This window comes from Mobula birostris, unplaced genomic scaffold, assembly GCF_030028105.1.
Source record: "Mobula birostris isolate sMobBir1 unplaced genomic scaffold, sMobBir1.hap1 scaffold_490, whole genome shotgun sequence".
Classification (NCBI taxonomy): Eukaryota; Metazoa; Chordata; class Chondrichthyes; order Myliobatiformes; family Myliobatidae; genus Mobula; species Mobula birostris.
Genome location: NW_027278032.1, coordinates 110,401 through 354,583, shown reverse-complemented (window position 1 = coordinate 354,583; position 244,183 = coordinate 110,401). Strand labels below are relative to the sequence as shown.

Here is a 244,183-nt window from a genome sequence, read left to right as displayed (position 1 = left end):
ACCTGATCCACCCGTCACCTCCCAGTCTCTGTCACTATTCCCACTCTCCCCTCCTCCGTCTGTCCATTACTCCCCCTCACCTGATCCACCCGTCACCTCCCAGTCTCTGTCACTATTCCCACTCTCCCCTCCTCCGTCTGTCCATCACTCCCCTCACCTGATCCACCCGTCACCTCCCAGTCTCTGTCACTATTCCCACTCTCCCCTCCTCCGTCTGTCCATCACTCCCCCTCATCTGATCCACCCGTCACCTCCCAGTCTCTGTCCGTATTCCCACTCTCCCCTCCTCCGTCTGTCCATCACTCCCCCTCACCTGATCCACCCGTCACCTCCCAGTCTCTGTCACTATTACCACTCTCCCCTCCTCCGTCTGTCCATCACTCCCCCTCACCTGATCCACCCGTCACCTCCCAGTCTCTGTCACTATTCCCAATCTCCCCTCCTCCGTCTGTCTATCACTCCCCCTCATCTGATCCACCCGTCACCTCCCAGTCTCTGTCCGTATTCCCACTCTCCCCTCCTCCGTCTGTCCATCACTCCCCCTCACCTGATCCACCCGTCACCTCCCAGTCTCTGTCACTATTACCACTCTCCCCTCCTCCGTCTGTCCATCACTCCCCCTCACCTGATCCACCCGTCACCTCCCAGTCTCTGTTACTATTCCCACTCTCCCCTCCTCCGTCTGTCCATCACTCCCCCTCACCTGATCCACCCGTAACCTCCCAGTCTCTGTCACTATTCCCACTCTCCCCCCCTCCGTCTTTCCATCACTCCCCCTCACCTGATCCACCCATCACCTCCCAGTCTCTGTCACTATTCCCACTCTCCCCTCCTCCATCTGCCCGACACTCTTTAATTCGCACTGCCAGCTGAATAGATCATCCTGTAAACTGTGGATTGAGGCTACCTCATTCTTCGCTGTGGGTCCTGAACCGGACAACCTCCCACCTCACCACAGTGCCAAATCTGGGCCAATCAGGTAGCTCCTTGTGGGAGTTTGCTGTGCATTAGTTTGCTGCGGCCTGTCGCAAGGGAATGGACAGTGAGGTGGAATGGTTTGGAGAAGCAGAGCCCCCTTGTCACTTCCTCCCTCCACAGGCCAAGCCTTCCAGCCCTTTGTGTGTCTACTAGCTTCATCACAGTCCTGTTCTTGGTGCATGCAGTGTTTCAATCCTTGTCTGAAGGTGTCTCAGCACAGGAGAGGGGTGCGAGAGGTGCACAGAACAAGGGGAGACAGGGGAGGAGCGGAGATAGAGTGGACAGAGCGGAGGGCACAGTGGGGAGGAACAGGGGATGGAGGGAGGGAGGAGGGCAGGAGGAAGGGGGAAGGGTAGAGGAGGGGGAGGGGTAGAGGGGAAGAGGAGGTTGACAGAGGAGGGGTTAGAGGGAATAGGGGGAGGGGGAGGGACATATTCCCCTTAAACATTTCACCTGAATTGAATTTGTTACTTACATCCTTCATATATGTGAGGAGTAAAAATCTTTACGTTATGTCCCAGTCTAAATGTGCAATTTATAGTAATTTATAATAAATATAACATAGAAATATATTATAACAATTGTATCAGCATGAATTAATCAGTCTGATGGTCCGGTTGAAGAAGCTGTCCCAGAGCCTGTTGGTCTGGCTTTTATGTTGTGGTACTGTTTCCTGGATGGTTGCAGCTGGAACAGATTGTGGTTGGAGTGACTCGAGTCTCCAGTGATCCTTCCAGCCCTTTTTCACTACACAGCCGGTAGGTGCAGACCACATGAGATCCTTGAGGAACTTAAGGCTGTTCACCCTCTCAACCCCAGATCCATTGATGTCAATAATAGCTAGCCTGTCTCCATTCCATCTGTAGTCCGCAACAAGCTCGTTTTTACGACATTGAGGGAGAGGTTGTTTTCTTGACACCACTGTGTCAGGGTGATGACTTCCTCTCTGTAGGCTGCCTCATTATTTGAGATGAGGTCAATCAGCGTGGTGTCCTCAGCAAATTTAATTAGCAGATTGGAGCTGTGGGTGGCGACACAGTCATGGGTAAAGAGATTATAGGAGGGGGCTTAGTACACAGCCCCGAGGGACACCTGTGTAGAGGAGCAGAGGTGAGAGAGCCCGCTCTTACCACCTGCCGGTGATCTGACAGGAAGTCCAGGATCCAACTGCACAAGGCAGGGTGAAGGCCGAGGTCTCTCAGCTTCTTGAGGAGCCTGGAGGGAATTCACCCTTAAACCATGACCTCTGTTGTAGTCCCACCCAACCTCAGTGTAAAAAGCCTGCTTGCATTTATCCTATCACCCCTCGTGATTTTGTATACCTCTATCAAATCTCCTCTCAATCTTCCACATTCTGGAGAATAATTCTAACCAGTTGAATCTTTCCTTATAACTCAGGTTCTCCAGTCCTGGCAACATCCTTGTAAATTTTCTCTGTGCTCTTTCAACCTTATTTACATCTTTCCTGTTGGTAGGTGACCAAAACTGCATACAATACTCCAAGTTAGGTGTCACCAACGTCTTACTCAACATCCATCTCCTGTACTCAGTAACAGAAGTAGTAGAGGCGACATTTCACCTGTGAGTCTTTGGGGCCATCTACTGTATCTGGTGCTCCCAGCGTGGCCTTCGACGAGACCTGACATAGCTTGGGAGCCTACTTCTCCGAGCACCTTTGCTCTATCTGCCACAAAAAGTGGGATCTCCCATTTCGATACTACTTTCCTTTCCCATATGTCAATCCATGGCCTTCTGCAATGCCACAATCAGGTTGGAGGAGCAACACCTCATATTCCAACTGGGTAGCCTCCAACCTGATGGCATGAACATTGACTTCTCAAACCTCCAGTGATATCCCCTCCTTCGACTTTCCCCATTCCCTTTTCCCTCTCACCATATCTCCTTGCCTGCCCATCACCTCCTTGTGGTGCTCCTCCTCCACTTCCCTCCATGGTCTTCTGTCCTCTATCAGATTCCCCGTTCTCCAGCCCTTTATCTCTTTCACCAACTTCCCAAATCTTTACTTCACCCCCTCTCCCAGTTTCACCTATCATCTACCATCTTGTACTTCTTCCTCCTCTCTTCCCCCCACTTTCTTACTCTGACTTCTCTTCATTTCCAGTCCTGATGAAGGGTCTCAGCCCACAACATTGGCTGCTTACTCTTTTCCGTAGATGCTGTCTGGCCTGCTGAGCTCCTCCAGCATTTTGTTGCAGCTCCTGTACTCAGTATTTTCATTTATGAAGGCCATTGTGGCAAAAGCGTTCTTTATGACCCTACCTACCTGTGACATCACTCTCAATGAGTGATGGATAAGTTTTCCCAGATTCCGTTGTTCGACAGCACTCCTCCCTGCCGACAGTTCGGCGTACATGTGCCACCCTGGTTGGCCCTCCCGGAGTGTAACACCTCACACTTGACTGCATTAACTTCCATCTGCCATCGTCAGTCCGTTTTTCCAGTTGGTTCAGATCCTGCTGCAAGCTTCGGTAGTCTTCCTCGCCATCCACTAGATGTTATCTTGGCGTTATGTGCAAATTTGCTGATCCAGTTAACCACTTTACCATCCAGATGATTGATATAGATGACAAACAACAATGGACCCAGCACCGATCCCTGTGGCACACCATTAGTCACAGGTGTCCAGTCAGAGAGGCAACCGTCCATTACCACTCTCCGGTTTCTCCCACAAAGCCAATGTCTAATCCATTTTACTACTTCATCTTGAATGCCGAGAGACTGAACCTTCTTGAGCAACCTCCCTTGTGGGACCTTGTCAAAGGCCTTACTAAAGTCCATGTATACAACATCCACTGTCTTGCCTTCATCAACTTTCCTGGGAAATTCTACAAACGTTTGTATATTAGACATGACTTATCATGCACAAAACCATGCTGACCACCCCTTATCAGCCCCTGTCTATCCAAATACTCACATATCCGATCCCTTAGAATACCTACCAATCACTTTCCCACTACTGATGTCAGGCTCAACAGCCTATAATTTCCTGGCTTATTCTTAGAGCCTTTCTTAAACAACATTGGTTGTCCTCCAGCACCTCACCCCTGGCTAAGGATCGTTTAATTATCTCTGCTGGGCCCTCTGCAATCTCTGCACAGGGTCAGAGGGAACACCTTGAATAATTACCTCAGGACAGCAAATACCTCTCCTTCTGTAATCGGTGTAGGGTCCATGGCATCACTGCTGCTTTACCTCACTTCTAAGGATTCTACGTCCATCTCCCACGTAAGTTCCCTTTTGCCTCCACGCATAGATTACCACTCTGATCTTCTAGAGGACCAACATCTGTAGAAGCCCTTAGGATCATAGTACTGAAAATTTCACCTTTGAAGACCTTCCACTTACACCTTTGCCTGAAAACAGTGCACACTTGCCAGATCCTTTCTGATACCATCAAAATTGGCCTTTCTCCAATTTAGAATCTCAACCCATGGACCAGACCTATCCTTTTCCATAATTACCTTGAAACTAATGGCTTTATGATCACTAGATACAAAATGTTCTCCTACACAAACTTCTGTCACCTGTTCTGTCTCATTCCCCAACAGAAGATCAACTATCACATCCTCTCTTGTTGGGACTTCTATGTAGTGATTAAGGAAACTAGGGTGGCTAAGACTTTTGCACAGTACACCACCTGTTGAAGTATTTGGGATTCTCCTTTACCTGGAGCTGTTCACACTGTTGTATGCTTCGCCTCATTCCCCATTACTTCAGCATGTGTTAAAATTAATTTCACAACTTGGGGACTCACTTTCAAAGACTCTACATTTCAATAGATTGTTTATTTATTTATTTATTTTGTATTTGCAGTTTGCCCCCTTTTCAATATGGGTTGTTTGTCAGTCTTTGCACGTAGTCTTTCATTTATTGTATTTCTTTGTTCTACTGTGGATGCCTGGAAGAAAATGAATCTCAGGGTAGTACATAAACGATATATTGGTATTTTGATAATAAATTTACTTCACACTTTGAAATGGACAAATTCACGATGACGGTGGGAGAGAGGGGCAGACTTTTCTGGGTTGTGGTTCGGGAGGTATCATGCATCAGTCACTGGGATGGGAGTTGCAGGAACAGAGACAGCACCAGGCAGCGGATTCAGGTTCCATTGGACACACAGGCGACAGCAGATTCTAAATGGTCCATTTCTGTGTTCTTGTTCTTCAGGACTCAGGGTACAGAGTGTCAAGGCACTGACTGTCTGATTTCTGCTCCTATTCCTTGAGCGAGGACAGGAGAGAAGCAATTTCCCACTGGCCCTCACCAAGCGTCTGTGCAGGTTCCATTCTTGCAAACCATTTGAAACCTCAACAGGTCTCCCCAGTGCAAAAACAGGGGCATTAACCAAGTTTCCCAGACAGCCAAAGGCAGGTAGTCCTATCCTAAACACAAAAGCTTCTGTAGATGTTGGAAAAAGCTGGAGGAACTCAGCAGGCCAGACAGCATCTATGAAGAGGAATACACAGACCACATTTTAGGCTACGACCCCTCCTCAAAAATCCTGATGAACAGCCTCGGCCTGAAACAATCTCTGTTTTGCTGCCTGTGCCACGCACCAGTGAATGGTGAGAATTGGATGATTTAGCAGATGAAAGTGTGGCTGAAGAATTGGTGCAAGGGACAGGGTTGGATTTCTCCTGGGGAAGGTATGACCTGTACAAAAAGGACGGGTTACACCAGCACCTGAGGGCGACCAATATCCTTGCGGGCAGGTTTGCTGCAGCCGTTGGGGAGGGTTTAAACTAATTTGGGGGGGGGGTATTGGAACCTGAGTGATAGGGCTGAGGATGGGGTAGTTGGTATACAATTAGATGTAATGTGTAGTGAGACTATGAGGAATGAGGCAGATGACAGGGCAAAATTGCAGTCCATGGGATGAGTTAACATGTAACAAGGGGTTACAATCAAAAAGGATGATGAATACAGGACTGGTGTTATATTTAAATGCAGATATGATTTTATATGCATCTCCGACTCATGGCTGAAAGAAGATCATAGTTAGGATATACATTGTATTGAAAGGACAGGTAGGTAGAAAGAGGAAATGTAGAATCCTTTTGGGTCAAGTTAAGAAAATGCAAGGATAAAGACCTTGATGGGAGTTACTGTGTACACAGGCTTCCAAACAATAGCCAGAATGTGTATTACAAATTATGGGAATTAGAAAAGGCATGTGAAAAGGACAATATTGTGATGGTCACGGGGCAGTTGCAATATGCAGTTGGATTGGGAAAATCTGGTTGGTGCTGAATTGCAAGAGGGAAATTGTGGCAAGCCTACGAGATGGCTTTTTGGAGCAGCTTGTGGTTGAGCCCACTGGGGCAACAGCAATTCTGGATTGGGTGTTGTGTAATGACCCAGATTTGATTAGGGAGCTTAAGGTGAAGGAACTGTTAGAAGACAATGATCATAGTATGATAGCATTCACTCCGCAGTTTGGGAAGTAGAAGCGAAAATAGGATGTATCAGTATTACAGCGGAGTAAATGGAAATACAGAGGCATGAGAGGAGCTGGCCAAAGTTTATTGGAAGGGGAAGGGGAGGCTCACAGGGATGATGGCAAAACAGCAACAGTTGAAGTTTCTGGGGTAAATTCAGAAGAGTTTAGAAGAATTCAGAGGAGAGATACATCCCAAGGGTGAAGTAGTATTCTAAAGACAGGATGATGCAACAGTGGCTGACCAGGGAAGTCAAAGACAGCAGAAAAGCAAAAGAGAGGGCACATGATAGAGCAATAATTAGATGGAAGTTTTAAAAAATCAACAGAAGGCAACAGATAAAAAGTCATAAGGAAAGAAAACATGAAATATGAAGGGAAGTAGTCAATAATATCCAGAAGTTTTTTTTAGATATATAAAGAATAAAAGAGAGAAGAGAGTGATATTGGATCACTGGAAAATGACGCTGGTGAGGTCGTAATGAGGGACAAAGAAATGGAGAAACTTGAGAATTTTGTGTCAATCTTCACTGTGGAAAAATGCCAGAAATGTGTCAGGGGGCAGAAGTGAGAGTCATTGCTATTACAGTACTAAGGAGAAGGTGATGGGAAGCTGACAAGTCTGAAGGTAGGTAAGTCACCTGGACCAGATGGACTACACACCTCAGGGTTTTTAAGGAGGTGGCTGAAGAGACTATGGAGGCATTCGTAATGATCTTTCAAGAATAACTGGTTCCAGTAGACTGGAAAATTGCAAATGTCACTTCTCTCTTCAAGGGAGGGAGGCAGAAGCAATGAAATTATAGACAGGTTAGCCTGACCTCGGTAGCCAGGAAGATGCTGTAGTCTATTATTAAAGATGAGGTTTCGAGGTGCTTGGAGGCACGTGATAAACAGTCCAAAGTCAGCATGGTTTTCTAAAGGGGAAATCTACTGGGAGTTCTTTGAGGAAATAACAAGCAGGATAGACAAAGGAGAATCGGTGGATGTTGTGTACTTGGATTTTCAGATGGCATTTGACAAGATGCCACACGTGCGGCTGACTAGCATGTCTTTTCTGGTTGGCTGCCGATGCCCAAGATTTGGATAAAGGAATTGATGGATTTGTGGCCAAGTTTATGGATGATACAAAGCAGGTAGTGTTGAGGAACGGGATGTCTGCAGAAGGACTTAGACTGATTGGAAGAATATAATGTAGGGAATTGTATGGTCATGCATTTTGGTATAAGGAATAAAGGCGTGGAATACTTTGTAAAAGGGGAGAAAATTCAAAATTCAGGGGTGCAAAGGAACTCGGGAATTTTTGTGCAGGATTGCCTTGCAGGTTGAGCTGGTGGGGAGGAGGGCAAATGCAATGTTAGCATTCATTTTGAGAGGACTAGAATATAATACCAGGAATGCAATGCTGAGGTGTTCATCAGACTGCACGGGGGAGTACTGTGAGCAGCTTTGAAGAAAGGATGTGCTGGCATTGCAGGGTCCACAGGAGGCACATGAGAATGATCCTGGGAATGAAACACATTGCAGCGTTTGATGGCTCTGGGTCGTTATCCCTGCAGTTGGGGGGGGGGGGGAGGGAGGAGAGAATCTCACTGAAACCTAGGTCCTATTGTCTTGCAGTTGACATCAGAATTGAACTCCAAACTCAGAAGCCATGAGCTGTAAATGGTATTGTTGTAACCGTTAGAATACTGTGGCTCCCCTTCTTCTACCTCAACCCACTGTGTAATGATCTGATCTGTATGAAAAGAAGGAAAGGCAAGCTTTTCACTGAATCTCGATGCATGGGAGGCAAGGGTGGGGAGCGCTGGACTATTATCCCAATCCCAGACGAGGAATAGAGGACACAGATAGAGTGGATGTGGACAGGATGTTTCCTATAGTGGGGGAGTCTAGGACCAGAGGACACAGATAGAGTGGATGTGGAGAGGATGTTTCCTATATTGGGGGAGTCTAGGACCAGAGGACACAGATAGAGTGGATGTGGAGAGGATGTTTCCTATAGTGGGGGAGTCTAGGACCAGAGGGCACAGAGAGAGTGGATGTGGAGAGGATGTTTCCTACAGTGGAGGAGTCTAGGACCAGAGGGCACAGAGAGAGTGGATGTGGAGAGGATGTTTCTTATAGTGGGGGAGTCTAGGACCAGAGGACGCAGATAGAGTGGATGTGGAGAGGATGTTTCCTATAGTGGGGGAGTCTAGGACCAGAGGACACAGACAGAGTGGATGTGGAGAGGATGTTTCTTATAGTGGGGGAGTCTAGGACCAGAGGACGCAGATAGAGTGGATGTGGAGAGGATGTTTCCTATAGTGGAGGAGTCTCGGACCAGAATAACACAGAACAGAGGGACATCCCTTTATAACACAGATGAGGAGCAATTTCTTTAGCTGGAGGGTGCTGAAACTGTGGGAATTCGTTATCACAGGTGGCTGTGGAGGCCGAGTTATTGGGTATATTTAAAGTAGAGGTTGAAAGGTTCTTGATTAGTCAGGCTATCAAAGGTTACTGGGAAAAGGCAGCATGGCAGAATGGTAGAATGGGGGAGCAGACTCGATGGGCCACATCGCTTAAGTCTGCTCCTGTATCTCATGGTCTTGATCTCCCACTGCGCCTCCCTATTCCCTTGCGCCTTATTGTCTGCCTGTAACTGTAAAACGATATTTGCTTTTCCGTTCAACACTGTGTGGTGTCATCAGTCTGGACAGTTTTCCTCCACATGCTGCTGCGCACGCCGATCATAAACACCACACACACACCGGGCCTTCCGTGAAAGGCTGTGTTTCAGCTGAGAGCGACAACACGTGACAAAGCACATCAGAGGCTTGGCTGTTGGTTGGGCTTTATTACAATACAATAGTTACGGATTTGCTGACAGACACCTGCACAGGTAACCTTGCTGGGAAGGGAGGGCGTGGACGGTAAGAGGTGCAGGCCACCCTTTACACCCAGACCGTCTGCGTCACCACTGCCCCGCACGGACACCTGCACAGGTAACCTTGCTGGGAAGGGAGGGCGTGGACGGTAAGAGGTGGGAGCCACCCCTTATACCCACACCACCCCCTTGCTGAAGGGGACATGCCACTGCTCTGCACAGGCGGCCGATCGTCCTCTAGTTACCTGGGCAGGCACAATGTTGAATGATCTGTCGCTGCAAAGCATCACCGACTCTCTGTGTACAGTTTAATCCATCTAAATGTGTAATGTTCCACTGAATTAACACACTGCAAAATGGTCTTCTGCTCCCAAACAATCTAGCACACAATAATGGTTCTTAAACGCATAACACTCTTTTTTTTATATATAAACACATAAAATTACTTTGTATAGACATCACTAGATCTCCCCACTGCATTCTCGTAGCTCATCACCAAAACCCAAACATTCACACCAACCCCCTGAACACACGCTCAATATCCCACCCCCACTCATTCTCTCTCTCTCTCTCTCTCTCTCTCTCACACACACGCACGCGCGCACTCGATCCCTCCCTCCCTCCTGTCCACCCACTCCCACACTTCCTATCATCTCCAAGGCAGCAGAGCCCACAGGATCAGAGTGAACAGAATCACCGTCAAGTGTTTCTCTTGAAAAGGAAGCAAGAATCCAGTGACAGTGACCCTGGTCAGTGCTGCAGGGTCCCGGACCAGTGACAGTGACCCCGGTCGGTGCCGGAGGGTCCCGGACCAGTGACAGTGACCCCGGTGGGTGCCGGAGGGTCCCGGACCAGTGACAGTGACCCCGGTCGGTGCTGGAGGGTCCCGGACCAATGACAGTGACCCCGGTCGGTGCCGGAGGGTCCCGGACCAGTGACAGTGACCCCGGTGGGTGCCGGAGGGTCCCGGACCAGTGACAGTGACCCCGGTGGGTGCCGGAGGGTCCCGGACCAGTGACAGTGACCCCGGTCGGTGCTGGAGGGTCCCGGACCAATGACAGTGACCCCGGTGGGTGCCAGAGGGTCCCGGACCAGTGACAGTGACCCCGGTGGGTGCCAGAGGGTCCCGGACCAGTGACAGTGTCCCCGGTCGGTGCTGGAGGGTCCCGGACCAGTGACAGTGATCCCGGTCAGTGCTGGAGGGTCCCAGGCCAGTGACAGTGACCCCGGTGAGTGCTGGAGGGTCCCGGACCAGTGACAGTGACCCCGGTCGGTGCCGGAGGGTCCCAGACCAGTGACAGTGACCCTGGTCGGTGCCGGAGGGTCCCGGACCAGTGACAGTGACCCCAGTCGGTGCCGGAGGGTCCCAGGCCAGTGACAGTGACCCCGGTGGGTGCCGGAGGGTCCCAGACCAGTGACAGTAACCCCGGTCGGTGCCGGAGGGTCCCAGGCCAGTGACAGTGACCCCGGTGAGTGCCGGAGGGTCCCGGACCAATGACAGTGACCCCGGTCGGTGCCGGAGGGTCCCAGACCAATGACAGTGACCCCGGTCGGTGCTGGAGGGTCCCGGACCAATGACAGTGACCCTGGTGAGTGCCGGAGGGTCCCGGACCGGTGACAGTGTCCTCGGTCAGTGCCGGAGGGTCCCGGACCGGTGACAGTGACCCCGGTCGGTGCCGGAGGGTCCCGGACCAGTGACAGTGACCCCGGTCAGTGCCGGAGGGTCCCGGACCGGTGACAGTGACCCCGGTCGGTGCCGGAGAATCCCGGACCAGTGACAGTGACCCCGGTCGGTGCCGGAGGGTCCCAGGCCAGTGACAGTGAGTGACAGTGACCCCGGTAGGTGCCGGAGGGTCCCGGGCCGGTGACTTTGACCCCGGTCGGTGCCGGATGGTCCCGGACCAATGACAGTGACCCCGGTCGGTGCTGGAGGGTCCCAGACCAATGACAGTGACCCCGGTCGGTGCTGGAGGGTCCCGGACCAGTGACAGTGACCCCAGTCGGTGCCGGAGGGTCCCGGACCGGTGACTTTGACCCCGGTCGGTGCCGGATGGTCCCGGACCAGTGACAGTGACCCCGGTCGGTGCCGGACAGACACAGTTAAGTGATTGTGACCCCGGTCAGAGGAGAGTTACAGAACAGTAACCGTGAATGTGGTTGCCAATGTCTGTCTCACCCACACAATTACATGACACTCACTGAGGGGAATCCTGCCCAAAGGTCGAACCAGACAGGGCACAAATCTGGCTGTGCATTCCTGGCGAACGTCACCGCTGCTCTCCTTTGCCCTAGGTTCCCTGACCACCACTTTCTGACCCACGGCTGTCCATGCCTTGACACGCAGGAGAGGTGTCTGATGTAGATACTGGCCCACTCCTCTGGGCTCAAACTTTGCCCGCCACAGGATATCGGTCCCTCCTCGTGACAGGATAGGCAGGGAGGGAAAGACTGGGGTCTCTTGTGCACCGGCAGGAGGGGAGTTGGGGTCCTGCATCAGTGGAAGCAGATAATACAGGCACCAGCGAAGCCCCACCACCCCACGCCCCCCCAACAGATGTCCGGGAGAGAACAGCGAAAGGGACAGAAGTCCTCCCAGGTCTTGGGGACCAGGGACCAGGGGAAGGAGGAGGAGTTTACAGCATTCCTTGGGTGTAAAATGGTGGGCTGAGTGAAAGGTACTGGATATCTTACTCGCCAGGGGGTCTACGCACGAGACAGTGGAATCACGGATGGCATACAGACAGGAGGGTTTAAAAGTCCCTCACTAACCCCCTCTCCCACCCCTGGATCAGCCCCAGGCCTGGGCTGGCATTGGACAAGGATCACGAGCTGGTGGGGTGAGTGTAGGCGGAAAGAGGAAGGACGCATTGGTCCGAGTATGGGCAACTAACGTGTTGTTTGTTCGACTTGCTCATCTCGGCGCACCCACAGCCCACCCAGCGGAGGTGCTCCACGCTTTGCCCACTACCCCTCAGATTCTGGACAGGACAGGCACCAGGACAATCCAGAGGGCATTGTGATGTTTCCTTTATCTTTGTGTTTAAAATAATTCCAGTCTCTCAGGTGGGGAGAGGGGAAGAGGACAAACAAAATGAAAATGCTGACCAATCCTGTCTGGTTTCCTTTGCAGGCCAGGATTGGCGAGTCTCCCCCTCCCCTCCCACGGCGGGACAGCACAGCCGTGCCTCTGCTGTGGTCTTGGGCACGAAGAAACGGAGCTGGCCCCGCCTCGATAGCACCATCCGGGTACGTGAGTGATTTGCGGGTCAACGCCAGCGTGCTGGTAAACCGCCAGCGCCGACCGGGCCCCAACGCTGGCATCCTGGAGGCTGGGCATGCCTGAGCTGGCATCAGAGGGTGGGAGGTGGGAGGGTGGGGAGGGAGAGAGGGGGCAGGGGCAGACGCTGCTGTTATCTTTGTCTGGCAGCCGGATGGAGAGCCTCCCAATCGAGCAGGCGCCGGGTACCCGAGCTCCACGGCGAGGATGTTACCGGGATGGTGTCGCCAGCTGTCAGCTGTCTGCCACACTGCTGCTGCTGCACCCTGTAGGTGGGGGCCAATGGGGGGGCAGGGAGAGGGGGTGGGGGACAGAGAGGGGAGGTGGGGGAGAGAGAGGGGGGTGGGTGAGAGAGAGAGAGAGAGGGGTGGGTGAGAGAGAGAGGGGTGGGTGTGAGAGAGAGAGGGGTGGGGGAGAGAGAGGGGTGGGGGAGAGAGAGGGGGTGGGGGGGAGTGACGGGGTGGGGGTGGGGGGAGTGACGGGGTGGGGGTGGGGGGAGTGACGGGGTGGGGGAGGGGGGGTGGAGGAGAATGGGAGAGAAAGGGGTGGGGGGAGAGAAAGGGGTGGGGGGAGAGAGGGGTGGGGAGAGAGGGGGTGGGAGGGAGAGAGGGAGAGGGGTTGGGGAGAGAGAGAGGGGTGGGGGAGGGAGAGAGAGGGGTGGGGGAGGGAGAGGGAGGGTGAGGGAGGGAGAGGGAGGGTGGGGGAGGGAGAGAGGAGTGGTGGGGGAGAATGGGAGGGGGTGGGGGAGAATGGGAGAGAAGGGGGTTGGGGGAGAGAGAGGGGTGGGGGAGGGAGGGAGGGGATGGAGGAGAATGGGAGAGATGGGGGTGGGTGGGAAAGAGAGGGGTGGAGGAGAGAGAGAGGGGGTGGGGGAGGAGTGAGGGGGTGGGGGAGGAGTGAGGAAAGATTGAGGGAGGGGGTGGAGGAGAATGGGAGAGAGGGGGTGGGGAGGAGAGAGGGGGTGGGGGAGAGCGAGGGAAGATTGAGGGGGTGGAGGGGAATGGGAGAGAGGGGGTGGGTGGAAGAGGTCAGTGTGACAGTGGTATACACACACACACACACACAAAAGGGGGTGCTTGTTACCCCCCCCAATCCCACGAACAAAGCCGCCCCACCCCAGCGCCTCCAACCCCCTCCCAGCACACACCACCACAATGAGACTGACAGTCCCCTGGGGGGAGATGGGGTGACAGACTGTGGGTCAGACCCTGGGGGAGATGGGGACAGATTGTGGGTCTGACCCTGGGGGGAGATGGGGGACAGACTGTGAGTTTGACCCTGAGGGGAGATGTGGGACAGACTGAGTTTGACCCTGGGGGGGGAGATGGGGGACAGACTGTGGGTCAGACCCTGAGGGTCGATGGGGACAGACTGTGGGTCAGACACTGGGGGGAGATGGGGGACAGATTGTGGGTCTGACCCTGGGGGGTGTGGGGGACAGACTGTGAGTTTGACCCTGAGGGGAGATGTGGGACAGACTGAGTTTGACCCTGGGGGGTGAGATGGGGGACAGACTGTGGGTCAGACCCTGAGGGGCGATGGGGACAGACTGTGGGTCAGACACTGGGGGGAGATGGGGGACAGATTGTGGGTCTGACCCTGGGGGGTGTGGGGGACAGACTGTTGGTCAGACCCTGGGGGAGGAGGGTGACAGACTGTGTGACCATCACCTTCGAGTTTGAGAATTCCCTCCCCTGGGGAAAAGTCTGTGACCCCCCACCTCAGCTGTGATTTTAAAGCCCTCTCGGCCCCCTTCACTCCTGTGCAAACGGTCCCAGCCTATCCCGTGTTCCCTGACATTCAAACCTTCCCGTCACTATAACGTCACGGTGAATCTCTCTAGTTTCGTGCCATCCCGCCGTTAACTGGGTGACCACGACTGCGCACAATACTCCACATGTGGTCTTACCAACGGTGTATACAGACTTATATCTCGGCCAACAATATTCGCACTGTGAGGCCACCTGACTGGCTTAAGATCCAAGGGGGTTGACGAGGAGGACAATTTCCTCGTGGTGGTAAACCCAGAGCAGGGGGTGGGCCAAACCGTTTCAGGACACGAGAAGGCACAGATAAGAATTTGGTGGTGGATCGTCCCAGAGAGAGGTGGACATACTGAAGTCCCGAAATGAAGACCACCTGGAAGCCCAGGGTTGTTGGAGGAGTGCGTGTATGTGTGCGTGCACTTTGGCTCTTGGTAGGGTCACCCATGCCAAACAGGTCAAAGGATAGAGGACAGGCTAAGAGTGGTTCACCTGTCCTGCAGGTTCGGGGGTTCCGCTCAAGACTGGCAAACAAAACTCTTACGGAAACAGCAATGAAGAATCCTTCTACACCAGAGTCTGATGGTATTCCTGAGTCTCCAGCCAACAGTAGTGAAAACTCAGAGAAAGCGACTGACACGATGCAGGGAGCCCTGAACACCCCCAGAGATGGAGGACCTTCATTGTCGCCCTGAACGCCAGCGGGGTAACGAGAAGTAAGTAAATCCGCTGGAGATGAAGAGGACTGAGGGTGGGAGGACTGTGTACATCTGTGGGTGCGAGGGAGTGGAAGAAGGGGGCTTGTTTGCTGGTTGTGTGGCTTGTTCTGCGTTGATCAGCGTGATGGTCAGCACACACCAGATGTAATGAAGGGCATGTTTCCATGCTGGTGTCAGCTTTGACAAGGACCCTGTACCCTGGGGCAACATCACTGTCTGGTCCCAGACACCAGGAAGGAAATTCTCCTCCTTTCACCCTGAAATAGCTGATTACCCTCCCATCCGCTTGAACTCTCAGAGCAGGAGCAACAGTCTCATCATCTGTTCGTATCGACAGCCGTTAACGTCAAACGGTACAGGCGGTTTCACACCCTGGGTGCGCCATGAAGATACGTAACGGGCACTGCCCACTTACACAGAGATCGAGCAACACAGATCAACGGCTATTCTGGGCTCAGGTAGGTATGTGCCACAAAACGGCTCGTTAAATCAGCCTTCTCAGTGTCGAACATGCTCAAACCAAGCACAAAGCTGAGAGATTGGACACTGACACAGGGCTGTGGGGAGAGAGTGGGACAGTGGGATTAGTGTGGACCCTGACACAGGGCTGTGGGAGAGAGTGGGACAGTGGGATTAGTGTGAGACTGACACAGGGCTGTGGGAAGGCGTGGGACAGTGTGATTAGTGTGGGGATTGACACAGGGCTGTGGGGAGAGAGGGGGACAGTGGGATTAGTTTGGGGATTGACACAGGGCTGTGGGGAGAGAGTGGGGCAGTGGGATTAGTTTGAGACCGACACAGGGCCGTGGGGAGAGAGTGGGACAGTGGGATTAGTTTGGGGATTGACACAGGGCTGTGGGGAGAGAGTGGGACAGTGTGATTAGTGTGGGGACTGACACAGGGCTGTGGGGAGAGAGTGGGGCAGTGGGATTAGTGTGGGGACTGATACAGGGCTGTGGGAGAGAGTGGGGCAGTGGGATTAGTGTGGGGACTGATACAGGGCTGTGGAGAGAGAGTGGGACAGTGGGATTAGATTGGGAGTGTCACAGGGCTGTGGGGAGAGAGTGGGGCAGTGGGATTAGTGTGGGGACAGACACAGGGCTGTGGAGAGACAGTGGGACAGTGGGATTAGCATGGGGACTGTTAAAGGACTGTGGGGAGAGAGTGAGACAGTGGGATTAGTGTGGGGACTGATACAGGGCTGTGGAGAGAGAGTGGGACAGTGGGATTAGATTGGGAGTGTCACAGGACTGTGGGGAGAGAGTGAGACAGTGGGATTAGTCTGGGGACTGACACAGGGCTGTGGGGACAGAGTGGGACAGTGGGATTAGTGTGAGAATGACACAGGGCTGTGGGGAGAGAGTGGGACAGTGGGATTAGTGTGGGGATTGACACAGGGCTGTGGGGAGAGAGTGGGACAGTGGGATTAATGTGGGGACTGACACAGGACTGTGGGGAGAGAGTGGGACAGTGGGATTAGTGTGAGACTGACACAGGGCTGTGGGGAGAGAGTGGGACAGTGGGATTAGTGTGGGGATTGACACAGGGCTGTGGGAGAGAGTGGGACAGTGGGATTAATGTGGGGACTGACACAGGGCTGTGGGGAGAGAGTGGGACAGTGGGATTAGTGTGAGACGGACACGGCTGTGGGGACAGAGTGGGACAGTGGGATTAGTTTGAGACTGACACAGGGCTGTGGGGAGAGAGTGGGACAGTGGGATTAGTGTGGGGATTGACACAGGGCTGTGGGGAGAGAGTGGGACAGTGAGATTAATGTGGGGACTGACACAGGACTGTGGGGAGAGAGTGGGACAGTGGATTAGTGTGTGGACTGACCAGGATTGTGGGGAGAAAGTGGGACAGTGGGATTGGTGTGAGACTGACACAGGGCTGTGGGGAGAGAGTGGGGCAGTGGGATTAGTGTGGGGACTGACACAGGGCTGTGGGGAGAGAGTGGGGCAGTGGGATTAGTGTGGGGACAGACACAGGGCTGTGGAGAGAGAGTGGGACAGTGGGATTAGCATGGGGACTGTTAAAGGACTGTGGGGAGAGAGTGAGACAGTGGGATTAGTGTGGGGACTGACACAGGACTGTCAGGAGAGAGTGGGACAGTGGGATTACTTTGGGAGTGTCACAGGGCTGTGGGAGAGAGTGGGACACTGGGATTAGTTTGAGACTGACACAGGGCTGTGGGAGAGCGTGGGACAGTGTGATTAGTGTGGGGACTGACACAGGGCTGTGGGGAGAGAGTGGGGCAGTGGGATTAGTGTGGGGATGGATACAGGGCTGTGGAGAGAGAGTGGGACAGTGGGATTAGATTGGGAGTGTCACAGGGCTGTGGGGAGAGAGTGAGACAGTGGGATTAGTGTGGGGACTGACACAGGGCTGTGGGGAGAGAGTGGGACAGTGGGATTAGTGTGAGACGGACACAGCTGTGGGGACAGAGTGGGACAGTGGGATTAGTGTGAGACTGACACAGGGCTGTGGGGAGAGAGTGGGGCAGTGGGATTAGTGTGGGGACAGACACAGGGCTGTGGAGAGAGAGTGGGACAGTGGGATTAGCATGGGGACTGTTAAAGGACTGTGGGGAGAGAGTGAGACAGTGGGATTAGTGTGGGGACTGACACAGGACTGTCAGGAGAGAGTGGGACAGTGGGATTACTTTGGGAGTGTCACAGGGCTGTGGGAGAGGGTGGGACACTGGGATTAGTGAGGTGACTGACACAGGACAGTGGGGAGAGAGTGGGACAGTGGGATTAGTGTGTGGACTGACCCAGGACTGTAGGGAAAGAGAGGGATAGTGGGATGAGTATGGGGACTGACACAGGACTGTGGGGAGAGAGTGGTACAGTGGGATTAGTTTGGGAGTGTCACAGGGCTGTGGGAGAGGGTGGGTCACTGGGATTAGTGTGGGGACCGACACACGACTGTGGGGAGAGAGTGGGACGGTGGGATTAGTGTGGGGACTGACACAAGGCTGTGGGGAGAGAGTGGGACAGTGGGATTAGTGTGAGACTGACAGGGCGGTGGGGAGAGAGTGGGACAGTGGGATTAGTTTGGGAGTGTCACAGGGCTGTGGGAGAGGGTGGGTCACTGGGATTAGTGTGGGGACCGACACAGGACTGTGGGGAGAGAGTGGGACGGTGGGATTAGTGTGGGGACTGACACAAGGCTGTGGGGAGAGAGTGGAACAGTGGGATTAGTGTGAGACTGACAGGGCGGTGGGGAGAGAGTGGGACAGTGGGATTAGTGTGAGACTGACAGGGCGGTGGGGAGAGAGTGGGACAGTGGGATTAGTTTGAGACTGACACAGGGCTGTGGGGAGAGAGTGGGATAGTGGGATTAGTGTGGGGACTGACAGAGGGCTGTGGAGAGAGAGTGGGACAGTGGGATTAGTTTGAGACTGACATAGGGCTGTGGGGAGACAGTGGGACAGTGGGATTAATGTGGGGACAGACACTGGACTATGGGAGAGAGTGCGACAGTGGGATTAGTGTGGGGACTGACACAGACCTGTGGGAGAGAGTGGGACAGTGGGATTAGTGTGGACCCTGACACAGGGCTGTGCGAGAGAGTGGGACAGTGGGATTAGTGTGGACCCTGACACAGGGCTGTGGGAGAGAGTGGGACAGTGGGATTAGTATGGACCATGACACAGGACTGTGGGAGAGAGTGGGACAGTGGGATTAGTGTGGTGACTGACACAGGTCTGTGGGGAGAGAGTGGGACAGTGGGATTAGTGTGGGGACAGACACAGGGCTGCGGGGAGATATTGGGACAGTGGGATTAGTGGGAGACAGACACAGGGCTGTGGGAGAGAGTGGAACACTGGGATTAGTGTGGGGACAGACACAGGGCTGCGGGGAGACAGTGGGACAGTGGGATTAGTGTGAGACTGACACAGTGGGGAGAGAGTGGGACAGTGGGGACTGACACAGGACTGTGGGAGAGCGTGGGATAGTGGGATTAGTGTGCGGCCTGACACAGGGCTGGGGGGAGAGAGTGGGACAGTGGGATTAGTGTGAACCCTGATTCAGGACTGTGGGATAGAGTGGGACAGTGGGATTAGTGTGGGGACTGACAAAGGGCTGTAGGAGAGAATGGGACAGTGGGATTAGTGAGGGGACCGACGCAGGGCTGTGGGGAGAGAGTGTGGGCACTGGGATTAGTGTGGGGACTGACACAGGGCTGTTTGGAGAGAGTGGGACAGAGGGATTAGTGTGAGACTGACACAGGGCTGTGGGGAGAGAGTGGAAAAGTGGGATTAGTTTGAGACTGACACAGGGCTGTGGGAAGAGAGTGGGACAGTGGGACTAGTGTGGGGACTGACGGGGGCTGCGGAGAGACAGTGAGACAGTGGGATTAGTTTTTGGACGGACACAGGGCTTTGGGAGAGAGTAGGACAGTGGGATTAGTTTGGGAGTGTCACAGGGCTGTGGAAGAGGGTGGGACACTGGGATTAGTGTGGGTACCGACACAGGACTGTGGGGAGAGAGTGGGACGGTGGGATTAGTGTGGGAACTGACACAAGGCAGTGGGGAGAGAGTGGGACAGTGGGATTATTGTGAGACTGACAAGGGCGGTGGGGAGAGAGTGGGACAGTGGGATTAGTTTGAGACTGACACAGGGCCGTGGGGAGAGAGTGGGGCAGTGGGATTAGTGTGGACCCTGACACAGCACTGTGGCAGAGAGTGGGACAGTAGGATTAGTTTCAGACTGACACAGGGCTGTGGGGAGAGAGTAGGACAGTGGGATTAGCTTGGGAGTGTCACAAGGCTGTGGGAGAGGGTGGGACACTGGGATTACTGTGGGGACTGACATAGGGCTGTGGGAGAGAATGGGACAGTGGGATTAGCGAGCGGACCGACACAGGGCTGTGGGGAGAGAGTGGGACACTGGGATTAGTGTGGGGACTGACACAGGGCTATGGGGAGAGAGTGGGACACTGGGATTAGTGTGGGGACTGACACAGGGCTATGGGGAGAGAGTGGGACAGTGGGATTAGTTTGAGACTGACACAGGGCTGTGGGGAGAGAGTGGGATAGTGGGATTAGTGTGGGGACTGACAGAGGGCTGTGGAGAGAGAGTGGGACAGTGGGATTAGTTTGAGACTGACATAGGGCTGTGGGGAGACAGTGGGACAGTGGGATTAATGTGGGGACAGACACTGGACTATGGGAGAGAGTGCGACAGTGGGATTAGTGTGGGGACTGACACAGACCTGTGGGAGAGAGTGGGACAGTGGGATTAGTGTGGACCCTGACACAGGGCTGTGCGAGAGAGTGGGACAGTGGGATTAGTGTGGACCCTGACACAGGGCTGTGGGAGAGAGTGGGACAGTGGGATTAGTATGGACCATGACACAGGACTGTGGGAGAGAGTGGGACAGTGGGATTAGTGTGAGACTGACACAGGGCTGTGGGGAGAGAGTGGGACAGTGGGATTAGTCTGAGACTGACACAGGGCTGTGGGAGAGGGTGGGACAGTGGGATTACTTTGGGGATTCACACAGGACTGTGGGGAGAGAGTGGGACAGTGGGATTAGTGTGGTCCCTGACACAGGATTGTGGGAGAGAGCGGGACAGTGGGATTAGTGTGGGGACTGACACAGGACTGTGGGAGAGAGTGGGACAGTGGGATTAGTGTGGGGACTGACACAGGACTGTGGGGAGAGAGTGGGGCAGTGGGATTAGTGTGGGGACAGACACAGGGCCCTGGGGAGAGAGTAGGACAGTGGGATTAGTTTGGGTGTGTCACAAGGCTGTGGGAGAGGGTGGGACACTGGGATTAGTGTGGGGACTGACACAGGACTGTGGGGAGAGAGTGGGACAGTGGGATTCGTGTGTGGACTGACACAGGACTGTGGGAGAGAGTGGGACAGTGGGATTAGTGTGGGGACCGACACAGGACTGTGGGGAGAGAGTGTGGGACAGTGGGATTAGTGTGGGGATTGACACAGGCCTGTGGGGAGAGAGTGGGACAGTGGGATGAGTATGTGGATTTACACAGGACTGCGGGGAGAGAGTGGGACAGTGGGACTAGTGTGGGGACTGACACAGGACCGTGGGAGAGAGTGGGACAGTGGGATGAATGTGGGGACTGACACAGGACTGTGGGAGAGCGTGGGACAGTGGGATTAGTGTGGGGACTGACACAGGGCTGGGGGGAGAGAGAGGGACAGTGGGATTAGTGTGGGGACAGACACAGGGCTGTGGGGAGAGAGTGGGGCTGTGGGATTAGTGTGGGGACAGACACAGGGCTGTGGAGAGAGAGTGGGACAGTGGGATTAGCATGGGGACTGTTAAAGGACTGTGGGGAGAGAGTGAGACAGTGGGATTAGTGTGGGGACTGACACAGGACTGTCAGGAGAGAGTGGGACAGTGGGATTACTTTGGGAGTGTCACAGGGCTGTGGGAGAGGGTGGGACACTGGGATTAGTGAGGTGACTGACACAGGACAGTGGGGAGAGAGTGGGACAGTGGGATTAGTGTGTGGACTGACCCAGGACTGTAGGGAAAGAGAGGGATAGTGGGATGAGTATGGGGACTGACACAGGACTGTGGGGAGAGAGTGGTACAGTGGGATTAGTTTGGGAGTGTCACAGGGCTGTGGGAGAGGGTGGGTCACTGGGATTAGTGTGGGGACCGACACACGACTGTGGGGAGAGAGTGGGACGGTGGGATTAGTGTGGGGACTGACACAAGGCTGTGGGGAGAGAGTGGGACAGTGGGATTAGTGTGAGACTGACAGGGCGGTGGGGAGAGAGTGGGACAGTGGGATTAGTTTGGGAGTGTCACAGGGCTGTGGGAGAGGGTGGGTCACTGGGATTAGTGTGGGGACTGACACAAGGCTGTGGGGAGAGAGTGGAACAGTGGGATTAGTGTGAGACTGACAGGGCGGTGGGGAGAGAGTGGGACAGTGGGATTAGTGTGAGACTGACAGGGCGGTGGGGAGAGAGTGGGACAGTGGGATTAGTTTGAGACTGACACAGGGCTGTGGGGAGAGAGTGGGATAGTGGGATTAGTGTGGGGACTGACAGAGGGCTGTGGAGAGAGAGTGGGACAGTGGGATTAGTTTGAGACTGACATAGGGCTGTGGGGAGACAGTGGGACAGTGGGATTAATGTGGGGACAGACACTGGACTATGGGAGAGAGTGCGACAGTGGGATTAGTGTGGGGACTGACACAGACCTGTGGGAGAGAGTGGGACAGTGGGATTAGTGTGGACCCTGACACAGGGCTGTGCGAGAGAGTGGGACAGTGGGATTAGTATGGACCATGACACAGGACTGTGGGAGAGAGTGGGACAGTGGGATTAGTGTGGTGACTGACACAGGTCTGTGGGGAGAGAGTGGGACAGTGGGATTAGTGTGGGGACAGACACAGGGCTGCGGGGAGATATTGGGACAGTGGGATTAGTGGGAGACAGACACAGGGCTGTGGGGAGAGAGTGGAACACTGGGATTAGTGTGGGGACAGACACAGGGCTGCGGGGAGACAGTGGGACAGTGGGATTAGTGTGAGACTGACACAGTGGGGAGAGAGTGGGACAGTGGGATGAATGTGGGGACTGACACAGGACTGTGGGAGAGCGTGGGATAGTGGGATTAGTGTGCGGCCTGACACAGGGCTGGGGGGAGAGAGTGGGACAGTGGGATTAGTGTGAACCCTGATTCAGGACTGTGGGATAGAGTGGGACAGTGGGATTAGTGTGGGGACTGACAAAGGGCTGTAGGAGAGAATGGGACAGTGGGATTAGTGAGGGGACCGACGCAGGGCTGTGGGGAGAGAGTGTGGGCACTGGGATTAGTGTGGGGACTGACACAGGGCTGTTTGGAGAGAGTGGGACAGAGGGATTAGTGTGAGACTGACACAGGGCTGTGGGGAGAGAGTGGAAAAGTGGGATTAGTTTGAGACTGACACAGGGCTGTGGGAAGAGAGTGGGACAGTGGGACTAGTGTGGGGACTGACGGGGGCTGCGGAGAGACAGTGAGACAGTGGGATTAGTTTTTGGACGGACACAGGGCTTTGGGAGAGAGTAGGACAGTGGGATTAGTTTGGGAGTGTCACAGGGCTGTGGAAGAGGGTGGGACACTGGGATTAGTGTGGGTACCGACACAGGACTGTGGGGAGAGAGTGGGACGGTGGGATTAGTGTGGGAATTGACACAAGGCAGTGGGGAGAGAGTGGGACAGTGGGATTATTGTGAGACTGACAAGGGCGGTGGGGAGAGAGTGGGGCAGTGGGATTAGTGTGGACCCTGACACAGCACTGTGGCAGAGAGTGGGACAGTGGGATTAGTTTCAGACTGACACAGGGCTGTGGGGAGAGAGTAGGACAGTGGGATTAGCTTGGGAGTGTCACAAGGCTGTGGGAGAGGGTGGGACACTGGGATTACTGTGGGGACTGACATAGGGCTGTGGGAGAGAATGGGACAGTGGGATTAGCGAGCGGACCGACACAGGGCTGTGGGGAGAGAGTGGGACACTGGGATTAGTGTGGGGACTGACACAGGGCTATGGGGAGAGAGTGGGACACTGGGATTAGTGTGGGGACTGACACAGGGCTGTGGGGAGAGAGTGGAACAGTGGGAAACGTATGGAGATTGACACAAGACTGCGGGGAGACAGTGGGACTGTGGGATTAATTTGGGGACTGACACAGGGCTGTGGGGAGAGAGTGGGACAGTGGGATTAATTTGGGAGTGTCACAGGTCTGTGGGCGAGGGTGGGACACTGGGATTAGTGTAGGGACCAACACAGGACTGTAGAGAGAGAGTGGGACGGTGGGATTAGTGTGGGGACTGACACAAGGCTGTGGGGAGAGAGTGGGACAGTGGGATTAGTGCGAGAATGACACAGGACGGTGGGGAGAGAGAGGGACAGTGGGATTAGTTTGAGACTGACACAGGGCTGTGGGGAGAAACAGGAACAGTGGGATTAGTGTGGGGACTGACGCAGGGTTGTGGCTAGAGAGTGGGACAGTGGGATTAATGTGGGGCCTGACACAGGACTGTGGGAGAGCGTGGAACAGTGGGATTAGTGTGGGGACTGACACAGGGCTGGGGGGAGAGAGTGGGACAGTGGGATTAGTGTGAACCCTGATACAGGACTGTGGGATAGAGTGGGACAGTGGGATTAGTGTGGGGACTGACACAGGGCTGTGGGAGAGAGTGGGACAGTGGGACAAATGTGAGACTGACACAGGGCTGTGGGGAGAGAGTGGGAGAGTGGGATTAGTGTGAGACTGACACAGGGCTGTGGGGAAAGAGTGGGACAGTAGGATTAGTGTGGGGACTGACACAGGACCGTGGGAGAGAGTGGGACAGTGGGATTACTTTGGGAGTGTCACAGGGCTGTAGGAGAGGGTGGGTCACTGGGATTAGTGTGGGGACCGACACACGACTGTGGGGAGAGAGTGGGACGGTGGGATTAGTGTGGGGTCTGACACAAGGCTGTGGGGAGAGAGTGGGACAGTGGGATTAGTTTGAGACTGACACAGGGCTGTGGGGAGAGAGTGGGACAGTGGGATTAGTGTGGGGACTGACAGAGGGCTGTGGAGAGAGAGTGGGACAGTGGGATTAGTTTCAGACTGACATAGGGCTGTGGGGAGAGAGTGGGACAGTGGGATTAGTGTGGGGACTGACGCAGGGTTGTGGCTAGAGAGTGGGACAGTGGGATTAATGTGGGGCCTGACACAGGACTGTGGGAGAGCGTGGAACAGTGGGATTAGTGTGGGGACTGACACAGGGCTGGGGGGAGAGAGTGGGACAGTGGGATTAGTGTGAACCCTGATACAGGACTGTGGGATAGAGTGGGACAGTGGGATTAGTGTGGGGACTGACACAGGGCTGTGGGAGAGAGTGGGACAGTGGGACAAATGTGAGACTGACACAGGGCTGTGGGGAGAGAGTGGGACAGTGGGATTAGTGTGAAACGGACAGGGCGGTGGGGAGAGAGTGGGACAGTGGGGTTAGTTTGAGACTGACACAGGGCTGTGGGGAGAGAGTGGGACAGTGGGATTAGTGTGGGGACTGACAGAGGGCTGTGGAGAGAGAGTGGGACAGTGGGATTAGTTTCAGACTGACATAGGGCTGTGGGTAGACAGTGGGACAGTGGGATTAGTGTGGGGATTGACAGAGCTGTGGGGAGAAAGTGGGACAGTGGAATTAATGTGGGGACAGACACTGGACTATGGGAGAGAGTGCGACAGTTGGATTAGTGTGCGGACTGACACGGCTGTGGGGGAGAGGTGGACAGTGGGATTAGTGTGGGGACTGATACAGGGCTGTGGGGAGAGAGTGGGACAGTGGGATTAGTGTGAGACTGACACAGGGCTGTGGGGAGAGAGTGGGACAGTGGGATTAGTCTGAGACAGACACAGGGCTGTGGGAGAGGGTGGGACAGTGGGATTACTTTGGGGATTCACACAGGACTGTGGGGAGAGAGTGGGACAGTGGGATTAGTGTGGTCCCTGACACAGGATTGTGGGAGAGAGCGGGACAGTGGGATTAGTGTGGGGACTGACACAGGACTGTGGGAGAGAGTGGGACAGTGGGATTAGTGTGGGGACTGACACAGGACTGTGGGGAGAGAGTGGGGCAGTGGGATTAGTGTGGGGACAGACACAGGGCCCTGGGGAGAGAGTAGGACAGTGGGATTAGTTTGGGTGTGTCACAAGGCTGTGGGAGAGGGTGGGACACTGGGATTAGTGTGGGGACTGACACAGGACTGTGGGGAGAGAGTGGGACAGTGGGATTCGTGTGTGGACTGACACAGGACTGTGGGAGAGAGTGGGACAGTGGGATTAGTGTGGGGACCGACACAGGACTGTGGGGAGAGAGTGTGGGACAGTGGGATTAGTGTGGGGACTGACACAGGCCTGTGGGGAGAGAGTGGGACAGTGGGATGAGTATGTGGATTTACACAGGACTGCGGGGAGAGAGTGGGACAGTGGGACTAGTGTGGGGACTGACACAGGACCGTGGGAGAGAGTGGGACAGTGGGATGAATGTGGGGACTGACACAGGACTGTGGGAGAGCGTGGGACAGTGGGATTAGTGTGGGGACTGACACAGGGCTGGGGGGAGAGAGAGGGACAGTGGGATTAGTGTGAACCCTGCTACGGGACTGTGGGATAGAGTGGGACAGTGGGATTAGTGTGGGGACCGACGCAGGGCTGTGGGGAGAGAGTGGGGCACTGGGATTAGTGTGAGACTGACACAGGGCTGTTGGGAGAGAGTGGGACAGTGGGGTTAGTGTGGGGACTGACACAGGACCGTGGGAGAGAGTGGAAAAGTGGGATTAATGTGGGGACTAACACTGGACTGTGGGAGAGCGCGGGACAGTGGGATTAGTTTTTGGACGGACACAGGGCTTTGGGAGAGAGTAGCACAGTGGGATTAGTTTGGGAGTGTCACAGGGCTGTGGAAGAGGGTGGGACACTGGGATTACTGTGGGGACTGACATAGGGCTGTGGGAGAGAATGGGACAGTGGGATTAGCGAGCGGACCGACACAGGGCTGTGGGGAGAGAGTGGGACGGTGGGATTAGTGTGGGAACTGACACACGACTGTGGGGAGAGAGTGGGACAGTGGGATTAGTGTGAGACTGACAAGGGCGGTGGGGAGAGAGTGGGACAGTGGGATTAGTTTGAGACTGACACAGGGCCGTGCGGAGAGAGTGTGGCAGTGGGATTAGTGTGGACCCTGACACAGCACTGTGGCAGAGAGTGGGACAGTGGGATTAGTTTCAGACTGACACAGGGCTGTGGGGAGAGAGTAGGACAGTGGGATTAGCTTGGGAGTGTCACAAGGCTGTGGGAGAGGGTGGGACACTGGGATTACTGTGGGGACTGACATAGGGCTGTGGGAGAGAATGGGACAGTGGGATTAGCGAGCGGACCATCACAGGTCTGTGGGCAGAGAGTGGGACAGTGGGATTAGTGAGGGGACTGACACAGGGCTGTGGAGAGACAGTGAGACAGTGGGATTAGTGTGGGGACCGACACAGGACTGTGGGGAGAGAGTGGGACAGTGGGATTAGTGTGGGGACTGACACAGGACTGTGGGGAGAGAGTGGGACAGTGGGATGAGTATGTGGATTTACACAGGACTGCAGGGAGAGAGTGGGGCAGTGGGATTAGTGTGGGGACAGTTAGAGGACTGTAGGGAGAGAGTGGGAATGTGGGATTAGTGTGGGGACCGACACAGGACTGTTGGGAGAGAGTGGGCCAGTGGGATTAGTTTGGGTCTGTCACAATGCTATGGGAGAGGGTGGGACACTGGGATTAGTGTGGGGACTGACACAGGACTGTGGGGAGAGAGTGGGACAGTGGGATTAGTGTGGGGACTGATACAGGACTGTGGGGAGAGAGTGGGATAGTGGAATTAGTGTGAGACTGACACAGGTCTGTGGGGAGAGTGTGGGACAGTGGGATTAGTGAGGGGACTGACACAGGGCTGCAGGGAGAGAGTGGGACCGTGGGATTAATTTGGGGACTGACACAGGGCTGTGGGGAGAGAGTGGGACAGTGGGATTAATTTGGGAGTGTCACAGGGCTGTGGGAGAGGGTGGGACACTGGGATTAGTGTAGGGACCAACACAGGACTGTAGGGAGAGAGTGGGATGGTGGGATTAGTGTGGGGACTGACACAAGGCTCTGGGGAGAGAGTGGGACAGTGGGATTAGCATGGGGACTGTTAAAGGACTGTGGGGAGAGAGTAAGACAGTGGAATTAGTGTGGGGACTGACACAGGACTGTCAGGAGAGAGTGGGACAGTGGGATTACTTTGGGAGTGTCACAGGGCTGTGGGAGAGGGTGGGACACTGGGATTAGTGAGGTGACTGACACAGGACAGTGGGGAGAGAGTGGGACAGTCGGATTAGTGTGTGGACTGACCCAGGACTGTGGGGAAAGAGTGGGACAGTGGGATGAGTATGGGGATTGACACAGGACTGCGGGGAGACAGTGGAACCGTGGGATTACTTTGGGGACTGACATAGGGCTGTTGGGAGAGAGCAGGACAGTGGATTAGTTTGGGAGTGTCACAGGGCTGTGGGAGAGGGTGGGTCACTGGGATTAGTGTGGGGACCGACACACGACTGTGGGGAGAGAGTGGGACAGTGGGATTAGTGTGAGACTGACAGGGCGGTGGGGAGAGAGTGGGACAGTGGGATTAGTGTGAGACTGACAGGGCGGTGGGGAGAGAGTGGGACAGTTGGATTAGTGTGGGGACTAATACAGGGCTGTGGGGAGAGAGTGGGACAGTGGGATTAGTGTGAGACTGACACAGGGCTGTGGGGAGAGAGTGGGACAGTGGGATTAGTGTGGGGACTGACACAGGGCCCTGGGGAGAGAGTAGGACAGTGGGATTAGTTTGGGTGTGTCACAAGGCTGTGGGAGAGGGTGGGACACTGGGATTAGTGTGGGGACTGACACAGGACTGTGGGGAGAGAGTGGGACAATGGGATTCGTGTGTGGACTGACACAGGACTGTGGGGAGAAAGTGGGACAGTGGGATTAGTGTGGGGACCGACACAGGGCCGTGCGGAGAGAGTGTGGCAGTGGGATTAGTGTGGACCCTGACACAGCACTGTGGCAGAGAGTGGGGCAGTGGGATTAGTGTGAGACTGACACAGGGCTGTGGGGAGAGAGTGGGACAGTGGGACTAGTGTGGGGACTGACACAGGACCGTGGGAAGAGTGGGACAGTGGGATGAATATGGGGACTGACACAGGACTGTGGGAGAGCGTGGGACAGTGGGATTAGTGTGAGGACTGACACAGGGCCGTGGGGAGAGAGTGAGGCAGTGTGATTAGTGTGGACCCTGACACAGCACTGTGGCAGAGAGTGGGACAGTGGGATTAGTTTCAGACTGACACAAGGCTGTGGGAAGAGAGTAGGACAGTGGGATTAGCTTGGGAGTGTCACAAGGCTGTGGGAGAGGGTGGGACACTAGGATTACTGTGGAGACTGACACAGGGCTGTGGGAGAGAATGGGACAGTGGGATTAGCGAGGGGACCGACACAGGGCTGTGGGGAGACAGTGGGGCAGTGGGATTAGTGTGGGGACAGAAACAAGACTGTGGGGAGAGAGTGGGGCAGTGGGATTAGTGTGGGGACAGTAACAGGACTGTGGGGAGAGAGTGGGAATATGGGATTAGTGTTGGGACCGACACAGGACTGTCGGGAGAGAGTGGGCCAGTGGGATTAGTTTGGGAATGTCACAGGGCTATGGGAGAGGGTGGGACACTGGGATTAGTGTGGGGACTGACACAGGACTGTGGGGAGAGATTGGGACAGTGGGATTAGTGTGGGGATTGACACAGGACTGTGGGGAGAGAGTGGGACAGTGGGATGCGTATGGAGATTGACACAAGACTGCGGGGAGACAGTGGGACCGTGGGATTACTTTGGGGACTGACACAGGGCTGTGGGGAGAGAGTGGGACAGTGGGATTAATTTGGGAGTGTCACAGGGCTATGGGAGAGGGTGGGACACTGGGATTAGTGTTGGGACCAACACAGGACTGTAGGGAGAGAGTGGGACGGTGGGATTAGTGTGGGGACTGACACAAGGCTGTAGGGAGAGAGTGGGACAGTGGGATTAGTGTGAGAATGACACAGGGCGGTGAGGAGACAGAGGGACAGTGGGATTAGTTTGAGACTGACACAGGGCTGTGGGGAGAAACAGGGACAGTGGGATTAGTGTGGGGACTGACGCACGGTTGTGGCTAGAGAGTGGGACAGTGGGATTAGTGTGGGGACTGACACAGGGCTGTGGGGAGACAGTGGGGCAGTGGGAATAGTGTGGGGATTGACACAGGGCTGTGGGGAGAGAGTGGGACAGTGGGATTAATGTGGGAACTGACACAGGACTGTAGGGACTGACACAGGGCTGTGGAGAGAGAGTGGGACAGTGGGATTAGTGTGAACCCTGATACAGGACTGTGGGATAGAGTGGGACAGTGGGATTAGTGTGGGAACTGACACAGGGCTGTGGGGAGACAGTGGGATTAGTGTGGACACTGACACAGACCTGTGGGAGAGAGTGGGACAGTGGGATTAGTGTGGTCACTGACACAGGGCTGTGGGAGAGAGTGGGAGAGTGAGACAAATGTGAGACTGACACAGGGCTGTTGGGAGAGAGTGGGACAGTGGGATTAGTGTGAGACTGACACAGGGCTGTGGGAAGAGAGTGGGACAGTGGGATTAGTGTGGGGACTGACACAGGGCTGTGGGGAGAGAGTGGAAAAGTGGGATTAATATGGGGACTAACACAGGACTGTGGGAGAGCGTGGGACAGTGGGATTAGTGTGGGGACTGACAGGGGGCTGCGGAGAGACAGTGAGACAGTGGGATTAGTTTTGGGACGCACACAGGGCTTTGGGAGAGAGTAGGACAGTGGGATTAGTTTGGGAGTGGCACAGGGCTGTGGAAGAGGGTGGGACACTGGGATTAGTGTGGGGACCGACACAGGACTGTGGGGAGAGAGTGGGACGGTGGGATTAGTGTGGGAACTGACACAAGGCTGTGGGGAGAGAGTGGGACAGTGGGATTAGTGTGAGACTGACAAGGGCGGTGGGGAGAGAGTGGGACAGTGGGATTAGTTTGAGACTGACACAGGGCCGTGCGGAGAGAGTGGGGCAGTGGGATTAGTGTGGACCCTGACACAGCACTGTGGCAGAGAGTGGGGCAGTGGGATTAGTTTCAGACTGACACAGGGCTGTGGGGAGAGAGTAGGACAGTGGGATTAGTTTGGGAGTGTCACAAGGCTGTGGGAGAGGGTGGGACACTGGGATTACTGTGGGGACTGACATAGGGCTGTGGGAGAGAATGGGACAGTGGGATTAGCGAGCGGACCGACACAGGGCTGTGGGGAGAGAGTGGGGCAGTGGGATTAGTGTGGGGACAGAAACAGGACTGTGGGGAGAGAGTGGGAATGTGGGATTAGTGTGGGGACCGACACAGGACTGTCGGGAGAGAGTGGGCCAGTGGGATTAGTTTGGGACTGTCACAGGGCTATGGGAGAGGGTGGGACACTGGGATTAGTGTGGGGACTGACACAGGACTGTGGGGAGAGAGTGGGACAGTGGGATTAGTGTGGGGACAGACACAGGGCTGTGGGGAGAGAGTGGGACAGTGGGAAACGTATGGAGATTGACACAAGACTGCGGGGAGACAGTGGGACTGTGGGATTAATTTGGGGACTGACACAGGGCTGTGGGGAGAGAGTGGGACAGTGGGATTAATTTGGGAGTGTCACAGGTCTGTGGGCGAGGGTGGGACACAGGGATTAGTGTAGGGACCAACACAGGACTGTAGGGAGAGAGTGGGACGGTGGGATTAGAGTGGGGACTGACACAAGGCTGTGGGGAGAGAGTGGGACAGTGGGATTAGTGTGGGGACTGACGCAGGGTTGTGGCTAGAGAGTGGGACAGTGGGATTAGTGTGGGGACTGACACAGGGCTGTGGGGAGACAGTGGGGCAGTGGGATTAGTGTGGGGATTGACACAGGGCTGTGGGGAGAGAGTGGGACAGTGGGATTAATGTGGGGACTGACACAGGGCTGTGGGGACTGACACAGGGCTGTAGGGAGAGAGTGGGACAGTGGGATTAGTGTGAGACTGACACAGGGCTGTGGGGAGAGAGTGGGACAGTGGGATTAGTGTGGGGACTAACACAGGGCTGCGGGGAGACAGTGGGACAGTGGGATTAGTGGGAGACTGACACAGGGTTGTGGGGAGAGAGTGGGACAGCGGGACTAGTGTGGGGACTGACACAGGACCGTGGAAGAGAGTGGGACAGTGGGATTAATGTGGGGCCTGACACAGGACTGTGGGAGAGCGTGGAACAGTGAGATTAGTGTGGGGACTGACACAGGGCTGGGGGGAGAGAGTGGGACAGTGGGATTAGTGTGAACCCTGATACAGGACTGTGGGATAGAGTGGGACAGTGGGATTAGTGTGGGGACTGACACAGGGCTGTGGGAGAGAGTGGGACAGTGGGACAAATGTGAGACTGACACAGGGCTGTGGGGAGAGAGTGGGAGAGTGGGATTAGTGTGAGACTGACACAGGGCTGTGGGGAAAGAGTGGGACAGTAGGATTAGCGTGGGGACTGACACAGGACCGTGGGAGAGAGTGGGACAGTGGGATTACTTTGGGGACTGACACAGGGCTGTGGGGAGAGAGTGGGACAGTGGGATTAGTTTGGGAGTGTCACAGGGCTGTAGGAGAGGGTGGGTCACTGGGATTAGTGTGGGGTCTGACACAAGGCCGTGGGGAGAGAGTGGGACAGTGGGATTAGTTTGAGACTGACACAGGGCTGTGGGGAGAGAGTGGGACAGTGGGATTAGTGTGGGGACTGACAGAGGGCTGTGGAGAGAGAGTGGGACAGTGGGATTAGTTTGAGACTGACATAGGGCTGTGGGGAGACAGTGGGACAGTGGGATTAGTGTGGAGATTGACACAGAGCTGTGGGGAGAAAGTGGGACAGTGGAATTAATGTGGGGACAGACACTGGACTATGGGAGAGAGTGCGACAGTTGGATTAGTGTGCGGACTGACACAGGGCTGTGGGAGAGAGGTGGACAGTGGGATCAGTTTGGGGATTCACACAGGACTCTGGGGAGAGAGTGGGACAGTGGGATTAGTGTGGGGACTGACACAGGGCTGTGGGGAGAGAGTGGGACAGTGGGATTAGTGTGGTCCCTGACACAGGACTGTGGGAGAGAGTGGGACAGTGGGATTAGTGTGGGGACCGACACAGGGCTGTGGGGAGAGAGTGGGACAGTGGGATTAGTGTGGGGACTGACACAGGACTGTGGGGAGAGAGTGGGACAGTGGGATTAGTGTGGGGACTGACACAGGGCTGTGGGGAGAGAGTGGGACAGTGGGATTAGTGTGGGGACTGACACAGGACTGTGGGGAGAGAGTGGGACAGTGGGATTCGTGTGTGGACTGACACAGGACTGTGGGAGAGAGTGGGACAGTGGGATTAGTGTGGGGACCGACACAGGGCTGTGGGAGAGAATGGGACAGTGGGATTAGTGAGGGGACCGACACAGGGCTGTGGGGAGAGAGTGGGACAGTGGGATTAGATTGGGAGTGTCACAGGGCTGTGGGGAGAGAGTAGGACAGTGGGATGAGTATGTGGATTTACACAGGACTGCGGGGAGAGAGTGGGACTTGGGGACTAGTGTGGGGACTGACACAGGACCGTGGGAGAGAGTGGGACAGTGGGATGAATGTGGGGACTGACACAGGACTGTGGGAGAGCGTGGGACAGTGGGATTAGTGTGGGGACTGACACAGGGCTGGGGGGAGAGAGTGGGACAGTGGGATTAGTGTGAACCCTGATACAGGATTGTGGGATAGAGTGGGACAGTGGGATTAGTGTGGGGACTGACACAGGGCTGTGGGGAGAGAGTGGGACAGTGGGATTAGTGTGGGGACTGACACAGGACCGTGGGAGAGAGTGGAAAAGTGGGATTAATGTGGGGACTAACACAGGACTGTGGGAGAGCGTGGGACAGTGGGATTAGTGTGGGGACTGACAGAGGGCTGCGGAGAGACAGTGAGACAGTGGGATTAGTTTTTGGACGGACACAGGGATTTGGGAGAGAGTAGCACAGTGGGATTAGTTTGGGAGTGTCACAGGGCTGTGGAAGAGGGTGGGACACTGGGATTAGTGTGGGGACCGACACAGGACTGTGGGGAGAGAGTGGGACGGTGGGATTAGTGTGGGAACTGACACAAGGCTGTGGGGAGAGAGTGGGACAGTGGGATTAGTGTGAGACTGACAAGGGCGGTGGGGAGAGAGTGGGACAGTGGGATTAGTTTGAGACTGACACAGGGCCGTGCGGAGAGAGTGTGGCAGTGGGATTAGTGTGGACCCTGACACAGCACTGTGGCAGAGAGTGGGACAGTGGGATTAGTTTCAGACTGACACAGGGCTGTAGGCGAGCATGGGACAGTGGGATTAGTGTGGGGACTGAGACAGGGCTGTGGGGAGAGAGTGGGATAGTGGAATTAGTGTGAGACTGACACAGGTCTGTGGGCAGAGAGTGGGACAGTGGGATTAGTGAGGGGACTGACACAGGGCTGAGAGACAGTGAGACAGTGGGATTAGTGTGGGGACCGACACAGGACTGTGGGGAGAGAGTGGGACAGTGGGATTAGTGTGGGGACTGACACAGAACTGTGGGGAGAGAGTGGGACAGTGGGATGAGTATGTGGATTTACACAGGACTGCAGGGAGAGAGTGGGGCAGTGGGATTAGTGTGGGGACAGAAACAGGACTGTGGGGAGAGAGTGGGGCAGTGGGATTAGTGTGGGGACAGTTAGAGGACTGTGGGGAGAGAGTGGGAATGTGGGATTAGTGTGGGGACCGACACAGGACTGTTGGGAGAGAGTGGGCCAGTGGGATTAGTTTGGGACTGTCACAATGCTATGGGAGAGGGTGGGACACTGGGATTAGTGTGGGGACTGACACAGGACTGTGGGGAGAGAGTGGGACAGTGGGATTAGTGTGGGGACTGATACAGGACTGTGGGGAGAGAGTGGGATAGTGGAATTAGTGTGAGACTGACACAGGTCTGTGGGGAGAGTGTGGGACAGTGGGATTAGTGAGGGGACTGACACAGGGCTGCAGGGAGAGAGAGGGACCGTGGGATTAATTTGGGGACTGACACAGGGCTGTGGGGAGAGAGTTGGACAGTGGGATTAATTTGGGAGTGTCACAGGGCTGTGGGAGAGGGTGGGACACTGGGATTAGTGTAGGGACCAACACAGGAATGTAGGGAGAGAGTGGGACGGTGGGATTACTGTGGGGACTGACACAAGGCTCTGGGGAGAGAGTGGGACAGTGGGATTAGCATGGGGACTGTTAAAGGACTGTGGGGAGAGAGTGAGACAGTGGAATTAGTGTGGGGACTGACACAGGACTGTCAGGAGAGAGTGGGACAGTGGGATTACTTTGGGAGTGTCACAGGGCTGTGGGAGAGGGTGCGACACTGGGATTAGTGAGGTGACTGACACAGGACAGTGGGGAGAGAGTGGGACAGTGGGATTAGTGTGTGGACTGACCCAGGACTGTGGGGAAAGAGTGGGACAGTGGGATGAGTATGAGGACTGACACAGGACTGCGGGGAGACAGTGGGACCGTGGGATTACTTTGGGGACTGACACAGGGCTGTTGGGAGACAGCGGGACAGTGGATTAGTTTGGGAGTGTCACAGGGCTGTGGGAGAGGGTGGGTCACTGGGATTAGTGTGGGGACCGACACACGACTGTGGGGAGAGAGTGGGACAGTGGGATTAGTGTGAGACTGACACAGGGCTGTGGGGAGAAAGTGGGACAGTGGGATTAGTGTGGGGACTGACAGAGGGCTGTGGAGAGAGGTGGGACAGTGGGATTAGTTTGAGACTGACATAGGGCTGTGGGGAGACAGTGGGACAGTGGGATTAGTGTGGGGATTGACACAGAGCTGTGGGGAGAAAGTGGGACAGTGGGATTAATGTGGGGACAGACACTGGACTATGGGAGAGAGTGCGACAGTGGGATTAGTGTGGAGACTGACACAGGGCTGTGGAAAGAGGTGGACAGTGGAATTAGTGTGGGGACTAATACAGGGCTGTGGGGAGAGAGTGGGACAGTGGGATTAGTGTGAGACTGACACAGGGCTGTGGGGAGAGAGTGGGACGGTGGGATTAGTTTGGGGATTGACACAGGACTGTGGGGAGAGAGTGGGACAGTGGGATTAGTGTGGGGACTCACACAGGGCCCTGGGGAGAGAGTAGGACAGTGGGATTAGTTTGGGTGTGTCACAAGGCTGTGGGAGAGGGTGGGACACTGGGATTGGTGTGGGGACTGACACAGGACTGTGGGGAGAGAGTGGGACAATGGGATTAGTGTGTGGACTGACACAGGACTGTGGGAGAGAGTGGGACAGTGGGATGAGTGTGGGGACTGACACAGGGCCCTGGGGAGAGAGAAGGACAGTGGGATTAGTTTGGGTGTGTCACAAGGCTGTGGGAGAGGGTGGGACACTGGGATTAGTGTGGGGACTGACACAGGACTGTGGGGAGAGAGTGGGACAATGGGATTCGTGTGTGGACTGACACAGGACTGTGGGAGAGAGTGGGACAGTGGGATTAGTGTGGGGACTGACACGGGGCTGTGCGGAGAGAGTTGAACAGTGGGATTAGTGTGGTGACTGACACAGGTCTGTGGGGAGAGAGTGGGACAGTGGGATTAGTGTGGGGACTGACACAGGGCTGCGGGGAGATATTGGGACAGTGGGATTAGTGGGAGACAGACACAGGGCTGTGGGGAGAGAGTGGGACAGTGGGATTAGTGTGAGGACTGACACAGGGCTGCGGGAGACAGTGGGACAGTGGGATTAGTGTGAGACTGACACAGGGCTGTGGGAGAGAGTGGGACAGTGGGATTAGTGTGAGACTGACACAGGGCTGTGGGAAGAGAGTGGGACAGTGGGATTAGTGTGGGGACTGACACAGGGCTGTGGGGAGAGAGTGGAAAAGTGGGATTAATATGGGGACCAACACAGGACTGTGGGACAGCGTGGGACAGTGGGATTAGTGTGGGGACTGACAGGGGGCTGCGGAGAGACAGTGAGACAGTGGGATTAGTTTTGGGACGCACACAGGGCTTTGGGAGAGAGTAGGACAGTGGGATTAGTTTGGGAGTGTCACAGGGCTGTGGAAGAGGGTGGGACACTGGGATTAGTGTGGGGACCGACACAGGAGTGTGGGGACCGACACAGGACTGTGGGGAGAGAGTGGGACGGTGGGATTAGTGTGGGAACTGACACAAGGCTGTGGGGAGAGAGTGGGACAGTGGGATTAGTGTGAGACTGACAAGGGCGGTGGGGAGAGAGTGGGACAGTGGGATTAGTTTGAGACTGACACAGGGCCGTGTGGAGAGAGTGGGGCAGTGGGATTAGTGTGGACCCTGACACAGCACTGTGGCAGAGAGTGGGACAGTGGGATTAGTTTCAGACTGACACAGGGCTGTGGGGAGAGAGTAGGACAGTGGGATTAGCTTGGGAGTGTCACAAGGCTGTGGGAGAGGGTGGGACACTGGGATTACTGTGGGGACTGACATAGGGCTGTGGGAGAGAATGGGACAGTGGGATTAGCGAGCGGACCGACACAGGGCTGTGGGGAGAGAGTGGGGCAGTGGGATTAGTGTGGGGACAGAAACAGGACTGTGGGGAGAGAGTGGGAATGTGGGATTAGTGTGGGACTGTCACAGGGCTATGGGAGAGGGTGGGACACTGGGATTAGTGTGGGGACTGACACAGGGCTGTGGGGAGAGAGTGGGACAGTGGGATTAGTGTGGTCCCTGACACAGGATTGTGGGAGAGAGTGGGACAGTGGGATTAGTGTGGGGACTGACACAGGGCTGTAGGGAGAGAGTGGGACAGTGGGATTAGTGTGGGGACTGACACAGGACTGTGGGGAGAGAGTGGGACAGTGGGATTAGTGTGGGGACTGACACAGGGCTGTGCGAAGAGAGTGGGACAGTGGGATTAGTGTGGGGACTGACACAGGACTGTGGGGAGAGAGTGGGACAGTGGGATTCGTGTGTGGACTGACACAGGACTGTGGGAGAGAGTGGGACAGTGGGATTAGTGTGGGGACCGACAGAGGGCTGTGGGAGAGAATGGGACAGTGGGATTAGTGAGGGGACCGACACAGGGCTGTGGGGAGAGAGTGGGACAGTGGGATTAGTGTGGGGACCGACACAGGACTGTGGGGAGAGTGTGGGACAGTGGGATTAGTGTGAGGACTGACACAGGACTGTGGGGAGAGAGTAGGACAGTGGGATGAGTATGTGGATTTACACAGGACTGCGGGGAGAGAGTGGGACAGTGGGACTAGTGTGGGGACTGACACAGGACCGTGGGAGAGAGTGGGACAGTGGGATGAATGTGGGGACTGACACAGGACTGTGGGAGAGTGTGGGACAGTGGGATTAGTGTGGGGACTGACACAGGGCTGGGGGGAGAGAGTGGGACAGTGGGATTAGTGTGAACCCTGATACAGGACTGTGGGATAGAGTGGGACAGTGGGATTAGTGTGGGGACTGACACAGGGCTGTGGGGAGAGAGTGGGACAGTGGGATTAGTGTGGGGACTGACACAGGACCGTGGGAGAGAGTGGAAAAGTGGGATTAATGTGGGGACTAACACAGGACTGTGGGAGAGCGTGGGACAGTGGGATTAGCGTGGGGACTGACAGAGGGCTGCAGAGAGACAGTGAGACAGTGGGATTAGTTTTTGGACGGACACAGGGATTTGGGAGAGAGTAGCACAGTGGGATTAGTTTGGGAGTGTCACAGGGCTGTGGAAGAGGGTGGGACACTGGGATTAGTGTGGGGACCGACACAGGACTGTGGGGAGAGAATGGGACGGTGGGATTAGTGTGGGAACTGACACAAGGCTGTGGGGAGAGAGTGGGACAGTGGGATTAGTGTGAGACTGACAAGGGCGGTGGGGAGAGAGTGGGACAGTGGGATTAGTTTGAGACTGACACAGGGCTGTAGGCGAGCATGGGACAGTGGGATTAGTGTGGACCCTGACACAGCACTGTGGCAGAGAGTGGGACAGTGGGATGAGTTTCAGACTGACACAGGGCTGTAGGCGAGCATGGGACAGTGGGATTAGTGTGGGGACTGACACAGAACTGTGGGGAGAGAGTGGGACAGTGGGATGAGTATGTGGATTTACACAGGACTGCAGGGAGAGAGTGGGGCAGTGGGATTAGTGTGGGGACAGAAACAGGACTGTGGGGAGAGAGTGGGGCAGTGGGATTAGTGTGGGGACAGTTAGAGGACTGTGGGGAGAGAGTGGGAATGTGGGATTAGTGTGGGGACCGACACAGGACTGTTGGGAGAGAGTGGGCCAGTGGGATTAGTTTGGGACTGTCACAATGCTATGGGAGAGGGTGGGACACTGGGATTAGTGTGGGGACTGACACAGGACTGTGGGGAGAGAGTGGGACAGTGGGATTAGTGTGGGGACTGATACAGGACTGTGGGGAGAGAGTGGGATAGTGGAATTAGTGTGAGACTGACACAGGTCTGTGGGGAGAGTGTGGGACAGTGGGATTAGTGAGGGGACTGACACAGGGCTGCAGTGAGAGAGAGGGACCGTGGGATTAATTTGGGGACTGACACAGGGCTGTGGGGAGAGAGTTGGACAGTGGGATTAATTTGGGAGTGTCACAGGGCTGTGGGAGAGGGTGGGACACTGGGATTAGTGTAGGGACCAACACAGGAATGTAGGGAGAGAGTGGGACGGTGGGATTACTGTGGGGACTGACACAAGGCTCTGGGGAGAGAGTGGGACAGTGGGATTAGCATGGGGACTGTTAAAGGACTGTGGGGAGAGAGTGAGACAGTGGAATTAGTGTGGGGACTGACACAGGACTGTCAGGAGAGAGTGGGACAGTGGGATTACTTTGGGAGTGTCACAGGGCTGTGGGAGAGGGTGCGACACTGGGATTAGTGAGGTGACTGACACAGGACAGTGGGGAGAGAGTGGGACAGTGGGATTAGTGTGTGGACTGACCCAGGACTGTGGGGAAAGAGTGGGACAGTGGGATGAGTATGGGGACTGACACAGGACTGCGGGGAGACAGTGGGACCGTGGGATTACTTTGGGGACTGACACAGGGCTGTTGGGAGACAGCGGGACAGTGGATTAGTTTGGGAGTGTCACAGGGCTGTGGGAGAGGGTGGGTCACTGGGATTAGTGTGGGGACCGACACACGACTGTGGGGAGAGAGTGGGACAGTGGGATTAGTGTGAGACTGACAGGGCGGTGGGGAGAGAGTGGGACAGTGGGATTAGTTTGAGACTGACACAGGGCTGTGGGGAGAAAGTGGGACAGTGGGATTAGTGTGGGGACTGACAGAGGGCTGTGGAGAGAGGTGGGACAGTGGGATTAGTTTGAGACTGACATAGGGCTGTGGGGAGACAGTGGGACAGTGGGATTAGTGTGGGGATTGACACAGAGCTGTGGGGAGAAAGTGGGACAGTGGGATTAATGTAGGGACAGACACTGGACTATGGGAGAGAGTGCGACAGTGGGATTAGTGTGGAGACTGACACAGGGCTGTGGAAAGAGGTGGACAGTGGAATTAGTGTGGGGACTAATACAGGGCTGTGGGGAGAGAGTGGGACAGTGGGATTAGTGTGAGACTGACACAGGGCTGTGGGGAGAGAGTGGGACGGTGGGATTAGTTTGGGGATTGACACAGGACTGTGGGGAGAGAGTGGGACAGTGGGATTAGTGCGGGGACTCACACAGGGCCCTGGGGAGAGAGTAGGACAGTGGGATTAGTTTGGGTGTGTCACAAGGCTGTGGGAGAGGGTGGGACACTGGGATTAGTGTGGGGACTGACACAGGACTGTGGGGAGAGAGTGGGACAATGGGATTCGTGTGTGGACTGACACAGGACTGTGGGAGAGAGTGGGACAGTGGGATTAGTGTGGGGACTGACATGGGGCTGTGCGGAGAGAGTTGAACAGTGGGATTACTGTGGTGACTGACACAGGTCTGTGGGGAGAGAGTCGGACAGTGGGATTAGTGTGGGTCTGACACAGGGCTGCGGGGAGATATTGGACAGTGGGATTAGTGGGAGACAGACACAGGGCTGTGGGGAGAGAGTGGGACAGTGGGATTAGTGTGAGGACTGACACAGGGCTGCGGGAGACAGTGGGACAGTGGGATTAGTGTGAGACTGACACAGGGCTGTGGGAGAGAGTGGGACAGTGGGATTAGTGTGAGACTGACACAGGGCTGTGGGAAGAGAGTGGGACAGTGGGATTAGTGTGGGGACTGACACAGGGCTGTGGGGAGAGAGTGGAAAAGTGGGATTAATATGGGGACTAATACAGGACTGTGGGAGAGCGTGGGACAGTGGGATTAGTGTGGGGACTGACAGGGGGCTGCGGAGAGACAGTGAGACAGTGGGATTAGTTTTGGGACGCACACAGGGCTTTGGGAGAGAGTAGGACAGTGGGATTAGTTTGGGAGTGTCACAGGGCTGTGGAAGAGGGTGGGACACTGGGATTAGTGTGGGGACCGACACAGGAGTGTGGGGACCGACACAGGACTGTGGGGAGAGAGTGGGACGGTGGGATTAGTGTGGGAACTGACACAAGGCTGTGGGGAGAGAGTGGGACAGTGGGATTAGTGTGAGACTGACAAGGGCGGTGGGGAGAGAGTGGGACAGTGGGATTAGTTTGAGACTGACACAGGGCCGTGCGGAGAGAGTGGGGCAGTGGGATTAGTGTGGACCCTGACACAGCACTGTGGCAGAGAGTGGGACAGTGGGATTAGTTTCAGACTGACACAGGGCTGTGGGGAGAGAGTAGGACAGTGGGATTAGCTTGGGAGTGTCACAAGGCTGTGGGAGAGGGTGGGACACTGGGATTACTGTGGGGACTGACATAGGGCTGTGGGAGAGAATGGGACAGTGGGATTAGCGAGCGGACCGACACAGGGCTGTGGGGAGAGAGTGGGGCAGTGGGATTAGTGTGGGGACAGAAACAGGACTGTGGGGAGAGAGTGGGAATGTGGGATTAGTGTGGGGACCGACACAGGACTGTCGGGAGAGAGTGGGGCAGTGGGATTAGTGTGGGGACTGACACAGGGCTCTGGGGAGAGAGTAGGACAGTGGGATTAGATTGGGTGTGTCACAAGGCTGTGGGAGAGTGTGGGACAGAGGGATTAGTGTGGGGACTGACACAGGGCAGTGGGAGAGAATGGGACAGTGGGTTTAGTGTGGGGACAGAAACAGGACTGTGGGCAGAGAGTGGGACAGTGGGATTAGTGTGGTGACTGACACAGGACTGTGGGGAGAGAGTGGGATAGTGGAATTAGTGTGAGACTGACACAGGTCTGTGGGGAGAGTGTGGGACAGTGGGATTAGTGAGGGGACTGACACAGGGCTGTAGGGAGAGAGTGGGACCGTGGGATTAATTTGGGGACTGACACAGGGCTGTGGGGAGAGAGTGGGACAGTGGGATTAATTTGGGAGTGTCACAGGGCTGTGGGAGAGGGTGGGACACTGGGATTAGTGTGGGGACCGACACACGACTGTGGGGAGAGAGTGGGACGGTGGGATTAGTGTGGTCACTGACACAGGGCTGTGGGAGAGAGTGGGACAGTGGGACAAATGTGAGACTGACACAGGGCTGTGGGGAGAGCGTGGGACAGTGGGATTAGTGTGAGACTGACACAGGGCTGTGGGGAAAGAGTGGGACAGTGGGATTAGTGTGCGGACTGACACAGGACCGTAGGAGAGAGTGGGACAGTGGGATTACTTTGGGGACTGACACAGGGCTGTGGGGAGAGAGTGGGACAGTGGGATTAGTTTGGGAGTGTCACAGGGCTGTGGGAGAGGGTGGGTCACTGGGATTAGTGTGGGGACCGACCCACGACTGTGGGGAGAGAGTGGGACGGTGGGATCAGTGTTTGGACTGACACAAGGCTGTGGGGAGAGAGTGGGACAGTGGGATGAGTATGTGGATTTACACAGGACTGCGGGGAGACAGTGGGACCGTGGGATTAGTTTGGGGACTGACACAGGGCTGTGGGGAGAGAGTGGGACAGTGGGATTAGTTTGGGAGTGTCACAGGGCTGTGGGAGAGGGTGGGACACTGGGATTGGTGTGGGGACCGACACAGGACTGTGGGGAGAGAGTGGGACGGTGGGATTAGTTTGGGGACTGACACAACGCTGTGGGGAAAGAGTGGGACAGTGGGATTAGTGTGAGACTGACACAGGGCTGTGGGGAGAGAGTGGGACAGGGTTTAGTTTGAGACTGACACAGGGCCGTGCGGAGAGAGTGTGGCAGTGGGATTAGTGTGGACCCTGACACAGCACTGTGGCAGAGAGTGGGACAGTGGGATTAGTTTCAGACTGACACAGGGCTGTAGGCGAGCATGGGACAGTGGGATTAGTGTGGGGACTGAGACGGGGCTGTGGGGAGAGAGTGGGATAGTGGAATTAGAGTGAGACTGACATAGGTCTGTGGGCAGAGAGTGGGACAGTGGGATTAGTGTGGGGACTGACACAGAACTGTGGGGAGAGAGTGGGACAGTGGGATGAGTATGTGGATTTACACAGGACTGCAGGGAGAGAGTGGGGCAGTGGGATTAGTGTGGGGACAGAAACAGGACTGTGGGGAGAGAGTGGGGCAGTGGGATTAGTGTGGGGACAGTTAGAGGACTGTGGGGAGAGAGTGGGAATGTGGGATTAGTGTGGGGACCGACACAGGACTGTTGGGAGAGAGTGGGCCAGTGGGATTAGTTTGGGACTGTCACAATGCTATGGGAGAGGGTGGGACACTGGGATTAGTGTGGGGACTGACACAGGACTGTGGGGAGAGAGTGGGACAGTGGGATTAGTGTGGGGACTGATACAGGACTGTGGGGAGAGAGTGGGACAGTGGGATTAATTTGGGAGTGTCACAGGGCTGTGGGAGAGGGTGGGACACTGGGATTAGTGTAGGGACCAACACAGGACTGTAGGGAGAGAGTGGGACGGTGGGATTTGTGTGGGGACTGACACAAGGCTCTGGGGAGAGAGTGGGACAGTGGGATTAGCATGGGGACTGTTAAAGGACTGCGGGGAGAGAGTGAGACAGTGGAATTAGTGTGGGGACTGACACAGGACTGTCAGGAGAGAGTGGGACAGTAGGATTACTTTGGGAGTGTCACAGGGCTGTGGGAGAGGGTGGGACACTGGGATTAGTGAGGTGACTGACACAGGACAGTGGGGAGAGAGTGGGACAGTGGGATTAGTGTGTGGACTGACCCAGGACTGTGGGGAAAGAGTGGGACAGTGGGATGAGTATGGGGACTGACACAGGACTGCGGGGAGACAGTGGGACCGTGGGATTACTTTGGGGACTGACACAGGGCTGTTGGGAGACAGCGGGACAGTGGATTAGTTTGGGAGTGTCACAGGGCTGTGGGAGAGGGTGGGTCACTGGGATTAGTGTGGGGACCGACACACGACTGTGGGGAGAGAGTGGGACAGTGGGATTAGTGTGAGACTGACAGGGCGGTGGGGAGAGAGTGGGACAGTGGGATTAGTCTGAGACTGACACAGGGCTGTGGGGAGAAAGTGGGACAGTGGGATTAGTGTGGGGACTGACAGAGGGCTGTGGAGAGAGAGTGGGACAGTGGGATTAGTTTGAGACTGACATTGGGCTGTGGGGAGACAGTGGGACAGTGGGATTAGTGTGGGGATTGACACAGCTGTGGGGAGAAAGAGGGACAGTGGGATTAATGTGGGGACAGACACTGGACTATGGGAGAGAGTGCGACAGTGGGATTAGTGTGGAGACTGACACAGGGCTGTGGAAAGAGGTGGACAGTGGAATTAGTGTGGGGACTAATACAGGGCTGTGGGGAGAGAGTGGGACAGTGGGATTAGTGTGAGACTGACACAGGGCTGTGGGGAGAGAGTGGGACAGTGGGATTAGTTTGGGGATTGACACAGGACTGTGGGGAGAGAGTGGGACAGTGGGATTAGTGTGGGGACTGACACAGGGCCCTCGGGAGAGAGTAGGACAGTGGGATGAGTATGTGGACTTACACAGGACTGCGGGGAGACAGTGGGACCGCGGGATTAGTTTGGGGATTGACACAGGACTGTGGGGAGAGAGTGGGACAGTGGGATTAGTGTGAGACTGACACAGGGCTGTGGGGAGAGAGTGGGACAGTGGGATTAGTGTGAGACTGACACAGGGCGGTGGGGAGAGAGTGGGACAGTGGGATTAGTGTGAGACTGACAGAGGGCTGTGGGGAGAGAGTGGGACAGTGGGATAAGTTTGAGACTGACACAGGGCTGTGGGGAGAGAGTGGGATAGTGGAATTAGTGTGAGACTGACACAGGTCTGTGGGCAGAGAGTGGGACAGTGGGATTAGTGAGGGGACTGACACAGGGCTGTGGAGAGACAGTGAGACAGTGGGATTAGTGTGGGGACTGACACAGGACTGTGGGGAGAGAGTGGGACAGTGGGATTAGTGTGGGGACCGACAGAGGACTGTGGGGAGAGAGTGGGACAGTGGGATGAGTATGTGGATTTACACAGGACTGCAGGGAGACAGTGGGACCGTGGGATTAGTTTGGGGACTGACACAGGGCTGTGGGGAGAGAGTGGGACAGTGGGATTAGTTTGGGAGTGTCACAGGGCTGTGGGAGAGGGTGGGACACTGGGATTTGTGTGGGGACCGACACAGGACTGTGGGGAGAGAGTGGGACGGTGGGATTAGTGTGGGGACTGACACAACGCTGTGAGGAAAGAGTGGGACAGTGGGATTAGTGTGAGACTGACACAGGGCTGCGGGGAGATATTGGGACAGTGGGATTAGTGGGAGACAGACACAGGGCTGTGGGGAGAGAGTGGGACAGTGGGATTAGTGTGGGGACTGACACAGGGCTGCGGGGAGACAGTGGGACAGTGGGATTAGTGTGAGACTGACACAGGGCTGTGGGGAGAGAGTGGGACAGTGGGACTAGTGTGGGGACTGACACAGGACCGTGGGAGAGAGTGGGACAGTGGGATTAGTATGGGGACTGACACAGGGCTGGGGGGAGAGAGTGGGACAGTGGGATTAGTGTGAACCCTGATACAGGACTGTGGGATAGAGTGGGACAGTGGGATTAGTGTGGGGACCGACGCAGGGCTGTGGGGAGAGAGTGGGGCACTGGGATTAGTGTGGGGACTGACACAGGGCTGTTTGGAGAGAGTGGGACAGTGGGATTAGTGTCAGACTGACACAGGGCTGTGGGAAGAGAGTGGGACAGTGGGATTAGTGTGGGGACTGATACAGGACTGTGGGGAGAGAGTGGGAATATGGGATTAGTGTGGGGACCGACACAGGACTGTCGGGAGAGAGTGGGCCAGTGAGATTAGTTTGGGACTGTCACAGGGCTATGGGAGAGGTTGGGACACTGGGATTAGTGTGGGGACTGACAGAGGACTGTGGGGAGAGAGTTGGACAGTGGGATTCGTGTGAGGACTGACACAGGACTGTGGGGAGAGAGTGGGACAGTGGGATTAATTTGGGAGTGTCACAGGGCTGTGGGAGAGGGTGTGACACTGGGATTAGTGTAGGGACCAACACAGGACTGTAGGGAGAGAGTGGGACGGTGGGATTAGTGTGGGGATTGACACAAGGCTGTGGGGAGAGAATGGGACAGTGGGGTTAGTGTGAGAATGACACAGGGCGGTGGGGAGAAACTGGGACAGTGGGATTAGTGTGGGGACTGACGCAGGGTTGTGGCTAGAGAGTGGGACAGTGGGATTAGTGTGGGGACTGACACAGGGCTGTGGGGAGAGAGTGGGACAGTGGGATTAGTGTGAGACTGACACAGGGCTGGGGGGAGAGAGTGGGACAGTGGGATTAGTGTGAGGATTGACACAGGACAGTGGGGAGAGAGTGGGACAGTGAGATTAGTGTGGACCCTGACAGAAGACTGTGGGAGCCAGTGGGACAGTGGGATTAGTGTGGGGACTGACACAGGGATGTGGGAGAGAGGTGGATAGTGGGATTAGTGTGGGGACTGACAGAGGGCTGTGGAGAGAGGTGGGACAGTGGGATTAGTTTGAGACTGACATAGGGCTGTGGGGAGACAGTGGGACAGTGGGATTAGTGTGGGGATTGACACAGAGCTGTGGGGAGAAAGTGGGACAGTGGGATTAATGTGGGGACAGACACTGGACTATGGGAGAGAGTGCGACAGTGGGATTAGTGTGGAGACTGACACAGGGCTGTGGAAAGAGGTGGACAGTGGAATTAGTGTGGGGACTAATACAGGGCTGTGGGGAGAGAGTGGGACAGTGGGATTAGTGTGAGACTGACACAGGGCTGTGGGGAGAGAGTGGGACGGTGGGATTAGTTTGGGGATTGACACAGGACTGTGGGGAGAGAGTGGGACAGTGGGATTAGTGTGGGGACTCACACAGGGCCCTGGGGAGAGAGTAGGACAGTGGGATTAGTTTGGGTGTGTCACAAGGCTGTGGGAGAGGGTGGGACACTGGGATTGGTGTGGGGACTGACACAGGACTGTGGGGAGAGAGTGGGACAATGGGATTAGTGTGTGGACTGACACAGGACTGTGGGAGAGAGTGGGACAGTGGGATGAGTGTGGGGACTGACACAGGGCCCTGGGGAGAGAGAAGGACAGTGGGATTAGTTTGGGTGTGTCACAAGGCTGTGGGAGAGGGTGGGACACTGGGATTAGTGTGGGGACTGACACAGGACTGTGGGGAGAGAGTGGGACAATGGGATTCGTGTGTGGACTGACACAGGACTGTGGGAGAGAGTGGGACAGTGGGATTAGTGTGGGGACTGACACGGGGCTGTGCGGAGAGAGTTGAACAGTGGGATTAGTGTGGTGACTGACACAGGTCTGTGGGGAGAGAGTGGGACAGTGGGATTAGTGTGGGGACTGACACAGGGCTGCGGGGAGATATTGGGACAGTGGGATTAGTGGGAGACAGACACAGGGCTGTGGGGAGAGAGTGGGACAGTGGGATTAGTGTGAGGACTGACACAGGGCTGCGGGAGACAGTGGGACAGTGGGATTAGTGTGAGACTGACACAGGGCTGTGGGAGAGAGTGGGACAGTGGGATTAGTGTGAGACTGACACAGGGCTGTGGGAAGAGAGTGGGACAGTGGGATTAGTGTGGGGACTGACACAGGGCTGTGGGGAGAGAGTGGAAAAGTGGGATTAATATGGGGACCAACACAGGACTGTGGGACAGCGTGGGACAGTGGGATTAGTGTGGGGACTGACAGGGGGCTGCGGAGAGACAGTGAGACAGTGGGATTAGTTTTGGGACGCACACAGGGCTTTGGGAGAGAGTAGGACAGTGGGATTAGTTTGGGAGTGTCACAGGGCTGTGGAAGAGGGTGGGACACTGGGATTAGTGTGGGGACCGACACAGGAGTGTGGGGACCGACACAGGACTGTGGGGAGAGAGTGGGACGGTGGGATTAGTGTGGGAACTGACACAAGGCTGTGGGGAGAGAGTGGGACAGTGGGATTAGTGTGAGACTGACAAGGGCGGTGGGGAGAGAGTGGGACAGTGGGATTAGTTTGAGACTGACACAGGGCCGTGTGGAGAGAGTGGGGCAGTGGGATTAGTGTGGACCCTGACACAGCACTGTGGCAGAGAGTGGGACAGTGGGATTAGTTTCAGACTGACACAGGGCTGTGGGGAGAGAGTAGGACAGTGGGATTAGCTTGGGAGTGTCACAAGGCTGTGGGAGAGGGTGGGACACTGGGATTACTGTGGGGACTGACATAGGGCTGTGGGAGAGAATGGGACAGTGGGATTAGCGAGCGGACCGACACAGGGCTGTGGGGAGAGAGTGGGGCAGTGGGATTAGTGTGGGGACAGAAACAGGACTGTGGGGAGAGAGTGGGAATGTGGGATTAGTGTGGGACTGTCACAGGGCTATGGGAGAGGGTGGGACACTGGGATTAGTGTGGGGACTGACACAGGGCTGTGGGGAGAGAGTGGGACAGTGGGATTAGTGTGGTCCCTGACACAGGATTGTGGGAGAGAGTGGGACAGTGGGATTAGTGTGGGGACTGACACAGGGCTGTAGGGAGAGAGTGGGACAGTGGGATTAGTGTGGGGACTGACACAGGACTGTGGGGAGAGAGTGGGACAGTGGGATTAGTGTGGGGACTGACACAGGGCTGTGCGAAGAGAGTGGGACAGTGGGATTAGTGTGGGGACTGACACAGGACTGTGGGGAGAGAGTGGGACAGTGGGATTCGTGTGTGGACTGACACAGGACTGTGGGAGAGAGTGGGACAGTGGGATTAGTGTGGGGACCGACAGAGGGCTGTGGGAGAGAATGGGACAGTGGGATTAGTGAGGGGACCGACACAGGGCTGTGGGGAGAGAGTGGGACAGTGGGATTAGTGTGGGGACCGACACAGGACTGTGGGGAGAGTGTGGGACAGTGGGATTAGTGTGAGGACTGACACAGGACTGTGGGGAGAGAGTAGGACAGTGGGATGAGTATGTGGATTTACACAGGACTGCGGGGAGAGAGTGGGACAGTGGGACTAGTGTGGGGACTGACACAGGACCGTGGGAGAGAGTGGGACAGTGGGATGAATGTGGGGACTGACACAGGACTGTGGGAGAGTGTGGGACAGTGGGATTAGTGTGGGGACTGACACAGGGCTGGGGGGAGAGAGTGGGACAGTGGGATTAGTGTGAACCCTGATACAGGACTGTGGGATAGAGTGGGACAGTGGGATTAGTGTGGGGACTGACACAGGGCTGTGGGGAGAGAGTGGGACAGTGGGATTAGTGTGGGGACTGACACAGGACCGTGGGAGAGAGTGGAAAAGTGGGATTAATGTGGGGACTAACACAGGACTGTGGGAGAGCGTGGGACAGTGGGATTAGTGTGGGGACTGACAGAGGGCTGCAGAGAGACAGTGAGACAGTGGGATTAGTTTTTGGACGGACACAGGGATTTGGGAGAGAGTAGCACAGTGGGATTAGTTTGGGAGTGTCACAGGGCTGTGGAAGAGGGTGGGACACTGGGATTAGTGTGGGGACCGACACAGGACTGTGGGGAGAGAATGGGACGGTGGGATTAGTGTGGGAACTGACACAAGGCTGTGGGGAGAGAGTGGGACAGTGGGATTAGTGTGAGACTGACAAGGGCGGTGGGGAGAGAGTGGGACAGTGGGATTAGTTTGAGACTGACACAGGGCTGTAGGCGAGCATGGGACAGTGGGATTAGTGTGGACCCTGACACAGCACTGTGGCAGAGAGTGGGACAGTGGGATGAGTTTCAGACTGACACAGGGCTGTAGGCGAGCATGGGACAGTGGGATTAGTGTGGGGACTGACACAGAACTGTGGGGAGAGAGTGGGACAGTGGGATGAGTATGTGGATTTACACAGGACTGCAGGGAGAGAGTGGGGCAGTGGGATTAGTGTGGGGACAGAAACAGGACTGTGGGGAGAGAGTGGGGCAGTGGGATTAGTGTGGGGACAGTTAGAGGACTGTGGGGAGAGAGTGGGAATGTGGGATTAGTGTGGGGACCGACACAGGACTGTTGGGAGAGAGTGGGCCAGTGGGATTAGTTTGGGACTGTCACAATGCTATGGGAGAGGGTGGGACACTGGGATTAGTGTGGGGACTGACACAGGACTGTGGGGAGAGAGTGGGACAGTGGGATTAGTGTGGGGACTGATACAGGACTGTGGGGAGAGAGTGGGATAGTGGAATTAGTGTGAGACTGACACAGGTCTGTGGGGAGAGTGTGGGACAGTGGGATTAGTGAGGGGACTGACACAGGGCTGCAGTGAGAGAGAGGGACCGTGGGATTAATTTGGGGACTGACACAGGGCTGTGGGGAGAGAGTTGGACAGTGGGATTAATTTGGGAGTGTCACAGGGCTGTGGGAGAGGGTGGGACACTGGGATTAGTGTAGGGACCAACACAGGAATGTAGGGAGAGAGTGGGACGGTGGGATTACTGTGGGGACTGACACAAGGCTCTGGGGAGAGAGTGGGACAGTGGGATTAGCATGGGGACTGTTAAAGGACTGTGGGGAGAGAGTGAGACAGTGGAATTAGTGTGGGGACTGACACAGGACTGTCAGGAGAGAGTGGGACAGTGGGATTACTTTGGGAGTGTCACAGGGCTGTGGGAGAGGGTGCGACACTGGGATTAGTGAGGTGACTGACACAGGACAGTGGGGAGAGAGTGGGACAGTGGGATTAGTGTGTGGACTGACCCAGGACTGTGGGGAAAGAGTGGGACAGTGGGATGAGTATGGGGACTGACACAGGACTGCGGGGAGACAGTGGGACCGTGGGATTACTTTGGGGACTGACACAGGGCTGTTGGGAGACAGCGGGACAGTGGATTAGTTTGGGAGTGTCACAGGGCTGTGGGAGAGGGTGGGTCACTGGGATTAGTGTGGGGACCGACACACGACTGTGGGGAGAGAGTGGGACAGTGGGATTAGTGTGAGACTGACAGGGCGGTGGGGAGAGAGTGGGACAGTGGGATTAGTTTGAGACTGACACAGGGCTGTGGGGAGAAAGTGGGACAGTGGGATTAGTGTGGGGACTGACAGAGGGCTGTGGAGAGAGGTGGGACAGTGGGATTAGTTTGAGACTGACATAGGGCTGTGGGGAGACAGTGGGACAGTGGGATTAGTGTGGGGATTGACACAGAGCTGTGGGGAGAAAGTGGGACAGTGGGATTAATGTAGGGACAGACACTGGACTATGGGAGAGAGTGCGACAGTGGGATTAGTGTGGAGACTGACACAGGGCTGTGGAAAGAGGTGGACAGTGGAATTAGTGTGGGGACTAATACAGGGCTGTGGGGAGAGAGTGGGACAGTGGGATTAGTGTGAGACTGACACAGGGCTGTGGGGAGAGAGTGGGACGGTGGGATTAGTTTGGGGATTGACACAGGACTGTGGGGAGAGAGTGGGACAGTGGGATTAGTGCGGGGACTCACACAGGGCCCTGGGGAGAGAGTAGGACAGTGGGATTAGTTTGGGTGTGTCACAAGGCTGTGGGAGAGGGTGGGACACTGGGATTAGTGTGGGGACTGACACAGGACTGTGGGGAGAGAGTGGGACAATGGGATTCGTGTGTGGACTGACACAGGACTGTGGGAGAGAGTGGGACAGTGGGATTAGTGTGGGGACTGACATGGGGCTGTGCGGAGAGAGTTGAACAGTGGGATTACTGTGGTGACTGACACAGGTCTGTGGGGAGAGAGTCGGACAGTGGGATTAGTGTGGGTCTGACACAGGGCTGCGGGGAGATATTGGGACAGTGGGATTAGTGGGAGACAGACACAGGGCTGTGGGGAGAGAGTGGGACAGTGGGATTAGTGTGAGGACTGACACAGGGCTGCGGGAGACAGTGGGACAGTGGGATTAGTGTGAGACTGACACAGGGCTGTGGGAGAGAGTGGGACAGTGGGATTAGTGTGAGACTGACACAGGGCTGTGGGAAGAGAGTGGGACAGTGGGATTAGTGTGGGGACTGACACAGGGCTGTGGGGAGAGAGTGGAAAAGTGGGATTAATATGGGGACTAATACAGGACTGTGGGAGAGCGTGGGACAGTGGGATTAGTGTGGGGACTGACAGGGGGCTGCGGAGAGACAGTGAGACAGTGGGATTAGTTTTGGGACGCACACAGGGCTTTGGGAGAGAGTAGGACAGTGGGATTAGTTTGGGAGTGTCACAGGGCTGTGGAAGAGGGTGGGACACTGGGATTAGTGTGGGGACCGACACAGGAGTGTGGGGACCGACACAGGACTGTGGGGAGAGAGTGGGACGGTGGGATTAGTGTGGGAACTGACACAAGGCTGTGGGGAGAGAGTGGGACAGTGGGATTAGTGTGAGACTGACAAGGGCGGTGGGGAGAGAGTGGGACAGTGGGATTAGTTTGAGACTGACACAGGGCCGTGCGGAGAGAGTGGGGCAGTGGGATTAGTGTGGACCCTGACACAGCACTGTGGCAGAGAGTGGGACAGTGGGATTAGTTTCAGACTGACACAGGGCTGTGGGGAGAGAGTAGGACAGTGGGATTAGCTTGGGAGTGTCACAAGGCTGTGGGAGAGGGTGGGACACTGGGATTACTGTGGGGACTGACATAGGGCTGTGGGAGAGAATGGGACAGTGGGATTAGCGAGCGGACCGACACAGGGCTGTGGGGAGAGAGTGGGGCAGTGGGATTAGTGTGGGGACAGAAACAGGACTGTGGGGAGAGAGTGGGAATGTGGGATTAGTGTGGGGACCGACACAGGACTGTCGGGAGAGAGTGGGGCAGTGGGATTAGTGTGGGGACTGACACAGGGCTCTGGGGAGAGAGTAGGACAGTGGGATTAGATTGGGTGTGTCACAAGGCTGTGGGAGAGTGTGGGACAGAGGGATTAGTGTGGGGACTGACACAGGGCAGTGGGAGAGAATGGGACAGTGGGTTTAGTGTGGGGACAGAAACAGGACTGTGGGCAGAGAGTGGGACAGTGGGATTAGTGTGGTGACTGACACAGGACTGTGGGGAGAGAGTGGGATAGTGGAATTAGTGTGAGACTGACACAGGTCTGTGGGGAGAGTGTGGGACAGTGGGATTAGTGAGGGGACTGACACAGGGCTGTAGGGAGAGAGTGGGACCGTGGGATTAATTTGGGGACTGACACAGGGCTGTGGGGAGAGAGTGGGACAGTGGGATTAATTTGGGAGTGTCACAGGGCTGTGGGAGAGGGTGGGACACTGGGATTAGTGTGGGGACCGACACACGACTGTGGGGAGAGAGTGGGACGGTGGGATTAGTGTGGTCACTGACACAGGGCTGTGGGAGAGAGTGGGACAGTGGGACAAATGTGAGACTGACACAGGGCTGTGGGGAGAGCGTGGGACAGTGGGATTAGTGTGAGACTGACACAGGGCTGTGGGGAAAGAGTGGGACAGTGGGATTAGTGTGCGGACTGACACAGGACCGTAGGAGAGAGTGGGACAGTGGGATTACTTTGGGGACTGACACAGGGCTGTGGGGAGAGAGTGGGACAGTGGGATTAGTTTGGGAGTGTCACAGGGCTGTGGGAGAGGGTGGGTCACTGGGATTAGTGTGGGGACCGACCCACGACTGTGGGGAGAGAGTGGGACGGTGGGATCAGTGTTTGGACTGACACAAGGCTGTGGGGAGAGAGTGGGACAGTGGGATGAGTATGTGGATTTACACAGGACTGCGGGGAGACAGTGGGACCGTGGGATTAGTTTGGGGACTGACACAGGGCTGTGGGGAGAGAGTGGGACAGTGGGATTAGTTTGGGAGTGTCACAGGGCTGTGGGAGAGGGTGGGACACTGGGATTGGTGTGGGGACCGACACAGGACTGTGGGGAGAGAGTGGGACGGTGGGATTAGTTTGGGGACTGACACAACGCTGTGGGGAAAGAGTGGGACAGTGGGATTAGTGTGAGACTGACACAGGGCTGTGGGGAGAGAGTGGGACAGGGTTTAGTTTGAGACTGACACAGGGCCGTGCGGAGAGAGTGTGGCAGTGGGATTAGTGTGGACCCTGACACAGCACTGTGGCAGAGAGTGGGACAGTGGGATTAGTTTCAGACTGACACAGGGCTGTAGGCGAGCATGGGACAGTGGGATTAGTGTGGGGACTGAGACGGGGCTGTGGGGAGAGAGTGGGATAGTGGAATTAGAGTGAGACTGACATAGGTCTGTGGGCAGAGAGTGGGACAGTGGGATTAGTGTGGGGACTGACACAGAACTGTGGGGAGAGAGTGGGACAGTGGGATGAGTATGTGGATTTACACAGGACTGCAGGGAGAGAGTGGGGCAGTGGGATTAGTGTGGGGACAGAAACAGGACTGTGGGGAGAGAGTGGGGCAGTGGGATTAGTGTGGGGACAGTTAGAGGACTGTGGGGAGAGAGTGGGAATGTGGGATTAGTGTGGGGACCGACACAGGACTGTTGGGAGAGAGTGGGCCAGTGGGATTAGTTTGGGACTGTCACAATGCTATGGGAGAGGGTGGGACACTGGGATTAGTGTGGGGACTGACACAGGACTGTGGGGAGAGAGTGGGACAGTGGGATTAGTGTGGGGACTGATACAGGACTGTGGGGAGAGAGTGGGACAGTGGGATTAATTTGGGAGTGTCACAGGGCTGTGGGAGAGGGTGGGACACTGGGATTAGTGTAGGGACCAACACAGGACTGTAGGGAGAGAGTGGGACGGTGGGATTTGTGTGGGGACTGACACAAGGCTCTGGGGAGAGAGTGGGACAGTGGGATTAGCATGGGGACTGTTAAAGGACTGCGGGGAGAGAGTGAGACAGTGGAATTAGTGTGGGGACTGACACAGGACTGTCAGGAGAGAGTGGGACAGTAGGATTACTTTGGGAGTGTCACAGGGCTGTGGGAGAGGGTGGGACACTGGGATTAGTGAGGTGACTGACACAGGACAGTGGGGAGAGAGTGGGACAGTGGGATTAGTGTGTGGACTGACCCAGGACTGTGGGGAAAGAGTGGGACAGTGGGATGAGTATGGGGACTGACACAGGACTGCGGGGAGACAGTGGGACCGTGGGATTACTTTGGGGACTGACACAGGGCTGTTGGGAGACAGCGGGACAGTGGATTAGTTTGGGAGTGTCACAGGGCTGTGGGAGAGGGTGGGTCACTGGGATTAGTGTGGGGACCGACACACGACTGTGGGGAGAGAGTGGGACAGTGGGATTAGTGTGAGACTGACAGGGCGGTGGGGAGAGAGTGGGACAGTGGGATTAGTCTGAGACTGACACAGGGCTGTGGGGAGAAAGTGGGACAGTGGGATTAGTGTGGGGACTGACAGAGGGCTGTGGAGAGAGAGTGGGACAGTGGGATTAGTTTGAGACTGACATTGGGCTGTGGGGAGACAGTGGGACAGTGGGATTAGTGTGGGGATTGACACAGCTGTGGGGAGAAAGAGGGACAGTGGGATTAATGTGGGGACAGACACTGGACTATGGGAGAGAGTGCGACAGTGGGATTAGTGTGGAGACTGACACAGGGCTGTGGAAAGAGGTGGACAGTGGAATTAGTGTGGGGACTAATACAGGGCTGTGGGGAGAGAGTGGGACAGTGGGATTAGTGTGAGACTGACACAGGGCTGTGGGGAGAGAGTGGGACAGTGGGATTAGTTTGGGGATTGACACAGGACTGTGGGGAGAGAGTGGGACAGTGGGATTAGTGTGGGGACTGACACAGGGCCCTCGGGAGAGAGTAGGACAGTGGGATGAGTATGTGGACTTACACAGGACTGCGGGGAGACAGTGGGACCGCGGGATTAGTTTGGGGATTGACACAGGACTGTGGGGAGAGAGTGGGACAGTGGGATTAGTGTGAGACTGACACAGGGCTGTGGGGAGAGAGTGGGACAGTGGGATTAGTGTGAGACTGACACAGGGCGGTGGGGAGAGAGTGGGACAGTGGGATTAGTGTGAGACTGACAGAGGGCTGTGGGGAGAGAGTGGGACAGTGGGATAAGTTTGAGACTGACACAGGGCTGTGGGGAGAGAGTGGGATAGTGGAATTAGTGTGAGACTGACACAGGTCTGTGGGCAGAGAGTGGGACAGTGGGATTAGTGAGGGGACTGACACAGGGCTGTGGAGAGACAGTGAGACAGTGGGATTAGTGTGGGGACTGACACAGGACTGTGGGGAGAGAGTGGGACAGTGGGATTAGTGTGGGGACCGACAGAGGACTGTGGGGAGAGAGTGGGACAGTGGGATGAGTATGTGGATTTACACAGGACTGCAGGGAGACAGTGGGACCGTGGGATTAGTTTGGGGACTGACACAGGGCTGTGGGGAGAGAGTGGGACAGTGGGATTAGTTTGGGAGTGTCACAGGGCTGTGGGAGAGGGTGGGACACTGGGATTTGTGTGGGGACCGACACAGGACTGTGGGGAGAGAGTGGGACGGTGGGATTAGTGTGGGGACTGACACAACGCTGTGAGGAAAGAGTGGGACAGTGGGATTAGTGTGAGACTGACACAGGGCTGCGGGGAGATATTGGGACAGTGGGATTAGTGGGAGACAGACACAGGGCTGTGGGGAGAGAGTGGGACAGTGGGATTAGTGTGGGGACTGACACAGGGCTGCGGGGAGACAGTGGGACAGTGGGATTAGTGTGAGACTGACACAGGGCTGTGGGGAGAGAGTGGGACAGTGGGACTAGTGTGGGGACTGACACAGGACCGTGGGAGAGAGTGGGACAGTGGGATTAGTGTGGGGACTGACACAGGGCTGGGGGGAGAGAGTGGGACAGTGGGATTAGTGTGAACCCTGATACAGGACTGTGGGATAGAGTGGGACAGTGGGATTAGTGTGGGGACCGACGCAGGGCTGTGGGGAGAGAGTGGGGCACTGGGATTAGTGTGGGGACTGACACAGGGCTGTTTGGAGAGAGTGGGACAGTGGGATTAGTGTCAGACTGACACAGGGCTGTGGGAAGAGAGTGGGACAGTGGGATTAGTGTGGGGACTGATACAGGACTGTGGGGAGAGAGTGGGAATATGGGATTAGTGTGGGGACCGACACAGGACTGTCGGGAGAGAGTGGGCCAGTGAGATTAGTTTGGGACTGTCACAGGGCTATGGGAGAGGTTGGGACACTGGGATTAGTGTGGGGACTGACAGAGGACTGTGGGGAGAGAGTTGGACAGTGGGATTCGTGTGAGGACTGACACAGGACTGTGGGGAGAGAGTGGGACAGTGGGATTAGTGTCAGACTGACACAGGGCTGTGGGAAGAGAGTGGGACAGTGGGATTAGTGTGGGGACTGATACAGGACTGTGGGGAGAGAGTGGGAATATGGGATTAGTGTGGGGACCGACACAGGACTGTCGGGAGAGAGTGGGCCAGTGAGATTAGTTTGGGACTGTCACAGGGCTATGGGAGAGGTTGGGACACTGGGATTAGTGTGGGGACTGACAGAGGACTGTGGGGAGAGAGTTGGACAGTGGGATTCGTGTGAGGACTGACACAGGACTGTGGGGAGAGAGTGGGACAGTGGGATTAATTTGGGAGTGTCACAGGGCTGTGGGAGAGGGTGTGACACTGGGATTAGTGTAGGGACCAACACAGGACTGTAGGGAGAGAGTGGGACGGTGGGATTAGTGTGGGGATTGACACAAGGCTGTGGGGAGAGAATGGGACAGTGGGGTTAGTGTGAGAATGACACAGGGCGGTGGGGAGAAACTGGGACAGTGGGATTAGTGTGGGGACTGACGCAGGGTTGTGGCTAGAGAGTGGGACAGTGGGATTAGTGTGGGGACTGACACAGGGCTGTGGGGAGAGAGTGGGACAGTGGGATTAGTGTGAGACTGACACAGGGCTGGGGGGAGAGAGTGGGACAGTGGGATTAGTGTGAGGATTGACACAGGACAGTGGGGAGAGAGTGGGACAGTGGGATTAGTGTGGACCCTGACAGAAGACTGTGGGAGCCAGTGGGACAGTGGGATTAGTGTGGGGACTGACACAGGGATGTGGGAGAGAGGTGGATAGTGGGATTAGTGTGGGGACTGACACAGGACAGTGGGGAGAGAGTGGGAGGGTGGGATTAGTGTGAGACTGACACAGGGCTGTGGGGAAAGAGTGGGACAGTGGGATTAGTGTGGGGACTGACACAGGACCGTGGGAGAGAGTGGGACAGTGGGATTAGTGTGGACCCTGACACAGGACTGTGGGAGCCAGTGGGACAGTGGGATTAGTGTGGGGACTGACACAGGGATGTGGGAGAGAATGGGACAGTGGGATTAGTGTGGGGACTGACACAAGGCTGTGGGGAGAGAGTGGGGCAGTGGGATTAGTGTGAGACTGACACAGGGCTGTGGGCAGAAAGTGGGACAGTGGGATTAGTGTGGGGACTGACGCAGGGTTGTGGCTAGACAGTGGGACAGTGGTATTAGTGTGGACCCTGACACAAGACTCTGGGAGAGAGTGGGACAGCAGGATTAGTGTGGGGACTGACATAGGGCTGTGGGGCGACAGTGCGGCAGTGGGATTACTGTGGGGAATGACACAGGGCTGTGGGGAGAGAGTGGGACAGTGGGATAAGTGTGGGGATTGACACAGGACCGTGGGAGAGAGTGGGACAGTGGGATTAATGTGGGGACTGACACAGGACTGTGGGAGAGCGTGGGACAGTGGGATTAGTGTGGGGACTGACACAGGACCGTGGGAGAGAGTGGGACAGTGGGATTACTTTGGGGACTGACACAGGGCTGTGGGGAGAGAGTGGGACAGTGGGATTAGTTTGGGAGTGTCACAGGGCTGTGGGAGAGGGTGTGTCACTGGGATAAGTGTGGGGACCGACACATGACTGTGGGGAGAGAGTGGGATGGTGGGATTAGTGTGGGGACTGACACAAGGTTGTGGGTAGAGAGTGGGACAGTGGGATTAGTGTGAAACTGACAGGGCGGTGGGGAGAGAGTGGGACAGTGGGATTAGTTTGAGACTGACACAGGGCTGTGGGGAGAGAGTGGGACAGTGGGATTAGTGTGGGGACTGACAGAGGGCTGTGGAGAGAGAGTGGGACAGTGGGAATAGTTTGAGACTGACATAGGGCTGTGGGGAGAAAGTGGGACAGTGGGACTAATGTGGGGACAGACACTGGACTATGGGAGAGAGTGCGACAGTGGGATTAGTGTGTGGACTGACACAGGGCTGTGGGAGAGAGTTGGACAGTGGGATTACTGTGGGGACTGATACAGGGCTGTGGGGAGAGAATGGGACAGTGGGATTAGTTTGAGACCGACACAGGGCCGTGGGGAGAGAGTGGGACAGTGGGATTAGTTTGGGGATTCACACAGGACTGTGGGGAGAGAGTGGGAATGTGGGATTCGTGTGGGGACCGACACAGGACTGTCGGGAGAGAGTGGGCCAGTGGGATTAGTTTGGGACTGTCACAGGGCTGTGGGAGAGGGTGTGACTCTGGGATTAGTGTAGGGACCAACACAGGACTGTAGGGAGAGAGTGGGACGGTGGGATTAGTGTGGGGACTGACACAGGACTGTGGGGAGAGAGTGGGACAGTGGGATTCGTGTGTGGACTGACACAGGACTGTGGGAGAGAGTGGGACAGTGGGATTAGTGTGAGACTGACACAGGACTGCGGGGAGACAGTGGGACGGTGGGATTAGTGTGGGGACTGACACAACGCTGTGGGGAAAGAGTGGGACAGTGGGATTAGTGTGAGACTGACACAGGGCGGTGGGGAGAGAGTGGGACAGTGGGATTAGTTTGGGGATTGACACAGGACTGTGCAGAGAGAGTTGGACAGTGGGATTAGTGCGGTGACTGACACAGGTCTGTGAGGAGAGAGTGGGACAGTGGGATTAGTGTGGGGACTGACACAGGGCTGCGGGGAGATATTGGGACAGTGGGATTAGTGGGAGACAGACACAGTGCTGTGGGGAGAGCGTGGGACAGTGGGATTAGTTCTGGGACTGACACAGAGCTGCGGGGAGACAGTGGGACAGTGGGATTAGTGTGAGACTGACACAGGGCTGTGGGGAGAGAGTGGGACAGTGGGACTAGTGTGGGGACTGACACAGGACCGTGGGAGAGAGTGGGACAGTGGGATGAATGTGGGGACTGACACAGGACTGTGGGAGAGCGTGGGACAGTGGGATTAGTGTGGGGACTGACACAGGGCTGGGGGGAGAGAGTGGGACAGTGGGATTAGTGTGAACCCTGATACAGGACTGTGGGATAGAGTGGGACAGTGGGATTAGTGTGGGGACTGACGCAGGGCTGTGGGGAGAGAGTGGGGCACTGGGATTAGTGTGAGGACTGACACAGGGCTGTTTGGAGAGAGTGGGACAGTGGGATTAGTGTGAGACTGACACAGGGCTGTTGGGAGAGAATAGGACAGTGGGATTAGTGTGAGACTGACACAGGGCTGTGGGAAGAGAGTGGGACACTGGGATTACTGTGGGGACTGACACAGGGCTGTGGGAGAGAATGGGACAGTGGGATTAGCGAGGGGACCGACACAGGGCTGTGGGGAGATAGTGGGTCAGTGGGATTAGTGTGGGGACAGAAACATGACTGTGGGGAGAGAGTGGGGCAGTGGGATTAGTGTGGGGACAGTTAGAGGACTGTGGGGAGAGAGTGGGAATGTGGGATTAGTGTGGGGACCGACACAGGACTGTCGGGAGAGAGTGGGCCAGTGGGATTAGTTTGGGACTGTCACAGGGCTATGGGAGAGGGTGGGACACTGGGATTAGTGTGGGGACTGACACAGGAATGTGGGGAGAGAGTGGGACAGTGGGATTAGTGTGAGGACTGACACAGGACTGTGGGGAGAGAGTGGGACAGTGGGATTAATTTGGGAGTGTCACAGGGCTGTGGGAGAGGGTGTGACACTGGGATTAGTGTAGGGACCAACACAGGACTGTAGGGAGAGAGTGGGACGGTGGGATTAGTGTGGGGATTGACACAAGGCTGTGGGGAGAGAGTGGGACAGTGGGATTCGTGTGTGGACTGACACAGGACTGTGGGAGAGAGTGGGACAGTGGGATTAGTGTGGGGACCGACACAGGACTGTGGGAGAGAATGGGACAGTGGGATTAGTGAGGGGACCGACACAGGGCTGTGGGGAGAGAGTGGGACAGTGGGACTAGATTGCGAGTGTCACAGGGCTGTGGGGAGAGAGTGGGACAGTAGGATTAGTGTGGGGACCAACACAGGACTGTGGGGAGAGAGTGGGACAGTGGGATGAGTATGTGGATTTACACAGGACTGCGGGGAGACAGTGGGACGGTGGGATTAGTGTGGGGACTGACACAACGCTGTGGGGAAAGAGTGGGACAGTGGGTTTAGTGTGAGACTGACACAGGGCGGTGGGGAGAGAGTGGGACAGTGGGATTAGTTTGGGGATTGACACAGGACTGTGGGGAGAGAGTGGGACAGCGGGAATAGTGTGGGGACTAACACGGGGCTGTGCAGAGAGAGTTGGACAGTGGGATTAGTGCGGTGACTGACACAGGTCTGTGAGGAGAGAGTGGGACAGTGGGATTAGTGTGGGGACTGACACAGGGCTGCGGGGAGATATTGGGACAGTGGGATTAGTGGGAGACAGTGGGACAGTGGGATTAGTGTGAGACTGACACAGGGCTGTGGGGAGAGAGTGGGACAGTGGGACTAGTGTGGGGACTGACACAGGACCGTGGGAAAGAGTGGGACAGTGGGATGAATGTGGGGACTGACACAGGACTGTGGGAGAGCGTGGGACAGTGGGATTAGTGTGGGGACTGACACAGGGCTGGGGGGAGAGAGTGGGACAGTGGGATTAGTGTGAACCCTGATACAGGACTGTGGGATAGAGTGGGACAGTGGGATTAGTGTGGGGACTGACGCAGGGCTGTGGGGAGAGAGTGGGGCACTGGGATTACTGTGAGGACTGACACAGGGCTGTTTGGAGAGAGTGGGACAGTGGGATTAGTGTGAGACTGACACAGGGCTGTGGGAAGAGAGTGGGACAGTGGGATTAGCGAGGGGACCGAAACAGGGCTGTGGGGAGATAGTGGGTCAGTGGGATTAGTGTGGGGACAGAGAGAGGACTGTGGGGAGAGAGTGGGGCAGTGGGATTAGTGTGGGGACAGTTAAAGGACTGTGGGGAGAGAGTGGGAATGTGGGATTCGTGTGGGGACCGACACAGGACTGTCGGGAGAGAGTGGGCCAGTGGGATTAGTTTGGGACTGTCACAGGGCTGTGGGAGAGGGTGTGACTCTGGGATTAGTGTAGGGACCAACACAGGACTGTAGGGAGAGAGTGGGACGGTGGGATTAGTGTGGGGACTGACACAGGACTGTGGGGAGAGAGTGGGACAGTGGGATTCGTGTGTGGACTGACACAGGACTGTGGGAGAGAGTGGGACAGTGGGATTAGTGTGAGACTGACACAGGACTGCGGGGAGACAGTGGGACGGTGGGATTAGTGTGGGGACTGACACAACGCTGTGGGGAAAGAGTGGGACAGTGGGATTAGTGTGAGACTGACACAGGGCGGTGGGGAGAGAGTGGGACAGTGGGATTAGTTTGGGGATTGACACAGGACTGTGCAGAGAGAGTTGGACAGTGGGATTAGTGCGGTGACTGACACAGGTCTGTGAGGAGAGAGTGGGACAGTGGGATTAGTGTGGGGACTGACACAGGGCTGCGGGGAGATATTGGGACAGTGGGATTAGTGGGAGACAGACACAGTGCTGTGGGGAGAGCGTGGGACAGTGGGATTAGTTCTGGGACTGACACAGAGCTGCGGGGAGACAGTGGGACAGTGGGATTAGTGTGAGACTGACACAGGGCTGTGGAGAGAGAGTGGGACAGTGGGACTAGTGTGGGGACTGACACAGGACCGTGGGAGAGAGTGGGACAGTGGGATGAATGTGGGGACTGACACAGGACTGTGGGAGAGCGTGGGACAGTGGGATTAGTGTGGGGACTGACACAGGGCTGGGGGGAGAGAGTGGGACAGTGGGATAGGTGTGAACCCTGATACAGGACTGTGGGATAGAGTGGGACAGTGGGATTAGTGTGGGGACTGACGCAGGGCTGTGGGGAGAGAGTGGGGCACTGGGATTAGTGTGAGGACTGACACAGGGCTGTTTGGAGAGAGTGGGACAGTGGGATTAGTGTGAGACTGACACAGGGCTGTTGGGAGAGAATAGGACAGTGGGATTAGTGTGAGACTGACACAGGGCTGTGGGAAGAGAGTGGGACACTGGGATTACTGTGGGGACTGACACAGGGCTGTGGGAGAGAATGGGACAGTGGGATTAGCGAGGGGACCGACACAGGGCTGTGGGGAGATAGTGGGTCAGTGGGATTAGTGTGGGGACAGAAACATGACTGTGGGGAGAGAGTGGGGCAGTGGGATTAGTGTGGGGACAGTTAGAGGACTGTGGGGAGAGAGTGGGAATGTGGGATTAGTGTGGGGACCGACACAGGACTGTCGGGAGAGAGTGGGCCAGTGGGATTAGTTTGGGACTGTCACAGGGCTATGGGAGAGGGTGGGACACTGGGATTAGTGTGGGGACTGACACAGGAATGTGGGGAGAGAGTGGGACAGTGGGATTAGTGTGAGGACTGACACAGGACTGTGGGGAGAGAGTGGGACAGTGGGATTAATTTGGGAGTGTCACAGGGCTGTGGGAGAGGGTGTGACACTGGGATTAGTGTAGGGACCAACACAGGACTGTAGGGAGAGAGTGGGACGGTGGGATTAGTGTGGGGATTGACACAAGGCTGTGGGGAGAGAGTGGGACAGTGGGATTAGAGTGAGAATGACACAGGGCGGTGGGGAGAGAGAGGGATAGTGGGATTAGTTTGATACTGACACAGGGCTGTGGGGAGAGAGTGGGACAGTGGGATTAGTGTGAGACTGACACAGGGCTGTGGGGAGAGAGTGGGACAGTGGAATTAGTTTCAGACTGACACAGGGCTGCGGGAAGAGTGGGACAGTGGGATTAGTCTGGGGACTGACACAGGGCTGTGGGGAAAGAGTGAGATAGTGGAATTTATGTGAGACTGACAGGTCTGTGGGGAGAGAGTGGGATATTGGGATTAGTGTGGGGACTGACACAGGGCTGCGGAGAGACAGGGAGACAGTGGGATTAGTTTGGGGACGGACACAGGGCTGTTGGGAGAGAGTGGGACAGTGGGATTAGTGTGGACCCTGACGCAGGACTCTGGGAGAGAGTGGGACAGTGGGATTAGTGTGGACCCTGACAAAGGACTGTGGGAGAGAGTGGGACAGTGGGATTAGTGTGGACCCTGACACAGGACTGTGGGAGAGAGTGGGACAGTGGGTTAGTGTAGGGACTGACACAGGGCTGTGGGAGAGAATGGGACAGTGGGATTAGTGAGGGGACCGACGCAGGGCTGTGGGAAGAGAGTGGGGCAGTGGGATTAGTGTGGCGACTGACAAAGGGCTGTGGTGAGAGAGTAGGACAGTGGGATTAATGTGGGGAGTGACAAAGGACTGTGGGAGAGCGTGCGACAGTGTGATTAGTGTGGGGACTGACACAGGGCTGTGGGAGAGAGTGGGACAGTGGGATTAGTGTGGGGACTGACACAGGGCTGTGGGGAGAGAGTGGGACAGTGGGAAAGTGGGATTAGTGTGAGACTGACAAAGGGCTGTGGGGAGAGAGTGGGGCAGTGGGACTAGTGTGGGGACTGACATAGGGCTGTGGGGAGACAGTGCGGCAGTGGGATTACTGTGGGGATTGACACAGGGCTGTGGGGAGAGAGTGGGACAGTGGGATTAGTGTGGGGACTGACACAGGGCTGTGGGGAGACAGTGGGACAGTGAGATTAGTGGGACACTGACACAGGGCTGTGGGGAGACAGTGGGACAGTGAGATTAATGTGGGGACTGACACAGGACTGAGGGAGAGCGTATGACAGTGGGATTAGTGTGGGGACTGACACAGGGCTGTGGGAGAGAGGCGGACAGTGGGATTAGTGTGGGGACTGACACAGGGCTGTGGGGAGAGAGTGGGACAGTGGGATTAGTGTGAGACTGATACAGGGCTGTGGGGAGAGAGTTGGACAGTGGGATTAGTGTGGCGACTGACAGAGGGCTGTGGGGAGAGAGTGGGACAGTGGGATTCGTGTGTGGACTGACACAGGACTGTGCGATAGAGTGTGACAGTGGGATTAGTGTGGGGACTAACACAGGGCTGTGGGAGAGAATGGGACAGTGGGATTAGTGAGGGGACTGACACGGGGCTGTGGGGAGAGAGTGGGGCAGTGGGATTAGTGTGGGGATAGAAACAGGACTGTGGGGAGAGAGTGGGGCAGTGGGATTAGTGTGGGGACTGACACAGGGCTCTGGGGAGAGAGTGAGGCAGTGGGATTAGTGTGGGGTAAGACACAGGGCTGTGGTGAGAGAGTGGGACAGTGGGATTAGTGTGGGGACAGTTAGAGGACTGTGGGGAGAGAGTGGGACAGTGGGATTAGTGTGAGACTGACACAAGGCTGTGGGGAGAGAGTGGGACAGTGGGATTAGTGTGGGGACTGACACAGGGCTGTGGGGAGAGATTGGGGCAGTGGGATTAGTGTGCACCCTGATATAGGACTGTGGCGGAGAGTGGGACAGTGGGATTAGTTTCAGACTGACACAGGGCTGTAGGTGAGCATGGGACAGTGGGATTAGTCTGGGGACTGACACAGGGCTGTGGGAAGAGAGTGGGACAGTGGGATTAGTCTGGGGACTGACACAGGGCTGTGGGGAGAGAGTGAGATAGTGGAATTTATGTGAGACTGACAGGTCTGTGGGGAGAGAGTGGGACATTGGGATTAGTGTGGGGACTGATACAGGGCTGCGGAGAGACAGGGAGACAGTGGGATTAGTTTGGGGACGGACACAGGGCTGTGGGGAGAGAGTGGGACAGTGGGATTGGTGTGGGGACTGACACAGGGCTGTTGGGAGAGAGTGGGACAGTGGGATAAGTGTGGACCCTGACGCAGGACTCTGGGAGAGAGTGGGACAGTGGGATTAGTGTGGACCCTGACACAGGACTGTGGGAGAGAGTGGGACAGTGGGTTAGTGTGGCGACTGACAAAGGGCTGTGGAGAGAGAGTGGGACAGTGGGAATAGTTTGAGACTGACATAGGGCTGTGGGGAGAAAGTGGGACAGTGGGACTAATGTGGGGACAGACACTGGACTATGGGAGAGAGTGCGACAGTGGGATTAGTGTGTGGACTGACACAGGGCTGTGGGAGAGAGTTGGACAGTGGGATTACTGTGGGGACTGATACAGGGCTGTGGGGAGAGAATGGGACAGTGGGATTAGTTTGAGACCGACACAGGGCCGTGGGGAGAGAGTGGGACAGTGGGATTAGTTTGGGGATTCACACAGGACTGTGGGGAGAGAGTGGGACAGTGGGATTAGTGTGGGGACTGACACAGGGCCCTGGGGAGAGAGTAGGACAGTGGGATTAGTTTGGGTATGTCACAAGGCTGTGGGAGAGGGTGGGACACTGGGATTAGTGTGGGGACTGACACAGGACTGTGGGGAGAGAGTGGGACAGTGGGATTCGTGTGTGGACTGACACAGGACTGTGGGAGAGAGTGGGACAGTGGGATTAGTGTGGGGACTGACACAGGACTGTGGGGAGAGAGTGGGACAGTGGGATTAGTGTGGGGACCGACAGAGGACTGTGGGGAGAGAGTGGGACAGTGGGATGAGTATGTGGATTTACACAGGACTGCAGGGAGACAGTGGGACCGTGGGATTAGTTTGGGGACTGACACAGGGCTGTGGGGAGAGAGTGGGACAGTGGGATTAGTTTGGGAGTGTCACAGGGCTGTGGGAGAGGGTGGGACACTGGGATTTGTGTGGGGACCGACACAGGACTGTGGGGAGAGAGTGGGACGGTGGGATTAGTGTGGGGACTGACACAACGCTGTGGGGAAAGAGTGGGACAGTGGGATTAGTGTGAGACTGACACAGGGCTGCGGGGAGATATTGGGACAGTGGGATTAGTGGGAGACAGACACAGGGCTGTGGGGAGAGAGTGGGACAGTGGGATTAGTGTGGGGACTGACACAGGGCTGCGGGGAGACAGTGGGACAGTGGGATTAGTGTGAGACTGACACAGGGCTGTGGGGAGAGAGTGGGACAGTGGGACTAGTGTGGGGACTGACACAGGACCGTGGGAGAGAGTGGGACAGTGGGATTAGTGTGGGGACTGACACAGGGCTGGGGGGAGAGAGTGGGACAGTGGGATTAGTGTGAACCCTGATACAGGACTGTGGGATAGAGTGGGACAGTGGGATTAGTGTGGGGACCGACGCAGGGCTGTGGGGAGAGAGTGGGGCACTGGGATTAGTGTGGGGACTGACACAGGGCTGTTTGGAGAGAGTGGGACAGTGGGATTAGTGTCAGACTGACACAGGGCTGTGGGAAGAGAGTGGGACAGTGGGATTAGTGTGGGGACTGATACAGGACTGTGGGGAGAGAGTGGGAATATGGGATTAGTGTGGGGACCGACACAGGACTGTCGGGAGAGAGTGGGCCAGTGAGATTAGTTTGGGACTGTCACAGGGCTATGGGAGAGGTTGGGACACTGGGATTAGTGTGGGGACTGACAGAGGACTGTGGGGAGAGAGTTGGACAGTGGGATTCGTGTGAGGACTGACACAGGACTGTGGGGAGAGAGTGGGACAGTGGGATTAATTTGGGAGTGTCACAGGGCTGTGGGAGAGGGTGTGACACTGGGATTAGTGTAGGGACCAACACAGGACTGTAGGGAGAGAGTGGGACGGTGGGATTAGTGTGGGGATTGACACAAGGCTGTGGGGAGAGAATGGGACAGTGGGGTTAGTGTGAGAATGACACAGGGCGGTGGGGAGAAACTGGGACAGTGGGATTAGTGTGGGGACTGACGCAGGGTTGTGGCTAGAGAGTGGGACAGTGGGATTAGTGTGGGGACTGACACAGGGCTGTGGGGAGAGAGTGGGACAGTGGGATTAGTGTGAGACTGACACAGGGCTGGGGGGAGAGAGTGGGACAGTGGGATTAGTGTGAGGATTGACACAGGACAGTGGGGAGAGAGTGGGACAGTGAGATTAGTGTGGACCCTGACAGAAGACTGTGGGAGCCAGTGGGACAGTGGGATTAGTGTGGGGACTGACACAGGGATGTGGGAGAGAGGTGGATAGTGGGATTAGTGTGGGGACTGACACAGGACAGTGGGGAGAGAGTGGGAGGGTGGGATTAGTGTGAGACTGACACAGGGCTGTGGGGAAAGAGTGGGACAGTGGGATTAGTGTGGGGACTGACACAGGACCGTGGGAGAGAGTGGGACAGTGGGATTAGTGTGGACCCTGACACAGGACTGTGGGAGCCAGTGGGACAGTGGGATTAGTGTGGGGACTGACACAGGGATGTGGGAGAGAATGGGACAGTGGGATTAGTGTGGGGACTGACACAAGGCTGTGGGGAGAGAGTGGGGCAGTGGGATTAGTGTGAGACTGACACAGGGCTGTGGGCAGAAAGTGGGACAGTGGGATTAGTGTGGGGACTGACGCAGGGTTGTGGCTAGACAGTGGGACAGTGGTATTAGTGTGGACCCTGACACAAGACTCTGGGAGAGAGTGGGACAGCAGGATTAGTGTGGGGACTGACATAGGGCTGTGGGGCGACAGTGCGGCAGTGGGATTACTGTGGGGAATGACACAGGGCTGTGGGGAGAGAGTGGGACAGTGGGATAAGTGTGGGGATTGACACAGGACCGTGGGAGAGAGTGGGACAGTGGGATTAATGTGGGGACTGACACAGGACTGTGGGAGAGCGTGGGACAGTGGGATTAGTGTGGGGACTGACACAGGACCGTGGGAGAGAGTGGGACAGTGGGATTACTTTGGGGACTGACACAGGGCTGTGGGGAGAGAGTGGGACAGTGGGATTAGTTTGGGAGTGTCACAGGGCTGTGGGAGAGGGTGTGTCACTGGGATAAGTGTGGGGACCGACACATGACTGTGGGGAGAGAGTGGGATGGTGGGATTAGTGTGGGGACTGACACAAGGTTGTGGGTAGAGAGTGGGACAGTGGGATTAGTGTGAAACTGACAGGGCGGTGGGGAGAGAGTGGGACAGTGGGATTAGTTTGAGACTGACACAGGGCTGTGGGGAGAGAGTGGGACAGTGGGATTAGTGTGGGGACTGACAGAGGGCTGTGGAGAGAGAGTGGGACAGTGGGAATAGTTTGAGACTGACATAGGGCTGTGGGGAGAAAGTGGGACAGTGGGACTAATGTGGGGACAGACACTGGACTATGGGAGAGAGTGCGACAGTGGGATTAGTGTGTGGACTGACACAGGGCTGTGGGAGAGAGTTGGACAGTGGGATTACTGTGGGGACTGATACAGGGCTGTGGGGAGAGAATGGGACAGTGGGATTAGTTTGAGACCGACACAGGGCCGTGGGGAGAGAGTGGGACAGTGGGATTAGTTTGGGGATTCACACAGGACTGTGGGGAGAGAGTGGGACAGTGGGATTAGTGTGGGGACTGACACAGGGCTGTGGGGAGAGAGTGGGACAGTGGGATTAGTGTGGGGACTGACACAGGGCCCTGGGGAGAGAGTAGGACAGTGGGATTAGTTTGGGTATGTCACAAGGCTGTGGGAGAGGGTGGGACACTGGGATTAGTGTGGGGACTGACACAGGACTGTGGGGAGAGAGTGGGACAGTGGGATTCGTGTGTGGACTGACACAGGACTGTGGGAGAGAGTGGGACAGTGGGATTAGTGTGGGGACCGACACAGGACTGTGGGAGAGAATGGGACAGTGGGATTAGTGAGGGGACCGACACAGGGCTGTGGGGAGAGAGTGGGACAGTGGGACTAGATTGCGAGTGTCACAGGGCTGTGGGGAGAGAGTGGGACAGTAGGATTAGTGTGGGGACCGACACAGGACTGTGGGGAGAGAGTGGGACAGTGGGATGAGTATGTGGATTTACACAGGACTGCGGGGAGACAGTGGGACGGTGGGATTAGTGTGGGGACTGACACAACGCTGTGGGGAAAGAGTGGGACAGTGGGTTTAGTGTGAGACTGACACAGGGCGGTGGGGAGAGAGTGGGACAGTGGGATTAGTTTGGGGATTGACACAGGACTGTGGGGAGAGAGTGGGACAGCGGGAATAGTGTGGGGACTAACACGGGGCTGTGCAGAGAGAGTTGGACAGTGGGATTAGTGCGGTGACTGACACAGGTCTGTGAGGAGAGAGTGGGACAGTGGGATTAGTGTGGGGACTGACACAGGGCTGCGGGGAGATATTGGGACAGTGGGATTAGTGGGAGACAGTGGGACAGTGGGATTAGTGTGAGACTGACACAGGGCTGTGGGGAGAGAGTGGGACAGTGGGACTAGTGTGGGGACTGACACAGGACCGTGGGAAAGAGTGGGACAGTGGGATGAATGTGGGGACTGACACAGGACTGTGGGAGAGCGTGGGACAGTGGGATTAGTGTGGGGACTGACACAGGGCTGGGGGGAGAGAGTGGGACAGTGGGATTAGTGTGAACCCTGATACAGGACTGTGGGATAGAGTGGGACAGTGGGATTAGTGTGGGGACTGACGCAGGGCTGTGGGGAGAGAGTGGGGCACTGGGATTACTGTGAGGACTGACACAGGGCTGTTTGGAGAGAGTGGGACAGTGGGATTAGTGTGAGACTGACACAGGGCTGTGGGAAGAGAGTGGGACAGTGGGATTAGCGAGGGGACCGAAACAGGGCTGTGGGGAGATAGTGGGTCAGTGGGATTAGTGTGGGGACAGAGACAGGACTGTGGGGAGAGAGTGGGGCAGTGGGATTAGTGTGGGGACAGTTAAAGGACTGTGGGGAGAGAGTGGGAATGTGGGATTCGTGTGGGGACCGACACAGGACTGTCGGGAGAGAGTGGGCCAGTGAGATTAGTTTGGGACTGTCACAGGGCTGTGGGAGAGGGTGTGACTCTGGGATTAGTGTAGGGACCAACACAGGACTGTAGGGAGAGAGTGGGACGGTGGGATTAGTGTGGGGACTGACACAGGACTGTGGGGAGAGAGTGGGACAGTGGGATTCGTGTGTGGACTGACACAGGACTGTGGGAGAGAGTGGGACAGTGGGATTAGTGTGAGACTGACACAGGACTGCGGGGAGACAGTGGGACAGTGGGATTAGTGTGGGGACTGACACAACGCTGTGGGGAAAGAGTGGGACAGTGGGATTAGTGTGAGACTGACACAGGGCGGTGGGGAGAGAGTGGGACAGTGGGATTAGTTTGGGGATTGACACAGGACTGTGCAGAGAGAGTTGGACAGTGGGATTAGTGCGGTGACTGACACAGGTCTGTGAGGAGAGAGTGGGACAGTGGGATTAGTGTGGGGACTGACACAGGGCTGCGGGGAGATATTGGGACAGTGGGATTAGTGGGAGACAGACACAGTGCTGTGGGGAGAGCGTGGGACAGTGGGATTAGTTCTGGGACTGACACAGAGCTGCGGGGAGACAGTGGGACAGTGGGATTAGTGTGAGACTGACACAGGGCTGTGGGGAGAGAGTGGGACAGTGGGACTAGTGTGGGGACTGACACAGGACCGTGGGAGAGAGTGGGACAGTGGGATGAATGTGGGGACTGACACAGGACTGTGGGAGAGCGTGGGACAGTGGGATTAGTGTGGGGACTGACACAGGGCTGGGGGGAGAGAGTGGGACAGTGGGATTAGTGTGAACCCTGATACAGGACTGTGGGATAGAGTGGGACAGTGGGATTAGTGTGGGGACTGACGCAGGGCTGTGGGGAGAGAGTGGGGCACTGGGATTAGTGTGAGACTGACACAGGGCTGTTGGGAGAGAATAGGACACTGGGATTACTGTGGGGACTGACACAGGGCTGTGGGAGAGAATGGGACAGTGGGATTAGCGAGGGGACCGACACAGGGCTGTGGGGAGATAGTGGGTCAGTGGGATTAGTGTGGGGACAGAAACATGACTGTGGGGAGAGAGTGGGGCAGTGGGATTAGTGTGGGGACAGTTAGAGGACTGTGGGGAGAGAGTGGGAATGTGGGATTAGTGTGGGGACCGACACAGGACTGTCGGGAGAGAGTGGGCAGTGGGATTAGTTTGGGACTGTCACAGGGCTATGGGAGAGGGTGGGACACTGGGATTAGTGTGGGGACTGACACAGGAATGTGGGGAGAGAGTGGGACAGTGGGATTAGTGTGAGGACTGACACAGGACTGTGGGGAGAGAGTGGGACAGTGGGATTAATTTGGGAGTGTCACAGGGCTGTGGGAGAGGGTGTGACACTGGGATTAGTGTAGGGACCAACACAGGACTGTAGGGAGAGAGTGGGACGGTGGGATTAGTGTGGGGATTGACACAAGGCTGTGGGGAGAGAGTGGGACAGTGGGATTCGTGTGTGGACTGACACAGGACTGTGGGAGAGAGTGGGACAGTGGGATTAGTGTGGGGACCGACACAGGACTGTGGGAGAGAATGGGACAGTGGGATTAGTGAGGGGACCGACACAGGGCTGTGGGGAGAGAGTGGGACAGTGGGACTAGATTGCGAGTGTCACAGGGCTGTGGGGAGAGAGTGGGACAGTAGGATTAGTGTGGGGACCAACACAGGACTGTGGGGAGAGAGTGGGACAGTGGGATGAGTATGTGGATTTACACAGGACTGCGGGGAGACAGTGGGACGGTGGGATTAGTGTGGGGACTGACACAACGCTGTGGGGAAAGAGTGGGACAGTGGGTTTAGTGTGAGACTGACACAGGGCGGTGGGGAGAGAGTGGGACAGTGGGATTAGTTTGGGGATTGACACAGGACTGTGGGGAGAGAGTGGGACAGCGGGAATAGTGTGGGGACTAACACGGGGCTGTGCAGAGAGAGTTGGACAGTGGGATTAGTGCGGTGACTGACACAGGTCTGTGAGGAGAGAGTGGGACAGTGGGATTAGTGTGGGGACTGACACAGGGCTGCGGGGAGATATTGGGACAGTGGGATTAGTGGGAGACAGTGGGACAGTGGGATTAGTGTGAGACTGACACAGGGCTGTGGGGAGAGAGTGGGACAGTGGGACTAGTGTGGGGACTGACACAGGACCGTGGGAAAGAGTGGGACAGTGGGATGAATGTGGGGACTGACACAGGACTGTGGGAGAGCGTGGGACAGTGGGATTAGTGTGGGGACTGACACAGGGCTGGGGGGAGAGAGTGGGACAGTGGGATTAGTGTGAACCCTGATACAGGACTGTGGGATAGAGTGGGACAGTGGGATTAGTGTGGGGACTGACGCAGGGCTGTGGGGAGAGAGTGGGGCACTGGGATTACTGTGAGGACTGACACAGGGCTGTTTGGAGAGAGTGGGACAGTGGGATTAGTGTGAGACTGACACAGGGCTGTGGGAAGAGAGTGGGACAGTGGGATTAGCGAGGGGACCGAAACAGGGCTGTGGGGAGATAGTGGGTCAGTGGGATTAGTGTGGGGACAGAGACAGGACTGTGGGGAGAGAGTGGGGCAGTGGGATTAGTGTGGGGACAGTTAAAGGACTGTGGGGAGAGAGTGGGAATGTGGGATTCGTGTGGGGACCGACACAGGACTGTCGGGAGAGAGTGGGCCAGTGGGATTAGTTTGGGACTGTCACAGGGCTGTGGGAGAGGGTGTGACTCTGGGATTAGTGTAGGGACCAACACAGGACTGTAGGGAGAGAGTGGGACGGTGGGATTAGTGTGGGGACTGACACAGGACTGTGGGGAGAGAGTGGGACAGTGGGATTCGTGTGTGGACTGACACAGGACTGTGGGAGAGAGTGGGACAGTGGGATTAGTGTGAGAGTGACACAGGACTGCGGGGAGACAGTGGGACAGTGGGATTAGTGTGGGGACTGACACAACGCTGTGGGGAAAGAGTGGGACAGTGGGATTAGTGTGAGACTGACACAGGGCGGTGGGGAGAGAGTGGGACAGTGGGATTAGTTTGGGGATTGACACAGGACTGTGCAGAGAGAGTTGGACAGTGGGATTAGTGCGGTGACTGACACAGGTCTGTGAGGAGAGAGTGGGACAGTGGGATTAGTGTGGGGACTGACACAGGGCTGCGGGGAGATATTGGGACAGTGGGATTAGTGGGAGACAGACACAGTGCTGTGGGGAGAGCGTGGGACAGTGGGATTAGTTCTGGGACTGACACAGAGCTGCGGGGAGACAGTGGGACAGTGGGATTAGTGTGAGACTGACACAGGGCTGTGGGGAGAGAGTGGGACAGTGGGACTAGTGTGGGGACTGACACAGGACCGTGGGAGAGAGTGGGACAGTGGGATGAATGTGGGGACTGACACAGGACTGTGGGAGAGCGTGGGACAGTGGGATTAGTGTGGGGACTGACACAGGGCTGGGGGGAGAGAGTGGGACAGTGGGATTAGTGTGAACCCTGATACAGGACTGTGGGATAGAGTGGGACAGTGGGATTAGTGTGGGGACTGACGCAGGGCTGTGGGGAGAGAGTGGGGCACTGGGATTAGTGTGAGGATTGACACAGGGCTGTTTGGAGAGAGTGGGACAGTGGGATTAGTGTGAGACTGACACAGGGCTGTTGGGAGAGAATAGGACAGTGGGATTAGTGTGAGACTGACACAGGGCTGTGGGAAGAGAGTGGGACACTGGGATTACTGTGCGGACTGACACAGGGCTGTGGGAGAGAATGGGACAGTGGGATTAGCGAGGGGACCGACACAGGGCTGTGGGGAGATAGTGGGTCAGTGGGATTAGTGTGGGGACAGAAACATGACTGTGGGGAGAGAGTGGGGCAGTGGGATTAGTGTGGGGACAGTTAGAGGACTGTGGGGAGAGAGTGGGAATGTGGGATTAGTGTGGGGACCGACACAGGACTGTCGGGAGAGAGTGGGCCAGTGGGATTAGTTTGGGACTGTCACAGGGCTATGGGAGAGGGTGGGACACTGGGATTAGTGTGGGGACTGACACAGGAATGTGGGGAGAGAGTGGGACAGTGGGATTAGTGTGAGGACTGACACAGGACTGTGGGGAGAGAGTGGGACAGTGGGATTAATTTGGGAGTGTCACAGGGCTGTGGGAGAGGGTGTGACACTGGGATTAGTGTAGGGACCAACACAGGACTGTAGGACTGTAGGGAGAGAGTGGGACGGTGGGATTAGTGTGGGGATTGACACAAGGCTGTGGGGAGAGAGTGGGACAGTGGGATTCGTGTGTGGACTGACACAGGACTGTGGGAGAGAGTGGGACAGTGGGATTAGTGTGGGGACCGACACAGGACTGTGGGAGAGAATGGGACAGTGGGATTAGTGAGGGGACCGACACAGGGCTGTGGGGAGAGAGTGGGACAGTGGGACTAGATTGCGAGTGTCACAGGGCTGTGGGGAGAGAGTGGGACAGTAGGATTAGTGTGGGGACCAACACAGGACTGTGGGGAGAGAGTGGGACAGTGGGATGAGTATGTGGATTTACACAGGACTGCGGGGAGACAGTGGGACGGTGGGATTAGTGTGGGGGACTGACACAACGCTGTGGGGAAAGAGTGGGACAGTGGGTTTAGTGTGAGACTGACACAGGGCGGTGGGGAGAGAGTGGGACAGTGGGATTAGTTTGGGGATTGACACAGGACTGTGGGGAGAGAGTGGGACAGCGGGAATAGTGTGGGGACTAACACGGGGCTGTGCAGAGAGAGTTGGACAGTGGGATTAGTGCGGTGACTGACACAGGTCTGTGAGGAGAGAGTGGGACAGTGGGATTAGTGTGGGGACTGACACAGGGCTGCGGGGAGATATTGGGACAGTGGGATTAGTGGGAGACAGTGGGACAGTGGGATTAGTGTGAGACTGACACAGGGCTGTGGGGAGAGAGTGGGACAGTGGGACTAGTGTGGGGACTGACACAGGACCGTGGGAAAGAGTGGGACAGTGGGATGAATGTGGGGACTGACACAGGACTGTGGGAGAGCGTGGGACAGTGGGATTAGTGTGGGGACTGACACAGGGCTGGGGGGAGAGAGTGGGACAGTGGGATTAGTGTGAACCCTGATACAGGACTGTGGGATAGAGTGGGACAGTGGGATTAGTGTGGGGACTGACGCAGGGCTGTGGGGAGAGAGTGGGGCACTGGGATTACTGTGAGGACTGACACAGGGCTGTTTGGAGAGAGTGGGACAGTGGGATTAGTGTGAGACTGACACAGGGCTGTGGGAAGAGAGTGGGACAGTGGGATTAGCGAGGGGACCGAAACAGGGCTGTGGGGAGATAGTGGGTCAGTGGGATTAGTGTGGGGACAGAGACAGGACTGTGGGGAGAGAGTGGGGCAGTGGGATTAGTGTGGGGACAGTTAAAGGACTGTGGGGAGAGAGTGGGAATGTGGGATTCGTGTGGGGACCGACACAGGACTGTCGGGAGAGAGTGGGCCAGTGGGATTAGTTTGGGACTGTCACAGGGCTGTGGGAGAGGGTGTGACTCTGGGATTAGTGTAGGGACCAACACAGGACTGTAGGGAGAGAGTGGGACGGTGGGATTAGTGTGGGGACTGACACAGGACTGTGGGGAGAGAGTGGGACAGTGGGATTCGTGTGTGGACTGACACAGGACTGTGGGAGAGAGTGGGACAGTGGGATTAGTGTGAGACTGACACAGGACTGCGGGGAGACAGTGGGACGGTGGGATTAGTGTGGGGACTGACACAACGCTGTGGGGAAAGAGTGGGACAGTGGGATTAGTGTGAGACTGACACAGGGCGGTGGGGAGAGAGTGGGACAGTGGGATTAGTTTGGGGATTGACACAGGACTGTGCAGAGAGAGTTGGACAGTGGGATTAGTGCGGTGACTGACACAGGTCTGTGAGGAGAGAGTGGGACAGTGGGATTAGTTTGGGGATTGACACAGGACTGTGCAGAGAGAGTTGGACAGTGGGATTAGTGTGGTGACTGACACAGGTCTGTGAGGAGAGAGTGGGACAGTGGGATTAGTGTGGGGACTGACACAGGGCTGCGGGGAGATATTGGGACAGTGGGATTAGTGGGAGACAGACACAGTGCTGTGGGGAGAGCGTGGGACAGTGGGATTAGTTCTGGGACTGACACAGAGCTGCGGGGAGACAGTGGGACAGTGGGATTAGTGTGAGACTGACACAGGGCTGTGGGGAGAGAGTGGGACAGTGGGACTAGTGTGGGGACTGACACAGGACCGTGGGAGAGAGTGGGACAGTGGGATGAATGTGGGGACTGACACAGGACTGTGGGAGAGCGTGGGACAGTGGGATTAGTGTGGGGACTGACACAGGGCTGGGGGGAGAGAGTGGGACAGTGGGATTAGTGTGAACCCTGATACAGGACTGTGGGATAGAGTGGGACAGTGGGATTAGTGTGGGGACTGACGCAGGGCTGTGGGGAGAGAGTGGGGCACTGGGATTAGTGTGAGGACTGACACAGGGCTGTTTGGAGAGAGTGGGACAGTGGGATTAGTGTGAGACTGACACAGGGCTGTTGGGAGAGAATAGGACAGTGGGATTAGTGTGAGACTGACACAGGGCTGTGGGAAGAGAGTGGGACACTGGGATTACTGTGGGGGACTGACACAGGGCTGTGGGAGAGAATGGGACAGTGGGATTAGCGAGGGGACCGACACAGGGCTGTGGGGAGATAGTGGGTCAGTGGGATTAGTGTGGGGACAGAAACATGACTGTGGGGAGAGAGTGGGGCAGTGGGATTAGTGTGGGGACAGTTAGAGGACTGTGGGGAGAGGGTGGGAATGTGGGATTAGTGTGGGGACCGACACAGGACTGTCGGGAGAGAGTGGGCCAGTGGGATTAGTTTGGGACTGTCACAGGGCTATGGGAGAGGGTGTGACACTGGGATTAGTGTAGGGACCAACACAGGACTGTAGGGAGAGAGTGGGACGGTGGGATTAGTGTGGGGATTGACACAAGGGCTGTGGGGAGAGAGTGGGGACAGTGGGATTAGAGTGAGAATGACACAGGGCGGTGGGGAGAGAGAGGGATAGTGGGATTAGTTTGATACTGACACAGGGCTGTGGGGAGAGAGTGGGACAGTGGGATTAGTGTGAGACTGACACAGGGCTGTGGGAAGAGAGTGGGGACAGTGGAATTAGTTTCAGACTGACACAGGGCTGCGGGAAGAGTGGGACAGTGGGATTAGTCTGGGGACTGACACAGGGCTGTGGGGAAAGAGTGAGATAGTGGAATTTATGTGAGACTGACAGGTCTGTGTGGAGAGAGTGGGATATTGGGATTAGTGTGGGGACTGACACAGGGCTGCGGAGAGACAGGGAGACAGTGGGATTAGTTTGGGGACGGACACAGGGCTGTTGGGAGAGAGTGGGACAGTGGGATTAGTGTGGACCCTGACGCAGGACTCTGGGAGAGAGTGGGACAGTGGGATTAGTGTGGACCCTGACACAGGACTGTGGGAGAGAGTGGGACAGTGGGATTAGTGTGGACCCTGACACAGGACTGTGGGAGAGAGTGGGACAGTGGGTTAGTGTAGGGACTGACACAGGGGCTGTGGGAGAGAATGGGACAGTGGGATTAGTGAGGGGACCGACGCAGGGCTGTGGGAAGAGAGTGGGGCAGTGGGATTAGTGTGGCGACTGACAAAGGGCTGTGGTGAGAGAGTAGGACAGTGGGATTAATGTGGGGAGTGACAAAGGACTGTGGGAGAGCGTGCGACAGTGTGATTAGTGTGGGGACTGACACAGGGCTGTGGGAGAGAGTGGGACAGTGGGATTAGTGTGGGGACTGACACAGGGCTGTGGGGAGAGAGTGGGACAGTGGGAAAGTGGGGATTAGTGTGAGACTGACGAAAGGGCTGTGGGGAGAGAGTGGGGCAGTGGGATTAGTGTGGGGACTGACATAGGGCTGTGGGGAGACAGTGCGGCAGTGGGATTACTGTGGGGATTGACACAGGGCTGTGGGGAGAGAGTGGGACAGTGGGATTAGTGTGGGGACTGACACAGGGCTGTGGGGAGACAGTGGGACAGTGAGATTAGTGGGACACTGACACAGGGCTGTGGGGGAGACAGTCGGACAGTGAGATTAATGTGGGGACTGACACAGGACTGAGGGAGAGCGTACGACAGTGGGATTAGTGTGGGGGACTGACACAGGGCTGTGGGAGAGAGGCGGACAGTGGGATTAGTGTGGGGACTGACACAGGGCTGTGGGGAGAGAGTGGGACAGTGGGATTAGTGTGAGACTGATACAGGGCTGTGGGGAGAGAGTTGGACAGTGGGATTAGTGTGGCGACTGACAGAGGGCTGTGGGGGAGAGAGTGGGACAGTGGGATTCGTGTGTGGACTGACACAGGACTGTGCGATAGAGTGTGACAGTGGGATTAGTGTGGGGACTAACACAGGGCTGTGGGAGAGAATGGGACAGTGGGATTAGTGAGGGGACTGACACGGGGCTGTGGGGGAGAGAGTGGGGCAGTGGGATTAGTGTGGGGATAGAAACAGGACTGTGGGGAGAGAGTGGGGCAGTGGGATTAGTGTGGGGACTGACACAGGGCTCTGGGGAGAGAGTGAGGCAGTGGGATTAGTGTGGGGTAAGACACAGGGCTGTGGTGAGAGAGTGGGACAGTGGGATTAGTGTGGGGACAGTTAGAGGACTGTGGGGAGAGAGTGGGACAGTGGGATTAGTGTGAGACTGACACAAGGCTGTGGGAAGAGAGTGGGACAGTGGGATTAGTCTGGGGACTGACACAGGGCCTGTGGGGAGAGAGTGAGATAGTGGAATTTATGTGAGACTGACAGGTCTGTGGGGAGAGAGTGGACATTGGGATTAGTGTGGGGACTGATACAGGGCTGCGGAGAGGACAGGGAGACAGTGGGATTAGTTTGGGGACGGACACAGGGCTGTGGGGAGAGAGTGGGACAGTGGGATTGGTGTGGGGACTGACACAGGGCTGTTGGGAGAGAGTGGGACAGTGGGATAAGTGTGGACCCTGACGCAGGACTCTGGGAGAGAGTGGGACAGTGGGATTAGTGTGGACCCTGACACAGGACTGTGGGAGAGAGTGGGACAGTGGGTTAGTGTGGGGACTGACACAGGGCTGCGGGAAGAGAGTGGGGACAGTGGGATTAGTCCTGGGGACTGACACAGGGCTGTGGGGAGACAGTGAGATAGAGGAATTTATGTGAGACTGACAGGTCTGTGGGGAGAGAGTGGGGACATTGGGGATTAGTGTGGGGACTGACACAGGGCTGCGGAGATACAGGGAGACAGTGGGATTAGTGTGGGGACTGACACAGGCTGTTGGGAGAGAGTGGGACAGTGGGATAAGTGTGGACCCTGACGCAGGACTCTGGGAGAGAGTGGGACAGTGGGATTAGTGTGGACCCTGACACAGGACTGTGGGAGAGAGTGGGACAGTGGGATTAATGTGGGGAGAGAGTGGGACAGTGGGATTAGTCTGAGACTGACAAAGGGCTGTGGGGAGAGAGTGGGGCAGTGGGATTAGCGTGGGGACTGACATAGGGCTGTGGGGGAGACAGTGGGACAGTGGGATTAATGTGGGGACTGACACAGGACTGAGGGAGAGCATACGACAGTGGGATTAGTGTGGGGACTGACACAGGGCTGTGGGAGAGAGGCGGACAGTGGGATTAGTGTGGGGGACTGACACAGGGCTGTGGGGAGAGAGTGGGACAGTGGGATTAGTATGAGACTGATATAGGGGCTGTGGGGAGAGAGTTGGACAGTGGGATTAGTGTGGCGACTGACAGAGGGCTGTGGGAGAGAGTGGGACAGTGGGAATCGTGTGTGGACTGACACAGGACTGTGGGATAGAGTGTGACAGTGGGATTAGTGTGGGGACTGACACAGGGCTGTGGGAGAGAATGGGCAGTGGGATTAGTGAGGGGACTGACACAGGGCTCTGGGGAGAGAGTGAGGCAGTGGGATTAGTGTGGGGAAAGACACAGGGCTGTGGTGAGAGAGTGGGACAGTGGGATTAGTGTGGGGACAGTTAGAGGACTGTGGGGGAGAGAGTGGGACAGTGGGATTAGTGTGAGACTGACACAAGGCTGTGGGGAGAGAGTGGGACAGTGGGATTAGTGTGGGGACTGACACAGGGCTGCGGGGAGACAGTGGGACAGTGGGATTAGTGGGAGACTGACACAGGGCTGTGGGGAGAGAGTGGGACAGTGGGATTAATGTGGGGACTGACACAGGGCTGTGGGGAGAGAGTGGGACAGTGGGATTAGTGTGAGACTGACACAGGGCTGCGGGAAGAGAGTGGGACAGTGGGATTAGTCTGGGGACTGACACAGGGCTGTGGGGAGAGAGTGAGATAGTGGAATTTATGTGAGACTGACAGGTCTGTGGGGAGAGAGTGGGACATTGGGATTAGTGTGGGGACTGACACAGGGCTGTGGCAGAGAGTGGGACAGTGGGATAGTGTGGGGACTGACACAGGGCTGTGGGGAGAGAGTGGGGCAGTGGGATTAGTGTGGGGACTGACATAGGGCTGTGGGGAGACAGTGCGGCAGTGGGATTACTGTGGGGATTGACACAGGGCTGTGGGAGAGAGTGGGACAGTGGGATTAGTGTGGGGACTGACACAGGGCTGTGGGAGAGAGTGGGACAGTGAGATTAATGTGGGGACTGACACAGGACTGAGGGAGAGCGTACGACAGTGGGATTAGTGTGGGGACTGACACAGGGCTGTGGGAGAGAGGCGGACAGTGGGATTAGTGTGGGGACTGACACAGGGCTGTGGGGAGAGAGTGGGACAGTGGGATTAGTGTGAGACTGATACAGGGCTGTGGGGAGAGAGTTGGACAGTGGGATTAGTGTGGGACTAACACAGGGGCTGTGGGAGAGAATGGGACAGTGGGATTAGTGAGGGGACTGACACAGGGCTGTGAGGAGAGAGTGGGGCAGTGGGATTAGTGTGGGGGATAGAAACAGGACTGTGGGGAGAGAGTGGGGGCAGTGGGATTAGTGTGGGGACTGACACAGGGCTCTGGGGAGAGAGTGAGGCAGTGGGATTAGTGTGGGGTAAGACACAGGGCTGTGGTGAGAGAGTGGGACAGTGGGATTAGTGTGGGGACAGTTAGAGGACTGTGGGGAGAGAGTGGGACAGTGGGATTAGTGTGGGGACTGACACAAGGCTGTGGGGAGAGAGTGGGACAGTGGGATTAGTGTGAGACTGACACAAGGCTGTGGGGAGAGAGTGGGACAGTGGGATTAGTGTGGGGGACTGACACAGGGCTGCGGGGAGACAGTGGGACAGTGGGATTAGTGTGGGGACTGACACAGGGCTATGGGGAGAGGATTGGGGCAGTGGGATTAGTGTGCACCCTGATATAGGACTGTGGCGGGAGAGGTGGGACAGTGGATTAGTTTCAGACTGACACAGGGCTGTACGGTGAGCATGGGACAGTGGGATGAGTCTGGGGGACTGACACAGGGCTGTGGGGAGAGAGTGGGATAGTGGAATTAGTATGAGACTGACACAGGTCTGTGGGGAGAGAGTGGGACATTGGGATTAGTGTGGGGACTGACACAGGGCTGCAGAGAGACAGGGAGACAGTGGGATTAGTTTGGGGATTGACACAGGGCTGTGGGGAGACAGTGGGACAGTGGGATTAGTTTGGGGATTGACACAGGGCTGTGGGAGAGAGTGGGACAGTGGGATTACTGTGGACCCTGACACAGGACTGTGGGAGAGAGTGGGACAGTGGGTTAGTGTGGGGACTGACACAGGGCTGTGGGGAGAGAGTGGGGCAGTGGGATTAGTGTGGGGACTGACACAGGGCTGTGGGTAGAGAGTGGGACAGTGGGATTAGTGTGGGGACTGACACAGGGCTGTGGGGAGAGATTGGGGCAGTGGGATTAGTGTGCACCCTGATATAGGACTGTGGCGGAGAGTGGGACAGTGGGATTAGTTTCAGACTGACACAGGGCTGTAGGTGAGCATGGGACAGTGGGATTAGTCTGGGGACTGACACAGGGCTGTGGGAAGAGAGTGGGACAGTGGGATTAGTCTGGGGACTGACACAGGGCTGTGGGGAGAGAGTGAGATAGTGGAATTTATGTGAGACTGACAGGTCTGTGGGGAGAGAGTGGGACATTGGGATTAGTGTGGGGACTGATACAGGGCTGCGGAGAGACAGGGAGACAGTGGGATTAGTTTGGGGACGGACACAGGGCTGTGGGGAGAGAGTGGGACAGTGGGATTAGTGTGGGGACTGACACAGGGCTGTTGGGAGAGAGTGGGACAGTGGGATAAGTGTGGACCCTGACGCAGGACTCTGGGAGAGAGTGGGACAGTGGGATTAGTGTGGACCCTGACACAGGACTGTGGGAGAGAGTGGGACAGTGGGTTAGTGTGGGGACTGACACAGGGCTGCGGGAAGAGAGTGGGACAGTGGGATTAGTCTGGGGACTGACACAGGGCTGTGGGGAGACAGTGAGATAGAGGAATTTATGTGAGACTGACAGGTCTGTGGGGAGAGAGTGGGACATTGGGATTAGTGTGGGGACTGACACAGGGCTGCGGAGAGACAGGGAGACAGTGGGATTAGTGTGGGGACTGACACAGGGCTGTTGGGAGAGAGTGGGACAGTGGGATAAGTGTGGACCCTGACGCAGGACTCTGGGAGAGAGTGGGACAGTGGGATTAGTGTGAGACTGACACAGGGCTGTGGGAGAGAATGGGACAGTGGGATTTGCGAGGGGACCGACACAGGGCTGTGGGGAGATAGTGGGTCAGTGGGATTAGTGTGGGGACAGAAAAATGACTGTGGTGAGAGAGTGGGGCAGTGGGATTAGTGTGGGGACAGTTAGAGGACTGTGGGGAGAGAGTGGGAATGTGGGATTAGTGTGGGGACCGACACAGGACTGTCGGGAGAGAGTGGGCCAGTGGGATTAGTTTGGGACTGTCACAGGGCTATGGGAGAGGGTGGGACACTGGGATTAGTGTGGGGACTGACACAGGAATGTGGGGAGAGAGTGGGACAGTGGGATTAGTGTGAGGACTGACACAGGACTGTGGGGAGAGAGTGGGACAGTGGGATTAGTGTGAGACTGACACAGGGCTGCGGGAAGAGAGTGGGACAGTGGGATTAGTCTGGGGACTGACACAGGGCTGTGGGGAGAGAGTGAGATAGTGGAATTTATGTGAGACTGACAGGTCTGTGGGGAGAGAGTGGGACATTGGGATTAGTGTGGGGACTGACACAGGGCTGTGGGAGAGAGTGGGACAGTGGGATTAGTGTGGGGACTGACACAGGGCTGTGGGGAGAGAGTGGGACAGTGGGAAAGTGGGATTAGTGTGAGACTGACAAAGGGCTGTGGGGAGAGAGTGGGGCAGTGGGATTAGTGTGGGGACTGACATAGAGCTGTGGGGAGACAGTGCGGCAGTGGGATTACTGTGGGGATTGACACAGGGCTGTGGGGAGAGAGTGGGACAGTGGGATTAGTGTGGGGACTGACACAGGGCTGTGGGAGAGAGTGGGACAGTGAGATTAATGTGGGGACTGACACAGGACTGAGGGAGAGCGTACGACAGTGGGATTAGTGTGGGGACTGACACAGGGCTGTGGGAGAGAGGCGGACAGTGGGATTAGTGTGGGGACTGACACAGGGCTGTGGGGAGAGAGTGGGACAGTGGGATTAGTGTGAGACTGATACAGGGCTGTGGGGAGAGAGTTGGACAGTGGGATTAGTGTGGCGACTGACAGAGGGCTGTGGGGAGAGAGTGGGACAGTGGGATTCGTATGTGGACTGACACAGGACTGTGCGATAGAGTGTGACAGTGGGATTAGTGTGGGGACTAACACAGGGCTGTGGGAGAGAATGGGACAGTGGGATTAGTGAGGGGACTGACACGGGGCTGTGAAGAGAGAGTGGGGCAGTGGGATTAGTGTGGGGATAGAAACAGGACTGTGGGGAGAGAGTGGGGCAGTGGGATTAGTGTGGGGACTGACACAGGGCTCTGGGGAGAGAGTGAGGCAGTGGGATTAGTGTGGGGTAAGACACAGGGGAGTGGTGAGAGAGTGGGACAGTGGGATTAGTGTGGGGACAGTTAGAGGACTGTGGGGAGAGAGTGGGACAGTGGGATTAGTGTGGGGACTGACACAAGGCTGTGGGGAGAGAGTGGGACAGTGGGATTAGTGTGAGACTGACACAAGACTGTGGGGAGAGAGTGGGACAGTGGGATTAGTGTGGGGACTGACACAGGGCTGCAGGGAGACAGTGGGACAGAGGGATTAGTGTGGGGACTGACACAGGGCTGTGGGGAGAGATTGGGGCAGTGGGATTAGTCTGGGGACTGACACAGGGCTGTGGGGAGAGAGTGGGATAGTGGAATTAGTATGAGACTGACACAGGTCTGTGGGGAGAGAGTGGGACATTGGGATTAGTGTGGGGACTGACACAGGGCTGCAGAGAGACAGGGAGACAGTGGGATTAGTTTGGGGATTGACACAGGGCTGTGGGGAGACAGTGGGACAGTGGGATTAGTTTGGGGATTGACACAGGGCTGTGGGAGAGAGTGGGACAGTGGAATTAGTGTTGGGACTGACACAGGGCTGTGGGGAGACGCTGGGACAGTGGGATTAGTGTGGGGACTGACACGGGGCTGTGGGGAGAGAGTGGGACAGTGGAATTAGTGTGGGGTCTGACAGAGGACTGTGGGAGAGAGTGGGACAGTGGGATTACTGTGGACCCTGACACAGGACTGTGGGAGAGAGTGGGACAGTGGGTTAGTGTGGGGACTGACACAGGGCTGTGGGGAGAGAATGGGGCAGTGGGATTAGTGTGGGGACTGACACAGGGCTGTGGGGAGAGAGTGGGACAGTGGGATTAGTGTGAGACTGAGTCAGGGCTGTGGGGAGAGAGTGGGACAGTGGAATTAGTTTCAGACTGACACAGGGCTGTAGGTGAGCATAGGACAGTGGGATTAGTGTGGGAACTGACACAGGACTGTGGGGAGAGAGTGGGACAGTGGGATTCGTGTGAGACTGACACAGGGCTGTGGGAAGAGAGTGGGACAGTGGGATTAGTCTGGGGACTGACACAGGGCTGTGGGGAGACAGTGAGATAGAGGAATTTATGTGAGACTGACAGGTCTGTGGGGAGAGAGTGGGACATTGGGATTAGTGTGGGGACTGACACAGGGCTGCGGAGAGACAGGGAGACAGTGGGATTAGTGTGGGGACTGACACAGGGCTGTTGGGAGAGAGTGGGACAGTGGGATAAGTGTGGACCCTGACGCAGGACTCTGGGAGAGAGTGGGACAGTGGGATTAGTGTGGACCCTGACACAGGACTGTGGGAGAGAGTGGGACAGTGGGTTAGTGTGGCGACTGACAAAGGGCTGTGGTGAGAGAGTGGGACAGTGGGATTAATGTGGGGAGTGACACAGGACTGTGGGAGAGCGTGCGACAGTGTGATTAGTGTGAGACTGACAAAGGGCTGTGGGGAGAGAGTGGGGCAGTGGGATTAGCGTGGGGACTGACATAGGGCTGTGGGGAGACAGTGGGACAGTGGGATTAATGTGGGGACTGATACAGGACTGAGGGAGAGCATACGACAGTGGGATTAGTGTGGGGACTGACACAGGGCTGTGGGAGAGAGGCGGACAGTGGGATTAGTGTGGGGACTGACACAGGGCTGTGGGGAGAGAGTGGGACAGTGGGATTAGTATGAGACTGATATAGGGCTGTGGGGAGAGAGTTGGACAGTGGGATTAGTGTGGCGACTGACAGAGGGCTGTGGGGAGAGAGTGGGACAGTGGGAATCGTGTGTGGACTGACACAGGACTGTGGGATAGAGTGTGACAGTGGGATTAGTGTGGGGACTGACACAGGGCTGTGGGAGAGAATGGGCAGTGGGATTAGTGAGGGGACTGACACAGGGCTCTGGGGAGAGAGTGAGGCAGTGGGATTAGTGTGGGGAAAGACACAGGGCTGTGGTGAGAGAGTGGGACAGTGGGATTAGTGTGGGGACAGTTAGAGGACTGTGGGGAGAGAGTGGGACAGTGGGATTAGTGGGAGACTGACACAGGGCTGTGGGGAGAGAGTGAGATAGTGGAATTTATGTGAGACTGACAGGTCTGTGGGGAGAGAGTGGGACATTGGGATTAGTGTGGGGACTGACACAGGGCTGCGGAGAGACAGGGAGACAGTGGGATTAGTTTGGGGACGGACACAGGGCTGTGGGGAGAGAGTGGGACAGTGGGATTAGTGTGGGGACTGACACAGTGCTGTTGGGAGAGAGTGGGACAGTGGGATAAGTGTAGACCCTGACGCAGGACTCTGGGAGAGAGTGGGACAGTGGGATTAGTGTGGACCCTGACACAGGACTGTGGGAGAGAGTGGGACAGTGGGATTAGTGTGGGGACTGACACAGGGCTGTGGGGAGAGAGTGGGACAGTGGGACAGTGGGATTAGTGTGAGACTGACAAAGGGCTGTGGGGAGAGAGTGGGGCAGTGGGATTAGTGTGGACCCTGACACAGGACTGTGGGAGAGAGTGGGACAGTGGGTTAGTGTGGGGACTGACACAGGGCTGCGGGAAGAGAGTGGGACAGTGGGATTAGTCTGGGGACTGACACAGGGCTGTGGGGAGACAGTGAGATAGAGGAATTTATGTGAGACTGACAGGTCTGTGGGGAGAGAGTGGGACATTGGGATTAGTGTGGGGACTGACACAGGGCTGCGGAGAGACAGGGAGACAGTGGGATTAGTGTGGGGACTGACACAGGGCTGTTGGGAGAGAGTGGGACAGTGGGATAAGTGTGGACCCTGACGCAGGACTCTGGGAGAGAGTGGGACAGTGGGATTAGTGTGAGACTGACACAGGGCTGTGGGAAGAGAGTGGGACACTGGGATTACTGTGGGGACTGACACAGGGCTGTGGGAGAGAATGGGACAGTGGGATTTGCGAGGGGACCGACACAGGGCTGTGGGGAGATAGTGGGTCAGTGGGATTAGTGTGGGGACAGAAAAATGACTGTGGTGAGAGAGTGGGGCAGTGGGATTAGTGTGGGGACAGTTAGAGGACTGTGGGGAGAGAGTGGGAATGTGGGATTAGTGTGGGGACCGACACAGGACTGTCGGGAGAGAGTGGGCCAGTGGGATTAGTTTGGGACTGTCACAGGGCTATGGGAGAGGGTGGGACACTGGGATTAGTGTGGGGACTGACACAGGAATGTGGGGAGAGAGTGGGACAGTGGGATTAGTGTGAGGACTGACACAGGACTGTGGGGAGAGAGTGGGACAGTGGGATTAGTGTGAGACTGACACAGGGCTGCGGGAAGAGAGTGGGACAGTGGGATTAGTCTGGGGACTGACACAGGGCTGTGGGGAGAGAGTGAGATAGTGGAATTTATGTGAGACTGACAGGTCTGTGGGGAGAGAGTGGGACATTGGGATTAGTGTGGGGACTGACACAGGGCTGTGGGAGAGAGTGGGACAGTGGGATTAGTGTGGGGACTGACACAGGGCTGTGGGGAGAGAGTGGGACAGTGGGAAAGTGGGATTAGTGTGAGACTGACAAAGGGCTGTGGGGAGAGAGTGGGGCAGTGGGATTAGTGTGGGGACTGACATAGAGCTGTGGGGAGACAGTGCGGCAGTGGGATTACTGTGGGGATTGACACAGGGCTGTGGGGAGAGAGTGGGACAGTGGGATTAGTGTGGGGACTGACACAGGGCTGTGGGAGAGAGTGGGACAGTGAGATTAATGTGGGGACTGACACAGGACTGAGGGAGAGCGTACGACAGTGGGATTAGTGTGGGGACTGACACAGGGCTGTGGGAGAGAGGCGGACAGTGGGATTAGTGTGGGGACTGACACAGGGCTGTGGGGAGAGAGTGGGACAGTGGGATTAGTGTGAGACTGATACAGGGCTGTGGGGAGAGAGTTGGACAGTGGGATTAGTGTGGCGACTGACAGAGGGCTGTGGGGAGAGAGTGGGACAGTGGGATTCGTATGTGGACTGACACAGGACTGTGCGATAGAGTGTGACAGTGGGATTAGTGTGGGGACTAACACAGGGCTGTGGGAGAGAATGGGACAGTGGGATTAGTGAGGGGACTGACACGGGGCTGTGAAGAGAGAGTGGGGCAGTGGGATTAGTGTGGGGATAGAAACAGGACTGTGGGGAGAGAGTGGGGCAGTGGGATTAGTGTGGGGACTGACACAGGGCTCTGGGGAGAGAGTGAGGCAGTGGGATTAGTGTGGGGTAAGACACAGGGGAGTGGTGAGAGAGTGGGACAGTGGGATTAGTGTGGGGACAGTTAGAGGACTGTGGGGAGAGAGTGGGACAGTGGGATTAGTGTGGGGACTGACACAAGGCTGTGGGGAGAGAGTGGGACAGTGGGATTAGTGTGAGACTGACACAAGACTGTGGGGAGAGAGTGGGACAGTGGGATTAGTGTGGGGACTGACACAGGGCTGCAGGGAGACAGTGGGACAGAGGGATTAGTGTGGGGACTGACACAGGGCTGTGGGGAGAGATTGGGGCAGTGGGATTAGTCTGGGGACTGACACAGGGCTGTGGGGAGAGAGTGGGATAGTGGAATTAGTATGAGACTGACACAGGTCTGTGGGGAGAGAGTGGGACATTGGGATTAGTGTGGGGACTGACACAGGGCTGCAGAGAGACAGGGAGACAGTGGGATTAGTTTGGGGATTGACACAGGGCTGTGGGGAGACAGTGGGACAGTGGGATTAGTTTGGGGATTGACACAGGGCTGTGGGAGAGAGTGGGACAGTGGAATTAGTGTTGGGACTGACACAGGGCTGTGGGGAGACGCTGGGACAGTGGGATTAGTGTGGGGACTGACACGGGGCTGTGGGGAGAGAGTGGGACAGTGGAATTAGTGTGGGGTCTGACAGAGGACTGTGGGAGAGAGTGGGACAGTGGGATTACTGTGGACCCTGACACAGGACTGTGGGAGAGAGTGGGACAGTGGGTTAGTGTGGGGACTGACACAGGGCTGTGGGGAGAGAATGGGGCAGTGGGATTAGTGTGGGGACTGACACAGGGCTGTGGGGAGAGAGTGGGACAGTGGGATTAGTGTGAGACTGAGTCAGGGCTGTGGGGAGAGAGTGGGACAGTGGAATTAGTTTCAGACTGACACAGGGCTGTAGGTGAGCATAGGACAGTGGGATTAGTGTGGGAACTGACACAGGACTGTGGGGAGAGAGTGGGACAGTGGGATTCGTGTGAGACTGACACAGGGCTGTGGGAAGAGAGTGGGACAGTGGGATTAGTCTGGGGACTGACACAGGGCTGTGGGGAGACAGTGAGATAGAGGAATTTATGTGAGACTGACAGGTCTGTGGGGAGAGAGTGGGACATTGGGATTAGTGTGGGGACTGACACAGGGCTGCGGAGAGACAGGGAGACAGTGGGATTAGTGTGGGGACTGACACAGGGCTGTTGGGAGAGAGTGGGACAGTGGGATAAGTGTGGACCCTGACGCAGGACTCTGGGAGAGAGTGGGACAGTGGGATTAGTGTGGACCCTGACACAGGACTGTGGGAGAGAGTGGGACAGTGGGTTAGTGTGGCGACTGACAAAGGGCTGTGGTGAGAGAGTGGGACAGTGGGATTAATGTGGGGAGTGACACAGGACTGTGGGAGAGCGTGCGACAGTGTGATTAGTGTGAGACTGACAAAGGGCTGTGGGGAGAGAGTGGGGCAGTGGGATTAGCGTGGGGACTGACATAGGGCTGTGGGGAGACAGTGGGACAGTGGGATTAATGTGGGGACTGATACAGGACTGAGGGAGAGCATACGACAGTGGGATTAGTGTGGGGACTGACACAGGGCTGTGGGAGAGAGGCGGACAGTGGGATTAGTGTGGGGACTGACACAGGGCTGTGGGGAGAGAGTGGGACAGTGGGATTAGTATGAGACTGATATAGGGCTGTGGGGAGAGAGTTGGACAGTGGGATTAGTGTGGCGACTGACAGAGGGCTGTGGGGAGAGAGTGGGACAGTGGGAATCGTGTGTGGACTGACACAGGACTGTGGGATAGAGTGTGACAGTGGGATTAGTGTGGGGACTGACACAGGGCTGTGGGAGAGAATGGGCAGTGGGATTAGTGAGGGGACTGACACAGGGCTCTGGGGAGAGAGTGAGGCAGTGGGATTAGTGTGGGGAAAGACACAGGGCTGTGGTGAGAGAGTGGGACAGTGGGATTAGTGTGGGGACAGTTAGAGGACTGTGGGGAGAGAGTGGGACAGTGGGATTAGTGGGAGACTGACACAGGGCTGTGGGGAGAGAGTGAGATAGTGGAATTTATGTGAGACTGACAGGTCTGTGGGGAGAGAGTGGGACATTGGGATTAGTGTGGGGACTGACACAGGGCTGCGGAGAGACAGGGAGACAGTGGGATTAGTTTGGGGACGGACACAGGGCTGTGGGGAGAGAGTGGGACAGTGGGATTAGTGTGGGGACTGACACAGTGCTGTTGGGAGAGAGTGGGACAGTGGGATAAGTGTAGACCCTGACGCAGGACTCTGGGAGAGAGTGGGACAGTGGGATTAGTGTGGACCCTGACACAGGACTGTGGGAGAGAGTGGGACAGTGGGATTAGTGTGGGGACTGACACAGGGCTGTGGGGAGAGAGTGGGACAGTGGGACAGTGGGATTAGTGTGAGACTGACAAAGGGCTGTGGGGAGAGAGTGGGGCAGTGGGATTAGTGTGGGGACTGACATAGGGCTGTGGGGAGACAGTGCGGCAGTGGGATTACTGTGGGGATTGACACAGGGCTGTGGGGAGAGAGTGGGACAGTGGGATTAGTGTGGGGACTGACACAGGGCTGCGGGGAGACAGTGGGACAGTGAGATTAGTGGGACACTGACGCAGGGCTGTGGGGAGACAGTGGGACAGTGGGATTAGTGTGGGGATTGACACAGGACTGTGGGAGAGAGTGGGACAGTGGGATTAATGTGGGGACTGACACAGGGCTGTGGGGAGAGAGTGGGACAGTGGGATTAGTGTGAGACTGACACAGGGCTGCGGGAAGAGAGTGGGACAGTGGGATTAGTGTGGGGACTGACACAGGGCTGCGGAGAGACAGGGAGACAGTGGGATTAGTTTGGGGACGGACACAGGGCTGTGGGGAGAGAGTGGGACAGTGGGATTAGTGTGGGGACTGACACAGTGCTGTCGGGAGAGAGTGGGACAGTGGGATAAGTGTAGACCCTGACGCAGGACTCTGGGAGAGAGTGGGACAGTGGGATTAGTGTGGACCCTGACACAGGACTGTGGGGAGAGAGTGGGACAGTGGGACAGTGGGATTAGTGTGAGACTGACAAAGGGCTGTGGGGAGAGAGTGGGGCAGTGGGATTAGTGTGGGGACTGACATAGGGCTGTGGGGAGACAGTGCGGCAGTGGGATTACTGTGGGGATTGACACAGGGCTGTGGGGAGAGAGTGGGACAGTGGGATTAGTGTGGGGACTGACACAGGGCTGCGGGGAGACAGTGGGACAGTGAGATTAGTGGGACACTGACGCAGGGCTGTGGGGAGACAGTGGGACAGTGAGATTAATGTGGGGCTGACACAGGACTGAGGGAGAGCGTACGACAGTGGGATTAGTGTGGGGACTGACACAGGGCTGTGGGAGAGAGGCGGACAGTGGGATTAGTGTGGGGACTGACACAGGGCTGTGAGGAGAGAGTGGGACAGTGGGATTAGTGTGAGACTGATACAGGGCTGTGGGGAGAGAGTTGGACAGTGGGATTAGTGTGGCGACTGACAGAGGGCTGTGGGGAGAGAGTGGGACAGTGGGATTCGTGTGTGGACTGACACAGGACTGTGGGATAGAGTGTGACAGTGGGATTAGTGTGGGGACTAACACAGGGCTGTGGGAGAGAATGGGACAGTGGGATTAGTGAGGGGACTGACACAGGGCTGTGGGGAGAGAGTGGGGCAGTGGGATTAGTGTGGGGATAGAAACAGGACTGTGGGGAGAGAGTGGGGCAGTGGGATTAGTGTGGGGACTGACACAGGGCTCTGGGGAGAGAGTAAGGCAGTGGGATTAGTGTGGGGAAAGACACAGGGCTGTGGTGAGAGAGTGGGACAGTGGGATTAGTGTGGGGACAGTTAGAGGACTGTGGGGAGAGAGTGGGACAGTGGGATTAGTGTGGAGACTGACACAGGGCTGCGGGGAGACAGTGGGACAGTGGGATTAGTGTGGGGACTGACACAGGGCTGTGGGGAGAGATTGGGGCAGTGGGATTAGTGTGCACCCTGACATAGGACTGTGGCGGAGAGTGGGACAGTGGGATTAGTTTCAGACTGACACAGGGCTGTAGGTGAGCATGGGACAGTGGGATTAGTCTGGGGACTGACACAAGGCTGTGGGGAGAGAGTGGGACAGTGGGATTAGTGTGGGGACTGACACAGGGCTGCGGGGAGACAGTGGGACAGTGGAATTAGTGTGCGGACTGACACAGGGCTGTGGGGAGAGATTGGGGCAGTGGGATTAGTGTGGGGACTGACACAGGGCTGCGGGGAGACAGTGGGACAGTGGGATTAGTGTGCGGACTGACACAGGGCTGTGGGGAGAGATTGGGGCAGTGGGATTAGTGTGCGGACTGACACAGGGCTGTGGGGAGAGATTGGGACAGTGGGATTAGTTTCAGACTGACACAGGGCTGTAGGTGAGCATGGGACAGTGGGATTAGTCTGGGGACTGACACAGGGCTGTGGGGAGAGAGTGGGATAGTGGAATTAGTATGAGACTGACACAGGTCTGTGGGGAGAGAGTGGGACATTGGGATTAGTGTGGGGACTGACACAGGGCTGCAGAGAGACAGGGAGACAGTGGGATTAGTTTGGGGATTGACACAGGGCTGTGGGGAGACAGTGGGACAGTGGGATTAGTGTGGACCCTGACACAGACCTGTGAGAGAGAGTGGGACAGTGGAATTAGTGTTGGGACTGACACAGGGCTGTGGGGAGACGCTGGGACAGTGGGATTAGTTTGGGGATTGACACAGTACCGTGGGGAGAGAGTGGGAGAGTGGGATTAGTGTGGGGACTGACACGGGGCTGTGGGGAGAGAGTGGGACAGTGGAATTAGTGTGGGGTCTGACAGAGGACCATGGGAGAGAGTGGGACAGTGGGAATAATGTGGTGACTGGCACAGGACTGTGGTAGAGCGTGGGACAGTGGGATTAGTGTGGGGATTGACACAGGCTGTTGGGAGAGGGTGGGACAGTGGAATTAGTGTGGACCCTGACACAGGACTCTGGGAGAGAGTGGGACAGTAGGATTACTGTGGACCCTGACACAGGACTGTGGGAGAGAGTGGGACAGTGGGTTAGTGTGGGGATTGACACAGGCTGTTGGGAGAGGGTGGGACAGTGGAATTAGTGTGGACCCTGACACAGGACTCTGGGAGAGAGTGGGACAGTGGGTTAGTGTGGGGACTGACACAGGGCTGTGGGGAGAGAGTGGGGCAGTGGGATTAGTGTGGGGACTGACACAGGGCTGTGGGGAGAGAGTGGGACAGTGGGATTAGTGTGAGACTGAGTCAGGGCTGTGGGGAGAGAGTGGGACAGTGGAATTAGTTTCAGACTGACACAGGGCTGTAGGTGAGCATGGGACAGTGGGATTAGTGTGGGAACTGACACAGGACTGTGGGGAGAGAGTGGGACAGTGGGATTCGTGTGAGACTGACACAGGGCTGTGGGAAGAGAGTGGGACAGTGGGATTAGTCTGGGGACTGACACAGGGCTGTGGGGAGAGAGTGAGATAGTGGAATTTATGTGAGACTGACAGGTCTGTGGGGAGAGAGTGGGACATTGGGATTAGTGTGGGGACTGACACAGGGCTGCGGAGAGACAGGGAGACAGTGGGATTAGTTTGGGGACTGACACAGGGCTGTTGGGAGAGAGTGGGACAGTGGGATAAGTGTGGACCCTGACACAGGACTGTGGGAGAGAGTGGGGCAGTGGGATTAGTGTGGGGACTGACACAGGGCTGTGGGGAGAGAGTGGGACAGTGGGACAGTGGGATTAGTGTGAGACTGACAAAGGGCTGTGGGGAGAGAGTGGGGCAGTGGGATTAGTGTGGGGACTGACATAGGGCTGTGGGGAGACAGTGCGGCAGTGGGATTACTGTGGGGATTGACACAGGGCTGTGGGGAAAGAGTGGGACAGTGGGATTCGTGTGAGACTGACACAGGGCTGTGGGAAGAGAGTGGGACAGTGGGATTAGTCTGGGGACTGACACAGGGCTGTGGGGAGAGAGTGAGATAGTGGAATTTATGTGAGACTGACAGGTCTGTGGAGAGAGTGGGACATTGGGATTAGTGTGGGGACTGACACAGGGCTGCGGAGAGACAGGGAGACAGTGGGATTAGTTTGGGGACGGACACAGGGCTGTGGGGAGAGAGTGGGACAGTGGGATTAGTGTGGGGACTGACACAGGGCTGTTGGGAGAGAGTGGGACAGTGGGATAAGTGTGGACCCTGACGCAGGACTCTGGGAGAGAGTGGGACAGTGGGATTAGTGTGGACCCTGACACAGGACTGTGGGAGAGAGTGGGACAGTGGGATTAATGTGGGGACTGACACAGGACTGTGGGTGAGCGTGGGACAGTGGGATAAGTGTGGGGACTGACACAGGGCTGGGGGGAGAGAGTGGGACAGTGGGATTAGTGTGAACCCTGACACAGGACTCTGGGAGAGAGTGGGACAGTGGGATTAGTGTACACCCTGACACAGGACTGTGGGAGAGAGTGGGACAGTGGGTTAGTGTGGGGACTGACACAGGGCTGTGGGAGAGAATGGGACAATGGGATTAGTGAGGGGACCGACGCAGGGCTGTGGGGAGAGAGTGGGGCAGTGGGATTAGTGTGGGGACTGACACAGGACTGTCGGAGAGCGTGGGACAGTGGGATTAGTGTGGGGACTGACACAGGGCTGTGGGGAGAGAGTGGGACAGTGGGATTAGTGTGGGGACTGACACAGGGTTGTGGGGAGAGGGTGGGACAGTGGAATTAGTGTGAGACTAACACAGGTCTGTGGGGAGAGAGTGGGACAGTGGGATTAGTGTGGGAACTGACACAGGGCTGCGGAGAGACAGGGAGACAGTAGGATTAGTTTGGGAACAGACACAGGGCTGCGGGGAGAGAGTAGGACAGTGGGATTAGTTTGGGAGTGTCACAAGGCTGTGGGAGAGGGTGGGACACTGGGATTAGTGTGGGGACTGACACAGGACTGTGGGGAGAGAGTGGGACAGTGGGATTAGTGTGAGACTGATACAGGGCTGTGGGGAGAGAGTGGGACAGTGGGATTAATGTGGGGATTGACACAGGACTGAGGGAGAGCGTACGACAGTGGGATTAGTGTGGGGATTTACACAGGGCTGTGGGAGAGAGGTGGACAGTGGGATTAGTTTGGGGACTGACACAGGACTGTGGGGAGAGAGTGGGACAGTGGGATTAGTGTGAGACTGACACAGGGCTGTGGGGAGAGAGTGGGACAGTGGGATTAGCTTGGGGACTGACACAGGGCTGTGGGGAGAGAGTGGGACAGTGGGATTAATTTAGGAGTGTCACAGGGCTGTGGGAGAGGGTGGGACAGTGGGATTAGTGTCGGGACCGACACAGGACTGTGGGGAGAGAGTGGGACGGTGGGATTAGTGTGGGGACTGACACAAGACTGTGGGGAGAGAGTGGGACAGTGGGATTAGTGTGAGACTGACATAGGGCTGTGGGGAGAGAGTGGGGCAGTGGGATTAATGTGGGGACTGACACAGGGCTGTGGGGAGAGAGTGGGGCAGTGGGATTAGTGTGGGGACTGACACGGGGCTGTGGGGAGAGAGTGGGACAGTGGGATTAGTTTCAGACTGACACAGGGCTGCAGGGAGACAGTGGGACAGTGGGATTAGTGTGAGACTGACACAGGGTTGTGAGGAGAGAGTGGGACAATGGGATTAGTGTGGGGTCTGACAGAGGACCATGGGAGAGAGTGGGACAGTGGGATTAATGTGGGGACTGACACAGGACTGTGGGAGAGCGTGGGACAGTGGGATTAGTGTGGACCCTGACACAGGACTCTGGGAGAGAGTGGGACAGTGGGATTAGTGTGGACCCTGACACAGGACTGTGGGAGAGAGTGGGACAGTGGGATTAGTGTGGACCCTGACACAGGACTGTGGGAGAGAGTGGGACCGTGGGTTAGTGTGGGGGCTGACACAGGGCTGTGGGAGAGAATGGGACAGTGGGATTAGTGAGGGGACCGACGCAGGGCTGTGGGGAGAGAGTGGGGCAGTGGGATTAGTGTGGACCCTGACACAGGACTCTGGGAGAGAGTGGGACAGTGGGATTACTGTGGACCCTGACACAGGACTGTGGGAGAGAGTGAGACAGTGGGATTAATGTGGGGACTGACACAGGACTGTGGGTGAGCGTGGGACAGTGGGATAAGTGTGGGGACTGACACAGGGCTGGGGGGAGAGAGTGGGACAGTGGGATTAGTGTGAACCCTGACACAGGACTCTGGGAGAGAGTGGGACAGTGGGTTAGTGTGGGGACTGACACAGGGCTGTGGGAGAGAATGGGACAATGGGATTAGTGAGGGGACCGACGCAGGGCTGTGGGGAGAGAGTGGGGCAGTGGGATTAGTGTGGGGACTGACACAGGGCTGTGGGGAGAGAGTGGGACAGTGGGATTAGTGTGGGGACTGACACAGGGTTGTGGGGAGAGGGTGGGACAGTGGGATTAGTGTGGACCCTGACAAAGGACTGTGGGAGCCAGTGGGACAGTGGGATTAGTGTGGGGACTGACACAGGGCTGTGGGGAGAGAGTGGGGCAGTGGGATTAGTGTGGGGACTGACACAGGGCTGCGGAGAGACAGGGAGACAGTGGGATTAGTTTGGGAACAGACACGGCTGTGGGGAGAGAGTAGGACAGTGGGATTAGTTTGGGAGTGTCACAAGGCTGTGGGAGAGGGTGGGACACTGGGATTAGTGTGGGGACTGACACAGGACTGTGGGAGAGAGTGGGACAGTGGGATTAGTGTGGGGACTGACACAGGGTTGTGGGAGAGAATGGGACAGTGGCATTAGTGAGGGGACTGACACAGGGCTGTGGGGAGAGAGTGGGGCAGTGGGATTAGTGTGGGGATAGAAACAGGACTGTGGGGAGAGAGTGGGGCAGTGGGATTAGTGTGGGGACTGACACAGGGCTGTAGGCGAGCATGGGACAGTGGGATTAGTGTGGGAACTGACACAGGACTGTGGGGAGAGAGTGGGACAGTGGGATTCATGTGAGACTGACACAGGGCTGTGGGGAGAGAGTGGGACAGTGGGATTAGTGTGAGACTGACACAGGGCTGTGAGAAGAGAGTGGGATAGTGGGATTAGTGTGGGGACTGACACAGGGCTGTGGGGAGAGATTGGGGCAGTGGGATTAGTGTGCACCCTGACATAGGACTGTGGCGGAGAGTGGGACAGTGGAATTAGTTTCAGACTGACACAGGGCTGTAGGCGAGCATGGGACAGTGGGATTAGTCTGGGGACTGACACAGGGCTGTGGGGAGAGAGTGGGATAGTGGAATTAGTGTGAGACTAACACAGGTCTGTGGGGAGAGAGTGGGACAGTGGGATTAGTGTGAGACTGACACAGGGTTGTGGGGAGAGAGTGGGACAGCGGGATTAGTGTGGGGTCTGACAGAGGACCGTGGGAGAGGGTGGGACAGTGGGATTAGTGTGGGGACTGACACAGGGCTGTGGGGAGAGAGTGGGGCAGTGGAATTAGTGTGGACCCTGACACAGGACTGTGGGAGAGAGTGGGACAGTGGGATTAGTTTCAGACTGACACAGGGCTCTGGGAGAGAGTGGGACAGTGGGATTAGTGTGGGGACTGACACAGGGCTGTGGGGAGACAGTGGGACAGTGGGATTAGTGTGGGGACTGACACGGCTGTGAGAGAGAGGTGGACAGTGGGATTAGTGTGAGACTGATACAGGGCTGTGGGGAGAGAGTGGGACAGTGGGATTAATGTGGGGATTGACACAGGACTGAGGGAGAGCGTACGACAGTGGGATTAGTGTGGGGATTTACACAGGGCTGTGGGAGAGAGGTGGACAGTGGGATTAGTTTGGGACTGACAGGACTGTGGGAGAGAGTGGACTGTTGATTATTGAGACTGACACAGGGCTGTGGGGAGAGTGGACAGTGGGGATTAGCTTGGGGACTGACACAGGCTGTGGGGAGAGAGTGGGACAGTGGGATTAATTTAGGAGTGTCACAGGGCTGTGGGAGGGTGGGACAGTGGATTAGTGTCGGGACCGCACAGGACTGTGGGGAGAGAGTGGGACGGTGGGATTAGTGTGGGGACTGACACAAGACTGTGGGAGAGAGTGGGACAGTGGGATTAGTGTGAGACTGACATAGGGCTGTGGGGAGAGAGTGGGCAGTGGGATTAGTGTGGGGACTGACACGGGCTGTGGGAGAGAGTGAGATAGTGGAATTTATGTGAGACTGACAGGTCTGTGGAGAGAGTGGACATTGGGATGAGTGTGGGGACTGACACAGGGCTGCGAGAGACGGAGACAGTGGGATTAGTTTGGGGACGGACACAGGGCTGTGGGAGAGAGTGGGACAGTGGATTAGTGTGGGGACGAACAGGGCTGTTGGAGAGAGTGGACAGTGGGATTAGTGTGAGACTGATACAGGGCTGTGGGAGAGAGTGGACAGTGGGATTAATGTGGGGATTGACACAGGACTGAGGAAGAGCGTACGACAGTGGGATTAGTGTGGGGATTTACACAGGGCTGTGGGAGAGAGGTGGACAGTGGGATTAGTTTGGGGACTGACACAGGACTGTGGGAGAGAGTGGGACTGTGGGATTAGTGTGAGACTGACACAGGGCTGTGGGAAGAGAGTGGGACAGTGGGATTAATTTAGGAGTGTCACAGGGCTGTGGAGAGGGTGGGACAGTGGGATTAGTGTCGGACCGACACAGGGACTGTGGGGAGAGAGTGGGACGGTGGGATTAGTGTGGGACTGACACAAGACTGTGGGGAGAGAGTGGGACAGTGGGATTAGTGTGAGACTGACATAGGGCTGTGGGGAGAGAGTGGGGCAGTGGGATTAATGTGGGGACTGACACAGGGCTGTGGGGAGAGAGTGGGCAGTGGGATTAGTGTGGGGACTGACACGGGGCTGGTGGGAGAGAGTGAGATAGTGGAATTTATGTGAGACTGACAGGTCTGTGGAGAGAGTGGACATTGGGATTAGTGTGGGGGACTGACACAGGGCTGCGGAGAGACAGGGAGACAGTGGGATTAGTTTGGGGACGGACACAGGGCTGTGGGGAGAGAGTGGGACAGTGGGATTAGTGTGGGGACTGACACAGGGCTGTTGGGAGAGAGTGGGACAGTGGGATAAGTGTGGACCCTGACGCAGACTCTGGGAGAGAGTGGGACAGTGGGATTAGTGTGGACCCTGACACAGGACTGTGGGAGAGAGTGGGACAGTGGGATTAATGTGGGGACTGACACAGGACTGTGGGTGAGCGTGGGACAGTGGATAAGTGTGGGGACTGACACAGGGCTGGGGGGAGAGAGTGGACAGTGGGATTAGTGTGAACCCTGACACAGACTCTGGGAGAGAGTGGGACAGTGGGATTAGTGTACACCCTGACACAGGACTGTGGGAGAGAGTGGGACAGTGGGTTAGTGTGGGGACTGACACAGGGCTGTGGGAGAGATGGGACAATGGGATTAGTGAGGGGACCGACGCAGGGCTGTGGGGAAGAGAGTGGGGCAGTGGGATTAGTGTGGGGACTGACACAGGACTGTCGGAGAGCGTGGGACAGTGGGATTAGTGTGGGGACTGACACAGGGCTGTGGGGAGAGAGTGGGACAGTGGGATTAGTGGTGGGGACTGACACAGGGTTGTGGGGAGAGGGGTGGACAGTGGAATTAGTGTGAGGACTAACACAGGTCTGTGGGGAGAGAGTGGGACAGTGGGATTAGTGTGGGAACTGACACAGGGCTGCGGAGAGACAGGGAGACAGTGGGATTAGTTTGGAACAGACACAGGGCCGCGGGGAGAAAGTAGGACAGTGGGATTAGTTTGGGAGTGTCACAAGGCTGTGGGAGAGGGTGGGACACTGGGATTAGTGTGGGGACTGACACAGGAATGTGGGGAGAGAGTGGGACAGTGGGATTAGTGTGAGACTGATACAGGGCTGTGGGAGAGAGTGGGACAGTGGGATTAATGTGGGGATTGACACAGGACTGAGGGAGAGCGTACGACAGTGGGATTAGTGTGGGGATTTACACAGGGCTGTGGGAGAGAGGTGGACAGTGGGATTAGTTTGGGGACTGACACAGGACTGTGGGGAGAGAGTGGGACAGTGGGATTAGTGTGAGACTGACACAGGGCTGTGGGGAGAGAGTGGGACAGTGGATTAGCTTGGGACTGACACAGGGCTGTGGGGAGAGAGTGGGACAGTGGGATTAATTTAGGAGTGTCACAGGGCTGTGGGAGAGGGTGGGACAGTGGGATTAGTGTCGGGACCGACACAGGACTGTGGGGAGAGAGTGGGACGGTGGGATTAGTGTGGGGACTGACACAAGACTGTGGGGAGAGAGTGGGACAGTGGGATTAGTGTGAGACTGACATAGGGCTGTGGGAGAGAGTGGGGCAGTGGGATTAATGTGGGGGACTGACACAGGACTGTGGGGAGAGAGTGGGGCAGTGGGATTAGTGTGGGGACTGACACGGGGCTGTGGGGAGAGAGTGGGACAGTGGGATTAGTTCAGACTGACACAGGGCTGCAGGGAGACAGTGGGACAGTGGGATTAGTGTGAGACTGACACAGGGTTGTGAGGAGAGAGTGGACAATGGGATTAGTGTGGGTCTGACAGAGGGACCATGGGAGAGAGTGGGACAGTGGGATTAATGTGGGGACTGACACAGGACTGTGGGAGAGCGTGGGACAGTGGGATTAGTGTGGACCCCTGACACAGGACTCTGGGAGAGAGTGGGACAGTGGGATTAGTGTGGACCCTGACACAGGACTGTGGGAGAGAGTGGGACAGTGGGATTAGTGTGGACCCTGACACAGGACTGTGGGAGAGAGTGGGACCGTGGGTTAGTGTGGGGCCTGACACAGGGCTGTGGGAGAGAATGGGACAGTGGGATTAGTGAGGGGACCGACGCAGGGCTGTGGGGAGAGAGTGGGGCAGTGGGATTAGTGTGGACCCTGACACAGGACTCTGGGAGAGAGTGGGACAGTGGGATTACTGTGGACCCTGACACAGGACTGTGGGAGAGAGTGAGACAGTGGGATTAATGTGGGGACTGACACAGGACTGTGGGTGAGCGTGGGACAGTGGGATAAGTGTGGGGACTGACACAGGGCTGGGGGGAGAGAGTGGGGCAGTGGGATTAGTGTGGGGACTGACACAGGACTGTCGGAGAGCGTGGGACAGTGGGATTAGTGTGGGGACTGACACAGGGCTGTGGGGAGAGAGTGGGACAGTGGGATTAGTGTGGGGACTGACACAGGGTTGTGGGGAGAGGGTGGGACAGTGGGATTAGTGTGGACCCTGACAAAGGACTGTGGGAGCCAGTGGGACAGTGGGATTAGTGTGGGGACTGACACAGGGCTGTAGGCGAGCATGGGACAGTGGGATTAGTGTGGGAACTGACACAGGACTGTGGGGAGAGAGTGGGACAGTGGGATTAGTGTGAGACTGACACAGGGCTGTGAGAAGAGAGTGGGATAGTGGGATTAGTGTGGGGACTGACACAGGGCTGTGGGGAGAGATTGGGGCAGTGGGATTAGTGTGCACCCTGACATAGGACTGTGGCGGAGAGTGGGACAGTGGAATTAGTTTCAGACTGACACAGGGCTGTAGGCGAGCATGGGACAGTGGGATTAGTCTGGGGACTGACACAGGGCTGTGGGGAGAGAGTGGGATAGTGGAATTAGTGTGAGACTAACACAGGTCTGTGGGGAGAGAGTGGGACAGTGGGATTAGTGTGAGACTGACACAGGGTTGTGGGGAGAGAGTGGGACAGCGGGATTAGTGTGGGGTCTGACAGAGGACCGTGGGAGAGGGTGGGACAGTGGGATTAGTTTCAGACTGACACAGGGCTCTGGGAGAGAGTGGGACAGTGGGATTAGTGTGGGGACTGACACAGGGCTGTGGGGAGACAGTGGGACAGTGGGATTAGTGTGGGGACTGACACGGCTGTGAGAGAGAGGTGGACAGTGGGATTAGTGTGGGGACTGACACAGGGCTGTGGGGAGAGAGTGGGACAGTGGGATTAGTGTGAGACTGATACAGGGCTGTGGGGAGAGAGTGGGACAGTGGGATTAATGTGGGGATTGACACAGGACTGAGGGAGAGAGGTGGACAGTGGGATTAGTTTGGGGACTGACACAGGACTGTGGGGAGAGAGTGGGACAGTGGGATTAGTGTGAGACTGACACAGGGCTGTGGGGAGAGAGTGCGACAGTGGGATTAGTTTGGGGACTGACACAGGGCTGTGGGGAGAGAGTGGGACAGTGGGATTAATTTAGGAGTGTCACAGGGCTGTGGGAGAGGGTGGGACAGTGGGATTAGTGTCGGGACTGACACAGGACTGTGGGGAGAGAGTGGGACGGTGGGATTAGTGTGGGGACTGACACAGGACTGTGGGAGAGAGTGGGACAGTGGGATTAGTGTGGGGACTGACACAGGGTTGTGGGAGAGAATGGGACAGTGGCATTAGTGAGGGGACTGACACAGGGCTGTGGGGAGAGAGTGGGGCAGTGGGATTAGTGTGGGGATAGAAACAGGACTGTGGGGAGAGAGTGGGGCAGTGGGATTAGTGTGGGGACTGACACAGGGCTGTAGGCGAGCATGGGACAGTGGGATTAGTGTGGGAACTGACACAGGACTGTGGGGAGAGAGTGGGACAGTGGGATTCGTGTGAGACTGACACAGGGCTGTGGGGAGAGAGTGGGACAGTGGGATTAGTGTGAGACTGACACAGGGCTGTGAGAAGAGAGTGGGATAGTGGGATTAGTGTGGGGACTGACACAGGGCTGTGGGGAGAGATTGGGGCAGTGGGATTAGTGTGCACCCTGACATAGGACTGTGGCGGAGAGTGGGACAGTGGAATTAGTTTCAGACTGACACAGGGCTGTAGGCGAGCATGGGACAGTGGGATTAGTCTGGGGACTGACACAGGGCTGTGGGGAGAGAGTGGGATAGTGGAATTAGTGTGAGACTAACACAGGTCTGTGGGGAGAGAGTGGGACAGTGGGATTAGTGTGAGACTGACACAGGGTTGTGGGAAGAGAGTGGGACAGCGGGATTAGTGTGGGGTCTGACAGAGGACCGTGGGAGAGGGTGGGACAGTGGGATTAGTGTGGGGACTGACACAGGGCTGTGGGGAGAGAGTGGGAAAGTGAGATTAGTGTGAGACTGACACAGGGCTGTGGGGAGAGAGTGGGGCAGTGGGATTAGTGTGGACCCTGACACAGGACTGTGGGAGAGAGTGGGACAGTGGGATTAGTTTCAGACTGACACAGGGCTCTGGGAGAGAGTGGGACAGTGGGATTAGTGTGGGGACTGACACAGGGCTGTGGGGAGACAGTGGGACAGTGGGATTAGTGTGGGGACTGACACGGCTGTGAGAGAGAGGTGGACAGTGGGATTAGTGTGGGGACTGACACAGGGCTGTGGGGAGAGAGTGGGACAGTGGGATTAGTGTGGGGACTGACACAGGGCTGTGGGAAGAGAGTGGGACAGTGGGATTAGTGTGAGACTGATACAGGGCTGTGGGGAGAGAGTGGGACAGTGGGATTAATGTGGGGATTGACACAGGACTGAGGGAGAGCGTACGACAGTGGGATTAGTGTGGGGATTGACACAGGGCTGTGGGAGAGAGGTGGACAGTGGGATTAGTTTGGGGACTGACACAGGACTGTGGGGAGAGAGTGGGACAGTGGGATTAATGTGGGGATTGACACAGGACTGAGGGAGAGCGTACGACAGTGGGATTAGTGTGGGGATTGACACAGGGCTGTGGGGAGAGAGTGCGACAGTGGGATTAGTTTGGGGACTGACACAGGGCTGTGGGGAGAGAGTGGGACAGTGGGATTAATTTAGGAGTGTCACAGGGCTGTGGGAGAGGGTGGGACAGTGGGATTAGTGTCGGGACTGACACAGGACTGTGGGGAGAGAGTGGGACGGTGGGATTAGTGTGGGGACTGACACAAGACTGTGGGGAGAGAGTGGGACAGTGGGATTAGTGTGAGACTGACATAGGGCTGTGGGGAGAGAGTGGGGCAGTGGGATTAGTGTGGGGACTGACACGGGGCTGTGGGGAGAGAGTGGGACAGTGGGATTAGTTTCAGACTGACACAGGGCTGCAGGGAGACAGTGGGACAGTGGGATTAGTGTGAGAGTGAGACAGGGTTGTGAGGAGAGAGTGGGACAATGGGATTAGTGTGGGGTCTGACAGAGGAGCATGGGAGAGAGTGGGACAGTGGGATTAATGTGGGTACTGACACAGGACTGTGGGAGAGCGTGGGACAGTGGGATTAGTGTGGACCCTGACACAGGACTCTGGGAGAGAGTGGTACAGTGGGATTAGTGTGGACCCTGACACAGGACTGTGGGAGAGAGTGGGACAGTGGGATTAGTGTCGACCCTGACACAGGACTGTGGGAGAGAGTGGGACCGTGGGTTAGTGTGGGGCCTGACACAGGGCTGTGGGAGAGAATGGGACAGTGGGATTAGTGAGGGGACCGACGCAGGGCTGTGGGTAGAGAGTGGGGCAGTGGGATTAGTGTGGACCCTGACACAGGACTCTGGGAGAGAGTGGGACAGTGGAATTACTGTGGACCCTGACACAGGGCTGTGGGAGAGAATGGGACAGTGGGATTAGTGAGGGGACTGACACAGGGCTGTGGGGAGAGAGTGGGACAGTGGGATTAGTTTGGGGACTGACACGGGGCTGTGGGGAGAGAGTGGGACAGTGGGATTAGTGTGGAACCTGATACAAGACTGTGGGAGCGAGTGGGACAGTGGGATTAGTGTGGGGACTGACACAAGGCTGTGGGGAGAGAGTGGGGCGGTGGGATTAGTTTGGGGACTGACACAGGACTGTGGGGAGAGAGTGGGACAGTGGGATTAGTGTGGGGACTGACACAGGGCTGTGGGGAGAGAGTGGGACAGTGGGATGAGTGTGAGACTGACACAGGGCTGTGGGGAGAGGGTGGGACAGTGGGATTAGTGTGAGACTGACACAGGGTTGTGGGGAGAGAATGGGACAGTGGGATTAGTTTGAGGATTGACACAGCACTGTGGGGAGAGTGTGGGACAGTGGGATTAGTATGAGACTTACACGGGGTTGTGGGGAGAGAATGGGACAGTGAGATTAGTTTGGGGATTGACACAGCACTGTGGGAAGAGAGTGGGACAGTGGGATTAGAGTGGGGACTGACACAGGGATGTGTGGAGAGAGTGGGACAGTGGGATTAGTGTGGGGACTGACACAGGGCTGTGTGGAGAGAGTGGGACAGTGGGATTAGTGTGGGGACTGACGCAGTGTTGTGGGGAGACACTTAGATTACTTAGATGCAGAGCTCTGCAGAGAGGGGGCCAGTGGCACGTTAAGGCAACACTCCTGTAAAGAATATGAAGGTGCACAGGGGAGATAGTGTACTGGGCAGGGGGGATGTAACCTCACCTTCTGGATCCTCGCTGTCGAGGCTGGGTGCGGGTCCCCATATCCGAACGGTTCCATCGTCAGAGGCGCTTGCCAGCATGGAGGGGATCTGCGGGTTCCAGCTCACACAGTTGACCGTACGTGTGTGGCCCGTCAGCTCAGCTACTGGAAGCTCACTCTTTCTGTGCCAGATGTAGACTTTGTGGTCTGGAAATTCAGCAAAATTAGTTTCAAATCAAACTGAGGCAAGAGGCACAAAGTGAGAAACATCCTGCATTTGTTTCTCTGCTGACAGGTTATTTTTCCTGCTGGAAGTCAGAAAAAGCTGTGCACAGAAAGATCGCACAAAACACCCATATGGCAGGACCATGAGGTATCGGTGCAGAATGACGCCACTCAGCCCAGAGTATCCTCTACCATTCAATTAGAAGACGAGGAGCAATTTCTTCAGCCACAGAGTGCCGAGTCTGCGGAATTCATTGGCACAAGTGGCCGTGGAGGCCAAGTTGTCATATGTATTTAAGGGTGAGGTGGATAGATTCTAGATTGGTCAGGGCATGAAGAGATACAGACAGAAGGCAAGAGATTGGGCCGGTAAGGGAAAATGGATCAGCCATGATGAAATGGCCGATGTTCCTATATCTTAAGGTCTTATAAGACACAGGAGCAGAATAAGGCCACTTGGCCCATCAAGTCTGCTCCGCTATTCCATCGTGGATGATTTATTATCCCTGCCTTCTCCCTGTAACTCTGCTGTTAGTAAGTTCGAAAGTTCAAAGTGTTGGTCTCCACTGTTGTCTGTGGCAACGAACTCCAGATTCGCCACTCTCTGACTGAAGGGATACCTCCTCATCTGTTCTGAAAGGACGCCCCTCTATACTGAGGTTGTGCCCTCGGACCTGGACTCTCATAGCAACGGAGTTGATCTCCCACCTCCGTTCTGTGTCGGTCTCAGAGCAACGACCAAATCAACTGCTTTCAGCACGTCAATGATGGAGAAAGCCCAGGTCAGGCTTCACGTGAAAAAACTGCAGGCAGTTCCGGTTGCCCTTTCCAGTTACAGGAAGGAGGTGGGGACTTCGGAGAAGTTTGTCGGGAGGTTGACTGGATCAGAGTACAAGTTGCAAGGGCCACCTAGCACTGTGCCCCCTTCCAGCTCTGCTTCCCTCCCTGATGAGCTCAATTACTTCTACGCTCGCTTTGACTAACAGAACAAGGAGGCCACCCTCAAAGCGGATCTCCCACCTGGTGAACTGCCTCTCTCACTTTCCACCTCCGACGTTTGCTCCACCCTGAGCAGGGTGGATGTATGGAAGGCAGCTGGTCCGGATGGAATACCTGGCCGTGTGCTCAGTATCTGTGCAGGGCAGTTCGCCGGGGTCTTCACGGACATTTTTAATCTGTCCCTGGCCCAGGCAATTGTCTCCACAAGCTTCAAGATCGCCACCGTCATGTCTGTGCCGAAGCATTCCACTGCCACGGGACTGAATGACTTGCGTCCAGTTGCACTCACCCCCTTCATTGCAAAGTGCTTTGAGAGACTAGTTTAATCACATCTAAAATCCTGTCTGCCCACTACCCTAGACCCCCATTAATTTGCTTATCGCACCAACAAGTCAGCAGAGGACGCCATCTCCACGGCACTTCACTCTGCCCTGATCCAACTGGACAGCCCCAACTCTTACGTCAGAATACTGTTCATTGACTTTAGTTTGGCATTCAATACTGTGATCCCCTCCAAGCTGATCGCCAAACTTCGCCATCTTGGTATCTGCGTATCCCTCTGCAATTGGACCTTGGACTTTCTGACTAACAGACCCCAATCACTTAAGTTAGACAATCTCTCTCCTCCACTCTCACCCTGAACACCGGCGTGCCTCAGGGCTGTGTGCTGAGCCCTCTTCTGTTACTCCCTTTTCACCTATGACTGCGTTCCTGTACATGGTTCTAACTCCAGAATTAAGTTCGCAGACGACACCACAGTGGTCGGCCTGATCAGAGGGGAAGACGAGATGGCCTACAGGGACGAAGTCCAGCACCTGGCCGTGTGGTGTGCCGACAACAACCTGGCCCTTAACACCCAGAAGACCAAGGAGATCATTGTGGACTTCAGGCATGCTAGGAGCCACACTCACATCCCCATCTACATCAACGGAGCTGTAAGGAGCGTGTATCAAGCTTCAAATTCCTTGGTGTCCACATTTCCGAGGATCTCACCTGGTCCCTGAACTTCTCCATCCTAATCAAAAAGGCGCAACAGCGCCTTTATTTCCTGCAGAGCATCAAGAAAGCTCACCTGTGTCCCAGGATACTGACGGACTTTTTACCGCTGTACCATTGAGAGCGTACTCACCAACTGCATCTCAGTGTGGTATGGCAATTGTCCCGTATCGGACCGCAAAGCGCTCCAGCATGTCATGAAACTGCCCAGCAGATTATCGGCACCCAATTGCCCACCATTGAGAACATCTACCATAAACGCTGCCTGGGCAGGGCGAAAAAGCATTATCAAGGATGCATCTCACCCCTATCCATGGACTTTTTACTCTCCTCCCGTCCAGTAGGCGCTACAGGAGCCTCCGCTCCCGCACCAACAGGCACAGAAGAAGAGTTTCTTCCCTGAGGCTGTGACCCTGCAAAACCTCACATCACAGCGCTAAGTAGTATCGCACCCATATTGTACTGTCTCAGTACTTTCATATTTGTGTGCTGTAGCACTTATTTTTTTATTCGCAGTTATTTTGTAAATAATACTATGATGTGAATGCGGCGTTTCGATTGACAGGTAGTGTGTGAAGAATGGAGGGATGTTGATCACGAGCAGGCAGAAGGCATTGGTTTGATTTTGGACAGCAGAGACATTGTGGACTGAAAGACCAGCCCCTGTACGAAGGTGCTAAGGGGCCCAGGTCTGATCATGTACATTTTTCTCCCAGTACTGGTGCTAGGGCCCAGCCTCAGGAACAGTGCTCAATCTTCAGATTCAGGGGCAAGGGAGAACAATCTCGTAGAAGGAAACAGATTGTTTTGCCGATCACAGATGTTTTTGACTTCTGACATAGCTGAGCATTATCCACTAATTTTAATTCTGATTCCTATTTCCATTCTGACATGTCAGTCCATGGCCCCCTCTATGAGGAACGCCTGGCAGCTCTTGGGCTGTATCCCCTGGAGTTCAGTCGAATGGGGGGGGACCTCATAGAAACATTCCGAATATTAAAAGGCCTGAACAGATTAGATATGGCAAAGTTATTTCCCATGGTAGGGGAGTCCAGGATAAGAGGGCACAACTTCAGGATTGAAGGATGTCCTTTTAGAACAGAGATGCGGAGAAATTACTTTAGTCAGAGGGTGGTAAATCTGAGGAATTTGTTGCCACAAATGACTGTGGAGGCCAAGTCATTGGGTGCATTTAAGGCAGAGAAAGATAGGTTCTTGATTAGCCAGGGCAACAAAGGGAGTGGGGAGAAAGCAGGGGAGTGGGGATGACTGGAAGAATTGGATCAGCCCATAGTTGAGTGGCGGAGCAGGCTCGATGGGCCGAATGGCCTACTTCGGCCCCCCCCCACCCCCGGCTTATCTGCTGGTGATTTGGACGAGCGGCATCTCGTGTTCTGCCTAGGCAGCCTCTGACCTGACAGAATGAATATCAGTTTCTCCAACTTCAACTTTCAGCTTTGGTCTGAACAACAACTGAACCTCTTGACCATGTCTGCCTGCTTTTATGCATTGAGTCTGATTAGCTATTCACATTAACGAGCAGGGTGTACAGGCGTACCCAATAGTGCGGCCTGTGTGTGTGTGTGTGTGTGTGTGTGTGTGTGTGCATCTCTGTGTGTGTGTGTTTCTGTTTCTATGTGTCTGTGTATGTGTGTGTGTGTGTGTGTGTGTGTGTGTGTGTGTGTGTGTGTGTGTGTGTCTGTGTCTGTGTGTGTGTGTGTGTGTGTGTGTGTGTGTGTGTCTGTCTGTGTGTCTGTCTGTCTGTGTGTGTGTGTCTGTCTGTGTGTGTGTGTCTGTCTGTGTGTGTGTGTATGTGTGTGTGTCTGTGTGTGTGTGTGTGTGTGTGTGTGTGTGTGTGTGTGTGTGTGTGTGTGTGTGCGCGCTCGCGCTGCGCGCGCATATACACACACACACTCGGTGGGTCGGGGCAGCATCAGCGGAGAGGAATGAACAGTTAACCCTTCAGCAGCTTAGGAAGGGAAGGAAAGGGAATTGCTCGGGTCACTCACCTTCACTGCCACTGGCTATGAAATCCTCACTCGTGCCGCCGAGGCAGGAGTGAATGGTATAAAAACCTTGGGTGACGCCCTGGTACTTCTGCAGTAAAACCCGATCCTGCAGATCCCAGAGATGAACCCCCTGCGGAAGAGAAAGGGACTTGAGAGGCAGAGAGCTGGAATGTCCAAAGGACTGCACCCCAGGTGTCCACAACCTCTCCCCAGACACCTCAGATAGGGGAAGAGCTGGGAGAAAAAAGCCGTGGACATGTCAACCACCCCCCCCCCCCCCACCGCCCCGCCCCCGGACACCTCAGGTAGGGGAGGAGCTGGGAGAAAAAAGCAGTGGACATATCACCCCCCCCCCCCCCCCCGCCACCGCCCCCGCCCCAGACACCTCAGGTAGGGGAGGAGCTGGGAGAAAAAGCAGTGGACATATCACCCCCCCCCCCCCCGCCACCGCCCCCGCCCCAGACACCTCAGGTAGGGGAGGAGCTGGGAGAAAAAGCAGTGGGCATATCACCCCCCCCCCACCCCCCCCACCGCCCCGCCCCCAGACACCTCAGGTAGGGGAGGAGCTGGGAGAAAAAGCCGTGGACATATCAACCTCCCCCCCCCACCGCCCCCGCCCCAGACACCTCAGGTAGGGGAAGGAGCTGGGAGAAAAAGCAGTGGACATATCAACCCCTCCCCCACCGCCCCACCCCAGACACCTCAGGTAGGGGAGCAGCTGGGAGAAAAATCAGTGGACATATCAACCGCCCCCCCCCCCCAGACACCTCAGGTAGGGGAGGAGCTGGGAGAAAAAGCAGTGGACATATCAACCCCCCACCCCCCACCGCCCCACCCCAGACACCTCAGGTAGGGGAGCAGCTGGGAGAAAAAGCAGTGGACATATCAACCGCGCCCCCCCCCCCCCACACACACAGACACCTCAGGTAGGGGAGGAGTTGGGAGAAAAGGCAGTGGACATATCGACGCGGAAGGTGTGGAGTGGCTCACCTGAGTGGCGACGTTGAGCAAGGCCAGCCGGCCGTTTCTGGAGACGGTGAACGACATGATAGGGTGGTCTTCCTGCACACTGGAAGGAGAGGAGATGGTAAGCACAACACAACACTCCGGGGGAGGGGGGCATCCCACGAGGCAAGTCTACCCGAGGGGGAACGGGGAGTTCATTAGATCCAGCAACTTAGTTTCAGCAGTTTATCACTCCGCACCCTTCTGACATCCCCGAGCCCATTTAACCCTGCAGACACCCTCTCTCGGCGCGGGACCTGCTGGGGACAAGGGTATTAGACCACAAGATATAGGAGTAGAACCAGGCCATTCGGCCCATCGAGCCATTCCATCATCCCTCTCAACCCCGGTCTCCTGCCTTCTTCCCACAGTCCGGTTAGCAGATTAATTGGCATTACTGCGCTGTATCTCTAAATAAAACAAACATCCTCCTCCTAATCTCGAATGAAGGGCAGCCCAGTCAACCCCTCATATGACTGTCCTGCCCCTCTATAAACATCCTCCAAGAACAGCAGAACTACACATACTACTCCGTTTAGTCTCGTCATACTGTGAGGCGTTCAGGGTCGAGCACGGACGCTGCGTCCCAGCTCTCTGCGTGACACGTAACCCAGGGCAGTACGACTTGTCGAGCAAGCTGTTGACCATGTAGTAGGCTCTCCCTCTACAAAAGAGACTGATACAGCTGGGCACCAGTGGCTTTGCAGGAATTGCCAGCCAGTGTAGGGCTACCTTACGGACCCCAGCTCCAGATTTTTCCCCTGGGGTTTACTCCCAAAGCCTTCCCCATGAGTGGGGACAGCCGCAAGGCAGTGGAGGTTTGAGATCAGAGTTTTCCTTTTCCTAGATGAGCTGCCAACCATGCTGATGAACCCCATCTGCCCAGAGGCCTTTGCCCCTTTCTCCTGCCAGTAGAAACGGTTTCCACCGGGCTTTGTAGTCAAGTCACACGTGAAAGCCAGGAGCTGGACTGGGGGTCAGAGGCTATTTGAGACGCACGCCATTGGGAGCATTTGCCACCTTAGCTGCTTGCTTTGGTGACTCTGTGTGTAAGCACCCCAGCTTTCTGAATATCAGCACTTTCCAATCCAGTTCTATTTCAATAATAGTCTTGCCTGGTCGTATCACAGCAAAGTAGAGAATTTCACAGTTATCTTTGATCTCCAGCTGCTGTGAATTTGATCACTCACTCATCTTCAGAGTCAGACAGTACTCTGCAAAAGACCACACTATACAGCGGGGCAGCGGATTGAGCGGTAGCAGAGTGTAGGACTTTGGCTTCAATGGGCTTCGGCGGTAAATGGGAAGAGGCGAGAGCAAAGCACCAACTCTTCCCCCCCCCCCCCCCCACTTTTGCGAATCGGCCCCGACAGACAGGAACTGCAGGGCTCTTACAGCTAACGGTTTAAAAAGTTCGTCTGTTTGGCGAGGTAAGTGGGTGAGTAGACTTATTTTTCCTGTTTCATTCCTGTAGAATTAGGTAGCGTGCCTGCAGGGTTGGTGCTTTGTTCAGGGGTGTCAGATGTGGGAATCCTGGGAGACCTCCAGCCTCATTGATGGCCACATCTGCGCCAGGTGCACCGAGTTGCAGCTCCTCAGAGACTGTGTTAGGGATCTGGAGTTGCAGCTTGATGAGCTACTACTTATCAGGGAAAGTGAAGAGGTGATAGACAGGAGCTACAGGGGAGGTAGTCATCCCTGGGCTACAGGGGTCAGAAAACTGGGTCACTGTCAAGAGAGGGAAGGGAAATGCCCGGATAGTGGAGAGCACCCCTGTGGCTGTCCCCCTCAGCAACAAATATCTTGTTCTGGATGCTGTTTGAGGGGGATGACCTGACAGGGGACACCCACGGTGACCAGGTCTCTGGCACTGAGCCTGGCGCTGTTGTGTCGGAGAGAAGAAGGGAGAAGAGGAATGCGGTAGTCATAGGGGATTCCATAGTCAGGGGCACGGTTTTGTGAGCCTGATAGGGATACCCGTATGGTGTGTTGCCTCCCAGGTGCCAGGGTACGGGATGTCTCGGATTGGGTCAAGAATATTCTGAAGGGGGAGGGTGAACAGCCAGTTCTCTTGGTACATGTTGGTACCAATGAAATAGATAGGAGAAGGGAGGAGGTCCTGAAGAGAGATTTCCAGGAGTTAGGAAGGAAGCTGAGAAGCAGGACCTCCAGGGTAGTAATCTCGGGATTGCTACCTGTGCCACATGCTAGCGAGGGCAAGAATAGTAGGATCAGGCAGATGAATGTGTGGCTGAGAGACTGGTGCAGGGGGCAGGGCTTCAGATTCTTGGATAATTGGGATCTCTTCTGGGGGAAGTATGACCTGTTCAAATTGTACAGGTTACACCTGAACCCAAAGGGGACCAATATTCTGGCGGGAAAGTTTAATAGAGCTGTTAGGGAGGGTTTAAACTAATTTGGGCAGGGGATGGGAACCGGAATAATAGAGTGGAGGAAGGGGAAAACAGGAATAAATCTAAGATAGTGAGCAGTAAAGATGTCAGGATAGACAGGCAGGTGATGGGGCAAATTTGTAGCCTTTGGGATGAGTTGCAGTGCAATAAAGTTGCAGTGAAATCAAAGTGAAAAGTATCAAATACTGGTCTTAAGGTGTTATACTTAAATGCACACAGCATAAGGAATAACGTGGATGATCTTGTCGTACAGCTACAGATTGGCAGGTATGATATTGTGGCCATCACTGAGACATGGCTAAAGGATGCATGTCTCTGGGAGCTGAGCGTCCAAGGATACACAGTGTATCGGAAGGATAGGAAGGTAGGCAGAGGGGGAGGTGTGGCCTTATTGGTAGGAAATGATAATAAATCATTAGAAAGAGGTGATACAGGATCGGAAGGTGCAGAAGCTTTATGGGTTGAGCTAAGGAATAGCAGGGGTAAAAGGACCCTGATGGCAGTTATTTATAGGCCTCCAAACAGCTGCAGTGATGTGGACTACAAATTATAACAGGAAATAGAAAAGGCTTGTCAGAAGGGCAGTGTTATGATAATTGTGGGGGATTTTAACATGCGAGTGGATTGGGAAAATCAGGTCGGCACTGGATCTCAAGAGAGAGAATTTGTAGAATGTCTGCGAGATGGCTTTTTAGAACAGCTTGCTGTTGAGCCCACTAGGGGATCGTCTGTACTGGATTGGGTATTGTGTAATGAACTGGAGGTGATTAGAGAGATTGAGGTGAAGGAACCCTTAGGACGCAGTGATCATAACATGATTGAGTTCACTGTGAAATTAGAAAAAGAGAAGCCAAAATCTGATGTGTCGGTGTTTCAGTGGAGTAAAGGAAATTACAGTGGCATGAGGGGAACTGGCCAGAGTTGACTGCAAAGGGACACTGGTGGGAAGGACGGCAGAGCAGCAGTGGCTGGAGTTTATGCGAGAAGTGAGGAAGATGCAAGACAGGTATATTCCAAAACAGAAGAAATTTTCGAGCGGAAAAAGGATGCAACCGTGGCTGACAAGAGAAGTCAAAGCCAAAGTTAAAGCAAAGGAGAGGGCATACAAGGAAGCAAAAATTAGTGGGAAGAGAGAGGATTGGGAAGTTTTTAAAACCTTACGAAAGGAAACCAAGAAGGTCATTAAGAGAGAAAACATTAACTATGAAAGGAAGCTAGCAAATAATATCAAAGAGGATACTAAAAGCTTTTTCAAGTATGTAAAGAGTAAAAGACAGGTGAGAGTAGATATAGGACCGATAGAAAATGATACCGGAGAAATTGTAATGGGAGATAAGGAGATGGCAGAGGAACTGAACGAGTACTTTGCATCAGTCTTCACTGAGGAAGACATCAGCAGTATACCGGACACTCAAGGGTGGCAGGGAAGAGAAGTGTGCGCAGTCACAATTACGACAGAGAAAGTACTCAGGAAGCTGAACAGTCTAAAGGTAGATAAATCTCCCGGACCAGATGGAATGCACCCTCGTGTTCTGAAGGAAGTAGCTGTGGAGATTGCGGAGGCATTAGCGATGATCTTTCAAAAGTCGATAGATTCTGGCATGGTTCCGAAGGACTGGAAGATTGCAAATGTCACTCTGCTATTTAAGAAGGGGGCAAGGAAGCAAAAAGGAAATTATAGACCTGTTAGCTTGACATCGGTGGTTGGGAAGTTGTTGGGAGTCGATTGTCAAGGATGAGGTTACAGAGAACCTGGAGGCATATGACAAGACAGGCAGAACTCAGCATGGATTCCTTAAAGGAAAATCCTGCCTGACAAACCTATTACAATTTTTTGAGGAAATTACCAGTAGGCTAGACAAGGGAGTTGCAGTGGATGTTGTATATTTGGATTTTCAGAAGGCCTTTGACAAGGTGCCACACATGAGGCTGCTTAACAAGATAAGAGCCCATGGAATTACGGGAAAGTTACATACGTGGATAGGGCGTTGGCTGATTGGCAGGAAACAGAAAGTGTGAATAAAGGGATCCTATTCTGGTTGGCTGCTGGTTACCAGTGGGGTTCCACAGGGGTCCGTGTTGGGGCCGCTTCTTTTTACATTGTACATCAACAATTTTGATTATGGAATAGATGGCTTTGTGGCTAAGTTTGCTGACGATACGAAGATAGGTGGAGGGGGCTGGTAGTGCCGAGGAAACGGAGAGTCTGCAGGGAGACTTGGATAGATTGGAAGAATGGGCAGAGAAGTGGCAAATGAAATACAATGTTGGAAAGTGTATGGTTATGCACTTTGGTAGAAGAAATAAACGGGCAGACTATTATTTAAATGGGGAAAGAATTCAAAGTTCTGAGATGCAACGGGACTTGGGAGTCCTCGTACAGGATATCCTCAAGGTTAACCTCCGGTCGAGTCGGTGGTGAAGAAGGTGAATGCATTCATTTCTAGAGGAATAGAGTATAGGAGCAGGGATGTGATGTTGACGCTCTATAAGGCGCTGGTGAGATCTCACTTCGAGTACTGTGGGCAGTTTTGGTCTCCTTATTTAAGAAAGGATGTGCTGACGTTGGAGAGGGTACAGAGAAGATTCACTAGAATGATTCCGGGAATGAGAGGGTTAACATATGAGGAACGTTTGTCTGCTCTTGGACTGTATTCCTTGGAGTTTAGAAGAATGAGGGGAGACCTCATAGAAACATTTCGAATGTTGAAAGGCATGGACAGAGTGGATGTGGCAAAGTTGTTTCCCATGATGGGGGAGTCTAGTACGAGAGGGCATGACTTAAGGATTGAAGGGCACCCATTCAGAACAGAAATGCGAAGAAGTTTTTTTAGTCGGAGTGTGGTGAATCTATGGAATTTGTTGCCACGGGCAGCAGTGGAGGCCAAGTCATTGGGTGTATTTAAGGCAGAGATTGATAGGTATCTGAGTAGCCAGGGCATCAAAGGTTACGGTGAGAAGGCGGGGGAGTGGGACTAAACGGGAGAATGGATCAGCTCATGATAAAATGGCGGAGCAGACTCGATGGGTCGAATGGCCGACTTCTGCTCCTTTGTCTTATGGTCTTATAAAAGTCTCAGGCACATATAGGGTGTCTACGACGTTTACACAGGACTGTAGTAATTTTATGTATTGCACTGTACAGCTGCCACAAAAAAAACAAATTTCATGACATACGTGAGTGATGATAAACCGAATTCTGATCTGGGTCTCTATTGTGGACTGAGAGTGGGAAGGGGGCAGGGAGAGGGGAATCATGGTTGGGAAAAGGGGAAGGGAGAGGGGAGGGAGCGGGAAGCACCAGAGAGACATTCTGTAATGATCAATAAACCAATTGTTTGGAATCAAATGACCTTGCCTGGTGTCTCAGGGCTGAGTGTGTCTGTACCCACCCCGGACACTCCTTCTCTGCCCCCTGTCTCACACCCCTCCCACGGCACCCCACCCTCGCCATTCCCCACATCCTTTGCTCCCGCGGTCTGACACCTAAGCAGCAGCCGCTCACATGTTGCGGTCGGTGAGCTCCTCGAAGTTGTAGCCCCGTATCCGCTGGTGGGTGTCAGATGCCAGAATGGTCTTGCCGTCGTTGAGGCACCACAGGCACTGCACGCGCACGCCCTCCCACGAGTCCAGCACGTTGCCGTCCAGGTCCTGCCCAGGGTCGAGGAGGAGCAGAGATGGTCAGTGTCACGGAGACTGGGACCCTGTTGACCCTCAGCATTGAATCCCTCCACCCCCAGCATCCAGGCAACGCCGGCCGGCCATGATTCCAGCCCTCCCCAACTCTCCAAACGTCCAGCTGGTGGGGGTAGTGAAAAGAAATATGTGATGGGGGCAAGAAATACAGGGCGGGGGCAGAGGGCAAGAGGAGGAGGAGGTGAGGCAAGGGAGATTTCTGCTCCCACTGCTCCAGTGCCCCAGGATGTGCCAGCACCAGTGTCCGTCAGGCTCACATGGGAACATTTGTCCCTCCCCTCCACGTTCATCTTTTAACCCACGCCCCTTCCTCATGAGCCCTGCGACTCTCTACCCCAGGATCAGACCAGCAGCCTCTAGTGCGGAGAACGGAACCTCGCCAACTACCAGCACGATTCCTTGTCCCCAAAACTCCAACCCCCAAAGCAGATGGACTGAGAGGAGACGTGGGTGTCTGAGAGGAGGCACGGCTCGGGGTCCGAGGGGAGATGCGGAGCAAGGAACAGGGGCAAGCAGAGATGGGAGGGGGGAGATCCACTGCCACACCTTGTGTCAGAGAAGTCCACGCAGGCATCCTTTGCCCCCTCCCCACTTCCCTCACACGCCCATGCGTTCTGCCCTCAGGTACCATCAGCCTCTGCGTGAACTGGTGGACCCCCGAACTCCGGGACCGGGACATTGTTCTGTCCCCGAGATCCGTGCTCCCTCTTGCTTTGTCCGGCTCTCCCCCGCCCCCCCCAAGCCCATTTCCCACCCGGGTACTCACACACTGGTAGAACTGCCCTCGCTGCCCTCCGGTGACAAACCGCTTGCCGTCGGGGTTCCAGGCCGCGCACGTCAGGCTATCTTCGTGCGACTGACTCATCTTGGTCCTCAGCTCTCCCGTCTGCGGGAAGAACGGGATCGAGGGATTGGATAAGGAGGGACGGGCAGGCAACCCATCGATCCACAGCCACCCCCCACCCCAATCAACACTCCTATACTTGAGAACTTCCACCGGCCGAGCACTAGTGGCATCACAGCTAGCTGTGGTGGCAAAGACAGCTTTTGGTACATCGGTCTTCAGGGCATTGAGTCCAGGAGTTGGGATGTTATGGTGGAACTGGGGAGATTTGGTGTAGTGGTAATTACCACTAGATCAGTAATCCAGAGACCCAGTTGTACACTGGCGACATGAGTTCGAATCCCACCATGGCAGACGGTGAATTTGAATTCAATAAAAATATCGTGATGATCATGAAACCATGCCGATTGTCGTAAAAACCCGTGTGGTTCACCAATGTCCTTTAGGGGAGGATTCCTGCCGTCCTGACCTGCTCTGGCTTATTTGTGACTTCAGACCCACAGCAATGTGGTCGACTCTCTGAAATGGCCCAGCAAGCCACTCAATTGTATTCAACTGCTAAAAAGAAAATAATAAGGAATGGACCCGGACAGACAACCCGGCATCGATCTAGGCACTGGAAACGACAACAGCAAAACCAGTCCTGTTAACCCTGCAAAGTCCTCCTTACTAACACCTGGGGACTTGTGCCAAAGTTGGGAGAGCTGTCTCACAGACTAGTCAAGCAACAGCCTGACATGGTTGTACTGACAGAATCAGACCTTACAGTTAACATTCCGGACTCCATCACCATTCCTGGGTATGTACTGTCTCACCGGCAGGACAGGCCCAGCAGGGGTGGCGGCACACTGGCGTACAGTGGGGAGGGAGTTGCCTTGGCAACACTCAACATCGACTCTGGACCTCATGAAGTCTCACGGTACCAGATTACACATGGGCAAGGAAACCTCCTGCTGATCACCATGTCCCGTCCTCCCTCAGTTGACAAATCAGTACTTCTCCAGGTTGAACAGCACCTGGAGGAGGCGTTGAGGGTGGCAAGGACACAGAATGTAGAGACTTCAATGTCCATCACCAAGAGCGGCTCGGCAGTACCACCACAGTCAGAGCTGGTCGGGTCCTATTGGACAGAGCTACTACACTGGGTCTCAGCAGGTGGTGAGGGCACCAACAAGAGGGAGAAACACACTTGACCTCATTCTCACCAACCTGCCTGCCGTGGAAGCATCTGTCCATGACAGCGTTGGTAGGAGTGACCACCACACAGTACTTGTGGAGACTAAATCCCATCTCCACATTGAAGAAACCCTCCAGCGTTCTGTGTGGCACTACCACCGTGCTAAATGGGATAGACTTCGAACAGATCTAGCAGCCCAAGAATGGACACACATGAGGCGCTGTGGACCGTTAGCAGCAGCAGAATTGTGCTCAACTACAACCTGTAACCTCATGGCCCGGCATATCCCCCACTGTAACATTACCACCAGGCCAGGGGAGCAACCCTGGTTCAATGAAGAGTGCAGGAGGGCATGCCGAGAACAGCACCAGGCATGCCTCAATATGAGGCGTCACCCTGGTGAAGCTACAATACAGGACGACTTGCATGCTAAACACCACAGACAGGGCTAAGTGATCCCACAACCAACCCGTCAGATCTACGCTCTGTAGTCCGGCCCACATCCAGCGGTGAACAACCAAACTACTCACTGGAGGAGGCTCCACACATATCCCCATCCTCAGTGATAAAGGAGCCCAGCACACCTGCGCAAAGAACAAGGCTGAGACATTTGCAACAATCTTCAGTCAGAAGTGCTGAGTAGATGACCCAACCTGGCCTCCTCCAGAAGTTCCCAGCATCACAGATGTCAGTATGCAGCCAATTCGATTCACTCAACGTGATATCAAGAAACTGCTGAAAGCAGTGGATACTGCGAAGGCTATGGGCCCAGACAAAATCCCGGCAACAGTCCTGAAGACTTGTGCTCCAGAACTTGCTCTGCCACTAACCAAGCTGTTCCAGTACAGCGAGCACACCGGCATCTACCTGGCAATGTGGAAAAGTGCTCGGGTATGTCCTGTACACAGGAAACAGGACAAGTCCAACCCAGCCAATTACCGCCCTATCAGCCTACTCTCAACCATCAGCAAAGTAATGGAAAAGGTCATCAACAGTGCTATCGTGCAGTAGTTACTCAGCAATAACCTGCTTACGGATGTCCAGTTTGGGTTCTGCCAAGGCCACCCAGCTCCTGAACATCACCTTCTTGGTCCAAACACGGACCAAAGAGCTAAACACCAGAGGTGAGGTGAGAGTGATAGCTTTCAAAATCAAGGCAGCATTTGACTGAGTACGGCATCAAGGTGCCCGAGCTAAAATGTAGTCATTTGAAATTGGGGGAAAACCTTCTGCTGGTTGGAATCATACCCGACACAAAGGAAGATGGTTGTGGTGGTTGGAGGTCAATCATCTCATTCTCAGGACATCACTGCAGGAGTTCCTCAGGGAAGTGTCCTAGGACCAACCATCTTCAGCTGATTCACCAATGACCTTCCTTCTGTCGTAAGGTCAGATGTGGGATGTTCGCAAATGACTGCACAATGTTCTGCACCATTCCTAACTCCTCAGGTAGTGAAGCAGTTCATACCCAAATGCAGCAGGAGCTGGACAATATCCAGGCTTGGGCTGACAGGTGGAAAGTAGCATTCGAGCCACGCAAATGCCAGCAATGACCACCTCCAACAAGAGAGGCTCGAACCACCATCCCCTGACATTCAGTGGCATCACCATCTCTGAATCCCCCACTATCAACATCCTGGGCGGGGGTACCAATGACAGAAAACTGAACTAGTCTAGCCATAGAAACATCATGGCTACCAGAGCAGGTCAAAGGCTATGAACCCTGTAGCGTATAATTCACCTCCTGACTCCCCAAAGCCTGTCCACCATCGACAAGGCTCAGGTCAGGAGTGTCATGGAATACTCGCCACTTGCCTGGGTGAGTGCAGCTCCATCAACACTCAAGAAGCTTGACACCATCCAGTACAAGGCAGCCCACTTGACTGGTACCCCTTCCACAAGCATCCAATCCCTCCACCGTCAACGAACAGCTGCAGCAGTGTGTACTATCTACGAGATGCACTGCAACAACACACCAATGTTCCCAAGGCAGCACCTTCCAGATCCACAACCACTACCATCTAGAAGGACAAGAACAGCAGATGCTTGGGAACACCACCACTTGGAAATCTGCCTCCAAGTCACTCACCATCCTGACTTGGAAACATATCGCTGGTCCTTCACTGTCGCTGGGTCAAAATCATGGAATTCCCTCCCGAACAGCACTGTGGGTGTGTCTACACCTCCGGGACTGCAGCGGCTCAAGAAGGCAGCTCATCACCACCTTCTCAAGGGCAATAAATGCTGGCTTCGCTGGCGATGACCACATCCCGTAAATAGATAAATTCTTAAAAAATTGTCTTAAGAGAGTATCGAGGATGAATTTGGAGTATGGTGTGCAGTTCCAATCATCTACTTACAGGACAGGTATCAATAAGCTTGAAGGACTGCAGAGAAAATTTACATGGATGTTGCTGGGACTTGAAGACCTGAGTTATAGAGGAAGGCTGAAAAGGTTGAAAGTCTTTATTCCCTGGACTGCAGGAAAATGAGGGGAGATCTTATAAATGAGGGGTATAGAGAGGGTGAATTCATATAGGCCTTTTCCATTGAGGCTGGATGGCACTACAACCAGAGGTCATGGATTAAGGGTGAAAGGGGAAAAGTTTAAGAGGCACCTGAGGAGAAACTTCTTCATTCAGAGGGAGGTGAGAGTGTGGAACAAGCCACCAGTGGAAATGGTGGAAGCAGGTTTGATTTCAATATTTAAGGGAAGCTTGGTTGGGTACATGGATGGGTGGGGTCTGGTAGAAGGGACTAAGCAGAAGGCTAGGCTAGCAGGGGCTAGATGGGCTGAAGGGTCTGCTTCTGTGTTACAGTGCCCTATGAGTATTAGCCCATGACACCTTAACATTCAGACAGATACATGGAGAAGCAGGGAATGAGGCTGGGGTTTTACGAGGCATTGGTCAGGCTGCGTTTGGAAAAGTGTGAACAGTTTTTGTCTCTGTATTTACAGAAGGATGGGCAGTCCCTGGGGAGGGACCAGAGGAGGTTTACAAGAATGGACCTGGGAACGAAAGGTTTAATGTATGAGGACTGTTTGATGCCCCTGGGTCTGTACTCGATGGAGTTCAGCAGGGTGAGGGTGGGATCTCACTGAAACCTACCTGATTCAGAAAGGCCTAGATAGGGTGAGGATGTTTGCAGTAGTGGGGAGGGTGCAGGCTCAGGATAGACGGGTGTTCCTTTAGCAGAGATAAGCTGTAAGCTGTGGAATTCATTGCCAGACGGCTATGGAGGCCAAACCACTGGGTATATTTAAAGCAGAGGTTGATAGGGTGTCAAAGGGGAGAAGACAGGAGAATAGGGTTGAAGGGGATAATAAATCAGCCATAAATGAATGTGGAGCAGACTTGATGGGCCAAATGGCCCAACTCTACCCCCCTCCACCTTATGCTGTTCTGGGAATGAAGGGATATGGATGGCGTGTGGGCAGGTGAGATCAAATTAATTTGGCACCATGGTTTTCCGAAGGAGGTGGTCCTGGGCTGCAAGAACAATCGTTTACCCCCACCCAATCGTAGTCAGCTCTCAGCAAGGGGCAGGGGGCTTCTCAGTCAGCTGAACCGGAGCGTCTGGTTCAATCAGCTCTCAACCAGTACCTGCCGGAAGTCTCGGCACGCCAGGGCCACATCCGGAGGAAAGAAGATAATTAGTGTTTCAGGTCGAAAACTTTTTGCCTTTGACCCAAGATGTTAGCTTTGTTTCTCCCGCCACACACCTGACCTGCTGAGTGTTTCTCACATTTTTGGTGTCCTGTGGGATCTTGCAAGTTGAGAAACACAAGAGATTCTGCAGAGACTGGAAATCCAGAGCAACCCACCCAAGGTGCTGGAGGAGCTCAGCAGGTCAGGTAGCATCTGTGGAGGGGAATAAACAGTAGATGTTTTCGACCCAGCCCCTTCTTCGGGACTGAATAAAGGTTGACATCTACAGCTGCCGCCTGTGCTGAGTCCATCCAAGTCTTTCTGTGTGTAAAGTGATGACCACATTTCAAAAATCCTTGAGGTGCCACTAAACACCCGGAAGTGGGTAGACCAGCACAGTACAGGCCGTTCGGCCCACAATGTTGTGCGGAACTTTTAACTTAGATCAGTCTAACCTTTCCCTCCCACGCAGCCCTCCATTTTTCCATCATCACCGTACCTTCCTAATGCCCGTAATGATTCTGCCTCTACCACCACCCCTAATAGGGCTAACAGATTCCACACACCCACCACTCTCTCTGAAAAGAACTTACCTCTAACATCCCCCCTACATTTACATCCTACCATCCTTCCCCTGCCTCAATGGGACAAACCTATCCAGAACCCTAGACCTCTCACTCAATGTCAGCAAGACCAAGGAGCTGCTTATTGACTTCAGGAGGAGGAAACCAGAGGTCCATGAGCCAGTCCACATCAGGGGATCAGAACTGACTTTAAACTCCTGTGTCCTGTGTAATCATGAATAAAGCACAGCAGTGCCTCTACTTCCCGAGAAGTTTGTGAAGATTCGGCGTGACATCTAAAACTTAGACAAACTTCTGTAGATGTGTAGTGGAGAGTATATCGACTGGCTGCATCACGGCCTGGTATGGAAACACCAATGCCCTTGAACAGAAAATCCTACAAAAAGTAGTGAATACGGCCCAGTCCATCACAGGTAAAGCCCACCCCACCATTGAGCACTGTTGCAGGAAAGCAGCATCCATCAGGGACCCCCACCAGCCAGGCCATGCTCTCTTCTTGCTGCTACCATCAGGAAGGAGGTACGGGAGCCTCAACTCTGAACTGATTCCACCACGAAGGAGGTACAGGAGCCTCAGGACTCACACCACCAGGTTCAGGAACAGTTATTGCCCCTCAACCCAGGCTCCTGAACCAGTGAGGATAACCTCAACTCTGAACTGATTCCATCGGGAAGGAGGTACAGGAGCCTCAGGTCCCACACCACCAGGTTCAGGAACAGTTATTACCCCTCAACTATCAGGCTCCTGAACCAGTGAGGATAATCTCAACTCTGAACTGGTTCCATCGGGAAGGAGGTACAGGAGCCTCAGGTCCCACACCACCAGGTTCAGGAACAGTTATTACCCCTCAACCATCAGGCTCCTGAACCAGTGAGGATAACCTCAACTCTGAACTGATTCCATCGGGAAGGAGGTACAGGAGCCTCAGGTCCCACACCACCAGGTTCAGGAACAGTTATTACCCTTCAACCATCCGGCTTTTGAACCAGTGAGGATAATCTCACTTGTCCCACCTGTTCCCACAACCAACTTGACTCACTTTCAAGGACTCGTCATCTCATCTTCTTGATATTTATTGCTTGTATGTTTATTATCATTAGTTTGTTATTTTCCTCTCACTTTGTACTCGCACCGTTTGTCTTTTGTACGCTGTTTGTTTGTCCATCCTGTAGGGGGCGGTCTTTCACTGAATCTATTGTGCTTCTTGGACTCTGTGAATGTCAGCAAGAACACGAATCCACTTACAAACAATTAACAGCTAATCCTGCATCCTGGCATTGCCTTTTCACTTGTACAACCTCGATGTACTGTTGAGACGAAATGATCCGCAGGGATAGCGTGTAAAACAGAGCTTATCTATTGTCTGTCAGCATAGTGGTGGCAATAAACCAATTTACCAGTTTTGGGCAACACACACACACACAAAATACCGGAGGAACTCAGCAGGTCAGGCAGCATCTATGGAGGGGAATAAACAGACAATGTTTCAAACCAAGACCCACCTTCCTCCTCACCTGGTCTCACCAACTTGTACTCTCCCACCCCCCCACTACCCCCACCTCTGCCCCCGTCCTTACGGGTCCCGAAGGACCTCAGCTTGAAACACTTATTCTCCTCCATAGATGCCGCCTGACCTCCAGCACTTTGTGTTCGCTGCTCAAGATTTCCTGCATCTGCATCTGCAGAACCTCGTATTGACTGATTTTGGCTGCAGCTTCCAGCATCTGCAGTCTCCTCTGAAGCTATATAGGGTTGCTGGCCGCTGACAACTAGTACCAGGGCTGATCAGGCTCGTAACTAGATAGCTGGGGATTAGAGGGGTGGAGGTCCACGACAACCTACCATATACAACGTACCTGCACGTGCCACAGCCAGAGTTCGGAACAATCATCGGGGCCACAGGCGATCAAGTAAGTGTCATCTGGACTCCACACCAGGTATGACACTCCGTATGTGTGGCCTTCTAAAGTCTTGAGTAATTTCAGCTGGTGCGTGTCCTGAAAGACGAGAGGTAGAATAAATGGCAAGATGGTTTATTTCAAGGGGGAAAGGAGACAAAGGCAAGGGGATAATGTTGAGTCTTTATAAGATACTAGTCAGGCTGCACTTGGAGCAATGTCAACAGTTTTGGGCCCATGTCTCAGAAAGGATGTGTTGTCATTGGAGAGAGTACACAGGAGGTTCACGAGGATGACTCCAGGAACAAAAGGGCTAACACATTCAGAGCGTTTGGCAGCATTGGACCTGTACTCACTGGAATTTAGGAGAATGCGGGGGCATCTCATTGAAACCTACCGATTATTAAAAGGACTAGCTAGGGTGGATGTGGAGAGAATGTTTCCTATGGTGAGGGTATCCAGAACTAAAAATACCTCAAAATTCAGGGGCGACCTTTCAGGACAGAGATAAGGAGGAATTGTTTTAGCCAGTGAGCCATGAATCTGTGGAATGCTCTGCCACAGACTGCGGTGGAGGCCAAGTCCGCGGGTATACTTTAGGTGTAGGATGATCGGTTAAGGCATTAAAGGACATGGCGAGAAAGCAGGTGTATGGGGTTGAGTGGGATCCGGGATCAGCCATGATGGAATGGCGGAGCAGACTCGATGGGCTGAATGGCCTAATTCTGCTCCCAGGTCTTATGGTCTCAAGGGCCTGAGCTGATCGGCAGGCCACGTGCAGTAACACAGAAGCAGGGAGAAACCTAACAGATTGTTTATTGTCATTCGTCAGAACGCGAGTGTAATGGGACCAAAATGATTGTTACTCAGACCTGGAGCAGCACAAAGAGCACACAATGTACAAGTAATGGTTCAGTGTGCCAGACAAACAGAAAACCATCTTACACACAGAGACCAAGTGTTTGTGTGTGAAGTGTCATAGAGCCAGCTGCAGCATCAGTGACTCCGAAAGGGTGTACTGCTGGTGGGTGCCGTTAGAGAGTGGAGGTAGCTGCTTGGGGGATGAAACTGTCTGCGATCCTGGTGTGGATGCTGTGTAGCCTCTTCCCGTGAAGGGGGGAGTGGGACAAACACTGTGCGAGCAGGGTGGATGGGATCCTTCACGATATTGCTGGCCCTTTTATGATACTTTGCTGTAAAAAAAGCCCTCGATGGAGGGTAGGCTGGTGCCAGTGACCGGTGATGGGGGGAGCTGTGCAGTCAGGGATTTCAGTGTTTAACTGTTCCAGCCGGTGACCGGTGATAGAGGGGGGAGCTGTGCAGTCAGGGATTTCACCCTGTTTAACTGTTCCAGCCAGTGACCGGTGATAGAGGGGGAAGCTGTACAGTCAGGGATTTCAGTGTTTAACTGTTCCAGCCAGTGACCGGTGATAGAGGGGGAGCTGTGCAGTCAGGGATTTCAGTGTTTAACTGTTCCAGCCGGTGACCGGTGATAGAGGGGGGAGCTGTGCAGTCAGGGATTTCACCCTGTTTAACTGTTCCAGCCGGTGACCGGTGATAGAGGGGGAGCTGTACAGTCAGGGATTTCAGTGTTTAACTGTTCCAGCCAGTGACCGGTGATGGGGGGAGCTGTGCAGTCAGGGATTTCAGTGTTTAACTGTTCCAGCCGGTGACCGGTGATAGAGGGGGGAGCTGTACAGTCAGGGATTTCAGTGTTTAACTGTTCCAGCCGGTGATCGGTGATAGAGGGGGAGCTGTGCAGTCAGGGATTTCAGTGTTTAACTGTTCCAGCCGGTGACCGGTGATAGAGGGGGAGCTGTACAGTCAGGGATTTCAGTGTTTAACTGTTCCAGCCGGTGACCGGTGATAGAGGGGGGAGCTGTACAGTCAGGGATTTCAGTGTTTAACTGTTCCAGCCGGTGACCGGTGATAGAGGGGAAGCTGTGCAGTCAGGGATTTCAGTGTTTAACTGTTCCAGCCGGTGACCGGTGATAGGGGGGAGCTGTACAGTCAGGGATTTCAGTGTTTAACTGTTCCAGCCGGTGACCGGTGATAGAGGGGGAGCTGTACAGTCCGGGATTTCAGTGTTTAACTGTTCCAGCCGGTGACCGGTGATAGAGGGGGAGCTGTGCAGTCAGGGATTTCAGTGTTTAACTGTTCCAGCCAGTGACCGGTGATGGGGGGGAAGCTGTACAGTCAGGGATTTCAGTGTTTAACTGTTCCAGCCGGTGACCGGTGATAGAGGGGGAGCTGTACAGTCAGGGATTTCAGTGTTTAACTGTTCCAGCCGGTGACCGGTGATAGAGGGGGAAGCTGTACAGTCCGGGATTTCAGTGTTTAACTGTTCCAGCCGGTGACCGGTGATAGAGGGGGAGCTGTACAGTCAGGGATTTCAGTGTTTAACTGTTCCAGCCGGTGACCGGTGATAGAGGGGGAGCTGTGCAGTCAGGGATTTCAGTGTTTAACTGTTCCAGCCGGTGACCGGTGATAGAGGGGAAGCTGTACAGTCAGGGATTTCAGTGTTTAACTGTTCCAGCCGGTGACCGGTGATAGAGGGGGAAGCTGTGCAGTCCGGGATTTCAGTGTTTAACTGTTCCAGCCGGTGACTGGTGATAGAGGGGGAGCTGTACAGTCCGGGATTTCACCCTGTTTAACTGTTCCAGCCGGTGACCGGTGATAGAGGGGGAGCTGTACAGTCAGGGATTTCAGTGTTTAACTGTTCCAGCCGGTGACCGGTGATAGAGGGGAAGCTGTACAGTCCGGGATTTCAGTGTTTAACTGTTCCAGCCGGTGACCGGTGATAGAGGGGGAAGCTGTACAGTCCGGGATTTCACCCTGTTTAACTGTTCCAGCCAGTGACCGGTGATAGAGGGGAAGCTGTACAGTCAGGGATTTCAGTGTTTAACTGTTCCAGCCGGTGACCGGTGATAGAGGGGGGAGCTGTACAGTCAGGGATTTCAGTGTTTAACTGTTCCAGCCGGTGACCGGTGATGGGGGGAGCTGTACAGTCCGGGATTTCAGTGTTTAACTGTTCCAGCCGGTGACCGGTGATAGAGGGGGAGCTGTACAGTCAGGGATTTCAGTGTTTAACTGTTCCAGCCGGTGACCGGTGATGGGGGGAGCTGTACAGTCAGGGATTTCAGTGTTTAACTGTTCCAGCCGGTGACCGGTGATAGAGGGGAAGCTGTACAGTCAGGGATTTCAGTGTTTAACTGTTCCAGCCGGTGACCGGTGATAGAGGGGAAGCTGTACAGTCAGGGATTTCAGTGTTTAACTGTTCCAGCCGGTGACCGGTGATAGAGGGGGAGCTGTACAGTCAGGGATTTCAGTGTTTAACTGTTCCAGCCGGTGACCGGTGATAGAGGGGAAGCTGTACAGTCCGGGATTTCAGTGTTTAACTGTTCCAGCCGGTGACCGGTGATAGAGGGGGAGCTGTACAGTCAGGGATTTCAGTGTTTAACTGTTCCAGCCGGTGACCGGTGATAGAGGGGGGAGCTGTACAGTCAGGGATTTCAGTGTTTAACTGTTCCAGCCGGTGACCGGTGATAGAGGGGGGAGCTGTGCAGTCAGGGATTTCAGTGTTTAACTGTTCCAGCCGGTGACCGGTGATAGAGGGGGAAGCTGTACAGTCCGGGATTTCAGTGTTTAACTGTTCCAGCCGGTGACCGGTGATAGAGGGGAAGCTGTACAGTCAGGGATTTCAGTGTTTAACTGTTCCAGCCGGTGACTGGTGATAGAGGGGGGAGCTGTACAGTCAGGGATTTCAGTGTTTAACTGTTCCAGCCAGTGACCGGTGATAGAGGGGAAGCTGTACAGTCAGGGATTTCAGTGTTTAACTGTTCCAGCCGGTGACTGGTGATAGAGGGGGAGCTGTACAGTCAGGGATTTCAGTGTTTAACTGTTCCAGCCGGTGACCGGTGATAGAGGGGGAGCTGTACAGTCAGGGATTTCAGTGTTTAACTGTTCCAGCCGGTGACCGGTGATAGAGGGGGAGCTGTACAGTCAGGGATTTCAGTGTTTAACTGTTCCAGCCGGTGACCGGTGATAGAGGGGAAGCTGTACAGTCAGGGATTTCAGTGTTTAACTGTTCCAGCCGGTGACCGGTGATAGAGGGGAAGCTGTACAGTCAGGGATTTCAGTGTTTAACTGTTCCAGCCGGTGACCGGTGATAGAGGGGAAGCTGTACAGTCAGGGATTTCAGTGTTTAACTGTTCCAGCCGGTGACCGGTGATAGAGGGGGAAGCTGTGCAGTCAGGGATTTCAGTGTTTAACTGTTCCAGCCGGTGACTGGTGATAGAGGGGGAAGCTGTGCAGTCAGGGATTTCAGTGTTTAACTGTTCCAGCCGGTGACCGGTGATAGACGGGGAGCTGTACAGTCCGGGATTTCACCCTGTTTAACTGTTCCAGCCGGTGACCGGTGATAGAGGGGGAGCTGTACAGTCCGGGATTTCAGTGTTTAACTGTTCCAGCCGGTGACCGGTGATAGAGGGGGGAGCTGTACAGTCAGGGATTTCAGTGTTTAACTGTTCCAGCCGGTGACCGGTGATAGAGGGGGGAGCTGTACAGTCAGGGATTTCAGTGTTTAACTGTTCCAGCCGGTGACCGGTGATAGAGGGGGAGCTGTACAGTCAGGGATTTCAGTGTTTAACTGTTCCAGCCGGTGACCGGTGATAGAGGGGGAGCTGTGCAGTCAGGGATTTCAGTGTTTAACTGTTCCAGCCGGTGACCGGTGATAGAGGGGGAGCTGTGCAGTCAGACTCCAGTCTGTGCTCCAATCTGACTGCTGCTGAGGACATATATATATAAACGAGGAAGGCGGACATATATAACAAAAACTCAAGCTTCAGCTTCATGTTAAAGATCCTCAAGAGAGAAGAGAATTGAGAAACAGAGTGAAAGACAGTGGGAGATGGTGATCGAGTGGTTGGCCAAAGAGTAGAATTTTACAGAGAATGTGATGACATATGTGGTGGAGGAATGAAAAGTGCAGGAGAAACACACCCTCCCAGGGTCAGGCACAGAGTGAAGCTCCCTCCACACCGTCCTATCACACACTCCCGGGGTCAGACACAGAGTGAAGCTCCCTCCACACTGTCCCATCACACACTCCCGGGGTCAGACACAGAGTGAAGCTCCCTCCACACTGTCCCATCACACACTCCCGGGGTCAGACACAGAGTGAAGCTCCCTCTATACAGTCCCATCACACACTCCCAGGGTCAGACACAGAGTGAAGCTCCCTCCACACCGTCCCATCACACACTCCCAGGGTCAGACACAGAGTGAAGCTCCCTCCACACTGTCCCATCACACACTCCCGGGGTCAGACACAGAGTGAATCTCCCTCCACACTGTCCCATCACACACTCCCAGGGTCAGACACAGAGTGAAGCTCCCTCTACACCGTCCCATCACGGACTCCCAGGGTCAGACACAGAGTGAAGCTCCTTCCACACCGTCCCATCACGGACTCACAGGGTCAGGCACAGAGTGAAGCTCCCTCCACACCGTCCTATCACATACTCCTGGGGTCAGACACAGAGTGAAGCTCCCTCCACACTGTCCCATCACACACTCCCGGGGTCAGACACAGAGTGAAGCTCCCTCTATACAGTCCCATCACACACTCCCAGGGTCAGACACAGAGTGAAGCTCCCTCTACACCGTCCCATCACGGACTCCCAGGGTCAGAAACAGAGTGAAGCTCCCTCCACACCGTCCCATCACGGACTCACAGGGTCAGACACAGAGTGAAGCTCCCTCCACACCGTCCCATCACACACTGCCGGGGTGAAACACAGAGTGAAGCTCCCTCTACACTGTCCCATCACACACTCCCGGGGTCAGACACAGAGTGAAGATCCCTCTGCACCGTCCCATCACACACTCCCGGGGTCAGACACAGAGTGAAGCTCCCTCCCCACTGTCCCATCACAGACTCCCGGGGTCAGAATCAGAGTGAAGCTCCCTCCACACCGTCCCATCACCCTCTCCCAGGGTCAGACACAGAGTGAATCTCCCTCCACACCGTCCCATCACACACTCCCAGGGTCAGACACAGAGTGAAGCTCCCTGTACACTGTCCCATCACAGACTCCCAGGTCATGGAATACCATCTTTGAGAGTGGGTGGTGAGACAAGCCCTCCCGGTGATTGAACGAGAAGAATCGGGACTCACTGGGTCCACCTGCCAGATGATGACGGCGTTGTCTTTGGATCCCGTTGCCAGCTTTGTGCTGTCGTTGGAGAACTTGCAGAACCACACCTCGTTGCAGTGCTCAGTCAGGATCTGGCGGGTATAGCAAGGAAACTGCTTCCTGTGGGAGCAGAACACAGCACTGGGTGTACACGGCAGAGGGTTTCAGACCTGCTCCCTTCGCTGCCCTCGCACCAGCATCTATTTGATCTCTGCTGCACACTCTGTGAAGCTACAGCACAGATACAGGCCCTTCGGCCCATCTCATCCGTACTGGCCTGGTCCCATCTCCCTGCATCCGGACCATACCTCTCCAACTGTGTACGTCCCCAAACTTCTCTTCAGTGTTGAAATCGAACCCGCATTCATTCACCGCTTGCGCTAGTAGGTCGCTGCGCACTCTCACCACCATCAGAGTGAAGAAGTTCCCCTGAAACATTTCACCTTTCACCCTTAACCCGTGACCTCCGGTTGTAGTCCCAGCCACTCTCAGTGGAAAAGCCGGCTTGCACTTTCCCTGCCTAGACTCTTCATAATTTTGTACCACTCTCATTCTCCTGCAGTCCAGTGAAAGTCTTAACCTGTTCACCACTTCCCATTAACTCAGGTCTTCAAGTCCTGACGACACCCTTGCAAACTTCCTCAGCACTCTTTAGATCTTATTTAGATCTTTCCTGTTGGTAGGTGACCGAAACTGCACAGTCCTCTTATACAGTTTCAACATTTCATCCAAACCTCTGTACTCAATACATTGACTTACGAAGGCCAATGTGCCAAAAGCTTTCTTTACAGCCTGTGACACCACTTTCAATGAATTATGGACCTGTATTGCCAGATTCCTGTTCTACCACACTCCTCAGTGGCCTGCCATTCACTGTGCAAGACCTATCTTGGCTGGTCCTAGCCAATGTGCCTAAAGCTTTCTTTACAACCCTATCTACCTATGCCACCACTTTCAATGAATCATGGACCTTTATTCCCAAACGGCATCTACAGAGAAGAGTAAACTGTCCACAGACACCGGGACACCCCTCCAGGATTCCTGGCCTCACCTGCTCCGTTCCTCCAGCGATTTGTGTGTGTTGCTTTGAATTTCAGCATCTGTAGACTCTTTAGTGTCCGTATTCCCAGATGCCTTTGTTCTACCACACTCCTCAGTGCCCTACCTACACTGTGTAAGACCGACCCTGGTTCGTCCTCCAGAAGTGCAATACCTCACTAAGATCCTTCTACGAATTTTCAGCCCATCTCCCCCACTGGTGCAGATCTCACCGCAAGCTTTGATAGTCTTCCTCGCTGCTGGCTATACTCCCAGTCTTGTGACCTCTGCATATCAGCTGATCCAGTTTACCCCATTATCAAAACTATTAAAATACAGCAGATGATAACCAACGATGGCGGCAAGAATGATCACTGCCCCAGCATGTGAACATCCATCGCAAATCCCAGCCATCAACCAACAGGCATGGCACCAATGAGCTCCCACCCAGACTCATCCCTCACACAAAGAAATGGTGATAAAACTCTTCCCTGACACTGGCTTCCTGACTCCATTCTCTGCTGTGCAAACAAAATGGAACATGTGTGGCCTGATGCAGGGACTCAACCATCCCTGTCTCCTCAGATGCTGACTGGCCTGATGAAGGTACTCGACCCGAACAGTCTATCATCCCTGTCTCCTCAGATGCTGACTGGCCTGATGCAGGGATCAATCATCCCTCTGTCTCCTCAGGTGCTGACTGGCCTGATGCAGGGATCAATCATCCCTCTGCCTCCACAGGTGCTGACTGGCCTGATGAAGGTACTCGACCCGAACAGTCTATCATCCCTGTCTCCTCAGATGCTGACTGGCCTGATGAAGGTACTCGACCCGAACAGTCTATCATCCCTGTCTCCTCAGGTGCTGACTGGCCTGATGCAGGGATCAATCATCCCTCTGTCTCCTCAGGTGCTGACTGGCCTGATGCAGGAACTCGACCCGAATGGACAACCATCCCTCTGCCTCTGCAGATGCTTCCCAGCCCAACCCCATCGTTGTAATTTAGACACAGACCCCACACTTTATACCTTCGTCCCTCTCCACAGATGCTGCCCAATCTGCTGAGTATTTCTTGTGTTCTCTTTGGTATTTCAGATCTCCAGCCTCCGTAGTGTTCTGTCTCCTGAGGGAAACATTTCGTACTCGCTGGCACAGTGGGGCTCCGGGTTTTATGGTGCACTCACAGGCATTCTGGTTACCATACTACCCCGTCCAGTCGCGTTTCCACAGACTGAGAAAGCTTCATTGCCACCAACGCACAGGTATGCTGTGAAATTTGTTGTTCTGCAGCGACTGTACAGTGCTTTCCGTAATAAGCTTTCAATTACGGAAAGTAGTATGTACAGAAACTAGAAATTACAGTAATCTGTATCCAGAGAGAAACAGATAAACAGAACTGTGCAAAAATCTGAGGCACATACTGTATATAGCTCAGGCGCCGAAGACTTTTACACAGTACGGTAGTAATTTTATGATTTGCACTGTGCTGCTGCCACAAGAAAACAAGTTTCTTGTAGATGTGAGTGACGACAAACCTGATTCTGATATGGGTCTCTATTGAGGACTAACAGGTAATGTTATCTGGGTCATCTAATACTGAACGCACACATACCATAAGACCTAGCAGCAGAACTAGGCCATTCGGTCCATCGTGTTTGTTCTGCATCCATCATAGCTGATTTATGATCTCTGCGTCCCCCATCACTGCCTTCTCCCAGTAACCTCTGACACCATGACTAATCAAGGACCTTTAAATATACCAATGACTTGGCCTCCACCACTGTCCGTGGCAACGAATTCCACAGATTCACCATCCTCTGGCTAAATAAATCCCTCTGTTCTAAAGGGATGTCCTTCCCTACAGAGGCTTTGCCCGCTAGTCCAAGACTCCCCCACTATAGGAAACATCCCCTCCACATCCACTCTATCTGTGTCCTCTGGTCCTAGACTCCCCCACTATAAGAAACATCCTCTCCACATCCACTCTATCTGTGTCCTCTGGTCCTAGACTCCCCCACTATAGGAAACATCCTCTCCACGTCCACTCTATCTGTGCCTTCTGGTTCTAGACTCCCCCACTATAGGAAACATCCTTTCCACATCCACTCCATCTGTGCCCTCTGGTCCTAGAATCCCCCATGATAGAAAATATCCTCTCCACATCCACTCTATCTGTGTCCTCTGGTCCTCGACTCCCCCACCATAGGAAACATTCTCTCCACATCCACTCTATCCAGGCCTTTCAATGTTTGATAGGTTTTAATGACTACAATCCATTCACTCTCACAGAATACCTTCCATCTCCTGCTATCCGCCTACACTCATTAACCTACCGGCTGGAAGCTGATCTCGTGTGGGAGTGTTTTGATTGCCCTGGGAGGGTGAGCGGCCTACAGGCCACAGCGGCTGGGTTTGCTGCTAAGAAACTACAATGAACTCACTGGGGGAGTCATTGCCAATATCAGCGAGAAAGAAATTTCTTCCTGCCTTTGTTCTGACTCCTCTACCCCTGCTGTCTGCCAGTGCAATGACAGCGATGCCGCCAGAGACCAGCAAATTTCTGTCGACGACTGCTTGTATCACTACGGGGTACAGAGCAGGGCTGGTACAAAGACTCAGCCAGCCCCAGCATGGGCACCATCCGATGTTGAGGACATCTGAAAACATCCTACAACTCGGATTTTTACACTCCAGGGAATAAATTCCAACCCTGCCTCACCGCTCCTTATAACTCAAGCTGGCAAGTTTTATAAATTGTTACACTCTTTCCAGTTGAAGTCTTTTCACCACCAGAGCAACTAAAACTCTAGGAGTAGCCTCACCAACGAGAACACAACGTTCTGAGTCCTGTACTCCATGCTCAGTTTGGCGAAGGACTTCTTCACTATCGGTGACACTATTTTCAGGCGACCATGTATTAGAACAGCACCTCATCTTCTGGAATTCCAAATATATCACATCAACTGGTTCGCCCTTATCCATCCTGCCAGTGACAACATCGAAGAGTCCAGTATATTTGAAAAGTAAGCCTCCCTTCCATGAAGTGACATTGACAGAGCTCTGTTTTTGTTAGCCTGCTGTCACGCCAGTATCTCTACTTTATCAGGAGTCTGAGCAGGTTTCGTGTGTCACCGACTGCTGAAAATTTCTACAGACGTTCGGCGGAGAATATTCTGCCTCACCGCCTGGTATGGAGGGTCCAATGCACAGGAGAGCAAGAGGCTGCAGAGGGTTGTAGACTCAGCCAGCTACATCATGGGCACAACTCTCCCCACCACCCAGGGCATCGTCCATAGCTGGCTCCTCAGGAATGCAGAATCCACCATTAAGCACCCCCAGCATCTGGGACACACCTTCATCTTGTTACTAGTATCAGGGGGAAGTACAGTAACATGAACACCAGAGATCCTGCAGATGCTGGAAATCCAGAGCAACACACATAACACGCTGGAGGAACTCAGCAGGTCAGGTAGCATTTTTGGAGGGAAATGAACGAATATATATATAAGACACACCCAGCTCTGATACACCAGGCAAGGTCATTTGATTCCAAACAATTGGTTTATTGATCATTACAGAATGTCTCTCTGGTGCTTCCCGCTCCCTCCCCTCTCCCTTCCCCTTTTCCCAACCATGATTCCCCTCTCCCTGCCCCCTTCCCACTCTCAGTCCACAATAGAGACCCATCTCAGAATCAGAATTATCATCACTCACATATGTGATGAAATTTGCTTTTTTTCAAATTTCACGACAAATGCCGGTGATATGAAACCTGATTCTGATTTGTCAGTGACCTGAGCTGAGGTGACAGAGGACTAGGCAGCAGCCCCACCCTACTGGTAGTGGGTGGGACAGGGTGCCACCCTCCCACTTCGCCTCCCCTGCCACCCGCTGACACTCACCTGCTGCAGGCGTGGTCCATCAGCAGCGAGACGGAGTCCAGGTTGGTGTCGGCTTTGGTGTTGTGGTAGAGACAGCGGTCCCTCTGTAGCTCCACGGCCTGCCTGAGTAGCGTCTGTAGGCGGCGGGGGGGCAGCATCACAGAGGGCGGGAGGTATGCTGAGTGCAATACGAGAAACAGGGATCAGTCTAGTCAATCTCCACTCTCCACACCAGCACTGCGGTCTAAATGCACGCGGCTTCAGGGTGGTTGGGGCTCCTTTTAAATTACTGGATTCAAGGTGGGTGCTGGGTTGGGGAAAGTGTGTGGTGGGAGGAGAGGGCGGGCAGTAGGTGCCGTAGAACGGGACAGGAAGGATATATGAGGTGTGGCTGGTGAGAGGGAGAAAGAATAGTATGACTACTGAGAGCAGGAAAAGATGTACGGCTAGAGAGATTTTGAGAGTGAGAGGACCCGAGTGTGAGAGAGAGAGAGAGAGACAGAGAGAGAGAGAGAGATTGAGAGAGAGAGAGAGATTGAGAGAGAGACAGACAGACAGACAGACAGACAGACACACAGACAGAGGGCAGACAGACAGACAGACACACAGACAGAGGGACGGGGCGGGCAGAGAGACAGACAGACAGAGAGACTGTCAGAGACAGTGATTTTGAGAGGAGAAAGAAAGAGAGTATGATTGGGGAGAGAGGGGAAAGGGAGGAAAATGGACAATGCGAAGGAATGGCATGGAGAGGGAGGTGTGGGTGGGAAGGGAGACTGGAACAAGGGTACAGTGAATTGTAATGTACCAAGGAAAGTCATTCTGCTATCTGAAAGGAGGGGAGGGATCTATAATGGGGGTGAGAGGCATGAGATCTCCTCCCTCCCCCCTTATACCAGAGCAGTCCCATACCACAGTGGATTCCTAGGCCACCCGTCATTGCTGTGGTTGGGGCTTGCTCCATCTCTATATAGACCTGGAACACACCTAGCAATGACTAACACCAGGGGGCATCACTTTAATGTTGTTGGAGGAGAGTATAGGGGGAATGTCAGAGGTAAGTTCGTTACACAGACAGTGGTGGGTGTGATAATAGGGACAAGCTCCCACTACCCATTAAATGCTGCCAATGGCGTGCGTCTCAAATAGCCTCTGACAACCAAGTCCAGCTCCTGGCCTTCACGTGTGTCTTAGCTACTAATCCTGGCAGAACAGTTTCTACTGACAGAAGGGGCAAAGGCGGGTTACTGGCGCCTTAAAAACAGTCACTTCGGACAGACGGGTCTCGACAGCCATGGTTGGCAGCTCAGCTAGGAGAAGGAAAACTCTGATTTCAAACCTCCACTGCATTGCAGCTGAATTCGCTCATGGGGAAGGATTTGGGAGTAAACCCCGGGGGGGGGGGGGGGGGGGGAATCCGAAGCTGGAGTCCCCAAGGCAGTCCTGCATTGAGTTCAACGCTGACGGGCAACTCCTGCAACGCTGCTGGTGCCAAACTGCATCGGTCTCTGCCGTTCCTTTGGTTCACCAGCTGTGTGGAGAGGGGGAGCTTGCTACATGGGCAACAGCTTGCTCTCCACATCGTACTGCCCTGGCTTGCGTATCTGGACAGCCGGTACACAATATCCACGGTCAACCCTGACTGACAGACTGGTGGGTGTGTGGAACGTCTTGCGAAGGGTGGTGGTAGAAGCAGATACACTAGATAGGCACATGGATAAGAGAAAAAATGGATGGTTATACAGGAGGGAAGGGTCAGATTGATACTAGGGTTAGTTAAGAGGTCGCAGCAACACCGTGGCCAAAGGGCCTGTACTGGGCTGTAGTGCTCAAAAGGTTTAAACTGTTATTATGTGCACTGAGACATAGTAAAAGCCCTTGCTTGTGTCCCATCCAGACAGATCATTCCACACACACAAGTCCATCAAGATAGTGAAAAGAAAACAATTTATTATGATTCTATGCCGCCCTACTCTGCCATTTCTCCATTCCTCAATCTTTCAAATACTTATCCGCCCCGGCTTTAAACCCGTCTACTGGTGCAGCAGGGCGAGGGTTAAGGATAGCTTCCAGATTGTGTGCAGTCAGGCCAGGTAAGACAGATCCCCAGGAGCACAGCTTGCCTTTGCACGGCTGGAGGCCAGAGCCACTTGGCACACAGAGACAAGATGACAATGCAAACGAAAGATTCTAGGGTGACACTTACTATTGGTCAGTTACTTTACTAATTCTGAAGTATTATTAGCCTTTACAGAGATTCCATTGGCTATTAATACCAGCATTGTCGCGTGATTGGTGATTGGTTATGCAAATAAGGAATGTGATTATACACAAGGTTACCAATTGGTCAATATTGGTACCCAAGCAGTATAAAAATGGCCCTTTATACCATTCTGTCTAAAAAATGGCATTTCTCTGTCCAGAATTCATAACAGTGTGATAACAGGGGCTGTGCTGTTCTCCTTGTACATGATAAAGTGCGGTTGAGGAACGAGTGAGAGAAGAAGTTTCTGCGGAGCTCAGTTTTAAATGACCGGTCTCTAATCCTGCAATTATGTCCACCTTGTTCGAGGCTCTCCTGCTGGTGAAAATGTCCCAACATCAGCCCTGTCAAGCCCTCTTTGAATGCTTGAATAAGATCACCACCGCCACCCCACCCCCCCGCACTGCTTCCTTGAAGACTTACTGTGAAGCTTGTCCAGGAGTTTGGTTCGCGAAGCACTGCCCTTGCCCTCCCACTCCGCCTTGGCTCGGAGGTCATTCGCGTCACTGCACATCAGGTATCTGTCGGGGTGGCGGCAGAGGCAGATACATTAGGGACATTTAGGAGACTCTTTTAAACCTGTTAGAATTCCTCCAGGAAATAAAAAGCAGGATATGCAAAGGAGAATCTGTGGATGTTGTTTACGTGGATTTTCAGAAGGCCTTTGACAAGGTGCTGCATATGAGGCTGCTTGACAAGATAAGATCCCATGGTATTACTGGATAGAGCAATGGCTGACTGGCAGGAGGCAAAGAGTGGGAATAAAGGGAGCCTTTTCCGATTTGCTGCTGGTGACTGGTGGTACTGCACAGGGCTCGGTGTTGAGACCAATTCTTTTACGTTATATGTCAATGTTTGGATGATGGAATTGATGGCTTTGTCGCCAAACTTCAGGATGATACGAAGATAGGAGGAGGAACAGGTAGTGGTGAGGAAGCAGGGAGGCTAGGGAAGGACTTAGATTAGGAGAATGGACAAAGAGCTGGTAGGTGGAATACAGTGTTGGGAAGTGTATGGTCATGCACTTTGGTAGAGGAATGCAAGGGAAGACTGTTTTCTAAATGGGGAGAAAACTCAACAATCAAAGGTGCTAAAGGAATTGGGAGTCCTCTTGCAGGATTCCCTGAAGGTTAACGTGCAGGTTGAGTGAGTGTTGAGGAAGGCAAATGCAATGTCAGCATTCATATTGAGAGGACTAGACTATAAAAACAAAGATGTAATGCTGAGGCTTTATAAGGTGCCAGTGAGGCCTCACTTGGGGGATTCGTGAACAGTTTTGGGCCCCTTATCTATGACATTGCAGAGGGTTCACAAGAGGTTCACGTGCATGATTCTTGGAATGAAAGGCTTCTCATATGAGGAGTGATTGACAGCTCTGGGCCTTTACTTGCCGGAATTTAGAAAAATAAGATGGGGGGATCTCATTGAAACCTATTGAATGCTGAAAAGCCTCGACAGAGTGGATGTGGAGAGGATGTTTCCTATAGTGGGGGAGTCTAGGACCAGAGGACACAGATAGAGTGGATGTGGAGAGGATGTTTCCTATAGTGGGGGAGTCTAGGACCAGAGGACGCAGATAGAGTGGATGTGGAGAGGATGTTTCCTACAGTGGGGGAGTCTAGGACCAGAGGACACAGTTAGAGTGGATGTGGAGAGGATGTTTCCTATAGTGGGGGAGTCTAGGATCAGAGGGCACAGATAGAGTGGATGTGGAGAGGATGTTTCCTACAGTGGGGGAGTCTAGGACCAGAGGACACAGTTAGAGTGGATGTGGAGAGGATGTTTCCTATAGTGGGGGAGTCTAGGAGCAGAGGACACAGATAGAGTGGATGTGGAGAGGATGTTTCCTGTAGTGGGGAGTCTAGGAGCAGAGGGCACAGATAGAGTGGATGTGGAGAGGATGTTTCCTATAGTGGGGGAGTCTAGGACCAGAGGACGCAGATAGAGTGGATGTGGAGAGGATGTTTCCTACAGTGGGGGAGTCTAGGACCAGAGGACACAGATAGAGTGGATGTGGAGAGGATGTTTCCTATAGTGGGGGAGTCTAGGATCAGAGGGCACAGATAGAGTGGATGTGGAGAGGATGTTTTCTATAGTGGGGGAGTCTAGGAGCAGAGGACACAGATAGAGTGGATGTGGAGAGGATGTTTCCTATAGTGGGGGAGTCTAGGAGCAGAGGACACAGATAGAGTGGATGTGGAGAGGATGTTTCTTATAGTGGGGGAGTCTAGGAGCAGAGGACACAGATAGAGTGGATGTGGAGAGGATGTTTCTTATAGTGGGGGAGTCTAGGAGCAGAGGACACAGATAGAGTGGATGTGGAGAGGATGTTTCCTATAGTGGGGGAGTCTGGGACCAGAGGGCACAGCCTCAGAATAGAGAGACATCCATTTGGAATGGATCTGAGGAGGAATTTCTTTGGCCAAAGGGTGGTGAGTCTGTGGAATTCACTGTGCCTGGACCAGTTGAATTTTTGCATAGTGCTGACCCTCAGGATACTGATGGTGGGGATCCTCCTGTCTACTTCAATGAAGTTAAGAGGGTTGACAGTTTCATATTCCTAGGTGTGAACATCACCAACTGCCGTCCTGGTCCAACCACGTTGACGTCATGGTTTAGAAAACTCTACTTCCACAGGAGACTCCTGTTAACTTTTACCAATTTTTAAATGGCGCACCAAGGGAGATATTCTACAAGGATGATCCACGGTTTGGTACGGCATCTGCTCTGCACGAGTGCAAGGAACTGCAGGGCGTTGTGGCCACAGCTCAGCACATCATGGAAAATCAGCCTCCCTTCTGCGGACTCTCTTTGCTGCCTCGGTAAAGCAGCCAGTATAATCAAAGACTCCACTCATCCCAGACATTCTCTCTTCTCCCTTCAGGCAGAAGATACAAAATCCTGGATGCACGTGCCACCTGGCTGAAGGACAGTTTCTACTCTGCTGCTATCAAACTCTTGGACAAGAAGATGGACTCCTGGCCTCACAATCTAACTGGTTATTATCTTTCACTCTCTTGTCTACCTGCACTGCACTCTCTCTGTAACTATAGGAGCAAGTCAGAGGGCGGGGATCCTGAAGTGAGTGACCTTCCCATCATGGCAAGTTGGGCCAAAGGCCTGTTTCTGTGTTGTCTAACTCTGTGATGCTCTGACTACAAGGCACAGGTCAGGAGGGTGATGTTGTCTAACTCTGTGATGCTCTGACTACAAGGCACAGGTCAGGAGGGTGATGGGACGTTCTCTGTGATGCTCCGACGACAAGGCACAGGTCAGGAGGGTGATGGGACGTTCTCTGTGATGCTCCGACGACAAGGCACAGGTCAGGAGGGTGATGTTGTCTAACTCTGTGATGCTCCGACGACAAGGCACAGGTCAGGAGGGTGATGGGACGTTCTCTGGGTGAGTCCCGCTCCAACAACTCTTCAGAAGTTTGACACCATCCAGGGCTGCAACCCATCGATCACCCTTATCATACAAGGGGACCATTCAACAGTCTTCTAACAGCAGGGTAGAAGCTGTCCACTATGCCAGGGGTCCCCAACCTTTTTTGCACTGCGGACCGGTTTAATATTGACAATATTCTTGCGGATCAGCCGACCAGTGGGGGTGGAGGGGGTGGGGGGGGGCGGGTAGGGTTGCCAACGGACAAGAGTAGCAGTCAAATATGTTGTGTTTACCCCAGAAAGACTACAATGACCATGAAGCCTTGCGCGGGCAGCAGTGCGCATGCGTGTATGTGCCGATTTTTTTTTCTCTACAAATCGTTTATGGCGCTTCTGTACCGGGGGTGGGGCGGGGTTGTTAATCACGACCAGAATATAGGTGATAAGTGGCTAATACCTTTGATTTCATTTCTAAAAGGGTTTATCTAACAAATTTAATATTAAACACACAGCGCCTATTTTCCTCACATGAATATAGTGATAAGTCAATTATCAGGGGAGGACAGGGGAGCTTGAAGTAAGTGTTGAACGAACTCCAGTAGAAGTGGTAGAGGCAGGTTCGATATTATCATTTAAAGAAAAATTGGATAGGTATATGGACAGGAAAGGGTTATGGGCTGAGTGCAGGTCGGTGGGACTAGGTGAGAGTAGCATTCGGCACGGACTAGAAGGGCAGAGATGGCCCGTTTCCATGCTGTAATTGTTATATGGTTATATAAGTCACTTATAAGTCAATAGCATCATAACATTTTAAGTAACCTTTGGATATTAAACACACAGCATATACTTTCCCCGTATGAACATATAAAATCATTGCAACACACAAATATCGCTGAATTAGTTGGAGCCCTGGGCTTGTTTCCCTGCAATAACACAGTCCTATCACAGGGTGATGGGAGACAGCAATACTCAAAGGGGGTTCCTTATGTCCAGTCTATTCTGCAATTTAGTTTTCGTTGCATTCATTGCAGAGATATGTTGGAAATGGAAGCAACTTTTTCAGTGCTTTCATGGCTATCTCAGGATATTTAGCCTTGACTTTGATCCAGAATGATCCAGAGAGATAGCAGGCAACTGCAGGAAACATAAAGTTGTGGTGGTAGGGGATTTTAATTTTCCATATATTGATTGGGACTCCCATACTGTTAGGGGTCTAGATGGTTTAGAGTTTGTAAAATGTGTTCAGGAAAGTTTTCTAAATCAATATATAGAGGGACCAACTAGAGGGGATGCAATATCGGATCTCCTGTTAGGAAACGAGTTAGGACAAGTGACAGAAGTCTGTGTAGGGGAGCACTTTGGTTCCAGTGATCATAACACCATTAGTTTCAACTTGATCATGGACAAGGATAGATCTGGTCCTAGGGTTGAGGTTCTTAACTGGAAGAAGGCCAAATTTGAAGAAATGAGAAAGGATTTAAAAAGTGTGGATTGGGACAGGTTGTTCTCTGGCAAGGATGTGATCGGTAGGTGGGAAGCCTTCAAAGGAGAAATTTTGAGAGTGCAGAATTTGTATGTTCCTGTCAGGATTAAAGGCAACATGAATAGGAATAAGGAACCTTGGTTCTCAAGGGATATTGCAACTCTGATAAAGAAGAAAAGGGAGTTGTATGACATATATAGGCAGCAGGGAGTAAATAAGGTGCTTGAGGAGTATAAGAAGTGCAAGAAAATAATTAAGAAAGAAATCAGGAGGGCAAAAAGAAGACATGAGGTTGCCTTGGCAGTCAAAGTGAAAGATAATCCAAAGAGCTTTTACAGGTATATTAAGAGCAAAAGGATTGTAAGGGATAAAATTGGTCCTCTTGAAGATCAGAGTGGTCGGCTATGTGTGGAGCCAAAGGAAATGGGGGAGATCTTCAATAGGTTATTTGCGTCTGTATTTACTAAGGAAACTGGCATGAAGTCTATGGAGTTAAGGGAAACAAGTAGTGAGATCATGGAAACTGTACAGATCGAAAAGGAGGAGGTCCTTGCTGTCTTGAGGAAAATTAAAGTGGATAAATCCCCGGGACCTGACAGGGTGTTCCCTCAGACCTTGAAGGAGACTAGTGTTGAAATTGCAGGGGCCCTGGCAGAAATATTTAAAATGTTGCTGTCTACAGTTGAGGTGCTGGAGGATTGGAGAGTGGCTCACGTTGTTCCATTGTTTAAAAAAGGATCAAAAAGTAATCCGAGAAATTATAGGCCGGTAAGTTTAACGTCAGTAGTAGGTAAGTTATTGGAGGGAGTACTAAGAGACAGAATCTACAAGCATTTGGATAGACAGGGACTTATTAGGGAGAGTCAACATGGCTTTGTGCGTGGTAGGTCATCTTTGACCAATCTATTGGAGGTTTTCAAGGAGGTTACCAGGAAAGTAGATGAAGGGAAGGCAGTGGATATTGTCTACATGGATTTCAGTAGGGCCTTTGACAAGGTCCCGCATGGGAGGTTAGTTAGGAAAATTCAGTCGCTAGGTATACATGGAGAGGTGGTAAATTGGATTAGACATTGGCTCAATGGAAGAAGCCAAAGAGTGGTAGTAGAGAATTGCTTCTCCAAGTGGAGGCCTGTGACTAGTGGTGTGCCACAGGGATCAGTGCTGGGTCCATTGTTATTTGTCATCTATATCAATGATCTGGATGATAATGTGGTAAATTGGATCAGCAAATTTGCTGATGATACAAAGATTGGAGGTGTAGTAGACAGTGAGGAAGGTTTTCAGAGCCTGCAGAGGGTCTTGGATCAGCTGGAAAAATGGGCTGAAAAATGGCAGATGGAGTTTAATACAGACAAGTGTGAGGTATTGCACGTTGGAAGGACAAACCAAGGTAGAACATACAGGGTTAATGGTAAGGCACTGAGGAGTGCAGTGGAACAGAGGGATCTGGGAATACAGATATAAAATTCCCTAAAAGTAGCGTCACAGGTAGATAGGGTCATAAAGAGAGCTTTTGGTACATTGGCCTTTATTAATCAAAGTATTGAGTATAAGAGCTGGAATGTTATGATGAGGTTGTATAAGGCATTGGTGAGGCCGAATCTGGAGTATTGTGTTCAGTTTTGGTCATCAAATTACAGGAAGGATATAAATAAGGTTGAAAGAATGCAGAGAAGGTTTACAAGGATGTTGCTGGGACTTGAGAAACTCAGTTACAGAGAAAGGTTGAATAGGTTAGGACTTTATTCCCTGGAGCGTAGAAGAATGAGGGGAGATTTGATAGAGGTGTATAAAATTATGATGGGTACAGATAGAGTGAATGCAAGCAGGCTTTTTCCACTGAGGTAAGGGGAGAAAAAAACCAGAGGACATGGGTTAAGAATGAGGGGGGAAAAGTTTAAAGGGAACATTAGGGGGGGCTTCTTCACACAGAGAGTGGTGGGAGTATGGAATGAGCTGCCAGACGAGCTGATAAATGTGGGTTCTTTTTTAACATTTAAGAATAAATTGGACAGATACATGGATGGGAGGTGTATGGAGGGATATGGTCCGTGTGCAGGTCAGTGGGACTAGGCAGAAAATGGTTCGGCACAGCCAAGAAGGGCCAAAAGGCCTGTTTCTGTGCTGTAGTTTCTATGGTTAATGCCGGCAGAGATGTTATGTCAAACATACTTTTTAGCCCGCCGTCATTTGCTAGCTCGGGGAGTTGATCTGCTTCCCGCACTGACATGGATGACGCGGGCGTAATGACCTCGCGTGTGTTCAACCTCAACAGTGCGCGTGACAGGGAATGAGGAAAGGGGCAGCTGACTCATATGGTTTCCTCGCGGCCCGGTAGGACATGCTTTGCCCGGTGGTTGGGGACCGCTGCACTACGCTACCACGTTATGGTGCATTGACAAAAATTGGTAAGAATCGATGGAGACGTGCCGAATTGCTTTAGCCTCCTGAGGAAGTAAAGGCATCGGTGAGCTTCCTTGACCCTGACATCGAGGATGATGGTGGAGTCAAACAATATAACAGACCTGCTTAGAGCTTATCCTGAAATGTGAGGGTGAGCAGCCGGAAGCCGTGGTACATATTGGTTCCAACGACATAGGTAGAAAAAGGGAGGTGGTCCTGGAAACAGAATACAGGGAGTTAGGAAAGAAGCTGAGAAGCAGCACCTCAAAGGTAGTAATCTCGGGATTGCTGCCTGTGTCACGCGACAGTGAGTATAGGAATAGAATGAGGTGGCAAACAAATGCATGGCTGAAGAATTGGAGCAGGGGGCAAAGATACAGATTTCTGGATAATTGGAACCTCTTCTGGGGCAGGTGGGACCTGTACAAAAGGGACACTTAAACCTGAGGGGGACCAATATTCCTGTGGGCAGGTTTACTAGAGCTGATGGGAGTGGTTTAATCTAATATGGCAGGGAGTTCAGAACCAGAATGACAGAGCTGAGGATGAGCCAGCAGGCTTACAAGTAGATGATGGATGTAACAAGAATGTAGAAACACAGAAAACCGTTCTTCAGCCCACAAAGCCATGCTGAACATGTCCTTACCTTAGAAATTACTAGAATTACCCACAGCCCACTGTTTTTCTAAGCTCCATATACCTATCCAGGAGTCTCTTAAAAGACCCTATCATTTCCGCCTCCACGCACTCACCACTCTCTGAGTAAAAGAACTTACCCCTGACATCTCCTCTGTACCTACTTCCAAGCACCTTAAAACTGTGCTCGCCATTTCAGCCCTGGGAAAAAGCCTCTAATTATCCACAGGATCAATGCCTCTCATCATCTTGCACACCTCTATCGGGTCACCGCTCATCCTCCATCGCTCCAAGGAGAAAAGGCAGAGTTCACTCAACCTATTCTCATAAGGCATGCTCCCCAATCCAGGCAACATCCTCGTAAATCTCCTCTGCACCTTTCTATGGTTACCGGGTCCTTCCTGTAGTGAGGCGACCAGAACTAAGCACAGTACTCCAAGTGGGGTCTGACCAGGGTCCTACAGAGCTGCAACATTACCTTTCGGCTCCTAAACTCAATCCCACGATTGATGAAGGCCAATACACCATACGCCTTCTTAACCACAGAGGCAAGCTACGTAGCAGCTTTGAGTGTCCTATGGATTCAGACCCCAAGACCCCTCTGATCTTCCACACTGCCAAGAGTCTTACCATTAATGCTATATTCTGCCATCATATTTGACCTATCAAAATGAACCACCTCACACTTATCTGGGTTGAACTCCATCTGCCACTTCTCAGCCCAGTTTTGCATCCTATCAATGTCCCACTGACAGCCCTCCACACTATCCACAACACCCCTAACCTCTGTGTCATCGGCAAATTTACTAACCCACTTCCTCATCCAGGTCATTTATAAAAATCACGAAGAGTAGGGGTCCCAGAATAGATCCCTGAGGCACATCACTGGTCACCGACCTCCATGCAGAATATGACCTGTCTACAATCACTATTTGCCTTGTATTTGCAAGCCAATTCTGGATCCACAAAGCAATGTCCCCTTGGATCTCATGTCTCATTACTTTCTCAACAAGCCTTCCATGGGGTACCTTACCAAATGCCTTGCTGTAATCCATATACACTGCATCTACTGCTCTACCTTCATCAATGTGTTTTAGTCACATCCTCAAAAAATTCAATCAGGCTCGTAAGGCACGACCTGCCTTTGACAAAGCCATGCTGACTATTCCTAATTATATTATGCCTCTCCAAATGTTCATATATCCTGCCTCTCAGGATCTTCTCCATCAACTTATGAACCACTGCAGTAAGACTCACTGGTCTATAATTTGTTGGGCTATCCCTACTCCCTTTCTTGAATATGGAAACAACATCTGCAACCCTCCAGTCCTCCGGAACCTCTCCCGTCCTCATTGATGATGCAGAGATCATCGCCAGAGGCTCAGCAATCTCTTCCCTCACCTCCCACAGTAGCATGGGGTACATCCCGTCCGGTCATGATGACTTATCCAATGTGATGTAAGGAAGGACAAGCCAAAGATTGGGTACAAATGCAGATAGAGCAGAGTTAAAATTCAAAAGGGCAAAGAATACAGGACTGAAGGTGCTGTATTTAAATGTGTGTAGCATTCAGGATCAGGTGGACGAACTCATGACGCAATTAGAGGTTGGTCAGTGTGACGTTGTGAGCATCACTGAGTGGTGGCTGAAAGAATGGCATAGTTGGGAGCTTAACGGCAAAGGAAATACCTTGTATCGAAAGGACAGGCAGGAAGGCAGAGGCGGTGGTGTGGCTCTGTTGGTGACAGATGGAATTACATCTTTAGAAGGGTGACACAGGGTCAGAGAATGTTGAATTTCTGTGGGTGGAGTTAAGAAACTGCAAGAGTAAAAAACCATTATGGGAATCATAGCAACACACATCAAAGTTGCTGGTGAACGCAGCAGGCCAGGCAGCATCCATAGGAAGAGGTACAGTTGGCATTTTGGGCCGAGACCCTTCGTCAGGACTAACTGAAGGAAGAGCTAGTAAGAGATTTGAAAGCGGGAGGGGGAGGGGGAGATCCAAAATGATAGAAGACAGGAGGGGGAGGGATGGAGCCAAAAGCTGGACAGGTCAGTGGCAAAGGGTCATGGGACAGGAGGCCCAGGAAGAATGAAAAGCGGGAGGGGGGGAAAACCCAGAGGATGGGAAAGGGGTATAGTCAGAGGGAGAAAAAGGAGAGAGAGAGAGAGAGAAGGAATGTGTGTATATAAATAAATAATGGATGGGGTACGAGGGGGAGGTGGGGCACTAGTGGAAGTTAGAGAAGTCAATGTTCATGCCATCAGGTTGGACTACCCAGACGGAATATAAGGTGTTGTTCCTCCAACCTGAGTGTGGCTTCATCTTTACAGTACAGGAGGACATGGATAGACATATCAGAATGGGAATGGTATGTGGAATTAAAATGTGTGGCCACTGGGAGATCCTGCTTTCTCTAGCAGACGGAGTGTAGGTGTTCAGCAAAACAATCTCCCAGTCTGCGTCGGGTCTCCCCAATATATAGAAGGCCACATTGGGAGCACCGGACGCAGTATATCACCCCAGCCAACCACAGGTGAAGTGTCGCCTCACCTGGAAGGACTGTCTGGGGCCCTGAATGGTGGTAAGGGAGGAAGTGTAAGGGCATGTGTAGCACTTGTTCCGCTTACAAGGATAAGCGTCAGGAGGGAGATCAGTGGAGAGGGATGGGGGGGACGAATGGACAAGGGAGTCATGTAGGGAGCGATCCCTGCAGAAAGCAGAAGGGGGGGGAGCGAAAGATGTCCTTAGTGGTGGGATCCCATTGGAGGTGGCGGAAGTTACGGAGAGTAATATGTTGGACCCGGAGGCTGGTGGTGTGGTAGGTGAGGACCAGGGGAACCCTATTCCTAGTGGGGTGGCGGGAGGATGGAGTGAGAGCAGATGTACGTGAAATGGGGGAGATGCGTTTGAGAGCAGAGTTGATAGTGGAGGAAGGGAAGCCCCTTTCTTTAAAAAAGGAGGACATCTCCCTCGTCCTGGAATGAAAAGCCTCATCCTGAGAGCAGACGCGGCGGAGATGGAGGAATTGTGAGAAGGGGATGGCATTTTTGCAAGAGACAGGGTGAGAAGAGGAATAGTTCAGATAGCTGTGAGAGTCAGTAGGCTTACAGTAGACATCAGTAGATAAACTGTGTCCAGAGATAAAGACATAAAGATCTAGAAAGGGGAGGGAGGTGTCGGAAATTGACCAGGTAAACTTGAGGGCAGGGTGAAAGTTGGAAGCAAAGTTAATGAAGTCAACGAGCTCAGCATGCGTGCAGGAAGCAGCGCCAATGCAGTCGTCGATGTAGCGAAGGAAAAGTGGGGGACAGATACCAGAATAGGTACGGAACATAGATTGTTCCACAAAGCCAACGAAAAGACAGGCATAGCTCGGACCCATACGGGTGCCCATAGCTACACCTTTAGTTTGGAGGAAGTGGGAGGAGCCAAAGGAGAAATTATTAAGAGTAAGGACTAATTCCGCTAGACGGAGCAGAGTGGTGGTAGAGGGGAACTGGTTAGGTCTGGAATCCAAAAAGAAGTGGAGAGCTTTCAGATCTTCCTGATGGGGTATGGAAATATATAGGGACTGGACATCCATGGTGAAAATAAAGCGGTGGGGGCCAGGGAACATAAAATCATCGAAAAGTTTAAGAGTGTGAGAAGTGTCACAAACATAGGTAGGAAGGGATTGAACAAGGGGGGATAAAACTGTGTCAAGGTATGCAGAAACGAGTTCAGTGGGGCAGGAGCAAGCTGAGACAATAGGTCTGCCAGGAAAGGCAGGTTTGTGGATCTTGGGTAGGAGGTCGAAACGGGAAGTGCGAGGTTTAGGAACTATAAGGTTGGTAGCAGTGGATGTGAGATCCCCTGAGCGGATAAAGTCGGTGATGGTGTGGGAGACAATGGCTTGGTGCTCCTTAGTGGGGTCACGATCGAGGGGTAAATAAGAGGAGGTATCCGCGAGTTGTCGCTGTGCCTCGGCAAGGTAGAGGTCAGTATGCCAGACTACAACAGCACCCCCCTTATCGGCGGGTTTAATAGTAAGGTTAGGATTAGTGCAGAGGGAGTGAAGAGCAGAGCGTTTGGAAGGAGTGAGGTTGAAATGGGAACAAGGTGCGGTGAAGTCGAGACGGTTGATGTCCCGTCGGCAGTTAGCGATAAAGAGATCCAGAGCAGGCAGAAGACCAGTGCTGGGTGTCCATGAAGAGGAGGAGGGTTGAAGACAGGAGAAGGGGTCATCGGTGGTGGTGGAAGACTCCTTGCCAAAGAAGTTGGCTCAGAGACGGAGGAAGAAGAGTTCCGCATCATGGCGAACGCGGAACTCGCTGAGGTGTGGGCGAAGGGGGACAAAGGTCCCCCCTTCGGAATCATATATAGGCCTCCAAATAGTAGCCAAGATGTGGGGTTGAGATTACAAAGGGAGCTGGATAAGTCATGTAATAAGGGTACTGTCACTAATGGGGGACTTCAATATGCAAGGGGATTGGGAAAATCAGGTTGGTGTTTGATCACAAGAGAGGGATTTTGTTGAAGGCCTACGAGATCGGTTTTTTAGTGCAGCTTGTGCTTAAGCCTACTCAGGGAAAGCCATCTTAGACTGGGTGTTGTGCAATAACCCAGATCTTAATAGAGAGCTTAATGTAAAGGTGACCGAATTCATACTGCATATTGAGAGGGAGAAGCATAAGTCACATGTATCAGTATCACAATGGAACAAAGGGAATTACAAAGGGAAGAGAGAGGAGCTTGCCCAGGTGGACTGGAAGAGGATACTGGCCAGGATGACGTCAGAGCAGGGATGGCTGAAGTTTCTGGGAATAGTTCACAAGGCGCAGGATAGAAATGTCCCACTGAAGAAGTTATTCGCAAAAGGCAAGGGTAGGTAACAGTGGCTGACAAAGGAAGTTAAGGACTGCAAAAGGGCCAAGGAAAGAGCATATAAGGTAGCAAAAGGCAGTGGGAAGCTGGATGATTGGGAAGCTTTTAAAATCCAACAAAAGGCAACTAAAAAAGCTATAAGAAGGGAAGATATGAAATATGAGGGAAAATTAGCCAAAAATAAAGCTGGATACTAAACGTTTTTTTTCAGTTATAAAAAAAAGAGTGAAAGGGAGGTGAGAGTTGATATTAGACCACTGGAAAATGATGCTGGGGAGGTAGTAATGGGGGACAATGAGGTGGCAGATAAACTTAATGGGTACTTTGCATCTGTGTTCACTGTGAAAAACACTAGCAGTGTGCCGGAGGTCTGTGAGTGTCAGGAAGCAGGAGTGAGTGTCATTTTTATTACAAAGGAAAAAGTGCTAGGCAAACTCAAAGGTCACCTGGACCTGATGGACTACATTCCAGAGTCCTGAGAGGGGTTGCTGAAGAGATTACAGATGCATTGGTCAAGATCTTTCAAGAATCACTTGATTCCGGCATGGTCCTGGAGGAGTGGAAAATTGCAAATGTCACTCCACTCTTCAAAAAAGGAGGAAGGCAAAAGAAAGGAAATTATAGTCTAGTTAGCCTCACCTCAGTGGTTGGGAAAGTGTTGGAGTCTATTACTAAGGATGAGGTTTCGGGGTACTTGGAGAAAAATGATAAAATAAGTTCAAGTCAGGATGGCTTTTATAAAGCGAAGTCTTGCCTGACAAATCTGTTAAGAGTTCTTCGAGGAAGTAACAAGCAGGGTGGACAAAGGAGAGGCAGTGGATGTCATTCACTTGGTTTTTCAGTAGGCGTTTGATAAGGTGCCACACATGAGGCTACTTAACAATACAAAATCCTACGGCGTTACAGGAAAGATACTGGCTTGGATAAGGGGACGGCTGACAGGCAGGAGGCAGCGAGTGGGAATAAAGGCGGGGGGGCTTTCTGTTTGGCTGCCAGTGACCAGTGGTGTTCCTCAGGGATCAGTATTGGGACCACTACTTTTCACATTGTTTGTCAATGATTCAGATAATGGAATTGATGGCTTTGTGGCAAAGTGTGCAGAAGATACGAAGATAGGTGGAGGGGTAGGTAGTGCTGAGGAAGCAATGCGATTGCCGCAGGACTTAGACAAATTGAAAGAATGGGCAAAAAAGAGGCAGATGGAATACAGTGTTGAGAAATGTATGATAATGCATTTTGGTGAAAGGAACAAAAGTGCGGACTATTATCTAAAATGGGGAAAAGGTTCAAACATCAGAGGTGCAGAGGGACTTAGGAGTCCTCGTGCAAAGCTCCCAAAAGGTTAACTTACAGGTTGAGTCTGTGGTAAAGGTGGCAAATGCAATGTTGGCATTTATTTCAAGGGGAATAGAATATAAAAACAAGGAGATAATGCTAAAGCTTTAGTCAAGCCACACTTGGGAGTATTGTCAGCAGTTTTGGACCCCATATCTCAGAAAGGATATGTTGTCATTGGAGAGGGTCAAGAGAAGGTTCAGGAGGATGAAGAAAGGGGTTAACATATGAGAAGCGTTTGGAAGCTTTGGGCCTGTAGTCACTGGGATTTAGAAAAATGCAGGGGGATCTCATTGAAACCTACCAAATATTGAAAGGACTAGTTAGGGTGGATGTGGAGAGATGTTTCCTGTGGTGGGGGTATCCAGAACTAGAGGGCACAGCCTCAAACCTGAAGGGCGTCCTTTTAGAACATAGGTAAGAAGGCACTTTTTTAGCCAGAAAGTAGTGAGTCTGTGAAATGCTCTGCCACAGACTGCGGTGGAGGCCAAGTCCATGGGTAACTTAAGGCAGAAGTTGATAGTTTCCTGATCGGTCAGGGCATCAAAGGACATGGCGAGGAGGCAGGTGTATGGGGTTGAGTGGATCCGGGATCAGCCATAATGGAATGGCAGAGCAGACTCGATGGGCTGAATGGCCTGATTGTGCTCCTATGTCTCATGGACAGGCAGAAGGGGCTCTGTTGGTGAAATAAAATGAAATCATATCCTTAGAAAGAGGTGGCATAGGATCAGAAGGTGTAGAATCCTTGTGGGTAGAGTTGAGAAAGATCATGATGGGAGTTATATACAGGCCTCTGAACAGTAGCCAGGATGTGAGCCACAGATTACAATGGGCGATAGAAAACACATATCAATAGATCAATGTTCCGATAGTCATGAGGGATTTCAGTTGATTGGGAAAATCAGGTTGGTGCTGGATCCCAAGACAGGGAATTTGTAAAATACCTACAAAATGGCTTTTTAAGGTGCATTGTGGTTAAGCCCACCAGGGTAGCAACTGTTCCTGATTGGGTGTTGTGCAATGAACCAGATTTGATTAGGCAGCTTAAAGTAATGAAACCATTAGTGATCATAATTTTAGAATTCACCCTGTAATTTGAGAGAGAGAGAGGGAGAAGCTAAAGTCAGATGTATCAGCATTACAGTGGAGTACAGGGAATTACAGAGGTATGAGAGAGGAGCTGGCCAAAGTTGATTGGAAGGGAACACCAGCAGGGATGACAGCAGAGCAGCAATGGCTGGAGCTTCTGGAAGCAATTCAGAAAGCACAGAATAGATACCTCTCAAAGTTGAATTAGTATTCTAAAGAAAGTGTAACACACTGTAAGGTATCACTGCTCATGTAATGGCCTCTCTGCAATGTTTCACTGCTAATGTAATGGTTTCTCTGCAGCAGCAATGTTTGGGTTATGACTAAAGATAACAGGGCTATGGAATGCAGGGCTACCCAATGAGAGGAATGTTGTTCTTTCTTGTGGGTCTGGAAGGGAGATTTTCGCGGTCTTTGTCGGCGCAGGAAGGAGGAGGAAGGCGCGTGTGGAGAGAGCTGGTAGACCACTGGACAGAGTGGACTGGGAGTGAGGGTCTGAAGGTTGGCGACACTCGGAGGAGGGCAATGGCTAATGCATAGCTGTGGCAGTGAGCTCCAACGTGCACTTTTGACTTTCTCCTTAAAATGGGCCCATTTTCTTTTTATTTCCCTTACTAACCCTATATTCAGATTAAGATTTATAAAGTTCAATCATTTAATTGCATATGGTGTAGTGTCTGGTATTTTGCGGTGCGGATTTGTAACCGGGCAACACATCACGCAGCATCCACACAAATGAGATGTCTCAGTTTGGCGGGGCCAGAAGTTGTCTCCTCCCAGACGAACACGTGCTGGCCGAGCCTGAGGGTTACAGAAGTACGAGGCAACATGACCAATAAGAAAGTCAAATATGGCAAAAAAGCAAGATAATATAGCAAAAATCAGGAAGGTAGAGGATTGGGAGGCTTTTAAAAGCCAACAAAAGGCAACTAAAACAGCCATAAAAAGAGGAAAGTTGAACTAGCCAATAATATAAAAGCGGATACCAATAGTTTTTCTCAAATATATGGAGTAAATGAGAGGCAAGAATGGACATCAGACCGCAGGAAAATGACACTGGAGTGGTAGTAAAGGGGGACAAAGAAATGGCAGAGAAATGGAATAGACATTTTGCGTCAGTCTTTAATGCCAGCAGTATGCCAGAGATGTTAGTGTCGGGGCAGAAGTGAGTGAAACTGCTATTACTAAGGAGAAGGTGCTTGGGAAGCTGAAAAATTTGAAGGTGGATAGGTCACCTGGACAAGATGGATTACACCCCATGGTTCTGAAAGCGATAGCTAAAGCGATTGTGCAGACATTAGGAACGATCTTTCAAGAATCACTAGATTATGGAACGGTTCCGGAGGACTGGAAAATTGCAAATGTCACTTCTCTCTTCAAGGAAGGAGGGAAGCAAAAGACGGGAAATTGTGGTCCAGTTAGCCTGACCTCAGTGGTTGGGAAGACATTTGGGTCCATTATTAAGGATGAGGTTTCAGGATACTTGGAGGCTGAACTCTTTGGATCCTGGGTACGTATAGGCTAATGGAACTGCTGGTGGTCACAACCATGTGAGGCGGGGACACAAAAGACCACAGTTGCTGATATCCGGAGCAAAGAGTCGACTGGAGGAACTCAGGGGCCATGCAGCACATACGGGTGAAAAAAGGAACTGTCCACGTTGCGAGTTGAAACCCGCCATCAGGACTGAGACAGACACCACTCAACCTGCTGAGTTCCTGCAGCAGACCGTCTGTTGTAACCCAGTGAGGTGCAAGGGGAGGCTTCCAGTAAGATGGAGGCCCGCTTGGTCGCGGCAGCCTCTCACAACTGTGTGTCTGGATTGTTTTCCTTGTGACCCTGTTTGATACCCGTATTAAGTGCCGTTCAGTGGAAAGCTGTGGGGCCTCGGTTCTTGCACGGACCTGGCCCTCAGGCCGCGCGTGGCTGTTACAGCCACCTAGAGGAGGCTCACCGGAAGCAGTGTGGGACAGAGAGCCGAGGAGCGGTGGGCACTCTGGAACCCATGCTGGGTTGCTGGTTAGATCTCCAGGGTTTGGTCCAAGGGAGACAAGCTGGATTCGATTGCCCTCGTCCGCAGCTGACCCAGTGTGAGATGCGGAACTGCTGCTGTTTGTTCTTACAGAAATATGGCTCCAGGACAACATCTAAGGCCATGCCACTCAGGGACTAGGGCTAATATTATGACTGCATGTGCTATTATAAATACACTGCATCAGCTAATTGGGGCAGCTGCTTATTCGGGACAAGCCTTAAAGAACAAAAACTAATATAAAAATAGACTGGATTCCATTTGTTTATTTGGGATTTTTATGCCACTAAATTGGGACAGGAGACTGTTGCCAAATAGTTTCTAACTAGCTTCAGTCATGTGTACTTGTGCAGCTATTAGTCACTACACCACGCTAAGAGCAAACAGTTTTTAAATAGCGTCAGTTGTGTGTATTTGTTAAAAAAAAAAGTAATGATTTTTGTCGCGAAATAAGCAGTAAGACAATTCCGAACTGTTTTGCTGTTTTCAAGCATTCAGGCTTGGAGATGCCAGAAACGGCTGAGAGCAAAATTAAAGTATTTCACTACTTCAACAAGTTTGGAACTATGAAGAATTTGGAGGTATCCACAATCATCTTGAATGTTACAATGAAAATGAGGATTTGGAGGATGCAGTCTTCAAAAACATTGTGTGAAGGCAGTTCATTATCTGCACAAGGTGTCTACACTGATTTTGTTCATTTATAGTCAAACAAAAGAACACAGCAGTGTACACTGGGTGAATTCCTCTGTCGATAACTATTAGGAAATAGTACTGTAGTAGTATTGACAGTGTTCTAGTTTGCTCTCTATTTCATTTCAATACATAATTTGTTACTCAGTTTGTCTTTTTACACACCTTTTTAACTGTTTCCATGAAACTTTGGCTAATTGGGGCAGCCGCTTAATTGGGCCAAAATGTACTGGTCCGGACGTGTCCCAATTAACCAGAATTCACCAAACATGAGCTGTGAGTCTCGTCTCTGTTGGTACTGTGTTTTGCACTGTGACACCGGAGGAAAGTTGTTTTGTTTACACGTGTATGGTTGAATGACATTTAAACCCAAGTTTGAAACTGTCGTTTTGTTAAGACGAGCTTCCGCAAGCCCTGACTCACCCGCTCAGAGCGTGTATCCGTTCCGTGTTGTACTTCAATGGCGTCAGCTCGAAGCGCAGCACCTGCAAGGCTTCCAGCACCTTGCCGTCGTCCAGGAACTCCAGGTACTTCTGCTCCAGCAGCAGGAACTTCATGCGCTGTGCGGAAAGCACCAGGGTTACAGGGTGCCGGGAGGGGCGGGGGGAAGGCAGGGAAGTGGGCAGGAGAGACAGAGGACTGCAGACGCCGGAATCCTGGGCGACCAACAAGCTGTTGGGGGAGGGGGGAGCTGAGCAGCATCTGAGGTGAACGTATCAGGTCGGGACCCTGCAACAGGGCTGGAGCGTAGAGGGAGGTAGCCAGTGGGAAGAGGTGAGAAGGAGGAGAGGAGGCAAGGCAGGGGATGGATGCAAGTCAGGAGAGGGATGGGGAAGGGGAGTGGTGGTGAGTGGGCAACAGGCGGAGCTGGGAAGTGGCAGGGAAGAGTAAAAAATGAAGCAGAGAGCCAGGTGGAAGGAGGGGGGAGGTGACGAGAGGAGTTGGAGGGTCATAGCTGGAAACAGATTAAAAAAAAGAGAGGGTGGATGGCCAGAAGGTAATAATAGGAGATATTAGAGACTGCAGGGGCTCGGATCAGATAAGTAAGGTGACGTGGAACCAGATAAGAGAGAGGAGAGGGTCTGATGAACCAGTTAGGGTGGGACGAGACTGGCTGAGCACTACATCCACATACATCCATCCTGAGTGGGTATATGGAGGAGGTACTGAACCAGAGGGCGTAGGGAAGAATGGCATGGGCCATGCCACCACAAGAGAGGAGAACCATGCACTAAGAAAACTACCCCCCCCCCCGCCCCCACCCCTCCTCACCCAATACCGGGCTGCATGCGACGCACTCTCCTCTGGCGGGTTCCCGATTACAACCGAGCTGACGCAGCGATGCAGAGTGCTGCCTGTCGCACAGTGTTTACCTAGGCACACCGGGCGCTACTTACCACAATAGCCTGGGGCAAGTGCACCAAGGACTTGAGCTCGGTAAGGTCAGCTTCGGCCTAGAGGGAAGAGAAGACTGCAGTCAGCGCTCTGGGCCCAGGTGGAAAATAAAATAAACCAGGTGCCAAGCAGCACCTGCTGGATCCAACTGTTTAATTCTTAGATTTGGCTGGTTCATTGTTTTTTTTTTGGCAGTTTAACAATTAATTATAGAAAGCTCCAGAGGCCTCTTTCTTCTGCATTATTTGATAACTGCCTTCTCACTGGTTAATATAGTATTGCATTATTAGAATAGCTGCTTTCTCATTGGTTAACTTGGGACTGCATTATTTGAATACCTGTTTTCTTATTGGTTAACTCTTATCTATAAATTTGTATGGAATTTTTCTCATTTCTATGGGTATAAAATACTTCAACAAAGCAGTGCCATTTTCTTAATGTCACGGTTCTCCTCACTTAGTAGACCTCGATCACTGTCTGTCCAACTTTCCCTTGCTCCCTTAGCTTTTAATAACATAACTGGGAAGCAACAGGTTTGGTGCCATTTTCCTGACTTCTGGAGGAACCTTGCAAAAGGTCAGAATCCAACAGCCCACAGGGTGCCCATGCCAACATTAACACACCCACCGGAGGCTAATGGCATTTCCTGCAGTTAAACATCTGACTGGTGAATCAGAGCCAGGAAACAAGGGAGAGTCATTTACCCCTTGGAGTCGCTACAGGATTGATCTGAGCATTAAGGCTGTGTCCTTGACCAGTAAGCCAGTACCCCTCGGAGAATCCTGTTAGCCACATTGTATGTTAACTAGTCTGGGCCACTCTCCAGTAAGTTGCAGAGACAAAAGCAGCAGCAGATGGAAAGTCTGTGCACTCAGAATGAATCAGTTCCTGCTGGATCCACTCAGTGATTACACCAGCCAATGCCAGGGGAATGGCAGCACAGGTCATAGAGTGAAGCTCCCTCCGCACTGTCCCATCACACACTCCCGGGGTCAGACACAGAGTGAAGCTCCCTCTACACTGTCTCATCACACACTCCTGGAGTCAGACACAGAGTGAAGTTCCCTCTACACTGTCCCATCACACACTCCCGGGGTCAGACACAGAGAGAAGCTCCCTCCACACCGTCCCATCACACACTCCCGGGGTCAGACATAGAGTGAATCTCCCTCCACACCGTCCCATCACACACTCCCGGGGTCAGACATAGAGTGAATCTCCCTCCACACTGTCCCATCACACACTCCTGGGGTCAGACACAGAGTGAAGGTCCCTTTATACCGTCCCATCACACACTCCCGGGGTCAGACACAGAGTGAAGCTCCCTCTATACCGTCCCATCACACACTCCTGGGGTGAGACACAGAGTGACCCTCCCTCTACATCGTCCCATCACACACTCCCGGGGTCAGACACAGAGTGAAGCTCCCTCCACACCATCCCATCACACACTCCCAGGGTCAGACACAGAGTGAAGCTCCCTCCACACCATCCCATCACACACTCCCAGGGTCAGACACAGAGTGAAGCTCCCTCCACACTGTCCCATCACGCACTCCGGGGGTCAGACACAGAGTGAAGCTCCCTCCACACTGTCCCATCACACACTCCCGGGGTCAGACACAGAGTGAAGCTCCCTCCACACCGTCCCATCACACACTCCTGGGATCAGAGTGAAGCTCCCTCTACGTTGTCCCATCACACACTGCCAGGCTCTTGAAGGGGTTCACTCAGCGCAGGTTAAAATTCTGCACAAGCCCCTCGGAGAGGTCAGGTGTTGGAGTATCTGACAAACATCAGCTGATAAGTAATCCTTTCCTGAATTGCCCACATTACTCAGGTAGGTTGAAAATGGAATGGGAATGGGAATGGGCTGTAACAGCCCAGGAACTCTCAGCAGTGGAAATCCGGACTGTTTGCTCGCCCGCGCCTGGGTTAATTTGCTCAGAAGCTGATGGTACCTTCTCCCAGTCTCCTTCGGTGACGTGGTTGCGGAACTTGGTGGCTGACGGATGCTCCAAGCTGCAGCCCGTCTCCTGCATCAGCTGTTCCACTGTCTGGCTGCACAGGACGAGAAGCAGAACAAAGAGGGGGTAAGACCAGGGGGGGCAGACAGGGACAATCCAAACCAATCACCACCCCTCGCAATTTAAAGTTGAAGATTCAAAGGTCAAAGTATGTATATAACCCTGAGATTTACTGTCATTCAGCAGAACAAAGAAATACAATAGAATCAATGTCAAACTACGCACATAGACTGACAACCAATCACTGTGCGGAAGACAAATAAAATAAATAAAAATAAAACTAATATATACCCTCAGTGGCCACTTCATTGGGTACACCAGCTTGTTAATGCAAGTATCTCATCAGCCAGTCATGTGGCAGCAACTCAATGCATAAAAGCAGGCAGACACGGTCAAGAGGTTCAGTTGTTGTTCAGACCAATCAGAATGGGTAAGAAATGTGATCTAAGTGACTTTGACCGTGGAATGATTGTTGGTGTCAGACGGGGTGGTTTAGGTATCTCAGAAACTGCTGATCTCCTGGGATTTTCATGCACAACAGTCTACAGAGAATGGTGTGAAAAACTAAAAAGACATCCAGTGAGCGGCAGTTCTGTGGGTGAAAATGCCTCGTTAATGAGCGAGGTCAGAGGAGAATGGCCAGACTGGTTCAAGCTGACAGTAACTCAAATAACCACACGTTACAACAGTGGTGTGCAGAAGAACGTCTCTGAACACACAACACATCGAACCTTGAAGTTGATGGGCTACAGCAGCAGAAGGCCACTCTGCGTTCCACTCCTGTACCTCATAATGTTGCCACTGAGTATACAACAGTTGACACTACCAACTGCAGGTGTACCCTGGAGAGCATTCCAACCGGCTGCATCACTGTGTGGCAGGGTGTGGGTGTGGGGGTGGGGGACGGACTCCAAAGGATCAGAAAAAGCCGCAGAGCTTGTGAACTCAGTCAGCTCCATCACAGCACTAGCCTCCCCAGCATCCAGGACATCTTCAAAACACAATGCCTCAAAAGGTGACATCCATCATTAAGGACCCCCATCACCCAGCACATGCCCTCTTCTCATTGCTACCATCAGGGAGGAGGTACAGCAGCCTGAAGACACACACTCAACGATTCAGGAACAGCTTCTTCCCCTCTGCCATCAGATTTCTGAATGGACAGTGAACCCATGAACACGACCTCACAAATTTTTCTCCTCTCTTTTTAACTACTTACATACTCAAAAAGAAAATTAAATACTTCTTACTGTAATTTACAGCTTTTATTATATATTGCATTGTCCTACTGCCACATAACAACAAATTTCACGACATAAGCTGGTGATATTAAACCAGATTCGGATTTCTCTCCACAGATGCTGCCTGACCCCACGACGTTCTCCAGCCTTTACGTGGCTACACCCATTCTAATATCTGTGTTGCTTCATATATCCTGGCGAATGAAGGTACGAATGCCATCTTCGTCCTCAGGCATTCTTGGACTTGTTGAAGGTCGGTCAGCAAAACTCTGGGGGGCAGAGGAAACGCTTCAAAGATAATCAGCCCGAAGAAATTCCACATTATATCGAAAAACCGGGAAGACATTGCACTCAGCAGATACACCAGGAGGAAACGTGTTGGAGAGAGAGGAGCCACGCCACACGACAGTGATCTCCGCTGTGCCTCAGAGAGCAAGCGGCAGTTGCAGAAGGAGAGGCTGAATAACCAAAAGACCCAGTCTCTGACCACAGCCACCACTGAGTCTGCCCACACTACACGCCGATACGTGAATCCTGGATCAGCCCCTGCAGCCACTCCAGGTCTCACCAATAGACAACCCCTCAGGACAACATCATACTCCAATCGAGCGATCACACTACTGCTACATCAGGGTGTCCTGGGTCTGTGGAACCCCAGTGGTCACTGTGCATGCAAGTGTGGGCAGAAATGTATGTCGGCGGGCTGGGTGGAACCAAATATTTCAGCTTCAGGATTGTTTAATGTCATTTCCTGTACACAATAGTAAGGAGCACAAAATAATTGTTAGGCTGCGTTAAAAAACACATTGAGATAAAGAACAGAGTAATAATTTTAAAAAACCACACACAGTAAATATAAGTACACAAGATAGCTTATAGATACAGATTGATTGATTGTATGGTCGATGAAGTGACACGAGGCTGTATATAAGGTGATTGACAGGAAATTGGTGGAGGTGTTGATCAGCCTTACTGCTTGGGGAAGTAAGTTTTTGAGTCTGGTGCTGGTGTGGGTACTAACACCTCCTTGATGGGTGCAGGACAAACAATGCATGTGCAGAATGGGTGGGAGTCTGCATGATATTGCTGAGCACCGGGGCTCCTGTGTTCAACTAGGTTCTGAGGTCAGGCACATTGGCAACTGTAACGAAAACCAATTTCCCCCGGGATCAATAAAGTATGACTATAACACAGGGCGGTGCTGGATAAGCACCCCTGATCCCAATCAGGACAGGGTGATTTCAGACCATGTTAGGTCCAACCGCATATGGGGCACTGTGAGCAGATTTGGGCCACGTATATCTAAGCGAGAACGTGCTGGTATTGAAATGGGCCCAGAAAAGGTTTGCAAGAATGATGTCGGGAACGAAAGGGTTACTGTACGTGAAGTATTTGACAGCTCTGGGCCCATCCTCATTGGAGTTCAGAAGAATGACAGGAGAGGGTTCTGGTTGAAACTTATTGAATACTGAAAGACCGAGGTAGAGTGGATGTGGAGAGGATGTTTCCTATAGTGGGGGAGTCTAGGACCAGAGGACACAGATAGAGTGGATGTGGAGAGGATGTTTCCTATAGTGGGGGAGTCTAGGACCAGAGGACACAGATAGAGTGGATGTGGAGAGGATGTTTCCTATAGTGGGGGAGTCTAGGACCAGAGGACACAGACAGAGTGGATGTGGAGAGGATGTTTCCTATAGTGGGGGAGTCTAGGACCAGAGGACACAGCCGCAGAATAAAAGGATGTCCCCTTAGAACAGAGATGAGGAGGAATTTATTTCGCTAGAAGAAGGTTAATCTCGTGAATCTTGATTACTAAAGGCATCAAAGATTATGGGGAGAAGGCAGGGGGATGGGTTGAGAGAGATAGTAAATCAGCCATTATAAATGATGGGCTGAATGGTCTGATTGTGCTTCTGTGCAGAACGGCCTGGAGGAAAACGTTGGGGAATAGTGTTAAAGATACCAACAGTTCTGTGCAGTCGCTCACTCTGGTAGCAGCTGTAATGAGGACACGGCTGAACTGTGCCATATGTTGGGTAGCAGTTACTAGTTCAGCTCACGCTGCAGCACAGGAGTACCGTGACACCCGCTGCCAGTCACTCTGCAGTTAGAGCACTGGGGGCCAGCAGGAGGCCCTGCTTCACTGAGCCCATGAAGGTGCACACCTCCCCCTGACTCTGACACTCAGCTGTTTGGGTGCAGAGTGCTTCAGCCAGCAACAAGGGCCAAGGTGGCAAATCGTCAACTCCTGAGTGGCAAACTAACACGAACACAGAACATTTCAGGCCTTTTGGCCCACAATGTTGTGCCAACCTTTTGACATACTCTCAGATCAGTCTATCCCAGGGGCTCCCAACCCTTCTTCTGCCATGGACCAATACAATTGAATAAGGGGTTTGTGGACCCCTAGTTGGGAACCCCAGTTCTAACCCTTCTCTCCTATATAGACCTCAAGTTTTCTATCATCCACGTGCCTATCTAAGAGTCTCTTAAATACCCCTGATGTATCTGCCTCTGCCATCACCCTTGGCAAGGCGCTCCATGCACCCACTACTCCGTGTGCACAGGACTTACCCCTGACATCCCTCCTCCCTTGGAAAGCCCTTGACTAGAGCAAATGTGGAGGGGACATTTCCTATAGTGGGGGAGCCTAGGACCAGAGGGCACAGCCTCAGAATAGAGGGATGTCCATTTAGGACAGAGATGAGGAGGAATTTCATTAACTGGTAGTGGTAAATTTATTGCCACAGGTGGCTGTGGAAGCCAAGTCATTGAGTGTATTTAAAGTGGAGGTTGATAGGTTCTTGATTAGTAAAGGCATTGAAGATTACTAGGAGAAAGCAGGAGAATGGGGTTGAGAGGGATAATGAATCAGCCATGTTGGAGCAGACTCCATAGGCCAAATGGCCCAATCATGTTCCTATATTTTATGGTCATACTCTCCTCTCATCACCTTAAATTATGGCTCTTTGTATTAGCCATTTCTGCCCTGGGAAAAAGTCTCTGCTTGTCATTCAACCTAAGCGTTTTGTACACATCTTTCAGGTCACCTCTCATCCTCCTTTGCTCCAAAGAGAAAAACCATCACTTGCTGAACCTATCTTCATAAGAGATGCTCTCTAATCCAGGCAGCATCCTGGTAAATCTCCTCTGCACCTTCTCTAATCCAGGCAGCATCCTGGTAAATCTCCTCTGCACCTTCTCTAATCCAGGCAGCATCCTGGTAAATCTCCTCTGCACCCTCTCTAATCCAGGCAGCGTCCTGGTAAATCTCCTCTGCACCCTCTCTAATCCAGGCAGCATCCTGGTGAATCTCCTCTGCACCCTCTCTAATCCAGGCAGCATCCTGGTAAATCTCCTCTGCACCCTCTCTAATCCAGGCAGCATCCTGGTAAATCTCCTCTGCACCCTCTCTAATCCAGGCAGCATCCTGGTAAATCTCCTCTGCACCCTCTCTAATCCAGGCAGCATCCTGGTAAATCTCCTCTGCACCTTCTCTAATCCAGGCAGCATCCTGGTAAATCTCCTCTGCACCTTCTCTAATCCAGACAGCGTCCTGGTAAATCTCCTCTGCACCCTCTCTAATCCAGACAGCATCCTGGTAAATCTCCTCTGCACCCTCTCTAATCCAGGCAGCATCCTGGTAAATCTATCTGCACCCTTTCTAATCCAGGCAGCATCCCGGTAAATCTCCTCTGCACCCTCTCTAATCCAGGCAGCATCCTGGTTAATCTCCTCTGCACCCTCTCCAATCCAGGCAGCATTCCAGTAAATCTCCTCTGCCCCCTCTCTAATCCAGGCAGTATCCCGGTAAATCTCCTCTGCACCCTCTCTAATCCAGGCAGCATCCCGGTAAATCTCCTCTGCACCCTCTCTAATCCAGGCAGTATCCCGGTAAATCTCCTCTGCACCCTCTCTAATCCAGGCAGCATCCCGGTAAATCTCCTCTGCACCCTCTCTAATCCAGGCAGCATCCCGGTAAATCTCTTCTGCACCCTCTCTAATCCAGGCAGCATCCCGGTAAATCCCCTCTGCATCCTCTCTGATCCAGGCAGCATCCTGGTAAATCTCCTCTGCACCCTCTCTAATCCAGGCAGCATCCTGTTAAATCTCCTTTGCACCCTTTCTAATCCAGGCAGCATCCTGGTAAATCTCCTTTGCACCCTCTCTAATCCAGGCAGCATCCTGTTAAATCTCCTTTGCACCCTTTCTAATCCAGGCAGCATCCTGGTAAATCTCCTTTGCACCCTCTCTAATCCAGGCAGAATCCTGGTAAGACTCTTCTGCACCCTCTCTAATCCAGGCAGCATCCTGGTAAATCTCTTCTGCACCCTCGCTACGAAAACCATACTCCAAGTGTGGTCTAATCAGGGTTTCTGCAAGAATCCGCAAAAGCTACAGATTAGTTGTAGTTTCCAGTCCTGATGCAGGGTATCGACTTGTCGGGCCAAATGGCCAAACTCTGCTCCTACTTTATCAGGTACACCTGTACACCTGCTCGTTAATGCAAATATCTCATCAGCCAATCACGTGGCAGTATCTCAATGCACAAAAGCATACAGACACAGTCAAGAGGTTCAGTTGTTGTTCAGACCAAACATCAGAACGGGGAGGCAATGTGATCTAAGTGACTTTGACCGTGGAATGATTGTTGGTGCCAGACGGGGTGGTTTGAATATATCAGAAACTGCTGATCTCCTGGGACCTTCATGCACAACAGTTTCTGGAGTTTACAGAGAATAGTGTGAAAAACAAAAAAAACATTCAGTGAGCGGCAGTTCTGTGGGTGAAAACGCCTCGTTAATGAGAGAGGTCAGAGGAGAATGGCCAGACTGGTTCAAACTGACAGGAAGGTGACAGTAACTCGAATAACCACACGTTACAACAGTGGTGTGCAGAAGAGCATCTCTGAACACGTCGAACCTTGGTGAATGGGCCACAGCAGTAGAAGACCACTATGGGTTCCACTCCTGTATCCAATAAAGTGGCCACTAAGCGAGTCTTATGGTTTCTCCTTCACCCCTCCCCCAACGGAAGCTGCTAGACTAACTGAGTTCCTCTACCAGATTGCGTCACGCTGCGGATTCCAGCGTCTGCAGTCTCTCGTGTATCTCGTCTAAACACTATTATCACTTGCAAACAGATTTGCAGCAAATGACAATTGTATAATTTATTCAACTGTGAGGAACAGGATGAACACAGACGAAGTTAACACAGACACATGCACACAGTCTAATTAGGATCGGCCACATATAGAAACATCGATGTAAGCCCTTCAAGTCCACAGCACCATGTGAGTAGCAACACCGATTTCCTTTTCCAGAGAAATCTCTTTGGCCAGACAATGGTGAATCTGTGGAATTCATTGCTACCAATGCCTTTGAAGGCCAAGTCACTGGGTATATTTAAAGCGGAGGTTGATAGGTTCTTGATTAGTCAGGACGTCACAGGTTATGGGGAGAAGGCAAGAGAATGGGGTTGAGAGGGATAATAAATCAGCCATCGTGGATTGGTGGAGCAAACTTGTTGGGCTGAGTGGCCTAATTTTGCTGCGTATTATGGTGTTACAACTTGAGAGGATGGTCAAGAGGACATAGAATATGCTTGCCTTGTCTTTCTACACTGTGGTGCCAAATCGAAGTGTTTGGTTAGGTCATACTGGAGTGTAGTGTTTCAAGCAGGCTCACTGACACCCCATCCACCTGTCTACCATGCTTACATGGAGTGTGAGAGGGTGAAGTCCCTGTTTGAGTATCTGGAGGGGCTGCTACTTGGGTTCTGTTTGTGCTCCTCAAATACAGACACTCAGTACAGAAGGGGCGGGTTGTGAGGGAGGAGGACCTACTGGTGGCTTGCTCCTGGGCCTGGCCAAGATGGCCATTCACGGGTCTAGGCGGTGGAAAGTCAAGGGCTCTGTCAAGGCCAAATGCCTGCCCCCGTTCCGAAGGTACGTCCGTGCCCAGCTGTCCTTGGAGAGGGAGCATGGGATCACAGTAGAGTGGAGGACTTCCAGGAGCAGTGGGCCACTCAAAAAATTGTTTTATAGACAGTAATTATCATATTTTATTTTGAATTTATTCATTGTCTTGTAAATACTGAACGTTTGTACTTTTGTGTATTTGTTGAGTAAATAAACTTTTTTAGTTGTTTGTAAAAGAAAATAGTTTGGTGGGTCTGTCGTACAGGAAGAGATTTCGATGGACAGGGTGCAGCGGGGATTTAGTGTGATGTCTGGATGAGGAGGTATTAGTTATAGGGAGAGACTGGAGTGAAGGAGGCTGGGTGGGGGGAGGGCAACCTTACATTAGAGGCATCGACAATGAGACATAGCAGCAGAATTAGGCCATTTGGCCCATCAAGCCTAACATTCGATCATAGGGGATTTATTGTCTCCCTCGACCCCATTTCCTACTTTTCTACACTTGGTGGGAGTGGGGAGAAGAAGCTCATTATTGACTTCAGGAAGGGTGGGGCATGCTCCAGTTTATACCAGTGGTGGGCAAGAAGGTTGAGAACTTCCGATGAAGATCAACAGGCTCTCCTGGGTCCAATCACATAGATGGCAAGGCCAAGAAAGCCCACTAGTGCCTCTACTCTCCCCGCTACCACAGTAAAGCAGCCAGCATAATCAAAGAGCCCACCCACTCGACACATTCTCTCTCCTTTCCCAACCGGGCAGGGGACCCAAAAGCCGAAAAGCACGCAGCTTCTGTCCCACCGCTATAAAACTACTGAGCAAAGAGATGGATGCTTGACATCTCAATCGGTCTCATTGTTTACCTGCATACCAGATTCAGATTTATCAGCTGCACATCGAAATGACATGTGTCAGTTGCATTGACAACCTGCACCCAAAGGTGACAAGTGTTGCCCACCCATTCCGGTGCATGCCCACAATGCTCAGCAGAACATAGCAAGCAACAAAACAAGCCCGTTCCTCCCTCCCATACATACATACACACTGAGTCATCCAACCCCAGGGTAAGCCGTCTTCGGCCTCCAGCAGACTTGAACCTCACTCTCTCTGTAACTATAACATGACCTTCTGCATTCTGTTATTGTCTGCCATCGTACTGTCTCAATCCCATGCTGCAACTCTCTCTCCCTCTCCCCACATCTCAGCCCCCGTCTCTCCTCTGTCTCTCTCTGAACATTAAAACGGGGAAGAAGTGTAATCTAAGCCACTTTGAGTGTGGAATGATTGCTAGCGCCAGGCGGGGTGGTTTGAGTATCTCAGAAACTGATCTCCTGGGATTTTCACCAACAGTTTAGGGTTTCCACAAAGAATGGTGGGGAAAACAAAAAAAAAAAAAAAAATCCAGTGAGTGGCAATTCTGTTGGTGAAAATGCCTTGTTAATGAGAGAGGTCAGCGGAGAACGGCCACACCGGTTCAAGCTGACAGGAAAAGACTCTCGACCGTGCGTTACAACAATGGTGTGCAGAAGAGCATCTCGGAATACCAGAACTTCGAGGCAACACAGGCAAAGACACTACTGGTGATGATGGAATCCTTAAAAATACAGTTGCTCGAGAAAGTCAAAGTTACAAACGGGGAATGCAACAGAGGCATTCTCCACGGACAGGGTTGGGAAATAAGTTTCAATCTGTTTGATTTTGGAGACCTGCCAGGGGCAGGGATGGAGGCCACAGAATTAGCGCTGGTAACTTGAGATAACAGTGCACACTTTTCACAACCTATCTGAAGGGAACTTCAGCTTAGCCAGGATTGGCCACCAGAGAAGTCAGGACAGTGAGAGGTGATCAAATGGCGACGGTGGGTCACTATCAACATCAGCACGTTGCTGAGGACAGTGTGTAAATCAAAATCAGGAGCTGGGCCACAGACAGATTCTCTGAACACGGGAGGAGGAGCAGGTCAATCTCCTCCCTCCCCTGAGTGACAAGCAATCTGCAGCAGGCACTCAGCAGATCAAGAAGCATCTGAAGAGGGCAAAAGAATTGTCAAAGCTTTGGGTCGAAACCCTATGTCAGGGCACAAGGTGCAGCTCAGACTGCACGTTGCTCTAGATCCCGGATCCCTCAGTTAATGATAGGGGTCCACTGTTGGGATGTCCTGCTCTAGACCTGGCTTCTGCAGTCTCTGTGTATCCATTCACCTCTCCTGATCCTCACCTGCTGCTCTCAGCCCATCTGTCATATTCTACACCCTCTCATATCTTTGTTTAGGAAAATTCTTCGGATTAGCAATGTTTTCTCTTCCAAAGTTTAGTTCCATTGATTAAGGATTAAAATTGAATTTCAGAGACTGACTTCAATGTGCAAACACGGTTGAAGTGCAAATGCGGAGCTCGTGACCGAGTGCGAACTGCCACTGATCTCAGAGTTAATATTTAATCTGACTTCAATCGCGATGTGCATTAGAAAAATCCAAATTCCTATCAAGTGCCTCCCGGATTCATTCCCGAGGGGCTGGTTCTGATTTTCCATCTCAAGTTGTCAAGCAAGTTTCAAAGTTGAATCGCTTCAGTCCTTCAATCCTGAACAAAAGTCACTTCAGCTTCCACAGTCCTGGTGTATGCAATCTCTCATAAATTAGCACTTCACACACAGACTAGGATTCACGATCAGATATATTTATCATGTACACATTGAAACATGCAGTCAAAAGTGTCGCTTGCACTAACAACCAACACCAGCAGCATTGCAGATGAAGGGCCTGAGGCATGCTTGAGGGTCCCTACCGTCCACCCCACAATCTCTCTGAGCCAGTACCATCAGGAAGGAGGTACAGCAGATTGGACTGCCAGACTCGGTAACAGCTTCTTCCCTCAGGCTGTGTGACTAATGAAAACCACGCCTTTTTATTCTGGCATCTCCCCCCTTCCTTTCCAGTCCTGATGAAGGGTCTCGGCCTGAAAACTCCATTTCCACAGATGCTGCTTGGCCTGCTGAGCTGCTGCAGCATTTTGTGTGTGTCATAATGAATGCCCTGCCACCACCGAGGTCTCGTCACTAGGACAACGTACTTACTTCCTCTGGCAGCTCATTCCATGTACCCACCAGCCACTGACTGAAGCCGTTGCCCCACAGGACCCTTTTAAATCTCCCCCCCATCTTAAAATTACACCTTCTGGGAAAAAGATGGCGCGTTTTCGATCGATCCTTATGTGCCATGTCATATGACGTGGGCGATCTTGGTCTTTCCATGACCACCATTTTTTTTTTGCCAAATTTTTCTACTAAGTGGTTTGCCATTGCCTTCTTCTGGGCAGCGTCCTTACAAGACAGGCGACCCCAGCTATTATCAATACTCTTCAGAGATTGTCTGCCCGGTGAGAGTGGCTGCATAACCAGGACTTGTGATCTGCACCGGCTGTTCACGAAACCACCCGCCAATGGCTTCACATGACCCTGATCGGAGGACGAAGGGGCTAAGCAGGAGCTACACCCTACCCAAGGGAGATCTGCAGTCTAGCAGAGGGAAAGAGTGCCATACACCTCCTTTGGTAGAGACATATCTCCACCCTACCACCCGATGATTTTATACAACTCTATCTTGTCACCCCTTGATCACCTGGTCTCCAATGAAGGAAGTCCAAGCCTGTTGAACCACCCCCTACCCGTTGACACTCGAGTCCTGGCAGCACCGCACAGGATCTGAAAAAGCTGCAGAAAGTTGTATATCAGGAAGGACCTCATCACCCAGGACATGCCCCGCTCTCACTGTTATATCAGGAAGGACTTTTAACACCCGGGACATGCCCTGTTCTCACTGTTATATCAGGAAGGACTTTTAACACCCGGGACATGCCCCGCTCTCACTGTTATATCATGAAGGACTTTTAACACCCGGGACATGCCCTGTTCTCACTGTTATATCATGAAGGACTTTTAACACCCGGGACATGCCCCGCTCTCACTGTTATATCATGAAGGACTTTTAACACCCGGGACATGCCCCGCTCTCACTGTTATATCATGAAGGACTTTTAACACCCGGGACATGCCCCGCTCTCACTGTTATATCATGAAGGACTTTTAACACCCGGGACATGCCCCGCTCTCACTGTTATATCATGAAGGACTTTTAACACCCGGGACATGCCCCGCTCTCACTGTTATATCATGAAGGACTTTTAACACCCGGGACATGCCCCGCTCTCACTGTTATATCATGAAGGACTTTTAACACCCGGGACATGCCCCGCTCTCACTGTTATATCATGAAGGACTTCTAACACCCAGGACATGCCCCCTTCACACCGTTATATCAGGAAGGACCCTCATCACCCGGGACATGCCCCGCTCTCACTGTTATATCATGAAGGACTTTTAACACCCAGGACATGCCCTGTTCTCACTGTTATATCAGGAAGGACCTCATCACCCAGGGCATGCCCCGTTCTCACTGTTATATCATGAAGGACCCCCATCACCTGCGACATGCCCCCTTCACACCGTTATATCAGGAAGGACCCCCATCACCCAGGACATGATCCCTTCTCACCGTTATATCAGGAAGGACCCCCATCACCCAGGACATGACCCCTTCTCACTGTTACACCAGAAAGGACCCCCATCACCCGGGACATGCCTTCTTCTCACTGTTATATCAGGAAGGACCCCCATCACCCAGGACATGCCCTATTCACACTGTTATATCAGGAAGACCCCCATCACCCGGGACATGACCCCTTCTCACTGTTATAACAGGAAGGACCTCCATCACCCAGGACATGCCCTGTTCTCACTGTTATATCAGGAAGGACCCCCATCACCCAGGACATGCCCTATTCACACTGTTATATCAGGAAGACCCCCATCACCCGGGACATGACCCCTTCTCACTGTTATAACAGGAAGGACCTCCATCACCCAGGACATGCCCTGTTCTCACTGTTATATCAGGAAGGACCCCCATCACCCGGGACATGCCCTATTCACACTGTTATTCAGGAAGACCCCCATCACCCGGGACATCCCCTCTTCTCATAGTTACCATCAAGAAGGAGGCACAGGAGCCTGCTGACACACACGCAACGATTCAGGAACAGCTTCTTCCCCTCCAGCCATCAGTTTTCTGAATGGATATTGAGCCCATGAACACTACCTCAGTATTTTGCTCTCTTTTTACACTGATTTATTTTTAATATACTTTCATTGTAAATTATGGTGTGTTTTATGATTTGCACCGTACTGCTGTTGCAGAACAACGAATTTCACATATGTCAGTGATATTAAACCTGATTCTGCTAAATCTTCACTGCACTCTGTCTCGTTTAATGATGTCGGGGCGACCAAAAAGGTATACAGTGCTCCAGGAGTGGAACGTCAGCAACATAACAGGCTGATGTGCCCCAGTTCCCCGAACAATGGGAGGCACCTCACTCCCCTCTGCCCCCAACCTTTCTGTGTCCCTTTGATCTAACCATTCACCTTCCAATGACGACATCCAGACCTTTAATGTGGACAGCGGATGCCTTCACGTTCTCAAGCACTGAAACCCACTGGGGTGTCTGTGGTGCCTTTGGGGTTTAATGCTCCTCCCCACTGGGCAGACGATGCTGCCTACCTGACATACGTGAGTAACTGCAGACCCAACCTGAGTCAGAATTATTCTGTTTATTCACAGGGAGACTGTGTGGAACAGACCCTTCTGGCCCAATGAACCACACTGTCCAGCAACACTTGCAAAGTTCAAAGTAAATTTATTAATGAAGTACACACGTCACCATATACAAACCTGAGACTCATTTTGATGCAGGCATACTCAATAAATCCAATAACCATAACAAAATTGATGAAGGACCACACCAACTTTGGCGTTTAACCAGCGTGCAAAAGACAAACGGCACAAATATAAAAAGCAAGAAATAATAATAAGCAACAGATAACGAGAATATCAGATGAAGAGTCCTTGAAAGTGAGTCCATTGGTTGTGAGAACATTTCAGTGATGGAATGAGTGAAGCTATCCTCACTGGTTCAGGAGTCTGATGGTTGAGGGGTAATAACTGTTCCTGAACCTGGTGGTGTGGGTCCTGAGGCTCCTGTACCTCCTTCCTGATGGCAGCAGTGAGAGGATTGAATGTCCTGGGTGGTGGAGTCCCTGATGATAGATGCTGCTTTCCTGTGCCAGTGTACCGTGTAGATGTGCTCAATGGTGGGGAGAGCTTTACCCGTGAGGGACTGGGCCGTATCCACTTTTTGCAGGATTTTCCATTCAAGGGCATCGATATTTCCATACCAGGCTGTGATGCAGCCAGTCAATGTACTCTCCACCACACACCTAAGGTGTTGATCAAAGTTTTAGGTGGTACGCTGAATCTTCGTAAACTCCTAAGGACGTAGAGGCACTGCCGTGCTTTCTTCCCAATTGCACGTGAAGCCCCCTCAGCTGACTCGTACGCAAATTTAGCTAGTTGCCAGTCCTGTTAACATCCCTAGGACTCAGCAGTGAGAAGGCCCCTTTCATAAACAATAGGCGGTTAGGGTCCGTATGATCGGGGGTTCAACCAAACAGGAACATCGGGATGTTCCGATTGAAGAAACCTCGATCTGATTGTGTAAATACTGCTCATACACAATTATCTGCTAGCAAGAAATAACATACTGTACACCTCAAAAAGAAAGTATATTTACAAATTCCAGCTTTATCAAACAGTTAGTAGGAAAAAGAAAAGAAAAAAAAAATTAAACAGCTCTTTACAGTCACATAGAGTTGGAGCTCACAGTGGAGGTGTGCAACTCACGCGCTGGACCCACGGTCTGCGCGAAAGCACACGCCACATGCTGAACTCCGCTTGAAATCCATCTCGAACAAATGGGCGCTCTCTCAGGAGTACTGGCCCTTCCTCCTGGGAGCCATTCCTTGTGCAACAGGGAGTCTCCTTCCCACGGCATCCTCAGCCACCTTCCCTCCTACCCTCTCCACAGCTCCCGCCAAAACAAAACCTGCGGACCACACTGTCCATCACAAATCTCTCTGCACCTGCTCGCGAACTTTCTCCCGATTCTGTCATCCTGACTGGCTGACACCAGATTCCTAAGTTGATCATAGCTCCTATTTTTTTTTAGCCGAAACCATACATTCTAAAAACAGAGCACACTGCTTTTACAGAACTTCATAAAATGAAATAACTACACCATAGCAATAAAAATCTGAACCAGGACATTACATACTTATGTGCTGGGCACAGGACAGCTCCTCCAAAATAATAAAGTTGGTCTATCATTCTTTACTACACTTAGTAACCATTTTATCTGACACACCTGTACACAGGCTTGTTAATGCAAATGTCTATCAGCCAATCATATGGTCACATCTCAATGCACAAAACATGCAGACATGGTCAAGTCAGAATGGAAGGAAATGTGATCAAATGATTGTTGGTGCCAGACAGGGTAGTCTGAGTATCTCAGAAACTGCTGATCTCCTGGGATTTCCACACACTTCAGTGTCTAGAGTTTACAGAGAAGGGTGTGAAAAATGAAAACATCCGGTGAGGGGCAATACCTTGTTAAGGAGAGAGGTCGGAAGAGAATAGCCAGACTGGTTCAAGCTGACAGGAAAGTGACAGATCACCATGCGTTACAACAGCAATGTGCAGAAGGGGATCTCCGAGCCCGCAGCATGTCGAACCTTGAAGTGGATGGGCTAGAGCAGCAACAGACCACAAACACACACTCAGTGGCTACTTTACCAGGTAGAGGAGGTAGCAAATAAAGTGGCCACTGGGTGTATTCCTCAATAAATACGTGGCTAATCAATCTGGAATCTTTTTGAACAAATGGGGTGGGTGACTTAAGGCAGGGGTCCCCAACCTTTTTTTGCAGTGCGGACCGGTTTCATGTTGACAATATTCTTGCGGACCGACTGAACGGGGTGGGGGGCGGGATGGTTGCCAACAGACAAGAGTAGCAGTCACATAAGTTGCGTTTACCCAGAAAAAGACTACAATGACCATGAAACCTTGCGCGGGCACCAGTGCACATGCGTGATTTGCGCATGCGTGCACCTGCCGATTATTTTTCTACAAATTGTTTTTGGCGATTCTGTTTGGGGGGGGTAGTATTAATCACGACCAGAATATCGGTGATAAGTGGCTAATACACTCAGATTCGTTTCTAAAAAGCTTTATCTGACGAATTTAATATTAAACACACAGCACATACTTTCCTCGCATGAATATAGCGATAAGTCAATTATCAGGGAGCTTGAAGTAAGTGTTGAACAAACTTCCAGTAGAAGTGGTAGAGGCAGGTTCGATATTATCATTTAAAGTTAAATTGGATAGGTATATGGACAGGAAAGGAATGGAGGGTTATGGGCTGAGTGCCGGTCGGTGGGACGAGGTGAGAGTAGCGTTCGGCACGGACAAGAAAGGTCGAGATGGCCTGTTTCCGTGCTGTAATTGTTATATGGTTATATAAGTCAATAGCATCATAACATTTTAAGTAACATTTGGATATTAAACACAGCGCATATTTTCCCCGTATGAACACATAAAATCATTGCAACGCACCAATATCGCTGAATCAGTGGGAGCCCTGGGCTTGTTTTCCTGCAACAAGACGGTCCTATCGAGGGGTGATGGGAGACAGCGATACTCGAAGGAGGTTCCTTATGTCCAGTCTAATCCGCAGTTTAGTTTTTGTTCCGTTCATTGCAGAGATATGTTGGAAATGGAAGCAACGTTTTCAGTGCTTTCGTGGCTATCTCAGGATATTGAGCCTTGACTTTGATCTAGAATGCCGGCAGAGATGTTATGTCAAACAGACTTTTCAGCCCGCCGTCATTTGCAAGCTTGAGGAGTTGATCTCCTTCCCGCGCTGACATGGACAACACGCCCATAATGGCTCAACAGTAGGCGTGACAGGGAATGAGGAAAGGTGCAGCTGACTCATATCGCCAAATCATATTGTTTCCTCGCGGCCCGGTACCGGTCCACGGCCTGGCGGTTGGGGACCGCTGACTTAAGGTACTCTGGCTACAGACTAGGCACTTTGCCTTGACGTTGGAGAGATGGGAATTTATTTATTTTGAGGTAGGGCACGAAGTTGGCCCTTCAATGCCACTTTATTAGGTACACCTGCACATTAATGAAATAACGTTGTACGAGAAAGACACTAAAATCAGAATCAGCTCAAGGAGCCGTCCCCTGTAAACCCTAACCTGATCGTGGGACAAGTTACAATGACCGATTAAACAGCCAGTACGACTTTGGACTGCGACAGCAACCCACGCACTCCATGGTGAGGATGTACAGACTCCTCAGAGGACGGTGAGCGTCCTGCTAACTGCTGTGTTACCGTGGCAACCGTGGCACTGGGAATTAAAGCCGGAGGTTCCCAGAGGAAAGAGAGTGGTAACAGAATGTACAGATGGCTGGTTGTTAAAGTGGGAGAATCAGGCTGATCTTAGAACTGAAAAACAAAGGAGCACTAGAGAGACAAATCCGACAGTGAATGGAGAGGGATGGTAAAGTTAGTCTAGAGGCACGTGGATGGAAAAACATTGCACAAGACACTAAAATCTGCTCATGAAGAGACAAGGTTACTGACTGATTAAATGAGATCCGTATTGTATACTCAGCGGCTACTCTGTTAGGGTACGGAAGTGGAACTCAGCTGCTGTGGCCCATCCACTTCAAGGTTCAACATGTTGTGTGTTCAGAGATGCTCGTCTGCCCACCACTGTTGTAACATGTGGTTATTTGAGTTACTGTCAGCTTGAACCAGTCTGGCCATTCTCCTCTGACCTCTCTCATTAACAAGGCATTTTCACCCACAGAACTGCCATTCACTATATGGTTTTCTGTTTTTCGCTCTATTCTCTGTAAACTCTAGAAACTGTTGTTTCTAGGAGATCAGCAGTTTCTGAGATACTCAAACCACCCCGTCTGGCACCAATAATCATTCCACAGTCAAAGTCACTTAGATCACATTTCTTCGCCATTCTGATGCTTGGTCTGAACAGCCGAACCTCTTGACCATGTCTACATGCTTTTATACATTGAGTTGCTGTCACATGATTGGCTGATTAGATATTTACATTAACAAGCAGTGGCCACTGAGTGTACAGTCACAGAGCACAGAAACAGGCCCTTTGGCCCATCTAGTCTGTGCCAATCTGTTAATCTGCCTAGTCCTATCAACCTGTACCTGGACCTTACTCCCCTCCCATCCATGTAATTATGGAAACTTCTCTTAAAAGTTTAACAGTGGGATTCCCAACCCTTTTTATGCCATGGACCCCTGGCTTAATGGTATTGGTCCATGGCATGAAAAAGGTTGGGAAGCCAGTATTAAATGCAGTTCATCTGCCTATGTGCCAGAGATTAAACTTGAGACTACAATCCGAGAGGCGCTGCCTCCCTGCTGTAGATTTCTTCTGAGAAGCCATGCCAACCACCCCCCCCCACCCTACAAATAGTATGTTAGTGAGGATGTATTCACCAAGGAAGATACTGTTGGAGACAGAGGAAAGGCTGATGTGACTGGAATGACTAGTCACACTTAACCACACGAACGGATGGGATCATCTTCAGCTGATGGGGGAGAGGAAGGAGGGAATTGCCAATATCTTCCCAAAAGATGTAAATCTTTTGGGAAGACAGGAAAGATGTAAATAAGATTGAAAGAGTACAGAGCACATTTACAAGGATGTTGCTGGGACTGGATGACGAATTATAAGACAAGATTGAATAGGCTAGAAGGTAGGAGATTGAGGGGAGATTTGACAGAGGTATACAGAATTCTGAGGGGTACAGATAGGGTAACTGCAAGGAGGCTTTTTCCACTGAGGTTGGGTGAGACTGCAACCAGAGGTCATGGGTTAAGGGCGAAAGGAGAAAAGTTTAAGGGAAACGTCTGCACTCGGAGAATGGTGAGAGTTTGGAAGGAGCCGCCAGTGCAAGTGGTGCATGCGAGCTCGATTTCAACATTAAGAGAGGATTGGACAGGTACATGGATAGCAGGGGAATGGAGGACCAGGGTCCGGGTGCAGGTCGATGGAACTTGGCAGTTTAACTGGTTCAGCACAGAGCCTGTTTCTGTGCTGTACATCTCTTTGACTATAACTCTAAATCTTTAAAGAATCAGGGATGGTGCCTGCGACTTGGGAAATAATTGGATTATTATAGAAATTACAGTGAAAAGGTTATCTTGTACACTGTTCACACAGATCAGATCATTACACAGTGTACTGAGGTAGAACAAGGTAAAACGGTAACAGAATGCAGAATAAAGTGTCACAGCTAGAGAGAGAGTGCAGTATAGGTAATCGTTCAGGTGCAAGATCATAATGAGTGCAGATTGTGGGGGTCAAGAGCCCACCTCATTTCACTAGGGACATTCAAGCGTCTGATAACAGCAGGAAGAAGCTGTCCTTGGGCCTGGCGGTATGAGCTTTTGGGCTTCTGCATCTTCTGCCCAATGGGGCGGGGAGAGCGACTGTTGACCGTGGGTGGTGTCTGCGATGCTCTACCCAGGCAGCAAGAGGTGCAGACAGAGTCCACGGAGGGGAGGCTGCTTTCCCTACATCTAGGGCTCCCTGCAGTCTGCTGCGGTCATGTGGACAGCAGCTGCCGTACCAAGCTGTGATGCTTCCAGACGGGACGCTTTCCATGGTGCCCCGATAAAGACTGGTGAGGGGCGACAGGGACTCGATGAATTTCATTTGCTCCCTGAGGTAGTTTATCTGTCCACATGGTTGGACCAGATCAGGCTATCAGTGATGTCCAGGGTCTAGTGTGTTGTGCGACTGATATCTTTTATGTGCTTGCTACCTTATACGTACTATATGGAGTTTGTCCGTCCTCCCTGGTTTCTTCCAGGTGCCCCAGTTTCGCCCGCAGTCCAAAGACATCCTGGGTAGCTTAGGTGGTCATTGTAAATCGCCCCGTCATTAGGCTGGGGGGTAAATCAGGGGTTGCTGGGCCGGAAGGGCCTATTCCAGGATAAATAAATACGTGCCTTGTTCTGTGCGTGACTGTCAGCTCTGTGTTTTGCACCTTGCCCCAGAGTAATGCTGTTTCGTCTGACTGTGTTCATGTGTAGTATTAAACTTCCCAGGAACTGGAAAGCCTCAACCTCAAAATCTGTACATCCCCCCCTCCACCGCCACCCTCAGTCTCAAGTCTTTTGTCTTGCTGACCCTGAAGTTGCCATGACAACATGTTACTAAGCGACCCCCTTCCTGTATTTGAGACATGGCCCACTACAGCCCCAGCATCTGCAAACTTGGAGTTGGAGTCAGAGCAGGATTTGGCCTCAAACAGGAGAAAGTCTGCAGAGGCTGGAGGTCCCCAGCGGCACACACAGAATGCTGCAGGAACGCAGCAGGTCAGGCAGCCACTATGGAAATGAATAAAAGAGCCGACGTTTCGGGCTGAGACCCGTCCTCGGGACTGAAAAGGGAGGGAGAAGAATGTTGTGGGAGGGGAAGGAGGACAGGTGGAAGTTGGGTGGGAAAGGTAAAGTGCTGGAGTAGAAGGAATCTGATGGGAGAGGGGAGTGGACTGTGGGAGAAAGGGAAGGAGGGGACAGAAGACAAAGGGAGGGGGAGGTATTTTTTTAAAACTGGAAGGAGAAATCAATATTCATGCCATCAGGTTGGAGGCCACCCAGAGAGAATATAAGATGTTGCTCCTCCGCCCTGAGGGTGGCCTCATCGAGGCCATGGAGCGGGAATGGGAATGGAAATTGAAATGTCTGGCCACTGGGAAGTTCCGCTCTCGGCAGGTGGACTTGGTCACAAGGTTGTCAGTGTACAGGGGGGTGGGATCACACCAGTGCTCAGAATAGTCAGGGAAGAGGTGCTCCTGCCTCTCCTTTCCAATTGGGCTCTGTTGAGTGGAGTAAAGTTGAGAAATTGTAAACATTTGTTCAACAAAGAGTGTAAAGTTCAATCAGTAACTGTAGACCAGACAGTTTAACCACAGGACATGGAAATTTTTCAGAAATAATAATGAAGGATATAATTAACAGTTAATCACTTGGACAAGAATTCACTGATCTTCCAGCAAGATGGTGCCCGAGACCAACAGCAAAATGTTGCAGACAGTTCATAAGACTACTGAACACTCTTCCTCTTCTAAATAATGTCCCCCTTAATGATTCATCTGCGATCTCCCGGGGGATTCAGCCTGTGGCCAGTGCCCAGTGGTGGAACGTGAACCCGTGGTCTGCTGCATTGCTCCGTGTCGAGCAAGATTAAAACCGCCCAGGCCGAGAGCAGGTGTTCAGTGCCACCTGCGTTGGCACAGCTGCCAGCGGGCAGGTTGGGTCCCCTGCCGCCGGGTTTGGGAGCAGCTGTTGCCCTGCAGCCTGGACAGACGTCACTCGCCTCAGCACCGAACACACTCTGCAGCTGTGGACTCACTCTCGAGAACTCTGCAGCTCTTGTTCCGTGTGCCTGTTTGTTTTTTTTAAATGACTAACTGCACGATTTGATCAAGCTGCTCCCAAGCTGAGCTGAACTAACACTGCCTCTCCTCAGCGGCTCTGTGGCTGTGGACTCAGTGGTTAAAGTTATTTACTGTTCTTAAATTGTGTTTTTTTTCACACATTGGGTGCTTGATGGGTTTTTCGTTAAACAGGCTCTTTACTTTGGGACCGTCTGCAAGAAGACGAATCTCAAGGTTGTATACTGTATACAAACTTTAACAATAAATGTATGAACTTTGAAGAATTGTCACTTAGAAAGTCCCTTCTATCTGGCATGTTTAATAATAAAAAATTGCCTCACACATTTCCTTTAAACGTTCAGCCACTCAGCTTAAGATGTGCCCTCTGGTAGGTGACACTTCTGCCTGAGGAAAAAGGCCAAGTGTCACTGCTCGATCTGTCCCTCTCATAATTCTGTAAATTCCTCTCCAGTGTCCCCTCAGCCTCCGACGCTCCAGGTGTGGGGTGCCACAGTGGCTACTATGGCTCAAGGCCTCGGAGTTCAGAGTTTGCCAGGAGTCTCTGTGCATCCAGCCCGTGGAATGCATGGGTTTTTCCCAGGTGCTCTGGTTTCCTCCCACAGTCCAAAGACAAACCGAGTGGAAGCAAATAAACTCTCCTTACAGCTGCTACTCTCTAGCCCTAGGAATTGTCTTCTGCACCCTCTCCAAAGCCTCCACATAACAGGACAGCCAGAATTGCACAGAATACTCCAAATATGTTACAGATTCACTAGCATGACTGCAGGGATGAGGAGCTTTAACAGAACAGATTCAAGATTGTTTAACGTCAATTGTTTAATTGGTTTATTGATCATTATAGAATGTCTCTCTGGTGCTTCCCGCTCCCTCCCCTCTCCCTTCCCCTTTTCCATGATTCCCCTCTCCCTGCCCCCTTCCCAGTCTCAGTCCACAATAGAATCATCACTCAGACAGGTCATGAAATGTGTTTTTTTTCACAGCAGTGGTACAGTGGAGAACGTAACATTACCCGAGCTAAGTGCATGTACCTCAGCCTTTTGCACAGTACTGCAAGCTCCTGATTGCTCGTCGGCCGGTGCCACTGATGCATTGGGCAGATTGTTCTAGAACGAGAGTAGCTGGAAAAGTTCCGTCTGGAGTAGAGGAGGGTGCAATGGGATGTGGTAGCAGTGTTTAAAGTCAAGGATGCAGACAAGAGTAACGCTTAATGACGCCGGCATGAAGATCAAGCAAAGGAGAAATTGGCAAAACAGAGTCAAATTGATACAAGGAAAAGCTTTTGTTTTCTGTGTGGAGGTCTGAAATGCATTGCCAGGGTAGTGGTGAAGGCACAGCAGTGATAATCATAGGGATACTGGCAGAAATTCTCTGCTGGGCCACGGAGAGAATGGGATGGGCTGCACGCTCTTACCTATGTACAGGATATCAGCTTTGTAACATGGAGAGTGAAATGTGAAATTAAATCAGCGACAATTTTGCTGGGCAGCCTGGCTACATTCCTGTTGCTCACAGCTCAGTCACTCCAAAACGTATGGCCTTAGAATGTGGGAGGAAACCGGAACGCCGTGAGGAAACCCACACGGTCACAGGGAGATCAGACAGCAGTGGCAATGGTGTGAAATAGTATGCTATCCAAATGCTCAGAGATTGCTGAGCTTGGATCTGTTACTTTGGGGCATAATTCACAGCAGGCTAACACGCAGGTACAGTAAGCAATTAATAAAACTTACAGAATATCATTGTTTAATGCTAGGGGGAATAGACGTAGTGCTTCAGCTAAAGAGGAAATTGGTGTGATTACGTCAAGAGTAATACTTAGAACTACAGTCTCCTTATGTGAAAAAAAACAACTCAGTGTGGGTTTATGAGAGAGTAATTCCTGGAAAGGTACCTGGTTGCCTTAGGAGGAAAGGCTGGGGCAAAAAAAATAGGTTCTTGTTTGCTGGAGTTTAGATGAGTGAAAGAAAGATCCTAGAGGGCACATTGTCACACGATAGGGTGGAATGTGATGCTTTGTCCTGTGCGAGGGCTGGAAAAATGGGTTGAGAAATGGCAGGTGGGGTTTAATGCCGACAAGCGTGAACAGCGAACAGACAGGCACTGAGGAGTGAAGCAGAACAAAGGGATCTGGGGATGCAGATCCATAATTCTCTGAAGGTGGCATCACAGGTGGAGAGAGAGCTTCTGATACATTGACATTCAAAGTAGAGGGTACAGGAGACCGGATCCTGTGTTGGAAGTTGGGGAGGCCTAATTTAGTGTACTTAAGACCATAGGCCAACCAGCTCATTGAATCTGCTCCACCATTCCATCACGGCTGATTAATCATGCCCAGAACCCCCCTCTCCTGCTTGTCTACAGCTTTGGTCACCGACCTACAGGAAATACGCCAATAAGATTGAAAGACTACAGAGAAAATTTACAAGGACGCTGTCAGGACTGGAGGATCTGAGTTATAGAGGAAGGTTCATAGGTTAGGAGAAGACTGAGGGGAGATTTAATAGAGCTGTACAAAGTTATGAGGGGTATAGATAGGGTAAATGCAAGTAGGCTGTTTTTATGCTTTAGTGTCCTCTGACTGATTAAAACCTACACACAAAGACTGAAAAGCAACCAATGTGCAAAAGACAGACTATGCAAAAAAATCCCCCACAAAACAAACAATAAATAAATAATACTGAAACCATGAGATGTAGAGTCCCAGAAAGTAGAGTCCATAGGTTGTGGAATCAGTTCAGAGTTGAGATTATCCTCACTGGTTCAGGAGCCTGATGGTTGAGGGGTAATAACTGTTCCTGAACCTGGTGGTGTGGGACCTGAGGCTCCTGTACCTCCTTCCTGATGGAATCAGTTCAGAGTTGAGGTTATCCTCTCTGGTTCAGGAGCCTGATGGTTGAGGGTAATAACTGTTCCTGAACCTGGTGGTGTGGGACCTGAGGCTCCTGTACCTTCCTGATGGCAGCAGCGAGAAGAGAGCATGTCCTGGGTTTTGGGGATCCTTGATGATGGATGCTGCTTTCCTGTGACAATGCTTCATGTAGATGTGCTCAGCAGTGGGAGGAGAGGAGGGCTTCACCTGTGATGGACTGGGCCATATCCACTACTTGGTTTAAGATTTTTCACTCAGGGGGACTGGTGTTTCCATACCAGGCTGCAAGGCAGCCAGTCAGAATCCTCTCCAATGTGCTGAGTGGACGAGGCACCAGTCTGTTTTGTAACTACCATTTCTCCCTGCCTTATTTTCAGTCGTGGGGGTGACTAATCCTCAAACACACCACAGCACAGCAAGTAAAAACCAGGAAGTCTTGGTGGGAGCTAATCCAACTGGATCCAAGGTTACTGGGCACACAGTGCAGGCCTGATCACATTCATCACTTCTGGTTTATTTGACAAGCTCATCTTTTACTCGTGTTAAGCCTGTGTCCCGCCGATGGTCCCAAATTACCTTCCTTTTCCTCTCCATATATTTCACCGATAATTTCCCCGTCTGCTGAATGGCAGGAAAATAAAATGGGGCCGGTTTGAATCAGAGTCGTAGAGCACAGCAGGAACAGGTCCCTCGGCCCACCCTGTCCGTGCTCAACCTCCAGATCTACCTCCTCCCATCGCCCTGCATCTGGACCATACCTCCCCCCCCCCATCCATCTACGTACTTATCAAATTACTTTGGCACGTTGTGCTCAGTTTTGGTCACCTATCTACAGCAAAGGTGTAAGGTTGAAAGAGTACAGAGAAAGTTTACAAGGATATTGCCGGGTCTGAAAGTTGAAATGTTTAAGGGGAACTTCTTCACGCAGAGGGTGGTGAGAGTGTGGAACGAGCTGCTGCTGAGGGTGGTGCACGTGGAGTTGACTTCAACATGTAACCGAAATTTGGATAGGTAGAGGTACGGCCCGGGTGCCGGTTGATAAGATCAGGCAGAATGACAGGTCGACACGGACTAGATGGGCCGATGGGCCTGTTCCACGACACCATGACTCAGCCTGGCAGTGTAGGAGGCAGAGGACAGACGTAACAATGTGGGAATGGGGAGGGAAATTGAAACGACCAGCAACCGGGAGCAGCAGAGAGCTACGGTGTAACTTAGTGAAGTAACTTCATCTCATCTCCCACCCAGCCGCCAAATCCCTCCGCCGATTCATCCAGCTGAATGTCACTTGTTCACCGCACAAACATCTCTAGCAAACACCTCACTTAAATTTCCCCTCTGCCTCCTCAGTTTGAAAGCAACTTCAGCCCAGATAGTCTCTCCTTGGGACCTGAAATCTCCACGCAGACACACAGGTGCCAGAACACGAAGCAACGCACAATCTGCCAGAAGAACTCGGCGGGTCGCACAGCGTCTGTGGAGGCAGAGGGAGGGTAAATGTTTCGACACAGGAGCCTGCCGGGTCTATCCAGCAACTTGTTTTTGGTTTGGACCTCCAGCACAGGCAGCCACATTCACCATGAGACAAGTCAGTTCTCGCTCGGGAAGGTTCCAGCTCCGCTCCAGACTTGAACCATAATCCAGACCATCTTTTACAGTCTACCACCAAGGAAACAGCACATTGTCTTTCCCCAAGCGCCCTAGTCAATATATCTACTTCATAGAACACTGCTGATCACAAATAATCTGGTCATAACAAATGCCTGTAGTAGGTGGATTTGCACACAACCACAACAGCATTTTGAGATGCAGCTGTAATAGATGGCATTCCTGGCAAATGTTGTGAAATTTGTTGTTACGTAGTCACATACAGTGCAATACATAATGAAAAACTATTACGACAAGAGAAAACGGTATACACACACACACTATGTATATAGTGTGCCACTGCGGGAGGGGTGTGGGACAGGTGGCAGAGAAGGAGTGTCAGGGGTGGGTACAGACACACCCAGCCCTGAGACACCAGGGAAGGTCATTTGATTCCAAACAATTGGTTTATTGATCATTACAGAATGTCTCTCTGGTGCTTCCTGCCCCCTCCTCTCTCCCTTCCCCTTTTCCCAACCATGATTCCCCTCTCCCTGCCCCCTTCTCACTCTCAGTCCACAATAGAGACCCAGATCAGAATCAGTTTTATCATCACTCACATGTCAGGAAATTTGATTTTCTTCATGGCAGCAGTACAGTGCAACACATAAAATTACTACAGTACTGTGCAGAAGTCTTAGGTGCCCGAGCTATATCTATGTGCCTAAGAGTACTGTGTGTTTGTGCGTGACTGTTATGAATGAGCCGGTGGCCATGCTGGAACTGGCTGAGTTTACAGGTTTCTGCAGTGACCCCCCCTCCCCCCAAACCAGACAGTGTTTCAGCCAGATAGAATGCTCCCCACAGTACACCTGTACAAATTTTCCAGGGCCTTTGGTGACATATGAAACCTCCTCAAACTCCTAATGAAATACAGCTGCTGGTGTGCCTTCTTTCTCACTGCATTGATATGTTGGGCCCAGGATAGATTCTGAGACGCTGACACCCAGGAACCTGAAACTGCTCACCCCTTCCACCGCTGATCCCTCCTTCACCCCCCTGGCTGGGCCACGTCCCATCTACACAGCCTCGTCAAGTCAGAACACTGGGATCTCAAGTTCTGTCACAGTGCCTCGAAGTTTTACACTCAGAAACCAAAAGACCCTGAAATGACGACTGACACTGAACCCGTCCTTGAAACAGACCAAGAATGGCCAACCACAGAAGCTGAGATTCACCCGTTCTGGACAATTTGTGACCTCAGTTTCCCTGTTTGGCAAGTTCAGCTCTCTGACTGTTAAATGTTAAAGGGCTGCTGCATGACCTTGAATGCTGTCTGTGTGGATGCTACCCTCTCCCTGTGTATGGTGGCTTTCTCCCAACAGCCCTGGTATCCTCCAGCACTGCAAAAATGTCCGAGCTCAGGCGGCAACAAGAATAAGTTGCAAGGAGGGAGGTGGGTACTTGAGACCGAGCAGCCTGCTTGGACTCCATATACAAAATGGTTTCCACCTGTGTCATAAGCAAACAGAACCTGTTCACTCAACCAGCTGGGTGTGGCAGTAAGACCATGACTCCTAACTGATCGAGGGAAGTTCAGCATGGATTCACAGAATGGACAGGAGATTTATGAAAATGATCCCAGGGATAACAGGGTCCTCATATGAGGAGCATTTAATGGGCATGTACTCGCTGGAGTTTAGAGGGAGCTCACTGAAACCTATCGAATATTGAAAGGCCAAGATAGATTGGACATGGAGAGGATGTTTCCCATAGTGGGGGAGTCTAGGACCAGAGGACACAGATAGAGTGGATGTGGAGAGGATGTTTCCTATAGTGGGGGAGTCTGGGACCAGAGGACACAGATAGAGTGGATGTGGAGAGGATGTTTCCTATAGTGGGGGAGTCTAGGACCAGAGGACACAGATAGAGTCGATGTGGAGAGGATGTTTCCTATAGTGGGGGAGTCTGGGACCAGAGGACACAGATAGAGTGGATGTGGAGAGGATGTTTCCTATAGTGGGGGAGTCTGGGACCAAATGGCACACCCTCAGACTACAAGGACATCCTTATGGAACAGAAATCAGGAAGAATTTCTTTAGCAGAGGTGGTGTATCTGTGGAATTCATTGCAAAGATAGTTGTGGAGTATTTACAGCAAGGTTGATCGGTTTTTGATTTGAAAATGTGTCAAAGGATGTGTGGAGAATGGGGTTGAGAGGGATAGTAAATCAGCCATGACTGAATGCTGAAAACACACAATGGGCTGAATGGTCTAATTCTGCTCCTCGGTCTTATGGTTTTACAGACACACAGACACCAGGATTAAAAGGTCAACTTGAATGGCAACTTTTTTCACGCAGAGAGTGGTGAGTACACACAGCGAGCTGCTAGAGGAAGTGGTCAAGGCACCTACGATAATTTCCTTTAAGAAGCGTTTGGCTAGGTGCATGGAGGGGTGGGACTTGGAGGAAATTGAGACTAGCAGGGTAGGCAGGGAGGTAACGGGTACACGGAACAAGCTGCCAGAGGAGGTGGTTGAGACAGGTAGAAGAGTTTCATGTTGGAGGCACTTGGGATAGGTGGAGCCTGGAGGGATGTCAGCCGAACACAGGAAACTGGGATTAGCTGGGTGGGCACCATGGTCAGGCCAAAGGGCCTATATCCACGTTGTGTGACCAACAGGAACACAGTTGCATTAGCGAGTCACATATCCCGAGAAAGTAACAGATTAAGGGGCGTTCTGAGAATTTTGAAATGACAATCCTGTGATGCAGAGCTTTCCAATCTGGGGTCTATGGACTCCTTGGTAAGGATCCATGCCATCAAAAAGGTTGGGAAGCCCTGCTCTAATGGGAGAACCCAGAACAAATGGCTATACTCTGGCCTCTTACCTCCTCACCTGCCTATCGCCTACCCTTGGCCCCCTCCTCCTCCCCTCTCCTATCGGATTCCTTCCTCTCCAGCTCTTTACCTTTTCCACACACCTGGCCTCACCTCTCACTTTCCAGCTGCTCATTCCCTCCCTCCCTCACCTTTTTATTCCGGTGTCTTTCCCCTTCTTTTTCAATCCTGAAGAAGGGCCTCGGCCTGAAACCTCAATTGTTTGTTCATTTCCATGGATGCTGCCTGACCTGCTGAGTTCCTCCAGCGTTTTGTGTGTGTTGCTCTGGATTCCCAGCATCTGCAGAATCTGTTTTTATGATGCTTCTGACCTGGGAATCTCCGTGAGGACCAGAACCTCATCGTGGTTTGGAGTTTGCATGCCTCAATGGCGCAGAAAACTATGTTGGCTGGGGTCAGGGTTTTATGCTTTGGCTCTTGGTAGGGTCATCTACACCAAACAGATCAAAGGGAGGAGGCCAGACGAAGAGTGATCCACCTGCCCTCTAGGTTCGGGGGCTCAGCTCAGGGTTAACAACCCTGACTGGTTAAACAAAACTGTTACGGAAACAGCAATGAAGAGTCCCTCTACATCTTGAGTGTGAAGGCATTCGAATCTCCACCAGGGACTTGCTGCAGAGGAAACCAAGGGAAAGATACTGACACGATGAAGGAAGCTCTGAACACAGCCAGAGACAGGGGACTTTACTGCTGCCCCGAAGCATAACAGGCAAGTTACCGTGTCATGATGTACAGTCACTGAACCCAACAGGGCAAAGCATCTCTTCACACAGATGAGACCTAGAACACAGCCGTCAACCACAGTGGCTGCTTGGGACAAATGCAGGAACCTGAGACAGATACTTTCATTAGGCAAGAGTTTTGAGGGCTACAGGATCAAGATTAAAATTCAGCTGTGCCCCAACCAAAGGACTCGCACGCATAAATGGCTCCCAGCCTCCACTCAAACAAAAACGGAGTCAGTGATCTACCTGGAGCACGAAGGCGGCCAACAAGAACCTGAGCGAGATCGTCCCTCAGTTCACGTACCCAGAGAGGATTGAAACTTAGCTCATTTCCAAAGAGAATGATTTTGCCTTCATTCATTGGATCAAACTAGAACCTGTAAATATACGAACACCAATGGAACATCAGCTCTCTGCTGAAACACTGCACTGTCTCTGAAATTGCAAGGCATCGGACCCTACAAAGGACAGTAAAAACTGCCAAGAGCATCCCAGGGGTCTCCACCACCCACGCCACCATCCCAGATCCAGCCCAACCGCATCAGCGTGTTTGCTGATAATGCTACGTGACTGGCCTCATTGGCAACAATGATGAGTCGGCATACAGAGGGAATTATTAAATGGTGTGAGAACTACTCAAGTCTCAATGTGGACAAGATAAAGGAGATGATTGTCGACTTCCGGAAAGCTCAGGTCAACCACTCTCCATGGCACATCAATGGATCTGCCTTAGGGAGGGTGAAGAGCACAGAGTTCCTCAGTGTACACGTTACACAGGACCCACAACACCTCCTCTCTCGGTCTAGACACTGGTGTGTCTGGACCTGGAGGAGACTGAGGCACGCAAGGCTCCACGCCCCCATTCTAACAACTTCGTTCAGGAGCACCTTCATGAGTGTCTCGATGTGCATCATCATTGTGTGGCACAGATGCTACAGGGCATCAGACTGCAAGACCCTACAGAGGACAGGATTACTGGGGTCTCCCTCCCTAGTCTGCGACAATTACTGGCAGCATTGTAGATGAAGGGCCTGAGGTATTGCTGAGGATCGCTACCGTCCATCCCACAGTCTCTCTGACCCACTACCATCAGGGAGGCGGTACAGGAGCATCAGGACCAGGACTGCCAGACTGGGTAACAAGCTGCGAGACTGACGGATACCCTGCTACCACCAAAGTCCTGTCACTAGGACAGTGAGCTGTTCACTGTCTACTGTCTACCTGTGCTGTGTACTACATACAGTTTGGACTATATTTTATTAACTTATTTAAGGTTTATGTGGGTGCACCATGGACTGGAGCACCATTGTTTTGTTTGGTTGTATCCGTGTACAGTCACATGATGATAGACTTGAATGTGAAACTGTTTAACTAACAGCCCCATTCTTACTGCAGGAGCAAAGCTGCAGAAACCACCGGAAGCAGAGACCAAGCCAGTGATTCAGGTAGGGCTCGACCCCAGCAGGGTCACGTATGGAGGTAGGTATATATGGCATCTACGGTCCTGTGCAAAGGTCTTAGGCGCACATATACATGGCGAGGGTGCCCAAGACTTTTGCACAGTACGGTATTTGTCAACGTAGAACGAGTTTGTAAATCTGGCGGGAGCAAAGGGTGTTGCGAATGGTGAGGGTGGAGCGCCGTGGGAGGGGTGTGGGACAGGTGGCAGAGAAGGAGTGTCAGGGGTGGGTACAGACACACCCAGCCCTGAGACACCAGGCAAGGTCATCTGATTCCAAACAATTGGTTTATTGATCAATACAGAATGTCTCTCTGGTGCTTCCCGCTCCCTCCCCTCTCCCTTCCCCTTTTCCCAACCATGATTCCCCTCTCCCTGCCCCCTTCCCACTCTCAGTCCTCAATAGAGACCCAGATCAGAATCAGGTTTATCATCACTCATGTGTCAGGAAATTTGATTTTCTTCACAGCAGCAGTATAGTGCAACACATAAAATTACTACAGGACTGTACAGAAGACTTGGGCACCCTAGCTGTAGTATATACATGCCGAAGATTTTTGCACAGTGCAGTGTGCACACAGATGGGATGAAAAACTCGCTCGCAGCTGCATCACAAGCAGAGCATTAAGGTACCCAGCTTTATTTGTCACGCGGACAGTGTGAAGTGTGTAGTTCGCATCAAGTCAGTGAGGATTGTGCTGGGCCACACTTCTGGCACCAACACAACACGTCCATAACCCCCGAACCCTAACCCAAGTGGTCAGAATGCTCCTGTTCCGAGTTGTGATTAGGGTTTATTTATTTACTTAGCAGTACGTGGCAAAATAGGCCCCTGCGGCCCTTCACACTGTGCTGCCCAGCAACCCCGACACTCCCGATTTAATCCTAACCAATCTACCAACAGGCTCACCTTCGGACTGTGGCAGGAAGCCGGGGCACCCGGACAAACCCCACGTGGTCACGGAGGGCGCCAGGACTGAACTCTGAACTCCAGCGGGCGAGCAGTAACAGCCTCGCGCTAACCGCTACATTACCATGGTGCCTCAGCGCTCCGCAGTTGTGCTGGTTGGTTCAACTACTGAATATTTTAAGGCAAAGTAGCTAGTTCTAACCCAATTCAGAGTTATTATCAAGGTATATCTGTGCCCTCAGATACAACCCTGAGATTCACTTTCTTGTGGGCATACTCAGCAAGTCTATAACCGTAACAGAATCAATGGAAGACCGCTCTAACTTGAGCGATCAACCAGCGTGCAGAAGACAACAAACTGCACAAATACAAAAGAAATAATAATAATAAATAAATAAACAATAAATATCGAGAACATGAAATGGAAAATCCTTGAAAGTGTGGAAAATCCTTGAAAGTGAGTCCATAGGTTGTGGGAACATTTCAATGAAGTTGAGTGAAGTTATCCCCTCTGGTTCAGGAGCCTGACAGTTGAGGGGTAATAACTGTTCCTGAACCTGGTGGTGTGGGACCTGAGGCTCCTGTACCTCCTTCCCGATGGAATCAGTTCAGAGTTGAGGTTATCCTCACTGGTTCAGGAGCCTGATGGTTGAGGGGTAATAACTGTTCCTGAACCTGGTGGTGTGGGACCTGAGGCTCCTGTACCTCCTTCCCGATGGAATCAGTTCAGAGTTGAGGTTATCCTCTCTGGTTCAGGAGCCTGACAGTTGAGGGGTAATAACTGTTCCTGAACCTGGTGGTGTGAGTCCTGGAGTTCCTGTACCTCCTTCCCGATGGCACGGCCTGGGTGGGTGCTGCTTTCCTGCGACAGCATTTCGTGTAGATGTGCTCAATGGTGGGGAGGGCTTTACCCGTGATGGACTGGGCCATGCCCACTACTTTTTGTAGGATTTTCCATTCGAGGGCGTTGCTGTTTCCATACCAGGCTGTGATGCAGCCAGTCAATATACTCTCCGCCACACATCTATAGAAGTTTGTCAAAGTTTTAGATGTCATGCTGAATCTTCGCAAAGGTGCTGTCCTGCTTTTTTTTTGTAACTGCACTTATGTGCCATTCCTCCAAAATGGCAACAGCGAGGAATGTAAAGATGCTGACCCTCTGATGAGGACTGGCTCATGGACCGCTCGTTTCTACTTCTTTCGGAGTTTGCAAAGGGAAAGTAGTTTTTCTTGAACCTGGTATTAACCTGCTACACAGTCCTGTGCTATAATGGGAACACACACACACACTCAGTCTGTTGAACTGGTAAAACACTCTGACTGTGATGAGGCAGTCAATCGCTGCCTCTGGGCCAAGGCAGGTGGCAGTCTGTCACGGGCTTGCATTACCTCAGACCCCCGGTGCCAGCTTGGCATCCACTGTAATAAGCAGCTGGCAGAACAAGAGCCAGTGAAGCACAGATAAAGTGATTTACAGTAGAGACCGGGTCCCGTCTCTGTTGTACAAGAGGGAACTCCACTGGAAGCCAGTGAAGTGATTTACAGTAGAGACTGGGTTCCATCTCTGTTGTACAGGAGGGGACTCCACTGGGAGCCAGTGAAGCACAGATAAAGTGATTTACAGTAGAGACTGGGTCCCATCTGTGCTGTACATGAAGAAACCCAGCAGCCAGCAATATGGATTGGTGCAGCAGTTCCAACTACACCAAAATGCTTCACAACGCTTAACGGAGAGACCCTGCTCAGAAGCCAGGCTACTGGGTGTACTGAAAGCCCAGGCCGATAGGTAGGTTATAATTTCATTGTCTTTGCTCAAGACGAGGAGATCGTGTACTGAAAGCCCAGGTTGATAGGTAGGTTACAATTTTATTGTCTTTGCTCAAGACGACGAGATCGCAGTGCTGCTCCAGTGCGTGCAACACATTTTTACAATGCATGTTGTCTGAATGTCTGTTTATTGAGATAGGCCACCAATCCCCGATTTAACCCCAGCCTAATCACAGGACAACTTACAATAGTCAATTGACCAACAATTGTCAAGTAGGGGTCTGTGCACAATCTAATTTGATGGAGACAGACTGAGTGCATAGCGGAACATCCGGAAAACTTCTGGAATGCCGCTTTGCTACCGCTGCTACTGTGTGGTAACCGGAATCTCTGGAGCTGATGGCCCTGAAATCCTCAGCTTTGCGCATTTCAGGAGCCGGGGAGAGGTCGAAGGCACTCGGGAGGCTGTATTGGAGAGGCTGCTCGGAAGCTCGGAGTTTTCAGACGGATGGACTCAGGGTCGGCTGCTTCCAAGGCATCGGCAAGTTGACGGTGCCTGGAGGTTTATGAAGAGTAAAGAGTTTCTCCCTTTTGCCGCCTGCTATCGGGGACTCGGGAGTCGGTCGACTCGGGGACTTTTGAGACTTTATTTACCGTGCCCATGGTTTGTTCTTCATCAAATTATGGTATTGCTTTGCACTGCTGTAACTATATGTTATAATTATTTGGTTCTGTCAGTGTTAGTCTTTGGTCTGCCCTGTTTTCTGTGATATCACTCTGGAGAAACATTGTATCATTACTAAATGCATGTATGCATTTCTAAATGACAATAAATGAGGACTGAGTGTTCTCATAATCTAAAAACTGGAAGTGTCCGTAGGAGGAAACCGGACCACCCGGAGGAAATCCACACAGTCACGGGACGATCACACTAACTCCTTACAGGCAGCGACGGGAATTGAACCTGTGTCGCCTGTACTGTAAACTGTTGTGCTAACCACTACACTACCGTGCTGCCCCAGCTTAATTTTTTAAAAAAATTCCCATATTTACATGCAACAAGTGAATTGATAGTCCGTAACACTCAAAAGGTCATTGGCAAGCCGGGGTGTAGCATTATTCAGCTGCACAGCAGCCCTGGGGAAGGAGCTGTTTTGCAGTCTTACTGTCATTTCTGCATCTCCTACCAGATGGCAGGAGATCGAACAGACAGTGTCCGCAATAGGATGTTACGAGCAAGCCTTGGGCATCAAGAGTTGCAGGTTGTCTCCAGGTCCAGGACTTGAGTCCCAGCGATGTGCTGAGCCATCCATTGCAGTGCTTTCTGATCTGTCCTGCTGCAGATCGAGTCCCACACTATCATTCCGTATGGCAGTATGCTCTCCATCACACATGGATAAAAGTTAGCCAGCACTCTGAGGCAGATTAGCTCTCCAGGTAGTGAAGTCGCTGTTGTCCTTCCCTACTATCAAGGCTGTTCTGACGGACCAACAGAGCTCTTCAGTCAGGTACCTAATCAGCCAGGGTCTCCAGGGCTATGGGGCGAAGGCAAGGGAATGGGGTTTAGAGGGATAATAAATCAGCCATGATCAAATGGTGGGGAAGGCTTGATGGGCTGAACGGCCTAATTCTGTTCCTGTGTCTCATGGTCCTATACAGTGAAACAGTACAGGGGAGAATCACCAGCATGTTGTCTGGGATGGAGCGTTTCAGTCATCAGGAGAGTTTGGGTCTGTTCTCCCTGGAGTGGACACTAAGAGGGGGACGTGACTGAGACATATGAAATTATGAGGGCATTTCTGCTGCTCGAGAGAGCAGTGGAGACAAAGTCACTGATGGCATTTATGAAGTGCCCAGAAGAGCACCTGAATCACTCCCAGTTAACAGGCTATGGGCCAAGAGCAAGGACGCGGGACCCGGGACCCATACGAGCAGCTGGACTTGGTGGGCTGAAAGGCCCGTTTCCACTCTGGGTTTTCAGATTTCAAGTGCCAACCCTAACCACAGCAGTCCGGGCTGTTGCCTTACAGCTCAGGCAGTTCAGGATCAATGCCAAACCTTGAATGATGCCTGAGGGGATCCGGAACATTCTGTGTGAATCTGCCATTTCCCCTCAGATCCCAAACAAGCTGCTATCGCCTGGGCAGTCCCATTTCCCCTCAGATCCCAAACAAGCTGCTATCGCCTGGGCACTCAGATTCCCCTCAGATCCCAAAACAAGCTGGTATCGCCTGGGCACTCCCATTTCCCCTCAGATCCCAAAACAGGCTGGTATCTCTCCTGGGCACTCCCATTTCCCCTCAGATCCCAAAACAGGCTGGTATCTCTCCTGGGCACTCCCATTTCCCCTCAGATCCCAAAACAAGCTGGTATCGCCTGGGCACTCCCATTTCCCCTCAGATCCCAAAACAAGCTGGTATCTCTCCTGGGCACTCCCATTCCCCTCCTATCTCAAAAACAAGCTGGTATCTCCTGGGCACTCCCTTTCCCCTCGGAAGCCCCAAGGAGATACCAGTTTGTGCTGGTAGGTTAAATGGTCAAAATCACCCCTCGGCATGGACCCTCGATAGACCTAACTGACTACTGGGGAGAGGGAAGGGGAATGGAAGCCATGGGATCAAGCATGAAGCCAATGGGACAAATGGTCTTCACCGGGGCTGCAATATGCAAGATGCTCAGAGTCACAGAGCCATAGAGCACAAGAACAGGTCTTTTAGACCAGTGGTCCCCAACCTCCGGGCCGCGGACCGATACCGGGCAGTTGGGCACCACTGTTTTAGGCCCCCATGTCCGTCTTGATTACCACGTACCTATCTAGAACCCATCACCCACACACCTCCCATCAGTCTCCAACCCGCACCTCTCTCCCTATACCTGATGTTCCACTATCCTCTCCCATCAGTTCCATGTTCTTCAACCCTTCCATCCCACATACAGTACTGCGTAAAAGTCTGAGGTGTGAGTAGAAAGGCAAGCAGATAGTACTGAGAAGGAGGTGCAAGAGTCTTTGAAAGTGAGCCCACAGGTTGTGGTGTTGCAGTGAGTGAGGTGTTCCACTCTGGTTCAGGAGCCTGAAGGTGAAAGGTGATGACTGTACTGGGGTGGTGAAATGATACACACAGGACGCATGCAAACCCTTGCAAATTTTTCACCATGCCTCAGGACATGTGGCAATATTAAACACATTTACATTTGGTGGGGTTTGTTTACGAGACAGGAGCAGTTTTACACTTCTAGGACAAGGCACTGTACAACTATACACAGGAATTTATGGTGTCTCATTTGTAAAACACCCCACAGAAACCAAAGATTTTTTAAAGGGACATTACTTGTCACAAAGTCATCGATTGTTTCGTCAAATCAAACTGACCAGGATTGTGCTGGGGACGGCCCACAAGTGTCACCAGGGTCCTGGAGCCAGTGTAGCAGCAAGCCCACAACTTACAAACCCCTAACCGTATGTCCTTGGAATATGGGAGAAGGAAATTCACGCAGTCACAGGGAGAACATACAGACAGCGGTGGGAATCGAAGCCCCATCAGTGACTGCTGACACTGGAACGTGATTGTGCTAACCTCTACACGACTGCACCATCTACCTACCATGCCACTGTTAGGCCGCCAGCAATGAAGGTCCTCTATCTCAGCCCGCCCTTGGCCACTTTCTCTCTTGTGCCCCAGGTGTGGTTCAGGGTCCTCAGTCGTACACAGATATAGAAGGATTCTCCATTGCTGGCTCCGTAATAATTTTTTTTTTGACCAGTCAGGGTTGTTAGCCGAACCTGGTGGACCATTCTCAGTCTGGCCTCCCCCCTTTGACCTGTTTAGCGTGGGTGACAATACCAAGAGTCAACGCAGCTCGCCAGGTCGTTGAGGCACATGAGCCTCCAAACCCTATGATGAGGTTGTGGTCCTCTTGGAGGCTGCCATACCACAGAAGTACCAAATTATGGCGAGTGAAGGTGTCTACTTGGCCAAAGTTGATATTAATTTCATTTCTCAGTCTTCTTTGGGTCCACAACTAAGTAGATGTCATCTTTTCAAGGTGTCACCCAGATAACTCCTGTAGAGTAACTGCTCTGCCATGAAATACTTCTTTTCGTTAACCCTCTTTTAATCTCCCTACCTCGATACCTCCCGATTTCTGCCATCTCCCTGAAGTGAATCAGGTTATTCCCGTTCAACCCTGACCTCTTGGTTTCGTACAACTCAATAAAATCTCTTCGCAGCAACATTCCAAAAGCCACTCAGCTCTGACAGAAAGAACTGGCTTTTATTTAGAGCTTTACACATCTTTGCAGGATGTACTGTTAAAGCATTCAAAAAAGAAGAGCAAGGCAGTCAAACCGAGCACTGGAATTTATATTTGGATCTGAGATGTGAGACTGAACAGTCTGGCACATTCATGGCTGATGCTGTATAAATGGAATCACAGGCCACCCCCTCACGTTGCGTAAAAGGATTAGCACTGAGCCCAAACCTCGTACAGATGAATCTCAATCCATTTACTGTTCGACATGTGCAGAGCGAAATCCAACGAGTACTCCTCTACTGCAGAGACCATTGCGCCAGTCCCTCCCTCCCACAAAACAGCTCCATTGTCCAACCGCACATCATCACCCAATATCCCACAGGCAATATAGTCACAACTAACATAGACATTACAAAAGAGGATGTGTTGGAGCTTTTGGAAAGCATCAAGTTGGATAAGTCACTGGAACCAGACGAGATGTACCCCAGGCTACTGTGGGAGGCAAGGGAGGAGATTGCAATGATCTTTGCATCATCAATGAGTAAGGTCTTTTAATAGACTCTTGGACAGGTACATGGAGCTTAGAAAAGTAGAGGGCTATGGGTAACCCCAGGGAATTTCTGAAGTACATGCTCAGCACAACTTTGTGGGCCGAAGGGCCTGAATTGTGCAGAAGGTTTTCCATGTTTCTAAGTCTTAAGAGAGTGGGAAGGGGTCAGGGAAAGGGGAATCATGGTTGGGAAAAGGGGAAGGGAGAGGGGAGGGAGCAGGAAGCACCAGAGAGACATTCCGTAATGATCAATAAACCAATAGTTTGGAATCAAATGACCTTGCCTGGTGTCTCAGGTCTGGGTGTGTCTGTATTCGCACCTCACTCCCCCTCAATGCAGGCACTCCTCTGCCACCTGTCCCAACCCCACCCCTCTGGCAGCACCCCAACCTCGTCATTCCCAACATCCTTGGCTCTCGCCAGAATTACAAGCTTGCTCTCCACTCCACGTTGACAAATACAGTACTGTGCAAAAGCTTAGGGACCCTATATATATGTGCCCGACACTTCTGCACAGAACTGTATGTGTTAAAAACGTGGGCTTTTTTTATTAAAGAAAAAATGGCTGGTGTCACTTAGCACTTCAGTGCAGAAGTACTTATTAGGCGTTTTTAAAAATCAAACTTAGAAAAATTAGAGAAACAGTGAAAAAAATGCCAATATGTACAAAAGATATTCCACAAGAAGAGCTTGTACTTGTCCAGTGTGAACTCCTGGCAATCCTCGATCTCTGTCACTCTCGTATTGAGGGTGATGAGCTCCTGGTTGTGTGTGTGAGTGTGAGAGCGTGTGAGTCTCTCTCTCTCTCTCGCGCTCGTATTGAGAGTGATGAACCCCTGGCAGTGCCGATCTCTCTCATTCTTGTACTGAGAGTGCAGAAGGGTAGGACGGAGAAGAGGAGAGCTGTCGTCATTGGAGACTCTATAGTCAGGGGAGCAGACAGGAGATTTTGTGGACGTGAGAAGGACACCCGCATGGTTTGTTGCCCCCCGGGTGCCAGGGGCCGGGATGTCTCTGACCGGGTGCACGACATCCTGGTACGAGAGGGAAAGCAACCAGAAGTCGTGATACATCTTGGTACCAATGACAGAGGCAGGGAGAAGGATGAGGTCCTGAAGTGAGAGTTTCAGGAACTAGGCAGAAGGCTGAAGAACAGGACCTCAGGGATTGCTGCCAGTGCTATGTGATAGCGATGGTAAGAATTGGAGGAGATGGCAGTTGAATGTGTGGCTGAGGAGTTGGTGCAGGGAGCAGGGTTTTAGATTTTTGGATCATTGGGATTTCTTCTGGGGAATGTGGACCTGTACATTTTGGATAGGTTGCGCCTGAACTCGAGGGGGAGCAATATCCTTGCAGGTAGGTTTGCTGGCACGGTTCGGGAGGGTTTAAACTAATCTGCGAGGGGGATGGGACCCGGAGCGATAGAGCAGTGGAAGAAGTGCATGGAGTAAAGCCAGATCTAACATATAGAGAGGCTTTGAGGAAAGAGAAGCAGAATAAAGGGTGTAAAGGTAGTAAGGTAGAAGGGCTAAAGTGTGTGTACCTCAATGCAAGAAGCATCAGGAACAAAGGTGATGAACTGAGAGCTTGGATACATACATGGAATTATGATGTAGTGACCATTACAGAGACTTGGCTGGCACCAGGGCAGGAATGGATTCTCAATATTCCTGGATTTCAGTGCTTTAAAAAGGGATAGAGGGGGGGAAAGGGAAGGAGGGGTGGTATTACTGGTCAGGGATACTATTACAGCTACAGAAAGGGTGGATAATGTAGCAGGATCCTCTTTTGAGCCAGTATGGGTGGAAGTCAGGAACAGGAAGGGAGCAGTTACTCTATTGTGGGTATTCTATAGGCCCCCTGGTAGCAGCAGAGATACCGAGGAGCAGATTGGGAGGCAGATTTTGGAAAGGTGCAAAAATAACGGGTTGTTATCATGGGTGACTTTAACTTCCCTAATATTGACTGGCACCTGATCAGTTCCAAGGGTTTAGATGGGGCAGAGTTTGTTAAGTGTGTCCAGGATGGATTCCTATCACAGTATGTGGACAGGCCGATTAGGGGGAAATGTCATACTAGATCTAGTATTAGGTAACGAACTGGGTCAGGTCACAGATCTCTCAGTGAGTGAGCATCTGGGGGACAGTGACCACCGCTCCCCGACCTTTAGCATTATCATGGAAAAGGACAGAGAGAGGACAGGAAAATTTTTTAATTGGGGAAGGGCAAATTAGGAGGCTATAATGCTAGAACTTGCGGGTGTGAATTGGGATTATGTTTTTGCAGGGAAATGTACTATGGACATGTGGTCGATGTTTAGGGATCTCTTGCAGGATGTTGGGGATAAATTTGTCCCGGTGAGGAAGATAAAGAATGGTAGGGTGAAGGAACCATGGGTGACAAGTGAGGTGGAGAATCTAGTCAGGTGGAAGAAGGCAGCATACATGAGGTTTAGGAAGCAAGGATCAGATGGGTCTATTGAAGAATATAGGTGGTAAGAAAGGAGCTGAAGAAGGGGCTGAGGAGAGCAAGGAGGAGGCATGAGAAGGCCTTGGCGAGTAGGGTAAAGGAAAACCCCAAGGCATTCTTCAATTATGTGAAGAACAAAAGGATGACAGGAGTGAAAGTAGGACCGATTACAGATAAAGGTGGGAAGATGTGCCTGGAGGCTGTGGAAGTGAGCGAGGTCCTCAATGAATACTTCCCTTCAGTATTCACCAATGAGAGGGAACTTGATGATGGTGAGTACAATATGAGTGAGGTTGATGTTCTGGAGCACGTTGATATTAAGGGAGAGAAGGTTCATAGAAGTTCATAGAAAATAGGTGCAGGAGTAGGCCATTCGGCCCTTCGAGCCTGCACTGCCATTCAGTATGATCATGGCTGATCATCCAACTCAGAACCCTGTACCAGCCTTCCCTCCATACCCCCTGATCCCTCTAGCCACAAGGGCCATATCTAACTCCCTCTTAAATATAGCCAATGAACTGGCCTCAACTGTTTCCTGCGGCAGAGAATTCCACAGATTCACCACTCTCTGTGTGAAGAAGTTTTTCCTAATCTCGGTTCCCTTTATCCTCAAACTGTGACCCCTCGTTCTAGACTTCCCCAACATCGAGAACAATCTTCCTGCATCTAGCCTGTCCAATCCCTTTAGGATTTTATACGTTTCAATCAGATCCCCCCTCAGTCTTCTAAATTCCAATGAGTATAAGCCTAGTTCATCCAGTCTTTCATCATATGAAAGTCCTGCCATCCCAGGAATCAATCTGGTGAACCTTCTTTGTACTCTCTCTATGGCAAGGATGTCTTTCCTCAGATTAGGGGACCAAAGCTGCACACAATACTCCAGGTGTGGTCTCACCAAGGCCTTGTACAACTGCAATAGTACCTCCCTGCTCCTGTACTCGAATCCTCTTGCTATAAAGGCCAGCATAACATTCGCCTTTTTCACCGCCTGCTGTACCTGCATGCCCACTTTCAATGACTGGTGTATAATGACACCCAGGTCTCGTTGCACCTCCCCTTTTCCTAATCAGCCACCATTCAGATAATCATCTGTTTTCCTGTTTTTGCCACCAAAGTGGATAACTTCACATTTATCCACATGAAATTGCATCTGCCATGAATTTGCCCACTCACCTAACCTATCCAAGTCACCCTGCATCCTCTTCACAGCTAACACTGCTGCCCAGCTTCGTGTCATCCGCAAACTTGGAGATGCTGCATTTAATTCCCTCATCCAAGTCATTAATATATATTGTAAGCAACTGGGGTCCCAGCACTGAGCTTTGCGGTACCCCACTAGTCACCGCCTGCCATTCTGAAAAGGTCCCGTTTATTCCCACTCTTTGCTTCCTGTCTGCCAACCAATTCTCTATCCACATCAATACCTTACCCCCAATACCGTGTGCTTTAAGTTTGCACACTAATCTCCTGTGTGGGACCTTGTCAAAAGCCTTTTGAAAATCCAAATATACCACATCCACTGGTTCTCCCCTATCCACTCTACTAGTTACATCCTCAAAAAATTCAATGAGATTCGTCAGACATGATTTTCCTTTCACAAATCCATGCTGACTTTGTCCGATCATTTCACCGCTTTCCAAATGCGCTGTTATCACATCTCTGATAACTGACTCTAGCAGTTTCCCCACCACCGATGTTAGGCTAACCGGTCTATAATTTCCTGGTTTCTCTCTCCCTCCTTTTTTAAAAAGTGGGGTTACATTAGCCACCCTCCAATCCTCAGGAACTAATCCAGAATCTAAAGAGTTTTGAAAAATTATCACTAATGCATCCACTATTTCTTGGGCTACGTCCTTAAGCACTCTGGGATGCAGACCATCTGGCCCTGGGGATTTATCTGCCTTTAATCCCTTCAATTTACCTAACACCACTTCCCTACTAACATGCATTTCCCTCAGTTCCTCCATCTCACTGGACCCTATGTCCCCTACTATTTCCAGAAGATTATTTATGTCCTCCTTAGTGAAGTCAGAACCAAACTAATTATTCAATTGGTCTGCCATGTCCTTGCTCCCCATAATCAATTCATCTGTTTCTGTCTGTAGGGGACCTACATTTGTCTTAACCAATCTTTTTCTTTTCACTTATCTATAAAAGCTTTTACAGTCAGTTTTTATGTTCCCTGCCAGTTTTCTCTCAATCTTTTTTCCCCTTCCTAATTAAGCCCTTTGTCCTCCTCTGCTGAACTCTGAATTTCTCCCAGTCCTCAGGTGAACCACTTTTTCTGGCTAATTTGTATACTTCTTCTTTGGAATTGATACTATCCCTAATTTCCCTTGTCAGCCACAGGTGCACTACCTTCCTTGATTTATTCTTTTGCCAAACTGGGATGAACAATTGTTGTAGTTCATCCAGGCGATCTTTAAATGCTTGCCATTGCATATCCACCGTCAACCCTTTAAGTGTCATTTGCCAGTCTCTCTTAGCTAATTCACGTCTCATACCTTCAAAGTTACTCTTCTTTAAATTCAGAACCTTTGTTTCTGAATTAACTATGTCACTCTCCATCTTAATGAAGAATTCCACCATATTATGGTCATTCTTACCCAAGGGGCCTCTCACGACAAGATTGCTAATTAACCCTTCCTCATTGCTCAATACCCAGTCTAGAATAGCCTGCTCTCTAGTTGGTTCCTCGACATGTTGGTTCAAAAAACCATCCCGCATACATTCCAAGAAATCCTCTTCCTCAGCACCCTTACCAATTTGGTTCACCCAATCTACATGTAGATTGAAGTCACCCATTATAACTGATGTTCCTTTATTGCACACATTTCTGATTTACTGTTTAATACCATCCCCAACCTCACTACTACTGTTAGGTGGCCTGTACACAACTCCCACCAGCGTTTTCTGCCCCTTAGTGTTATGCAGCTCGACCCGCATCGATTCCACATCTTCCCGGCTTATGTCCTTCCTTTCTATTGCGTTAATCTCTTCTTTAACCAGCAACGCCACCCCACCTCCCCTTCCTTCATGTCTATCCCTCCTGAATATTGAATATCCCTGAACATTCAGCTGCCATCCTTGGTCACCCTGGAGCCATGTCTCTATGATCCCAACTATATCATAAGTCCCCGGGCCCTGACGGAATGTTCCCCAGGCTGCTCCACGAGGCGAGAGAAGAGATTGCTGAGCCTCTGGCTAGGATCTTTATGTCCTTGTTGCCTACGGGAATGGTACCAGGGGATTGGAAGGAGGCAAATGTTGTCCCCTTGTTCAAAAAAGGTTGTAGGGATAGTCCGGGTAATTATAGACCAGTGAGACTTACGTCTGTGGTGGGAAAGCTGTTGGAAAGGATTCTTAAAGATTGGATCTATGGGCATTTAGAGAAACATGGTCCGATCAGGGACAGTCAACATGGCTTTGTGAAGGGCAGATCGTGTCTAACAAGACTGATAAGAGTTCTTTGAGGTGGTGACCAGGCATATAGGTGAGGGTAGTGCAGTGGATGTGGTCCAAATGGATTTTAACAAGGCATTTGACAAGGTTCCACACGGTAGGCTTATTCAGAAAGTCAGAAGGCATGGGATCCAGGGAAGTTTGGTCAGGTGGATTCAGAATTGCCTTGCCTACAGAAAGCAGAGGGTCATGGTGGAGGGAGTACATTAGGACTGGAGGGTTGTGACTAGTGGTGTCCCACAAGGATCTGTTCTGGGACCTCTACTTATTGTGATTTTTATTAGCGACATGGATGTAGGGGGTAGAAGGGTGGGCTGGCAAGTTTGTAGATGCCACAAAGGTTGGTGGTGTTGTAGATAGTGTAGGGGATTGTCGAAGATTGCTAAGAGACATTGATAGGATGCAAACGTGGGCTGAGAAGTGGCAGATGGAGTTCAACCCGGAGAAGTGTGAGGTGGTACACTTTGGAAGGACAAAACTCCAAGGCAGAGTACAAAGTAAATGGCAGGATACTTGGTAGTGTGGAGGAGCAGAGGGATGTGGGGGTACATGTCCACAGATCCCTGAAAGTTGCCTCACAGGTAGATAGAGTAGTTAAGAAAGCTTATGGGGTGTTACCTTTCATAAGTCAAGGGATAGAGTTAAGAGTCATGAGGTAATGATGCAGCTCTATAAAACTCTGGTTAGGCCACACTTGGAGTACTGTGTCCAGTTCTGGTCACCTCACTATAGGAAGGATGTGGAAGCATTGGAAAGGGTACAGAGGAGATTTACCAGGATGCTGCCTGGTTTAGAGTGTATGCATTATGATAAGAGATTAAGGGAGCTAGGGCTTTACTCTTTGGAGAGAAGAGGAGACATGATAGAGGTGTACAAGATTAAGAGGAATAGATAGAATGGATAGCCAGCGCCTCTTCCCCAGGGCACCACTGCTCAATACAAGAGGACATGGCTTTAAGGTAAGGGGTGGGAAGTTCAAGGGGGATATTAGAGGAAGGTTTTTTCACTGAGAGAGTGGTTGGTGCGTGGAATGCACTGCCTGAGTCAGTGGTGGAGGCAGATACACTAGTGAAATTAAAGAGACTATTAGACAAGTATATGGAGGAATTTAAGGTGGGGGGGGTATATGGGAGGTAGGGTTTAAGAGTTGGCACAACATTGTGGGCCAAAGGGCCTGTACGGTTTTACTATTCTACATTCTATCTCCCGGCAGCCCTGATCGCTCTCATTCTTGTACTGAGGGTGAAGAGCTCCTTTTATGGGCACTAGGATAACCTCAATTTTTTTCTACAAAAGTGGTTTGCCATTGCCTTCTTCTGGGCAGTGTCTTTACAAGACGGGTGACCCCAGCCATTATCAATACTCTTCAGAGATTGTCTGCCTGGCGTCAGTGGTCACATAACCAGGACTTGTGATCTGCACCGGCTGCTCCCACGGCTTCACGTGACGCCAAATGGGTGTGGGGCGGGAGGTTCAGCAGAATCTACATCTTGCCCAAGGGTGACCTGCAGGCCAGCAGAGAGAAGGAGCACCTTCCACCTTCCTTGGTAGAGATGTATCTCCACCTCACCACTCACACCTAGGACACACCATCTTTAATTTCCCATAAAGTTAACTTAAGACGACACACGAAATAGAACATAACGCACCTCACGATGCAACTACAAAGGGGAATCACAGACCACACGGCGTTCACTGAGAGGGGATTACAATGGAGCAGGACCTACGACCCACAAGGTTGGGCCAAACTTATTAAGTAAATGACACCTAACCCCTTCTGCCGGCGTAGCAGTTAGTACAATCACATTCTGGCGGGCCAGCGATTACCAGTCGAGGTTCGACTGCTGTCGCTGTCTGTGAGGAGTTTGTACGTTCTCCCTGTGATCGTGTGGGTTTCCTTCTGGTGCTCCGGTTTCCTCCCACCGTCCAGAGAGATTCATAGGTCAGTAGGTTAATTGGTCACTGTAAATTGGTTAAATTGGGGATGTTGAGGATCGGTGGACAGTGCAGCTGGAATGGCTGGAAAGGCCAATTCCGCACTGTATCGCTAAATAAAAGATTCAGCACGGAGCGCGGAACGGGCCCGGTGAGCCGCACCAACCTGTGAGCCCCCTATTTAACCCGAGCCTCATTTAGAATCAGGATCAGGTTTAATATCACTGGCATACGCCACAAATTTGCAGTTATCTGGCAGCAGTACATAACAATACATTATAACGAAAGCTGTAATACAAGTACATATATTAAAAGTTAAATAATTAGTGCAAAGAAAGTAGTGAGGTAGTGTTCGTAGGTTGAATGTCCATTCAGAAATCTGACGGTAGAGGGGAAGAAGCTGATCCTGAATCGCTGAGTGTGTGTCTTCAGGCTCCTGTACCTCCTCCCTGATGGTAGCAATGAGAAGAGGGCCTGTCCTGGGTGATGGGGTCCTTAATAATGGATGCTGCCTTTTTGAGACATTGCTCCTTGAAGACGTCCTGGATGCTGGGGAGGCTGGTCCCCATGACAGAGCTGGCTGAGTTTACAACTTTCTGCAGCTCATTTCTGAAGTCCACAATCAATTATTTGGTCTTACTGACATTGAGTGGAAAGCTGATCTATCTCACTCCTATCTGCCTTCTCATCACCACCTGAAAGTTACAAGTAACTAATTACCCTACTGACTGACATGTCTTTTGGGTTTATGTTATCTGTAGTCTGAATGTGAGATGACGACGACTGCTTTTCCTTTGTCCTTCTTCGTTCTTGCAACACTTAGTAAAATGACTAGCAATAAGTTTTACGCTACATTCTAGACTGCAAAAGCATTAGGATTCAATAAGGTTAAGGTTAGTGAGTTGCGGGCATGCCACATTGGTGACACGACGGGCTGCCCCAGCAGAATCCACACTGATTTGACGCAAACAACACATTTCACTCTATGTTTTGGTGCCCAGTTGCAAGAAAAAGTTTGTGAACCCTTTGCCATTACCTGGTTTTGTGCATTAATTATTCATAAAATGTGGCCTGATCTTCATCTAAGTCACAATGATAGACAAACACAATCTGCCAACACTAACAGCACATGAACAATCGTACTCTTCATGACTTTATTGAACACATTGTTTAACCATTCACAGTCCAGAATGTGAAGCCTTGTATTTAATAACGGGGAGAACCTCCTTCAGCAGCAACAACCTCCATCAAATGTTTCCTGTAGCTGCTGATCAGACTTGCACAACAGCGAGGAGGAACTTTAGACCATTCCTCCATATAAAACTGTTTCAGTTCATCAATATTTCAGGGATACCTTACGTGAACAGCTCTCTTCAGAACATGCCATGGCATCTCAATTGGGTTAGGCTCTGGACTCTGACTTGGCCGTTCCAAAACACAAATTTTCTTCTTTTTAAACTCATTCTGTTGTTGGTTTGCTCTTATGTTTCGGATCATTGTCTTGTAGCATCATCCAACTTCTATTAAGCTTCAAGTAACGGACCACTACCCAGACATTCTCCTGTAAAATGTCTTGATACAATTTTGAATTCATTGTTCCCTCAACAACTGCAAACTGTCCAGACCCTCAGGCAGCAAACCAGCCCCAAACCATCATGGTCCTTTCACCATGCTTCACAGCTGGGATGAGGTTTTGGTGTCGGTGTGCAGTACCCTTTTTGGTCCAAACAGAGCAGTGTGAATTTCACCAAAAAGTTCAACTTCTGTCTCATCTGTCCACAAAACATTGTTCCTGAGGCATTGTGGAGCATCAAGGTGGTCTTTGCAAACTTCAGAGGTGCAGCAATATCTTTTTGGAGAGCAGTGGTTTCCTCCATTGAACACCATTCTTGCTTAGCGTTCCTATAGTGCACACATGTACAGAGACTTTAGCAAGTTCTGGAGATTTCTGCAGCTCTTTTACTGTTCTCTTGGTTTTTTTTTTTAAAAACCTCCTTCAGCGTTGCACATTGTGCTCTTGGTGTGATCTCTACAGGACGCCCACTCCTAGGGAGAGTAGCAACAGTACTGAGTTTCCTCCATTTGTAGACAATTTCTATTACCATGGACTGATGAACACTCAGATCTTTAGAAATGCTTTTGTGGCCTTTTCCAGCTCCATGCATCTCTGCAATTCTAAGGTCCACTGAAAGCTGTTTTGATCGAGGCATGGTGCACATAAGCAGGCTCTGTCAGTAACCTGATTTTGTGTGTTTTTTTTTTTAAAATATATAGGGCAGTGAAATGCATTAAATTACTACAGTACTGTGCAAAAGTCTTAGGCATCATCGGCATGTGCCCAAGACTTTTGCACAGTACAGTATGTACTTTTTATAAATTTTATTCTGTATTGTACGTGCTGTTGCCTATAAACAGCCAATTTCACCACATATGCCAGTGATACTACACCTGATTCTGACCCACATCCCTCCAATCTCTGCACCCTCAGTACTCACACATTTAACCTCCTCTCAAATAGGAACACAGCCTGTCCAACCTGCCTTCCAAGAGAACCACAAACCAGATCCAACTGCAGAATCATCCAGCCAGCGAGCAACATCTCCAGCAGCAGTCTCACCGACATTCAAAGGGTTTGACCAATATCGAAATCTCTCCTCGCACTGAAGCAACTGCATAAATACTGCAAGAACTGGTCAGAGGCTGCCCTGTGTCTCTCACCGAACCGCTAAGGCCTTTCCAAAAGTTATAGGTCTTCATTATAAGATCTTTCTCCGAGGATCGTCACCTTGTGGTGGAGAGCTTTGTGAGTTCCTGAGACCCTGTGAGGGATGCTGTCTGCAGCGTGGCTCCTGGGAGGGTCAGCCATGGTGGGAAGGTCGAGGGGGAGGTTCCAGCCGGAGAGCGATCCAACCAAGACCTCAACGGTGGAGCTGGCGAAAGATGATGAGACATCACGATGACCGTGAAGACGGAGCAGTGAAGGGTCCCCAGTCGTCTTGCATTCCACGCCACAGGACCCTGACCCTGATCTGCCAAGGATGGTGTGATGGCTGCCCGTGCATCAGCCTCCACACATTAAACAAAGTCACGCACTGGCGTTCTCCGTGAAGGGAGTAACACCCTACGACAGGGGCTTCCATGGGCTGATACCTTTAGCCGAGGGCATCAGAAGACCCCAGGTTGGGAACCCCTGCCTTGGGAAGGTATACATGACCCAAGTCATTGCCTATCAGCCCAACCCGTCCTTGCAAACCAAATTGCCCAAAGTTCAAAGTGAATTAATTGTTAAAGTACATACATGTCACCACATACAATCCTGAGATTCATTTTCTTCCAGGCATGCTCACTAAATCTATAATAGAATGATAACCATAACAGAATCAGTGGGAGACCACACCAACATGGGCGTTCAACCAGTGTTCAAAAGACAAACTCCATGACCAAACACATTTCTTGTACATACACAAGAAATAATAGTCATTAATAAACAAGCAATAAACATCGAGAACATGAGATGAAGGGTCATTGAAAGTGAGTCCATAGGTTGTGGGAACATTCTGATGATGGGCCAAGTGAAGTTATCCCTGCTGATTCCACCAGCACGTGATACTTGAGCCATTTAGGATGTGGCAGGAAATTTGAGTGGTTTCCCTCTCTGGAATTGCAAATCATTCACCTCCCCTGGCACCCTGGGGCTCTGTCACAAAGCAGTTACCAACTGCACTGCAGTTACTCCATCAGCACTTCTGGACACCAAAGACTAAGGTTGCAGGTGGGGGTGAACCCCATTCCACACCCTGCGGGCACATTCACGCCCTCTGCACCAGGCAGGATTACCCTGTGGCTGACCATTTCGGTTGCAATCCCCAAGCCCAGATGTTCGTCCATGGCCACATCCGCTGCCACGATGAAACCAGTCAGGTCACAACTACAACCCGCATTCCATCAGAGCCGCCTCCAACCTGATGACATATACCGCAATTTCTCTAACGTCTGGGAATTTCTCTCCTCCGATCCCCCCCTTCCATTCCCCATTCCAGCTGACTCTCATCTTCCCCTCCCCCGGTGCCCCTTCTCCATGGTCCACTCTCGTCTCCTATCACATTCCTCCTTCTTCAACCCTTTACCTTTCCCACACATCACCTTGCAGCTTCCTACTTCACCACCGTCCCCTCCTACCTTCCATCCCCCTCATCCAGCTCCACCCATCATCTTGCAGTTTCTCACTTCACCACCGTCCCCTCCATCCCCCTCATCCAGCTCCATCCATCACCTTGCAGTTTCTCACTTCACCACCATCCCCTCCATCCCTCTCATCCAGCTCCACCCATCACCTTGCAGTTTCTCACTTCACCACCATCCCCTCCATCCCTCCATCCCCCTCATCCAGCTCCACCCATCACCTTGCAGTTTCTCACTTCACCACCGTCCCCTCCATCCCTCCATCCCCCTCATCCGGCTCCACCCATCACCTTGCAGTTTCTCACTTCACCACCGTCCCCTCCTACCTTCCATCCCCCTCATCCAGCTCCACCCATCACCTTGCAGTTTCTCACTTCACCACCGTCCCCTCCTTCCCTCCATCCCCCTCATCCAGCTCCACTCATCACCTTGCAGTTTCTCACTTCACCACCGTCCCCTCCTTCCCTCCATCCCCCTCACCCGGCTCCACCCATCACCTTGCAGTTTGCCGCCCCCCCCCCCCCCGCTTACCCAGCTTCTTCCCCCTGCCTTTCCAGTCCCAGTGAAGGGTCTGACCAAAAGAGTTGACTCTATTCCTTTCCATGGGTGCGTTTTGACCTGCTGGGTTCCTCCAGCATTTTGTGCGTGTTACTTTGAAAATATTCAGCTGCGTGGTGGGCCTGAGATTCATCAGGAGGCTGCCTGGATGGGTGGCCTTCAGAATCACGTTATTACCAGTGAAACTTCCCAGAGTTGACTGTGGATTGGTGACAAGCATAAAACAGGACAATACCAGAACGGACAACAGAACAATATCTAACAATTTACAAGACAACAGTGCACTCAGCCATGAGTAATCAATGATTAGCAGACGTCAGTAATCAAAGTTAAGTAAACGTGAACATAGGAACACTCAATAATATTCAGCAGGAGAGAGCATGAAGCAGATGTGCAGGGACAGGCAGGGTGAGAAGCTTCGGCGATGAACTTGCAGTGCCTCCCCGGTGCCAATTTGGTGGACAGGTGGGGCACGTGGAGTCAGATGCACAGCCCAAGGTTGTGGAACCAGTTTAGACGTGAGTGACAGAAACTTCGTTACATTATGCAAGAGGAGGAGACGGGTTAATGTGGACAAATAGGATTAGTGTAGGATGAACCAGATAGGGTGAAGGTGTGCAAAATGATTACTCAAATGCTCAAAACCACGCAGGATCTTGACTGACATCCCATCACAGAGGTAAGATATTCAAACCCAAGAGCTCCCAAACCAACACTCAGAGTACCTTCAACAATGCTCTCTCGGGCAATAAACGCTGGCCTCGATAACGATGCCAACATCACAAAAAGAGATTGAATACAAGAAAAAAAAGTCTCAAAGAGGGATCACAGTCCACCGAGGCTTGTTTAGAAAGATTGTGGTCAATTTCATCTTCGTTCAAGAGTAATCTGATTTACAAAGGAGACAATAGCCCATTCTAACTTTCAAACAAAGGCGATCAGAGCCCAGATCTTGTCCTTACAAAGTAAATCACGACACATCCCTGCCACAAATGCATCTGAAGTGAAGAGATTTTGCAGGAATTGAAAGCCCTGGAGTACAACAGACAAAATACCAGAGGAACCCAGCAGATCATGCAGCACCTATGCAGAGAACTAACCAGTTGACTCTTCTCAGACAGAAATCTCATATTCCTGAGAGAGAGGCCTGCAGTCCCAATCCCCCCTGCACACCGATCCTGACTGCAGTGTTGATCTCTGTACACCGATCCCCTCTGCAGTGTCAATCCTCTCTGTACACCGATCCCGTCCGCAGTGTCGATCCTCTCTGTACACCGATCCCGTCCGCAGTGTCGATCCTCTCTGTACACCGATCCCGTCCGCAGTGTCGATCCTCTCTGTACACCGATCCCGTCCGCAGTGTCGATCCTCTCTGTACACCGATCCCGTCCGCAGTGTCGATCCTCTCTGTACACCGATCCCGTCCGCAGTGTCGATCCTCTCTGTACACCGATCCCGTCCGCAGTGTCGATCCTCTCTGTACACCGATCCCATCTGCAGTGTTGACCCTCTGTGTACACTGAACTCCTGCCTGCAGTGTCAATGAATTATGGACCTAAATTCCCAGATCCCTTTGTTCTACCACACTCCCCAGGTACCCTACCATTCACCCTGCAAGATCTGGTCTGCTTTGTCAAGCTGAAGTGCAGCACCTCACAAGTTGTCTGCATTAAATTCCAGCTGTATTGAACCCACTTTTCTAGCTAGTCCCTGCAAGTTCTGATAGACCCCTACACTGCAAATCTTGGCGTCTTCTGCAAAATTGCTGATCCAGTTAACCACATTGACATCTATAATCAACAATCTGGATGACAAACACCAAAGGACCCAGCACCAGTCCCTGTGGCACACCACCAGTCACAGACATCCAGTCAGAGAGACAATGGACCCAGCACCAGTCCCTGTGGCACTCCACCAGTCGCAGGCATTCAGGCAGAGACGATGGACCCAGCACCAGTCACAGACATCCAGTCTGAGAGACAACCATCTACCACCACTCTCTGGCTTCTCCCTCAAAGCAAAAGTCTAATCCAACTTCACTACCTCTCTTGAATGCCAAGCAGCTGAAGACAGCATCCACTGCCCCACCTCCTGGTAACTTCCTCTAAAAGCTCCTCAAGATTGGGTAGATGTGACCTACCACACACCAAGCTATGCTGACTATCCCTGATCAGTCCCTGTTTACCCAAATACCCATCTATCTAGTCCCTCCGAAAACCTCCCAATAACTTTCCAATCGTTGTAATTCATTGTTATTATTTTGAGTTTGCACAGACTGTATTCTCTTGCACATTGGGTTGTTTGTCACTCTTTGTAGTTTTTCATTGATTCTATTGAATTTCTTTGTTCAACAGCAAAATGCCCACAAGAAAACAAATCTTGGGATTGTAGGTGGTGACATATACGTACTTTGATAATAAATTTCCCTTGAAGTTTGTGTTGTCTCAAACTTTCGGAGACACAGAAATGAAAGGTTCAACCACAAAATTAGAGGGCTTGATTCTGCAATCAAGCCCTTTACACAGAGTTATGACTAAATCAATAGTAACAATGTCACTGATATTTCTCTAACAAAGGGGAGCACTGTCCCAAATTCCTGCACGCTCTTCCACCTTCCACGAAGGCTGCAGGATGGAGAGACACACGGAAGTGTATGTAGATGCTGGAATCCCTGAGCAACTCTGCATTGGACAGCATCCATGGATGCAAAGGCTAATATTGCCTCCGCATACAGCCTGACCCGCTAAGTTCCTCTAGTCGCTTGTTTTTGCTCATGCTCTGTTTCCACCACGGCAGCTCGAACCCTTCCTTCAAAGATGATCAAATCTCTCCCGCTCCCACACAAAAGCCATCACATGTGCAAGCACGATCAAAGCCTCAATCCAGCCACCAAAAAAGGGAGAACTTTGCCCAAACCAGCAAGGATAACTTCAACTCTGAACTGATTGTGTAATGTACAGGCTCACTTTCAACGTTTCGCTAATTCACGTTTCAGTCCTGACGCAGGGTCTCAGCCCAAAACTTCCCTCATTTCCACCGATGCTGAGCTCCTCCAGCATCGCGCGTGAGTGTGCGTGCGTGTTGCTCTGGATTTCCAGCATCTGCAGAATTTGTGTTCGCATTTCAGCATTATTTTTTATCATTATTATGGTTTTTCTTTTTTGCATCTGGACAATTTGTTATGTCTGGAACACTGGCTGTTTGTCCACCAGTGTGTACTGTTTTTCATTTCTTCTGTGCATTCACTGCGAATGCCCAAAAGAAAATTAATCTGAAAGTAGTATGTGGTGACATCTACAGCCCTGTGCGAAAGTCTGAGGCACATATCTTTTGCTGGGGTGCCTGAGACTTTTGCACAGGGCTATATTTGTCAACGTGGAGTGGCGGGAGCACAGGATGTTGGGAATGGCGAGGGTGGAGTGCCTTGGGAGGGGTGAGGGACAGGTGGCAGAGGAGTGCCAGACACACCCAGCCCTGAGACACCAGGCTAAGTATTTTGAATCCAAACAATGTACTAAAGTCTGAAGAGGGTTATAAATTGAGTTAAATGTGAGGGATGACAGTTCTTCTCCCTTTGAGAAAAGTGATAACTATATAACCATAGAACAATTACAGCACGGAAACAGGCCATCTCGGCCCTTCTAGACTGTGCCGAACTCTTACTCTCACCTAGTCCCACCGACCTGCACTCAGCCCATAACCCTCCATTCCTTTCCCGTCCATATATCTATCCAATTTAACTTTAAATGACAACATCGAACCTGCCTCAACCACTTCTGCTGGAAGCTCGTTCCACACAGCTACCACTCTCTGAGTAAAGAAGTTCCCCCTCATGTTACCCCAAAACTTTTGTCCTCTAATTCTCAACCCATGCCCTTTTGTTTGAATCTTCCCCACTCTCAATGGAAAAAGCCTATCCACGTCAACTCTATCAATCCCCCTCAATTTTAAACACCTCTATCAAGTCTCCCCTCAACCTTCTACACTCCAAAGAATAAAGACCCAACTTGTTCAACCTTTCTCTGTAACTTAGGAGATGAAACCCAGGCCACATTTTAGTAAACCTCCTCTGTACTCTCTCAATTTTATTGACATCTTTCCTATAATTCAGTGACCAGAACTGTACACAATACTCCAGATTTGGCCTTACCAATGCCTTATACAATTTCAACATTACATCCCAACTCAAATACTCAATGCTCTGATTAATAAAGGCCAGCATACCAAAAGCTTTCTTCACCACCCTATCCACATGAGATTCCACCTTCAGGGAACTACGCACCATTATTCCTAGATCCCTCTGTTCTAAAGCATTCTTTAATGCCCTACCATTTACCACGTATGTCCTATTTTGATCAGTTCTACCAAAATGTAGCACCTCACATTTTTCAGCATTAAACTCCATCCGCCATCTTTCAGCCCACTCTTCTGACCGTCCTAATTCTCTCTGCAAGTTTTGAAAACCTACCTCACCATCCACAACACACCTATCTTAGTATCATCTGCATACTTACTAATCCAATTTACCACTATGATAAGGTCACACAAACACGATCACAGCTCATTTCAAAGTTCGTATCTGCCCCCATACCACCTTGAGATTCCATTTCTTACAGGTAAACAAAGAAATAAAAGGGAATGAGAGAAAAACTACAAATACAACCAAACAACCAATGTGCAAAAGACGGTTTAGAGTCTTTGTAAATGAATCCACAGGTTACGGGATCAGTTGAAAGTTGAGGTGATAGAAGTTATTCTGTCTGGTTCAGGAGTCTGATGGTTGAGGGGTAATAACTGTTCCTGAACCTCCTCCCGGATGGCAGCAATGAGGAGAGTTCATAACGCCAAGCCTTGTCAACCAATGAGAGCACACACCCAAACACTCCCCCACATACAGGTGTCACAGCGCCATGCCACATACTGAAGGAAATCAGGGTCCCAATGGAGATTCGCACCTTGCACATAGAGGGGTTCACAGCTCCCATTTCCCAAAGGTGAATCACAGCCCCATTGAGCCTGAAAATGAAATCACACACTGTCCACAAGACAGATCATGGCCGGGATTCCCTCAAACCACAAGGGTTATAGATGCAGGTCCACTGTCCTCAATGCAAGAATTGATGACAGGACCCATAGACAATGTTCCCTCTAATTTATTTTATTATTTATTTATTTACAGCTGTGCAGACCAACCATTGCTCTGAGCAGGAAACTTTTACATGGCCTGAAAAGTTTGGCACTTCAAATGCATTTATGCAATATGCACATCAAACCACATCTCACAACACATGTAAACAATGTCACGCTGTCAAAACAACTAACAGGCACAATGGTAAAAATAAAATGTTTCGACTAGATAGTGTCGGTACTCAGCGGGCTGGCAGCTCATTAACAATGAGCTACTGAGTTCCGTTCTGTGTTTATTGTTACAATTTGTAACAGTGTTGTAACTTGAAACACCAACAATGTAAATATGCTGAAACTCCAAAATGTTTCAAAGTAAAGGCTGTGGTACATTTATTATTTAGAAAATATATGCATTACATCCACTAACACAACTAATTACAGGGTATTTCAAAATTATACCAACATTATTTCAAAACTATATTATTATATTAAAGAAATCGTCAGCCGTGTGGCAACAAAGGCTATGTGCACTGGAGTATTTCAGTTGCCACGCAGCTTAGAGGGAACTGCACTTACAAACGCCACCAACGCTTAGAAGAACTGGGTAGAAAGCCTGACTGCTCGCAGCCGAGCCTCATTGAGAAAAAGAGATTGTAGCCACAATCCTCAGGGCCAATCCCCAGCACCAAGAGGTTATCAGCTCCAAGGCTCACTGTGCTGACAGAGGTCACAGTTGTAATGTCTCCCTTACCGCAGACCAGGTCACTGTACAGTGAGGGTGGTCTCTGTGAACCATTCCTGCAGCTGTGATACAATAAGGGGATCATGGCCCCAACACATCCTGACTGCACTCTCCATACAAATGGTTACCACAGGCCCACTGCCCACACAGAAAGAACGATAAGACACAGGAGCAGAATGAGGTCATTCAGCCCATTGAGTCTGCCCCACCATTCCATTATGGCTGATTTACTTCACCTGTCTTCTCCATGAAACTTCTGACGTCCCTTCCCAAGCAAAACGCTATTAACCTCTGCTTTGTATAGCCAATGCCTTGGCCACCACAGCTGAATTCACCACCGTCTAGCTAAAGAAATTCCTCATCTCTGTTCTGAAGGGAGGATCATAGCCCTGATCCTCCTTCCCAAACATTACACAGGGGACAAAATCTCATACAAGCTCCACACTGCTGCACAAAAAAAGATTCACAGGCCCAATGCCCCACATACAAAGAGCATCAGACCCCACACAAAATGATGGATAGACTTGATCCCTCTGTTCTCCACTCTCCCCGCATGAAAAGAGGCCATTCCAGTGCCACTGTCTCTTCTAGATCCACTTCAATGTTTTGGCAATTATACATAAATGCCCTTTTAAGGTTTACAACTCTAAACGCCCCTCCATGCAAAAAGAAATTAAGGAATAATAGTTTTCACAGACCCCAATCCCACACCCCCTGTCCAAAGAGGTTCATGCCCCAAACACCCCCCACAATCAGAGGATCAGAATTGCAACAACCCCCCCCACCTACATAATGGTGATAAATGTCCCGATCTTCCCCATGCACAAAGCCTTTCACAGTGCCAAACTCACACACAAAGGAGATCCAGGCATTCACAAAGAGGACAATGGCATTCGTACAGGGAGAACCCCCTTCGAAGCACCAGAGAGCAGACACCTCAAACATGCACGTGCTTGGACAAAGCTGTCAGATCTCGAATGCACTGTACCCCTTGGGTGGGGGCAGAAGGCTTGGTAACCCCCAGAAAGGATTTGGGCAAAAACCTGCAATGATTTGCAGGGCTGTGGTTAGAAGCTAGCACAGGCAAGGACTGATGTCACTTAGAACAGGATTTATTTCGGCAAAGGGTGGTGAATCTGTGGAATTCACTGCCACAGACGGCTCAGGAAGCCAAGTCATTGGGTGTATTTAAAGCAGGCAGCTTCTTAATTAGCCAGGGCATCAAAGGTTATGGGGAGAAGACAGGAGAATGGGGTTGAGAAGAATAATAAATTAGCCATGATCGATAGGCAGAACACTTCTGACAGGTCGAATGGTCTAATTCTGCTCCTAACCCTTCTGGGCAATGAACTCCAGAAAGAAAAGGACGTTGCAGCTCCAACACCTGATCAAGAGACCTTTCCAAACACAGTTTCCATGGTTCCATGGCCTCCTCACACCGGGGGTGGGGGGGGGGGGGACAATACCCCTGATCAGCCCTGTGCAAAAGGCTCACCCCCCCCCGGATGTTCTCATTCGTTTACGATTACCCGCACACCCACTGCCCCACTCTGTTATTTCAACTTTTATGCCCCCAAGCAAGAGAGGCCACAGCTCCAATTTCTCGCCACAGTGAGGAATTAACAGTCCATAGGTTATTACAGCACTGATGGCCTCAGTCAAAGTGCTGAGCTTCCCCTCGGCGTGGGGGATTTACCAAGCTGTTTCTCCCCTGCAGAATTCAAGATTGCCTATTGTCATTCTTCAGTGTAAAGGGGAATGAAATAATTGTTACTCTAGATCTGAAACAACTCAAAAACATACACAATATAAATATGAGAGCAATCACATTAAACAAAATCTACTGTCGTATAGATTCGCTGTACAGAAAGTGGAATGTCATGGAGATGGTAGTGGGCTCATGGGCAGGCAGGGGTGACAGAGTACCATTCCCCTGCACCGGGGATCAGAGTCACAGAGGGACAGACACCGTGACATCTCACTTCACCCACAAAGGGGTGACCTACTTAGACCCCTTAAGAAAAGGAGATCAAGGCACTAATCCTTACAGAGTGTGGCTCACGACCCCACTGCGCGCGCGCACACACACACACACACGAGCTTATCAACCCACTCCACACCAACACACAGAGACACACATACAGACAACACAGGAGGGTCACATCATCCCACTCCCCTCCAACATACACACAGACAGACACAGGAGGGTCACATCATCCCACTCCCCTCCAACACACAGACAGACACAGGAGGGTCACATCATCCCACTCCCCTCCAACACACAGACAGACACAGGAGAGTCACATCATCCCACTCCCCTCCATCACACAGACAGACACAGGAGGGTCACATCATCCCACTCCCCTCCAACACACAGACAGACACAGAAGGGTCAGATCATCCAACTCCCCTCCAACACACACACATACACAGACAGACACAGGAGGGTCACATCATCCCACTCCCCTCCAACACACACACAGACACAGAAGGGTCAGATCATCCAACTCCCCTCCAACACACACACAGACAGACACAGGAGGGTCACATCATCCCACTCCACTCCATCACACAGACAGACACAAGAGAGTCACATCATCCCACTCCCCCCCATCACACAGACAGACACAGGAGGGTCAGATCATCCAACTCCCCTCCAACACACACACAGACAGACACAGGAGGGTCACATCATCCCACTCCCCTCCAACACACAGACAGACACAGAAGGGTCAGATCATCCAACTCCCCTCCAACACACACACATACACAGACAGACACAGGAGGGTCACATCATCCCACTCCCCTCCATCACACTGACAGACACAGGAGGGTCACATCATCCCACTCCCCTCCAACACATAGACAGACACAGAAGAGTCACATCATCCCACTCCCCCCCATCACACAGACAGACACAGGAGGGTCAGATCATCCAACTCCCCTCCAACACACACACACACACAGGAGGGTCAGATCATCCAACTCCCCTCCATCACACACACAGACACAGGAGGGTCACATCATCCCACTCCCCTCCATCACACACAGACAGACACAGGAGGGTCACATCATCCCACTCCCCTCCATCACACACACAGACACAGGAGGGTCACATCATCCCACTCCCCTCCATCACACAGACAGACACAGGAGAGTCACATCATCCCACTCCCCTCCAACACACAGACAGACACAGGAGGGTCACATCATCCCACTCCCCTCCATCACACACAGACAGACACAGGAGGGTCACATCATCCCACTCCCCTCCAACATACACACAGACAGACACAGGAGGGTCACATCATCCCACTCCCCTCCAACACACAGACAGACATGGGGATGGGGGTCACATCATCCCACTCCCCTCCATCACACACACAGACAGACACAGGAGGGTCACATCATCCCACTCCCCTCCAACACACAGACAGACACAGGAGGGTCACATCATCCCACTCCCCTCCAACACACAGACAGACACAGGAGGGTCACATCATCCCACTCCCCTCCATCACACACACAGACACAGGAGGGTCACATCATCCCACTCCCCTCCATCACACACACAGACACAGGAGGGTCACATCATCCCACTCCCCTCCAACACACAGACAGACACAGGAGGGTCACATCATCCCACTCCCCTCCAACACACAGACAGACACAGGAGGGTCACATCATCCCACTCCCCTCCAACACACAGACAGACAGACACAGGAGGGTCACATCATCCCACTCCCCCCCATCACACAGACAGACACAGGAGGGTCACATCATCCCACTCCCCTCCATCACACACACACAGACACAGAAGGGTCACATCATCCCACTCCCCTCCAACACACAGACAGACACAGAAGAGTCACATCATCCCACTCCCCTCCATCACACACACAGACACAGGAGGGTCACATCATCCCACTCCCCTCCAACACACACAGACACAGGAGGGTCACATCATCCCACTCCCCTCCATCACACAGACAGACACAGGAGGGTCACATCATCCCACTCCCCTCCAACACACACACAGACACAGGAGGGTCACATCATCCCACTCCCCTCCAACACACAGACAGACACAGGAGGGTCACATCATCCCACTCCCCTCCAACACACAGACAGACACAGAAGGGTCAGATCATCCAACTCCCCTCCAACACACACACAGACAGACACAGGAGGGTCACATCATCCCACTCCCCTCCAACACACAGACAGACACAGGAGGGTCACATCATCCCACTCCCCTCCAACACACACACAGACACAGAAGAGTCACATCATCCCACTCCCCTCCAACACACAGACAGACACAGGAGGGTCACATCATCCCACTCCCCTCCATCACACACACAGACGCAGAAGAGTCACATCATCCCACTCCCCTCCAACACACAGACAGACACAGAAGAGTCACATCATCCCACTCCCCTCCAACACACACACATACACACACAGACACAGGAGGGTCACATCATCCAACTCCCCTCCAACACACAGACAGACACAGGAGGGTCACATCATCCCACTCCCCTCCAACACACAGACAGACACAGGAGGGTCACATCATCCCACTCCCCTCCAACACACAGACAGACACAGGAGGGTCACATCATCCCACTCCCCTCCAACACACAGACAGACACGGGGATGGGGGTCACATCATCCCACTCCCCTCCATCACACACACAGACAGACACAGGAGGGTCACATCATCCCACTCCCCTCCAACACACAGACAGACACAGGAGGGTCACATCATCCCACTCCCCTCCATCACACAGGCAGACACGGGGATGGGGGTCACATCATCCCACTCCCCTCCATCACACACACAGACACAGAAGGGTCACATCATCCCACTCCCCTCCAACACACAGACAGACACAGGAGGGTCACATCATCCCACTCCCCTCCATCACACACACAGACAGACACAGGAGGGTCACATCATCCCACTCCCCTCCATCACACACACAGACACAGGAGGGTCACATCATCCCACTCCCCTCCATCACACACAGACAGACACAGGAGAGTCACATCATCCCACTCCCCTCCATCACACACAGACAGACACAGGAGAGTCACATCATCCCACTCCCCTCCATCACACACAGACAGACACAGAAGAGTCACATCATCCCACTCCCCTCCAACACACACACAGACACAGGAGGGTCACATCATCCCACTCCCCTCCATCACACACACAGACAGACACAGGAGGGTCACATCATCCCACTCCCCTCCAACACACAGACAGACACAGAAGAGTCACATCATCCCACTCCCCTCCAACACACACACATACACAGACAGACACAGGAGGGTCACATCATCCCACTCCCCTCCATCACACACACAGACACAGGAGGGTCACATCATCCCACTCCCCTCCATCACACACAGACAGACACAGGAGAGTCACATCATCCCACTCCCCTCCAACACACAGACAGACACAGAAGAGTCACATCATCCCACTCCCCTCCAACACACAGACAGACACAGAAGAGTCACATCATCCCACTCCCCTCCAACACACACACATACACACACAGACACAGGAGGGTCACATCATCCAACTCCCCTCCAACACACAGACAGACACAGGAGGGTCACATCATCCCACTCCCCTCCAACACACAGACAGACACAGGAGGGTCACATCATCCCACTCCCCTCCATCACACACACAGACAGACACAGGAGGGTCACATCATCCCACTCCCCTCCAACACACAGACAGACACAGGAGGGTCACATCATCCCACTCCCCTCCAACACACAGACAGACACAGGAGGGTCACATCATCCCACTCCCCTCCATCACACACACAGACAGACACAGGAGGGTCACATCATCCCACTCCCCTCCATCACACACACAGACACAGGAGGGTCACATCATCCCACTCCCCTCCATCACACACACAGACACAGGAGGGTCACATCATCCCACTCCCCTCCATCACACAGACAGACACAGGAGGGTCACATCATCCCACTCCCCTCCAACACACAGACAGACACAGGGATGGGGGTCACATCATCCCACTCCCCTCCATCACACACACAGACACAGGGGGGTCACAAGGACTCAGCTCCCAGCCTCTCCCCACCCCCAAAGGCCCCTCGATCTCCGTCTGCCCCAGAAGGGTGTTTACTGTCCATTCACCGTCACACCGCCCCTGTGGTCTCGTTGTCCCACCCCACCCCGAGGGGCTGGTCTCTCCGACCAGGTTGTCCCCAGACTCTGTCACCCCCTCCAGGTCCCCGGCCCTCGTACAAAGGGACTGCACCCTCCCCGAGCCCCGGTACCTACTTGAACCCGAGGCCCCGCAGGTGCTGCCCGATCAGCCGGATCACGTCCTCGTCCGCCCGGGATAGCCGCTTCTTCTTGCGGCCTGCGGCGGCGCCGTGGGAGTCGGGTCCGGCCGGGCACTCGGGCTGCAGGCCGAGGGCTAGGTGCGGCAGCTGGCCGTTGGCAGCGGGCGGGGAGCCGGGCTGGGCCCCGTTGGTACTGGGGGCCGGGGCCGGGGCTGAGGCCGAGCCAGAGGCCGCCTGCTGCATGGCGATGACGGTGCGGCGGCGGCGGGGCCCGGGCCCGCTGGCGGACACTCGCTGCTTCTTCCTGGGCGGCGGCGGCGGCGGAGACGCTCCACCGGGCTCCGAGTCCGACGAAGAGGCCAGAGTGCTGCGTGGGGCGGCGCTGAGGAAAGGCCGCGGTCCGCAGCTCCCGGACTGGGCCCCGACTCGGCGCGGCGCGTCATCAAAACAACGCAATTGCGTCACCGCGCCGTGACGTCATCCACCAGCGATTGCCCCGTGACGCCACAGACCCGTCTATGGCGTCATTTAAAGGCACAAAAGTGTTTGGGGGGGGGCAACGAGATGCCCTCCAATCTGTCTCCAGGCAACCAATCACAACCTGTCAATCTGTCTCCAGGCAACCAGTCACCTATCAATTTGTCTCTTGACAACCAGATCTCTGTCAACCTGTCTCCTGGTAACCAGTCAGTCGTCAATCTGTCTCCAGGTAACCGGTCATCTGTCAATCTGTCTTCAGGCACTCAGTCACCTGATGCTGGGTGACCAGTTGACGATAGGTTGGAAACAGGACCGCGGTTACTTTCTGCGAAGGCTGAGAAAAGTCCATCCCCCACCCCCCTTCCTCACCACCTTCTACAGAGGTTGTATCGAGAGCATCCTGAGCAGCTGCATCACTGCCTGGTTCAGAAATTGCACCATTTCGGATCGCAAGACCCTACAGCGGATAGTGAGGTCAGTTGAGAAGATCATCGGGGTCTCTCTTCCCGCCATTACAGACACTTACACCACACGCTGCATCCGTAAAGCAAACAGTATTGTGAAGGACCCCATGCACCCCTCCTGCCATCTGGCAAAAGGCACCAAAGTATTCGGGCTCTCATGACAAGACTATGTAACAATTTCTTCCCCCAAGCCATCAGACTCCTCAATACCCAGAGCCTGGACTGAACCCAACCTACTGCCCTCTACTGTGCCTATTGTCTTGTTTATTATTTATTGTAATGCCTGCACTGTTTTGTGCACTTTATGCAGTCCTGGGTAGGTCTGTAGTCTAGTGTAGTTTTTGTGTGGTTTTACGTAGTTCAGTGTAGTTTTTGTATTGTTTCATGTAGCACCATGGTCCTGAAAAACGTTGTCTCATTTTTACTGTGTACTGTACCAGCAGTTATGGTTGAAATGACAATAAAAAGTGACTTGACTTGACTTGACTTGACTTGACATAGTTGATCAGTGGGCCAGGGCTAGGGGACAGTTAGACTGTGGGCTGGTTGTCAGATTATCTAGAAACTGGTGGCCATGAAAATGGGCTGAGTGGCGCACATTGACTGGTTGCCGGGAGACAGGCGAGCAGGAGGCTGGTTGCTTGAAGCCAGGTTGTCTGACACCTGGCAAACAGTCCAGACGCAATCCATCCCGTGACAACAGATCCACAAGTGATCAGTCTCCTGGCAGCCAGTATAGAGGCCACCTCTCACCTGGTAACTGGTTCACAGACCACAGGTCACTCAGCAACCAGTTGGCAAGAGACTGACGACTGCCCTCTTGGCACCCTGTCTGTAGGGCAATGAGTCCACAGAAAACTTGTCTCCAGGCTAACAGTCTGCTGCAGAAAAGTAATTAGCTCCCCACATGTGTCAGAGCAACCAGGCTGTGGTCAATACGACACAGGTATGAAGCACAGGGCAAGAGGGTGAAGGATGACTGCAGGCAATATCTTTTTCATGGTGTGGAATTGGCAGCACACTGTCCAGAGAGGTGGAGCCAAGTTCCACGGGGGCCAGTGAGAGCAAACTGGACAATTGTATGGAGAGGTGGAGTCAAGCATCCATTCTGTGTATGATAACAGGTCCCCAGGCATCCAGTCCACCAACCTGAGAGCTGTTCTCTGGGCATCCAGTCACCCATTAACAAGCCAACTGATGACTGGGAACTAATGTCCTGGCAACCAGTCGACAGACTATATCGTTGGTGTGGAGAGGATGTTTCCTATAGTGCGGGAGTCTAGGACCAGAGGACACAGATAGAGTGGATGTGGAGAGGATGTTTCCTATAGTGGAGGAGTCTAGGACCAGAGGACACAGATAGAGTGGATGTGGAGAGGATGTTTCCTGTAGTGGGGAGGTTGGGACCAGAGGACACAGATAGAGTGGATGTGGAGAGGATGTTTCCTATAGTGCGGGAGTCTAGGACCAGAGGACACAGATAGAGTGGATGTGGAGAGGATGTTTCCTATAGTGGAGGAGCCTAGGACCAGAGGACACAGATAGAGTGGATGTGGAGAGGATGTTTCCTGTAGTGGGGGAGTCTAGGACCAGAGGACACAGATAGAGTGGATGTGGAGATGATGTTTCCTATAGTGGGGGAGTCTAGGACTAGAGAACGCAGATAGAGTGGGTGTGGAGATGATGTTTCCTATACTGGGGGAGTCCAGGACCAGAGGACACAGATACAGTGGATGTGGAGAGGATGTTTCCTGTAGTGGGGGAGTCTAGGACCAGAGGACACAGATAGAGTGGATGTAGAGAGGATGTTTCCTATAGTGGGGGAGTCTAGGACCAGAGGACACAGATAGAGTAGATGTGGAGAGGATGTTTCCTATAGTGGGGACCAGAGGGGATACAGGGAGAAAACAGGAGATTGGGGTTGAGAGGGCAAAGGATCAGCCATGATGAAATGGTGGAGCAGACTCGATGGGCCAAATGGTTTAATTCTGTTCCAATATCTTATGACAACCAGTTGCAGTTATTCTATCGCCCTGCAGATAACCAGTCTTTGGACAATCTGCCTCCTGGAACTAAGCACAAAGGCAAAATCTTCTTCCTCAGCCCATCATCCCTCTGGGACTTGGGCCGCCAACTGCATCTCAGCAAACTCCTCTGTCCCTGGTCTGTGCTTCCTGTCGTCCATCTTCCCTTTCCTCTCCCAGCAGTGAGCCGTCTGGAGCTCCCGTCGGTGTTTCTGTAGCTCTGGGCTTTTAACGGGATGGGGCTGTTCACCCCCACTCAACCCTCCTCCTTTCACATCCGGGCTTGGGGAGTCCCAGCTGATATTCAAAAGCAAGTTGTCACCTTGACTTTCAGTGACCTGGCGACTGATCCACAGTTATCTGATACCCATCGCAGTAAAACTCACCAGCACCTCTACTTCCTCAGGACGCTGAAGCAATTTGGCCTTCCTCTTTGCTCCTCACCAACTGGTGTGCACACACCCTACCAGAATGCGTCACAGGTTGTCGTGGTATCCGCTCGGCCCGTGAACACAAGAAACTGCAGAGAGCCGTGGACACTAGCCTCCTCCTCGTGGGCTCTGCTACACCTCGCTGCCTCAGTAAGGCAGCCAGCACCCACCCTGGACACCCTCCCTTCTCCCCTCTCCCGTTAGACAGAGATACCAAAGCCTGAAACCACGTCCCACCAGGCTCAGGGACAGCGTCTACCCCGATGTTAGAAGACTACTCAATGTCTCCCGAGTACAATCAAATCGACTCCTGACTTTGCAATCTGCCTCGTTATGATCTTGCAGTTTATTGTTCAACCTGCGCGGCACTCTCTCTGTGACTGTGATACTTTAGTCTGCGTTCTGTTACTGTTTTCCCTTGTTCTACCTCAATACATCTGGTCAGTATGAAAGGTTTGCAAAACAAGATTTTCACTGTATCATCATCATCATCAGACTCCGTGCCCAGTTTGAGCTTTGACTGCCATGGCCCACACACTCCTCTTTCGGGTCAAGTGGATCAATTCATTGGTATTCATTTCCAGTTCTCTGGCTGCTGTCTCCATCATCATTTGTCCTTGTCTTCCTCTTGCTTTCTTCCCTTCAATCTTTCCCATAATTACCATGCATTCTAATTCCTCTTTCCTAATCACATGCCCAATGAAGTTATGTTGCCTTTTCATGATCTCATACATTATTTCTCTTTTTATGTTTGCTCTGTTCATGACATCCTCATTAGATATTCATTTCCTCCATGATATGCTTTGCATCATCCTCAAAAACTACATCTCTGCTGCTTCAATTTGTTTCCTCATGTTACTAGATATTGTCCAACATCTGGGGCCATATAACGTAACTGGATAAACGTAACATTTCAGTGCTCTGAAGCGGGTTGTCATGCCTAGTTTGGTATTGGTCAGTATACTCTTCATTCTCGTAAAGGTGTCTTTTGCCATCCCTATTCTTCTTTTGATGTCCATGTCGCACCTGCCATCTGATGTCACCCAGCTTCCTAAGTGGCAAAAGTTCTGTACTTGTTTTATGTCTTCTCCATTTATTGTCAGCCTGCAGATAGGATTCTCCTTCTTTTTGGATATCACCATACATTCTGTCTTTTTGCAATTGATAGATAGACCCATTTTTGCACTTTCTTCAACAACTATATCAATTAAGTTTTGTAGTTCTTCCTCCGTATTTGCAATTAACACAGTGTCATCCACATATCTAAAATTATTGATGCTTTCACCGCCAACTTTGATTTCCAAGATGTATCTTAGTTTTTGTAATATTTTTTCACTGTACACATTGAACAAATCAGGGGAGAAAACACACCTTGTCTAACGCCTCTCTTGATTTTCATAAACCGACTCACTTCTCCATCTATTCTTACAGCGGCAGTTTGTTCCCAATAGAGATTTCTGATTAGGCCGAGGTCTTCCTGTAATATTTCAAATAACTTATTGTGCTTCACTTTATCAAATGCTTTTGTGCAGTCGATAAAACAAACAAACAAATCTTTTTGCACTCGAATAGCTTGTTCTGATAGTATCCTTAACATCAATATTGTGTTTCTTGTGCCTGTCTTTCACAAAACCACATTGTTCTTTACCTATTTCAGCTTGTATCTTACTTTTAGCTCTTGTCATCAAAATTCTTAGAAATATCTTAGTGATACAACTCATTAAACTTATGGTCCTATGTAATTCACATTCTATTGCTCCAGGTTTCTTAGGAAGAGTGATAAATACTGATTTTTTTCATCTCTTCTAGTATTATTCCAGTCTCATAAATGTCATTGATTAAATCAGTAAGTTTTTCAATTCTATAATCTTCAAGGTGATCATTTGTTCTGTTACTAATTCATCAGGACCTGCTGCCTTTCCTTTCTTCATCTTATTTATTACATCACCAACTTCAGATTTTAAAATACTTGGACCTTCAATTTCTGGTTTTTCACCTCGATCGTCTTCAAACAATCCCTGAATACATTCAGTCCATCTGTTCATAATCTCATTTTTTTCCATGATAATGGTACCGTCCTTTGCTTTCAAACACCCACCTGAAGAACAGAGGGGCTTTTTACCAGTGATATTCTTGATTTGTTTGATGTACACTTTTTGGATCAATAATAGGGACTCTTTCTAGTTGTTCACATTCCTGGTTTAACCATTCATATACCTTGGTATATGTGACAATAATAAAACCAATTTGCCAAACATTCCCCAGGCAGCCATTCCCCTGACAACCAGAGCCCTGGCAACCAGAACCCTGTTTGCTGGCTCACAGACACCAGGTTCAATCAGGGTGTGTGTGTGTGTGTGTGTGTGTGTGTGTGTGTGTGTGTGTGTGTGTGTGTGTGTGTGTGTGTGTGCGTGTGTGTCTGAGAGAGAGAGAAAGAGGAACTGAGGGAGAGAGCACAAGATAGACAGACAGACAGAGAAGAGGAAGACAGAGAAGGTGAAGAAAGAGAGAGAGAGAGACAGAGATAGACGGATAGAGAAGCAAGAGACCTGCAAAGAGAAAGGGAGAGAGGGAATGAGAAAGCGAAAGAGGGAGAGGAACAGACAGGAGGATAGAGAGGGGGAGAAAGGGAATGAGAAATAGATAAAGGGGGAGGGAGAGGGATGGAGAGAGAGATAGAAAGTCAGAGAGGATGAGGGAGGGAGAGCGAGAGTGCGGAAAGGAGGCAGACAGAAATGTGGAACTGCATGAGAGACAGAGAGAGCAAGAACGTGTGTGAGGCTTGATGTGTGAGAGAGAGGGGGTGACCCAGAGAGTGAGGTAGATGTATGTGTGTGTGTGTGTGTGTGTGTGTGTGTGTGTGTGTGTGTGTGTGTGTGAGTGTGTGAGTCTGTGTGTGTGCGCTTACACGCAATCCCCCTGTTTCCCTTGTGTTCTCACATCCCAACAACGTGCGGGCTCAGTGGGTTAATCAGCTCAGTGTGGGTGAGGGGAGTCGGTGGGACTGTGAGCAGAGTGAAATGGAGTCCGTGTACATGGGTGGTTGAAGCCCAGCACAGAGTCAATGAGCCGAAAGGCCTGTTTCATCCTGTACCCATGTACTCCATGGCCCTTGACGGTCAGTGTCTGTAACCTGGTAACACGTCTCCTAGCAAACTATTCCAAGGCAACTGCATCACAAGCAACCTGCCAGGCAAACACTCGACAGAAATCTAGATACCCGTCTTCAGGCAGTCAGGCCTCAGTTAACCAGACACCAGGCTGATGGTCTCTGGGCAAGCACTGGTCTACAGACCGACAGCCCCTAGTAACCAGTCTACAGGTTGTATCCTAGCAGCTGGCTTCTAGGCCATTGCTCTCCTATCATTCTACAGTTTTGTCATGACAACCAGTCACCTAGCAACCCACCAGACAGACAGTTATTCAGGAAAAATCACAGTCACCTCCGCGATACCAGGGCCACGCGGCGCACGTGTACAAACCATACATAACAGATTACAAGTCAGAATCAGAATCAGGTTTATTGTCACCAGCATGTGTCGTGAAACTTGTTAACTTAGCAGCAGCAGTTCAATGCAATACATAATAGAAAAAAAGAAAAAATATAATATCAAATAAATCAAATACAGTATACGTATATTCAATAGGTTTTAAATCGTGCAAAAAACAGAAATAATTGTGTATTAAAAAATTGAGGTAGTGTTCACGGATTTAATGTCCCTTTAGGAATCAGAAGGCAGAGGGGAAGAAGCTGTTCTGAATCGCTGAGTGAGTGCCTTCAGGCTCCTGTACCTCCTCCCTGATGGTAACAGTGAGAAAAGGACATGTCTTGGGTGATGGAGGTCCTGTATAATGGACGCTGCCTTTCTGAGACACCGCTCCCTGAAGATGTCCTGGGTACTTTGTAGGCTAGTACCCAAGATGGAGCTGACTAGATTTACAACCTTCTGCAGCTTCTTCTGGTCCTGTGCAGTAGCCCCCCCCATACCAGACAGTGATGCAGGCTGTCAGAATGCTCTCCACAGTACAACTATAGAAGTTTCTGAGTGTATTTGTTGACATGCCAAATCTCTTCAAACTCCTAATGAAGTATAGCTGCTGTCTTGCGTAACATTTTTTGTAACATAACAAAGAAGCCATTTTAATTACTAAACACAGTAACATTAAAGAAAAAACCCCTTACACTTGCCTTCTTTATAACTGCATCGACAGCAGGCTGAATGTCTTCTATGTATGATTTGACGCATCGAATGAGGCGATGTTGAGGGAACCCCCTCTTTCCCTCTTTTCCTGAGGAAGAGGCCACAGCCGAGATGAGGAGAATCCTAACCAGGGTAAACCCAGTCAAAGCTACAGGACCAGGTAACGTACCCGTTGAGGTGCTGAGGCATTACTCAGCCAACAGAGATATTAACGGACATCTTTAACGTCTCTCTGAGACAGTCCACTGTCCCTGCAGGTTTCCGGGCAGCCACCATCGTTCCAGTGCCCAAGGGAGCAACGGTAACCGGCCTAAACCATTACTGCCTAGTGGCACTGATTTCAACAATCATGAAGTGCTTTGAGCGGCTGGTAACGGACCGTATAAAGTCCCAGCTACGTTGGACCCTTTCCAGTTGGCCTTCCGCTTGAACCGGTGCACTGGCGGTGCCACGGCCTCGACCCTCCGCTCCGTCCTGTCCCGCTGAGGAAACGGTGCCTCGCACGCCAGGATGCTGTCCGTTGACTTCAGCGCGGGGTTGAACACCATCGTCCCTCGGAGGCTGGTGTGTAAACTGTCCCCACTGGGACTCCGTGACCTGACCTTGGACCTTTTCTGGACCGGAAAGACTCTGGTCAGTCGGAGCTGGCAAGCTCCCTGGCGCTGGGCAGCTGCACTGCCAGATCCAGCCCAGACAGCAGTTGGCCTCATCAGCAACAGTGGTGTGCAGGCAGAGGGCCCTGGTGAATGGTGTGGGCACAACGACTGGAGTCTCGACGTGGACAAGACAAAGGAGATGATTGTGGACTTCAGGGAGGTGCAGCTCGACCACACTCCATCAATGGCTCTTCTTGAGTGAAGGGTACAAAGTTCCTCACTGAACACAGAGTGGACGATCCAGCCTGGACCCACAACAGCTCCTCACTAGCCAAGAAGACACAGCAGTGTCTAGGCCTTGAGGAGATCAAGGCGTGCCCCCATTCTAACAACTCTCTACAGGAGCACCTCCGTGACTGTCCTGCCTGGCTGCGTTGTTGTAAGGAAGTTGCAAAGGAGGGGAGGAGAAGATGGCAGCGTGACGTAGCGCGCGTGGCCGCTCCGAAAATGATATTGTATTTGTTAAGTAGGTACCATGCACAATCCTGATTTGATGGGGACGGCCATGAGAAGCACGGAGAAACATCTGGAGAAACTTCTGAAATGCCTGCTTCGCTGCCGCTGCTACTGTGTGGTCCGGAATCTCCGGAGGAGAAGGCCCCAAATCCTCGGCTTTGCCTATTGCCTGTTGCCGGGGCGGGGTCGAAGCGCTCAGCAGAGATGGTGCTTGGTGCTCGGTGTCGGAGGCTCGAAGTTTTTGGACGGACTCAGAGTCGGCTGTGGTTGGGTGTTTCCAGGATGCTGCATCGGCAAGTTTGCAGCGCTGGAAGCTCATGGCAGGAAGAATTTTTTTTTCTTCCTTCTACCGTCTGTGTGAGATGATGGGACTTTCGAGAGACTTTGAGACTTTCTTTACCATGCCCATGGTCTGCTCTTTATCAAATTATGGTATTGCTTTGCACTGTTGTAACTATATGTTATAATTATGCGGTTTTTGTCAGTTTTAGTCTTGGTTTGTCTTGTGTTTCTGTGATATCATTCTGGAGGAACATTGTATCATTTCTTAATGCATGCATTACTAAATGACAGTAAACAAGGACTGAGGGTCCTCATAATCTAAATCTAAATGTATAGTGAAAGCTGCTGAGAGCAGCTCTGGGGTCTCCCTGCCCCCTATCTCTGACCCACGACCATCAGGAAGGAGGTACAGGAGCATTGGACTAGGACAGCCAGACTGGGTAACAGCTTCTTCCCTCGGGCTGCGAGACTAACGAATACCCAGCCAGCACCCAGGAGCCATCACTAGGACAGTGAGCTGTTTACCTGTGCTGTGCACTGCCTGTGTTTTGAATTATGTTTTGTAAATACTTGTGGGGAAATTTTGTTTTGTGTGCTGTGTGTGAATCACGTTGTGTGGGTGCACTGTGGTCCGAGGGGAACGTTGTTTCATTTGCTTGTGTATGTGTACGGTCAGACAACAATAGACCTGGACTTAAAATTAACCAGTCCGCAGATGTCCCATCACCTGGCAGTATTCTTCATAAAACCAGTCACTCGCTAACCAGACAGCCTGGCAGGTAGTCTCCAGACAACATCCCATTTGGCAAATAATCTCACAGAAACCAGACCACAAGGCAAACAAGAGAGAATTTGCAGATGCTGGAAATCTAAGCAACAAGCACGCAAAAATGCTGGAGGAATTCAGTTAAGGAGTAAATAGTCGACGTTTCAGAGCGAGACCCTTCTTCAGGAAATCTCGGCCTGAAACAGTGTACTCTTTTCCATAGATGCTGCCCGGCCTGCTGAGTTCCTCCAGCATTCTGCTTGCGATGTTTAGACCACAGACAACTGTGTCCAGGCAACCAGCCCAGAGGAAACCAGGCACCTGCCAGTTAGCCTCCGGGCAACCAGGCTCCTGGAAACCAACCCATCGAAGTCCTGTCGCCTGGCAACTATTGTTCAGACAACCATCTCCAGGCAACCCGCGGTTGAACAATCTGCCTCTCGGCAATTAGTCTCCAGGCGACCAGCTTTCCATGAGCCGTCTACAATCACTCAGCAACCATATAATCTGTTACCTAGCAACCAGTCTCCAGGCAACCAACCCACAGACAACGAGTTATCTGCTTTTTCATCTGGCCTCCTGTCAAGCAGTCTTTGACAAGATTAGAAGCAATGGAACTATTTGATCGATCCACCTTTCCATAGAAACAGTTAAGCTTCTATCTTAGTGCCTCGTTTCACTTTAGCCCTTTGTTCCCAAAGCTGTTTGCCTACATCTGCCGTAAATAAACTTTATGGACGAATATCCATGGTTCTTGGGCAGGAATGAACTTACGGGTCGAGTTGGTGGTGAGGAAGGCAAATGCAATGTTGGCAATCATTTGGAGAGGACTGGAATATAAAAGCAAGGATGTGATGTTGGGACTTTACAGAGCACTGGTCAGATGGCGCTTGGAGTATTGTGAGCTATTTTGGGCCTCTTTATTTCTTTTGTTTTCTTTATTGAGATACAGCGGGGAACAGTCTGCTCTGGCCTTTCAAGCCACACTGCCCGGCAATTTCTCCCTCCCTCCCCGATTTAATCCCAGCCTAACCCCCAGACAATTTACATTAACCAATGAACTGACTAACCATTACGCCTTTAGACTGTGGGAGGAAACCAGCGCACCCGGAGGAAACCCACCCGGTCACGGGGAGAATGTACAAACTCCTTACAGGCAGCGGTGGGATTTGAACCCGGGTCACTTACACTGTAAACTGTTGTGCTAACCGTCACACTACCACGCCAACCCTGTGCTGGCGTTGGAGACGGTCCAGAGGAGGTTCACGAGCATACTTCCAAGAACAAAAGGGTTAACATACGAAGAGAGTTTGATGGCTCTGTGCCTGTGCTCGTTGGAGTTTAGAAGAATGAGGAGGGATCTCATTGAAACCTGAGTATTGAATATTGAAAGGCTGAGATAGAGTGGATGTGGGGAGGATGTTTCCTATAGTGGGGGAGTCTAGGACCAGAGGACACAGATAGAGTGGATGTGGAGAGGATGTTTCCTATAGTGGGGGAGTCTAGGACCAGAGGACACAGATAGAGTGGATGTGGAGAGGATGTTTCCTATAGTTGGGGAGTCTAGGACCAGAGGACACAGATAGAGTGGAATGGGGGAAAGGATGTTTCCTATAGTTGGGGAGTCTAGGACCAGAGGACACAGATAGAGTGGAATGGGGGAGTCTAGGACCAGAGGACACAGATAGAGTGGACGTGGAGGGGATGTTTCCTATAGTGGGGGAGTCTAGGACCAGAGGACACAGATAGAGTGGATGTGGAGGGGATGTTTCCTATAGTGGGGGAGTCTAGGACCAGAGGACACAGATAGAGTGGATGTGGAGGGGATGTTTCCTATAGTGGGGGAGTCTAGGACCAGAGGGCACAGACAGAGTGGATGTGGAGAGGACGTTTCCTCTAGTGGGGGAGTCCCCCTTTAATATGACACACCAAATCATCACTGGTGCAGCCAGTCGCTTTATTTGTTAAATGGAGATCTGTTTTTGGAGACCTGTGTGCAGTCAATGTGTTTCAATTGATTGTAGTAAAGATATTCCTGAATACAGTTAGGTCAATCATCAAGAAATGGAAAGAATATGGCACAGCTGTAAATCTGCTTAGAGCAGACCGTCCTCAAGATCTGAGTGACTGTGCAAGAAGGGGACTAGCGAGGGGGGCCACTAAGAGACCTATGACAACTCTGGAGGAGTTACAAACTTCAGTGGCTGAGATGGGAGAGACTGCGCATACAACTGTTGCCTGGGTGATTCACCGGTCACAGTTTTATTGGAGAATGGCAAAGAGAAAGCCATTGTTGAAAAATTCTCACATGAAATTTCAGCTAGAATATGGCAGAAGACATATGGGAGACTCTGAAGTCAGCTGGAAAAAGGTTCTGTGGTCTGATGAAACCAAGATTGAGCTTCCTGGCCATCAGACGAAACGTTGTCTTTGGCGTAAGCTAAACACTGCACATCATCAAAAACACACCATCCTCACCATGAAGCATGGTGGTGGCTGCATGGTGCTGTGGGGATGCTTCACTGCAACAGGCCCTGGAAGGCTTGTGAAGGTAGAGGGTAAAATGAATGCAGCAAAATACAGGGAAATCCTGGAGGAAAACCTGATACAATCTGCAAGAGAACTGCAACTTGGGAGAAGGTTTTTTTTCCGGCAAGACAATGACCTTAGGCATAAAGACAAAGCAACACAGGAATGGTTTAAAAACAACAAAGTTAATATCCTGGAGTGGCCAAGTTAGAGTCCAGACCTCAATCCAACCAAGAATTTGTGACTAGATTTCAAAAGATTAGATTAGGTTAGATTAGATTCAACTTTATTGTCATTGTGCCGAGTACAGATACAAAGCCAATGAAATGTAGTTAGCATCTGACCAGAAATGCAAAGAATAGTGTTATTTACAAAATAACTGCGAATAAAAAGTAAGTGCTACAACACACAAATATAAAAGTACTGAGACAGTACAATATAACAATAGACAATAGACAATAGATGCAGGAGTAGGCTATTCGGCCCTTTGAGCCAGCACCACCACTCACTGTGATCATGGCTGATCATTCACTATCAGTATCCAGTTCCTGCCTTCTCCCCATATCCTTGGGGATATGGGTGCAATACTACTTAGCGCTGTGATGTGAGGTTCAGCAGGGTTACAGGGGGCTGTTCACTCAAGATCCCCATGCAATCTGACAGAGCTTGAGCAGTTTTGTAAAGAAGAATGTGGAAAAATTGCAGTGCCCAGATGTGTAAAGCTGATAGAGACCTATCCACACAGACTCAAAGCTGTAATTGCTGCCAAAGGTGCATCTACTAAATACAGCACCGACTTACATTCAATTATCTTGTGTTTTATATTTGCAATAAACTTAGATCACTTTGTAGAGATCTGTTTTCACTTTGACACGAAAGAGTCTTTTTTTCTTGATCAGTGTCAAAAAAAGCCAAATTAAATCCACTGTGATTCAATGTTGTAAAACAATAAACATGAAAACTTCCGGGGGGCGGGGAGAGGGGCTGAAAAGTTTATATAGGCACTGCACGTCAAAATATTCAGTGAAATATGTTGCTTGCAACAAATCAAGTCAGTGTGGATGGCGCTGGGCAGCCCGCAAATGTTCCCATGTTTGCAGCACCAACACGCCTAACCCTAACCGTACAGTGGGAGGAACCCAGAGCACGCGGAGGAAACCCACGCGGTTACAGGAGAATGCACAGACAGCGGAGGGAATTGAACCCTGATCTTACCGCTGGATGCCGTGGAGCGTTGTGCTAACCGTTAGGGTCCAGGGGACGTTCACGAGTATGATTCAGGGAATGAAAGGGGTAGTGTATGAAGAATGTCTGATGGCTCTGGGCCAGTACTCACTGGAGTTTAGAAGAATGTAGGTGGGCCTCATTGAAACCTGTCGAATATCGAAAGGTTGAGGATAAGACTATAACACATAGGAGCAGAACTAGGCCATTCAGCCCATTGAGTCTACTCCGCCATTTCACCATGCTGATCCCGGACTCACTCAACCCCATACACCTGTCCTATCCTTTGATACCCTGACTGATCAGGAAATGATCAACTTCCGCCTTAACTATACCCACGGACTTGGCCTCCACCACAGTTTATGGCAGATGATTTCCACAGATTCACTACTCTCTGGCTAAAAAATATTCCACCTTTCCTCTGTTCTAAAGGGTCACCCCACAATTTTGAGGCTGTGCCCTCTAGTTCTGGATACCTCCACAAGAGAAAATATACCCTCCTCATCCACCATAGCTAGTCCTTTCAACATTCTGTAGGGTTCAATGAGATCCACCCCCCCACCACCCCCCCGCATTCTTCTCAATTCCAGTGAGTACAGCCCAAAGCTGCTAAACACTCCTCATGTGTTAAGCCCTTCATTCCGGGAATCATCCTCGTGAATCTCCTCTCGACTCTCTCCAATGACAACACATCCTTTCTGAGATATGGGGCCCAAAACTGTTGACAATACTTGAGTGGATGTGGAGAGGGTGTTTCCTATAGTGGGGGAGTCTAGGACCAGAGGACACAGATAGAGTGGATGTGGAGAGGATGTTTCCCATAGTGGGGGAGTCTAGGACCAGAGGACACAGATAGAGTGGATGTGGAGTGAATGTTTCCTATAGTAGGGGAGTCTAGGACCAGAGGACACAGATAGAGTGGATGTGGAGAGGATGTTTCCTATAGTGGGGGAGTCTAGGACCAGAGGACACAGCCTCAATAGATGGATGTCCATTTAGTCGAGAGATAAGGAGGAATTTCTTTAGCCAGAGGATGGTGAATCTGTGGATTTCATTGCCACAGACAGTGGGGAGGTCAAGTCATTGGGTGTATTTAAAGCAGTAGTTGATAGGTTCTTGATTTGTCAGGGTGTGAAAGGTTAAGAGAGGGAAGGCAGGAGAATGAGGTTGAGAGAGGTATTAAATTAGGCATGATGGACCGGCAGAGCAGACTCAATGGGCCAAATGTCCTAATTCTGCTCCTCTGCCTTATTGCCTGTCTTCTGTTTTTACGTATTGAAGTCTTCAGCATGGAAGGCCTTGCTAATTGCTCACTAAACATGCAGATTCAGTTCTGGTGACTGCTGAGACGTTGCTGCAGGCAAGATTCTTATTGTCTACTGGAATTGATCCAGGGCCTGATACACACAGTCACCACTTTATCAGGTACGCCTGTCCACCAGCTCGTTTATGCAAATAACGAGGCAGCAACTCAGTGCATAAGAGCATGCAGACACGGTCAGGAGGTTCCGTTGTTGTTCAGACCAAACATCAGAATGGGGAAGAAATGTGATCTAAGTGACTTTGATCGTGGAATGATTGTTGGTGCCAGATGGGGTGGTTTGAGTATCTCAGAAACTGCTGATCTCCTGGGACCTTCACACACAACAGTCTCTAGAGTTTACAGAGAATGGTGTGAAAAACAGAAGACATTCAGTGAGCGGCAGTTCTGTGGGTGAAAACGCCTCGTTAATGAGCGAGGTCAGAGGAGAATGGCCAGACTGGTTCAAGCTGACAGGAAGGTGACAGTAACTCAATTTACTGAGATACAACGAGGAACAGGCTCTTTGAGCTGCGCCACCCTTTGCTGGTTTAACCCCAGCCTGATCAGGAAACAATTTACAATGACCAATTAACCACCGACCGGTACGTCTTTGGACTGTGGGTGGAGACCGGAGTACCCGGAGGAAACTCACACGGTCACGGGAAGAACGTACAAACTCCTTACAGACAGCGATGGGAATCGAACCCGGGTCACCGGTACTGTAAAACGTTGTGCTAACCACTACACTACCGTGCGATGGGAATCAAACCCGGGTCACCGGTACTGTAAAACGTTGTGTTAACCACTACACTACCGTGCGATGGGAATCGAACCCGGGTCGCTGGTACTGTAAAACGTTGTGCTAACCACTACACTACCGTGCGATGGGAATCGAACCCGGGTCGCTGGGACTGTAAAACGTTGTGTTAACCACTACACTACCGTGCGATGGGAATCGAACCCGGGTCACCGGTACTGTAAAACGTTGTGTTAACCACTACACTACCGTGCGATGGGAATCGAACCCGGGTCACCGGTACTGTAAAACGTTGTGCTAACCACTACACTACCGTGCGATGGGATCGAACCCGGGTCACCGGTACTGTAAAACGTTGTGCTAACCACTACACTACCGTGTGATGGGAATCGAACCCGGGTCGCTGGTACTGTAAAACGTTGTGTTAACCACTACACTACCGTGCGATGGGAATCGAACCCGGGTCGCTGGGACTGTAAAACGTTGTGTTAACCACTACACTACCGTGCGATGGGAATCGAACCCGGGTCACCGGTACTGTAAAACGTTGTGTTAACCACTACACTACCGTGCGATGGGAATCGAACCCGGGCCACAGGTAATGTAAAACGTTGTGTTAACCACTACACTACCGTGCGATGGGAATCGAACCCGGGTCGCTGGTACTGTAAAACGTTGTGTTAACCACTACACTACCGTGCGATGGGAATCGAACCCGGGTCGCTGGTAATGTAAAACGTTGTGTTAACCACTACACTACCGTGCGATGGGATCGAACCCGGGTCGCTGGTACTGTAAAACGTTGTGTTAACCACTACACTACCGTGCGATGGGAATCGAACCCGGGCCACTGGTAATGTAAAACGTTGTGTTAACCACTACACTACCGTGCGATGGGATCGAACCCGGGTCGCTGGGACTGTAAAACGTTGTGTTAACCACTACACTACCGTGCGATGGGAATCGAACCCGGGTCGCTGGCACTGTAAAACGTTGTGCTAACCACTTCACTACTGTGCGATGGGAATCGAACCCGGGTCACTGGGACTGTAAAACGTTGTGTTAACCACTACACTACCGTGCGATGGGATCGAACCCGGGTCACTGGGACTGTAAAACGTTGTGCTAACCACTACACTACCGTGCGGTGGGAATCGAACCCGGGTCACTGGGACTGTAAAACGTTGTGTTAACCACTACACTACCGTGCGATGGGAATCGAACCCGGGTCGCTGGTACTGTAAAACGTTGTGCTAACCACTACACTACCGTGCGATGGGAATCGAACCCGGGTCACTGGGACTGTAAAACGTTGTGCTAACCACTACACTACCGTGCGATGGGAATCGAACCCGGGTCGCTGGTACTGTAAAACGTTGTGCTAACCACTACACTACCGTGCGATGGGAATCGAACCCGGGTCGCTGGTACTGTAAAACGTTGTGCTAACCACTACACTACCGTGCGATGGGAATCGAACCCGGGTCGCTGGGACTGTAAAACGTTGTGCTAACCACTACACTACCGTGCGGTGGGAATCGAACCCGGGTCACTGGGACTGTAAAACGTTGTGCTAACCACTACACTATCTTAACCCCCCCCCCCCATAAATAACCATACGTTACAACAGTGGTGTGCAGAAGAGCATCTCTGAACGCACAACACGTTGAACCCTGGAGTGGATGGGCCACAGCTGCAGAAGGCCACTCTGGGTTCCACTCCTCTCCCTCCTAACGTGGGCACCGATTATGCGTTTGTTTGTCTGTGAAATTATAGCAACTTTTAGATATTTTGCTCTGTAGTTCTGTAGTTTCTTTGTAGAACTACAGCGTGACTCAGTTTTAGATGCCAAATCTTTGCGAATTTCTAGGAAAGTAGTGACACTGTCTTGCCTTCTTCGTAATTGCACTTGCATACTGGATCCAGAGCAAATCCTCTGAAATGATAACACCGAGGAATTTAAAGTTGCTGATTCTCTTTCGGGTGGCAGGGTGGAGAAAAATCTCTACCAAAGGAGGTGTGAAGTGCTCCTTCCCTCCGCTAGCCTGCAGGTCACCCTTGGGCAAGGTATAGCTCCTGCTTAGCCCCTGGTCAGGGTGACGTGAAGCCGTGGGATCAGGTGGTGGATGGTCGTCTGAGCAGCCGGTGCAGATCACAAGTCCTGGTTATGTGACCACTGACACCAGGCAGACAATCTCTGAAGAGTATTGATAATGGCTGGGGTCACCCGTCTTGTAAAGACACTGCCCAGAAGAAGGGAGTGGCAAAGTGCTTCTGAAGGAAAATATTTGCCAAGAACAATCATGGTCATGGAAAGCCCATGATCGGACATGTCGTAACGACATGGCACAGAATGATGATGTCGTAATGACACAGCACAGAATGATGATGTCATAATGACACAACACAGAACGATGATGTCATAACGACATGGCACAGAATGGTGGTGACCTGGATGGGAGGGGCATGGAGGGCTATGGTCCCGTGCAGGTTGATGGGACTGGACAGAATAATAGTTTGGCATGGACTAGATGGGCCGAAGGGCCAGTTTCTGTACTGTGATGCTCTATGACCCGGTCATAGACATGAGCCTCGTCCTTGACTTCTTAGCAACCCTCTGGCCCACACATCTCCAGATCTATCCCTGAGGAAGAGCACAGACAGAAAATATTGGTGAGTGCTGGCTGTAGCAGTTGTGGCAATGGTACAACCCTCCGGTCAAGGTGGCATTGAGCTGAGATCCCCATCCAGGTTGTGGCCCTGATGTGCTCATAGTTTAGGGGGGCAGAGAAGGGAGCTAGGGCTCAGGTTGTGGTTTAGGGACAGGGATGTGGTCATGGTGTGGGCAGAGAATGGGGTCTGGGGTCAGGTTGTGGTTTAGGGACAGGGATGTGGTCATGATGTGGGCAGAGAATGGGGTCTGGGGTCAGGCTGTGGTTTAGGGACAGGGATGTGGTCATGGTTTAGGGGGCAGAGAATGGGGGCTAGGGCTCACGTTGTGGTTCAGGGACAGGGATGTGGTCATGGTGTTGTGGGCAGAGAATGGGGTCTGGGGTCAGGCTGTGGTTTAGGGACAGGGATGTGGTCATGGTGTGGGCAGAGAATGGGGTCTGGGGTCAGGTTGTGGTTTAGGGACAGGGATGTGGTCATGGTGTTGTGGGCAGAGAATGGGGTCTGGGGTCAGGTTGTGGTTTAGGGACAGGGATGTGGTCATGGTGTTGTGGGCAGAGAATGGGGTCTGGGGACAGGTTGTGGTTTAGGGACAGGGATGTGGTCATGGTTTAGGGGGCAGAGAATGGGGGCTAGGGCTCAGGTTGTGGTTCAGGGACAGGGATGTGGTCATGGTGTTGTGGGCAGAGAATGGGGTCTGGGGTCAGGCTGTGGTTTAGGGACAGGGATGTGGTCATGGTGTGGGCAGAGAATGGGGTCTGGGGTCAGGTTGTGGTTTAGGGACAGGGATGTGGTCATGGTGTTGTGGGCAGAGAATGGGGTCTGGGGTCAGGCTGTGGTTTAAAGACAGGGATGTGGTCATGGTTTAGGGGGCAGAGAATGGGGTCTGGGCTCAGGCTGTGGTTCAGGGACAGGGATGTGGTCATGGTGTGAGCAGAGAATGGGGTCTGGGGTCAGGCTGTGGTTTAAGGACAGGGATGTGGTCATGGTGTGGGCAGAGAATGGGGTCTGGGGTCAGGCTCTGGTTTAGGGACAGGGATATGGTCATGGTTTAGGGGGCAGAGAATGGGGTCTGGGGTCAGGCTGTGGTTTAAGGACAGGGATGTGGTCATGGTGTGGGCAGAGAATGGGGTCTGGGGTCAGGCGGATGACGCGAAGCTGGGTGGCAGTGTTAGCTGTGAGGAGGATGCTAAGAGGATGCAGGGTGACTTGGATAGGTTGGGTGAGTGGGCAAATTCATGGCAGATGCAATTTAATGTGGATAAATGTGAAGTTATCCACTTTGGTGGCAAAAATAGGAAAACAGAATATTATCTGAATGGTGGCCGATTAGGAAAAGGGGAGGTGCAACGAGACCTGGGTGTCATTATACACCAGTCATTGAAAGTGGGCATGCAGGTACAGCAGGCGGTGAAAAAGGCGAATGGTATGCTGGCATTTATAGCGAGAGGATTTGAGTACAGGAGCAGGGAGGTACTACTGCAGTTGTACAAGGCCTTGGTGAGACCACACCTGGAGTATTGTGTGCAGTTTTGGTCCCCTAATCTGAGGAAAGACATCCTTGCCATAGAGGGAGTACAGAGAAGGTTCACCAGATTGATTCCTGGGATGGCAGGACTTTCATATGAAGAAAGACTGGATGAACTGGGCTTGTACTCGTTGGAATTTGGAAGATTGAGGGGGGATCTGATTGAAACGTATAAGATCCTAAAGGGATTGGACAGGCTAGATGCAGGAAGATTGTTCCCGATGTTGGGGAAGTCCAGAACGAGGGGTCACAGTTTGAGGATAGAGGGGAAGCCTTTTAGGACCGAGATTAGGAAAAACTTCTTCACACAGAGAGTGGTGAATCTGTGGAATTCTCTGCCACAGGAAACAGTTGAGGCCAGTTCATTGGCTATATTTAAGAGGGAGTTAGATATGGCCCTTGTGGCTACGGGGGTCAGGGGGTATGGAGGGAAGGCTGGGGCGGTGTTCTGAGTTGGATGATCAGCCATGATCATAATAAATGGCGGTGCAGGCTCGAAGGGCCGAATGGCCTACTCCTGCACCTATTTTCTATGTTTCTATGTTTCTATAAAGGCTGTGGTTTAGGGACAGGGATGTGGTCATGGTTTAGGGGGCAGAGAATGGGGTCTGGGCTCAGATTGTGGTTCAGGGACAGGGATGTGGTCATGGTGTGAGCAGAGAATGGGGTCTGGGGTCAGGCTGTGGTTTAAGGACAGGGATGTGGTCATGGTGTGGGCAGAGAATGGGGTCTGGGGTCAGGTTATGGTTCAGGGACAGGGATGTGGTCATGGTGTGGGCAGAGAATGGGGGCTGGGGTCAGGTTGTGGTTTAGGGACAGGGATG

At 52.1% G+C, this 244,183-nt stretch overlaps 1 protein-coding gene across 2 annotated transcripts; it reads right to left on the bottom strand.

The window, feature by feature from the left end:
• Positions 1–9,266: 9,266 nt before the first annotated feature.
• LOC140193275 (WD repeat-containing protein 26-like) lies at positions 9,267–224,044 on the bottom strand. 2 transcript variants are annotated; one of them, XM_072250646.1, is made up of 14 exons: positions 223,583–224,044; positions 161,052–161,151; positions 159,093–159,149; positions 158,119–158,255; positions 140,189–140,286; positions 137,524–137,680; positions 132,565–132,724; positions 126,345–126,485; positions 119,000–119,119; positions 118,043–118,188; positions 112,109–112,187; positions 111,119–111,248; positions 106,911–107,096; positions 9,267–12,854 (listed from the first exon to the last, which is right to left on the bottom strand). In XM_072250646.1, exons 1-14 carry the CDS (start codon positions 223,828–223,830, stop codon positions 12,823–12,825), a joined length of 1,791 nt encoding a protein of 596 aa, XP_072106747.1. In that variant the 5' UTR covers positions 223,831–224,044; the 3' UTR covers positions 9,267–12,822. The 2 variants fall into 2 exon arrangements, with proteins under 2 accessions (XP_072106747.1, XP_072106748.1); XM_072250647.1 differs by having other exon boundaries at positions 132,565–132,703.
• Between the last annotated feature and the right edge of the window lie 20,139 nt (positions 224,045–244,183).

Bases quoted from the DNA above. Each gene is read 5' to 3' on its own strand.
- LOC140193275 (XM_072250646.1), bottom strand. From the start codon at position 223,830: ATGCAGCAGGCGGCCTCTGGCTCGGCCTCAGCCCCGGCCCCGGCCCCC. The intron at 118,189-118,999 runs GTGAGTACCCGG...GACCCTGGGCAG, and splicing joins GAGGGCAGTTCTACCAGTGT to GACCTGGACGGCAACGTGCT. The intron at 12,855-106,910 runs GTGAGGTTACAT...CCCCACCTACAG, and splicing joins CGACAGCGAGGATCCAGAAG to GGTGCAGCAGCAGCAGTGTG.